The 217107-nt window shown below is 49.6% G+C and overlaps 15 protein-coding genes and 1 non-coding gene across 30 annotated transcripts; 6 read left to right on the top strand and 10 right to left on the bottom strand.

Annotated features, from left to right (window-relative positions):
• Window positions 1-1615: 1615 nt before the first annotated feature.
• Window positions 1616-21162, bottom strand: SLC9A5 (solute carrier family 9 member A5). Its single transcript, XM_028090604.2, has 16 exons — window positions 20970-21162; window positions 17438-17740; window positions 15267-15430; window positions 14998-15076; window positions 14541-14718; window positions 13750-13970; window positions 13327-13529; window positions 13017-13106; window positions 12853-12923; window positions 12007-12136; window positions 11221-11309; window positions 10933-11059; window positions 6517-6687; window positions 5917-5986; window positions 5141-5275; window positions 1616-2550 (listed from the first exon to the last, which is right to left on the bottom strand). The coding sequence occupies exons 1-16, from the start codon at window positions 21160-21162 to the stop codon at window positions 2078-2080; spliced, it is 2697 nt and encodes an 898-aa protein (XP_027946405.1). The 3' UTR covers window positions 1616-2077.
• A 1596-nt stretch (window positions 21163-22758) lies between these two features.
• Window positions 22759-38748, top strand: FHOD1 (formin homology 2 domain containing 1). 4 transcript variants are annotated; one of them, XM_088027420.1, is made up of 24 exons: window positions 22761-23050; window positions 30431-30537; window positions 30903-30967; window positions 31290-31357; window positions 31431-31536; window positions 31613-31707; window positions 31972-32083; window positions 32170-32264; window positions 32372-32515; window positions 32629-32774; window positions 32853-33308; window positions 33442-33465; window positions 33853-33906; window positions 34803-34918; window positions 35005-35609; window positions 35933-36088; window positions 36292-36474; window positions 36564-36683; window positions 36761-36922; window positions 37330-37520; window positions 37613-37805; window positions 37887-38049; window positions 38125-38325; window positions 38400-38748. In XM_088027420.1, exons 1-24 carry the CDS (start codon window positions 22850-22852, stop codon window positions 38480-38482), a joined length of 3846 nt encoding a protein of 1281 aa, XP_087883546.1. In that variant the 5' UTR covers window positions 22761-22849; the 3' UTR covers window positions 38483-38748. The 4 variants fall into 4 exon arrangements, with proteins under 4 accessions (XP_087883544.1, XP_087883543.1, XP_087883546.1 ...); XM_088027419.1 differs by lacking the exons at window positions 33442-33465; window positions 33853-33906 and adding an exon at window positions 25940-26042 and having other exon boundaries at window positions 22964-23050; XM_088027418.1 differs by lacking the exons at window positions 33442-33465; window positions 33853-33906 and having other exon boundaries at window positions 22759-23050; window positions 32913-33308.
• A 126-nt stretch (window positions 38749-38874) lies between these two features.
• Window positions 38875-41620, bottom strand: TMEM208 (transmembrane protein 208). Of its 2 annotated transcripts, none has more exons than XM_028094401.2 (6): window positions 41513-41620; window positions 40782-40877; window positions 39697-39756; window positions 39482-39618; window positions 39231-39333; window positions 38875-39132 (listed from the first exon to the last, which is right to left on the bottom strand). In XM_028094401.2, exons 1-6 carry the CDS (start codon window positions 41516-41518, stop codon window positions 38995-38997), a joined length of 540 nt encoding a protein of 179 aa, XP_027950202.1. In that variant the 5' UTR covers window positions 41519-41620; the 3' UTR covers window positions 38875-38994. The 2 variants fall into 2 exon arrangements, with proteins under 2 accessions (XP_027950202.1, XP_027950208.1); XM_028094407.2 differs by having other exon boundaries at window positions 39231-39315.
• Window positions 41621-45302: 3682 nt separating this feature from the next.
• Window positions 45303-56592, top strand: LOC148163162 (uncharacterized). The gene is given in 8 exon segments (XM_088027416.1): window positions 45303-45639; window positions 53298-54228; window positions 54231-54289; window positions 55443-55658; window positions 55792-55951; window positions 56146-56290; window positions 56292-56342; window positions 56424-56592. Coding segments are annotated over 8 exon segments (1833 nt in total). The 5' UTR covers window positions 45303-45537.
• Window positions 56593-59244: 2652 nt separating this feature from the next.
• On the bottom strand, window positions 59245-63650 carry ELMO3 (engulfment and cell motility 3). Its single transcript, XM_028090816.1, has 20 exons — window positions 63573-63650; window positions 63400-63440; window positions 63227-63299; window positions 62959-63009; window positions 62611-62780; window positions 62426-62525; window positions 62170-62321; window positions 62001-62079; window positions 61795-61845; window positions 61584-61706; window positions 61357-61488; window positions 61152-61253; window positions 60957-61065; window positions 60713-60849; window positions 60453-60616; window positions 60234-60346; window positions 60038-60142; window positions 59847-59929; window positions 59669-59755; window positions 59245-59580 (listed from the first exon to the last, which is right to left on the bottom strand). Exons 1-20 carry the CDS (start codon window positions 63648-63650, stop codon window positions 59368-59370), a joined length of 2163 nt encoding a protein of 720 aa, XP_027946617.1. The 3' UTR covers window positions 59245-59367.
• A 347-nt stretch (window positions 63651-63997) lies between these two features.
• Window positions 63998-70721, bottom strand: E2F4 (E2F transcription factor 4). The gene is made up of 10 exons (XM_028096424.2): window positions 70401-70721; window positions 69855-69964; window positions 69554-69715; window positions 69178-69221; window positions 68397-68458; window positions 67879-68176; window positions 67202-67381; window positions 65269-65316; window positions 65018-65062; window positions 63998-64911 (listed from the first exon to the last, which is right to left on the bottom strand). The coding sequence occupies exons 1-10, from the start codon at window positions 70719-70721 to the stop codon at window positions 64796-64798; spliced, it is 1386 nt and encodes a 461-aa protein (XP_027952225.2). The 3' UTR covers window positions 63998-64795.
• Window positions 70722-72429: 1708 nt separating this feature from the next.
• EXOC3L1 (exocyst complex component 3 like 1) lies at window positions 72430-77230 on the top strand. Of its 2 annotated transcripts, none has more exons than XM_028097309.2 (13): window positions 72430-72553; window positions 72779-72939; window positions 73021-73240; window positions 73779-74391; window positions 74471-74588; window positions 74724-74849; window positions 74949-75049; window positions 75257-75367; window positions 76107-76236; window positions 76366-76488; window positions 76566-76721; window positions 76813-76937; window positions 77041-77230. In XM_028097309.2, the coding sequence occupies exons 1-13, from the start codon at window positions 72508-72510 to the stop codon at window positions 77228-77230; spliced, it is 2220 nt and encodes a 739-aa protein (XP_027953110.1). In that variant the 5' UTR covers window positions 72430-72507. The 2 variants fall into 2 exon arrangements, with proteins under 2 accessions (XP_027953110.1, XP_087883541.1); XM_088027415.1 differs by having other exon boundaries at window positions 76366-76490; window positions 76559-76721.
• Window positions 77231-77732: 502 nt separating this feature from the next.
• On the top strand, window positions 77733-85478 carry MATCAP1 (microtubule associated tyrosine carboxypeptidase 1). Of its 2 annotated transcripts, XM_028095517.2 has the most exons (7): window positions 77733-77822; window positions 80427-81051; window positions 81134-81277; window positions 81503-81635; window positions 82587-82892; window positions 83050-83147; window positions 84145-85478. In XM_028095517.2, exons 2-7 carry the CDS (start codon window positions 80482-80484, stop codon window positions 84307-84309), a joined length of 1416 nt encoding a protein of 471 aa, XP_027951318.1. In that variant the 5' UTR covers window positions 77733-77822; window positions 80427-80481; the 3' UTR covers window positions 84310-85478. The 2 variants fall into 2 exon arrangements, with proteins under 2 accessions (XP_027951318.1, XP_087883540.1); XM_088027414.1 differs by lacking the exons at window positions 77733-77822; window positions 84145-85478 and having other exon boundaries at window positions 80086-81051; window positions 83060-83144.
• Window positions 85479-85890: 412 nt separating this feature from the next.
• On the bottom strand, window positions 85891-86892 carry NOL3 (nucleolar protein 3). The gene is made up of 3 exons (XM_028096496.2): window positions 86598-86892; window positions 86120-86437; window positions 85891-86040 (listed from the first exon to the last, which is right to left on the bottom strand). The coding sequence occupies exons 1-3, from the start codon at window positions 86890-86892 to the stop codon at window positions 86033-86035; spliced, it is 621 nt and encodes a 206-aa protein (XP_027952297.1). The 3' UTR covers window positions 85891-86032.
• On the bottom strand, window positions 86819-94952 carry HSF4 (heat shock transcription factor 4). Of its 5 annotated transcripts, none has more exons than XM_028096461.2 (14): window positions 94765-94952; window positions 94051-94159; window positions 93831-93958; window positions 93606-93730; window positions 93262-93337; window positions 93052-93116; window positions 92414-92516; window positions 92029-92159; window positions 91680-91907; window positions 91045-91150; window positions 90875-90940; window positions 90681-90750; window positions 89833-89945; window positions 86819-86900 (listed from the first exon to the last, which is right to left on the bottom strand). In XM_028096461.2, the coding sequence occupies exons 1-13, from the start codon at window positions 94885-94887 to the stop codon at window positions 89839-89841; spliced, it is 1437 nt and encodes a 478-aa protein (XP_027952262.1). In that variant the 5' UTR covers window positions 94888-94952; the 3' UTR covers window positions 86819-86900; window positions 89833-89838. The 5 variants fall into 5 exon arrangements, with proteins under 5 accessions (XP_027952262.1, XP_027952247.1, XP_027952268.1 ...); XM_028096446.2 differs by lacking the exon at window positions 86819-86900 and adding an exon at window positions 89437-89521 and having other exon boundaries at window positions 89833-89920; XM_028096467.2 differs by lacking the exon at window positions 86819-86900 and adding an exon at window positions 89477-89521.
• A 151-nt stretch (window positions 94953-95103) lies between these two features.
• On the bottom strand, window positions 95104-99294 carry FBXL8 (F-box and leucine rich repeat protein 8). Of its 3 annotated transcripts, none has more exons than XM_088027412.1 (4): window positions 99214-99286; window positions 98321-98971; window positions 97372-97568; window positions 95104-96793 (listed from the first exon to the last, which is right to left on the bottom strand). In XM_088027412.1, the coding sequence occupies exons 3-4, from the start codon at window positions 97521-97523 to the stop codon at window positions 95821-95823; spliced, it is 1125 nt and encodes a 374-aa protein (XP_087883538.1). In that variant the 5' UTR covers window positions 97524-97568; window positions 98321-98971; window positions 99214-99286; the 3' UTR covers window positions 95104-95820. The 3 variants fall into 3 exon arrangements, with proteins under 3 accessions (XP_087883538.1, XP_087883539.1, XP_027951136.1); XM_088027413.1 differs by having other exon boundaries at window positions 98325-98971; XM_028095335.2 differs by lacking the exon at window positions 98321-98971 and having other exon boundaries at window positions 99214-99294.
• A 61-nt stretch (window positions 99295-99355) lies between these two features.
• On the top strand, window positions 99356-105046 carry TRADD (TNFRSF1A associated via death domain). The gene is made up of 5 exons (XM_028095345.2): window positions 99356-99432; window positions 102439-102597; window positions 103488-103765; window positions 103848-104049; window positions 104215-105046. The coding sequence occupies exons 2-5, from the start codon at window positions 102447-102449 to the stop codon at window positions 104523-104525; spliced, it is 942 nt and encodes a 313-aa protein (XP_027951146.1). The 5' UTR covers window positions 99356-99432; window positions 102439-102446; the 3' UTR covers window positions 104526-105046.
• A 1071-nt stretch (window positions 105047-106117) lies between these two features.
• Window positions 106118-109569, top strand: B3GNT9 (UDP-GlcNAc:betaGal beta-1,3-N-acetylglucosaminyltransferase 9). Its single transcript, XM_028094197.2, has 2 exons — window positions 106118-106725; window positions 107103-109569. Exon 2 carries the CDS (start codon window positions 107129-107131, stop codon window positions 108341-108343), a length of 1215 nt encoding a protein of 404 aa, XP_027949998.1. The 5' UTR covers window positions 106118-106725; window positions 107103-107128; the 3' UTR covers window positions 108344-109569.
• On the bottom strand, window positions 109166-137902 carry PHAF1 (phagophore assembly factor 1). 2 transcript variants are annotated; one of them, XM_028094183.2, is made up of 17 exons: window positions 137815-137902; window positions 137600-137694; window positions 131425-131507; window positions 126715-126798; window positions 122894-122937; window positions 119519-119598; window positions 119147-119241; window positions 118467-118564; window positions 118268-118380; window positions 115111-115244; window positions 114559-114642; window positions 113161-113243; window positions 112742-112785; window positions 112244-112287; window positions 112040-112098; window positions 111369-111441; window positions 109166-110634 (listed from the first exon to the last, which is right to left on the bottom strand). In XM_028094183.2, the coding sequence occupies exons 2-17, from the start codon at window positions 137661-137663 to the stop codon at window positions 110548-110550; spliced, it is 1269 nt and encodes a 422-aa protein (XP_027949984.1). In that variant the 5' UTR covers window positions 137664-137694; window positions 137815-137902; the 3' UTR covers window positions 109166-110547. The 2 variants fall into 2 exon arrangements, with proteins under 2 accessions (XP_027949984.1, XP_027949989.1); XM_028094188.2 differs by having other exon boundaries at window positions 137845-137889.
• A 9057-nt stretch (window positions 137903-146959) lies between these two features.
• CBFB (core-binding factor subunit beta) lies at window positions 146960-202834 on the bottom strand. Of its 2 annotated transcripts, none has more exons than XM_028094707.2 (6): window positions 202485-202834; window positions 202172-202258; window positions 197498-197614; window positions 171182-171298; window positions 162115-162241; window positions 146960-148963 (listed from the first exon to the last, which is right to left on the bottom strand). In XM_028094707.2, exons 1-6 carry the CDS (start codon window positions 202560-202562, stop codon window positions 148941-148943), a joined length of 549 nt encoding a protein of 182 aa, XP_027950508.1. In that variant the 5' UTR covers window positions 202563-202834; the 3' UTR covers window positions 146960-148940. The 2 variants fall into 2 exon arrangements, with proteins under 2 accessions (XP_027950508.1, XP_027950499.2); XM_028094698.2 differs by having other exon boundaries at window positions 162146-162241.
• Window positions 168818-168890, bottom strand: TRNAN-GUU (transfer RNA asparagine (anticodon GUU)). Its single transcript has one exon. It is a non-coding gene; the product is annotated as a tRNA-Asn (tRNA).
• Window positions 202835-217107: the final 14273 nt, after the last annotated feature.

The raw sequence follows: 217107 nt of genomic DNA, 5'->3' as shown, positions 1-217107 counted from the left end.
AACGATCCCTTACTGTGGGCCATGCTGTATACTAGGTTCTTCTCATTTTTTCATTTCATCCTGACAGCAAACTTATAAATCCGTCAAGAGATAAAGACACTGAGGCTCACAGACAGTATGTAACGTGCCTAAGCTGCCATAGCTGGTAAGTGACAGCTGGACTGTTAACTATTAGGTCCTGTCACTGCCAGCTCTAAACAATGTGAGGGCAAAGCCCAAGTCACTCCTCTTTTCTTCCCATTTTCCCATTCGTAGCCCAGAGAAGGTAAAGTGTTTATTGACTACCTGTGTAACCTTCGCAGTGTCGAGAGTCCTTCAGATCTACAGAGACAGAAAGTAGGTTAGTGATTACCTAGGGCTGGGCAGGCAGGGGATGACGAGTGCCTGCCAATGCGCACAAGGTTTCCTGGGGATAATGAAAATGTTCTAAACTTAGATTGTGATGAGGTTGTACAACTCTGTGAATATATTAAAAACCACTGAACTATACATTTTAAATGGTTGAGTTTTGTAGTATATGTGTTATATCTCAATAAAGATGGATGTCTTCTTAAAAGTCCTTTAGACACAGTGGGAATTGAATCTGGGGCTGCTATTGTCTAAGGATTTTGGTCCCTAGATGTTTCTGGACCCCACACTACCCACTTTATAGTGTAAACTCGAGTGGTAAGCAGCTCCCTTGAGATTGGCCTCCCACCTGCCATGGGCAGAGGACTTCTGTTTATTTGTCCTACACCTGCCTTCAGGTTTTCAAGGAAGGCTTTATCTGGTCCCAGTATGTGCTGGCTACATCTTTGGGTACCTTGGGACCTATTTTCTGGGGTCTCTTTTCCTGCTGGCCTCCCTATTTTAGAGTGGACTCCCAGTTCTGTGACCCTGTGCCCATACAACGATCCCTGGACAGCCACTGCAGGCCCCCCGCTCAGGGTACCATGTTGGGAAGGTATGAGGGAGGAGGGAAAAGAGGGCCAGAGGGCCTAACAGTCCTTCCCAGGATCCCCCTCCATTCTCTCTCCTAGAAGCCCCAGGGCAGGCAGTTGTAAGGTTCTATTTCCCTCCTTAGATATCCCAGTTGCCCCCGCACCCCTAGGACCCCCAGACAGATGGACACAGGACACCCATTCATCTGAGAGATGTTTAATGTGTCTTAGGTTCAAGATACAAGACACAGGGCAGGTGCTAACCCCAGGAAATTTACCTGCCACCCAGTCAGCCCCCTTCCCACTGCAGCCAGGCATCGCAGCCCCCAGAGCAGTGGGACGGTGGCCCTTTAATACCTGGCTCCTTTCCTATTTGGGGAATGTCAAGGTGGTCGTGGCCCAGAGGCCACTATCTCCCTTCCTCAGAAAATCCAGACCCAGGAATCTGAAAGATCCAGACTTGGATACAGAGCAGCTGATCTTCAGAGTGACCCCTGCCAAGAAACAGCCCTGATCTGAAGCCTGGCCCAGCCCTGTGGCCTTGATCCTGTCAAAGGAAGAACTATGGCCCCAATAACTGGCAGCAAAGGGAAGGGGATAAAGAATTGGACACAGGTTCCCACTGTCCCCCCCCCCCCGCAAAATTGGCTATAGGTAGCTGACCCAACAGGGCAGCAAAGCCTAAGGTTGAGGCCTGCTCCACCTCCCACCCCCATCCCTCTGAGGACCAGCCCCTTGAAGAGCCTCAGTGCCAGGGCACTGTCCTTGAGCTGATGCTGGGGAGTGGGTGGAGGGCAGGAAAGACCAGCATCAGCTATGGAATGATGCCCTTGCTTTGGGGGCAGGAACAGCTGACAAGAGTGACCATAGGGGGACCCACTGAGGAAAGGGCATCAGCTTCCCAAGTGGCTGGGCCTAGCCCCTAGAAGTTCTGGACTGGGTCCTGAGCCAGGGTAAGGGCCTTACTGAAAGGGAAGGTGGTGAAAGGGTCCCTGTGAGGACCAGTCCAGGATACCCTTCTGACCTGCCCCAGGGAAGCCCAGTTGCTAGTTCAGGCTTCTCTGGCTCCTTGTTAGGCTAAGTGGGCTCCTCTGACCATTGCCCAGGGAAGACTTCCCATGGTCGTCCAGCCTCCTGCTCCTCCTTGAGTCCATGGGCTACAGCCGGCCACCTTTGTTGAACTGGATGCACCAGTGGGAGTTGGCTGCGCGTGGGCTAAGGTGGGTGCGGTCCTCATGCCCCATGAGGGGCTGCAGCTCCTGCTGCTGGGGGATATCAGCGCTGCTCTCACTGCGAGAGCGGCCTGCTTTGGCCAGGCTTGGGGGAAAGGCGAAGCTAGGGCGTGGATCATAAGGCAGGTCGAAAGGGGGCTGGGGCTCTTCAGCGGCCAGCGGGCAAGGAGGCACGCGGGTCATAGTCGGGGCCTGGGTACAGGGCGGGGACGCCAGGCTCTCCAGGGACGAGATGCTCTGGTTCCAGCCCGCCTGCATGTCCACGGGCACAATCTTGGTGGTTTCCGAGGACACGTACACTGCCAGATCTCCCTGCCCACTCTTCCAGGGTAGCTCCTTCTCTGCACAGGTTGGGGAGGGGGGGATGATGCGTGGGCTTGGGCACACCTCAAGGCTCCCTGGGGACAGAGAGTACATATGCACTCATTAGTAACACAGTGGAATCCTTTTCAAGTATCACCACGTTGTCGTAAATAAATTCATTCCACATTTGCCCTAATACATCCATATGTGCGATTAGTTGATGAGGGAAAGCTCTCCATTGTATATCCCCAGCACCTAGCACATGGCTGGGCACAGAGTAGTTGCTCAGCAAATACTGACTAAATGAATGAAGGTAACTCAAGAGAGAAGAGGCGCTAGGCAGGAAGAAAGCCCATCTGTGATCAGTCCTCACCAACTTGCAGCACTGGCCTCAGAAACCACATCCTGCCAGGCCCTGTCCCAGAGGAGACAGCATTGAGGGTGAGGGAGACCTCGAGGCTCCACGCCAAAGGCTTTGGTGCTGGACGCCCTGCCTGAGCACCCACCACAGCCCTTTGGTGCACCAGAGCCCAGGAGAGTGAGCTCATGCAAACCCCATAGCAGGCGAGACGCTGTGCCGCAAAGGGGACCTGAGCCAAGGAGTCCCAGCACTGCTGGCAGCCGGCATGGGAGGCCGGGCCACTGTGTGACAGGAAGTCCGAGGTTCTGAAAGAGGAGAAGCCCCCTGGGCCACCTCCCACGCCCTGCTCTCCAAAGTCAACACAATGCCTTGCATATAACAGGTGCTCAGTCTGTACCTGCTCATTGATAAAGTCCTGCGCAGTCGAGTACGTTATGAAATGTATTGATGCTGTGATTGGAAGTAAAACTCCCTCTCTTGAAAGACCCAGAATATTAAATTTTAACAACCACCACCACGAGACTAAAACAACAACAAAATTCAATCTTCACCTTTGGAGGAGGCTTCATTGGCCTGAAAACTGTTAAGTGAAAGGAAAAAAAAAAATCAAGCATTCATCTATTCTTTCCTGTATGAACTGCCCCTCAAAGTAATGAAGTCACTGATGTGAAGTTTTTATAGAAAAAGTGCTGATAACGCAGATGACAAAGGAGATGGAGAGTATGACCACTGTGCAGCCCTGGATGCAGTGCTGGGTCTGGCGATGACCGTCAGCGGCTGCTAACACTGCCGAACAGCTATTGGTGAACTTCCCAGTGGGTGGGCCAGGTTACCATCCGAACCCAGTGATCAACAGTAACCTCACAGAAGACAGACCCCAGAGGGGATGTGTTTCCCGATGTGACGTGGTACAAAGTACGCCATCACCGCCACTCAAAAATTCTTAGCAAAACATCTAAACTGACATCTGATCGAGATTTAATGACTGGTTTAAAAGAAATATAAGGCACAGTGAAACATATTAAAATGATGCTTTGGGGATTCTTTCAGCAAAATCCAGATAAGGAAAGACTGGGACAAATAACCAGATTATTTCCATAAATACATGGGAAGGAAAAAAGGAGGGGGGGACCTGTAAATCAGGGTTACTCAAACTTGACATCACTGACAAGATGGAACAGATACTTTGTTGTAGGCTGTCCCATGCATTAGAGGACATTTAGCAGCGTCCCTGGCCTCTACCCGCTACATGCAAGCGCGCCTCTCCAGTTGTGGCAACCAAAAATGGCTCCAGATATTGCCAAATGTCCCCTGCAGGCAAAGTCACTCCACTACCACCCCCTTGAGAACCACTGCTGTAGGATAAAAGAGACTTAGCAACCAAATGTCATGTGTGGGCCTTGTATGGATTTTTATTTGAAATCTACTGCAAAAAAAAAAAAATTTAAGACAATCAGGGAAATTTGAACATGTGACAAAGACTTTAGATATAATGGTATTATGAGTAATATTTTTTAAGAAGAATCCTTATCTTTTAAAGATACATACTTAAGTATTTATTGACAAGGTGAATGATATCTGAGATTTGCTTCAAAAGAACCCAGTGAAGAGATGGGCATAGGTGAGAGGGGATAGACGAAATGAGACTCGGAGTAGGTAATTATTGAAGCTGGGTAATGGGTAGATGGAAGTTTATTATTCTGTCTATTGTATATTTTGCAATTTTCTATAATAAACATTTTAGAAATGACACCTGAGGATGCTGGAGCCAACTAGCAGTGATATTATGAGTAAGTTAGGTCTCCACATATGGAAACACGTATATATTGTTTTTTATCCGCAATAATGCCGTTCTGATGAATGCAGACCCCTCCCCCAGGCCAGGCTGCCATCCTCACCAGGGGCTCTACCTGAGGGCAGGTGTGCTGAGCATGGGTCACAACAGAGCCTGGTGTTTGGTTTGCTTGTTGCCTCGTATGCCTCGCCAGACTGTAAAGGGAGGCTAGGAGGCAGTGACAAAGCTGCAGGCTTTGGAGTCAGATGGGTCAGGTTCAAATTCTGGTACTGCTGTGGGATCATGGACAGATTCCAAGACCCTTTGGCTCTATGAGCTCAGTTCCCCCATCTTGGTTGTTGTGAGGTTTGAATCAGATCAGGCATGTCAGATGTCTGATTATAAAGGAGATGCTCGGGAAATGCTGCGTGGTGAATAAATGAGTAGGAAAAGGGAGTTGTCTGGAGGGAAGGCCAGAGGGAAGAGGGAAGAAGGTGGCTGCACAGCCCCAGCCTGCCCCAGGGGAGGTAGACTGGGAGGGAAGCATTACCTGAGACCTTGCCCTCTTGAAGAACCTCACTGGTGGCCCGAGCCACAAAGATGATCCCCTCGTCGTCCTCCTTCTCTGTCTCTGAACTGTCACTCTCCTCCTCCTCCTCCGACTCCACAGTTAAGATCACAGCAGCTGGACGGGGACAAGATGAGTGGAGATGGCCAGCCCAGCAGCTGCTTCTTGGTGCCGCCTAAGCCCAAGCCAGCTCTCCGTCCACCCAGGCAAGAGCCCATGGCTGGCACAGCCCCCCACCTTCTCCTCTGGCTATTTCAGCACTGGCCTAGGGGTTGGGGCTGGAGAGGAAGGGAGGTGGGGCTGCAGAGCCCCTCCTCAGAGGAAGCCAGCGGGGAGGTCCTACTTTCTAGCCCCTCCATCCTGTTCTCTCAGACCTGGACCCGTCATCAGCTGAAAACATGAGCGCATCTGGAGAGGTGGAAGGCCCATCAATGCTCAGCTCATCCAAACTCCTGGTTTTGCAGACAGGACACTGGGCTCGGGGACACCCATCCTTCAAGCTCCCCCCTTCTCCATGATACTTTCTCCAAGTCCTCAGGGCCTATAACCTGTAGTTAGCTACCAGACACCTCCCGCCACAAACTAAGAACTGCTTAGAACATGGTCAGCTTTGAAATCAAGTAAGCCCGTCAGGTCCCTGAAGGGAGGAGCCTCAGCCTATGGCACTGAATGCAGCACAGAGGGGATCCTCCAGATTTTGGTTGATGGGCCTCTGCCCTCCCACCCCATCCTCAGCCCCACCCCCACTCCCTGCTTGCCTGTGTCCTGAAAGCCCAGGTCTCGAGGAGGTTTCCCATTTGTGGCCTCAGTGTTAGCCAAGCCATCCTTCTGAGGACCAAGAAAAAAAACCCTAAGCCTCTGATTGTGGCTCAAAACCCCAACCCTGTTGTCTGGTAGGGTCTCCCTGACACAGCGGGGCTGGGAATCTGTGTCAATCCCAGTGGTTCCATCCACCCGGGGCACCCCAGGCAAGTGTTGTGGAGTGTAAGTAACCTATGCCCCAGCAAGGGCTCGGGATGCCTCAGCCTGGGCTGAATTAGGGACTCATGGAGCTCCCCCTGTCCCTGCCCCCAGGAACCTGCCTTTCTCTTGCTGGGTTCATTTCTGGTAGGAGGTCCTGCTGCCTCCCAGCAGGTGACCGCCCACACAGCAAGAGGCAGATCTCCCCCAGAAGGCCTCACCTTACCCTTCTTGGACTCCAGGAGGATGCAAAAGGGAACACAAACTATTGCACCCACCAAGGCCTTGAGGATTATCCAACTCGGGGTCCCCCTGGGCTGGATCCCAATACTTGGGAGCTTGAAACTATGCACCATCAGCCTCCAGGCCCAAACAGAAGTCCCAGAGAAAGCACGTGCCTTCTTGCGACTGGTCTTGCGAGGTCGTGGCTTGCTCTTGTTGAGGCAGATGTTGTGCTTGGTGGACTTAAAGGACTCTAGCCGCCGCTTCATGTTTTGCTGGAAGATCTCCTTGTCCTGCCGTTCCTGAGCATCCTCTGAGATGAAGTGGCGGCTGCAGCTGGCTTTGTACTGGCAATGACAGCCCCGCCCTGCCATGAGGCTGGGAGCCTTGGCCTCCCACAGGAACCCAGGCCACAGCACCATGTGCACCATAGTCCCTGCCAGTCCAGTTTTTCCAGAACCAACCATGGATTAAAAAAACAAAAAATACAATAGGAACCCAGCCAGACACTCTGTATTCTCAATTCACTGGAGGAAAAACTTTTTATCACGAATCCATTCCCCCCAAATCTTGCTGTCTCTATCCTCTACTGCCCTTCCCAATCCCCTGACTTGAAGTAACAAGAGGCCGGAGACCCTGTAACTTGTCCCTCAGGGCTACTATGAGACTGTGGGGGACATTTTCTTCTTAGCACTTCCATTTAGGAGCCTGGTCCCCTGTGCCTTTCCCCTCCCCAACCCCCAGTACACAGGATTCTCCCTCCACAATGAACTCTCCAGCCAGCCATTTCTGCAAAAACTTTGGACTTCCAGAACTATCTCTCCTGACACCCTGGACCCTCTTGGTCCCAAAAGCCACCTGCACCCAATTCAGGACCACCCCCATCATCTGTTCCTTCCCACTCTTTCTCACAAAGACCAAGCCCACTACGTAGCTACCTAGACTGCCAGATAGAAGTACTGCCATTTGGTCTGAATCGTTTCATCTGGGCTCACCTCCCCAGTAAGATCTTTTCCTATGCTTCCTATTTTCTGCTGCCCTGAGCCAGTTCTAAGAGCTCCCTTCAAGTTTCCCATCTACCCTCCTCTACCTAATCATCCAGAGGGACCCCTCTCTCCTGGGGGTGCTGGAATCAGCTCCCTCACAGGCCTCCCCCTGAACCCTGGCCCATTTTGCTCAACCCACTCCTCCCTGCCTCCATCAGCTCCTGGCTCCCTCCCATTCCCCCTGCCCAAGCACCTTCACTCCTCCCCTCACCATGCCCATCCCCTGCCTTTAAGCATGCTCCTGCCCATATTCCCCTGAAGAAAGCCTTTCCACTGAAGCCACTGCTTCCCTTTTGCTGCCAAACTTTTATACTATGATTCTGACACTTTCCCTCATACCCCTTACTTTCTTAAAAACAGAAATATAACTCCGGGGTTCACGAGTCCATGGTGCTGCCTTCTCCCTGGTCACCAGTGCCATGGCATGGCCTCTGGTTAGGCGCTGACCTGACCTCTGTGGAGCATCCAGCTGTTCTGCCCCAGGCCTCCGAGACACCACCTGCTACAGCTCCTCTCCCCTCCTTTGCTGGCTCCCCTTCCTTTTCTCCCATGTGGATTCCTCACAGTGTTGTCCTTGGCCCTCCTCTCTCCCCTCTAAATGTTCTCTGCAGTGAACTAGCCCTTCCCCTAGCTTCAGCTAGCCTCGTGATAGAGACCATGACGCCATCAGACCAACTGCATTTCAGTCACCTGCACAATTTACTAAGCCCACAGATTCTTAGTCCCATTCCATACTACAAAATCAGAATCTCCAGGAGGTGAAGCCAGGAATATATATTCTAGCAAGCTGCCCCAGGGGATTCTGATGTCACCAGGTGAGGAAACCTCTGATGATAAAGATTGCTTATTTTTTTTTTTTTAAAGATTTTATTTATTTAATTGACAGAGAGAGAGACAGAGAGAGAGGGAACACAAGCAGGGGGAGTGGGAGAGGGAGAAGCAGGCTTCCTGCCTAGCAGGGAGCCCGATGCGGGGCTCGATCCCGGGACCCCGGGATCATGACCTGAGCCGAAGGCAGTCGCTTAACCAACTGAGCCACCCAGGCGCCCCAAGATTGCTTATTAAATCGTTAGTTCTAGGGGCGCCTGGGTGGCTCAGGTTGTGATCCCAGGATCCTGGAATCGAGCCCCACGTCGGGCTCCCTGCTCAGTGGGAAGCCTGCTTCTCCCTCTCCCACTTCCCCTGCTTATGTTCCCTCTCTCACTCTCTCTCTCTCTCTTTCTCTCTGTTAAGTAAATAAAATCTTTTAAAAAAATTGCTAGTTCTAGCCCTTATCTCTCTCTTAAACTATCATCTCCTATTTGTAACTGCATACTAAACACTTCTGTCTCTTTCTGATGACATTTCTCTCTCTCTCTAATGACATTTCTGTGAAGAACACGAAGAATTACAGATTGTGTTATGGTATAACTAAGTGGACTCAGAACTAGTTGAGTAACCATACCCAAAAATGCTTGATCCATGTCAGTCTGGAGGAAAGTCTTTGGTAGCATGCCACAGGGCTCTGTTCCTCAGCTCTATCCTGTTCAACATTTTATGTTGATTTGGATGAATACAAAGTTAACAGGCTTAGTAAATTTTCACATGATATGAATCTGAACAGATATTTGGTGCCACACATGGGATCCAAACGATGGAATGATAAGCTAAATCAAATAAGATGACATTTAACAGGGATAAGCACAATCTTACTCCAGTTTTTTTTTAATTGACTACATAAGAATTGCACCCATTGACCAATCTTAGTACACACATCCATAGACAACCAATCATTACGTACATCCTGATGTGATACAATAAGAAATACATAGCATACCTAGTGAAAGTTCCTGAATCTGACCAGGCCTCTAGATTTAACTACCAGGAAATACAGGGGATGGAGAAACATGTTAAACACCACCACTGGACTACAATCAGTAGAATCCATAAAATGGGAAATTCTCTGAGACAAAGTATCCAGTTTCTTCATAAATAAATAAGCAAGTGGGTGAAAAGGAAAAGGAACTATTAGAGATTTCTTCTTTAATAAAGAGACATATTTACCAAACGCAAAGTGTGGACTTTATTTGGATCCTGGTTTAAACAAACCATCTGGAAAACAGATGTTTATGAACATTGGTTGGATATTTCATGTGAAAAGGAATTATTGTTATTTGTTGTGAGTGACAACAGCACTATTATATATATATGTATATATATATATAATATACATATACATGAATACATATAGGGAGTTCCTGCCACACAGAGACACATATTGAAATATTTAGAGGTGATATGATATGATATGTCTGGAGTTAAGATAATAAAGTGTGGATGGGGTGAGGTGGGGGTACAGCATGTTACAAGATTAACCATGCATTGATAGAGGAGCTCAGCGATGGATACATGAGAGTTATTTTATTCTGTCTAGTTTTGTGAATGAGTAAAATTTGCCTTGAGAAAAAAGTAAACAAAATGAAACAAAAACCCCACAGGTTGGATAAGACAGAGTTCAACAGTCATTAACTGAGGAAGATTATGGGGGTGTGTCTAATTGTAAGGATAATATGGAGCCTCAGAGTGGTAAAACAAAGCTGGGGGGATTCTGAGCAGCGGGAAGAGAATGGCAAATTCTAGAGCTAAAAAGGTAGGAGAGCCCCTATGCCATGCCCTGACCAACCACAGCTAGAGGAGCCTTCTGGGCCTTGTTTCTTAATGACCAAAGAAGACACACCAGGGAGAGGCAATGCTGACTTGAGGGCAAGAAGGCCTGTGTGAAAGGGAACTGTCTTGGAACCTTTGAAGGTTTATCTGCAGAGCTGCAGAGAGTCAAATTAGGACCAGTGCCACCGAGTTAAGGGAAGCCAATTCCGTCTCAATGAAAGAAATAACCTGGACTGTTTCAGCTGCCAGGAATCGTAACAGCTGCCTTCCCGGTTCAGAAAAGTTCAATGTAATGGCTTGCTGCCCTCTTGTGGGATTGCAGCAGATTCCCTCCCGGATGGGCTGGGCCTTCGAGCCCCAAAGCTTCCTGACCTGCATTAGACTAACATTACCTAAAAGAGATGCCTGCCTTCCCCATGCTAAGCTGGTCCCCACAGGCTTCCTCCAGTACTTCTGCTTCTGTCTGTGACCCCATCAAGCCCTCTGTAGTCTGTCCCCTCCTCTCCCCTTCAGGACAACCACCCAATCCTATGTGCTCCTCTCCCTTATCACCACCCAGGTCCGATCTGGTGTTTCAATCTGGCCTCCCAACTGGCTCTCCCCGTCTCTCACCTCACCCCAATTTGGTCTGTGCTCTGCTACCAGAAGAAGACATCTTTAAACAGTGCTTGTATCAGGCCAACCCTTTCTCAAAAAAACAAACAAACAACAACAACAACAAAAAAACTAAAAGTTATTACAACAAGATGAAACCCATACTCTTCAACTGGGTGTTTTTAGCTCTCCACTAGCTGGTGCCAACTGCCTCTTGAGCCTGTAGTCATGGCTTCCCCAGACCAACCTTCCCCAACCCCCCCGCCCCAGCTCCCTTTAGAACTCTCACACCCTGCCTGCTCTCACCCTGCGGCGTGGCTTGTAGAGGCCTCCACAGAGCAGATGGTGCATCACAGCATCCTCACGGTCCCGGCCGCTGCGCACTGTGTCAATCACCTGCAGATCCAGACACGCTCCACTGCCACTCTCCCTCCTGCAGGAGGCAGGGAACATGTGTGCGGGGAGGGGCCAGGAGGCACAGGCCAGGGGGAGGGCAAAAAGCAAAGGTGCCCACAAATCTTCCCCAAAAGGGATGCACAGAGAGGGCCCAGTAGAGAGGAGCTTGAGGAATTGGAAGGGGGCTCAAGGACTTACAGCAGGTTGGTGACAGAGGTCTCTGCCACAGAATTGCGGCTGGGCATAGAGGGCAGAGTGAGCCCTGTGGAGGACAAGATATGGCCTCCCTGCAGGGGCCAAGACAGAGGTGAGACGGCAATCAGATGGAGGGGGGCCCAGACAGTCAAAGGGTAATAAAAAGAACAATAGTTAACATTTATTCTGCTCTTTGATCTTCCAGGTACTGTGCTACGCACTTTAAATATTGAATCCAGGGCGCCTGGGTGGCTCAGTTGGTTAAGCGACTGCCTTCGGCTCGGGTCATGATCCCGGAGTCCCGGGATCGAGTCCCGCATCGGGCTCCCTGCTTGGCAGGGAGCCTGCTTCTCCCTGTCACCCTCCCCCCTCTCATGTATTCTCACTCTCTCAAATAAATAAATCTTTAAAAAATAAATAAATAAATAAATAAATAAATAAATATTGAATCCACAAAACTCCGTGACATAGGTATTCTTATTCCTGCTTTCTTACAATTGAGGAAACTGAGGCTCAGAGAGGCTAAGGGACTTACCCAAATCACAAGCCTGTAAGTGGTAAGAATTGAACTGCATCTGCTGACTCGAGAGTCCAGCTCTTTCTCACCTTTCTCTACTGCCTGCCAGACTCTGAATTTAGCATCAGGTCAGGCTGGTGCCTGCAGCTACCACTTTACCAGACCATGGAGTCAGCTGGGAATTCCCAACTCCCTGCTCAGGTCCTGCCTGTCACCCCTTCCTGCCTTGCTCTGCTGGCTACCTGCCCACCCACCACTGGCTACTGGCCCACCTGGTCCACGAAGCTGATGGCATCCCGGATGTTGAGTCTATAGTACACATCCCAGATCTGGTCCCGGATGCGGTAGGCTGACCGCCGCATCAGCAGCTGACTCAGGTACTTCTTGTCAAACTGCTCCCACCTACAGAGGACGTCAGGCCCAGCCCTGAGCGCCATCCCCAAAGCCCAGCTGGCTGGCCCTTCCTCAGATGGGGCAGGGGCACTGCCAGCACTGGCCTGGCTCTCTTGGTATGGGCCTCAGCCAGGGAGAATCTCAAAGCTAATCCCGGCCCTTATGGAACTTACAGCTTTATGGGAAAGCCTGACATTAAATTGAAGTTATTGCAACAACTAAAATTGCAACCATAACAAGAACTACAAAGCACAGAGTATGATAGGGATTTGTCCTAGTCAGGGAGGCCAGGGAAGTCCTCCTTAGAGAATTGATGCCTATGGTGAGATCTGAAGGATGAACAGGTTAAGTAGGCGAGAAGGAGGTAAGGGAATGTTCTAATACACAGAATATGGGCAAAGGTCCCAGTGGCAGGGTGGGGGAAGCAGAGTGGGTCCTGAGGTTCTAAACCAGGATCCGTGTAATTAGCAGGCAGAGAGTCAAAGGCAGAGCAGAACACGATGAGGCTGGAGTCTGGCAGGTGCCAGACCACACAGGGCCAGGCAGGCCTCCCTGGGAAGACTTGTCTTATCCTGAGAGTACTGGGATGCCACTGAAGAGCTCCTGGCAGAGGTCACCCAGCCCAAGTTTGGCTGTGTCCCTTCTCAGAAGTGTGGCACATCCCCAATGCTGCCCTGGCTGGTGGGGCTGCAGCTGCTGAAGGAGCCTTGGGGGAGCTCCCTCACCTGTCCCTCCAGTAGTGATAGCCATGGTGCCCCACAACGTCCTCCACTGCAGCCAGAATGTGGTCAAAAGTCTAGAAGGGGGTGGGTAGGGGGACTGGATCAGGACTCTGCTCAAAATAGAAGGAAGAGAGGTATAGGTGGAGGGATGGGGTTCTGGTACCCACGTGCTCATGCAGCTCCTGGTTCAGGGTGGGTTTGTGATGCTCACTCCTCTTCACCTTCAGCCACTTGACCAGTGGCTTGATGGTTAAGCCCTATGGACAGGCAGCAGGTGAGCCCTGCCCTATCCAGTTCCCTGCTGCCCTTCTCTCCCCATAATTACACCTCAGCTTCTGTACCTCCACCTTACTGCACTCAAGGTCTGGGAAGTCAGGTCCCTATCCCCCAAAGAGAAGAGCCCTGGTCCCAAAGGCTCCATGCCTCCCCCAGGGCCTGCCAGACCCTCTCCCTACCCACCCTCATGGGCTCTCCCACCTGCACAATGACTGTGAAGAAGACCACCACAATAGTGGTGGCCACAAAGTAGTCCTTGGCAGGGACCTTGGTCCTGTCCAGTAGGATGACGAGAGCGAAGGCCACAGCCCCCCGCAGGCCCCCATAGGACATCACCACCTGGTCAATCTTGTCCAGAGGGACCAGCCGGAACTGATTCAGCACCCACGTCTGCAGGACTACGCCTACAGCAGGAGGGAGGCCAGTGGGAGCAGGGCGTTGGGAGTGGAGGACCCAGGAGTGGATGACACCAAGTATCTGGGCTAAGGTCTGAGAGGGGTTGGGAGGGGTGAGCAATGGGACAGGGGGGGTGCTTAGGAATTGACAAGGATGTGGACTCAAAGTGGGGGATGAGCTGGGGCAGGGCAGAAAGGAGAGTGGGAAAGCAGAGGGTGCTGGCAATACCGAGGGCTCGGAAGAACAGGATGAAGAAGAGGGTGCCCAGCACCAGCCCAGAATCCCAGGCCCACTTAGAAGAGTCCACAGCCGAGATGCCAAGCAGCATGAAGATGACGGTCTCAGCGCAGCTGGCTAGAGTCTTCATTGTGTATTTGACAGCCGTGCGTGACTTATGGGATATGTTGGCCTCCACATACTTCTTACAGCCCAGGCCACACATAGTCACACTGGGAGAGGAATGAACAGACAGGGCTAGTAAGGAGGGGTTGCAGCCTCTGGGGTTTGAGCGTGCTGCAGGAGGGGTACTGCCCATCACAGGATGTCAGACCGTCAGAGCTGAAGCCCAGGGAGGCAAAGAGACTGTCCCAGGATAGCTAGTGGTGGGTGGTCTTGGGATAAGGGTCCAAATCTCCAGGTTCCCACTCAGTGCCTCCTGGAAGGGAAGCTGCGAGAAACATGCTCTGACTAGCATCCTCTCTGAGGCACTTTTTAAAGTGCTGTGGCCATTAGAGCTGGTAGCACCAGGACCTGAGGTCCACTTCTAGCTCAGCCTATACCCCAGAGAGTGCTTTAGGCAGAGGAAGATTGGGTTCTGAGGTGCCTAGGGCAGTTCTGGAGGCAGATCCTGAAACATTACCTGAGGTTTGCCGTCTCCCCAGGGGAGTTTGAGGCTCCCACTACCACAAGGGCTCAGGGAAGCCTATTGCCTCCTCAGGGTCCTGCTTCTGTCCATGTAAGGGGCAACCATCTCCAATGCCCCCTCCCAGCTGCCTACATGCAAGGCCCCCATGACTCACGCAAGAATAGCAGAAAGCGAGGCCATTTCAGCAGTGAGGTAGGCTGCATAGGCGAGGAGGAAGACCAGCAGCGGCTCGATGATGCGGACCCGCTTGGTGAAGCGTGTGGTCAGGGCCAGGAGGAAGGCAAAGACTAAGCCCACGGCTGCCCCGCCCAGACTGACCACAAACAGGGAGGCTGGGGGAGGAGTGGGTTGTCAGCATGACCCCAGGCCTGGACCCCACCTGGGCAGACAAGACTGCTGCCTGGCAGGGAGTGGAGGACAATGCCCACTGTACTCCCCGGGGGTCAGGATCCCAGAGCCAGGATCCTGGGAAAGCCCCCCCTTCTCAGGTTCTCAGGATCCCATTTCTCCATAGTGGAGGGAAGGGAATGAGGCAACCCAACAGCCTCCTCTGTCCTGATGCAGTTGGGGGCAGGGACTCAGCAACCCAGCCAAGAGGGGGAAATACTGACCGACTCCTTTCAGGTAGTCAGCAGCCTGCACGTTGGCAGAGCCCATCTCCACAAAGGAGTTGCAGACCTTGTACAGCACCTGAGTGAGAAGAGGAGAGTCAGGAGCAAGGAGAGGGAAGGCCCAAATGGGACTGCCAGGAGAAGGTGAAAACTGAGGCTGTATTTCTTCCCCAGGGGACCCAGGGAAGGGTATGAGCATGCTCAGACACCCAACTAGTCAGAGCATGGTAGCGGCAGTCAGGGAATGGCAGCCAACTGAGCACTCTCACCACGGTGACAGCATCATTGAGCAGGGACTCGCCAAAGACGATGATAAAGAGAGTGTCGTTGACGTGCACCTCCTCAAAGACAGCCAGGACGGCCACGGGGTCCACCGCTGAGATGAGGCTCCCAAACAGCAGAAAGTCCAGCAAGCTGGCCTGCACTCGAGGGGCTTTTGAGGGACAGATGAGGGACAGCAGCTGGTGAGGTATCTGGTCTCCCACAGCATTCCTTGTGACAAGCCCTGGCTCCCACCACCACCCCCTGCCCCCGCATTGTGGAAACAAGGATGCCCAGAGAGGACTTGGGATGGTGAAGACAGTGTCAGCCCGCAGGTCAGGAGACTTGAGCCTAAGGCCTGGCTTTGCCACTTACCAGCTCTGTGATGTTGGCGCTGTCACTGTCACATGACTTCTCTTAAGCCATGCCTCCTCATCTGCCTACCTCACGAGATTGCTGCAAAATCAACCCAGGAGATGGCTAAGAAAGTCTAAGTAACCTGAAAAGTTAAGGTGGCGCTGAGAATAAAAATTGCAACTGCAGTAATAAGAACCACTAGCAGGTGGAAACTGGCTGCTGACTGGCTTTATCAGGGACAAGAACAAGAGAGTGCTTTCTCCCACACTTGTGGTTCTCAGCCTAAAGGATGTCAGCAGGAGGGGCAGGGGCTGTCCATCCACGAGGGCTAAGTATGATAGGAAAAGCATGGGGAGAACTTGAATATGACATAGAATCTCTGTGAGCCTGTTTCCTCATGTATATATTGGGAATAATAACAGTATCTCCCTCAAAAGTTTCTTTATTTAGCCAGAGTCTCATACATAGTAAGCACCTAATAGATATTACTTATTATTGTTGTTGTTGTTGTTATTATTATTATCTGATGTTTTCCCTTCCTATTATTATTATCTGATGTTCTCCCTTCCCTTCCTGCCCCAAAGAGTTTACTCATCCATAGGAAAACCAGGCTGGAGTCCTCAAGTAGAAATAGCACACCTCCCCTTGTACCTTGGAAGAAGTATGAATTATCAAAGTTCAGAGTTGAATGGATTTGGGTACAGGAAATGAGGAAGAAGGGAGTAGGAAGGCAGCCTAAGGACAAGGAGCCCCAGTAAAACAGACCTCTCCTACTAACCTTGAACCTGTTATCAAATGAGTTCAAGGCCTTCTATTTCCTCATCTATTAAGTGGGACAAATTATACCCCAACAGGGTTGCTATAGAGTCCATGGGATAAGTAAAAAGAGAACACTCAGTGTAATGTATTGCATCCTGTGGATGTATGATACAGATTTATCTATAATAATAATAATAATAACAGTAATAACAACAACAGGGATGCCTGGCTGGCTCAGTCATAACAGCATGTGACTCTTGACCTCGAGGTCATGAGTTCAAGCCCCATGCTGGGTGTAGAGATTACTTAAAAAAAATTCAGGGGTCCCCTAGGTGGCGGTTGGGCATCTGACTTGGTTTTGGCTCACATCCTGATGGCGTCTTGAGATGCAGCTGCGCCTCAGGCTCAACGCTCAGCAAGTGTGCTTGATTCTCTTCTCCCTCTGCCCTTCCCCACTATGTACACGCTCTCTCAAATAAATGAATGAATCTTTAAAAAAAAATGTAAGGGGGTGCCTGGCTGAACAGTGGCTGGCTCAGTGAATGAAGCATGACTCTTGATCTTGGGGTTGTAGGTTCAAGCCCCATGTTGGGTGTAGAGATTGCTTAAAAATAAAATCGTTAAAAAAAATCTTAATTTAAAAAAAATAATAATAGAAAACCACCCTGATGTGACCTGGGCAGAGCCAGGATGGTTGGCCCTCACGGAACAGTGAATTGTGCCTCAGGGGAGCAAGACTGGCAAGTGGCAGTGTGGTAACAGAGGGCAAGAGGCAGCAGAGTAGTAATGCAGGCTTCCCAGCCTCGGCAGCCCACACACAGCTGGGAGCCAGGCCTCTGCTCAGCTGTCATACTGCAGAAGCCCAGACTCAACTGGCAGAGACCTAAATGAAGGCTGAAGGCCCATCTGGAGCGTTGCCTTGCACTCCAGGTAGGAGGGACCTAAGACAGAGCTCTCAGGGCATGGCTCTTGCCAATATGGGATCTCCAGAGCTGGAGAAGGGAGTTGGGTGATGAATCTGGCAAAGCCTCCCTCTGCCAGTCCAGGTCCTAGTGTCACTCACCCACAAGTCCAGCCTGCTGCAGGCCCCAGAGGGCAGCACCTGTTGTGAAGGCATTCCAGAGTGTGCCCACCACGGCATAGGTGAGGATGGCACCCAAATTGTCAAAGAACAGCCGGCTAGGCATGAAATAGCCCGAGTCCAGCACAATAGGAGGCAGCAGGAAGAGGAAGAATGTGCCTGGCTCCAGCTGGTACTCAGCTTTCTTGGCCACAGCCAAGACAATGCCTCCAAGCACCAGTCCCAGCAAAATCAGCAGGCAGCTCTCAGGGACCAGCGATGTCACCTTCCGCGACAAGTGAAACACTACAATGCAAGAAGAGGGCAGGATGTATTAGCTTATGGGACACACACACACACACACACACACACACACACTGGCCTTTAACCTCCCAGTCTTAAAAGGTTATCTAAGGTCAGGAACCCTGACCCTGGGACCAAGGAGGAGAAAAGAGAGGCAAGACTGCTAGAATCTCCAACTTGCATGGCTACAAGCCCTCCACTGCAGCTAAGGTTGTCTGTCTCTTGGTGCTTCTGTCATGGTAAACTAGGCCTTTCTTGCTCTTTCCATTCTGGAAATGCCCCCTCCTCTCTACTCTCATCCTCAGGGGACCTCACCTTTCTCTGATCTCCCTTATTCATAGCTATTATTTGAGCCTCAGCAAATGTTAGCTGGTATATTTTTATGCATAACATAGTTATTAAAATCAGGGCCTCTAGAGTCAGGCTGCCTGGGTTCAAAGACTAGCTCCTCTATTTACTAGTTCTGTGGCCTTGGAGCACATAACTTCACCTCTCTGACTTTCAGTTTTCTTGTCAGCAAAATGGAAATAAAAACAGTCATGATCTCATAGAATTGTTGTAAGGTTTAAGTAAAACAATCTACTCGATAGCACTTAACCTAGTGCTTTATCATAAGCACTCAATAAACATTACCTAATATATAGCGTCTTGCTCCCTATCTAGACAATAACACATATTATATCTCCTAGCAGCACTGTAGACCTCCTAGCCCAAAGTGCTTCTCATTATATAGGCTCAACTAATGGCACAATAGCTTAAAAAACATTGGGTTTAGCAGTAAGAGGATATCCAGTTCTTCTGGCTCCATCACTTTCTAACCGTGTGATCTCAAGCTATTTAATTTACCTGAACTCTGGGGAAGGATGCCTGGCTGGCTCAGTCAGTAGAGCATGCCACTCTTGATCTCGGGGTTGTGAGCTTGAGTTGTGTATAGAGATTACTTAAAAATAAAAAACCTTTAAAAAAATGACTCTGGGGGAAAATAATGACAGACCTGCCCCCAGGAAAAGAAGAGGAACTATGAATTGGGTTTCTAGCATTATCACCACTATTTGCCCACTAAAACAAACTCTTTTGGCTTTCCCCTAGGCCCTGAGATCCTGAGTAAACACTTCTCCCCATACCTGGAGTGGCAGGTAGTGGAAGTGTTAGCCTATGTGAGACCCAATGCCAAGACAGTGCCCTTTGGAAGCTATATGCAAAGGGCTTAGAACAGTTCCTGGCACACAGTGGGATCTACATAAATATTTGTTGAATAAAAGGGGAAAAGAGGGTGCCTGGGTGGCTCAGTCGGTTAAGCATCTGCCTTCGGCTCAGGTCATGATCCCAGGGTCCTGGGATCAAGTCCCGCATCGGGCTCCTTGCTCTGCGGGGAGCCTGCCTCTCCCTCTCCTCCCCACTTGTGCTCTATCTCTGTCTCTCTCTCTCAAATAAATAAATAAAATCTAAAAAAATAAAATAAAAATTAAATTTAAAAAAAGGGGGGGAACCTCCTAGCAATGAAGCTGAGGGAAGGTATCCCTGAGCATCCTACTGATCTCTCCCATCCTCTGTGAGGACTCGTGTGTGTGTGTGTGTGTGTGTGTGTGTGTGTGTGTGTGTGTGTGTGTCTGATGAGGAGGCTCTCTTCTTCTACCTCCAGAGGAGGTGACATCCAAGCTAGGCAAGGCACTACAGTTTATTGGGGAAACTACAGTTGTTGCTATATAAACCCTAAATAAAACAAGAACTTTCCTGCAACTCATAAACTCCTCAGCAAACCCAATTCTCGGCTCCCAAATCTGGGCTCCTCCCTCTTGCTCTCACTGCTGCCAGGCCCTAAGGTAAATTCAGTCATAGATCTGCCCACACACATCCCTACCTTCAGTTCCCCTCTCCTCTCCTTCAGGGACTCCATTCCATCCTCACTTCCAGAGCATGCATCAACCCCAGCACTGCAATCCAAAACCCATCACCAAAGCCTGTTCTCGGGCAGAACTCGGTTCCCTGAAGGCCTTCAGGCCCCATTTTCCATTATTAATGGGCTGCAAGAACAGAGTGGAAACTTCTTCTGTTCCTGCCCAGCAACCCCACCCCCCACCCCCAGCAGAGTCCCTGGGGGAGTTGAGGGGCACATTCTAAGCTGTGTGATTCCTACAGGAAGACTGTATTGGTGAGATTGGAGTACAGCCTGTGCCAGCATAGCTGGGGAGTAGCAACGCTCAGCTATAATTAGTCACCCCCACAGCAGAGCCTGAACAACAGGGAGATGGAGGAGGGTCTCTGGTAGGAGGAGGGACCACTGGCTGCTCAGAAGTGGGGAAGAAGGGGCAAAGGCAAGGAAAAGCGGCTCTATTCAAGGTAAGGAATGTGAAGCACAACCTTTAATGTGCAGACTGAAGGAGGTCGGATGTATGAAAGCACCTAGTGTAGGCAGCAGATAGTAAGGCCCTAAGAAATGGAAGGGTTGGGGCGCCTGGGTGGCTCAGTTGTTAAGCGTCTGCCTTCGGCTCAGGTCATGACCCCAGGGTCCTGGGATCGAGCCCCACATGGGGCTCCCTGCTCAGTGGGAAGCCTGCTTCTCCCTCTCACACTGCCCCTGTTATGTTCCCTCTCTCGCTGTGTCTCTCTGTTAAATAAATAAATAAAATCTTAAAAAAAAAAAAAATGGAAGGGTTTTTTGTTTGTTTTTTACCCTGAAAAGGGAAGAATGTAGATCTGAATCATGGTGGGGGGGTCCTGCTAAGCACACCTAAAGAACGGTGCCATCTATAGGAGAGCAGAGGGGGGCCTAGAGGAAAAGTGGCAATCTAGTATCCCAAGAGAGTGGACACTTGTATGTGGTCTCCTGGGAAGACTGCTTCTGCAGATCCAGAATGCCTGGATTCGCTGGAGAACACTATCTCCACAATGTCTCCACACATCTTTGTTGCTGACAGAGGTTTCTAGGAGCCTGGAGATTGGTGGAGAAGAGGCCAGACCGAAGGGCTTATGGGGAGGAGGGGGGCAGAGAGGGCAAAGAGTGTAGGGATGGGAAGAGCTGGGGGCAGCCCTCAGAGAATGCCAGTCCTCAGACCTCCCCCGCGGGGAGGGGAGGAGGGAGACAGGGCGCAGGAACTCTGTGAGAGCCCGGATTTGTGGAATCGGAACCTGAGTCTTGGCACTGCAAGAAGCCGGCCCAGATCTGGGCACTAGGGGTTGGGGGCGGGTCCGCTGCCGGCCGCCGGCCTGGCGCTCACACACACGCACTCACCGATTTTGGCCAGGCTGGCCACCAGGATCCACAGGGCTACCAGGTAGGGCGCCTCCACCTCGTGCCACTGCCAGCGGAAGAGCGCCAGCCCTGCGGGAGGCTCGCCGGACGACCTCGGCTCCTGGGTGGGCTCTTCGGTGGCGGCCGCCCCCGCCAGGGGCAGCCCGAACAGCGGTAGTGCGGCGCGCAGCATCCTGCCGCCTGCCTAGCCGCCCTCCCGGCACCGCACGGCCGCCGGCCCCGCGTCGCCGCCGCGCCTACCGGCCGCCCCCGCGTCACAAGCACGTGGGGCCCGCTCCCCCCAATCCCAGCTCCGAAACCCCCAAGCCGGGTCCGGACTCCGAGACCGTGCCCCGGGCGTCCGGACTCTGGACCCCTGCTCCTCCCCCCCTCTAAACCAGTCTGAGCTCTGGAAATCCCCCAGTCGAGCTCTCCAAGTCCCGAAACCTATTCCTTCGAGTCCGCTCCCACAAACCTTCCCCAAAGCTCCCCTGACCCGGTTTCAGAGCTGCGAGCGGCCACAGCCCTCCGGAGGCGCGGCCGCATCCCACCCGCCGGAGGCGGTAGCCCGTCGCGGGAGCGGAGGGGATCTGCGGGGGGCGGGGTCCAGGCCGGAGGGGCGCATCTCCTTCATCGCTAGTGCCGACCCGCTGGAGCCGCCGGCAGCCGGTACTGAAGGCGCGGGCCCCGACGCTGCCCCGTGCAGACTGCAGGGGGCAGTGCGCCGCCGCCCTCCGGAGCCTAGGACCCCCTTCGGCCCCCGCCCAGACCAGCACTGCGCACGCGCACTGGGCCCTCCCAGAAAGCCGTGAGGGACAACGCCGTCCTTCCTCAACGTCCCCAGAAACTCCAAGGCCCAAACTGGTCCCAGTTCATTCGAGGCTGATAAGGAAGCTGTTCCTCTTTATCTCCCAAACCGAGGAGCACCCGGCCTCCCTTTCGGTCAAACTACAGGAAAGTCTCCTCACCTTTTCCATGAAAACAGAAGGGAACCTATCTTCTTTCCCTTAACTATGAGAAAACCCGGCCTATCGATTCCCTTCAAACTAAAAGGGATCCCCTCACCTTTTACCCCAAACCTGAGGGGCATTTGGGCTTATCTCGCCCCAAACTGAGGAGGACCGTCTCCATTTTTCATTAAAGCTGAGGGGCACCCATCCCACATCTTACCCGACTGAGAAAAACATGTTCTACCTCCTCACTCAAATTGAGTCATTACATCATTTTCCCAGAACTGAGGGGCACCCGTCCCTCTTCTTACCCCAACTAAAGGGAAATGATTCCACTTCTTCCTTCAAACTGAGTGGAATCTATTTTCACTTCTTGCTCCAAACTGAAAAGGATCCATCGCCCTGCTTTCCCCAAACGACGGAATCCCATCCACTTCATCCCTCAAACTGAAGGAATCAGGACCATCTCGTCCCTAAACTCAGGGAGACCCGGCCGGCCACTATCTGAAGAAATTCCCGCCCCACCTGCCCGCATAACCCCTCAACAAGAACGCAGCCTCACCGCCACCAAGCTCAGTGAAAACCTCCCCGCTCTGGGCACGCTCTTGAAGGCGGGGCGGTGGGGGGGGTGGGGGGGGTGGGGGGGTGAGCTCCGGTTTTCCCGCCCGCAGAGCCAGTGAACTAACGGGATCACGATCGCGCCCTCTGAGTGGCTGCGGCAAGCCCCGCCCCCAGCAGTGGTTGCCCCTCCCGGCGCTTTCAGGGACTACTCTTGGCTCCACCCCCTTCCTCGGCCCCGCCTCCGCCTGGCTCCGCCCCTCTTCAGCAGCGTCCGGTCAGACCCGGCCCAGACAGCCGAGCTAGTTGAGTAGACGCCACGGCGGGGCCGGGACCCTCTCGGAGGCGCGCGGCGCGAGCCAGTGACACACGATGGCGGGCGAGGAAGACCGCAGAGACGGGGACCCGGTATCAGTGGTGACCGTGCGGGTGCAGTACTTGGAGGACACCGACCCCTTCGCATGTGCCAACTTCCCGGAGCCGCGTCGGGCCCCCACCTGCAGCCTAGACGGGGCACTGCCCCTGGGTGCGCAGATACCCGCGCTGCACCGCCTGCTGGCGGCGCCGCTGAAGGTGAGGGGGCCCGGAGAAAGATTGGGGGCGATCAAAGGTTCATGGCGCCATGAAAGCCTTTGGGAGGTATCCCTCGGGGAGAGGCTGGAGCGGGTGCGCTGCTGCGGGAAAGTCTTGGACTGGGGACTTAAGGTCCACGCTGCCTCGCTTTCGCGGGACGCCTCTCAAGTTGAGGGAAGCTGAAGAAGGGAGATGGGAATTTGTGGTCTGCGCCACTCTGGCTGCCCCCTCGAAGTGAGGCCCACCTGAGGAGATGTTCGGGGTCCACTAGTTGCCTGTCTGCCTGGGTAACCGATCTGGATAAGGTGACGGTGGATGTTTGGGTGGTAGCGGACTAAAAGTTGGAGCTGGGGAAGCACCAGCTTCCACCTGCTTCAGGTGAGGTGGGGCGGGACCAAGAAGAGGGGCGGACCCGGGGCGGGCCACTGGGGGCGGCCAAGGCCTCGAGCGGTTTCTAGAGGCTGGATTGGGTCCTGCCGGATGGAGTGTTGCCCCTGTAGGTGGGGGCCCCGCTTGGGAGTGCCAGTAGAAGAGAGACTTCTCGTGGTGAGGTGAGTCTCTGGGAAGCGGTCCGGCCCGGGACACGCCGAGAGCTGGTGGCTGCACTGGTGGAAAAGCCCTTTGAGTCACCGCCTCCACCATCCCCCGTACTCCCGCCGCAGCCAGCCCACTGCTAGAAGGGAGGGGGCGGGCCAGGCTAATTTTAAACCGCTAGCCTGCCCTAGTTTGCCTGCGTCCCGGAGCCGACTCGTGCACAGTGCTGGGAGAGGCCCTTTTTGAGATGGTTGGCCCTACCTCCCCTCCGGCTCCCTGCGCTCAGCCCCCTGCAGGCAGCGCTTTCCGGCGCGCTGGGTTTCCGGACCAGGACTCTGGGAGGCGCACTACCACCCCCAGGGTTCCCCGCCAGCCAGTACACACTGAGTGGTGAGGAAAAGGAGAGAGCTGGCGGGGGTGCCCTCCCCTGCTCCCAGCCTTAGCTGGGGGGCGAGTTACGCAAACTTGCCCCCCAGGCCCGGGGTCTCCCCTGGAATGTGCCCCGGGCGCCGGGCCCCCAGCCTGCATTCCTCGCTCTGCGGGCCAGCCCCGCCTCTGAGCGCGGGCGGGAGAGTTAGTGAGATTATTGGCGGGGGGAGTGGCGCGTGTCCGGGCAGAGCCCGGGCTTCAAGGCCACGGCTTGAAGGTTGCAGTACGCTGCCCACTTTAGTGTTTTGATGCAACCCCTTTTGTCCTGCCCTGTAAAGGGCAATCTGAGGTGGGCCTGGAAGGAACACCTCCAGCCCGAGGCCACCTTCAATTCAGGATGGGCGCTGGAGAGGGGTGTTGAACCGAGTCTAGGTTCCTGCCTTCACGCTCCTGGAACTCCTGGTGCTGAAATAAGCCTGGTGCATTACAGAGAACATAGTATTCCTCCCAGCCCCCACTCTAGGACAGGACTTAGCCCTGACAGACCTTTTCCCAATTAGGGGCAGATTTGGGAGGTCAGCAACAGAAAAGAACAACCCCCTCTTCTTCCCCTCATTTAGGGACCCATCTCCCTGCTGCACCAGGTGCTCTGTACTCTTAGCTAAAGACTAAAGAGCTCAGATGGAGAATGTGTTAAGTACTCCCCAGCTCAGACATTCCTGGTCTCCCCACCTTTAGGATCTCCCACTTGGTGTACCTGAGGACTACCATATCCCCCACAGGCAGGATATGCTGGTGGGCACACTGAGTTACCACTGTGCCTGTAGCCAGGATTCCCTGGGGCTGGCAGCTGTGCCAGGAATGGTCAGATATACTGTGATGTGCTCATCCCAAATATAAACTGTGACCACAGCCCCGGAATAGACGGCTGGAGGAAGAAGGGCTGAGAATAGGGTAGGGGCAGGGACATCAGAGAGCTGAGAGAGGGGGAGCAGGGCTCCTCCTTGCAGGAAACGTCAACAGCTCTCATTCCTCCCCTCCTCCTATAAGTGTATGCCCCAGGGGCACAGACATGACTCAAGCCTGCCTACATAGCCCTATAGAGGGGAGAGGTGGCCCAGAAACTCAGGCATTCCCATCCCAGGCCTAGAGCAGGAATAAGAAGGAGATCACCACTCAATACATTATCCTCTGTACATCTGTCCAGTAGAGGAACAGGACACAGACAAGTGATGACATCTGCCCTCCCACTCTGGGCACTGACCTTCATCATCCCTGCAGACCCTGCTCCCTCCCTGGGAATATAGGAAGGCCCAGCCTACTTTCTCTCTGGAGCTCCACCCCCACATACCCCATTGGGCTGGGCCTAGCCACTAGAGTTCCCCTGGGGGCTTCCTTTTTAAACCTTTTAGAGCTTTCAGATCTGAGAAGGCCTTGCTCATTTCCTCCTAGTCTAGGAGGAAGCTCCTTGCCACAGCCTCTGACTCATCTCCTGGACTTGGGTGGGAGTGGGAGGGGTGAGGGGGGTGGGGAGGGTCCTGGCAGTGCCTTGGGCCATGCCTGGTGTCCCCAGGGGAATATTAGGAATATCTGTCTTCCCTCTGCACAAGCCTCTCCCAGCCCAGGGACCTGCCCCTGTCCAGGGGAGAACCTGACCCTCTGGCCCTGCATTTCATCTCTTTACCCAGAGCTCTGCTACATTTTGGTCTTCTGGGCAGTGCCTCAGGAACCCGTCTCTGACACCTAAAGGCCCTGCCACGTCTGAGATAGCATTGACTTCTCCCTGGGCTCTGGGCACAGAGACCTGAGTCCTGCTCTGACCCTGATGCAAAGGCCCGAGGAGCCCCCTACTTCTAGCAGCAGGGATAGCCCTAGAAATCTGTCTGGGACCAGTAACTGTTTCCCCAGCTGTGGCTAAAGATTAGAGGAGAACAGGGGTGGCACTGTCCTGGGATGTTTCTTGACCTTGCACCCTCCCTACTCCAGCCTCAGTTTACCTCTCAGGAGCAGTTGTGGCAAGGGGGCTAAAGTGTGAACCTGATCTGCTGGGACAGGGACCAACTGGAGGGATCCCAGAGGAAGTTTAAGGGTAAGATGGGGTGCTCTGGTGATGAACGGAGTCCTTTATTTCCCTGATATGGAGGTCTTTTGGGGAGACTAGAAGTTTGGGATGCGGACATGAGTTATGGCCTTCTCCCAGCTTTCTCTGGGGCCACCATCCATGTCCAATTTACTGGTCATTCTGGGGTCAGGCTGGGATGCAGCCTGGTGAGGGACCCCAGGACCTAGGTCCTTGCAGATGTAGGCATTGTTACCTTGGCGTGTATGGTGCGTATGTGTTCATTTGTGTTCCCTTGCTACAACCGGGAGGACCAGTTCGGGGTATTTGCTGAGTCCAGAAAGCTGAGGGGTGGTCTTCAGCCCTTGGCAACACTACATGCTCCAGCCCTCCACTCCACCTCCCCTCCAGGGTTCCCTGGAGCACTTCCAAAGTCCATCCACCCAAGACCTAGGTCAGGTAGCCCTGGTTCCATTCCTGGATGTGCAGCCTGGGGCATATTCACTGAGTTCCTGAGCCTTGGTTTCCTCACCTGTAAAAAGATTGTCAGGAGAGGGGCACCTAGCTGGCTCAGTTGGTAGAGCATTTGACTCTTGATCTCAGGGTTGTGGGTTTGAGCCCCAATTTGGGCGCAGAGATTGCTTACGTAGATAAAACTTAAAAAAAAAAAAGGAATAGCAGGAGAATCAGATAACTAGGCAACCTGATATGTGACACAGGGGAGGCCAACTTTTTTTTTTAAGATTTTATTTATTTATTTGAGAGAGAAAGAATGAGACAGAGAGAGCCTGAGAGGGGGGAGGGTCAGAGGGAGAAGCAGACTCCCCGCTGAGCAGGGAGTGCGCTGCGGGACTCGATCCCAGGACTCCAGGATCATGACCCAAGCTGAAGGCAGTCGCTTAACCAACTGAGCCACCCAGGCGCCCAGGGGAGGCATAACTATTATGGGTTTCCCTCCTCAAGGCCCATCCATAGTGTCTCATCCAGGAAGTCATGGTCTCGTTGGAAACCCAAGATAACAGTAGAAGGAGGGTCTCATGTTTAAAGTTTATTTATTTGTTTGTTTGTTTAAGTAATCTCTACACCCAACGTGGAGCTTGAACTCATGACCCCAAGATCAAGAGTTGCATGCTCTGGGGTGCCTGGGTGGCTCAGTCGTTAAGCATCTGCCTTCAGCTCAGGTCATGATCCCAGGGTCCTGGGATCGAGCCCCTCTCCCTTTCCCCCTGCTTGTGTTCCCTCTCTCGCTGTGTCTCTCTCTGTCAAATAAATAAATAAAATATTTTTTTAATTAAAAAAAAAAAGTTACATGCTCTCCAAATGAGCCAGCCAGGTGCCTCAAGGGTCTCGTGTTTATAGGAGAGCAAAAGAAAAAAGCAGTTAGCAAAATTATTTCCTAAAACAGGAGTCCTTCAGCATATAATTCTGCCCTCTTCTCCATCTTCTTTCCCTGCCCCTGGTGTGTTCATTCTCTCCTGATTTGCAGTTATGAAAAATATTGGGGAGTAGACACCATGGTCCCCTAAGTTTGGCCCTGCATTTAAAGCCATATGTAATGAGTTGGTGTAGGCTGTCAGAAGAGCCTGAGCCCAGAGAACCAAGAGAAAAGTGGGCTGGATGCTGAAGGGAGGGGCTGAGCCTGGGAAGAATGGAGAGGACTGTACTCCAAAACAGAAACAGAGAAGCGTGCAAGACAAGAACCAGGAGGGAGTCAAGGATGTGGGCCCACACGGGCCCTGTGCTGACCCTCAGCACTGTCAGTAGGCTTATTCTGGCCTGGCCCAGCCCCAGGGTGTGAGAAACAAACCCCAGAGGTTTGGCTCTCAGAAGGGTGACCCGAGCAAGGGGCCAGGGGTGTGAGGGACAAGCACCACCCAGCTGGCAGGAAGTCTCTGTTCTTTGCTACCTTAGCCCACCCTCCCCCATCTCCACCCAGGACAGGCGGCTGGGTTGGGGGGTATCATCCTGGAGGCTTTGGGCTGGCTGTTACCTCAGGACTCCTCTAGGGAGGCCACTGCTGCCACCATGGAGGGAAAGGGGTTAAACCTGCTCATCTGAGGAGGCTGGATGATGGAGCACTTGGCCTTCAGGACCTTACCCCAAATACATGCAGGCCTTCTGGAAGGAGAGAGCCATTCTCTGCTCACTTGGGATTAGAGCACACAAGCATGCTTGCAGGAGGGGAAGAGAGCCTGCCAGAGCCGAGCTTTCTGGGGATGTGCTTCTTGGACCTGTGCTCCAGCAGAGCATATATGTATAGCACAGACCATGAACCTGGGTGTGGAAGTACATACCAGGTATAATCTGATCACCCCTCCAGTGTTTAGCTTTACAGCACTCTGCCCCTCTCCTTGCTTAGCACTCATGGCCCTTGTACTTCTACATGTATTTGTAGCCTTTTTCTGAGGCGAGCCTGCCTGCCTCCCCAGCTGGGCTGGAAGGCAGGAAAAGCAGAAGCAGTATCTTCTTCCCCACTATGTCTTCAACACCTAAAACCAGCCTGGTTCATGAATGTTTGAATGAGTGAACTAGTCTGTGTGTGTGTGATCTGGGGGATCCCTGAAGGAATCTGTTGCTCTGGGGCTAGGGCAGGGTTGTGTGGAGATGTTTCTCTAGGGTCCCAGGATCCTCTAGTCCAAGGTGGAAGGAGATGCAGCTGTGCCTGGATGGGGGTGGGGTGGGCCGGCTGCTGAGTCATCGTGTGGGAAGAGGGATCAGGAGGAATGTGGGACGGCCCTCAGCTGAGCTGGCCCAGGACGGAGTACCCCAGCCCTGGGGCCTTGCCTCGCATCTCAGGCCTGTTCCTGTTAGGCCCTGGAGAAGACGACTCTGCTCCCAGGGAGGGGAGAGAGGCCAGGCCCGCCCAAGGCGCCCAAGGGAGGGCAGGCAGCCAGGCAGGAAGTGGGACAGAGAACAGGCCGGAGTGTTTGTCCTATGTCCCATGTCCCAGGCGAGACGGGGTGGGGGAGGGGGGCGGGAGGAGAGGGGGCGTCACCCAAGGGCCTCAAGGCTGAACTGCCAGGAAGGAGGGGGGTCAGGCTCTCAGGCATGAGCAGGGGTGCAAAGCAGAAACAGGGGTAGGGGCAGGAGCTGGACTCCCTTCCCCCCCAGGGGACCAAATGCCGCTGGAAGCCCTTGGACTGGACCCAGAGCAGGGTAGGGCTGGCAGAACAGCAGGCCGAATGATGGGATTGACTTCCCCAGTAAGAGGGAAGCCAGGAAACACCCTGCTTCTCCAGAAGCGGGCTCTCCCTGGGCCATGGTACGGCAAGGAGCAGGCCCGCTCAATTGAAGGGGACTTTGCTGAGCCCTGCATACTGGCTTTGTGCTACGGGGGAGGTGTCTCGAAGGGGCACAGTGCCGCCCTCAGACTCTGGAGTCACTCCACTAGGGTACTTCTTAAGAAGGCAGTGTCACGCCTGGTGGGGGTGGATGGGAGCCAGGCTGGAGGCATGGTAGGGATACCTGGGAAGCAGAGAAGCGGACAGAACGTGTGCCTTGTACAATGCAGGTTTCAGGGACCCAGTGCACACTGATGGCGTCAGACCCTAAAACCTGGTTTTCAACCTGGAGGCCTCTGAGGTCCAGCCCACTTGGGGCAGGGCAAAGACCCTGAAGCCTAGAGGGACTGACAGACTATAGATTACCCAAAGCTCTCAATTCAGGGAGACAACACACACACTCACGGTCTCAATTCAGGGAGACCACCCACCCACCCACACACACACACACACACACACACACACACACACTCACACACACACACACACACTCACACTCCCTCCCAGCTGGGTTTTCACCAGCATAACACTTTCTCCCTGGGCTTGACTGCTTTGTGGATGCAGCTTATCACCCCCAGGGCTGTGAACTTCCTTGAAAGCAGGAGCTCCCGCCCATCTTTATTCCCCTTCCTTATTCATGTTCATTAGCTCAATAGTGTTTAGTGAGCATTTACTGTGAGTCAAAAGCTGTGCTAGGCTCTGCAGATACAGCATGGGGCAAGACAGACACGGTGCCTGAACCCAGAGAACTCATGGTTAGTGGGGAAGAAGAGTAGTGTATGGGACATTATCACGCTGTGTGGAAGGCCTCACACATGGGAGCTATACACATGGGGTGGAATGGGTCGCCTAGCATTGGCTAGAGGAGTCCAGGAGAGCGTTCCAAAAAACCATTACCTGATCTGAAACCTACAGAATGGGTAGGTGTTAGCTGGAAGACATAGCACGTACAAGGGGCAAGAAAGCCTGGCCCCTGGGGTGCGTGGGCACTGCACATAGTAGGCCTGGGAGAGATGGCTGTCGACGGAATGTGTCGCTGCAGTGCACACCCTGTGGTATGCCACTCTGCCAGCTCTCTGAGTGGGAGGTGGGAGGGCATGGGGTCTCTGTACATACCCTGCCACCTCTTTCCCCCAGCTGGAGGACTGTGCCCTGCAAGTGTCTCCTTCTGGATACTACCTGGACCCTGAGCTGTCTCTGGAAGAGCAGCGGGAGATGCTGGAGGGCTTCTATGAAGAGATCAGGTCAGAGCTGATGGGACCAGGAAGGCAAGGCTGGCCCCCACCCTTGCTTCTACCAGGGGCTGGCTCAGGTGTCAGCAGGCAAGACACCTGATCTCTAGCCTAGGCTGTGGGTTACCTCCTGCCAGGGGATGGTGCTAGGGGAATCCCAAGGCCTGGCCAATGTTACCTGAGGCCCGGGAGGTGTGGGGGGGGGTGGGGGCGCTCTTGCACATACCTGAGATACCTATGTTTGCACAAACCCTCTTGTTGCGGGGGAAGGAGTTGGGCCAGGGTTGGCAGGTGGGGTGGTCTTTAGCTGCCCTGGTGTGGGAGCAGGGACTCTGAGGAATGACCTGGAAACTGCTGACGAGGCTGCTTGATTCCAGCAAAGGGAGGAAGCCTACACTCATCCTGCGTACTCAACTCTCTGTGAGGGTCAGTGCCATCCTGGGTAAGTGTATGAGGGCATTGGAGTCCAGGAGTCCCCCTCCCCACCCATGCTGGCTCAGTTTCTTTCAGGCCTGTGCTGGACAGTGGACAAGGCGCGTGGGAGACAGGATGCGTGGCCCTCCCCATTCCTATCCTGACCTCTCTCCCCAGGGCCAGGGCTGATGCTGCAGCTAAACTGCAATGGGGGTTGCCCAGAGTCAGGGAGTGGAGGAGAAGGTTGGGGGTTCAAGAGTGCTAGAATATTCTTTGGTGGGGGATTGTGTCCCAGTAGAGGAGGGTGTCTGTGCCCCCTTGAGCCTTCTGTGCCCACCTACCCCTTGCAGAAAAGTTGTATGGCTCCAGTGGCCCTGAGCTGCGTCGCTCTCTCTTCTCACTAAAGCAGATCTTCCAGGTGAGGCCCAGAAGTGGGCTGGGGGTGGGCGTCCAGCCTGAGCCCTGCTTAAACTCCCCCATGGTGTCCCCAGGAGGACAAGGACCTGGTGCCCGAATTTGTGCATTCAGAGGGGCTGAGTTGCCTGATCCGTGTGGGTGCTGCTGCTGACCACAACTACCAGAGCTACATCCTCCGAGGTCAGCCCCATCCCTCCCCCATGCCCCCTGCCTTCAGCGACCCCTTTCTGACCTTTTCTTGTCCCTGTGTCCCCAGCACTAGGCCAGCTGATGCTGTTTGTGGATGGGATGCTGGGCGTGGTGGCCCACAGTGAGACTGTGCAGTGGCTGTACACACTGTGCGCCAGTGTGGTAAGTGGCCTTCCACACAGCCATGCACCCTTCCCCACTGCCTTGCTCTGACCTCAGTCGCTCTTCTTCAAAGTGGGCTGGAATGAGTGAGACTGAGGCTCCTCTAAGGCTAGGAGGCACTCCCAACACCTGGACCTAGGGCCAGGGTCTTTCTGCCTAGACTCTCCTCTCCGGGTCCAGCCCCAGAAGCCCTTACCCCTCCCCAGCAGGAGCTAGCACAAGTCTGGCCCATGCCCCACTCATATGTGGTGACCCCTCCCCCAGTCCCGCCTGGTGGTGAAAACGGCCCTGAAGCTGCTGCTGGTGTTTGTGGAATACTCTGAGAACAACGCACCGCTGTTTATCTGCGCAGTCAACTCTGTGGCCAGCTCCACAGGTGAGAGACTGTCCCTTCCTCCCCCACCATTCAGAGCCCTCTCTCCTACCTGTCCCTGCATGATCGCTCCCCTTTCTGTGTGTCAGGCTCTCTTCCTTGGGCCAATCTGGTGTCCATCCTAGAGGAGAAGAATGGCGCTGACCCTGAGTTGTTGGTGTACACAGTCACCCTCATCAACAAGGTGGGGGGGCCCTGAGAAGGGGGGAGAACCAGGTGCCAATTCTGGGCCCCTAAGGCTCCTAACTTCCGGTCAGCCTTAGCCTCGCCCCCCCATCCCCAATCCTCTAGACACTGGCAGCACTTCCGGACCAGGACTCCTTCTATGATGTGACAGATGCGCTGGAGCAGCAGGGCATGGAGGCTCTGGTCCAGCGCCACTTGGGCACCTCGGGCACTGATTTCGATCTGCGCACACAGCTTGTGCTCTATGAGGTAGGCTCGGACATCTGGGCGCGACTGGAAGGGAGGGAAGAGGTGCAGTTCCCCAGCACCCCACCCTACCTATGCGAGTCTCAGCGGCTTGGATCTGGGTCCACCTCCACTAGAATGCCCTGCGGTTGGAGGATGGAGACATTGAGGAAGCCGCTGCAGGTGGGCGGCGGGAACGCAGAAAGCCCTCTTCGGAGGAGGGCAAGAGGAGCCGCCGGTCTCTAGAAGGCGGGGGCTGCCCTGTGCGCTCCTCCGAGCCTGGGTAAGAACGTGCCTTTGCACATGGGGAGGGGTGGATCCGCCTGCAGTGGCCTGGTCCGTTGACAGGCCCCGCCTCCAGCCCTGCAGGCCCTGCCTCTAGCCGCACAGGCCCCGCCTCGCCGACCGGCCCCGCCTCCAGCCCTGCAGGCCCCGCCTCACCGACCAGCCCCGCCTCCAGCCCTGCAGGCCCTGCCTCTAGCCGCACAGGCCCCGCCTCGCCGACCGGCCCCGCCTCCAGCCCTGCAGGCCCTGCCTCTAGCCGCACAGGCCCCGCCTCGCCGACCGGCCCCGCCTCCAGCCCTGCAGGCCCTGCCTCTAGCCGCATAGGCCCCGCCTCACTGACAGGCCCCGCCTCGAGCCCCTCGGACCCCGCCTCAACCGTAATCTCCACCTACTCCGCTGGCTCGGCCCTGGCGAAGGGCCTGGCTCCCAGCCCCATGGGCCCAGCTTCTGGTCTCTGTACCTCGGTGAACCTCTTTCCCGCCATCTCCGTGGGGCCCTCAGCCGACAGCTCCAGCGAGAGGAGCATCTACAAGTAAGTAGGGAGATAGAGGCTGCCCCTAGAGTCCTCTCTCCAGCTGTCCCTCCACTCTGAGCCCCTCCACAGGCCCTCCGCCTCCTCTGCCCAAACTCCTCTGCCCAAACGCGTGCTTTCTCTTTCTTTCCAGACTTCACCAAACTGCTCCTGTTTGGTAAGTGACTGCTGGGGGGTGGGGTTCTGCTCTGACTGGACCTCTTTGTCCTGCTGCTTGTCTTCATATCTTCCTGGCATTCTGCCTGTCCTTGCCCCTTTGTCATCTATGCCCTTGCCCCCCTTCTTTGTTTCTCTGCCGCTATCTCTTCACTCTCTTGTTCTGCTCCATCTTTGTCTCCTACTGCACCCTGTCCTGCTTCATGTCCGTCTCTCCCCTCCATTTCCAGTTTCCTCATGTCCTGCCTCCTCCACGCCTCCTCTTCCCACTGGGGCTGGGAAGGAACCCCTGGTGCTACTGCCCAGCTCTGTGTGGGTATGAGCTGCTGGGCTTTGGAGTGGAGCAGGCATCACAATTACCATCTCTTCCTCTCACCCCCCCACCCAGGGCCCCAGAGAGCCCACCTGTCCCTCAGTCCCCTACTGAGCAGGCCAGGCTGGAGTAAGTACAGAGGCCAGCCTGCCAGGCTTGCCATGTGCTCAGGGCTTCAGCATTGCTTCCCCCCAGCGGGGGTTCCATGTGCCTCATGCAGCCAGAGCTGGGGGACTCTCAGGCCCTTCCGCTCCCAGACATACGCCTCCTCCGTTATCCAAGGGGAAGGGAAGCAGCTCATTGGGGTCATAGTGGTCCCTGTGCTTCAACAGTGACACCTTAACAGCTTTAACCAAAAATGAGGACACAGACTCCCAACCTGGGGCCCAGTCTCCCAGGAATAGGGCAGGGGGGTATCCAGGGTGCTGTATGGCATCGGGATAAAGGAGCAACCTAGGACTGAGGGAAGGGCAGGGACTGAGGGCCAACAGAGGCTGGAGGGCTGAAAAAAAGACACTGGGATCACATTCATTATTTTAACATAAACTGAGTGCCTGTTGTGGTAGCTCAGTCAGTAAAGCATGAGACTCTTAAGCTAAAGCCTGTTGTTTACTGGGCCCTTTTCTAGGCATGGGTCATAGCTCTCAGAAGCTGCCAGACATGGGACAGCCTGGTGTACCCACTGGAACAGCTGTCCCCTTCCCCTGCTCTGAGGGTCCTTGTCTAGAATCAAGACAGTGAACAGGAACAGCAGCAAGCAAGGTTGCAAGTTAGATGTTAAGCAGAACTTCTCTCCATATGTTGAACTGGGGATGCTGGGTTGGCATTGACCCTCCCCAGATATGGAGGACTGAACAGGGGCTGGCTTGGGGGGTAAGTCCTGGGTCTGCTCAGCGCATGGACTGTTCTCTGTGTGTCTCTGTGTGCCTGCAATTTGGGGCAGTGCCCAGGGGCCCAGCAAGGCATGTACACCACCCTGGGCTGGGGTGTGTCAGACACCCTCACTGACAAGTGCTTCCCTCCAGAACCCGATTCCTGGAGAATGTGGCAGCGGCAGAAACAGAGAAGCAGGCTGCACTGGCCCAGGGCCGGGCAGAGACATTGGCTGGGGCCATGCCTGATGAGGCCGATGGACACCCAGGTGAGTAGGTGGGTGGGCAGAATCCATTCATGTTGCCCTTTTGCTCCACAGAGGGCATGATGCTGACAGCTGCTGCTTTTTTCCAGATACCCGGGAACTATGGGGCTCCCCAGAACCAGGCCCTGCACCCAGAACCCCCGAGAGCCCTACCCCCCGAGGTCTGCTCCGGGCCCAGCGGCGCCTTGAGCCAGAACCCAAGGTGCCACTGGCCCCACCAAGTGCCAAGGCCGAGCCCATTCAGGAGTTTCCTATCCGTGTACCCAAACTCTGCATTGGAGACCTGGACTTCTCAGATCTGGGGGAGGACGAAGACGAGGACATGCTGAATGTGGAGGCTGTGGAGGCTGTGAAAGGGGTCCCACCCCCACCACCCCCACTGCCTGTGCTCTCTGGAGGCCCCCCGCCTCCTCCGCCCCCACCTCCCCCACCCATCAAAGGCTCACTCCCACCACCTCCACCTCCAGCCGCCCCCCTTCCTCCCTCAGCACCTGATGGTCTAGCCCTCCCCACCAAGAGGAAGACAGTAAAACTCTTCTGGCGGGAGCTAAAGCTGGCTGGGGGCCATGGAGGCTCTGGGAGCCATTTTGGGCCTTGCCCCACCCTATGGGCCTCACTGGAACCTGTCTCGGTGGACACAGCCCGGCTGGAACACCTGTTTGAGTCCCGTGCCAAGGACGTGCTGCCTTCCAAGGTAAACCCACCCTCGTCTGCAGGGTAACCCCAGTGGAGGAAGGAGGCAGTCAGAGCTTAAGGGTCTGACCTGCCACTCATTTCCCACATGGGGGAACCGAGGCAAAGAAAGGCATCGAGTCTTGTCTGAGGTCTCTCAACAAGGTATCAGCAAAGCCCTAACTAGAATCTCAGCTCATCCCAAAGTCTTACACATCCCAGATCCCTGGTTGTGGGGTGACCGCACCATCTAGCCATTTCAAAGGGGCTTTAAGAGTGCCCTCTTATATTGTTGCCCCAGCTAGTTCCTTTCCCAATCTCATACCACTCTTCTCAACTTTAAAGAAAGCCGGTGAGGGCCGCCGGACAATGACCACAGTGCTGGACCCCAAGCGCAGCAACGCCATCAACATTGGCCTAACCACCCTGCCACCTGTGCATGTCATTAAGGCTGCCCTGCTCAACTTTGATGAGTTTGCTGTCAGCAAAGATGGCATTGAGGTGGGGATACCGGCTAGGGGTATTGGAGGGAGGTGGGAGGTTTGGCCCTCTCCTTTAGTCAGTGGGCATGGGCTTGGTATTTCTACAGAGCAGTCCCCAGACCCTGGGGATCCCCCAGATGACCTAGGGATGAGTCCAAACCAACTCCTGAAGCCTCAGGCCAGGACTGAGGGGACTATGTGGGGTGGTGGCTGCATCCTCAGAAACTGCTGACTATGATGCCCACGGAAGAGGAGCGGCAGAAGATCGAGGAGGCCCAGCTGGCCAATCCTGACGTACCCTTGGGCCCAGCTGAGAATTTCCTGATGACCCTTGCCTCCATTGGGGGCCTGGCCGCCCGCCTACAACTCTGGGCCTTCAAGCTGGACTATGACAGCATGGAGCGGGTACTTGGATTATGGGGGGGCGGGGCAGGAACGGGGGCAGGTGAGCACAAGGACCAGGTAGTTTGAGAGTCTCTCATCTCCCACTCCAGGAAATCGCAGAACCACTATTTGACCTGAAAGTGGGCATGGAACAGCTGGTACAAAATGCCACTTTCCGCTGCATCCTGGCCACTCTCCTGGCTGTGGGCAACTTCCTTAACGGTTCCCAGGTGAGTGGGAGCACACGAGGGCTGGTGGCCAGGGCTCTGGAGCCAGCCAGGCCCAGGCTCAGATGGGGTCCTTTCAGAGCAGCGGCTTCGAGCTGAGCTACCTGGAGAAGGTGTCAGAGGTGAAGGACACAGTGCGCCGGCAGTCACTGCTGCACCATCTCTGCTCCTTGGTGCTCCAGACCCGGCCTGATTCCTCGGACCTCTACTCAGAAATCCCTGCCCTGACCCGCTGTGCCAAGGTTAGCACCAGCCAGAAGCTTGGCTAAGACCAGCCACGGCAATGAGGGAGCGCAACTTCCTGGGGCTGGCTCTCCCTGTCTGGGCTGTTGTGCCGGGGTGTGCCCAGCTAGGTGTCTGCGTGGGCAGTGTCCTTGGCCAGAAACACTCTTTCCTCTACTGGCCTGGCTACACACACCTACTGTTTTTGGGTCTCCGTTTAGCCACCACTTCCCCCAAGAAAGCTTCCCTGTTCCCCATTAGATTAAATGGACTTGTCTCCTGCATTAGACTTGTGAGCTTTTGGAGGGCAGGAGGCAGGTTCTTGGCTATCTGGGTCCCTAGGGCCCAAGCTGGCTGGCCTGACAGAGGCAGCCTCAGGTTGTGCCCTTCTGTGGGGGGACAGCATGCATACCCCCTGCTTTTCCAGGTGGACTTTGAGCAGCTGACTGAGAACCTGGGGCAGTTGGAGCGTCGGAGCCGGGCAGCTGAGGAGAGCCTACGGAGCTTGGCCAAGCATGAGCTGGCCCCAGCCCTGCGTGCCCGCCTCACCCACTTCTTGGCCCAATGTGGCCGTCGTGTAGCCATGCTGCGGGTAGTGCACCGCCGTGTCTGTAACAGGTGGGCACACGGGCCAAAGAGGCAGGACTGCCACCACCATCCCTCAAACCCCACGCAGGACTCACCATCCCTCCTTACCCCGACCTGCTTAGGTTCCACGCCTTCCTGTTGTACCTGGGGTACACAGCCCCGGCGGCCCGCGAGGTGCGCATCATGCAGTTCTGCCACACGCTGCGCGAGTTTGCACTGGAGTACCGCACTTGCCGGGAACGGGTGCTGCAGCAGCAGCAGAAGCGTGCCACGTACCGTGAGCGCAACAAGACCCGGGGCCGCATGATCACGGAGGTGGGCACCCTTCCAGGTTTGGACTACCACCCCCTGTGGCTTCCTTCCCCCGCTCCCAGCTCATCCTTCTCTCCTCTGCAGACAGAGAAGTTCTCAGGTGTAGCTGGGGAAGCCCCCAGCAACCCATCTGTCCCAGTGGCTGTGGGCAGTGGGCCAGGGCGGGGTGATGCCGACAGTCACGCCAGCATGAAGAGTCTGCTGACCAGCAAGCCTGAAGACACCACACATGGCCGCCGCAGCAGAGGTGGGACCTGGGGCCACTGGGAGCAATGGGCTTTGGGGTCACCTTGACCTGACTTCCCCATCTGGTCTCCCTTAGGCATGGCCCAGAGCGGCTCCCCAGTCATGCTGACAGCAATGGGGTCCTCCATTGCACCCCCAGAAGAACCCCCAGGCTCCGGTTTACCTAGTGACACTTCAGATGAGATCATGGACCTGCTGGTGCAATCAGTGACCAAGAGCAGTCCCCGTGCCTTAGCTGCTCGGGAACGCAAGCGTTCCCGGGGCAACCGCAAGTCTTGTGAGTACTCCCCAAATGCCCACTACCCACTTTAATCCCATCAACCCCCTTCCAACCCTGCTCTGTCCCTGCAGTGAGACGGACGCTGAAGAGCGGGCTCGGAGAGGACCTGGTGCAGGCACTGGGACTGAGCAAGGGTCCTGGCCTGGAGGTATGAAGGCGCCGCCTCCAGGGCACCTACCTGTCGGGGGCCCCAGCCTGCAGTACAAGAGACTAGAGAGTGAGGAGGGATCAGCAGAATTTGGGCCTCTTCTCAACCCCAGGGCCACTTTGTGCCCAGTGGACAGTGCCTTGAGCAGTATTAGCTGTGCGTGCCTATGTGCAAGAGTGTGTGTGTGTGTGCATGTGTGTGTGTGTGTGTGTACACACGTACTTGTATGAGCTCCCCGAATATGTGGAGTATAATAAAGTTTTCCTAGCCAACCCGAGCATTTTCCTGCTTTCGAGGTACCCACATTTGGTCTGTAGCAGGAGGCTAATACTGGCTACTGTACAGCAGGACTGGCTCTCCCTGCCTCGCCCTTCATTATCACCCACACAGCCATTAGCCACATTCTGAGCCATTTATTCAATAATCCTATACCTTAGACTGCTTTTGGGCCTGGACTAGGCAGGCCCTCCTTGCTCCTGGCATGGGGGCCATGCAGCCTGTGGCCGAAGTGTCAGGGGCTATAACCGCTTCATCTGCCGCCGCTCCTGTCGGCGCTGCCGTTTCTCATTGTGCTCTGGTGCTGGGGTGCCACCGTCTGCTGTGAACCAAGGGCCCAGCACATTCACCCAGAGGAGGTAAAGGGCCCGGCCCGGAGCCTAGGACAAAAAAGGTAACTTGAAGCCAGGGCAGGAAGTGAAAGAAGAGAAGGGTTAAATGCTCCAGCCCCGTCTTGGGAGCCCTACAGTCCACGCACCAGAAGCCAGAAGGACCAGATGTAGAGGGAGAAGCAGCTGAGCACCTGCACGATGGCTGTCAGTAGGATCACATCCTTAAGGTGCCTGTGGATAGAAGGGAGGCTGCAAGGGCCAAAAATAGTAGATGGGCCCCAGTTCATCTCCCTTCTACCCTCTTCAAGTTGCGGGCAGTTGTGGGTCTTGGGCTATCTGGGCCCCAAAACCCCAGCCCTGGGGCCGCTCACCTGGGCTGGCAGCGGGGGACACTCACTCTGCCATGCCCTGCTCCATGTTGAGGTCCATTCCACCATCCATCAGGGCCCCATCCTCAGAAAAGGCTGCCCGTGCCATCGAGCTCATAGAGTGGTAGCTGGCCCCATATACTGCCAGACTGAAGGCCAGGGCCATCTGCAGAATAAGAATGGTATCAAAGGCCAGCCAGTAATCCTATATGCTTATCCACTTCCCAGGATAGGGGACACTTACCCAGGCCCAAAATGAGGCAGATGAGTAGAAGAACACCAAGGTCACAAGACAGTAAATGGCCTGTAAGCAGATATATGATCAGGCTGGGATCAAAAGCTACCCTAAACCACGGGCCTTCCTCAACTCTGACCAAGAGTTATGCCAGGCTGTGGAAAGAGACAGGCTGTTTCTCATAGGATTGGTGGGAGAAAGGGGTCTGTTCCCTGAGTCCCCAGACTCCCCTCTGATATGTCAGTCCAGGAAAGAAGGCCCTGTGTATCTGGGATGGGAAGGATGGGCTCAAGTCCATCTGAGACTCAAACCCTCCTTTCATTTTTGGTTGTTTTGTTTTGACTACTCTGCACTTTCTTTGGGCTGGGATCCATTCTCATTTTTTTTTTTTAAAGATTTTAAAAAGATTTATTTTTTTTTTAAGATTTTACTTATTTATTTGAGATAGAGGGAGCATGAGAAGGGGGAGGGTCAGAGGGAGACACAGACTCCCCGCTGAGCAGGGAGCCCGATGCGGGACTTGATCCCAAGACTCCAGGACCATGACCTGAGCTGAAGGCAGTCGCTCAACCAACTGAGCCACCCAGGCACCCCAAGATTTTATTTATTTGACAGAGACACAGAGAGAGAGGGAACAGAAGCAGGGGGAGTGGGAGAGGGAGAAGCATGCTTCCCTAGGAGCAGGAAAGGACCCTGGGATCATGACCCAAGCCAAAGGCAGACGCTTAACAACTGAGCCACCCAGGTGCCCCTCATTTCTTTTCTTTTTTTTTTTTAAGATTTTATTTATTTGAGAGAGAGAGAATGAGAGAGAGCATGAGAGGGTCAGAGGGAGAAGCAGACTCCCTGCTGAGCAGGGAGCCCAACGCGGGACTTGATCCCAGGACTCCAGGATCATGACCTGAGTCGAAGGCAGTTGCTTAACCAACTGAGCCACCCAGGCGCCCCATCCCCTCATTTCTTTTTAATTGTAGTTTTCTTTTGGAAAACTACACATGGTTGTCACATACCACCACCCCCCACCCACCCCCACCCCCACCAGAGCTGACTGTGGGATCTCGGGTGGGCACAGTAGCAAGGAGGTAGGTACTTACATTGGCCCCCAGTATGATCCGCAGATAGAACTTCAGAGTCTCTCTGTTCTCTTCAAATATCTGCTTCTTCCCTCTCGTGCCCACTTTTCCCTTGGGCTGCAGAGGGATGGTAAGATGCTGTCAGAGCCCTCCTCAGCCAGGGTCCTCCTTACCCTCCCCCCAAGTCTGGTTAGGTACAGACCCTATTACACCTGCACCTAAGCCAGTTCCCCATGTGCTCAAATCAAGCACAATCCTTGGGATACCCACCCCTCCTCCCGTCCATCCTGCTTAAGGCTGACACCATCTGTGCAACACCCCTACCAATGATCGCCTCCTGTTCACCCTGGAACAATCCAACACTAGGCTGATATCTCCTGGCTCCGCTGGTAAGGTCCAGCTTTGGGTTGACTACCCCTTCAAGGGGGACTCCCGAGTGGCGCTGAATGGTGCGCCCCTCCGGCCTCTGCTGGAGTAGTCCAGATCTCGGCTGACGCCCACCCCTTTCAGGCCCCTAAGGTCTCCGACCAGGTCTGGTACAGTCTGGTACTGACGCCCACTCCCCTCCCGCACCGCTTCTGCTATGGCGGTGCGCCCCTCCATTCCCCCGCGCTAGCTCTAGTAGGGTCTGGCCACTGTATGGCGCCCCCCTCTGGCGGACCCGCTTCCTTTGATATCCTTCCTCTGTTTTCAGTCTCCCGGCCCCGGGAATCCTCTGCCGTTGCGAACCCCGCCCTACCCGCCCTCCTTACCGCCATGGCGCGACGCAAACACCCAGCGAGAAAAACAAGGGAGAGCGACCGAAACCGCGGTCAGTAGGTACCACATCGGCAGCACAGGTACTTCCGGTGCAGACCCAAATCGTCACAACTGTGACGGAAGTGGGGAGGGTCCACTTCCTTCCCAAGGCCCGCCCCCCGGAGTCGCTAGGACTACATTTCCCAGAAGGCCTTGCACGGGGGCGGAGGCGGCGGGGACGCGATGGCGGAGTCGCCAACCCCTGGAGGTGAGAGGAGGCCGCCCTCAGGCCTGGCTTGGGACAGGCTCCGCCCTCGGGGGGGGGGTCTCGGGCTGGGGGGAGGGGCTGTCAGACAGCTCGCCAGGCTCCGCCCGCCTGGCGGAAACAACCTGCCCGAGAAGGAGCTGCAGGCTATGGGTAACGGCCCCGCTTTTGGGCCACCCCGTACCCTTAGCTTGGGGGAACCATCCTCTCCTTCCCGGTCGGCCCCAAGAGATGGCTGCCCTGTCACCTCAGCGAGGACAGGGTCTCTGCCTATTCCCTTCTCTAGCGATGGCCGCCCCTCCCCCTCAGTTCTGCAAGATGACCGTTCCATCCCCTCGTCCCGGAAGGGTAACCGATCTTATCCTCCTTGGCCCCTTGGGATGATCACTCCATTCCCTCTGCCGCGAAGGACGGCTGCCCCCTCCCCCTGGCGGTAGGAGACAGATTGCCCCTCCCATCAACTCCGGCCACAGTCGCTGGATTACTTCACCGAGGACAGGCCTGCTCCCCACTGCCTCCGTCCCTAGTGATGGCTGTCCCTACCTCCTTCACCCCATGGGATGTTTGTTCCTTTTCCTTAGCCTGGAACAAGACCACCCTCCCGCCATTGGCCGGAGAGAGAGAACAGATTTTGTTCCCAGTGGCCTCTTGGGATGGCCTCTCCGCCCCTTTTGCCTTGAGAGTTGGCAGCTCCCTTCTGCTGCCCACCGGAGACAAGCCACCCTTTCCTCATTGGCCCTGGAAGGTGCTCCTTCCCCTTAGCAAGAATAGGGCTGCTCCCACCCCCTTTAGCCCCCTACCATGCATCCTTTATCTCCTGGGCCCCAGAGGATGTCTACTACATAGATCCCAGGAATGACCAGTCATAATCTCAGTTGTAGCCCCTTAGGATGGGGTTCATGGGATGGTGACACCATCCTTACCATTGCCTCCTCTTCCCCCTAGAAAAGCCACCCCCTTCTCAGCTCAAAGAATCATGCTCCCTCTCCTCAGTGAGGACAGGTTTTTTGCCCTCTCTCGTTGCTTTTTGGGTCTGTTGCCGAGCCCCAGAATATAGGATGGCCAGTCTTAACTTGGCTCAGACAGGCTTCCCTGCGTCCCACAGGGTGGGGCCTTAGTCGGCCCCAATCCCATCAGTGTTCTCTTCCCCCTGTCTGGCTTTCGAGCCCCGAGGCGGTTCTCCCCAGGTCTCTCAGTAATGATCTGTTTTATCTTCCCCACGCCTTCCCTGAGCAAAACTTTGGTGAAAATTGAGGTAGAGGGCTTTGATGAAAATAGAGATAGAGCACTGTCCATTTTTAATTCAAACCAGTAAATATTGGCTGAGTACCTTTTGTGTGCTAGGGATCAAAAGGAAGAAGAGGTTAGAATGGGCTGGTAAGGTCAAGGTTAAGAAAGGGCATTCCTGGAAATCGGCCTACATAGGCAAAAGGTAACAGACATGGTATGGTTGTAGGACAGTGGGAAGACTGAACTGGGGAAGCTCTGGGATCAAGGGTCCGGTCAGGCATAGGGCCTGGCAGGGTCTTGCTTAGGGTCTTGCTCACCCAAGAGTATAGAGATTTTGTCCTGAGGATACTGGGGTACCATGAAGGTTTTCATCAGGGATGTGCTAAGACTAAAAGCTGTTTTTTAAGGAAACTAACCTTGTCACAGTGTACAAAATGACTAGCAAGACTGAGCCTGGAGGCAAGGAGGGCAGGTGGGAGATTGTAGAAAGAATCCAGGTCTGGGGTGATAAAGATCTGAGCTACTGAGGTGCTAAAATTTCGAAGGTAGAAATATTAGTAACAGCAATCCAGCAACCATTTATGGAACATCTACTAGGTATCAAGCACATCGTAACTATTATATATGGTATGGAAACTGAAGCTCAGAGAGATCAGTTACCTTGCCTGAGGTCACATAGGTCACACAGCTTGGAAGTAGTAGAGCTGGGATCTGCATGAGTCTTAGTTACCCTGGCCTAAGCCTGTGCTGTACACCTGTATCTGACAGCGAGGGACAGAAGAGCATGAAGAGTACAAAGTATTATTAGGATCTTAAAAAAAAAAAAGAATGGAATAAAAAAAAGGATCTTCATGTGAGATGCACTATTGGCATTGAAGCTCAGGTGCTGGAAAGTTGGGAGGAAGGGATGCTTTGGACTGAGAATATGAATTTTGGTTGAGATGAAGGTGATAGTAAGACATTTAGATAATGGATCCTGTGGACGATTGGCAACACCAGACTAGCACATGAATGATGAGACAATATGCGGATACTGAATTGTTGGTTATTGCTGTAGAGGTAACTGTTGAAGCCATGCAAATGAATTTACTATCCTAGGAAGTAAACAGATTGAAAGACCCAAGTCTGAGCCATGGGAGCCACAGAAGAATCCAGAAACGGGGCAGTTGGAGTTGGAGAGTGGAGCCCTAGAAAACACAGTGTTACAAGAGTCCAAGAGAGAAGATTTCAGAAGAAAAGAATAGTTAATATTAGATCATTCTTGGCCTCACCAGTCCTGTATAGGGCCTCCAACCTCATGACCCCCAGACTCATAGGTGGAGCGAGGGCCTGAGCACCTGGGCTGGGTCCTGCTGGGATCATATCTTAACAGTCAGCTGAGAAGGCGAGTTGACAGTGGAGAAAATGGGGAAAGAGGGAGGACCCAGAGCCTGACCTGTGAGGGCAGGAGGAAGGGGTGTGGTTTCCAAAGATCAGAGGAGGACACCTGACTTGCTGTCCTAGGTCTTATGCAAGACACTTTACTATGTGTGGTTTTTTTTAAAAGATTTTATTTATTTGAGAGGGAGAGAGAAAGAGAAAGAGCAAGAGCAAGAGCAGGGGGAAGCAGACTCCCCACTGAGCAAGGAGCCCAATGCAGGACTCAGTTCCAGGACCCTGGGCTCATGACCTGAGCCGAAGGCAGACCGACGGAGCCACCCAGGCGCCCCGACACTTTACTATGTTATTAAATTCTCAGCACAACCCATTTAAACCTCACTACCATTGCCATTTTACAGATTAGAAAAACAAGGCTCAGGGCGCCTGGGTGGCTCAGTTGGTTGAGCGACTGCCTTCGGCTCAGGTCATGATCCTGGAGTCCCGGGATCGAGTCCCACATCAGGCTCCCTGCTCAGCAGAGAGTCTGCTTCTCCTTCTCACCCTCCTCCCTCTCATGCTGTCTCTCATTCTCTCTCTCAAATAAATAAATAAAATCTTTAAAAAAAAAAAAAAGAAAAACAAGGCTCAGAGAGGTCAGCTGATAGAGTAAGGATTTGTTTTTGTTTGTTTGTTTTTTTATTTATTTATTTGACAGAGAGAGACAGCGAGAGCAGGAACACAAGCAGGGGGAGTGGGAGAGGGAGAAGCAGGCTTCCTGCTGAGCAGGGAGCCCGATGTGGGACTCGATGTGGGACTCGATCCCAGGACCCTGGGATCATGACCTGAGCCGAAGGCAGACGCTTAACGACTGAGCCACCCAGGCGCCTTAGAGTAAGGATTTGAACTTGGTCCTAATGCCCAGGCTCTTTTTACCAAACTGAGCAGGAAGTTTGCTTTTTATCAGTCAGTACAAACCTGCATCCAGGCGAGGCTCAGGAATGGTTTGTTCAGAGTATAGATGCCTGGAGGCTGGAAAGGGGAAGTGAAGACCCCATGAAGCTTGGGATTCAAGATGAACTAGAAGCCAGTGTTCCAGTCCCCTCGGACTGACTGCACTATCAGCTGGAGAAGGTTCCAAAGGCCCCCAGTTCTAACAGTTCCCAATGCCCTGTCTTTTTCCCTCAGATGCTCACATATATTCTGAGCTTCCTGCCTCTGTCAGATCAGAAAAAGGCCTCCCTCGTGAGTTGGGCTTGGTACTGTGCAGCCCAGAATGCCCTTTGGGAGGTAAGGTGGCCACCCTCACCTGGCGCATCCTCAGCCGTCTCTCACTCCAGTTTGCTCATGGCCCTGCTTCCACATCGTCCATTCATCCATGCATACATATACATACGTTACATTCATACACACTCGATTCTGGGTACAGCGCTGGGACTTTACAGAGGAGTAAGATAGAGTCCCCTGCCCCGAGGAACTCACAGTCCAGTGAAGGAGAAAGACAAGTACATGAGTGATGGTGATGTCGTGTGCTTGGTGCTGTGACACTCGAATGACGGGTGCAACAAGAACAGGAAGAAGGACGTCCAGAGGAGACCAGCAGCATGAGGGAAGGCTTCCTGATGGAATAGGATGGGGGGGAAGGTTGGTGTTCCAGGACCAGTGATAGCACAGGTAAAGGCACCAAGGTGTGAAATGGTTCTGTCAACGACCACCCAAGTTCCCTACGACTAGAACTGAGATGTGTGTAGGAGGGCTGGGAGGTGAGGCTAGCGGGGGGCCAGACCACAAGCTGGCCCTGGTGCCAGGGCTCCACCGTAATTACCATCATGGAGCCTGTACAGGAATGTTAAGGCAGGGGAGTGACACAGTGTGATGTGTCTTAGAACTCCAGTGCTGAGTGGACTGGAGAGAGGGGGAGTCGGGGTGTGGGGAGACAGCCCAGCTTGGGGGTGAATGCAGACATCTGCGACAGTTTGAAAGGCAAGCTCCTTGTTTCCGTTCTGACTTCTTTGATCACCACTGAGGTTGAACAGTTTTCTCATTAGCTGACTGTTTATATTTCCCTTTCTTGTTTCTGTTCTTTATCCATTTAACCATTGGTATCTTAGTATTTTTCTTATCCGTTTGTATGAACTTTTATACATTAAAGAGATGGATCTTTTACATATTTATTGAAATATATTCCTAACATATTTGCCTTTGTATTTGATGTGTAGATATGTGCTTATTTCTGAGACACAGAGGTTAAATTTCTATGTTGTTGATTCTGAACATCTTTTGCTTCCTTATTTCGTCCATTGCTTTTTAAACTGAGAGACCCCTTGCCTCTTCAGTAATTTGATGTACACTCATATTTCTCTTCTTTTTTTTTTTTTTTTTTACTAGACTCATTTTTTCAGAGAGGTTTTAGGTTCACAACAAAATCCTTTCTTCTGTTTTATGGCTTGAATTTTTATAGTAATTTTCTTAATTGGTGAAATTTATTTTAATCTATTCTCTCAGGTAAGAAGCTAAATTGATGAGTTTTCAAATAGCCCTAACACCACTTATATATAATCTTCCCCTTCCCTGCTGCATTGGACTCCTCCTTTGTCACATATTAAATGTGTATATATAAGTAGGGTCTCCTGTCATGTTATCTATCCAGTGTCGTTGAGCTTAGTGTCTAAAGAAATTTGATTTGGACTTGTTAAAATTTGAAGTGTGAGGCTTCTAGATGGTGAGATGCAGTTGGTTGTTGGATTTCTGAGTGAGGAATTCAAGAGAAGTGTCTTGGTGATAAATACAGAGTTGGGTATCATTCAAGAATGGGTGGAGGTTAAAACCACAGATCCAAGTAACATCCCCCAGGCAGCACATGAACAGCCACAGGAACAGCAGGCCACAGAATGCCTCAGGGGAGGACACCAGTCCAAGGGCATGGAGGGGAGGAGGCGCCTACAGAGGAGGTCCCAAGGATCAGAAGTGGAGAGCATTTACAGTGTTGAGTGGATGACTAACAGTGTCAAATCCCATGAAGAGTCCAGAAAATAAAGAACAGATAGTGTCCATGATGTCTGATGTCCAGGGAGGTCCCCAGTGACTTCAGCAACATTTGGCATCTGGGGGGAAAAAGCCAGGTGGGTGGAAGAGTGAATGAGATAAGAAGGGCCTTGTAGAGAGTGACTTATTTCCCCACGAGAGGAAGGAAATAAATAGGGCAATAATGAGAGGTTGAGGGGACTCGACAAAGGGTTTTCATTGGGAGAAATTTTGAGTGTGTTCATATGCTGAGGAGAGTCAGAGAGGAGGGGGTGAATGTGAATGCAGGAAGCAGAGACCCGAGAAATGGTGGAAATGGCGGATGCGGCCTGAGGTGATACAAGGCGTGGACTTGGAAAGGGTGGAGGGGATGTCACCTCTCCTGCTCAGGACATGGAGGGGAGCGGGTGGCAGTGTGGAACGGTTTGCTGAGGAAGTTCCTCTGAGGCCAGTGGCCTCTTTGCTGGGTGAATTTGGAGGCCACGTTGTCTTAGGGGCATGAGAAGAGAGGTAGAGGCCAGGGCCTCGGCACAGAGGCTTGCGCTATTCACAGGGCAGAAGGCAGTGGGAAGGTTACCAGAGCTGCTCAGAGAGGCCTTGCTCACTCAGATAGGGATGCTGTCTGTCTGCCTAGCCCTGTGCTGGGCACTGGGGCTGCAGGGCCGGGGGAGGCCCAGCACTTGAGAGTTGGTAGTGAGAGGGAGATAAGCATAAGCTAAAAGGAGTGAGTAGGGGTGCTGCACCTGGAGTCTTGTGTGGCACACGGGGGTTGCTGAGAAGATTCAGAAAAGACTTCATGGAGAAGGGGATACTTGCTCTGGGCCTAGACAGAAGAGTAGTATTTGCTAAATAATAGGAGTAGGTGAGGGGTGAGACAGCCCCCCTGCCCCCCCCCACCCCACCCCAGCTCTGTGACCAAAGAGAAAAAGCAGCCAAGCAGAGGCATGGAAGCATGAGACAACCATCAGAAGCTGCCATGCCCAGAGCCAGGGCTGGGGAGGAAGGAGGGTGGGCATGGGAAAGCTGGGCTGAAGAAGGGCTGGCCCGGAAGCTCAGCTCCATCCCATGGAGTGGAGAACCATCGAGGGGTCCAAAGAGCATGGTCAGTTTGCCTTTTGTAAGGATCACCTGGTGACAGTACCAAGGCTAGATAGGAGCCAGAAAGACCGGGGGCCAGGACCCCCATAAAGAGGAAACTGCTGTGATGTATTTCTGAGAGACAGTACGGGCACGTGAACTAGGGCAGGAGCAGGGAGGCGGGAGCGGAGGGACATGCTACAGTGTGTCAGAGACATGAGATGCAAGGGACTTCGGTCACTGGGTGTGGGGAGTGAGGGAGGGGTCTAGAATGGCCCCAGATCTCTGACATGGGTGACTTGGTAGAGGGCACTGAGAGTTTAGGAGAAGGCGCAGCGTTGGGGTAAGACAGTAAATTCAGATGTATGTTGCATCTGTGTATCTGGCGAGGTCCCTCAGGTAACTGGTTCCCAGGGTCTGCGTTCTGGAAAAAAATGTGGACTGCAAATAAAGCAGTTGGAATGAGATGAAGTGCAATCTGCCAGGGTGCACATGAGGGCAACAGAGAGAGAGAGAGAGAGAGTGTGTGTGTGTGTGTGTGTGTGTGTGTGTGTGTGTGATGGGGTGGAACGTACAGTTGAGGAACTCACTCCTCTATGGACTGGGTCTCTCTCTTTGGTGGCCCCAAAAGAGGTTGATGGGGAGCAGGCTAGAAGGTAGGAGGAGAGTCAGGCAGGCAGAAGCACGGAACCCCCAGTGGGAGAAAGCAGGGGGAGACTGGCCACCCACAGCAGGTGGCATGGCAGAAAGGACACTTGTGGGAAGTCTGCAGAGGAGCCCCCAGATATTGATGGCCTTGCTGGAGGGGAGCAGTTGCCAGGAATGAGAGATTCTGTGGGGGCAGTGATGGAGGGGTGAGTGGGTGAGGCAAGAGGTCTAACAAGGTGGCTAGCGCCGAGTGGGCATGCCCACGTGCTCCCAAGAAACCTGAGCGCAGAGGAAAGGGGAGAAGCAGGAGTGGTGAGGAGGGGGGCAGGATCAAGGGAGGCCTTTTGTTAGTTATGACTCTGAGGTATTTGTAAACTGGGGAAGGAGCCGTGGGAAGGCAGGGACTGTGGGTTCCTATGGGAGAAGGTGGGGGCAGGCCCAGTAGTCGAGAGAAGGGGATTAGGGGCAGGAGAGGGAAGGAGGTTAGGATGGGTCCTGCCAGGAGCTGGCTGGTGGACTGAACACAGCAAAGGGAGGGCCTTTCCACTGACTGCTGTGGCTTCTTTTTGAAACAGAACAGGTCCTCTCTGAGGTCGGAGTAAGGGGAGGGTGCTGCACTCGCATCAGGGACTGGAGACAATGGTAGGCTTGGAGCAGGGGGGCAGTGGGGGAGGCAAGAGGGGAGACTATGGCTTCGATGGGCAGAATTCTGTAGCCTCAGCACAGCCCCCTCATCATCCCTGGCAGGGCAAGAAGAATGGGCACAGCAGCATGACAGGGCCAGGGCCACAGGACCCCAGGGAGAGGCGATCAGGGGAGAGGTTCCTGGAGTCCAGCCAAGAAGGAGAGAGGAGAAGCGAAGTGGGCAGTCAGGACGAGATTGGCATGGGGTAAGAGTGAGAAGGAGGCCACGGTCGGAGTTTGAGATCTAGAGTCCACTGTTTTAGCACCGGGGCTGCTCCAGCTATGAGCTCCAGATAGGACGCTGACGAAGACCTGTTTGTGTCTCTGCAGAGCTCAGCCCCACCTGGGCCAGGAGCCCTCGAAGGCCAGGCCACAGGTACATGGCATTAGGGGCTCTGCTGACATTCCACCCCCGCCATGTCCCAGAGAGCAGTTTGCAGCATTTATTAGCAGGAACCATCTCCCAGGGCCCCAATGTGGGCAGGTTGATAAGGAAGTAGTGCCTCTTGCTAGTAGGTGCTACCGAAGATTCTGGCTCATGGCTGGGGTTTATGCCTCACCAGGCCAGCCTAGGATGCTGGATCAGTGACTTCATATTCCCCCTGACTTGCTCCCACTTACTCCTATCTTTTCTCAAATAAGAAGGTAGACAAAGGCAGAACCCCCCCTACACACACACCCAGGCTCTGCCCATTTCGGGGAGAGCCCTGGTTGCCATTGGGCTGGTCACCGTAAAGAAGCTCAGCTTCTGCCCTCCATGCCTTCTCCTGCTGGGGTATTTATAAAGGCTCAGAGGAGCCTCTGGAAGTGACCCCCGAGGTCTAACTCCTCTCTAGAGACCAAAGCCCCTGGGTGTCAGGGCATGTATTTTCTTCTGGAGAATAGGCATGTTAGCTTTGGATTCCTGTGCCAGCAGACAGGAGAGCCATTTTTCCATCAGATGCTTTCCAAGCCGGCACCCAAGCCTGCACCCAAGCCTGCAGTCTCAGCGCAGGGCTTCATGAGGTACAATGGAATCCTGGCCTCTCACAGTCAAGGGATATGTGTCCCTTTTAGCAGATTTGGGGTACTTCCCAAATGACTTAGCATTTACTCCTAAGAGGCCAGCATTGGAAGAGGAGGAGATGAGGGCTGGTTGGCTCCTCTGTGGATGGTCGGACAGCTGAAGCTAGAGCCGATACCCTTGCAGTCCTCCTTTGGACCTCCAGAAGCATCTTCCTAGGGCCTAGGGAAGGGGACCCTCCTACAATGGGGCCAAAGACCATAACCCAGGAGGCTGCTTCTTCTGCTTGCTGCTCTGCTCCCCACGGATGACCAGTATCCCTAAAGGGCCACCTGGGTGCTGCACTGAGTTCAGGGCAGAACACCTGGGTGATGGCTTAGAGGCTACCCCCTCCCCATCAAGAAAAACAGTGGGGAGCAGGGAGGCAGTCTCAAATCTCAACACACACACACTCTCACACATCTCCCAATAGCTGCTGGAAGTCCTTCAGACCAGGCCCTGCCCCTGTGTTTGGTGGGTTTTCTTGCTGCCAGTCGGCCCTGCACTTGGACTCTAGGCTGACGGCCAGTGCCCCCCGCCCCCCCACTCAGCTGTTCATCTACCTTGTTCATAGGGAGGCAGTGGGAGAGGGGGAGAACATGAGAACATTTCCTGGCCGCCAAGGCTCAGGAAGGAAGGAAAAGAAGGACCATGGCTGCTGGAGCCTGCGGGGTGGGGGACATGACATGACGGCAGGGGTGGTCCTGCCTCGGCAACGGGCCCTGCTCTGCACTTGCAGCCACAGCCCACTTTCCATCCTCAGACTGGCCCCTCTGTCAGCAGGGCCTGGAAACGGCTGGAGGTCTGCTTTAGCCTTCCTTTCTAAAACCTTTCCTTTCTGATCTTTTCATCACCTTGAATCACCTTCCCCACCCACTGGGATCTTCCCCCTCTCCTTAAATCTGAGAGAGGGAGCCAAGCCCTTGGGGTTCCCACCACCCACTGCCTCCCAGTGTCCACGAGGGGGAGCTGCGGAAAGTGCTCCTCTCATCCACAAGGACCACATCCCGGGAATGGGAATTGACCCGATTCCTGTGGGAGCGGTCAGGAGCTGGCCCCCATTTCTTACCACACACTCCTTCCCATGATGACAGCCATAGGGAGCTGCTTCTCTTTGTGGTAGAAGTCAGCCTGGTTTCTCCACCCAGGAATGGGTTTCATGTGTCTTCCTGGGAGAATCCTGTTAAGTATCTTGCCTCAGTGTGTCTTATGTGTCATTCCTACTTTTCTGAATTCCTTTTGATGATGATCTGTGGGGCAGAAGCAGGGGACATCAGCTCATTCTTGCAGTAACTGACAGGACAGGTTTTTTAGAGGGCTTGCTTTCCTGCATTAGGATCATGTTGATATATTAAACCAAGAGCCTTTGGGTACTGCTTGCCTGCAGCCTGGCCATCCATCAGGGGTAGAGAAGAAGCCAAGCCTTCCTCTCCCTCCCCCACACCTGATATAACTTCCCTTTGGCACAAAATCAGGGATGCTTCTATGCAAACGGGGGCTCCCCAAACTCCTAGACAAGCCAGGCTGTCCCCCCACCAGTCTAGGCCTGGGCTCACCTCCAGGCTCCATCCCACACCAGTCATGGACCCCCACTCTCGTTCCCCTGTTGCCCTACAGCGGGGCCAGCCCCACACTCTTGGCACCTCCAGATTCATTCTCTTAGCAGAGTTCTGCCCACAGAAATGGGAGGCCTCTCCTTCCTTACCTGGACAGACAAGATAGGCCCCCCGGAGATGAGCCCCGAAGATCACAGCACATCTTGAACTCTGGAGCCTGCAGGGCCCACATGCACTGGTGTACACACACACACACACACACACACACACACACACCCCTTTTGCAAACACTCAAGTGGCTGAGCTACGGAGGCTGCCAGGGGACCTAGGCCTCACTGCCTGCCCTAGACCTCTGGCACCCTGGGCCACCCATGGTGGTGGTGACAACTGCTTCACTTTTCACTGCCTTCAGCTGTTCTGAGGGCTATTTATATTCTCTTGAAAAAGTGGGGGAGGCTGATTGCTTAGCTAATGCTGAGCTCTGACTCCCTGGAGTAGGAGCCGAGTCCATGGGTCTCAGGGCCACCTTCTGAAAGTCGCAAAGTTTGGGATCCAGCATACTTAGTCCTTCTGCCCCCTGGGGGCTTCACTGGCTCTCCTCCAGGCCGCCCCAGCCCCCTGTGCCCAACAGGCCAGCTCCCCCTACCCTGTCCCCACCCCTCCATAGGCATCCAGTCCCATCCATTGCTAACCTTCCTGCCCTCCCCTCACAGTCATCCCCTTTGAGCCCCAGAGTGACTTGTCTTCCCACCTCCCACTTCCCACCAGCACCCCCTCAACCACACATGACACCACACACTGCAGTGGGTCCCCATTGGGACAGGGCCCTTCCCTGACCTGCCAGTGACTGGCCACCAGACATGATGGCCAACCCCCTCTGAAGCCAGAGGGCTGAGCCCAGTCCTGCTGCCCCTTAGCCAAACGTGCACTACAACATCCCTGTGTCCTCTGCCTCACTCCCGGCCATCAAAAGCCTGGGCCTCAGAGGCATCACCCGCATCAGCTTGACCAACCTGGATGGCTCACCAGCTTCACACCAGGTGCTAGAGTCTGTTGCCTACCACTTGGGCCCGAAACTGCAGAGCTTGTGCCTCAGTAGGGGCAGCCCCACGGAGGCCTCCTTTGTGGCCTTGATCCTGGGCTGCCTGGCCCTGCGGATCTTTGACCTCAGTGGCTGCAACAGCCTCTTCACAGGCAGCATGCTGCTAGCCCAGCCCGAGACGGCACAGTGGGTCCGGCAGGTGTTGCGTGGCCTCTGTGAGCTCAACTTGGCTGACCTGCGGGACCTGACCGACCTCAGTTTCATCCGGCTCAGCAGCTGTGCCCCCAACCTGGAGTGCCTCTCCTTGGCCTACTGTCACCTCACTTTTGAACTAGGCCCAGCCCGGGGCTCCCTTAGCCCCCAAGACTCCTCCCCCTCCCACCTCTCCTTCCACAACCTGCTGTGATTCGTGAAGGAAAGGGCTGATGGGCTGCACGCCCTGGACCTGAGTGGCACTGGCTTGCTCCCCAAGGCCCTGAAGGCCCTGGGTCAGGTGGCCGGGCTGCAGCTGCAGGAGCTGAGCCTGCACGGCTGCCAGGACCTCTCCACAGAGGCTGTGGCCGCCCTTTGCCATCTGCAATCAGGCCTGAGCTCCCCGGACCTCAGCGGCTGCTCAGAACTGGCCGACGGGGCACTCCTGGCCATCAGCCGGGACTTGGGGCACCTGCAGTGTCTCCGCCTGAGGAAGCTGCAGCGGCTGACGGACGCAGGATGCACCGCCCTGGGGGGCTTGCGGGAGCTGCACAGCCTGGACCTGGCAGAGTGCTGCCTGGTGAGCGGGCGGGGCCTGGCCCAGGGTCTGGGTTCGGGCACCGAGCTCCAGCCCCCTTGGCCTCCCTCAGCCTGGCCTACTGCTCCTCACTCAAGGTGAGCGCACCATCCCCTTCCTTCCTTTCCAGGGCTGGGGCTGGGGGCGCTGCACCCGTGGCGGCAGGGAGGCCCTGCCCAGTGTGGGTGTCCAAGGAACAGCAGGGAGAAGTGAACTTAGGACACAAGGGGAAAGGCGCCTGGAAAGACAGTGCTCCCGCCAGCACTCCTCCCCTTGGCCCCTACTGTGGGCCCAGCTAGAGGGAGGCCCAAGGGACCAGGCCGGCCCAGCCCACACCTCACATACCAAGTGCTCTGTGCCCCCTGGGTAGTCTGGGTAGGGGCACTGATGGCAGGTGTTCTGGAGGCAGGGAAGATGACAGAGGGGGGTCTGCAGAGAATGGATGCTGAGGCTACACAAGGAGGTTGCTCGGCAGGGTCTGACAGAGGTAATGTGATGTGGGAGTCATGGTCATTTCTCGGCTGCAGCCAGTCCCTTCAATAGGGCTCAGCCCTGTCCCTCTGGGTGGTGCCCCTAACTTAGCAACGTCAGCCTCTCCCTCTTTAGTGGGTTATTCCTTCAACCTCTCAATGTGCCCCGGGCATTCCCAACCTGAAAACCGTCTCTCAGTCTTTCATCCACAGGCACTTTCCTTGCCCTGCTCCACTCCATCTTCCCATTAGCACGATGTGTCTCTTAGCTGCTCTCCCCAGGGCCCCGTGTTCTTGTGTCTCTTATAAACCTCTTTATAAACCAGCTTCCTCTACTCTGCCCTTAACTCCTGCTCCTGGCAGGTGGCAGCCCTACCCCAATGGTAACCTCCCAGTTCTGCTTCAAATTCTAGAGGGAGCATACCTGATTGGATCAGCTAGGGTCAGATGTCCACTGATGATCCAATAGGCTATGGTCAGAAGGCTGCCTCCGCCCACACCTTCAGCAGGGTCTGGGAGCACTGGCAGGACAGATACTTTAGAAACTTGCACCTGTATCCTTCCCGCCGAGGTCAATCTAGGCCTTAGTCCTCCAGCAAACTCCTCCTGGCGTCCCACCCCTACCTTTTTACCAGCACAGGGACATTGTTGCTTCCCTCCATGGGCCATCTGGTGGCTCCCTCCTGTCGCCTGTGGGGCTGGAACCTTGGCAGAACCTTCTTGGAGACCCCTGCACAAGCCACCTGCCCATTGCTCTCTTCCTTCTCCACTTCCCTCCTAGGATGCCTCAGTGTTCTCCCTGATCCCAGTGCTGGGCCTGAGCCCCAGGGTGCTAGACTTATCCTCCTGTGTGGCCCTCACCAACAGGACCCTGCAGGCCATCTGCGCCTACCTAACTCACCTCTCAGTCCTGCGTCTGGCCTGGTGCAAGGAGCTCCAAGACTGGGGGCTGCTGGGGCTAGGGGAACCTAGTGAGGAGCCGATGCACGAACCCCCGGTGCAGGGCATGGAAGGGGGGAGGGTGGTCCCTGGGCTCAGCTGCCCTCCTGCCCCTCCTAAGTGTCTCTCTCTAGGAATATTTGAGGGCCAAACTCAGGAGGAACCTGAGAAGCAGGAGCTTCTTCCCACAGCTACATCAAGAGCTGGAGCATCAGGCCTCGGGCCCCAAGGACCCTGCTCCCCAGCCACAGGGCCCTTCCCTGCTCAAGCTGCGGGCCCTGGGGGAGTTGGACCTCACAGCCTGCAGCAAACTAACTGATGCCAGTTTGGCCAAGGTGTGGGGCCGGGGGTGTGGATAGGCTGAGGAGACTGGCACTGGCGCCAGGCCCAAGCCAACCCGCTTTTTGCTTGGAAGACGTTCCATGCCCTTTGGCTTCTGCTACTTATGGCCATTCCTCCAGCTGGGGGTGGGAGAGCCTGGAAGGGCCCTGGGCACCAGCACTGCCCCCCCCCCCCCGCCCCCTGCTCAGCCCGGTCCTTGCAAGCGCTCCAGTTCCCCGAGCTGAGGCAGCTGTCGCTGAGCCTGTTGCCAGCACTCACAGACCAGGGCTCGGTGGCCGTGGCCAGGGGCTGCCCCAGCCTGGAGCGCTTGGTGCTGAGTCACTGCAGTCTCCTCAGTGACGAGGGCTGGGCCCAGGCTGCAGCACCTCAACCTGGCCAGCTGCAGGCAGCTCACCGAGCAGTGAGTTGTCCGATGATGCCACGGTCCGGGGGCTGGGCTGGGTCCCCATGCCGGCTGGCGCTCATTGGAGGCCTCCCACAGAACTCTGGGTACCATCGGGCGGGCACGAAAGCAGCTCCGGATGTTAGATGTGGCCATGTGCCCTCGTATCAGCATGGCTGCCGTCAGGCACTTCCAAGCCCAACTGCCCCAGGTGACCTGTGTCCAGTCCCGCTTCGTGGGAGGTGCTGACCTGACCGTAACACTCTAGGGCCAAGTCAGTAACCAACCCTGTGCCTCAGCCTCCGTTGCACACCCCCCCCCCAGCCCTGAGTCCCCAGCCCTGGCCTCTTGACCTGATTCGAGTCAGTGCCTCCTGCCCACCTCTGCCACATACACCAAAGCCCCCTCCCCAAGCTATAAACCCCTTTTTCTAGGACAGTGGGTAGGGCTAATCCGGGGCAGTCAAGGGGGCTTCCTGCCCCAGTCTGCCCTAGAGCCCAGCAGGAGCCTTTTCCAGCCACACGTCGCTGCCACAGGCCTCTGGAAATGCCGGCTCCTGCTCTCCTGGCCAGGCCTGGGTCCGGAGGCCAGGCCCACAGGCGGGGTGCATCGGGGGCTGCGGAGCAGACCATGTGCCTCTTGCCCTGCCCACTTCTCCCACCTGAAGCCTGTGCCTCGCCTGAGGAGCTCTCCCGGCCCTTACTGGCACTGAGCTTCAGCAGCCAGACCACAGACTTTGTTGTAAACCCAAACAAAATTAAAACCCAAACAAAATTAAAAATTCCAGATCTTACCTCCTTGTCTGAAGTTCTCAGACTAAAGGGCCCCCTCCTCCCCTCCACCTCAGTTGAAGCGGCCCAGCCTAGCCCAGGGACAATGCGGACAAAACACCAGAGGCACACAGACAATTTCTTCCTTACACCTGACCCAAAGCCCCACAGGTGCCCCCAGCAAGTCCGAACTTCCTCCCCAGTATGGTGGGAGACTAGAAGCCTGGAGGACTCTCCCTGCCTGAGCCTCCAAGCATGGCCTGCAGCAAAGGCACGTCCCAGCCAGGCCCAGGAGCACAATGATTAAGGATGCAATGAGGCTGTCTTCAGGGAGAAAGAAGAAAGAGGACAGCATCTCTGGGTAGGGCCCTTAGAGGTCCCCTAGTCCAGCCTCCTGAACAGTGCCAGTGACTTCTCAACAGCAATTCTGAAAAACGATCTGTCCACTCTCTTGTCCATCTGCCCATCAGTTCTAGGAGCAGCTATCATGGCTGCCCGAGTGCCCCCCAAGCACTGCATTTTCTGTGGGGTTCAGAGGTGCCGAAGTTCTCCCAGCCCCCAGGTCAGGCAGGGAGGGCAAATTAGCCAACAGATGGGGACAGTCCAGTGTGTGGGGTGTGCGTAAATAGAGAAACAAGCAGGTGGAACTGGGAGCCTAGGAGAGCAACGAACAGAGCCCAGGAGATCAAGGAAAGACTCGAGGCAGTGAAAAGAAGCAGAAGGGAAGAAGAGGGCGATGAGAAAGGACCAGGGAGGCACACACGGCAGGCCCGAGCTGGTGCTAGGAGGGCAGGCCGGGGCCCCCAGGCCGCAGGGAGGATGCTAGCTTGGATCAAGCAGAGAGAACTCTGCAAGCCACAGGCCTTTCGTTAGACGTCCTAAACCACAACATGTCTCCAATCCATCTGGCTCTACTGCTCAGGCAGGTAACTGTGACCCTCATCCCACAGACGACGGAAACACTGAAAAATACAGGATGGGGGTAGTGTGCATGTGAGTGTGTAATCAGATCAGCTTCATGTTTGAAAAAGCACTTGGGGTATTAAGGACTGGAGGGGCAAGACAGGAGGCAGGAAGTCAGGAGACTCTTGGTGGCCTGGACAAGGGAGTGGAGACACTGGGGAGGAAGAACTGATGGTATTAGAAGAGTTAACTGCATCGGGGATCCCTGCTCCTGATTGCCATCTTGAACTCAATAGCAAGTTGAACTTGAACTATTCCAAGGTGAGAAGCCTCTGAACACAGGGCCCCCTGGAGGCCCGAGTCAGAAGCAGGTGCTCCCCCAGCACATTCTCCAAAGGAGATGCCATTTCATCAGTTTTCAAGGTAACATGTTGATGGTTAACACTGTTTAAAAAGGTATGTGCGAAGGTGTTGAGAAAGAGAAGTAGTGAGAGGCATGGAGGAGGTCAGAGAGGTGGCAGCTTTCAGCCTGCCCTGCCTGTGGGGCCTGTGGGTTGGTGTGCTAGCCTCTGAAACTGACCTCCAGCTGGGCCCAGCACCCCTAGCCACTTCTGCCCCCAGGGGCCTTGCCTGTCTGTGGCCCCCACCACACCCATGCTCCAGCAGATTTGAATCAGAATGCCAGGCTACTGAATTCCCTCTTGTCAGCATCAGCCCTATCCTCCCAGCACCTGGGGACATGTTTGGACTCTTAAGAGTTTGCCATTCAGCACAAAACAGACCCAACTTCACATCTGTCCCTTCAGACCTCTCACCAGAGGGCCTCCGAGTCTTGAAAAGGACACCAGGCAGGGCCAAGCAGGACTGAGGACTGGGCCAAGCAGGACTGAGGACTGAAGTGAGACTGTCAGGAGCCTTCTGGAAACTAGGCCCCTGTTAATGCGGCCCAGGAAGGCATCCACTTAGGGCAATATCTTCTGCCCTGCGTCCCTCAACGGGCTGCTACCCAGACCAGAGGCCATCCCTCTCTGCAGGCCCAGCACCGAGGAAGGCTGACGACTCATCCTGTGGGAGGACAATAGGGTCAGCTTATATCCAGCCCCTCCTTCACAACACCAGCCCCTCAACTGCGGCCGCCCAGGTTTGTGGCCCCAAGCAGTGACCTTGGTCTGATGCCCCATCTCATTTGCCAGCTAAATTTGAAGGCAGGCTTGGCCCACAGTTGCAGAACTGGCTCGACACACACCCAAGAGTCAAGCAGACTTTATTTCTGCGGCAGCCTCTGCTGGTCAGCGTGTCCGGGTTTTACCACCCTCCACCCTTCACGGTCAGCGATGCCAGCAAGCTGTGGCCCACGGCCAACCTCACTGTCAAGGCTCAGTGATGCTGCAGTCATAGCAGAAGTTGAAATTGGTGGGGGGCGGGGGGATAGGAGGCGGCTGCTCGGGAATGGGCACATTCTCCAGTTCCAACAACCGCAGCTTGGTCTCCATCGTCAGCAGCTGTTCCAGGTCCAGCCGAGTCTGCTCACTGCCCATGGGACCGCCGAGCAGGGCGCTCAGCCCATCTGTCCATAGGTGGAACTGGGGATGGGGCCAGCTCCGTGAGGGCCTGCCCATCTCTTTCTGGGCCCATCTGCCCCACTTGGCTCAGCCTGGCCCAGACACTCACCTCCCGTTTGGATGGGGCGATGAAGTTGAGGTATGCCTCCGCCTCCCCGTGGTCATAGCTGATGGAGAAGGCTAACTCATAGAGATCCTGGGGGAGGCAGGCAGCGGAGAGTGCTGAGCGGGGAACAGAGCAGGGCAGGTGCAGGTGGGAAGGAGCCCCTGGCCTCCACTGCACTCACCTTGTTCTGCTTCCCTGAGCCCTTCTCCCGGACGTGGGGGCAGTCTTTGCCTGTGAGCAGTGCCTTGATATCGGCCACAGGGACTGCGGGAAGAAGGCCAGGCTGACCACTGGGACTCAGGCGGTCCCCGGACAGGGGGTGGTCTCGGGAGGGCAGGTGGCTGACCCGGACCCCTGCCCCATCGTCCTTACGCTGCTCAGGCAGGCTCTCCAGGGTGGGTGGGCTGGCGCCCTCCTCCACGTCCCCGTACTGCAGCATCTTGTGGTTGGGGGACAGGCAGCAGAACCACAGCTTGTCTGTGAGCAGAAAGGGAAGATGGAAGGAGTGACGAGAGGGGCCCTGATCCCAACCCAGCCGCTCTCTGCCAACCCCTGCCCATTCAACCACCCTGGCGCCTCCGGCTGCTGATTTTGCGGAAGAGTGTCCCCTCGCAGAGGCGGAGCAAACGCTGCTGGCGGATCAGGCCCATGAGCTCTGGCTTCAGCTTTTCCCGTAGCTCCCTGGGGGGCAAGGGGTAGGCTTGCTGACTGAGACTGACCTGGGGCAAGGCCCGTAGGGCACCGGGGCAGGTGGGGCCAGGACTGGGACCCACTCCCAGCAACTCACAGTATGGGAGGGGCCAGTGTGCCCTCCTGATGCAGCCTCTCCGTCTGCCTCAGCCGCAGCACCTCCCCATAGGGGAGCGCATTCACCTTGGTTCGGAAAAGCTCCAGGGAGCTGGGCTTCAGGGCCAGCGTACGGGCCAGCTGCTCCCGCACCACCTGCATGACCTGGAGCCACCCAGTTCCACTCAGGGCTGCGCTCGGGGGTCCCTACTCAGAACAGCCCCTGCCCTGGCCCGGGTCTCCTCCCTTCACCCCAGCCACCTTGTCGAAGTCCTCCTGGGTGGCTCGCATCTCCTTCCAGGTCTTATTCAGCAGCTGGATGCTCACACAGAAGAGCTCATGGAAACTCTGGTCTTGGCCGAAGAACATGGGCGAAAAGTCCTGGGCTGTTTCGGAGCCTGGAGCAGGGGGGCAGGAGGGGCTCAGGGAGAAGGCGTGCGCAGCCCCTGGCCCTCTCTGCCCTTCGGCCCCCGCTCCCAGCCGCGCCGCACCCAAGCCTGCTCACAGGGCTCCCCGACGCGGAGCAGCTCGCACAGCAGCACGGTCAGCTGGACGCTGCTCCGGGCAAAGGGGCACTCGTGCTTGTCCTCACGGCTGCTGTTCTCCAACACTAGCTGGGGCAGCAGAAAGAGCAAATGTGACGGGGCGCTCAGCTAAGGCCATGGGGACCCGGCCATATCCCACTCACCCGATTACCGACCCGGCTGTAGGCACTAGGTGCGTGTCTGGAGAAGTAGAGCATGTTGTCCAGGGCCAGCAGGCCAGGGGGCACGCGCTCTAGATCTTGTGCAGGGTTGCTGTTCTGGGGGAAGCAGGACGGGAAGCTCAGTAAGGGCCCCAGGCCTCTGGAACAACAGCAGCCGTGGGCTGAGGCAGGGGTGGGGGGCTAGGGAGGGGTCACTCACAGAGAAGCCCAGTTTTCGGAACTCGCGGGCACACAGGGAACGGCGGCGGTCGGCACTCAGCCCGGTGCCCAGGGACTCCCCCTCCGACTCAAAGGCAGCCTGGCGCAGGGCCTGCAGCTGCTCCCGCTGTTCCTGGGGTCGTTGTTGTGGGGTAAGGGGGCGTCAGGATCATACACTCAAAGCCACGCTCTAGCTTCCCCAGCCTCGTGTTCCCCAAAGGCACCCACCTGGCTGTAGGGGTCCAGTGGCGTCCTCATGCGTGGCTCCAGCAGCCCCAACATAAGGGCCTGCAGTACATACAAATGGTGAGCCATCTCGTCGCCCAATGGTGTTGCACTGTGGATGATGTTCTGGAGAACAGCCAGTCCATAGGTGTGAGCGGAGGCTTACTGGGGGAGGAAAAGTGGGGAGGGGTCTGCCTAGCCCAGTCCTTCCTACCTTATAGATGAACTGGCGAAGGTTTCTCTGCCACAGGTAGTCAAGCATGTGCTGAGGTAAGTGGGAAGGGGGCTTAGATGATTTAGCCCCACCACGAGCAGCCATCCTGCAGTTCCGGGATGGAGCACAGTGCCCACCAGCTCCTGCGCAGGCTCCACCCCCCACCCTCCACCTCCTGCAGTCCAGCCACCAGATGTGACACTCACCTTGCGTTCAGCAGGGCTGGCCCCCTGGAGCAAGGCTGTCAGCAATGCCATAGCCTTGGTTTGTAGCTGCTGGTTCATCCTGGGGCAAGAAGAGGAGGGCTCAACAGGCTATCCAGGGTCTGGCTCCATGCCCCTCACCTGTATTCCACCCCCACCCCCAGACACTTACACCTGTAGGTGGACCAGCAGCCTATCCAGGGGTACCTCACTCTTGACCAGCTGGCCCAGGGCAGGACTGCTCAAGGTCACACTCTCTAGCAGCCTGAGGGCCAGAGGCTGCACAGATGCATCCATCAGGTTCATGTTCACGTAGCACACCACCTGTAACAGGGGTAGGGGCTTGCTACCACTTCACCGCCATGGAAGGCCAGATCCTGACACCATCTCACTGCCCCCACCTGCTGCCCCTAGAAAAGCCAACCCACCTTCCTAACAAAGGGGATGCTGAGCGTCTCCCAGGACACCATGCCGTGTTCCATGAGCTCCAAGAAGGCCCTCAGTGCAAGGGTCAGCACCTCCCCTAAGCTGGGGGGACATCTGGGGCTGAGCAGGGCCAGACTAGGACCCCCAGCCCCACCATGTCCACCACAAACCACAGTCCTGTGCTCACTCATCCCCATCCTCAATGATGGTGCCTAGTCTCTGAAGCCCATCACGGCTGATGACCTCCTGGGCAAAGGTCACATCCGGGGTCAGCAAGACGAGGTGCTGCAGAGCTTCTCGGCGCCTTTCACGACTCCCACTCTGCAGCCCACCCAACAGCCGCTCAGCCTCAAGGTCCTGGGCAGGGGTGGGAAAGGTGAGGAGGCTGGGTGGAAGTAAGGCGCAGGAACTGGAGGTGTGGGGACTCAGATGTCCACTAGGTGGGGCACCGCGGAGCTGGGCAGAGAGGAGGGTGGGCGGCAAAGAGGCATAAAATAAGGGCAGGGAATGAGGGTGGGGTCAGGAAGGGCATTACTGGGGCAGTGCTGAGGCACAGGATGCTGCCATTCTTGATCTCTGTGCGGTTCTGGAGAAGATGGAGAGAAAGGGGGAGAAGTCAAGAAGGGCTCTGAGGATTGGGTAATCCGGGTTGCTGGTGAGGGAGGGTTCGGGAGTCCGGAAAAGAAAGATCACATTCCAGACAGGGGGATGAGTCTGAGGGATCAAGATCAGGTGGGTTAGAAGTGGGGGGTGTCGCACAGTGGGATATGGACCTGGCGGGGGTGGGGGCGGGGGAGACTCACGTTCTCAGTGATGTAGCTCCTATGTCCATCAGCAAACTGCAGGGCGTAGCGTTCTGAGTGAACCAAGCTCCACCTGCGAGGAGCGGAGGCTCAGTGAGGCCGGTAGAGGGCGCCCCTCCCTCCTGCCCTCCCATCCCCCACCCTCCTCCCGGGCCTGGCTAGCCTGCACTCACGCGTCGCACACCTCCTTCAGCACAGCGGCCAGAGGCTTTGCCTGCAAGTGGACAGGTCACTCAAGGGGCGGGTGTGGGGAGGAGTTGAGGAGGACCCTGGGGGTTCCGAGGGGAAGGCGGCCACCCGGAGGGGGTTGGTGGGGTGAATGAGGAGGCCAGACAGGCCGAGTGACCTGGTCCAGCTGGATGAGCTGCGGGATGGCATCAGGCATCTGGACCGCGATCTTCACCACGTTCCGCGGGGGCGCCATGGTCCAGCCAGGGCAGGGGCGCCTGTAGTTTCCAGACCGTCCAAGCTCCGGCTAACGGCGCGCCTGGTCTGCTGCCTCCGAGAACGAGGACGTCCCTCTGTTCAGGGGGCCGCGGCCTTCCCAAGGGAGCCAAGACTAGTTCCGGGTTGGAGTCCCGTGGGTAGGCGCCTGCCCCGCCCCGCCCCACCCCGGCGGCCCCGCCCCGCCCCAAGGTGCGCCAGGTGGGGGCGGGGCGGGCGGGATGCCAGAGCAGCCACACCTCCCTTTCCAAGAAAGGTAACCCGCCCGGTCCCACCACCGATCCAGCAGAATTCCAGGGAGGGGCCTTGAAAGAACCAAATCAGAGATAGCCTTAGGCATGGTCTTTATTCACTTGGATACTGTACAAATATTACAATTTCCTTTTGCTGCAAAAAGTATAAAAATAATCTTTATATAGGAATCCATTCGTTACTGCAAATCTTTCTAAATCTCTGCAAATGGCTCTAAATGAGGGCAAATGAATAAACGGGGGGGGGGGCTACAGGGCAGCAGGAGATTGGGCCAATCCTCAGGGGCTCACCCGCCCAGATTTCTAAAGACCTCTCTGTTCCTTCCTGTTAGCAGCCCCCCACCCCACCCTCCACACCACCTATAGGTACTCTGGGCTAAGGGCCCAGCAGATGGGGTGTACAGGGGAGAGGTCCAGGGTGGAAAGAAGTGAAGGAGGCTAGGGGTGGTGCTGGCAAGCGTCTGGCTCCACCCCAGGCTTCCCTCCTCAGAGTGGGAGGCATTGGCTGCAACAGGGCAGTGGGGCTGGACAAGCTGCCCCATGCAGACGATGGCAGGTCTTCAGTTCTGTGCCACTGAGTGGCAGAGAGCCTGGGCTCTGAGAGGGCATGAGGTGGGGAAAAGCCCCAGAAAAAAAGAGGCAAACACTCTGGCTCTATGGTGAAGGGGGCTGAGCCCCTTTCCCCTGCTTTCCTAGCACCGTACAGGTGCTCGGGCAGGAGTGGGAGTCGTGGTCGGAACTGCAGTGAGGGAAGCCTGGGGAAGCCAGGAGTCTGTGGCTCTCAAGCTGTGTAGGGGTAGAGTGGGGGAGGTCCTCAGGCAGCCCCCAGGTCACACAGTCTGTGTCCCAGCCACACAGGGAATGTCCCTGTCAGTCAGAGGTTGAGAACAGGCACATCGAAGAGGTCACAGACACCTTCACTCTCGTCCAGGTTGTAGATGTAATCGTGGTCTCCAGGGGGTGGAGAAAGGCGGAGGAGGGGGGCAAACACTGCAGAGAGCACCAGGCTGAGGCTCTGGGCCAAGGCTGCCCCCCCAGCAGTTGCCCAACCCCCTTGCCCCCCCCCCCCCACCTCCCACCTTCCTGGGCTACCCACCTTCTGAGGACATCAGCTCCTCCAGCAGCTCTGAGCTCATGCATTCTGGGGAGGGAGGGAGAGCTCAGTTACATTTTGGCTCCTGGCTCTCCACCCACCAAAGCCCATGAAGAGGACCCCCCTAGCCACCCATCAGGAACTTTACTCTTTGCCCAGGTACCAAGCACAATCATAAGTCCTCAGAAGTGCGAGAAAACAACCATAAGACCCAATGAGCTGTGCCCTTACCCCATGGAAGAATGCAGACCTACCTCGTGTGGGATCAAAGATTTCTGACAGCTCTCTGGGGAGTTCCAGAACTGAAAGACAAGAAAGCCATACTCAAGGGCACAGAGATCCAGTCTGGTCCCACTCTAGCCTCCACCTTCCTCAGATGTTATACCACCTGTCTTGGGGCTCCACACAGCTGAGGAAATGGAGGCCCTGCCCCAGGCCAAGCTGGCATTGTCAGTCTCCCCCGCTAGATGTGAGTTCCTTAGTGCTGACCCCGGGGTACGAAAGGCCCATCGTAGATGACTGATACAGCCCTTCTAACTCAGAAGTTAGAAGGCAGCAGACCCTTCCCTTGATGGGCTCAGTAGGTATACCCTGTCTGACGGCAGATGCCCACTCACGCCTGCCCTCGTTGAGCACCTGCTCAATGCCAGGCTCAAAGGCCACACCGTGGACCAGGGCACTTGGCAGAGGAGGAGGCAGACACTTAATAGGGAATGGTGCTATGGGGTGACAAGTCTGCTACACAGCTCTGACCGGGAGGAGGCACATGGGAAGCAGAGGAAAACGAAACTGGAGAGGCGTGCCGGCGCACGAGGATCTCATATACCAGCCGTAGGGGCTGTGGTTTCATCCAGCAGACCTTAAGAAGCGTTAAAGGTACTTTGCAAACACAGAAATGCCACACTCAACCTGTGTTTCAGACAGATCCCTATCAGTCGGGGTAAAGAGAAAGATGCTGAAGAATTTAGGGTAGAGGTAGCCAGCAGTTACCCTAAGTGTTGAGGATACATGAAACCAGTGACAGGAAATGTCTCAGACAAAACTCACTTAATTAATGCCAGGTGGAGAGCAGGAGAAGCGAGGAGATGGAAGTGGAGTGACATGCAGGTGTCAGGCCTGAGGGACCAGGGCCAGTAGGAGGGTACACACAGAGATAGAAAAGCAAGCTTCAGTTAATGATACAGGAATGAAGTGCCCATCAGATGTGCAGAGGAAAGCACATGGACACAGGTGTGGAGTTCAGACAAAGACCTAGGCAAGCCAGAGGCTAGGGATTCATCTACCCAGAATGGGTGCCCTCCACAGGTGTGCAACAGACAGAGACCTGGGAAGCACAATGTTTATAAAGGCATGCGAAGGAAAGGACAGAAAAGCAGGTGAGAGAGAAGAGCCAAAGTTGGCATCATAAATGCCAAAGGAGCTAGAAAGCGACACCATGGAGCAAGAGAGCACCAGAGCGAATCAGCCCAGAAACCTGCTGGAGGCAGCGGTCAGGGCGAGGCAATGTCTCCAGAGCAGCACCAGCGTCCTGTGGGGTGGGGGGTACAAGGGTCCTGAATGCTGCAACCTGGAGGGGGACGAGGAGACCAAGACGCGGAATGGAATAGAGACGACCTGCCCAAGGAGTCCAGACAGAAACGACACAGTGAACATGCGCGAGAGAGGGAACACAGAGGGTCACTTAGTGAGAAGAGACTGAGCAGTGCTCGTGGGCCAAGGAGAATGAGTCCTGGAAGACGCAAAGACCCAAATCGCAGGAGGGAACGAAGACTCCAGGCAGATGATGTCACCTCCCCTGGGAAGGCACTGCCCCCACCTTTGGAGCCCAAGGGCCTTTACCAGAGCTCCTTCCCCAGGACGGCAGTTATGCCTTCCTGACCCCCGAGTGCAAGAGGGGGGCAGGCAAGGCTTGAGAGGGGCCCAGGAGTTGTGGGTAGCCCAGGATGGGGAGCAAAGGGGCACCGGTGCTGAGCTGGCAGCCAGGCTCCTCACTCAGGCTGGCAGAGCTCTGGGGTCAAGGCAAGGGTTGATGGGGAGGGGGGAGGGGGGACGGGGGGGCGGGGGGAGGGCTGGCCAGCTCTGGCTGAGGAGACAGGCGAGCTGGTTTCTAGCCCCAGGTGTTTCTGACCTAGCAGCGGCTGCGGCTGGGGCTGGGTTCTCCCTGCCCCTCAGGGGACACGCACTCACCTCCTGTGGGGTCTGCCTTGATGGGCTCAAAGGAGGTAGAAGGGTTGGGTCCAGATGGGCCGCTACTGCCGTCCAGCAGGGCAGAGGACTGCAGCGGCCGGGTGTCCAGGGCTGCCAGACCTGGGGGCAGGGAGCCGAGCTCCCCACCGTCCTTGCTGTCCGGTCCAGGGCCACCGCTCACTGCAACCAGATCCCCCAAACCCAGTCAACTTGGGAGCAGGAAGGAGGATACTGAAGCTTTGTGCTAGAACCCACAGTTGGGATGACAAGAGCCCCGGTTCCCAAGGAGAGAGAGGCACTGCCAGTCCCCCACACAGAGATAACCTAGAAATAAGCCCCCGAAGACAGAGGCCTCAGGCCTGCAGGAGGGAGACTCAATGATGACATGGCTGCTGAGACCACGCTTCAAGAGGGGCTGCCAGGGGAAGAGAGACACAAGTGGACCCGGGGAAAACAGTCCCCACTAAAACCCCTTCATACATTCAGAACTTCCCTGTTAAAAAAAAAAAAAAAAAGGGCTCATTCACGACCGTAGCAAGGGGAGGCCAGCTGGAGACCAGGAAAAGGACAACCCCCACAAGGTCTCTTCCAATTCTGAGTACACATTCCACAACACAGAGGCGCTGCCTTTTGGGCCCCAGAAATCACCCCATCACCAGCTGCCTGTTATACCTCACCTGTGATCTCAGCTGCTGGACCGGGCACCCCCTGGGCTTCGGTGATGCCAGGGACAGGGGTGGGGGTGGTCAGCTGGGGACTGCTTGGGCGTGAGGTGTCCTGGGGCTGGGCCAGGGTAGACTTGGGCAGAGGTGGAGGGGTAGAGACGGCAGGAGGGCTCTGGAGCAGATCTTCAGGTGGCGGCACAGGCACTGCCACAGGCGGTGAGCTCCATGCCTCCTTGTTCACCAGCAGCACCTCAATGGGGCCACTCACACTCTTCAGGTGAATCTGGTACTTCTTCTGTCCATTGAGGCCCTGGGGGTGGGGGATGGGGGACAGGTGGAATTAGAAGCAGGCTTGGCTCCTGCCTGACCGTGGGCCAGGGCTACAGTGTCCTCTCCCATCCTAGGCTGCCCATTCTTCTAGATAACCCCCAAACCCAGACCTCCCCCTACCTGCCCCACCCGGGACTTATCGGGCTCCACAGCCAGCACCCGCCCTCAATCAACTCCGCCTGCCTGGGCTGAGCACCCACCTCTGGGATGGGCACCTCGAGGCTGGTGCCCGACGGGGCCCGGATGGCCAGAAGGGTATCTCCTAGAATGACAAGGATGGGTCAGGGCCCATGGGCTCAATCTAATCTGAGAATGGGGATGCCTATCCCTTTGAGCAAAGAAGGAAATCATGGTGTCTTAGGACAGTAAACCTCACCCAACCCCTCACTGGCTGGGGCAGAAAACTAAAGCTTTTCTCCCCCCAAGAGCCCAAAGGTCAGTAACCAGAAAATCTGGGTTCAAACATGTGGATCGAAGGATTGCTGGCCATGGGCATCTCACTTCTTCATTGATGGGGTTGCTCCCTACGTGTAGATGTTCAGGCCAAGGCCAATTTTCCTTCCCCAAACCAGTCTAGAGGATGCAAGATGAAGAAGGAACAGTTCCTGTATCTATAACGCAACTAACTACAGGTTGCAAGTGAGCACCATCGTTCTCTGGATACAAGCATGCAAGAGCGTACACACCTGCTCTGTCCCCCTTACGCCTCTGTCATGCCTGAGAAGCCAAACCCAGGAAACACTGCAGATGGGGACTGACCCAGGGACCCAGCCCAGAATTCTTGTACCCTTTCAGTATGATTTGCCTCCATGGGGTCCCAATGACCCTCAAACCCAGGACTTACCCTGCCTGGTTCCTCTTTGGGCAAGCCCAAGGAACCCTCTTAAGAAACAAAACTCTCCTTGGGCACTGAGCCCACTGCTCAGGGCTGTGGCTCAGCCTAGCCCCACCCCCACTGCCCCCTACCCAGGCTCTGCTCACCAGCAAAGCATCTGCAGATGTCCTCATGAGTCACGTAGGCCAAGGTGTGGGGGTTAAGGAGAACGGCTGATGCCCTGCCTATGGTGACAGATGGCAGACCACAGAGAAAACCCAGCTCTTTAGCACAGATCTGACATACAAGCTTTCAGAGAAAATCCTGGAGGCCTGGGGTCTACATGGAGAAGGATCACAGGCCAAGAATGGTTGGGGAAGGGGCTTTGAGTCTGAGGAGGGAGGTCAAGGCAGGGACCTGGCCAGGAGCTGCAGGATCATCCTCCCGAGCAGGACAGTGTCTAGGGTACCACAGAGCAAACCCAGCTGGACTAGAGGGCCCCTCTCGCCCACTCCCCGGGAGCAGGGACCGCCAGGAGGATATCAGCTGTTCTGCACGTCCTCTGTGACATTCCGGATGCTCTGCTGCACCCACACCTTGTGCTTGTCCAGTTCTTGCTCCCGCTGCTGCAGCAACTCGATCTCAGCCTTGAGCTCAATCAGCTTGTCCGCAATCTCCCGGGTATTGCAGCCAGGCCCCACACCCCTGAGCCCAGGGAGTGAGGCTGAGGAGCTACCAGGAACTCTGGGTCCCATGGCCCCTGCTCTCTCCTGTGTCCTCCTCCCCACGCCCCTGACACTTCTGGGTAAGAGATGCCACTGCCCTCCCAGGTGCCCCCACTCACTTCCACTGGATGCTATTCTTGGATTTTTTCTCGATCAGCCCGATACCTTCCAGCACGTTGGTAATGTCGTAAATCCGCCGCTTCTGACGCACAGCAAGGGTGTCAGCTGCCTGGCAGACAGAACAGAGCGCAGGATACTCAGCCCCACTCTCAGGTGTCCCCCCAGCTACCTTGAAATCTGGTCTGGAAGCGATCTGAAAAAGGGGTGGCCTGAGTCCCAGCCCTCCTCCCAGGCGCCACGGCAGATCAGGACCGCGGGGCAGGAAGAGGCCTGGCACAGTCTGAACTGATGTTCTGATGCCTTCCCACACCAGCCGAGGAGGGCCACGAGGACCAGCACCTGCAGCCCAGAGCCTGGCACATAGCTGACGCCCAATGGCCTCGACCGAATGAATGAAACAGTTCCCGGCCTCCCTCCTGTGAGAAAGCACACCGATGGCGGCTTGCTCCCTGAGGGCTCGGCTGGACCGCCCCAGGGGTTCCCACTACCGGTCCAGGCCTGCCTGGTCCACCATCCTCCCGGGCGCCTCTTAGCCCAGGCCGCACCAGCTTGAGGTCAAGCACGCCGTCCTTGGCCTCCTGCAGAAGCGACACGAACTTGGTGGTGAGAAGTCCCAAGCTCTTCTCGTGCCGGCTTGGGGTGCCCGGGGGCGGCGGCGCCTGTGGCCCGGCCTCCGCCATCGCTCCCGCCCGCCGCCTCCCCTCAGCCAGGCCAGGCCAGGCCGGCGCCGCCGCCACTTCCGCTTCCGTTCCTGGCCACCCGGCCGCCGGCGCCAGCGTCGCTGTTTCCGCTTCCGCTCCGCGCCCTCCCAGGGAACCGGGCGCAATTCCTCTCAGCGGACACGGCAGCAAAACTTCGGGGACCATCAGCAAATGTCCAACCGCCGAAGAGGACGAAAACAATCCGTGGATCCCGGGAGAGGAGGGCAGGGTGCAGGGAGAGGTGCAGGAAGTCGGTGGGCAGCCCCGGCAGTAGAGAAGGGAGAGCCACCAGAACCTTCCTGGCTGGCCAACCTGTCCCCATTTCAGAAGAGGAGACCACGCTGCCTGATGAACCCAATGTGTTTCCCCAAACCTGCTCCTAGAAGCTGTCCCAGTGTCTTGGGTTTACTGACCCTATATTCCCGTCCCTCACTTCCTGTCAAACAGCAAACACTAACTACATCGAGCTTGCCCACTTGTCTCCATTCCCATTCCCCTTCCCTGATCCCAGCCTCATCTTTCTCTTGTCTCAACACTGCAGTGCTCAGAGACCAGGGAGTCATAACAATTTTCCCCGCCAAGGCAAACATGCTTACCTAGGTGTACATCTATGTAAAGCACTTAGAGCAGTTCCTGGGAGGTAGGAAGGATTATGTGTTGGCTAGTACCATGTTGTTATGTTTAATACCATCATTATTTATTATCATTTATTTTAGGTCAAGATCTCTGGGAGGCCGACTTTGAGACAGGGATCTACCTGCAGGGAAGTTTAATGAGGATCCATCCTTGTAAGGGAGTAAGACATGCAAAATTGGGTAGAAGGGGGAATTAAACTGTGATGCAGTTATAATAGAGGCCTCAGGCCATCCACTGAAACTGGGGTGGGCCTTCCAAGGTGGTCCATGTTCAGGCAAGTTCACCAGGCCTTTGTGCCCTAACTGTGAGCGAGAGACTCAGCTGTGACACCTCAGCAACCTACACTCCTGGCAGCTAGGGGAACAAGTGGTGTTGTCCTGAAGGGTGGATTTGGGTGGTAACAAGTGTCCACTATATTATTACTACCCGGTGGCCCTCTCCATGGTCCCCTTTAACTCTCAAGACAAACACAGCTTTCTTAGCCCTTCTACCCCTCTCTCACCATCGCCTACCACACACCTCCCTCACAATAGCCTGTGGCCTCTCACTTCTCTGCAGAGATGCATTACCCTCCTCTGAGGAGCCATCAACACAGTTTTCCTACTGTGATGGTGTCTGCACCCACATTTGCACACCGTTCTCCACCCCAGGTTGGGGCCGTCTAGTTCACGTCTGTGTCTTGAGCACAAAGAGGTCCTGGATGGGCTGGGCAGGACTCAGGGATTACAGGGAGTACACCCCCTCCCCCCAAGGAAGCTGCGCCCAGCCCTCCCCACCCCATCCCACATTGCAGATGCACTTTCCTGTTGGGAATAAAAGGCCAGAGACTCAGCTTCCTTCCTTTCCGGGCATTTGGCCTTGGATGGAGGAGGGTGCTCCTGGGCGGGGAGGTGGTACAGAGGCTTCCTTGGGGAGAATTCTGCTACATGCTGAGGTGTGGGCTGGAACCACCCAGGCCTTGTGAGCCAGTGAAGAGAATACCCAGCTCTGCCCTGAAGACTGGGGGAGAGGGCCATCCTCAAGGCCGAGACTATTTTCAAAGGAGAAAGAACTGGATGCCTGGTCAAGCCTGGTGAGTTCTGTACCAAACTGTCCTCTGCAATTCAGAGCAGGAGCTGGGGCTAGCAGAGGTCTGTGCCTACCCTGCCTCACTTGGCGTCTGCAGGGGCAAAACTGAGAAACCCAGTCTCCCCATCATTTCCTGAGGGGGCTGGACAAGAACCCCCTCCTCCTTCTCAGAGGGGCCTAGCCTGAGGCTGCAGCTCACAGGAGCACCCCCACTCCTACCTCATCTCCAGCTCCTCGAGGGACTGCCATGGACTCAGCAACCAAGGATGAAATGCAGCCCTCACTTCCCCCTGGTATGAGCCCTCTGGGTGTGCTAAGGGAGGGATGGTGGCAAGAAAGATGGGAATGGTGGGGTTGGATCCTCCTTGCCAGGGCTGGCCGGAGCTCTATAGGGCAGCAAGAGGAATGGATCGGACTGCCCTAGGGGACAGGCTGAGAAGTAGGAAGGGGAGCAGGTTCGGGCCACTTCCTGCAGGCCCTGCCCAACTGACGAGGCTGCCCAGGCTCTTCCTGCCCAGGGCCTGGGTGGCCAGAGCAAGAGAGGGCGGAGCGGCTGGCCCGAGGAGCAGCACTCAAATGGGCCTCGGGTGTCTTCTACCGGCCAGAGCAGCTGGCCAGACTGGGCCAGTACCGCAGCCGTGAGGTTCAGCGTACCTGTTCACTGGAAGCACGCATCAAGGTGGGCATCAGTCAGGGGAAAGGAGTGCTGGGGACAGGCTGTAGGACTGGCCAGGCCTCACTGGCTGCCTCCCTCCCACAGTCGGTGGTGCAGTCCTACCTGGAGGGCGTGAAGACGGGTGTGTGGCAGCTGGCCCAGGCTTCTGAGGCTGTGCAGGGCGCCCGTGAGGCCCTGGGCCAGGCCCATGGGTTGCTGCAGGGTACGGCAGAGGCCATGCAGACCCTCAGACCGCTGCGGGAGCAGGTGGCGCAGCACAAGCAGCTGCAGGTCCTGTCTCAGCTGCTGCCCCGGCTCTGGGCAGGTGAGTGTGCGGGGGCCCTGGTCCTCAGCCCCCCAACCGTTAGTCAATAAACACCCATCACTGACCGAGGGGCTGGCGCACTAGTGGGAGATTGCATGGAGGGCCACACCAGGGACCTTCCAGAGAGTATTTCAGGCTTCAAATGGCATATGAAGCAGGATACAAATTGGCTCATTTGGGATTCTCAAGTATGAGTTGTATGAATCAGGACTGAGACTCAGCCAAGTGGCTCTGACCACCCTGGTTGCTAACTTATTGAAGTATTAAATAGCCGCTAGCATGGCCCCACGAATTCCACACTGCCTTGCCTCCAGGATCCCTGGCTTCCTCTTGTTCCATCAGCTCAGAAATTTACACCTGGCCTGCCGGGTCTCTAGACCCTTCCCTGGGTCCTTTCAGATTAGTCAGTGCTCTGCTGTACTGGTTGCTGAACACTTTACACCTCACTGCAGCCCTAGGGCCTCAGCACCCACTGCTGTACCCGTCATACAGAGGGGAGGTTTGAGACTCAGGGCAGTTTCCTCTCCTCCCTGCTTAGTGCCAGCCACAGTGGCCCACGCGCGGAGCCTGATTGATGCCAGGCAGCTCTTGGAGGCATATGTGTGCCTTCGGGAGCTGGAGCAGCTGCAAGAGGAGACGTGGGCACCTCTGGGGGGCCTGGAGTTGCCAGTCTTCGAGGGGCTGGGCCCCCTGGCTGAGGCTCTCGGCCAGGCGGTGGAGGCGGCTGCCGGGGCCGCAGGGCAGCTGGCGCGGGAGGACCCAGCCCAGCTGGTGGCTGCCGTGCGTGTGGCGGAAGTGGATGCTGGGTACACAGCCTCCCTGGAGCTGGCCCCCAGGGGCTGGCGGCAGCGCTGTCTGCAGGCATTGCAGGAGGGCCTGGACAGGACCCACTTTGGGACGCCTCTCCTGCCTGAGCCGGGGGCCCTGGCAGGGTGGCTGGAGGCTCTGCGGGTGGCTTTACCAGCCGAGTTGTCTATAGCTGAAGCACTAGTAGCACCCTGCTGCCCACCGTACTACAAGGTGGTCCAGCTGTGGGCCCACACCCTGCACAGTGGACTGCGCCGCTGCCTGCAGCAACTCCTGGGAGGGCCTGAGCTGGGAGCTGCTGATGCCTTCACCCTGCTGCACTGGGTACTGCATGTGTACCTGGGGTCAGTACCCTCGGGGCATCGGGAAGTGGGTGGATCAGAGGCTGGGGGCTCAGAGTGACACTGGGCTGCCCATCTGCAGGCCAGAAATGATGGGGAGCCTAGAGTTGGGGCCTGAGGCTGACGTGTCTCAGCTGGAGCCCCTCCTGACCCCAGAGAACATTGAACAGCTGGAGGCAACATTTGTGGCCCAAATCCAGGTGAGTAGCTGGGGCCCAGGTACAGAGAAGCTCTGCCACCAGCTGTGGGCCTGTATCTGCAGAGTTGCATGTCTACCCGTCTCTAGCAAGATCAGTGCTCTGCTACGTCCTGCCCCCCTTTGCCCCTTTCCCCAGGCAAATGTGACCCAGTGGCTGCAGAAGGCACTGGATGGCGAGGTAGCTGAGTGGAACCGAGAGCAGGAACCTGGCACAGACTCTTCTGGCTTCTACCACTCACCTATGCCGGCCATAGTGCTGCAGGTGCGTGGGAAGAGGCCAGGCAGGTGGGAAGCCCCCAGAGGGAAAGGGGAGGAGAAAAGAACTTGGACTCTGCTGATGACCACCCGTTGCTGCCTGCAGATCCTGGAAGAGAACATTCGCGTGAGCAGCCTGGTCAGCAAGTCACTGCAGCTGCGGGTGCAGGGCATGGCACTCTCAGAACTGGGCACATTCCTGAGGAGGTCTGCCAAGGCACTGACCCACGTCCGGCCCCTAGCCCTGCTCCTGGGGCAGCCCAAGGGGGCTCTGAGTGAATAAGGCACACCAGGGGGAAAGGGCTTCTTCAAAACAGGGTCTTGGGTTTCTTGGAGGTGGGGCTGGAGTACCAGGGACTCAAGCTGTGGGGGCGCCAGGGTGACAGGTACAGGAACTACCTCTGCCCTTTGCAGCTTTAGTGATGCTCTGATCCGATTCTCCCGAGACCACGCCAGGGGGGAAACAATGGCCCCTTGTTACGTGCCCTACCTGCTGGCCACCCTCAACCACCAATCAGCACTCAGGTACCAGAACCCTCCCCCACAGAACCCCTGACTGAACCCCAATTAGGTATGGACCCAGTCCACACTAGGTCATCAGAAATTTTAGACTCACATAGCCCTGAGTGTCCAATCCTAGTTCTACTAATTGCTAACAGTGTGACCTTGGATGAGTTACCTAATCTTTCTGAATCTCATTTTTCTTATCAGTATTATGTGTGGGTAATAATGGTACATTCTGAGAATCATATAACAGGTGTGAAAAACCTATCGGTGCTTGCCTGACAGTACCAATTATTTATTCATTCATTCATTTATCCAACGCATACTTACCAAGGCCCTACTCTGTGCCACGTAATGTCTGAGGTTACAGCTGTGAACAAAACAGAAAAAAATCCCCTTCCTCTTGGGTCTTATGTTCTTTGGGGTGGGGGCAGAGAGAACAAACAAGTTAATGATGAGTTTGAATCCCTCCTGGCTGGGATTAAACTCTTCCCTTACCCAAACAGAAACCAAAAGACATGATTTGCTCCAAGTCACATTGCGAACTAGAGGCAGGTCTGGTTGGGCTCCTTCTAGCTGTCTGAGCCCACCACTCCCATCCTCAGTCCAAGCCCCAGATGTACAGAACTGCAGAGAGCCGCCATTCTTGCCCCCTCCCGCCACACACTTGCACCACTAGGTGGCGTCAGAGTGGCTAGACAACCGACGACCGCGAGGGCCTTGGCCTTGGTCCTGAAGCCTTAACTTTTGGTCCGTCCAGCTCCTCCGTGTCGGTCCTGCAGCCCGACGGGGCGGCTTCAGGAGCTTTGGCTCCGGTGGAGACAGCGCTGGACGAGTTGCAGAGGAGGATCTGCCGCCTGGTGTTGGAGGCACTGCTGGCGGAGCTCCAGGTAAGGCTTCAAGTGGGGATTGGGGTGGGGGGAGGAGATACAACATATATGGGTGTGCGTCTCAGCAGGGGGAATCGTTCGGCTAGTTCTGGATCGTTCCTTCAACCCCATTTCTGCCCTCACCCCCAGCCCCTGTTCGCGGCTCTGCCCTCACGCCGGTGGCTGTCGAGCCCAGAGCTGCTGGACAATGTGTGCGAGCGGACGGCGCACGTCTGCCAAGATTTTAGGCGCGTGCGGAATCCTGCGGCCCAGGTGCATTTAGGGGAAAGGCTGGGGAGTAGGGAAGCGCCCATGGGAAAGGCATGCTGAACCCACTGCGCTCTCCGCAGCTGCTCCTGGCGGAGGCGGAACGTACGGTGGTACTGCAGTACCTGCGTGCGCTGATGCAGGGCCGCCTGGTGTGCCGAGGAGCCGACGAGAGGACCCAGGCGGCCGAGCGCCTGCAGCACGACGCGGCCCAGCTTCGGGAACTTTTCCTTGGTTTGGTGAGAATTCATTAGGCGAGCAGATGAGCGGGAGTATCAGTGGTTGGGTGGAGGTCGAGGGCGAACGCGAGACCTACCCTGCGGTGCTCAGGGCCTGGAGGAGAGTGTTCAGTGCGCGCCAGTGCTCCTCGCTCTGCGGGATCTGCTGAACCTCCGCGACCCCGTGCTGCTTGGCCTCGAGGTGGCAGGCCTGCGACAAAAATTTCCAGACGTAAGGTGCGAAGACTGGTTCTGGTGCGGGGAGGGGGCGGAGGGAGGGGAGGATGGATTCGGGAAGAGCGGGGCGGAGCTGACACACACCTCTCTGGTGTCCCCGCAGCGAGGATCACGTCTCTGCCCTCTTGGACCTGCGCGGGGACGTGTCGCGGGAGCAGCGCCTGGCCGCACTCAGCTCCTTGCAGGCGGGCCCACAGCCCTCGCCCTCTGTCGGTCGCCGCGCACTCTTCAGCCTCGTCCCAGCACCTGCTCCTGCGCTGTCCTCCTGCCTTCCCTCGGGGCCCTGTTCCTGACGCCGGGCTGCCCTCCGGATACAGTGACGGCCCCCGGACGCCTGAATTGTGTACTGGGGGAAGGGGGATAAAATAAAAGTGCGATGATTAGGGGGTCCACGCTCAGTGAAACGCCTAAGGTATCCTGGCTCCAGTCCTCATATATGGGCTGCACCTCACCTATCCTGACATCAGCCCGGTATGGACTGTGTTCCCAAGTACCCGAGCTTCTGCCGCCATAGGTGGACTTCAGCCCCATCTATCCGCGCCAGGGCAGTGAGCTTGTGTGTCGAGGCCCAGACTCTGAAGGCCGACTAGTACCTGAAGCGCGGAAACCCGCCGGGTCCTCATGGAGGGGGCGGGCTTAAGATAACGCCGCGCCCAGGGGCGTGACTTGGTGGAGGACACCGCCACCTCTGCTCTGCCTGGCCCCACCCACAGCTGTGTTCTCGGGTGCTCGCCGCCGCCGAATTTGACGTGAATAGGCGCGCCTTCGCGTGAGCGTGCGCGCGGCCGAGTGCGTGCGTCACCGGCGGTCAGCTCCCGCGGGCTGGGCGGCTGGCGACTGGTGTTGCGGAGCGGGAACGGCGGTGGTGAGAAGAGGAGCGAACAGGTGGGGGCGCGGTACGCGGACGGAACCCCCCACCCCCGAGAGGCCGCGAAGGCACGCGACACGACCCCTACTCATCTAACCAGGAACCCCCCCCTCCATTGTCCTCTGGCTCCGCCCTCCATTGGCCACGCCCCCTGCCCCATCCTCCGCCACTTATTGGCTGCAGGTCACGCCCCTCCTCTAGCTCCCCGTCCCCATTGGCTCCTCTTCCACGTTACCTCTCCGAGAGTTTTTTATTGGCGTAGGCCACACCCTCTCATTTGTCACCAGACTCCGCCTTGTGTCTGGGCTCCTCCCCGGCCATCTTTCATTCATTCCGCATGTAGTGCTGGGTGCTTGGGACATGGGGGTCAAACAGATCCGTCCCTGCCCTGAGGGAGTTAAGGGGGTGGTGTGGGGACACGGATCTAGGCTCCGACAGTGACAGCTTAGGGTGGTAAAGAAGCCGCCTAGACCCTGGGAGCCTCCAAGACGCCAGGAAGGCTTCCCGGAGGAGGTGAGACCTAAACCGAGACCTGAGGAATGGTTAGGAGTTTGCTACAAGGAGACATTGCGAGGGCATTCTTGGCAAAAGAACCTGAGACGTGAAAGAAACAGGCGTATTCTTGGTAATTGCGAAGAGGTAGGTCGAATGAAAGAAGGGGGGGGGGATGAAGGGAGGGGCGCAGAGACCAGTGAGGAGTCCAGAAAAGTGTAGTTAGTTGAGAAGAGTGAAGTCTGAGGCCTGAAATCTTTTCAAACAGCTGGTCACTAGGCAGAGGGAAGGGAGGTGGGGGCAGGGGATCAAAACTAGATATGGAAACATAATGCGTGGAAGGAATGATTCCAGTTCTAGAAGGAGAAGTGCTCTTGGGTTCATCCATTTATTGAGCAACTGCTCTGGGTCGGGTACTATTCTGGGATCTGGAGACACAGCTGTGAACATTCGAAAGGAAAAAGCAGATAGCTAATAATGACATATACTGTACTTCAGGTGGTGACCACTGCTTCAGAGACCAATAATGTGGAGAAAGGAAGATTGTGGTGGCGAGGAAAGAGGAGGTTTACTATTTTATATAGAGTGTGTTAGGGAGACTTGTCTAATAACATATTTGTGCAGAAATCTGAGGAAAATGGGAGAGTGAGCCCTGCAGTTATCTGGGGGAAAGCATTCCAGATAGGGGACATGTTCAGTCTGGGATGCCTGTTAAGTACATTCAAGTAAAGATGTTGAATTGAGAACTGGCAACACTAGTCGGAAGTTTATAGAAGTCTGGGCTGATGTACTTAAAATCATGAAAGCAGATGAGATCACCCTGGGAGTAAGCATAAATGGAGAAAAGTAGAGACGTTTTCATAGTTTCCAAGTCCTGAGGCATTACAACGTTAGGAGATCAGGAAGACAGGCATGATGAGCAAGAAAGACCAAGAACTAACAGCCAGTGAGGTAGGGAGAATATGTTTGAGTGTGTTTGAGAAGCCAAGTGGAGAACATGTTCCCAAGATGAAATGATTAATTATGTCAAGTGTGCCAAATCAATATGAAGATCATTGGTGACTTTGGTCAGATCAGTTTCAGTGGAAAGTGGGGACAGAAGCCTAACTGGAGTGAAACCTAAGAGGAAAAGAAGGAATCCGACTGCATACAGATGGATGTTGTGCTGCAATAAGGAGCAGCTGGTGGGAGATGCGGTGGGGCTAGAAGAGTGTGGGGTCAAGTGAGGGTTTGGTTTTGTTTTTTTTTTTTTTAGGACAGAAATAACAGCATGTGTTTATGCTGCTGGAAAGAATCCAGTAGAGAGGAAGAGATTGATGGTGTTGGAGAAATGCTGGAATTGTGTCCCTGAGCAGGCAAAGAAGTTCAGATTCTGGAGCCTTCAGTCAGTCTCTGGGGAGAGACTGGATTGTTCTGAGCCCTAGTACAGAGCAAGGGGTGAACGTGCCAATGCCAGCCTTGGATGACCATTAGAAAGAGGCCTCTGATAGGAGACAGACCAAGGATTGGCTTGAACTTGCTGAAGTCTCCCTCTGCTCCCCCAAAAGCCAATTCTAATTCGGATTTAAATAGATGACCCAGAGGGGAGAGAGATCATTCCAGGTGGAGGGACTAACATAAGCAAGGGGCATGCAGGCACTCAACCTGACTGAGGCCAACTGAGCTGGAGGAGGTGGTGGAGCCAGGTGGGAGGGGAGGGCTGAGACTGAGAAAACGCCATAGTTGGAAGGCAGGTAGAAGGTGGTGAGGCCCCCTCAGCCTTCATCCCAGCGACTGGGGCTACACTATACCAGCTCCCAGTCTGGGTGGGTGCTGAACACAGGGATTAAAATCATGAGTAGGGGCTCAGGCCTTGCTCTCAGCAGCTCATAGTCTAAGGGGATTCCAGCACCACCATCTAGGTGAGTGTATAAATTCTGCCTCCTCCCTTCCCCCAGTCCAGCTTCCTTGGGTAAGCCTGCTGGAGGGAATGGACACGGGGATGGGGGTGAGGGGCTGTTACCCAGACCCCTGGTGGCAGGCCCCGAGCCCACTAAGCACCCAGCCAGGGCAGTGTGGAGCACAAGGCCTGTTGGTGCTCGGGCCACACCCACTCATACTGGCCTCCACATGCCCTTCTGTGTCCCCAGAAGTCGACAGTGTGGGGAGTTGGAGTGACCCGGCTGGATGTGACCCCAGGACAGAATGGTGCTGGACTCAGGGGCTCAAGTGTATGAACAGGCACCCCCCAGCCCACCAGCCAGTCCCTCATCCTTGGGCCATAGGCTGAAGCCCTCAGACCGAGATGGGACACTGCTGTACCCCTGGCCTCAGTCCCTGGCCTTGCCCCTGGCTCTGTCAATCCCCTCAGCCCTGCGGCCCCGGCCTGAGCTGCAGCCCTTCTCAGAGCTGCACTTGGGCCCCCGTGGACACATGCGTCGCAGTGAGAGCACCTATACTGTAAATAGTACTGGCCGGCGGGGGGGTGGCACCCAGGGTCGGGGCCCACCTGGACGGGGACGGGACCCAGGCGGGGGCACCCTGCGGTCTGCAGCCTCCCTGCCTCACATTGCTAAGACTCGAAAGGATGCAGGCCGTGGTGCCAGCAAGAGCCCTTGCATGTTGGTGGCCTTGAGGCCAACCAATATGGACCGAGAGCGGGACAAGTTCTTCCAGTCCCACTATACCTACAACCCACAGTTTGAGTACCAGGAGCCCATGCCCACGGCTGTGCTGGAGAAGTACTGTGAAGCTTCTGGACAGTTCATCCATCAGGTCAGTTCAGCCTGCCCACCTCACCCTGGTCCTGATCACCCAAGAGGCCTGGTCTGACCAGCCACCGCAACCCTATGTGCAGGCAGTTGGCATCATTGAGGCTGTCCTGGAGAAGTTTGGTACCTATGAACACTTTGAAGCTGCAACGGGGGGCCAGCTGCTGACCAAGTGCCAGATCTGGTCCATTGTTCGCAAATACATGCAGAAGGAGGGCTGCGTTGGGGAGGTGAGCTAGCCCTGTCTTCGAGGCCCCTCTTCTGTGTGCCCCAAACCAGGCTGCCAGGCCCAGCTTGTGATCCCAGGCAAGCCCCTGTCCCAATAAGGTGGCAGCTGGCTCTGAGCAAAGGTGGTGAAGGGTGTGTGGCCTGCCTGCCCTGTGGCCATCAGTGGGTTCACCTGCACCCTGGTCCCAGGGCTGGTGGCCATGGCTTAGGTTCATTACCACCCGCAGGTTGTGGTGCAGCTGAGTGAAGACCTGCTGTCCCAGGCAGTGATGATGGTGGAGAACAGCCGACCAACGTTGGCCATCAACCTGACTGGAGCCCGCCAGTATTGGTTGGAGGGCATGCTGCGGCACGAGATAGGTCAGGGTGTGGGTAGGTGGGTGGGTGGGTCGGATGAGAGGGGGGCTGGGGCGGGGTGGGGGGCAGCAGGGGGCCCCAGTAACCCCACCCCCTCTCTTTCTTCCCCTTCCTTCCGGAGGACGGGCCCTTTCCCTTCGTGAGCAGCTACCTCCTCCCTCTGGCTCACAGAGGTAGGCCAGAACATGCCTGCCCACTCTGGGCTCACCCTCATCTCTTGCTCCTTTTGGGTATCTTTTCCTCCCTCTACTTCTCTACTTCCTCTCTGATTTCCCTTGACAGTGGGGACAAGGCTGCTGAGGCCCGGACAGGCCAGAGGGAGTACTCTGAGGGTCCCACTAGCCCTGCCAACACGGAGGCCCTCCAGGGTGGGTGGAAGGCCAGATCCTAGGAATGGAATTAATTGAGGACACAAAGCCGGGTTTTAGGAGGGGATAGGTTGAGCTGAAAAGGGGAGCATGGGACACTAATTATCATTCATTTCTGTCTGTCTCTCCTCCTCAAGAATCCTGTAGCTCTGGGCAAAAGGTGTTTTTCGCTGGGGTCATCAGCATGACTGTCAAATTGATACGGGCATGCAGGATGTGGGGCTGGGGTGGTTTGTGAGTTCCTGCACCTCTCCGAGGGGCGTGCGGGGCAGTGTGAGTTTGGAAGGGTTGTTTGTGTGTGTAGCCCTGGTTGGGTGGGGAGGGATTCTGGTGTGTGGGACTCTCAGCCTTTGGGTGTGAGTTCACCTGAGGAGGGTCTTCCCGCTCCTGGGGTTGGGTGAGTATGTTTTGTGGGCGGGGAGAACTTGCGGGAGAGCCTGAGTTGAGGGGCTGGAGTATGCGAGTCACCATGAGTCACCGTCACTGTCACCGGTTAGAGGTTCTGTAGGAGGTAGCAGTACAGGGCCGGCAGGCTGGTCCCCTGGATGACCTACCCAGTGCCTCCTTCCCCTCGCCTTCCCCATAGGCACTCACTACCTGCGGGGCGTGAACAACGCGCGGCAGCCGTGGCACAGCGCCGAGGGCCGGCTGCAGTACGGGCTGCGGCCAGCGAACCCCACGGAGGAGGGCTTGGCCAGCCTGCACAGCGTGCTGTTCCGCAAGCAGCCCTTTCTGTGGCGCGCCGCACTGCTCTACTACACCATCCACCGCGCCTCGCGCATGTCCTTCCGCCAGCTCTTCCAGGACCTGGCGCGCTACGTGCAGGACGCCGACGTGCGTTGGGAGTACTGCGTGCGCGCCAAGCGCGGCCAGACGGACACCTCGCTGCCCGGTGGGCGCCCGCGCCGGGTTGGGGGGGATGCCCTGAATGAGGCCTGGGGGTGTGCGGGATGGGGGGGGAGTGCCCTGAGCAGGGGGTGGCCTCGGTGGGGGGTGGGGGGGCGGAGGGCCACGGGCTTAGGGGCTCACAGCCCTCCCGTGCCCCACAGGCTGCTTCAGCAAGGATCAGGTGTACCTGGATGGCATCGTGCGCATTCTGCGGCACCGCCAGACCATCGATTTCCCATTGCTGACCTCACTGGGCAAGGTGAGGGGCCAGGCCACAGACCTCTAGAGATCCAGCCAGCTTTCCTCGTCCCGGCAGTGTTCCCTGAGCCTCTGATGGCTGCCTGACTGAGGATTAGGTGCCAGGCTTCTCTGGTGGGGAGACCTGGGTGGAGGTGAACAAAGAAGAAATGACAGCCTGGCAGCCAAAAGTAGGTACTCGACCTAGACTGTGGGTGTATGTGTAGATACCACATCTCAAAGAAGGTGAGCATTCAGGCCTGGGGAGCAGTCAGGAAAGTCTGGGGGAGGAGGCTGGAGAAATGGCCAGGGACCAAATCTCTGGCTCTGGGTATCTGTGCCAGGCTGAGGAAGGTGGACTTTACCTGAAGCAACGGGGTACCTGGAGAGCTTTAGAAAATGTAACTTTTGCTTTAGAAGACTCCCTGTGGCTGTTATATGGGAGGTGGATTGGAGAGAGAGGCCTAGGGAAGGGAGTGCAGGGGGAGGAGGAAACTGCCTTTCCAGTCACTCTGGCGGGATTGATGGCGGTCTGGTCACCGCCATGCAGTGGCCATGCAGCGGGAGGGGCAAGCTGGAGAAAGCTCTTTGGAGAGTGGAATTCCTCTAACCCAGTGGCCACCCTGAGTTGGAGGGTGACATATTCCAGGTCCCTTCCCTCAAGCTGACCTAGAGAACCGTGAGGGGGGAACCGTGAGGGGAACCGTGGGGCTGGCAGAAGCTGGCACCCCGGCGTTCAGTGGTGGGTGTGGGGTCTGCGGTCCCTGAGGGAGATCGGGGAAAGGTGTTCAGGAGGCAGCTGGATACCTAGGTTTGGAAGTGAGGGAAGAAGCTAGGTTGGGGTTAGGAGAGCAAACACACCCAGGACTAAGCCTCAGGGTACATAACACTGGGAGTGGATCCAGAGGGAGGCATTCCAGGAGCAGAGGGCCATGAGCCATTGGTGGAGAGCTGGGACCAGCTACCTGAAAGCCATGGCTACCTCTGGCTGCCCCTGAGGCCCAGCTTCCTTCCTGCAGGTGTCTTATGAGGATGTAGACCACCTGCGGCCCCATGGGGTGCTGGACAATACCCGGGTGCCCCACTTCATGCAAGACTTGGCGCGCTACCGGCAGCAGCTGGAGCACATCATGGCCACCAACCGGCTGGATGAGGCAGAGTTGGGCCGCCTGCTGCCTGACTGATGCCGGTTGAGGGCTACAGGCAGAGGCCCTGGACGAGGGCTCCAGATCAGCTCCCAGAACATGAAGCTGACTGTTCTGTGCTTCCATGGCCTGGGTGTTTCTTGGGGAATTGGGAGGGCAGGAGCATCCCAGGAGGTAGGAGTGGCAACATCAGAGGGTTTGTGTCCCTTGCTAGCCTCTCAGGCCCTGGGACCAGCAGTAGCATGTCAAGCAAAATGAGTCTGCCCTCCTACCACTAGCTCTCTGTTGAGTGGAGGGGAAGCCTGGGGGCAGGAGGGAGGCTGAGCATGATGGGGATGGGGGGTGGTTTGGGAGTAGAAACTTGTTCTTGCATGAGATGGCTTTGGGTGTCTGCATACTCCAGTTTCTCCCTTCCCCCACCTGGCCCCTCGGTGCTCCTTCAGCTTTCACGCTGTCTACCTCTCACTGGGTCCTGGTGGGGATCTCCCTTCTCCTGGGGTGACTGCCTGGGTCTGAGGGCCTGGCTTTCACAGAGACTCAAGGGGCAGGGGTCCTGGCAGTAGAGACCCAGCTGGGCTGGGGTGTGATTTCTAGCATTTTGCCTCTCCCACTGGCCATGTATTTATACCCTATTTATGTGCTCTGCTTCCTGGGGCTGGGAGGTAGCAGTTTCTGACGGTGTGGTGGAGGGAACAGAGCTCCTCTGGAAGGCACGAACTGCTCCTAGCCCCACTCTCTCTCTCTCACACACACACACACACACAGTCTTTTAGGCCTTGTGGGTCAACCCCAAGAGCTCACCTGGCCTTGCCCCCGGCCCTCCAGTGGCCTGTGCTGTTCCTGTCTTTGCCCACACCCTCACAGCTGGCCTCTGGCAGATGGTGCCAGAGGCTGGCAGCAGCCACACTTGAGCCTGGGGGGCAAGCCCCTAGCTGTTGTCTCAAGTCCTGAGCCCCCCGGACCAAGAAGGTGTAGAGGTGGTGGTTGCTTCCGGTTTCACCTCAGACTCCGCTGTGTGATGCTGACCCATTCCCACTCTCACCCTTGCCCTTGGTTTTCCCATCTATAAAATTCAGAAATGCAACTGGAAAGTCCTTATTCGTTTAGTCAGTGACTATGTGTAGAGCACCTTCTGTGTGCCAGTTACTGGTCAGAACACCCTCACTGAGTTCCCGGTCCAGAGAGAAACAAGACAATTAAAACAATTATACGCAAGTGTATGGGCTCTGTCTACCCAAGATCCCTTCCTCTTCCTCTCTCCTAATCTCACTTCCCAAGGCTGTGAGCTCTAGCCTGCCCTAAGTGGAAAGAAGTCTCCCTTCCCTGGCTCTGTGCACCAGGCCCAAGGGCTTCCATGAAGTGGGGCAGGTGACTATATAGCCCCCCCCCCTTCAACTGCTGCATGAGGGGAAAAGCTCTGTAGGGCAGGGCCCAGGGGTCTGGCCCTTGTCCCACGGGGGCCTGGGACTGAGAGCTCCAGGGGGGTGCGGCTTGGAGTACTGAGGATGAAATGGGGCTAAGAACCGGACAGTGGGGCACAGAGCTGCCCAGGTTGCTGAGCCTCAGGGGCACAGACCCACACCCTAATTCTGGGCAAAAAGCCAGAGTCACACAGAGACCCCAGGCTGACCCTCCGGAGTTTATTCACTTCTAGTGGTACCGGGTCAGATGGAGACTTGGTGGCACCCCCCCCCCCAATGCCAGGGCAGGATCCCAGGTCCTATCCGGCTTGGGCAGGGGCGGCCTGTCAGTGCTCAGGCATTCAGGAATCTAGAGATAGAGAAAAAGTGGTCAGTCAGGTGGGGCCACCCTTCCACCCATCTGGCACCGGGTTTGGGTAGCCTCACACCTTCAGACTCATCATCCGCCTCGTCACCCGCCTCAGCCTCTGGCTCGGGTTCGGGATCTGGCTCCAGTTCAGGTTCTGGTTCTGCCTCTGCCTCTGGTTCTGGTTCCAAATCCTGCCCAGCCTCATCAGAGGCCCCAGCTTCCAGCTCCGGATTGAGTTCCCCGGGCGTTCCGGATTGCACTGCCTCGGAGCCCCCGGGAACCCCAGCCTCGTCGCAGTCTGAAGCTCTGGGCAGTTCGGGGCAAGTGGTCCTCAAGCTAGGTGCCTCGGGTGTCCAGTGGCCAGGGCATGGAGTGTCGTAGCTGCGTTCCCGGTAGCCTGGGGCGGAGGTGGGGGTATCCGAGGCTTATTTTACGCTTCTGCGGTATCCTTGACACACACCCATTTGGGGGGCGGGGAGACTGCTACTTGGTTCCCCACTCTACCCTTCACGCCACGCCCCGTGCTCTGGCTCAGGCCCCGCCCCCCGCGCTCTCACCGGTGCCCACGTGCTGCCAGTCCCAGGCGGGGTCGGGCGCCCGCGTGGTCCGCTGGGCGCAATGCAGCAGCTCCTGGCAGGCGGCCTCGCCCTTGCTCTGCACCAGCAGCAGCAGGCGGCGCACCCTGCGCTCGGCATCCGGCAGCGCGTCCAGCGCCTCGTACTCGGGCCCGGTGAGCACGCCCCGCGCCAACAGTGCATCCAGCAGCAGCCCGGAGTCGGCCTGCAGCGTCTCCACCAGGCGTTTCCGCTCGCGATCGATCGTTTCTGAGGGCCGCTCTTGCGCATTGCCCATGGTGGGGGCTGCATGGGGGAGGGGGAAAGAGGTAGTGGGAGCCGGGACTCCCCCCCCTTGACCTCTCTCCCAGGCTCTCAGTAAACACTCGTGGTTGGGATTTAAGTTCACCTCGACCCCGGCAGCCGGACAGCTCCTCAGCAGAGGGCTTGTCCCAGTCTCCTCCCCAGGCTTCTCCTTGGGCACCTAAATGTCAGCTGTGGTTCTCCTCTCCTCTATGCTCTCCCTGGGTCCTTATTTATTCTCTACTCCTCTCCCCAGTCAGCACGTCCCTCCTGAGCCCCGGGCTGCCTGTGGATCCTACATTCTATTCACACCCAGTTTATCCGAACTAACTTCTTTTTCCCAGCCTGCTTCCCCACCTTAACAGGCAGAAAGACCCGCAACTGATCCCGCTACCCAACACCCAGCTTGCAGTCGGGTCCTTTCCAGTCTATCCGCTGAATATTTCTGTCATCCTAACCTCTTACTTAGTCTAGCGTTTCATGTCCAGCTTAGACCCTGCAAAGCACTGAATCCCCTCTGCACCCAGGGCACAGGTGCTGAGAGTCTCTCCTCACCGACCAAAGAAGTCCAGGCTCCTTATTCTGACCCTGAGGGCCGTCTTGCCAGGACAGGCTCTGCCCCTGCAGCGCCTCACCAATGCCACCACTGTGTCCTGGTTCCCTAATACCTGAGCAGGGTTACCTGAATTCTCTTGAGTCCTAGCTCTGACCAAGATCTCCTGACAGATATCCAACTGTCTCCTGCTGCCCTGGGAATCTTCTCTTGCTTTATCTCTAAGTACCACGGACCCAACTCATAAAAGCTGCCAACAAGTGCTTGCTGAACTTTTACTGTTTTCTTCCGTGGACCTTCCCATTTTGAGAGACTGTAGTAAGCAGCGGGTGTTAGGCAGAAATTAATCTGCTTTGTCCATTTATTAACAACCAAGGACAATGGCCCATCACTTGTGGGGTGATCTGACGCAGGCAGCAAGGCCCCTGGCATTAAGGGGCAAAGAGGCCCTAGACCACTCCTTCTCTCAGCCCATCTCCCCTAGCCTTGGCTTTGTCCACACAAGCACCCTCCTGGGTTTCATCCTCCTTTTGAGGTCACTCCTCTACTTCTCTACCTGGCTCTAGGTCTGGGAGAGTGGCTGTGGTCCTAGCCCCCATCTTGCCTCCCAGGTCTCTCTCACTACCACCTGGTGTCATGCTATGCCTCCCTGGTCATTTCACCACTCCTGGCTATACTGAATTGTCAGCGCTTCCCCCAGACTACTGAGCAGAAACCAGAACTACCCCCTGCCCCCCCCTCTCCCTTCAGGTGGCATCTCTGACAAATGCTACTCCTCCACTACTCAGTGGGTCTCCATCAGCATCCTCCCTCAGCCCCAGCATCATCACCTCATCTCCTATGACAGTCTCTGTAAGTACTTCTCACTTCCATCACATCACCCTCACAGCACAGTGACTTTGACAAGTCTCTGGGACAGGATTTATTGTCCCTATTTTACAGATGAGGAGACAGGTTCAGAGAGACCAAGCGGCAGAATTGGAATCTGACTTGCTCTAGCTTGAACTACGAGATCTCCTGCCAAGCAGAATATCAGCCCTAACTACTTGTCTCCTTTCCCCACTGCCCCTCAGAGAGAATCAAGATTATGTGGCCTGGCCACTCAAACCACCTCCCACCCCTCTGGACAGCCAGGTTTCCCCCACCTACTTCTCTCCACCACCACCACATCTCCCTGCTGGGAGAACCGTGCCAGCCCCTGGCACATCAAAACATTTGCAGATGCTGTTCCCTAAGCCTGGAATACCCTTCCCCTTCCTCCATGCTGTGAACCCATCCCCCAAGACTCAAATGCCCCCTTGTCTACCCCAGTGCCTGAGTGTCCCAAAGACAGATTGGTCCCTTCCCTTCTGGCCCCAGTAACAGCATATACTCTTACCACCACGCTGACATCACTGCACTGTGTTCATGTACCCCCTGCCCTCTCCAGCTGAGACGTCCAAAGACTGTCCCCCCAGTCAGGGGTGCAGGACCTGCTCAGTACAAGTGCAGGGGGGGCGGGGGGTGCAGATTGCCTTGGCCCCTCCTTCTCCCTCATTGCTCCGCAAGTTATTTTCATGTTAGCCTCCTCCCTGCAGTACGCCAAGTCCTGCACTTTGTCCTGCCTGGGGTGCAGAGACCCCAGCTGCAAGCCAATGCTCACAAGTGAATACCGACGTTATGTCCCGGCCAGTCCTTCAAGGGTCACAGACCAAATCCTTCCCGGAGCTTCAGGCGGCTCCAGGTGCGAGGCATCGAGGGAGGTCTCGGCCTCCCTCCCACCTCTCTGCGCGGTCTCTCATGCTAAGGAGCGAGGGTCGTGGGAAACTGCGGGAGCCTTTGCGAAAGTGCGATCACAAGGCGCCCCTTACCTCCCCTCCACCCCGTCCCACTGCTTGAATCCCGCGGAGGGGCGGTGCTCACAGACCTCCTTCGAGCGCGGCTGGTGGTGGGGGGGCGCGGATTCTGCCCAATCTTAGTTTCTCTTCCCTCCCCCAGCCGGGTGGGGTGGGGCTCCCGGTTCTATGCGTTCCGGGCGGCCCCACTCATGCGTCGAGCCTCCGCGGGGCAGTAGATGACGAGGCAGAAAGGGCTGGGCGGGGTGGGGGTGGGAGCAGCAGCTGCGGCGGGGGCGGGGCGGCCAGGGCTGCCGGGAACTGGGAGGGGGTGGGGAAGGGGAACTGGGAGGGGGTGGGGACCCGGAGGCAGGCCTCGGGGGCCGCGCACCCCTGCACTTCTACGCGTAGTCCGCTTTCCCTCCCCACCCCGGGTGCACCGAATATGTCAGGGAGGGGGCAGTTGGGCCTGCTGGGGCCTGGCAATTCCCAGGAGCTTTACATCCATCTTCTCCTTGAGCCCTTTCTGTTTATCCCAGATAAGGCTCAGAGAAGGGGACCGGCTTACCCAGGATCACAGAGCAGATGCATTGTGGAGCTGGATGTGACCCCAAAAGCCCCTGGGTTCCGGACGTTGCAGCGGCCACGTGCTAGCCCTGGATCCGGCCAGAGGACGGGAGCCTAAGCAGAACTAGGGGCTGGTTCCCCAAGCATCTCCACTCTCCAGGGGTTCTGCTATTAAAGCCTTAGCCTCTGGAAATTTCTATGAATGCAAAGTCGACCCCCTACCCCCCTACCCCGCGCCAACCCATAACTTCTGTGCTCCCTGGTCGGTAGAGAAAAGAGACCAGAAACAGAAAAAAAATGCAGTTTATGTGCAGGGCTCAGTAATGGAGGACTGCAGAGTAGCAGGGTCTTCGTTCAGCCTCTTCCAGGGGCACCAGGAAGCCCAGAAGGGGGTGCTGCTGCAGGCCAGCCCCTCAGCTAGGCTGGCTTCAGAGTAAAGCGGGTCTCAGGGGGAGGGATTGGCCCCTGGGCCTAGGTAGGAGGCTCGGCTCTCAGGGTTGCTGTAAATGGTTAGAGCTCCAGGAAGGCCAAGAGCTGGGCCTCCCAAAGCCGCTTGGACATCCAGCAGGAGTGGTGCCCCAAGTGTGGAGTCCTTCCCTAGGAGGATTGGGCCGTGCTCAGCAGGGAGAGACAGGAAGGAGAGCCTCACCTGTCCTGCCCTCCGGTCAGTCAGGATGAAACATCCATTCTCAACCTGCCCACTCTCACCCAATGATGAGAGGATGGGTAGCCTTGACAGCTCTCCCAAGGGCCACCTGAACTCTGGGGATTTCCCTCCAAAACACAAACTGCCCAGCCCACCCAATCCTGGCAGCTCAGACCAAGGTCCTGAGTCACTAAAACTCTTACCTGGCCCCGGAGAATTTAACCCCTTGACCGCCAGCTCAGTCTCACTCCTCTCTGGACCCAAGGGCTGCATCTGCAAAGGAGAACCTCAGGAAGCAGCTGGGGGGGGGGGGGGAGTGGAGGAGGGGAGCTGGGGCTCTGGCTGAGGGCTTGGTTCAGTAACTCTAACCCCCTGCCCTCCCCCACCTTCATCTTACCAAGGACAGCTCCATGTCCAAGTCCATCAGGGTCCATTCTCGCCCTTGGTGGCTGGGGCCCAGCACCTGGGGGAAGAGCTCAGTTAGTGGCGCCCTCCCCTGGGCTAAACAGACCCCACCGAGGGCCACACCCCTCGCCCCATGCCCTGCCCTGCTGAAGGTGTACTCACATCCAGGGGCCCTGCAGGCTCCACACTTTCAGGGGGGGCCCGAAGCAGCATGGGAGGTAGCAGATGCTCTGGGCTCCGCCGCCCCCTCTCCAGGCCCAGAGTTCCCCTGCACAAAGAGAACAGCTGTCAGCCTGCAGTGTTCCCCCCCACCCCCAATCAGGTTCCTAAAGAACCTGTATACATCAGGATCAAAATCGGACATCTACAAAACGGTAGGAGAAGATACCCCACACAAGAGGGTGCTTAAAGAACGCCTCTGCTTCCTAGCCTCGACCTGAGGTTTGGATTATGGAACTGGGGTCTTGGGATATGTCCCATTGCTTTGGAATTGTTAACACCACTGGTTCTTAAACTACTGTGTACTTTACAATGTTTCCAATCACCGAAATGAACTCCATTACAATACAGATTCTGGGGCTCTACCCTAGATAGACTGATTGACCTGATGGGAGTTTCTACTTTCCAGGGCACTCTGATGCTGGTACTCTTTAGAGCAACTGAGATATCTGGTCAGATCATATTGCCTGATCTCCCCCTCAGCCACAACAGGCAGGCAAGGCTGGGAAGTCAGTTAGCAGTAGTCTATCTGCAAAAGTGACCCACAGGGCTCACAGTCAAGAATGGACTCTACTTACCTGTCAGGTAGCTCCCTGGGACCCCTTGGTTCAGGCTGTTGGGCATTCCTGGGCCCCTCGGGGCTGAAGTTCCCTTTCCCTTCCAGGATGGCCTGCACCACAGCCACGGGCAGTGGTGGGGGGGCTGTCACGCAGAAGTCACACTCGTTTGGGGCCAGGGCCAGCCCGGCCTCGCCTTCCCCCCCTGGGCTGGCCGGCTCTTCTTTGAGCAGTGCCAGGCCCTTCTCCCTGCACCAGAGAAAAGCTTCAACCAGACCCTGGCACTGACCTCCCCCCCTTCCCGCACAGTCATCTGGGCTGCCAGGCCCTCCCCGACAAGCTCCCCAGAGGGCGGCCTAGTCTGTCTTACCTCCTGCCGCTGCTGCTGGAAGGAGAAAGCCTGGTCCCATCAGGGGATGGAGAGTCTTCGTGGATGTCAGAGATGATAGGGCCCCTGGCCCTGTGAGAACTGCTGAGGCCCAAGGTGGTCTCTGGGAGGGGCTGTAAGTAGAAGACTAAGCCCAGTCCTTTCTCTCAAGCAACAGGGTGAGACAGAACCCAACCAGTACCCACATGGACCAGGTCTAAGGAGTAAGGTTTGAGGGGGGAGGCTCAGTCCATGATGGGGAGCCTGGGTCTGGGGGGCGGGGAAGGCTAGCCTCCACCTTCTCTTCCTGTTAGGGAATGGGGGAAAGGAATAGGCTCTCCATAAGCCTATTTGTGCCCTAGGGAAGGGAGGATGAGCAAAAACCTACCGACTGGATAAAGTAGGGGTCCTGAACGAGGGCACCAGGTAGAGAACAGGCATTGAATTTGGCCGGTGTTGGGCACGAGCTCCCCTCATCCAGCATCAGAGACCTGTGCAGGGGGCAGGGCAGGTTCATCCCCCATGCCTCTCAGCCTGCACCTCCCTCCCTCAGGCCCCAGCAGCCAAGTCAGCAGAGCTGAGGCCTGTTGCCAGGGTATCAGTCACATGCTGGAGGCAGAAGGGGCTCCCCCCAGAAATGGGGGCCCTTTGGGGATGGAGAGGGGAGGGAGAGAGCATGGTCTGAGCCCCAGACCCTCTGCTGTTGGGATGGTTTGGGGTGAGGGGGAAGGGGCTGCTGGAGGGGAAATTTGGGGCTAAGGTCCTAGAACATAGGGATCTGGGAATGGGGGTATTTCGTGGTCGAATTGAGGGGAGAGAGGGAAAGTCCTGGGGTAGGGACCTTGGGGAGATTGCCATGGGTTGAGGAAAACTATAGTGCAGGGAAGAAGAATGAGGATTCCTGGTGAGAGAGAAGGCTTCTGGAGGAGGAGTCCCTGCATGGGGCCTCTGGGAGGGAGGCTCCTGAAAGTGTGTGTGGGGGGGGAGGGGAGAGTGAGAGTGGACATCCCTGACTTTCTCACTCACAGCTTTCTCTTAGCTCCTGCGCTGCTGGACCCTGTCTGAAGTGGCCCAAAGAGGCACTGGATCAGCTAAAGAGGAAGCAAAGTGTTAATTCATACTTTAGACCTTGTACCCACCCAACAAGGCACTTCCAGGTGGATTTGCCGCCTTGGGCAGAGGAGGTGGGTGTGTTCAGGAGTGGTAGAGAGAAGTGGGGTAGGGGGAGAAGAACACCTTGCCAATGACCCGGTGCTGCTGACCGTGGCTCTGCCGCAGAGTCACCACCTCCCTCCATAAGATCTCGTTCTGCCTGCGGGGAAGGCGTGGGAGGGTGCTGAGGCATCTGAGAGTCCGCCCAGTCACCACCCCCCACAGAATGGCAGGTCTAAACCCACGACCACTCGGATGAGCGTCCATCCACGCAGAACAGAGTTCCACAGCTCAGCCCATTTGTCTGGATGGAGGCACCAAGACATGAGCGAGGAAGGAGCTGTCCACAAGGAGTGCCTGGCGGCCAGTGTCCTCTCGCCCAGACTCCCCCTCTCCCTCCCCACCCTCCTACGCCCCCTCCCCCGCACTGCCTGAGTTCCCGCAGCCGCGCCTCGGTGCTCTCCTGCACTCCCCGCAAAGCCTGCACCTCGCCTAGCAGCCGGCCCAAGTCCTCGGGGCGCCAGCGGCCGTCGTCGGTGCGCAGCGCAGGCACCTGCAGGGGGGAGGCACCATCAATTCAGAGTCATCTAGGACAGGGCCAGCCGTCTCGACACCTCCACCCGGGTTTGCTGGTTCCTGAAGGCCGCCCCCACCTTGCGCCGCACACGTTCCAGTAGCTGTTCTCGGCCGCGTACGAAGCTTGGGTGTTGGAACTCGACGTGGTCGCGCTCCGGCCTGAGCAGGCCGCCCTGCTCGATGCTCACCACCTTCCGAAAACCGTCTAGGGAGGGGAAGCGTGGGGGGCGTAAACTGCCCCATCCCGGAGCACCAAGGTACTCGCACCCACTTCCCGCCCCGGTCCTAGGGACTCACACATGTTGAGCTGCCGCACAAAGCTCGCCATGTTGCTGTGCTTGAAGTATTGGGGCAGCACTTCCTTGGCGAAGCGGCTCTGGTCGCTTACGAGGAAACTGGTCCCGCTCTGCCAAGAACGCCGCCCGCCCACTCACCGTGCGGGCGGAGACCGGACGACACAGTGAGCCGTGCCCGCCCACGGCCAGGCCCGCGCTCTGGGGACCCGGCCTGCCGCTCATGGAGACATGGGGCAAGGCCAGGCCAGAACCGGCTCTGAGGCCTAGCCTGGGGCGGCCACAGTGAATCCCTACCCTAGCCCGACCCAGACTCCGTACTTGGTTCTTGGAAAGAAAGAGCAGAAGCCAGACTTGAGTCCCCAGCCCTGGACGGGTCCCAGACCCAGGATGCCACTCTGAGCTAGAACCAGACCCAGCCCTTCCCTTCTCCAGGTCTCTTGTTTTCCTATCTGTCTGTTGGGGTGGGATGGGAACTAAATGACCTCGAAGATCCCTCAGGCTCTAGGTCTCCAGAAGACTCCTACCCTTTCCTCGGTCCGGAGGAAGTCGCCTCACCTCCATCTCACGCACACCCCCTCCAAGGTAAACTACACTGGACAGCTGAATCGAGGGACCCACAGCCCCGTCCCAGGCGGGGGTGGGGTGGGCATGGATGTTCACTGACGTGGAAGGGTCCCGGGGACCACTGGGGAAGTCGAGGGGCCCCAGCCCTCACCGGGCTCCAGCGGATCAGGTGGTCGGTCCCCGGGTCGCCCACCAGCGCCCACAGCTTGCCGAGGAAGGCTGGCACGGAGCTGGGGCCCGGCTCCGTGGGCAGCGCGGCTGGCGCTTCCTGCATGGCGCGGTCTCGGCCCGGCTAAGCGCTCGGGCCGGGCGCCGCGGGGCTTGTGGAAGCCGTGGAAAGTGCTGCGTTTGCCGCCCGCCCCGCCCTACTCCGCCTCCGGGCGCCGGGTCAGGTGGGGGCCACGTGCGAACCCGCGGGGCGGGGCTCAGACCGCGGCCGCTGCACCAGCGGACTGAAGGGGAAGGCTGGGATCGAATGTGTGTGGAGGGGTGCAGTGGGGAGGGAGACCCGGGTTTGAGTTCCACCCTTCTCAGGCCGTTTCCTCCTTTGTTCTTCAGGAGCAATCACCCGTGTGCGGCCCGGTGTGGGCTGGTAACGTCCTAGAAGGCGATGGCCATTGCTTGGATGGAGAGGGCAGATGAGAGCGAGGGGTGTGGAGAGCGGGTGCGGAGGAGAGAAGCTGGCGCCCTCCCGCAGAACTCTGGGGCGTTGTCATTCCAAGGATGCGGAGTGCCCCGCCCCTGACCTCCGCAGCCGCATCGGTCAACTGATCTCTCCCACGCCGGCCCCGTCGGGTCCTTGGGCCTCTGAGGGTTCCCCGACCTCCCCATTCAGAGCCGCCCCCGCCTTCCAGAGGACGCCGTGTTGCTGCAGGATTTCTTTATTTCACACTCACACCTGACTCGCCACCTGAGCCAGTGTCCTCCCTCCCCTCTTCCCCCCTCCCACGCCAGGGCCGCGGAGCTAGTGTAGCGTCCACAGAGGAGTGGGCTTGGGGGGAGGATGATCCCATTACAGATATCCACCGGGTGGACTCAGGACTCCCTGGGATGGTCCCGACACTATCCCTATCCCACAAGCCCTAATCTTCCAGAGGCACAAGACGCAACAGAGTCCCGAAGGAGCGGGCTAGCCGTTGGCGCACGCTGGGGCAAATGCATCCAGCATCTTAGAGGCCACAGGTCTGCCGGAGAGGCGACTACTCAGTCACGCCACAGGCGTGGGCAGCCAGGGATGCGGCTCCCGCGTTAGTTTGAGCGTGTAGCTGCGCAGGCGCGGACAGTGCGTGCGGAAGGCGTGCAGCACAGAGGGTCGTACCACGCAGAAGCAGTGTACTTCACGCAGGCCCGCGCAGCGCGCCGCCAGCAACTCCAGCGCGGCGTCCAGCTCCGCTGAGGCAGCGGCGCGCACCTCGAGCGCGCGCAAGGTTGCGGCGTAGTGGCGCGCTGCAAAGCACACCGGGCCTACCGTGTCCCCAGAGAGGCTGAGGCGTAGCGCAGCCACCGGCACGGCAGGCTGCAGGACGCGCGTCACGCTCTCTGCAGGCAGCGCTGGCTCCAGCTCCAGCTCCACAGCCAGTCCTGGGTGGCGGCGGCGCACCGCGGCCCAGGCTTCGTCGGGCAGGAGTGGCGCGCGTGCGTCCTCGGGACACGCGCACCGTAGGGCTAGGAGAGCGAAAGGCGCGCGGTCCGGCGCCGCCAGCACCTGGAGGGCAGTGTCCGACAGGCTGGCTAGGTGCAGGCCGAGGGCGCGCAGGCGCGGGCAGGCTTCTAGTAGCTCGAGCACGGAGTCGGGCCTCACGCTGCCCACCAGCGTACAGTTGTCCAGGAAAAGGCTGCGGAGCTCGGGGCAGCCGCGTGCCGCCTGCAGCACCAGCGCGTCGTCCAGTGTAAAAGGCAAGCGCCGAAGGTCGAGGTGGCGCAGCGCGCAGGCGGCCCGACAGACGGCGTGCACGGCGTCCAGGATGTCGCGGCCTGCGTCGAAGAGCGGCTTTTCTCCGCGGCACTCCAGGCGCAGGCTTCGAAGCCCCGGGGTGTGGCCCGCCAGTGCGTTCAGCAACTCAGTGGCCGCCCGGCGGCTCTGCTCCCTCGACGGCTCAAATTCCAGCCGTAGGTTGTGAACGTGGTCCAGGCAGGCAGACAGATATGGTAGCAGCGTGCCTTCTCGCTCACAGTCGCAACTTGTGGTTAGAACGGTGAATAAAAGGCATTGGCCGCGAGAAGCCTCTACCCATCCCTAACCCTGGAGTACGGCTACCATAGCCACTTCCTGACACCCCACACATATACCTCCCAGTCCTGATCATGCCAGGTTGCCCCCAAATAGCCGCTGATACTAGGAGGGAACTCCCACCCTATCCCTTTGGAAGACGTACGATGCGTCTGCCACGAGCTGAAGCCCTGGCAGGGAGAGCCAATGATATTTTAGGAACTGAGCTTTCTCTGAGGTCTCTAAGGAGGCGGGGCGTGGCCTCTAGACTCAGGTTCCCATTCGGCCTCTGCTACTACTTAGCTGAGTGACCTGTAGGAAGTAATTAAATTTCTCTGCCTCAATTTCCTATCTGTGAGATAATTCTACCTATCTACCACATAAGGTTTTCGTGAAGATTAAATTAATATATGTAAGGTACTTCGAACACCGGTTGGTACATAGTAGGCGGTCAATAAATGTAATGATTATGCTTTTAAATCCACCCCCCGATTCCATGGAGAAAGGGAGAAGGTGGGAGGGCGTCAGGAGAGTGAGGAGCCCGCTCACCTGATGGTCGTGTCGCGCCACACGACACTGCAGGCGGCAGCAACAGCCCAAGCTCTGCAGACCCTGGCGGCAGCAACACGGTCCCGCAGGGGCAGATAGCGAAAGATGAGCACCAGCACCTCCTCTGGCAGTTGCTCTTCGGGCTCGGCCATGGCCCTGCGCGGGGTGGGAGCTCTGCCGCTTCCAGAAGCTCTTGCCTGGAGAGAGAGGGGCGTCTCTGGGCTCCAGAAAGCCAAAATGTTGACGGAACTACCGGGGCCTATATGTGGAAAGGCTTGCGGCCCAGAAGTTGCTAGAAAATTTGCAGAGCCCAGGACAAAATGAAAATGTGGGACTCTTTGCTGAAAATATTATTAATAATTTCAAAACCGTGACAGCAAAACATTTAAGCAAATTATTAAACCAAGCATGAGGCCCTGTTTCACTTACTGCACAGGTCTCAGACCCATGATCGGCCCCGGTTGCTGAAAGATTTCTGATTCTCCTTTACACTACGTCCTCACTTGAACAAATCTGCGTTTTATGCTATACTAGAAGGAATGCAACCCACGACCTGTGCGCGAGGTTGATAAAGCCGAATATCCGGATTTGGAAAATGCTATCGGATCTTTCTCCTAGCCACTAAAGTTTTCGCTGGGGAAGGTGGAGGGCGGGTGCATCTGCCCGGACTTGGGACAACCCTGTCCTTCCTTCCGCCCCCCGCCCCCCGCCCACCAGCTCAGAGAGCGTCCTGCCTTCCTATACACACACTCAGAGCCACCAGGACCACCCAGACTAGTCTTCCAGACATCTTCTAGAACTGCTTTCTTCCCAACTTCTACTCTGAGTTCCAGGTTAGGACTGGACTCAAGCCTCGCCTCAAGGGCCATTGAAATGAGGGTTTCTCAGACGGCGGGGGGTATCAGAATCACCCGGACACTTGTTCACAATACAGATTCTACCGCCCCACCTACTAAATCAGGCTCTTCGGAAAAGTCGGGCCCAGGAATCTGAATTTCAACAAGTGCCAGTTGACTTCACAGGTCCCTAGCTGAGAGCCCGCATCCCAGCCAAGCCAGTTACTAGAGAGTGATGACTGGGTTAATAGGGCGGGGGCACTGGAGAAGACTTTTAATTGGCGGGGACCACCAGCCAATCAGGAAGCAGGGGCGCGGGTGGGGCACCGCTCAATCTGCTCCGAGAGGGGAAGCTCTTTCCTTTCCTCCACCTCACTGGGGAGATGTCCCGGGTGCTTCCAAAGAAAGGCCGGCTGAGCGGAGAAAAGCTTCGGGTTCTGGGGCCTGAGGAGCCCTAGGTTCAAGTTTCAGTCCTGACTCTGGATGAGTCCAGGCTCAGGTTGGGCAGTTTCGGTTTAGCTGGGATTCCGCAGACCCATTCCGGAGCGCGGCCTTTATTGGAAAGTGTGCGTCCTCTTCAAAGTTGCCCATTTTATTTTAGGGTGCTTGAAGGTTTTCCTACACAACGTTTCACACCACTTGCCAGTTTTCTATTTCTCCATATTTTCCAGGCTAACGGTCCCTTGCTGCAATTTGCGCCTCATATATCCTGGGGCTTCAGATACCGCGGCCAGGCTTGAACTTGGACCCACTGGCACCCTGTTCTGAGTGTCAGGGAGTAGGAGAGGTCAGAGATCATCGAGCTCAAACCCTCCCCACCCAGACGTCACTAGAAAATTCTGGTGTCCAGGGGGTACCTCTTTGTTGATCCGTCCGCTCCCTGCTTGAGAAAGCAGGGCAGCTCTCACCCTGGGGCCCCCCGGGCTCGTTAAGAGCCGAAAGCGCCCGAAGTCTTTTACCGTGGGCAGTTCTTCGTGCAGTCTAACCTCGGGCGCCAACGTCTTACCTGCTCAACGGACCAGGTGGGCTTTGCCCAGGGCCTGGGGACTGGCGGCGGAGGACAGTGGGCGGGAAGAAACGGCTGGGAGCATTGGGGGCGGGACGCCGGGGCTGACGGGGCTGCTCCGGCTGGGGCGCCGCCCCTGCGCTTCGCGCACACCCGGAAGCGTTCTGGTCCAGTGGAGCCGGGCGGGCGTGGGAATCCGGGCTGGGCCAAGGCCTCCAGGTTAGTGCAGAGGGTGGGTGGGCTTCCCGGTGCCGGCGGGAGCAGAGGCGGATCCTGGCTCAGGAGCGTGGGTGCGGCGCGGTTGTCACCCGCGCTGCCCGGGCCAGTTGGTGGCGGCGGCCTGTTGGGCTGTTTCCGTGGGAGGCGACAGAGAGCCTACGGATGTTGGCACTCGCAGGTTCCTTGTCCCAGCTGAGGTCTTTGGAGGGGTGTTCGATTCCTGCTGGTGGGAGGGCGGGGCGGGGCTGGTTCTGAAAGTGTCTGTGAGCAAAGACCTGTCCCCGCCCCAGCCAGGTGAACAGGCGAAACTCCAGCATGAGGGTGGACACAACTGGAGTCTGGGGAGCTTCCCTCGAGAGCTCGGGAGCGGGCCAGCTGAGTAGGGGGCGCTCCAGGATGGATGCAGTCCTAGAGGGGCCACGGCCGCGGGCCATTGGCGGCCACCCGGCCGGAGGCGGGGCTGCCCGGGGACTGTTAGGCTGTATTAATGGGGCGCGGCGCCTGTCTGGCCCCTGGTGGTAGGGCCCTATTTTCTTGAGTCGGTACCCGCTAGTCGCTCAGTCTCAGCCAAGAGTCCCGAAGGACCCATCCGGGTCCCACCCTCAGAGAGGCGGACTGCCGGTGGGTGAGGCGCGGGGCTTCCCGAGGAGGGGCTTCTGTAGAAGGACACGTAGGAAGAAGTTCTCCAGAGGACCACGCGAGCCAAGGGTCCGGATCCTGTTATCTGACCCTCTCGACCTCCAGCCTGGCCGACCTGTTTGACTTCTCCCATTTGTCCACTAGGGGGGGTGTGATGGAGCATCCCCTCTTTACTCCAGGATTCCAGTGCCCGCCCTGACAGTCCCGATAGTCAGACTCTGGCCCCATCCTGCCCTCACTTCCACCCCTGAGGCCGATCACATTCATGGGGTCAGCACCCTCAAGTCAGGGGGCTAAGAAGACATGGAAGAGGAAATGTTTCAGGACAGGTTCCCACACTCTCCTACCCTCTGGGCCATTCCCTTTGGGCTCCTAACTTGTCTCACTTGTCTTGTACCGCTCTTGGTCCCACTTATCACCTATAGAGTCTTACCCCGTTTATGTTTTATTTTTTGCTTCAATTTTATGTTGCCTTTTAATACAAAGGACCTAGGTCAATTTTACATAAAGTAGAATGTTGCTAAATACAGTGAAAATAAAAATCTCCCCTCCCCCCACTCTCTTCCTCAACCCTCTGCAGAGGTAAACAATGCTAGCTAGCTTTCTGTTAATTTCCAGACTACTGCTTTCGGTAAATACACAAGTATTAATATGTTTTCTACCAAAAAATTATGGGGGGGGCGCTCAAAAGGCATGTCCTCTGTGCTCAGACAGAGGGTGGGATGGACCGTCACCAGATACCATTTCTCTTGCCAGGTCTGGGTAATACTGGGGGGCCACTGCCCAGTTACTGTCCCGGCTTTGGCTCTCAGGTTAGGGTGTGGGGGCAGATCTGAAATGCAGCCTCTGCTTTAGCTCAGGATCCCTGCTCCTTCCCCACAAAGGTCCAAGGCTGTGGTCCTGGTTCCCTCTGGCAGCAATCCCCCCTTCCCTGTCCCTCAAGTAAATGGATGCCAGCTGGGGCCACCCTATCTGTTCTGCCCAGAGCAGTGACATCCAGGGTGCTCACAGCTAGGGCTCAGCAGCCCCTCCTAGCCTACTGTATATAGATGCTGGAGATCAGAGATAAAGAAGTGTGACTGGTGGGGCAGTAGGTGGGGTCTTGAGCCAATGTTTCTAGGACAAGGATGGGATGTTGACTCAGGTGAGGTGGGGAGGAAGAGGCAGGGCAGTTCTCCATCTGCAGCCTCATGGGGCAGTAACTGGGAGGCAATTAAACTGAGGAGGGTCAATGAAGTGGTTTCCTGGCTGGGAATTTTGCCCTCCCCCTGGTCTAGGGCTAGGATTTTGTCAGAAGATAGATGGAGGAGATACGAGCACCAAGGGGCCCTGGCTCTGTCTGCACAGGGAGGAAATCTGTAATAGAACAATTTGAGTTGCATAAGACAGGAGCCCAGCTCCAAGGACTTTAGAACAAAAAGGAATGATTTAACTCACATAACTGGAAAGTTCAGGGTGCAGCTAGAGCCAGGGCCATATGGTTAGGCATACACCTCCTCATCTCTTGGCTCTGTATCCTTCTGTGTCAGTTTTATTCTCAGCCAGGCTCTTTCTAGGCAGCGGCTGAGGAGTCCTATCCTTTCTTCCGGCTCAGTCCCATGGAAAGGGAAACTAGTAGGTCTCTCTTATCGGTCCAGCCACAGTTGCAGGCTGATTCTGATTGGTCCAACCTAAATCTTATGCCCAACTCTGAACTAATCAAGAAAGGGGAGTGGAATATGCAGATTTGGCCAGGCCTAGTTCACTTGCGCACACCTGGAATTAGGAAGTGGAGTTAGCGCTCCTAACAGGGACGTGGATTGAGAAGAGGGAAGAGGGAAGACCCCAAAGGTCAGTCAGGATTGGGAGAGGGAACCTGGGCAGGTGAAAACTACAGGTGTCCTTTGCGATGAAGCCAGGAGGTATATAGTAGGAATGCAGGTGAGAAAACCTAATGGGAGCTGTTGTCCCAAAGGGATCGTGGGAGCTCAAGTTTAAGCTGAAGGCATACCAGGATATGGGTTCCGTTGGCTGTGGGGAATGGGCACTATCCAGGATAAGGATGTCTCCTGTCAGCTTTGAAAGAGAGACATCCTGGCCCGAAGAGGGGGCAGAACCACTGCAGGATAGTACCTCCCTTTTTCTGCCACTGTAACCCTGGGCTTTCTCAGAGAAGATAGTGGAGGGACAGTCCTCGCACTGCAAGTCTGGGCTGAGCTGGGCTGGGCTGGGCTGTGCAGATTCAGAAGCACAAGGGGCTGCCTGTAAGATGATGAACTTCCCCTCACAAGTGTGCCAGCTGGGTGGGGACAGCTGAGCCACGCAGGACTGGACTGTTGTCTCCAGGGCTGGGTTGGGGGTGATCTGGATGCCTATCTGCGTCTCCAGGAGGCAAGATGGCGACTGGGCCAAATGGGCTCGACGAGTGGGTGGGCAGCGCATACCTGTTTGTGGAGTCCTCGCTGGACAAGGTGGTCCTATCTGATGCCTATGCTCACGCCCAGCAGAAGGTTCCGGTGTACAGGGCTCTGCGGACTGCACTGACAGGTGTGTGGGTGGGCGGGTACTTGGAGAGGAAGGGGGGGAGCTTGGGCCTTTTGTGGGCGGGACCAGGGGCTGAGGCCCCACCTCCTCAACTCTGTGGGCCTGCGCTTAACCAGCATGTTATGGAAAAGATTTGACGGCGAGGGGGGAGGAGAGGAGAAGGATGTCTTGTTTCATAGGCTCTGTCTTCTCTGTTTACGCATGTGTGACCTTGCGTTTACGCATGTGTGCCCTTCTCTGTTTACGCACGTGTGTCCCCGTGTCTGTGTATGATCTACCTATGTATACACTAACGCCCCCACCTCCGCTTGATGCCTCCCCCAATCCCCAGACCAGCCAGCTCACTGCTTTCTACTAATCACGCCTTTCTCTCTTTTCCTCTCTCACTGCAGCACTCCTTGCCCAACACCCCTCCCCAGTACCTGCCTTTCGGGGGGGCCCCCCCTTTCCTATCTCAGGGCAGAGGCCACAGGAAGCTGAAACGTGTTGGTGTATCCGCCTCCTTCCTGGGCAGCGGGAGCCACAGTTGGTAGAGGCTGAAGACCTGAGACCTCTTGTTCCTCCGCTGCCCCGCGGGCCGCCTACCCAGACGGCTTGGCTGCCCTGGGCACACGCCCCTCTCTGTGCTGCAAAGCCTCTTGCCACGTCCCTTTTGCCTACGCTCATTTGGGGCTTCAAGGATGGGGCTGGGGTGGCACCCACCCCGTCTTAGGGTGCTCCCTGTGGTAGGTTCTGGCCTTCATTTTGGGTTGTTGCTGTGTGCATCCCAATTTTGTTTCCCAGCTGGGAGCTAGGGTCAGGGAGGGAGTCTGTGTGGGCTTCACTCCACTATGGCCGCTTGGAGAACGGCCCCGCATGGGGACCGCCTGTCGCCTGACTGTCCGCCTCCGCAGAGAGTGGCGGGAGCCCGGACGTGCTGCAGATGCTCAAGATCCACCGCAGCGAGCCGCAGCTGATTGTGCAGTTGCGTTTCTGCGGGCGCCAGCCCTGCAGCCGCTTTCTCCGCGCTTACCGCGAGGGGTCGCTGCGCGCCGCGCTGCAGGGGTGCTTGGGGGCGGCTCTCGCCCTGCACTCGGTGCCGCTGCAACTGGAGCTGCGCGCCGGCGCGGAGCGGCTGGACACCTTGCTGACGGATGAGGAGCGCTGTTTGAGCTGCATCTTCGCTCAGAAGGTGCGGCTGGGCTGGGGCCGGGTTGGAGTGGGGCGGGGATCCGCGGTTAAGACGCCCACCGACGCCGCACTCCCCTCCCTAGCCTGACCGGCTCCGGGACGAGGAACTCTCTGAGTTGGAGGACGCACTCCGGAATCTGACATGTGGCTCGGGGAGCCAGGGTGGCGACATGGAGGTCGTTCCAGCGCCCTCGCAGTCCCTGGCCACCTCTCTCTCAGAGGAGAAGCCGCCGCCGCCGCTGCCGCCGTCTGGCCAGACTTTTCTGTTCCAGGGCCAGCCCATAGGTGAGGCGCGCGCAGAGTCGAGGCAGGGTCCTCAGGAAGATGGAGTTTGGGGAGGAGCAGGGTCTGGGCCGGGTAGTCGCCGGGCGGGAATGGAGGGGTACGGGTCTTGGTCTCCTCGAGCTCACTCTGCTTCCCACTCCCGCCCCCCCCCCCCCCGCTCCGCAGTGAACCGGCCACTGAGCTTGCAGGACCAACAGACGTTCGCGCGCTCAGTGGGTGTTAAATGGCGCAAAGTGGGGCGCTCCCTACAGCGAGGCTGTCGTGCGCTGCGGGACCCGGCGCTCGACTCACTGGCCTATGAGTATGAGCGCGAAGGGCTGTACGAGCAGGCCTTCCAGCTGCTGCGGCGCTTCGTGCAGGCCGAGGGCCGCCGCGCCACGCTGCAGCGCCTGGTAGAGGCCCTTGAGGAGAACGAGCTCACCAGCCTGGCAGAGGACTTGCTGGGCCTCGCGAATTCCGATGGCAGTCTGGCCTAACCTGAGTACCAGAAAAAGGGGGGATCGGCCAGTTGCCCAGCAGCGTTTGGAACACCTAGATGACCCTAGGGTCCCTTCTGCTGCTATTGCGGAGCTCCTGTCCATCCACGGGACTCTGAGACCACACTGATAACCCCACTTAGCCCAGCTGTTGGAGCTGCCTGGGTAGTGTTGACTGGCTTCTCCAGGAGTTGGGCAAGCACCCACCATTCCTGTTGGGGTGCCATTGGGGATTTGGCCCCAGATACTGTGATATAGACAAAGTACATGGGTCATCTGCTCCAGCGGTCTGCCCATCCCAAATGAGGGGCTTCTGGCCAGCCCTTACCTCTTCACTCATTGAACAACTAACTCATTAAGCACTTGCTGTGTCCTAGCCATCATCCTGGGTGCTGCAAATACTGTGGTGAACGAGATACACGAAACCTGCCTGCCCCCAGTTCATACTCAGTGTTGGACTGCAGATTTTAAGCAACAGCAATAAAATATTACCCATTTTTTTTATGTGAAAAATACAAAAAGTTGTGGGTGCTCTGAGCAGGTGCCTAACCCAGGTTAGGCTTCCAGGGAGAGATATGAGGGTGGCGGGTTGAGGGAATGGCAACATTCTGGACATAGCCAGTCTTGGGTGAGGTCTTGAGGAAAGTTAGAAGAACAGAAGATGTTAGAAGAACAGAAAATTTGGAGTGGCTAGATCTAGGGGTAGCGGGCGGGTTTGCAAAGAGAGCAGTTGGTGAGTGTGGGAGGCAGATAGCTCAGGGTCTGGTAAGCCATTTTACAGATTTTGGATTTTACACTGAGGCCAGTGAGAAGCTTTTAGAAAGTCTGGGGAGTTAAGGGAGAAGAGGGAGAGGTGGAGTGTGGGAGGGTAGGGGTGGAGGCCCAGGCTAGGGCAGTGGCAGCAGAGATGGAGGGAAGGGATGAACAGCACGAACTGTTTAGGATGAAAGGTAACAGGCCTAGTGACCCTGGATGAGGAGTGAGAGTGCAGGAGGACCTCAGAGTTTCTGCCTTTTTCAGTATGATGGAGGGCGGGGCTGCCTGCTCAATTGAGGAGGCCTTCAATCTCCAGAACAACTCTCTGCCCACTGGGGTCCCAGATCAAACCCTTTACTCACTGGCCAACTTCAGGAATCCCTCCAGCTGAATCATCCCTGCCAGTCCAATCTGGCCTGCAGTGACCCAGGCTTGGTTATTTCTGCCTGTAGGAGGCTATGCTGGACTATGCTGGTGCGGGGTACTAGGGCCCAGGGGGCCCAGAGGTACCTCTGGGGAGACAGGCTGAAGTGCTCCACTGTGAAGTTAAAGCAGAGAGGGTTGGCCCCTGTCCTGTATCCTAGTGGATAGATGCAGAGAGGGGCAAGGGAGGGCAGAGCAAAGAGTCCCAGACTGAATTCCAGAAGACCTAGGGCAATGCTCTGAATTTCTGCCTGTATGATGCTGGGCAAGTCACTTAACTCCCTAAGGGGCAGTGTCCCCATCTGCATGAGCAATGAGAGCTGCTACCAGAGTTGTGAGAATTGAATCTTGTGGGTCAGTGTGTGTGTGTGTGTGTGTGTGTGTGTGTGTGTGTGTGTGTGTGTGTTTGCTGGGGTGGGAGGGGGGCATGACAGAACCAGGAGTAAGGAGGCAGCCGTATGTCCAGGGCCATTTATGATTATAGGTCCTGCCTGGTTGAACCTGGGCTGCTGGTGAGCTGAGGAGAGGCGCTTCCAAGGATAGCCTGGGATGGTGGCCAAGTAGATGCCTAAGACGCTCAGCCTGGGGGATTTGGGATCCGCCAGCCCTGGGCTCCTGCCAGCCCAGGCCCTGCCTCACTCCGGAGAGGTGGGGGTGCGGAGATTAACCAGAGAGGCTAATGTTTCTTCCTACCCCCACCAAAAGGCAGAGTTGGGGAGTTTGAGCCCACACCGAGGCCAGAACCCACCGCCTCCGGCCTTCCCAGAGAGAGCTGCCCGTGGGGATCCCTCTCAGAGATTAGTCTTCACTAGGAGACTGCGCTCCCCGCGGCGCCGGGGCGGAGCTGAGCTCCAGATGTCCAGGCGCGCACAGCTGGAGGGTCACGTGGCAGCGGCCCCGGCCTCCCCCTTCCTGCCAACGCTGCATTTGGCCCAAGCCCGGTCCATGGCTGCCCTTGGGACCCTGCGCTGAGCCCCGGAGGCCCTGGCGTCCGGGGCTGCGCCACTCCCAAGGGACAAGCGTGAGTGTCGGGATCCCAAGGACCGACGTGGTGGCTAGGGAGGGGGTAGAAGGGATTCGGCTTCAGCGCGGGAATGGCGGGAGGGAACGGGGGCCGAGCTTGGCGTCTGCAGGCCTTAGGTAACCGTCCCGGGCCGGCGCTGAGGGGGGTGGGGACTGGCTACTAGGAGAAACTTCCAGCCCCTTCAGGGTACCCAACCCAGTGTGTGGGGGTGTGCCACGGCCCAGAGCAGGAGAACGCCGGAGGGGGATGAATGGCCGGTAGCTGAGACCCTCGGCGTTTGGCCTCCGCCCCTTCCCCTCGGAGAGACCGAGGCCGGGAACTCCTCCCGGCCAATGGCTTCCGCGTCGCGAGCCCCTGACTGAGTCTTTCCGCAGGGGGCGCGGGCGCCAGCCACGCGGACATGAGGCGGAGGCTGCGCCTCCGCGGGGACGCGTCGCTCACGCTGCTCCTGGGCGCCGCCCTCGGCCTCCTTCTCTACGCACAGCGCGAGGGCGCGGCCCCGACGACAAGCGCCCCGCGAACGAAAGGGAAGGCAGCGCCAGGGCCCACTCCCGGACTCCGCGTCTTCCAGGCATCGGACGCAGGCGCAGCCCCGGCCCCGCTGGCCTACGAAGGGGACACACCGGCGCCGCCCACACCCACGGGGCCCTTTGACTTTGGCCGCTACCTGCGCGCCAAGGACCAGCGGCGCTTCCCCCTGCTCATTAATCAGCCGCACAAGTGCCGAGGAGATGGCGCACCTGAAGGTGGACCCGACTTGCTCATCGCTGTCAAGTCAGTGGCGGCGGACTTCGAGCGGCGCCAAGCCGTGCGCCAGACGTGGGGTGCTGAGGGTCGCGTGCAGGGGGCGCTCGTGCGCCGCGTGTTCTTGCTGGGCGTGCCCAGGGGCGCGGGCACAGACGGGGCAGACGCGGAGGGGGAGGGCACGCGAACCCACTGGCCTGCCCTGCTGCGTGCTGAGAGCCGCGCGTACGCGGACATCCTGCTCTGGGCTTTCGACGACACTTTCTTCAACCTAACGCTCAAGGAGATTCACTTTCTCGCCTGGGCCACGGCCTACTGCCCCGACGTGCGCTTCGTGTTTAAGGGCGATGCAGACGTGTTCGTGCACGTGGGGAACCTGCTGGAGTTCCTGGCGCCGCGGGACCCGGCGCAGGACCTGCTTGCGGGCGATGTGATCGTGCAGGCTCGGCCAATCCGTGCGCGGACCAGTAAATACTACATCCCTGAGGCGGTGTACGGCCTGCCCGCCTACCCGGCCTATGCGGGTGGTGGTGGCTTTGTGCTTTCGGGGGCCACGCTCCGTCGCCTGGCCGGCGCCTGCGCGCAAGTTGAGCTTTTCCCCATTGACGACGTCTTTCTGGGCATGTGTCTGCAGCGCCTTCGGCTCACACCCGAGCCCCACCCTGCTTTCCGGACTTTTGGCATCCCCCGGCCGTCAGCAGCGCCGCACCTGCGCACCTTTGACCCCTGCTTTTACCGGGAGCTGGTTGTAGTACACGGGCTCTCGGCCGCCGACATCTGGCTTATGTGGCACCTACTGAATGGGCCCCAAGGGCTAGCCTGTGCCCATCCGTGGCCTGTCGCTGCTGGCTCTTTCCAGTGGGGCCCCTAGCCACCTTCATGGCCCCAAGCTCCCCTCACTCAGACCCAGGATGATTATCACCGTGTATGTAGTTCTTCCCCAGAGGCGGAAGATTTCAAAAATCTAGCCCATATCACCAGAAGTCTGCCTCCACAGGTCCCCAGGGAATTAAGATTGAACTTGGCTCCTGCTGGCCTACCTTATTCGGAGCTGATCTAGAACCACCTGAATGGTAGCCCTTTAGGACAGCCAGGGCTGAGGCCTTAGAGCAGCAGGCTCTGCCAAACAGGTGGACATGTTTGACCTTCCTACTACCAAGTAGGTTTTTGGGGTTTGGGGATGGTGGTCGCAGAGGCTCATGGAATCTGACCATACTCCTTGATTTGGAAGTCCTAGAGTGATGCAAATGCAGGTCTCTCTCAAGGCTGGAGGAGGTGTGGGGTCCTGGAACTGGCAGGCATTTTGCTACAACTCAATCTGAAGGTAAGCATTTTGCTTCCCACCTGCCCATCCAAATTGGATTTTCAGCCCTGTACTGATCTTTAGATCTTCTTCTGAGGTGTCCCTTCCCGAAGCCAACCCCTCCTGGGCCCTGGTCTGGCTGGAACACCAGGGATGGACGCACACAGGGACAAACAAGTGCATGGTCCTACCTAGAGTCTTTTCTCACCACATAAGAATTTACACACACACAACAGTGCCAGTCTCTTACTAGAGGCTGTGCTGCCCCACTCAGAAGAGCCAAGGAACCTAAGATGACTCCACCATAAAATTTCCCATATCCTTCACCCACGTTCTTAAAAATCAACACCTCCATGCTTATTTTAGTACAAACATCCCAGCAACAGCACATGGTGAGCAGCTGCTGAGGGCACAGGTTTTTATTGGAGGGGTATGGGCAGGGCATGAGGAATGTTCCCCTATTCTAGGAAGATGGGGAGAGTCCTGGCTGCCCCTACAGGGGGATGTGTGTGTGGGTCTCTGGCCAGGTCACAGTCCAAATGGGAAGACACCAGTCAGTCACAAAATTATGGGAACGCCACACAAGCCTGGTTGTAAGCCCAGGAACCACCTAGGAGCCTGGGGCAGGTCCCCTCCACATTCATTGTTAAACTCTACAGGATGAGGCTGTACATGAGTTAATTACAAAAGAGTCATATTTACAAAAGTCTGTACACACATTTGAAAAACTCACAAAATTGTCATCTATGTATCACAAGTTGCTAGACCAAAATATTAAAAATGGGGTAAAATTATACATTTCTCTTCTCAATTCTTTTCAAAAGGATTATTTTTAAAGCACATATGCTACTTTCCTTAGCAAGACCCATGAAAAGACTGAGCAGCCCAGCCTTCCTTGAGCCCCCAGAGGCCTTGAACCATGAATGGGCCTGGCCAGGGGACATTGCCCAGGGTTGGGGCAAGAGAGCCAGCCCACAGTGCAGAACAGAATGCTGAAACAATAAAAGGAGGAAGATGTCTTTGGCTAAAACTTTGGCATTAAATAAAAGAGGCAAACAGGATGGAAACATGCAGCCTGCCAGCCAGGTTGGGGCAGAGCAGGGGCACAGGTGACCTTGAAGGCTGGCTCCAAGAGGGGCAGGAACCAGGCCTGGGCACATACCTGGATGGTAAAAAGCTGTGTTTCAATGAGTTGGGTGTGCCTACTGGGCCTGGTAGGGAGCACGTGCAAGGAAGGAACAGGGAAAGGCAGGTGGGCCACCTTGGCCACAGCCAGCTCATCAAGTAACTAAAGTGGATGTAGTGCAAAAGTCGCAACCAAGTACTATGGACATGCTACCTGCTTGCCTTAAGGGTCACATGGTAATGATGGGCCAAAGGCAGGACCTCGTCCTCGTCCCGGGTGCCTGTGTCCTCAGCCACAGAAAGAGTCCCAACTTTTCCCAATGCGTGTGGAACAGGAGAGACAGAACTCTGCCTCTGTATGTGTTAGTCGAGGTCGCCTGGGTCCAGGTATCAAGGCTCAGAGTTTGTGCTTCTCTTTGCAGTCTGTGTCCTCTGTTGGCACCAGCAGGCTGAGGACGGACAGAGGAATATTTGGGCCTCTCACCCCATGGCAGAGCACCCAGTCTGAGCCCCAACTCAGAACATCACAACAGCCTTTCAACACTGGCAAGGTGTCCAAGAAAACCCACAGGGTGGCACATGGAGGCCCGTTGAACAGGATGCAATGCACAGCTCCACGGGGCAGAGGGGCATGGGTGGTGATGTCCTTAGGGGAGCTCCGCTGTTCTCAGGTGGGCACCAGGCCTGGGGGGGCCGTACAGGGTCACCGAGGCAATATGGTTATTCTGCATGACCTGGTGTGAGAAGCGCACAATGAATCAAAGGGGAGGAGTAGAAGGGATGCAGCATGGTAGGCAATCAGATCCATAAAAACCACCAGTACTAGGGCTGTGACTGCAGACAAGGGATTTGGGGCAGCTCCTGTGCACAAAGAATGGACGTTGTGTGTGCGACACACCTGCACACAGGGCTGGGCTGATCCCTCAACATCCCCCAACTCATGCTAGGAGTCATCCTGGCCCAGCAACTGCCTGCTCTTCATGGGATACTTCACTATACCTGTTTACCCAGTCCTTCTGTACCTGCTAGGGGCCTAGTGAAGGTGTGGCATCCAAAAGGGAGAAGAGGGACAGCCCATTCTTCTCCCAAGCCAGCGGGGCCTCTACAGCCACTCACCCATAGCACATTCCTTCATACGGCATTCAAAGAACCCCAACAGTCCCACGCTGAGCCCCATCTGCTCCCTGGGGTTTCCTTTCCTACCATATTTACGTTCTCACATATGTGGGATCCCCGTTACCTCTCATCTTGTTGGATAAGGCTACTGCTTTAGCCTCCATGACCTCGAATTTCCCCAACATAGTTTCTGTACTCTTACTGTTCAATGCGGGCAAGTCAGATTCTTAGCAGACAGGGCTACTGGGGAAGGATTAACTCACCGAGCAGGGCTGTTAGGCCCTCCCCAACCTTTCTCCATCACTTGCCTGTCCCTGCCATGGCCATGGGCCCCTCAACCCCCAGGGCTTACCTCAAAGATCATCCGCTGAAGACCAAAGCAGAATGTAGAGCCAAATGGGTTGGTGTTGTTTGGGGAGGAGGACCTGAGGCCAGGGAAGCCAGAATTAGAGGTGCAGACAGAAGCTGAGGCTAGGCAGGGCATCCAGTCCCTTTTGGGATGGGGGCTACTGGCCAATGGTCTCTCATGGCTGTTTCCAACACGGGCCCTTGAAGTACCAGGGGTAGTGACAGGTATCATTCAAGCTCTGACTCCTACACAGCCCAATGAGGCACAGGAAGTTATTACACAGTTAGATTGGAGTGGAAAGTTAGGAGGGAGGAGCCTCAGGCAGCATGGCAACTGGGTAGGAAGCTGTACACTACAGCATGTGGCAACTTTAATGGGAAAAAAAGAGCCCAGGACATCCAGTGAAAAGTGCTTCCTTTTCTGAATAACTAGGGGTAAAAGGCCCGCCTACCTGGAGAGGGGAGCTATCCCCAAGGGGTAACCTCTCTGGTGCAGGTAAACATGCAGAATAGCTGGCCCTGTGGTTATGTGCAGGGTGGGGGGCGAGAAGTATATTTGTGGCAACAACAGAAACTTCTGTCATTTCTAAGCCATAGGCACAGCTAGGCTTCCCTAAGTCTTCTGGGCTGCGAGGAGAAGGAAGGAGTGGTCAGAGATGGCAACCTCCCACTCACCTATGCAGGACAACAGGCTTCTCCACAGGGTGGCCCAGGAGATCTTGGATGTTGTCCCACTGCAAAAGGGATGGGGGCGGCAAGGGGTTAGCAGGAACCTAATTGTGACCAATGGCTGGCCCAGAAGACATGGGCCCCAGACTGCTGGCAGGCTCACACCCACCTCATTTTGGGGCTACATGAGGTGGGAAAATAGGAGCTCACCTTGCTGTAGGTTGTGCATGTTTCTGTCTGACCATCTGCATTTTCTGAAAAGAGAACACAGAGTGGGTTGGTAGCTGGTCCAGCCCACGTGTGACCCTAGCCCTAGGGAGAATCCAGACCTGGCCACCCTGTGCATTGGGGTTGGACAACAGAGGGAGGACAGATGGGCTATTTCAGAGTTGCCGAATAGAGGAGGGTAGAGACAGCAGTCACAAGGCTGACCTGGGAGCACCTGGATAATCATGTGTAGGAGACTCTCCCCATCATGGACCAGCAATCCCACGATCATAGGAAAAGACCTTGAGAGCCTCCAGCAGACTACAGGCCAAAAAATGTGCAGCCCCAGAACACAGAGCCCAACCCAGAGGAGCTGAGGCTATGGGCAAAGCAGGTGGGCAAAGGTTCCTGCTACTATTTCTGTTTGGATCACTGTGTGTCTGCATCATGAAAGACTAACTTCAAAACCCTTTTCTTACGCGGAGGATATTCACTACTCACCTTTCTTTACGGCTAGTGGGATCTTGAACTCACAGCGGTGATAACTAGAGAGAGAAGCCAGATGGATAAAGGCTGGGCCCCCTGAGAGGCCTGACCACCCGCGCATCTCAACCCCGCACCCCAGGAAACACAGAATGAACCCACCCCCAAAGCCCTGCTCTGGGGTCTGAAGACCCTGTCATCTTGGATAAGATACCAGGCTCTCTGAACCTACTTCCCTATTTGTAAAATGGGTACAAATGGAGAGACGTAAGGTATTGACACTATACCAGGAACAGAGCAAACACTCAGGAAATGTTCATTTCCCACGAAACTGTAAGAATTCAGGTACAAATTAGTGAACATTCAAAGCTCTCTTTTCCTGGGAATTTTCAACCCAAAGCTCAGTTCTTGGGAGGGGCAGGTACAGGTATACTCACATGTTAAAATTATAATGCCCAGGGTAATTGGTGTGTAGGACAAACTTCTTCACTTTGTGTGTATTTGCATCAAAGAGGATATCCTGGGATAGAAAACAAGGATGTCCAAGTAGGGAAAGTTACTGAGGCTGGGCAAGGGCCTTTCTAAGAGCATGTCCAACTCAAAGACAGCCACTCCACAAGGCGGATGAGTCTGGGCAAGAGCTTTCTCCCAAACAATAGTCAAGAGGATAGCTGAGGCCAAACAGCCTTAACTGGACATTTTCAGTGAAGGGGGCACCCAATTATCTGCAGGCCCCTCATTCCAAACTTTGTAGCAGCAGACCCAGCAGACGCACGGCCTACAACTCCTACTGCCTGGGAACTCAAACACATCATGGAGACCTTTCCTAACAAGCACCTGATTATAAACTAACTGAGCACAGATTTTGGCTTAAAGGCTGCCAAGAAGATTCAGGGACCACCTGAATTTCCAGCACCTCAAGGCACCTAACTATTCTGAATGCCATGACTGGCCATTAGGCCCTCTCTATGGGAGTGAGCAACCCCTAGAACCAAAGGTCCAGCCTCTCACCAGGACTCAGATCTGGATTTGATGCTGCCCACTGAACACTTCTTCCTATCCCCCCTACCCTCCCCAAGTTTCACATCCTGCCAGCCTTCTGGGCCTGTGACCTCAGGGTTACCTCTGACTCCAACCCTACATTAGCTACATAAGTCCTATTAGGGTTGGTCCATTTGTTCCATCTTCCTTGTCCCTTATCATCAGTGGCCCTTGAACTAGAGAGGTTCCACTTACAAAGTGCCATTCCCTCCTGCTACTGTCCTACCCTCAAAAGTTTATGACCCCACTGCTGTTCCCCCACTACTCCTGGCTCCACTATCTTTTTTTTTTTTTATTTGACAGAGAGAGAGAGAAGCAGGCTTCCCGCTGAGCAGGGAGCCCGACATGGGGCTCGATCGCAGGACCCTGGGATCATGACCTGAGCCGAAGGCAGACGCTTAAGCAACCGAGCCACCCAGGAGCCCTCATTCCCACTGTCTTTGACCCTTTTTTAGTCTCCCTGTTTTGTGACTCCAGAAGAGGATCCTATGTTCTACAAATGGGCAGATCCCAAACTATGTTGCCCTGAATGATTCCCACAATCTCCACCTGAGCAGCGTGTTGCCCTCAATAAAGAAGCCAAGACATACCAGGGACCTAGTGTTTCTGAGCAACCTCAGTGGTAGGGAAGGCCCACTTTAGGGTACCAATGCAAGACTACCAGGCAAAGCCAGCTGGAGCTGGTTTCCCTGCTGCCAGGCATGGTTACAGCTCCATGTGGACACAAAGATGTGCCCAGGTGCATGGTCCACCACCACAGAAATGAAAAATTTCTCTAAGGAATCACAACTTACCACTCCAAGAGTGAAGTAGTTAAAAAAGTAGTCATTGCACTTGGATGGAACTTGTTTATGAGGGGAAGGAGAATGAATTTTCATCTGTTGGGAAGAAAATAACAACAAATTAAAATCCCAACTCCTTAATACAGTTCTCAGATTAACTAAAAGTCTACAAACTGTGTTTTGGGTATAAGATTAAGCTGTTGGGTAAGCAGGAGTGTCACCGTCCCTGCTACTGCTGAACAATGCAGCCAGCTTTGGCTGACCACAGACTGGCCCTGGCCTCCCAAGAAAAGGCAGGATAATCTGACCAACAGTATCAGGAAAGAGCTTTCAATTTAATTCTTTATCAGTCTTAATAGAACAGGTTCTATGGAAAAATAATGAAGCTTATATTTACTTGATATTAAGTTAATATTGATAAAAAAGAAGGACGCCGCCTGGCTGGCTCAGTCGGTAGAGCATGTGACTCTTGATCTCAGGATTGTGAGTTCGAATCCCACCCTGGCGGCAGAATTTACTTAAAAGGAGACTGCCTATTTGACTTTATAAACACATTTCCCCTACCTTGTCTTCTGACTTATAGAAGACCTTGTGCGGAGAGCCAAGCATGCTAAGAACATCCTGGCAGGAATCACCAAAATACACTGAACGTTCAAATACCCGCATCTTGGCATCTGCTAATAGGCCAGGTCCACAACCTGCAGAGAGTAAGTGAAAGGTGGTCAGGTTCCCACCCAGAGCCTGAGATCCTGCAGTGTAGGGCCAAGGGGGCCCCAGAGAGGCCAATGGCTGCACGCTGCATTATTAGCTCTGGCTAATAAAAATATACTGCATAAAAACAGAAATACCAGGTCACAAGGGCTTGCGATGCTACAAGAGATAACTATCTACTTGAAATAATCCCAGAGAGGGGAGCCTGGGTGGCTCAGTCGGTTAAGCGTCCAGCTGTTGATTTTGGCTCAAGTCATGATCTCAGGGTGGTGAGATTGAGCCCCGAGTTGGGCTCATGCTGGGCGTGGAGGCTGCTTAAGATTCTCTTTTTCCCTCTTCCTCTGCCCCTCTCCCTTGTCTCCCTCTCTAAAAAAAACCTAAAACAAACAAACAAAAAAACTGAAAAGAAAAAAAAAAAAGAAATAATCCCAGAGACTCATTCAATCCCACAAAAGTGAGGTAGAACTCTGAAAACTTCATTCATTCACTCACCAAATATTTACTTATTGACTACCATGGGCTAGACACTTTGTTAGATATTGAAGAAACATGCTGAGCAAAACAAGTGCAGTCTCTGCCCATATTGGAGCTTATGGTGTGAAGATCCCAATCTGACGCCACCCAACTGTGGTACAATACACAGCAGCATAGATGCTATGGAAGTATATAATGAGGTGCTATTATCTCTTGCCACTTTCCAGGTCCTGACAAGATACAAGAATTTATGTTAAGAGGGGCTTCTCAATGGTAACCCCCAACCAGAGACTGGACCTCAAGATCACTCTATAGAAAAGCCAAGAGTGAAACATCCATTAACTCACTCCCTAATTCTACAAACACTGATAGTCCCAGTAACACTCAAAAATGACAAACCAGAAAAGTGGGAGGATAAGAAAATCCAATTTGCCAAAAGTTTCTTCTTCGGGAAGACTGTTTAAACCCTGACTCTAATACATTTTGGAAACAATTCCAGTTAAACGCACACACATAGCAGTAGATGTGGAATAGCAACAGACACACCAACTCTGTGGATGGGAAGACAAAGTGTTTTACTTCCCCTACACACACACACACACACACACACACACACACACGCAAGAACCTGAGGAAGACTGCATTTCCTGGTACATGATAATCACCATCACCTTACTCTACGCGGAGCTTTATAGATGACAAAGCTCTTTCATGTATAACAATCCATTTGTTATACAGGGAAGACCTCAGGGATCCAACATCTGAAATAAATTGGTACTGAGTTCTTCAACTAACCCAAGAGTCTTTAGTCACAGCACATATACACTGAGTGGCAAATAAAGGTTGTGTTTAACTAGGTCGCAGGAAAAGCATAGCCCACGTTAACCTCTGGTCTATAAATCTTGCTGCTTAGGCAAGCTTGGGTGACCTACAGAACCCACCAAAAGTCCTGTCAAGCTGGACGGTATGCCCAAAGTCTCCAAGTACCAGACACTTGTAAATGTCCAGATGGGGCCACAGGGAAGGCACTCTTCATGTGTGTCTTCTCTCTTGTCTCACCCTATCTGAAGCCTACCCAGGGAAAAATACCCTTAGTTTTAGGAGACTATTTTAGGTTCTGATTCCCTGGAGTGAATCTTCCTATAAGTTACTGTGGGGACTAAGACAGTTGAAATGACTTCCTATCTTAAAAACATCCCAGTAGCTACACTCCGTAAGGAAACATGTGAGAAATGGGTTGGCTGACACAAGCTACCTTTCTGCTTGCCAAAGGAAACTCTCAATGAGTACTGGATTGGACAGTAATTTGGTGAGTCCCTGACTTCACGTGTTTCCCCCACTGACCCTGTGAGATGTGACTGCTGGGAGTGTGCTGTACAGGACGGCAGTCACAATTGGAGATCCCCCACCCCGACAGACTCCTCCTGCTGTCACCTGGTATACTGCATCATCCTTGACTACCCTGCTGTTTCAAGGTGTGATCCTCCTGACAAGAGAGACCCTAAATCACTTGACCTTCTACATCTCAATTCTCAATCTCAATTCTCTCAAACACTATAGCTCAAGTGCAACATTCTTTTAAGTAGAGTTTTCTTCCTTGGCTAGAAAACCACATTTCAAGAAATTCCTAACCTGGAGGTTGTAAACTATCTAATTGTTCAGGGGAGTGAGCTCACAGTTTATATATCAGACTCTTCATAGGTAAGAACCAGTGCCCTAGAAACTGATGTAAGACCCCAATTTATGAACAAACACTGGCTGGACTATGAGCTCCATGAAGGCACAGCTCCTATGCTGGCTCCGAGGCCAAAGACATGGCCGGTACTAACCAAGCATGGCCCAAGGTCCACAGTAGCTGAAACTGGTCACTTACAAGGAAATCACAAATAAGGCGTGGATCCTGGTGAGACCAGCCACTGAAGGCAGCAGCTTTTTGTTCATAGTCAGCAAAACTCACAGCAGGGTCTGGCCAAACCACAATTCAATAAGTCCCTGCTGCCAGCCGACTGAGAACTGGGCATAAAGGGTGGAAAAGGGAATGGGGCACCTGGGTGGCTCAATTGGTTGAGCGTCTGACTCTTGGTTTCTGCACAGGTCGTGATCTCAGGGTCGTGGGAATGAGCCCCATGTCACGCTCTGTGCTCAGTGTGGAGTCTGCTAGAGACTCCCTCTGCCCTCCCTGCTGTGTGCTCTAAAATGGGTAAATAAACCTTAAAAAAAAAAAGGTGGAAAAGGGGAGAACAGACCAATATTGCAGCCCATAAGACACATCTCCAGTAAACAGCCTGGGAAGCACTGAAAAACTACATAAGCACACAGAAGGCTTATGCACATCCTAGGGGAAGCAGTGCTACTATCATTTATTAAGATTTGCTAATGATAAAACTATGTTTTGTCCCTTCACAAATTTAAATGAAAACTTTAACCATAAATATCCACGTTGTCTTGTACCAACTATCTCTAAGCATGTGGGATTTTAGTTTGTCTCAACATGGATATAATGGAGAATTCACCACCCCAAGTCAAGTTAACTGACCTGCAGCAAGTAACCGAAGTCGTAAACCTGAGGGTCCAGTTCCATCTCGAAGAACATCCACACTCTCAGCATACACATTGCCAAGGAAACAGCTGAGGGGCATCACGGGAGCCCTGGAGGCAGGCACAGAATGAGCAGAGGCTTTGCCCTCCCTCCCAGGGAGCCCAGGGCCCATGAAGTTTGTGCTCCCCACATATACTTTGTATCCTGTAGGCTGTTTCCACTGTAGATGTACATTCGTTTCACAGTCGCCCCGTGGGGTATCTGGAGAGAAGCTAGACCGTGGGCAAAATTGGGCTGCAAACATAAGACAACAGTTTTACTAAGAGCATACTGCAAGCCATGGGAGCCAGGCTCTAGCATTTCCCCAGCCCTCATGGGCCAGGTCAAAGCACACAATCAAACCCGGCTCCATGTCAATCAACTCCCCCCATCCATAGAGGTTCATCTTTAATTTTACTTAGTTTTTCGTTCTTTCATCAAGAAGAAATTACAGGAACGCTTTCTTTAATAAAATGGAAGCTTTACAAACATCTATCATTTCACGACCCTAAGGATGTTGCTACCTAAGGATAAACGAAACAATTTGCTAAAAACCACAGTGATTTGGAGTTTTAAAGCAAGGCACAACTGAGTTTCTCTCTGAAAAGGGAGCCTGACCTCACTCTGCAGTGGGAAGTGCCCTCTTCCTGGGAATGCCGGCTTGGGCTTTGTTCTTGCTATCAATCCCACCCACTGTGCCCATACTGGCCTCTGAAGACCTGAGAGATGAGGAAACCAAAGAAAGGCTACCTATCCAGCGTCCCCCGTGGCACTGTCTGTTGGGTCCATATTACCTGGATACTGGGTGACAAATACCATAGGAAGGGAAGGGCTAACCTCGTACTTGGGAGCCTCGGTCCATGAGTCTAACTGAAAAGAGAAAGACAGTCCTCTGAAGTTGAGGTGGAAGAGCTGCTCAGCGGAGTTGTACACTGTGGGAATGGGAAGGAGAAAATGACATGGTTGAATGGCATCAGAAGATGTGAACACAAACCAGCTTGGCAACACCTTCCTTGTGTCTGGTTCCTGAAGTGACCTCCTAGGCTGAAAACAAGGGGGGAGAAGCTTTCCTTCACACCCAACTATCAATCCTCAAATTCTACAGGAACTTGGCTTCAGGGGCGCTGGGGCTGGGATGGGATCATTTGCCAGGTTTATCATTATGGGCTGCGACAGATGATGAAAGGAATCAGATGGACTTGGGCTTACCTCCAGGATGGGTTGCACCAAAAGACTGGTCAATCTGCTCAATGGTGGGAGCTATGGCCTGAGAGTTAAAATGCACTCCACTGAAAAACAAAGATGCTTTTCAAATCACTGAAGATGGTGGCTGGAAGAGTTATTCTTAAAACATAGGCAGGTGAGTTTACAAGTATGCCAAAACACAAGTTTAATTAAAGAACTTTTAAGTGAGGAATAATTAATGAAGTCAGAACAAGTCAAGTCTCCTGAGGCTGACAGACACAATTGATCTTTAGGGCCTCCCAAGACATGTATGGTCATTGGGCAGTTTAGAAGGAAATAAATTCAGTCTCAGCCCCATGGCATTTGGACTTGGATCAAGAATGGCGACCGGAATAGAAAGTGTTAATGTGTTTTCCTAGGATACCTACTAAGAGTTTGGCTTCAAAAGGAACTTTCTTAAAAGGGGATGGACATCTTAAAAGAACAGTATAGCCAAGCAAGGCAGCTTGTTTTCTTTCTTTCTCTCTTTTTTAAGATTTTATTATTTATTTGAGAGAGACAGGGTGAGCAGGGAGGGGAAGAGGGAGAGGGATAAAGAATCTGAAGCAGACTCCACTCTGAGTACAGAGCCCCACATGGGACCTCAAGATCATGAGCTGAGCCGAAACCAAGAGTCCGATGCTTAACCAACTGAGCCACCCAGGTGCCCTAAGCAGCTTGTTTTCTTAACAGCCAGCACTCAAGGACTGGGTGAATGGGGGGAGGGGGGAGAGATGGATCCCATGCAAAGGGGAAACACCTGAGGGGGAGGGGCTTGGGAAATGAAGAGGAACACGTGATTTCAGATGATGAGCATGAAGATATGGCACGTATGACTTTAAGAAGAATGCTTAAGGGGCGCCTGGGTGGCTCAGTCGTTAAGTGTCTGCCTTCGGCTCAGGTCATGATCCCAGGGTCCTGGGATCGAGCTCCACGTTGGGCTCCCTACTCGACGGAAAGCCTGCTTCTCCCTCTCCCACTCCCCTGCTTGTGTTTCCTCTCTCGATGTCTCTGTGAAATAAATAAATAAAATCTTAAAAAAAAAAAGAATGCTTAAAGGTTAAGAATATTTTTTTAAATTAGCATAATTCATGGAACACCTCCTTTTTTTTTAAGATTTATTTACTCATGGGGGAGGGGCAGAGGGAGAGGAAGAGAGAGTCTCAAGCAGACTCCATGCTCAGTGCTTAATCCCATAACCCTGAGACCACAACCTGAGCTGAAACCAAGAGTTGGATACTCAACTGACTGTACCACCCAGGCGCCCAAGAACACCTCTTTTTTTTTTTTTTAAAGCAGTAAGTTTTTAGATTTTTTATTTGTTTATAGAGAGAGAGAGCACAGGCAAGGGGGAGCGGCAGGCAGAGGGAGAAGCAGTCTCCTCGTGGAGCAAGGAGACTGATATGGGACTCCATCCCAGGACCTGGGATCATGACCTAAGCCAAAGGCAGACGCTTAATGACTGAGCCACCCAGGCGCCCCAGAACACCTGTTTTTTAACCAGGCATGGTGCTGTATGCTTTGCCAGCAGTGTCTCATGTCCTCTTCCTAACCCAGCAGCCATATTACTGGCTTCATTTCTCTGATGGTAATACAAACTCTGAGAGGTTAAATGACTCCCCAGGTCACAGAGGTAAGAGAATGATGAACCCAGGGCAGGCTGACCCCAGACCCATGCTTTTACTTACCACTAACTCTTTTTTTTTTTTTTTAAAGATTTTATTTTTTTTTTATTTGAGAGAGAGAGAATGAGAGATAGAGAACACGAGAGGGAAGAGGGTCAGAGGGAGAAGCAGACTCCCTGCCGAGCAGGGAGCCCGATGTGGGACTCGATCCCGGGACTCCAGGATCACGACCCGAGCCGAAGGCAGTCGCCTAACCAACTGAGCCACCCAGGCGCCCTACTTACCACTAACTCTTAAGAGGGAAAAGAGATGGGGCGCCTGGGTGGCTCAGATGGTTAAGCGTCTGCCTTTGGCTTGGGTCATGATCCTAGGGTCCTGGGATTGAGCCCCACATTGGGCTCCCTGCTCAGCAGGAAGCCTGCTTCTCCCTCTCCCTCTGCCTGCTGCTTCCCCTGCTTGTACACTCTCTCTCTCCGTCAAAAATAAATAAAATCTTTTAAAAAATAAAAAAAATAAAAAAGAGGGAAAAGAGAAACCAGACCTTGAGGTACAAAGGCTCCAACAAAACTGAAAGACAAAAAGAATCTGCAGGGACCAGTGCTATTACACATTTGCTTGATCCACTTCTCTGTCGGTAAATGCTGCTTGGGCCAGCCCCAGGAATTGGGCCCTTTCATGCCCCAACAAAGGGAAAGGGAAGCTGTTAAGGAAGCTTACTATATGGAGTATCCTGGATGCTAGCACAGTGCCTTGCCATAATGGGAGCTCAAATATTTGTTTTATGATACAGACCATTCCCATTTTCATTCTAAAAAGTAGATTTTGGGGGCGCCTGGGTGGCTCAGTTGGTTGTGTCCAACTCTTGATTTTGGTTCAGGTCGTGATCTTGAGCCCCATGGTGGGTTCCATGCTCTGCACGGAGTCTGCTTCTCTCTCTCCCTCTGCCCCTCTCCCCCAGTGCTTGCTCTCTCAAATAAATAAATAAAATCTTAAAAAAAAAAAAAAAAGAGTGCCTGGGTGGCACAGTCGGTCAAGCATGTGATTCTTGGTTTCAGCTCAGGTCATGATCTCAGGATTTCAGGATTGTGAGATCGAGCCCTGGGTCAGGCTCCATGCTCAGTGCAGAGTCTGCTTAGGTCTGTCTCTCTCTCTCTCTTCTGCCCCTCCCCACTGCAGGCACTCGCTCTCTAAAATAAGTAAATTTTTTTTTTTTAATATTTTAATTATCCATCTGACAGAGAGAGAGAGAAAGAGAGCAAGCACAAGCAGGGAGAGCAGGAGAGGGAAAAGCAAGCTCCCCACCTGAGCCACCCAGGCGCTCCAATAAATCTAAAAAAAAAAAAAAGTCGATTTTTGGCCCCCAAACAGCAGTCCCTTTGGCGTTCTCTTTAGCATTCATAGGCTTTGGAGTCAGACCTATTGTGGTGGGGGGAGGACGGCAGCTGTGACCCACAAGACAGTCGTATCACCTCTAAGCTGAGGTCCTGCTTTGTTGTGAGGATTAAATGAGCTGACACATATGAGAAGTGTTTTACACACAGCATGTCCTTAATAAGATTTCCTTCTCTTCCCCAGAAAGCTGAGTAGATTTGGAGGCTGCCTGAGAAAATCATGGCACCAGGCTATAAGCCTAGAACTGCTATGGATGGGAATCCTTCACTAACTTAATGAGGGTAATAGATAAACTCCATTTGTACCAATCCTGTGACATATACCAGTGGGGGAGTAAACTTACCAATATTTTAACTTTACTTTAGTCAAGTCATATACTTCAATCACCTAAAAAAAAAAAAATCAAATGTTTAAGCATTGGTAATGCTCTGCAGTTGAAAAAGACTGACTAAAAAGACATTTATAGAGGGATGCCTGGCTGGCTCAGTCGGTAGAGCATGTGACTCTTGATCTTGGGGTTGTGAGTTTGAGCCCCTTGTTGGGTGTAGAGATCACTTAAAAATAAAATCTTAAAAAAAAAAAAGATATTTACAAAATAGTGAAGAAAAAAAATCTATCACTAGTCAGAATTCTCCTGAAGCACCACACATATTTTGTTCTCATTTTTAAATCTGGAGGAAAAACCCATACCACACACACAGCATAACCTCTCCTTTTCCTTCTTCCAGTGGATCACTCAACAGATGGCCATGGATGCTGCAGGTGAAGGTTCCTCTATCTAATCTACTACCGGGTCATACAGAGGACTGCACATACAGAACCACGAAACCCTCCACAGAAACAAATCACGTAGCTTAAAGGTTAGAGCTGTACCTTTGGATGTTGAGCCCTCTTCCTTTTATTCCACACTTTGCTGTATTAGAAAGACCCCAAATCAATTCACTTTAAAATACTTTAGTTTACAAAACAAAAAGACTGGGGGTGGGTCTATCCTGCTAGAAAAGAAGTTATATAACATTAGGTTAGGACAAGTGTGACAGTATGCATATATCTACATCTATATCTAGATACAACTATTGAAGGGCACCTGGAGAACCTCAGGACCCTTGTGTCATTTCAAGGGGTTCAGCCTTGGATTAAATGCCAAGAACTCAGGCCAGAGACAAAAGTATTGAACACTGAGTCACTAGTGGTGCCAAGTAATGAGCACTGTGAAGTCTTCTATGCTAATGGTGTCAAGGGCTTGGTAGCCAGAAGCATGGCTGGCTGGGATTTACCTAGAGCACCAGCTACTATCCTCCAGTTGGGAGTCCTGGCCTTCACTGTAGAGGAATAAGAACAGCTGGTTCAATGTCCACTTGCCCTGAGGGCCTCATCCTACAAGGGGCCATGGGACCCTGTGTGTAGAAGCATCTGGCACTGCCAAAGAAAATGAGACATAATAGGCAGTTTACTCTTGGCCAGACCTTATCCCTAACTTTGTTTAATGATCCTAACACTGAAACACAAGTTGGGCACCTCTTATTATAATGCAGCTATTCTGATCCTACTTACTGCTAAGAGTAACTCCCTCTGCTGGGCCATCACAGCATTTCAATCAACTCTCCTATGCTACTTGTTTATGCTGTTCACTAGTCCCACAGAATTAAGCCCTTTAAGGTCTGGCTTATTATTTCACACAGGAAAGGTACTTAAAACGTCTGTCAAGTCTGACTGTTATGAAGTTAGCTACGGGCACTATGAAGCTAGAAAGCATGAAAAGAGGTGCCAAGAGAGGTCATACAAGGAAGGACAGAGGAACAGCTGTGATTCAAAAGATACCTAGTGTCCCCTTCAGAAAGCCTGTATCATGCCAAACTGGTATGCCGTTTCACCAAGGCCAGGGCCCCATGCTGGCAGAAAGCCTCAACCTTTAGCCAGAAGCCTTGCTTATATAGCAGGTGCAGGCAGGCACTCTGCCTCCCTGATTGCCACCCCTACAACTGGCCAATGATGACCCACCATTCATCCTGTGGGGTAGGCCTCGAAGATATTCCTTCTGTGTCATTACTACCCACCTGCCAATAATCCAGACCAACATTTTGGGTGTTTCAACCCTGCCTGCCTAATGGGAGAACAGTGGACCAGAGTTAATCACAGGGCCTATGTATGACAGCAATTGTGGCAAGAGACCCATCTTGGAGTCCTTCATGTCACCAGGAGAATCAACAAGCAGATTTTGGCCCATGGAACTTGCTGGGCCACAAGGACAACCAGCTGGGGAAGTCTGAAGTCCATGATTTACCATCCTCTCGGCTGGAAAAGGCCTTGAATTCCCCAGAGGAGAAGCCACGGCAGCAGCCAAGACAGGAAATGAAAAGACAGGTAGTTGTAAAGGATGAGATTTGTGAAGTCTCATTCCACAGGGCTTTCTCACAGATAGGGAGTCAAGGCATCAGGGAGAGGTGGATTCTTAAGTGCTCAGATGGAAGGGCAGGCAGATGGGGTAGGTCAAACCTGATGCTGACCAAGGGCACCTGAGAATTGCTTCCCCAGTTTCCAGAGGCTCAGACAGGGCCCCAGCCCCCTCTCTTCATAGGGACCCCACAGAAAACAGAAGAAACGGTTCTATTTATTTCCTTTCCCATTCAAATGTACTTCCCATTCCTCACATTTCTCCATAGTGTGCTCAATTTTCTTCAGCTTTTATCACATTTATTTCCCAAACCCATCAACAGAAGCTAAGTCATTTCTATTCCAAGAGGCCACCACACACTGGTAATTCAGGGTTAAAAGCTTAGCAGACCACTCACCCTCTGTCCCTCTATTGTCTTGCTGGTAAACAGTATTGCTCACAAGCTTGTTAAGTTAGGAAATATATGGGAAGCAGTTAGCCATGTGCCTAACCTGTACCAAGTACTCACTAAATATATGACACTATCCTCACCAGGCTGTGATTCTACGATGGGCTGCCTAGCCATCCCACTTTTTTATCCACTTGGGTTATTTCCAGCCTTTCAGTACCATGAAAAGCCCTGTTATAAATACCTGGCAATATTACCTTCCCCATAAGCTTTTGGGGTTATGTTTCCTACAGTGGACTTACCAAGCTGAGACAAATAACTCTTTGTAAAAGTGCTTCCAGATTATTTTTCCCCCAATTTGTAATGAAACCACACTAATGACCATTGTCTTCCCTTTCCCACTGTGAATCTTTTGGTGAGTGAAGACAGGATGACTAAGTCTACAAGGAAAGGCAAGGTAGCTGTGGGGCTAAGAACATTTGCTTTTTGAAAAATCATCATAAATGAGGAGTTCTCATTCAACGTACAGATTCCTTTTCCATGTTCCGTCTTGTCTCCTTAGCAGCTCACTTGTGATGGGATGATGAGAACTAGGAAATACCCAAGTTTTTGGAAAGGCACAACCTAACCAGGATAACCGCTCTGGTATGCCACTGCCCAGAGCCACATTCAACCTTGTGACTCTGAGGCATGAGTCTGGTGTCACATGACTAATCTGTGAAGCTCAGGCATTCATAAATAGTGTATTAAAAACATCCTGGACTGAAAACAGGTGTTAATAAACTGCACTTGAACAGCAATTAAGACAAACCCTACACACCACTAATTTGTTTGTTTACATATCCTGAAGGGGGTTAAAGAATCAACTCATTGCTGGTGGTGTTAAGCCCTAAGCCCCAGCATTTTAGGAAGAACAGTTCCATTTTTTATCTTCCAAGACATACTGTTTGACCTAAGAATGAAGTAAAACAAGATACAAAAACAAGTCTTTTGGTCCTATTCTGCAGTTAGGCCCCATTTTTAGTATCCCTTTTAAGACTTGCAATAATCTCTGCCAGATACTTAGCTCTTCTCTTGCTTTCCTTAAGTTGAATAACTTAAGAGTCTCCTCCCCATAGCATATTCCCCAAATCTTCAACACTTTTTCCCTTTCACCTCTGGAGCCTTGGATTGGAGTCCTTTCCAGGCTCTTTCCAACCACCCCACCCCACCCCACCTGCAGCTTTCCTCTTTTTAGGGGAACAGGTACAGCTTCAGTCCCCTAGACTGTGGGGGACTCTGAATCACAGGAGTCTACTCTGACTTATTAGTTTCAGAAACATCTCACAATAGCACATATTAATCAGCTTGACATGCAACTTTAGTTGTCATTCATAGTTACCTTAAGTCTCTGATTGAAAGCATCAAACAGCAGTTTGATCCCGTCCTGAGTCAGGTTAAGGATGAGGTCATGGCTTAGAGGAGACTGCAAAAAAGTAAAGCACTCTGAACAACTTACTCAACAGCAACTAAAAAACCTTACAAATCTAAATGCAATGCACAGAGATTATGGAAGTGCAGATAGCCCCTCCCTCGCCCAACTAACAAACTGTTGTGTGAATGCAGTGTCCTCTGCTTCCAGTCTGAAACTGCTGCTTCCTAATACTGGATGAAAAGAGCCTCTTTCTTCTAGGCTTTGAGTAATATTACCTGAGGGAAAGGGCCAAAATTATGTGAATATATAGGCCATTTTCTTTGGAAGGCTCAGAGTCCACATCTATAGCATGGGTTTACCTATCAAACCTACAGAGCAATCAATGAGGAACAGAGACCAGGGAAAAGGGCCTCTCTAGGGCCCAAATTTGTCAGGTAATGTTCAGTGCATGTCAGCTGAACCTATGTCCATTCACTTCCAGGCTGTTTGTGCCATCCACAGGAAATCTATTCTATACTTTGACTGCTTTAAGCCATGTTCCAGGACAAAGAAATACCTTGTGCTGTTTATATATGAGATGACACTCTTACTCCTTCCTTCCCTCTCCCCACCATCCCATATCACATGTGCTTCTTTCTGAAAAGCCCAAATCTAAGATCTAAGGAGTCATATTTCTACATTTGCCTCTTCTGAGTCTGGGGGGAGGGGAGTAGCAGCACAAAGCAGTGGACAGAGCCAGCCTTGAATACTGGTGAGCTGGTGACCTTAAGTGACTCTCAAAACTTCTCTGAGCTCTAGTTTCTTCATGGGAATACCATCATCCCTTCCCTCCAGGGTTGTTGTGGGAACAGAGATAGTAGGTCTAGATAGCAAGAGAAAGGGCACCAAGCACAGCACTTGGCATACTGCACTCTTTCATCATGTCTGTATCACCAGCCTGCTTCTGCTCCAATGCAATCAATTCAAGGATCTGACATCTGAAGCCATTCCATAGCCCTGAACCGAGCTGCCCAACAGAAAAAAAAAAAAAAAAAACACACAAAAAACCCAACATCCAAAACCCAGTCCCTCCTTTAAACTGGCACATAGCTCTCAAAAGAGTTTAGAAGTTTCTTTATAGAGCCACCCAAGGTAGGCACAGTGAATGACAGAAGTGTGGCTGTCAGAGATAGAGATGTAGGCTGGAAGGCCAGGTGCCACTGGCGTGGGCCTCACTGTAAACATTCTCTCCAGGGGCGCCTGGGTGGCTCAGTCGGTTAAGTGTCTGCCTTCGGCTCAGGTTGTGATCCTAGGGTCCTGGGACAGAGCCCCCCACATCAGGCTCCCTGTTCAGTGGACAGCCTGCTTCTCCTTCTCCCTCTGCCACTCCTCCTGCTTGTGCTCTCTCGCTCTTTCTGTCAGATAAATAAAATCTTAAAGAAAGAAAGAAAGAGAAAGAAAAGAAAAATTCTCTCCGAAGAGCTTTCTGGGATTAACTCAGACTGTTCCCTTCTATGCCAATGATTTTCACAAGGTAGCAGGCCCAGGTGGCACCACCATGCCTGACAAACACTAGAAGAAAGAATGTTGTAATTTTCTAGTACACCTGTATGAATGTCTAAAACCTTTAGGCCTCAAGCAAGATGCTACAACAATGAACCCTGACGTTAGGTCACTGATTCTCAACCTGGAACACATTTCTGAGAGGGCTATTACATGGCAGTAAGCAGGATGAAGCAACATTTTAGCATCCTTCAAGATCTTTGTTTGGAGGAGGAATGATGGAAGGATCTGAATTTTCTTACACTCTCCCAAGATCTGATCATTTTTCTCCTGACATGGTTACAATTCAGGACATAACTAGATAATTTTCAAAAGCAAGCAAATTATCCTCACAACCATTATTTTATTAGTATTTTATATCTCCAGAACCAAAGTATACCTGTACTATGTTATGTTTAAGCAGGCCCTTTCAGTGACCCAAAACTATACAGTCCTCCATATGAAACAGTTAGTAAAGCTGTTTGCTCTTAGTTGTTAACACTTTTCCCTCTAAGAAAGATGGGACCTCCTTGATACACACATTTAACTTCCAAGGTATGATATGCTAGAGACAAGAAGATATTTCTGAAACATTTAATGGGGCCAAACTATTCTTCACACTTGATGGGAGCAAGGAGACGATGGGAAAGGACAGGAAGGAGGGCAGAGGAGGACAGGACCCAATTTAGGAAGCATTACATCAGAGCTCTGAGAGACCACCTCCTCTTGATCCTCATCAAAAGGTTATTCTATTCTAGGGCACCTGGCTGGCTCAGTCAGAGGAGCATGTGACTGTTGATTTTGGGGTTTTGAGTTTAAGCCCCACATTGGGTGTAGAGATTACTTAAAATAAATAATATAAAATTTAAAAAAAGATTATTCTATTACAAGGAAACTATATCCACATTACAGAAGGAGAACCAGACTGGTTGCATGCAGATACATACAACATTATATGACAGGGGTTAGTTCCTGGCACAACTGACCAAAAGTTGCACGGCTAAGAAATAGGAAAAGCAAGGATCCGAACGAAGGTTTGGACTCAAAAACCCATGTTTTCCAACTGATTCCAGTTGCTTAGGAGATATCAGGGGAATGAGCTTAATGCTAAAACTACTATGTGCACCTAAAGATTGGAACAACAGACAACAAAGGTAGCGAAGTAAGAAATAAACTTCATTCTTAAAAACCGGTTAAGCCTATTTTCAAATATATCTAATTTTGGGGTGCCCAAATCTGATTTAACTGAATATGCAGGAGCTGTAAGCTCAAGAAGCAAGCCCATTATCCCTGTTTGGATGGTTGCTAATCGTCATGAGTAATTCCCTTATGGTCTAACACTGAAAGTCAGAGTAGGTTAGGGATCATTCGAGTACGACAAAGAGGAAAAGTCACCATCCTTCACTTTATAAATGAGAAAACACTTTGACACTGTGGCTCAAGAAATCCCCTGGCCCACTCTTAGAAGTCCCTTTTTCCGTGGTAGGCACCACAAGAATATCTAAGCACTTGCTTGGAGATTATGCATTCTCTGTCTCAGGAAGACCCTTCACATAGGGTCTCTCTCATTGGGCTGGAAGAGGAGTATTGTACTGCAGAGTGTAATGTGTGGACATACGTGAGAGGCTCAACCCTGACACTAGGCCAAACTGGAAAGCCTCACAGAAATCACACTCACCTCTAATCCACAACATTCTTCCTGTCAAAAATAAACTGTCATTTGCTTTAGGATCTTAAACTAATTGGAACAAAGGGAACTAAAATCATCAAAACAGTACGTGGAAGGTCTCAGAAAAGCGAGTCAGGACATGCAGTAGCATGTATAGGCTCAAAACTATTTATTCCCTGGGGCGCCTGGGTGGCTCAGTCGGTTAATCGTCTGCCTTCAGCTCAGGTAATGATCCCAGGGTCCTGGGATCGAGCCCCGCATCGGGCTCCTTCCTCAGCGGGGAGCCTGCTTCTCCCTCTGCCGCTCCCCCTGCTTGTGCTCTGTCAAACAAATATTAAAAAAAAAAACAAAAAAACACCCAAACCCAAAACAAAACAATACAGAATCTATTTATTCCCTGAGGTTTGTGACACATAGGGCACCATGAAGGCTGCTCCACACAGCAACACATGGTCTGTGTCACAGAAGAATCACAGGTTTCAGAGAGTTCAGTGGAAGGCAGACTGCATTTTTAGAGAGATAAAGAATCCTATTTCTAGGGCGCCTGGGTGGCTCAGTTGGTTAAGCGGCTGCCTTCAGCTCAGGTCGTGATCCCAGGGTCCTGTGATCGAGTCCTGCATCGGGCTCTCTGCTCGGCGGAGAGCCTGCTTCTCCCTCTCCCTCTGCCTGCCTCTCTGCCTACCTGTGCTCTCTCTATCTCTGTCAAATAAATAAATAAAATCTTAAAAAAAAAAAGAATCCTATTTCTAAAAGCCCATAAAAAATAGTCTCTAACTTTACATACAAAACCAAACAAAAAATCCTGATGTTCAGAAAGTACTCTGGTGTAACATATATATTCTTTCTGGAAATGGAAAAGGTCTTTGTAGATACATGCAACATTATATGATAGGGGTTAATTCCTGGCAAAACTGACCAACATTTAATAGAGACGACCATAAATCAGACCAAAAAAAAAAAGCAAAATAGGAACTATGTCCATTAATTTGGGACCAATATTTTGACACATGATCTCATGTATCAGATCATTCTCACTAAAGTAGTGAGCTACACCTGCTTCTTTTCAAGTCTGGAGTGCTCTGCTGGCTAGAAATTTGCACTGCAACAACTCTGAACACAAACCAAAGCAATAAACAAAGCAAAAAAGACTATTTTAAATACAAAAGTGAAAGGCAAGCACCTAGAAGACAAGATAGTCCCTGAGGTGCCCTCCCACTGAAATATCCCTAAGGACCAGTAGATAAGTCAAACACATCAAGAAACAAGTTCAGTTATTAGTGCTCTTCCAAACCTGGCAGAATTATCAAGACGAAAAGTTTCAGAATCAAAGAAAATGTACTTGGTGACTGACCAGTGCTAGAGATTCTCCCATTCAAACACAATGACCGAGCAATCCCTGCCAGTCTGTCTCTCCCAGAGCATCAACCTCTGGATGTGACTCAGTGATGAGGAATGCTATTTCAGTAAACAAAGCAGCTACCACTCACCTGTTCACTGTAGAGAACCTGGACATTTTTGATGATGCGACAGTGCTTCTGAAGAATGGCTACTGCCTGAGCCAGAGGCATTCCTGAAATAAAGCAAGGACACCTGTGTGGTTACTTGGGCTATCCATTTCCTGACATCGATCTTCATACTAGGCATTAGACCGTGCAGTAAAGCCTGGGGTGGGAGGCGGGGGCCACTAAGGTCTATAAACAAATGAGTAAATAAAAGTTCAGTAGCAGCAAGAGCTAGAATAAAGTTAGCAGCAAGCACTAAGGGAACAACTGGATTGTATAAGGGGAGGGAGTGAATATATAAAAGAGATTCCTGGAAATGAGAACTACTGTCCTGATCCCAAGCAGGAAAAGGGCTCAGAGAAGGCAAAGTCAGCATGAACCAAAGAACAGTGAGAAAAGCACTGACTGCATGACTGGATCTGGAGACCAAGGTTCTGGTTCTCACTCTGCCATGAATTACGTATTACCTAGGGCACGTTCCTTCCTCTCTTTCTTTCTGGCATGTCTCCTCATCTCTCAAATGAGAGTCTGCAGGAGCACATGACTTGTAAGGGCTCATTTAAAAAGTCAAAAATCACACATCTGGGCACCTGGGTGGCTCAGCTGGTTAAGCGACTGCTTTCGGCTCAGTTATTGATGCTGGAGTCCCAGATCGAGTCCCGCATCGGGCTCCCTGCTCAGTAGGGAGTCTGCTTCTCTCTCTGGCCCTCCCCCCTCTCATGCTCTCTCTCTCAAAAAAACAAAAATAAAATCTTAAAAAAAAAAAAAAAACACACATCTACCAGAACCAACTTACTTTACTAAGAATTTCACTGGATCCTTACTTATCAACCCACAAATCCTCTAAGTCTTAATACTCGATCTTTGAACTCATGGCCCATTATAAACAAATTTATATATGCCCCCAATTTAAGAAATCCAAATCCCAACAATATCTCTAATATCCCAGGGACTACCAAAAAGTATGTTTTCAGAGTCCATTATATTTCAAACAAGAAGAAACTCACAGAGAGACAATCCAAAACAAAGTCCCAGACAAAATCCAAAATCAAAGACTCACAGCTTTATTACTCCAAGGGCAGTGTTTTATTATTCACCACTCTCTGGATCCCCAGCACCCAGGACAGGGTTTACCACATAGTGGCTGTTGAATAAATACTTATTCAGTCAAGCTGACGGATAATGGAGAAGGTAATAAGAGAAAGGGAGAAGGAGGGACCACCATATGACCTCAAGTAGCACAGTGGCTCACGTTCAAGATCACTTACCTCTGATTCTAGGAGAGATGTGCAGAAAAGAGTTTACACACAAATAACAGAAGGTTATAAAAACACATGGTCTATCTACATTTAAACAATGATCTAACCTTGCCCTCATTTGATGGTCCATTTTACAGTTTGAAGAAAGTTGGAGGAAACCAGACCTTAACACAAGGCACTTTCCCGCCTTCTATAACATAGGGCCTGGTACATAGTAAGGCTTAATAGGCTTAATAAATGTTTGTTGAGAATATGAACAAATTGGACGCATCACTCAGCTCTGCCATTCCTGAAATGGAGGAGCATCTATGCTGTCTCTCCCAAAAAGAATAGGCAAACATCCATGTGTTAGGTGCTGAGAAACAGAAGGCCACATGGCTTCTCTGACCCACATGGCATAAATCAGTTTCTCAAGGGAGGATTCTTTTCCACTTAACCACATCAAATCCCTGGCCTTGCAATCTTTGGGCTCTCAGGTCCTGAGTCACCTGGGGAGGAACCCACCTGGAGGAGACAAAGCAGCTACAAGGACCAGTTGTCACACAGCTGCTGATAAAGGAAGGCTACAAAAGTCCTCTAAAGGGAACCAACCATATGTATGGCAAAGAAACTAGAGCACTGTCCCAGTTCTAACAGAGCTACCTAGCCCCAAAAAGGGTACGGAGTGGATGTCAGCCTTCTCAACTGTATACATCTTATGTCTTATAGATCTCATCACTTATCTGCTTGTAACCCTCCAAGAGTTTCCCATTACAATGGGGCAATAAAACTCAAAACAACAAGCCATCGCCTAAAGTCCCTGAATATTCTGGATCTTGTCTACCTCCATCTTTCTTTCCACTGCTCATCATGCCTCCCTTTGTTCCCAGCACATGTCAAACTCCTTCCTACTTTAGGCCTCTGTGCTAGCTCAGACTCTGCTGGAATGTTCGTCCCATAGTTGGTTTCTTCTCATTCTTCAGGTCTTAATCACATCTCACTTCCCCAACTGCCTTATCTAATAAAGCCTCCCACCCAGTTTCTTTATCTGTTAGTCTCCTCTAAACCTCGAGGACAGAAACATTATCTGTCTTACTCACTGCTGTATCCCCAGCACCCAATCACTGTGCCTGGCACAACAGTAGGTGGTCCTATGTATCTGTTGGGCTCTGATGGAGTGAAACAAAGCAATTATGGGACACGTAAATCCTGTACCATAGAACCTGGTGACCATGCTCTCACTCTGAGCACTCTCATCCTGTCTCTACTAACACCACTCTTTCCTGCTGTTCCTCTAACTTCCCAGGTCTCTATGATGGGCAACATTTCCTTCTGCCCATTCCTCATTCACTCATCCAACCAACCACTTAGTTTTGGACTCACATCTCAATCTGTTTTCTATATAAACCTAAAGGCAAATAAAAAGTTGACAGATTGTAACAGTGACTTTTTCATCTTCTTTTCAATCTGAGTTCTCTTCTGTATTCTGGGTCTCAATACCTCTAACATCTACCCAGTCACCTCTAGATTCCTTCTCCACCTCCCCAAATCTAGTCTCTAACTTTCTTCCTAAACCCATGTCCACAAGACACTTCACTAATCTTCACTTCATCCTCTTTTCCATTGGACCCCAAACTCCTTGGTAGTGTCCCAGGCAGCTACCACCAAAGAGTATTGGGAATTTGGAGAACCCATTTTTCTTCCATTAGTACATCATGCTCTAATTATAATACCAAACTGCTTATAGTTTCCTACACACACAATCTTTCCCATTGTTTTGTTTTGTTTTGAATTTGACTGGAAGATTTATATCTATAGAGACACTGTAGAAGAGCAATCTGGCAGATTTCTGATAGGGCTTTCCTGGTGCTCACTGGCTCCAGGAATGGCACTGACTACTGTAGGTAGATAGAAAGCCCTCCCTGAATCCCCAGGTCAGCTCAAGTCTTTTCTCCCCTCCAAAGCACCCTATACAGCCTCTACCTCATTTTAATATAATGAACTATTTCTATAACCCTTTCCTCACACTAAACTCGTCAGGGTATATGACCATTTCTTATTCAATTTTTGATGTTTGTCTGTTTTTTTCTAGATTTTATTTATTTATTTGACATAGTGAGAGAGGGAACACAAGCAGGGGCGGTGGGAGAGGGAGAAGCAGGCTTCTCACGCAGCAGGGAGCCCGAAGCGGGGCTCGATCCCAGGGTCCTGGGACCATGACCCGAGCCGAAGGCAGACGCCTAACGACTGAGCCACCCAGGGGCCCCCAATTTTTGATGTTTGTAAGCAGAGTCCACAGAGGTCTATATGCCGCCTTAAATGGAGTGAGCCTTCAGTTTATAACAATTCAGACACATGCCTCCACACCAATACATTCTCCAAGTCTTACTGAAAACGTTTCAAGTTTGTACTGCCTTTATTCCACCACTAGTCAAGCCATCAGTGGCATTCTCAGAGATTCCTCTTTGCCTAGGTTTTCCTGTCCGTGTTGTTGGCATTTCCCTCATCTCCCAACATGACACAAAGGTCAGGAAGGAAGCCAAGAAGCTGGATGCAACTCCCCACTGTGATGCCAGGCAGATGATGGCAAGGGCTAGAAGCATCTGCATTTGCAGATTCCAAAAAGAACAGAGACAAAGCTGAGCCAATCCTCAGAAGGGCAGAGCAGTGGGAAGAAGGATTTCCCTGTTCAGGTACCTACTTTTCATCATCTCTACCTTTCTGAGCCTGCTCCTCGTGTGGCAAATGGAGATTACCTTACAGGGTTGTGGTGACTTTAGTTAAGCACTGCCTAGTTCTCTAGCCTAGGAATGTAATTCTAAAGCATAGATCCACTTCTTAGATCTATCCCTACCTATCAGCCCCTATTGCAGTTTACATGTGTTGAGGGTTGGGGAGAAGACTGAGAGAGAAGAAAAAAATCTTTTTCTTTCTTTTTTTAAAAAAGCTTGAGGAAATTAAAATAACTGTCATCTTTCAGGCAGACAAAATAACTGTCATCTTTCAGGCAGACACGCTTTAAAACTGCAGATTTTTTTTTAAAGATTTTATTTTTAAGTAATCTCTACACCCAAAGTGGAGCTTGAACCTACAACCCTAAGATCAAGAGTCACATGCTTTACCAACAGAACCAGGCTGATTTTTAAGACCCACCAGAGAATCATCAAGGCCAAGCCACCTCTATGAGGCTTCCCTCAAAGTTCAATTCTGGGCCGGTGTATGGAAATGCTCTTTTCACTGTTGTTGCCATTTAGATGTTTAAACAGTTTGAAAGAACTACCCAAACCCTTGATTCCTGGAAACTGGCAAAGTTAGGAGTGGGGGTTAAGGTATCTAAACAACAGGTGACAGAAGAAGACTTGCTCTTCCACCTAGCTTTTTTGGGAAATCCTGGCCTCAACTGACATGCTTTTTATTTTTAAGTAAACTCTACCCCCAATGTGGGGCTGGAACTCCCAGCTCCCGAGATCAAGAGTTGCATGCTCTACCGACTAAGCCAGCCACCCACCCCTCAAATGACATTCTAATCATTACTTTTGGCCAAGAGGCTCTGTAACACTGAGATTCACAAACTACATGCATGCACCATCAAGCACAGTTTGAAGTTATGGTTGTGGTTCTCTCTGCCCTGTGAAGTACTGGTATGAGAAGCTGTGGGTAGGGGAGGTTCTTTCTTAAATAGAAGGCAAACAGCATCAGCATATGAATGGGTCTGAAGGCAAATGTATTACTGGCCTCCCAATGAAGCTCTTGGTGATTCACAAGAGGCCAAAGTGTTTTTCATACCAGCTAAAATTTTGGGAAGAACTCTGCAGGAGTGGTGTAAATTATGAGAGGAACTGGCTAAGACCTCTCTATAAAACTGGCTCCTATAACCCAGAGGCTTGTAGTTCAGTTAGTTCATGGAGACACTGAGCACAAGCAGGGTCCTACCAGGATCTATTGTGCAGTTTCTCATCTAGCCTGTCTCCACTGACAAGTCTTCCAGATTCAACGATGAGTTAATGACCCAAAGGAGCAGGTCACTCAGTCCAGTAGCCCAAATTAGTGGGACAAAAGTTTAAGTCTGCATAAAGAGCACCAACACCTGCTCCACACCCCCTTTTCCTAGTGCTGGATAAGTGTAAACATACACTGGAGTCACTGAATGCACATATTTGTATATATAAAGGTAGTGACGTTGGGAATAGTTAATACTGGGCCAAAACCCCCAAAATGGCCAAACTGCATTTTATAAAAACTAAATGTTACTTTCCCTGAACTCTTATTTCATTAAATCTTCAACTCTCTGCTATGGTCTGGGTTTAGGATTACACCACACAGCGACCACACTGAAAAGGAGAAGGAAACAAGTAACAAGTTCCTTTAATACACAAACTCTTCTTACCTCCCTTGACCACATCCCTAACATGTGATTATGGGATCTGACCCTAGCTTTCCCCTACGGACGAGGCAACCTACAGCCCAGTAAAGCAAAAGGAGACGGACTACTGTGGCGTTTAAGGGTGTCAGTCACTTCTTAGCTATTAAGTCTGTAAAATGGAAATAGAAAAAACAACAGTATGGACCCTCAAACCCCAAGGAGGCATACTTGAGATAATTACGCAAAGAAGCAGGGTCTGGCCTTGAATAAGTGTTTTGGGCGTGTCGGCCATTGTTGTTATTATTACTACTGTACCACTGCCCCAGAAGGAGCCCTGCTGAGGCGTGAGGCGAGGACGTCAAGGTCAGAACCAGCGACAGACTAGCGAGTCTGGCCGGTAGGAACGGGTAACTTAGTGCCCGGAGCCCAAAGAGCCGAGAGGACCGAAGAGGCGAGGACCCGCGGGCGCAGGGGAATAAGGGGCAGAGACCAGAGGCAGTAAAGGCCTGGAGGTAAGTAAGAAGCAGCGTAAGGTTCTGAAGTAGGATCCCACACTCACCCAGCGTGAATTCCCATTGCTCGTTCCCCAAAGAGCGTTCCGGCACCACCTCCAGATCCAGCATTGGTTCAGCTCGCCGGGCCGGGGCGGCCTCCCTGCAGCAACGCAGACGGAACCGAAGCTGGGGAAACAAGGCAGCGACCGACCTGCCGTCCCCGCTGGCCCGGTTCCCCACCTACTCCTCGGCCGCCGGCGGCACCAGCCCAAAAACACACCTCAGGTCAGCAGAGCTCAGCTCAGCTCACCTCACCGGCAAAAGCCTCGGCGGCAGGGGCAGCGGCGGCAGCCGGAGCGTCTGCAGCAAAACTGGCGTGCGGGGTCGTAAAGCGTGGCGGGGGCGGGGCGAAGGCGGGATATCAATCGCGGGGTGGGGTGGGGGGAGGAGCCCAAAGAGGAGTCGCGCACGCGCAAAATGCTGTGAAGGTCGCGGCGAAGGCTGAGGGAAGTCAGACTGTACCGCCGGGAGGGGTGGGTGCTGGTGGAACAGGGCCTCTGTACTCCATGAATCACCACATTTGCACACCCCACTGCACACGTTTCACATCTCCACACAAGGATGTGCACACCACGCAACACACAAATGTGACGTGTTCTACAAATCCGTCTGCCCTCTACACGTACGTACGCCCCACTCACACTCATTGGTGCAAAAGGCGAATTCCGAGGGTGCAACGTCTGAGGCCCTGCTGGGAGGGAGGACACCGACATTCAAGTGAGTGCGGAATGTGCTCGAGTGTTTGCGTAGGGACAGGGGGGAGTTGGGGGAGAGGAATAGGTAGAATGGGGGGCAGCTAGGCCAGACCTCAGCTGACTTAGTCCAGATGTGCACAGCCCCCTGGGGCCGGTATCCAGAGGTCGTTGGCAGCCCCTCAGCCTCAGGTCGGTCAGCTTTGCCCCCAACACTGTGTGGTCTTGACCAAACGTCTGGTGCCCTTTGTGCCTCATTCTCATTATCTACAGGTCGGAAGAGGGGCTCCTCTAGCCTGTTGGGCCTGAGCTTTCGGCCCATACCCTGGGGCACTCAAAAACTAAAAGGGAACCAGACCTCTTTTAGAGCCAAGCCTTCATGGAAGCAGACTCTTGATTCTCACAACCACCCTGAGATGTCAGATTCCACCTCACTTTATGAGTGAAGAAAATGAGGCCCAGAGAGGTAAATGGCCTGTGGTCCTCAGTGGTAGAATCCAAGTTCTTTCCATTACATTCCCCTCCGAGGAAGGATTTTAGCAGGGGAGAGAATGACATGCTAAATTCTCGAACTGGTTTGGTAGGAATGTAACTTGGGAGGCTCCATCAAAACTTGAAGTCACTGCTACTGGCATTAAAACAACACGGAGAAGGATGTCCATTGCCGCATCATATACCAAACAATAGAACTGAGTCATTGAGATGTCCACCGGTAGGGAAGTGGCTGACTGAACTGTGATATATGTAATAGAATACGTTTAAAAAGCAAAGTATATCCCTGTATGCTGATGTGGAAGGAGTGCTAATAGAAAAAAGCCAGGTGTAAACTGTATAGTAGTATGTAAAACAGAAATAGAAGAAACATTGTCCATACCAAAAGAACCTTTTGGAAAGATAAACCAAAAAAATATCAATAATACCTAATACAGGGAGTGGGGATAAGGTGGACATTTGCTTCTTACTATGCATGGCAAGCATTAAAGATGTGGATAGATTACCTTATATGTGGATGGGATCGGTTTACGATAGGTTAGTTGGGCAGCTGGCCTAAATAGCATGGGAGTAGACCTGGAAAGAAATCTAATATTGATGAGGAGTAATCTTAGTTGATCTACAATGTTTGAATTGAACTCAAATCCAACCAGACTAGGACTGGTTCTTATATTCAAAAAACATTTGGAGGGACTTATTTCTGGTGAACAAAGAGGTTGGGGCAGGTCACGTGGGGGTGTGGGAGAGGAAAGACAACAGAGAAAGCCGCACTGGATAACAACATGAAAAGGATGTTTAGTCTGGAAAATCCAAGTAACAGGAAGAACAAGGGTGGGAAAGCCCCTAAGAAATTCCCTGGGGGGGGGTGGCGGCACCTGGGTGTCTCAGTTGGTTGAGCAGCCGACTCTTGATTTTGGCTCAGGTCATATACTGGGGTCATGAGATCAAGCCTTGCCTAACTCTGCTTGAGATTCTCTCCCTCTCCCTCTGTCCCTCCATGTGCTCTTTCTCCCTCTCTAAAATTAAATAAATAAGATCTTAAAAAAAAAAAAAAAAGTAAACTTTCGAATGGAAGCAGGAGACCAGCAGGGGGAGCTCAGACATCCTACTCCTGGTGGTGGATTGCATGCCCAACAGGACCAGATGTACCTTGTAAATCCCTATTAGGATAGCTACTATTTTACTGACCGGCCAGGTGGAAGAAAGGTTTCCTCCTCTGTGGGCAACAGCCCAGCCAAAGCCACCATACTTTGAGCTCCCATTTTACTCCAATTGACTTTTTGTTTATAATAGCCTTCCCAACTTCCCCCTTTCCTATATAAGAGCTGTCCTCTCCTTTATTCTGGGGGTTTACTTATGGCTTTCCTGTATCTTGTTTGTCCTGGATTAAAATTCTCTATTCCTAAACAAGCCCATTTTTGCTGGTAAAATAACTGGCAGACTTATTTTGAAGGTTAACATTGGTTAAACACGTTGACTGGAAGTTTGAATCCTAGTTCTGCCATATAATGATTTTGTGCCTTGGGCAAGTTACTTAGATTCTCTGTGTCTTAGTTTCCTCATTTGTAAAACGATCATACCTCACAGCTTTGTAACACTTATAGGTAAGTGGTTTTTGACTTACAGGTAAATGGTTTGTGTGTAACTAACATTTTTTAAAAAACCTGATAGTGACAGAATTGATGGAATCCTTTGGCAGGATCTATAGAATGAATGTGGAAGATGAGGGGCAAAAAGATTAAAGAATAAAAACACAGGTTTCCAGCTTCGGGCAGCTGAATGGATGATGGTGTTTCTCAGGACAACGGCTGGGGGAACGGACATTGGAGGGCTGGAAGGATACCAATCCTATTAAGACGGTCACATGTGGTAGCTTAGAAGGCGGGAAACGTTCACGTAGGTGAAAAGCTTAGAAAACAAAATTTTAGTACCATGGTTACTATCGGTTGCATTTGTCAAGAGAAGAACCAACAGCCAGTTTGAAAGCAGAGATGAAGGGTAACTTCATCCAGCAAATCAGGAATGGGCCCAAGAGTTGTGGAAAACAATGGATTGGGGAGTCCCTCCCAATCAGCCTTACAAAGAATACTTCCCTCTCTCAGGGTAGAAAGCCCTCAGTCTCTCTCCCCAGTGACATTTCATAACTGTTAGTACGGTGGCTTTATTCTCCCCTTTTCTGAATGGAAGTGTTTCCTGCGGTTTTCCTGTTCCTATTCTACCATTGTAACTGACTGTGTTAAGGGCAGATAATGACATATCCTACAATTTTACCTCAGTGCTTGGGACTTCTTGGTTGTCTCCTATGGTAGATCTATTTTCTTGAGGAAAGGAGGGTAAAATTAAATATTGAATAATTGAGAGGGCAGCCTATGATAGTCATTAGTGCTATGCACAAATATTCTCTTTGTAAGATTGCAGTTCTCAGGTGAAGTCGGGAATAGCCCTGTGGTTTGCTAGGTCCAGTGATATGTAAAAAGAAGTCATGTGTGTCAAATTCCTGTGAGTTTTTTTTTTAAAGATTTTATTTATTTATTTGAGAGAGAGAATGAGAGAGAGAGTATGAGAGGGGGTAGGGTCAGAGGGAGAAGCAGACTCCCTGCTCAGCAGGGAGCCCGATGTGGGACTCGATCCCGGGACTCCAGGATCATGACCTGAGGCGAAGGCAGTCACTTAACCAACTGAGCCACCCAGGAGCCCAAATTCTTCTTGAGTTTTAAAAGCTAGTGCCCCTTTCATTACACTGTCTTCTTGGCCCCCCTACGTGGTTGGCTATGTTCCAGTGACAGTATGCCTAAGTCAGCCAAGTAGAAAGTTAACTAAGAGATTAAGTCTTCAAGTCAATGAAATTTTTTTTTTTAAGATTTTATTTATTTATTTCACAGAGACACAGCGAGGGAGGGAACACAAGCAGGGGGAGTGGGAGATGGAGAAGCAGGCTTCCCGCTGAGCAAGGAGCCCGACGCGGGGCTCGATCCCAGGACCCTCGGATCATGACCTGAGCTGAAGGCAGACGCTTAATGACTGAGCCACCCAGGTGCCCCAGGTCAATGAAATTTTAAGGCAACACAACCAGCCTGATAAGCAAAACCAGTAAAATCGTCAGTTATTCCTCCTGTACTTTTTTCTCAGGTTTGAAATGTCTCCAGGCCCACTAAGCTATTCTTAAAACTCTCTACTGGTTCATTGTATGATCAATGAGACTGACTTTCTGCTTCTCTTCTCATCTTCTCTCCAACCACAGTGAGCTTTTTCCAGCACCCATACCCTCAAACTCACAACCCCTCAGTGGCTTCCTGTTTGCCCATGGGAACAGTCCCAGTGTTTTAACATGGCTGAGAAGTCCATCCAGCACTGCTCGGGACCCTCCCCTTGGCCTCTGCTGATCCTTTCATATTTCTCCACAGCTGCAGCCTTCTCCATTCCATGTTTTGGTTTTACTCAACTGCTCTGTATCTCAAACTTGCCATGCCCTTACCTGGCTACCTGTAATACTTTTGTCACCTTCTTTTTGCTCGGGTAGTGTCTCCTTCCATCCTTGAGATTTCAGCTTAAATGCCTTAAGGAAGCCTTTTTTGACAACCTAGACCAGGTTAGATGTACTATGTAACAGCCAGTCCTTTTTAGAAAAGATTTTATCCATTTATTTGACAGAGAGAGAGAGAGAGAGAGAGCGCACAAGCACAGGGAGCAGCAGGCAGAGAGAAAGGGAGAAACAGACTCCCCGCTGAGCCGGGACCCTGGCATCATGACCTGAGCCGAAGGCAGATGCTTAACTGACTGAGCCACTCAGGCGTCCCAGACACTAAACTTTCAAGGGCTAAAGTGAAATAGACTTCCAGAACAAAGTTTTGTTTAAGAGAAAAATATTTAGTACTGCCTCAGCTTTTAAATTTAAATATAAAATTTAAAAAATCAGGTCTAGTAGTTCCAGCTACAAGGTCAAGCATCAAGGCCTTAGCCTTTAGCTCTCCTTCTGCTTAAAACCCCTTAGAAATTTCCCTGATTGGCTCACTTGTTTAGGTCCCAGCAAAAACGTTACTTCCTGTCACATCTTCCCTAATTCTTCCTTTATTTGACCTAATCACTATTTATCCCATGATGCTATTTTAGTTAATTCACAGCCATCTATCACTTCACCACTTAATTACTTATTTTTTTTTAAAGATTTTATTTATTTATTTGAGAGAGAGAGAATGAGAGATAGCACGAGAGGGAAGAGGGTCAGAGGGAGAAGCAGACTCCCTGCTGAGCAGGGAGCCTGACGTGGGACTCGATCCCAGGACTCCAGGATCATGACCTGAGCTGAAGGCAGTCGCTTAACCAACTGAGCCACCCAGGCACCCCACTTAATTACTTATTAATTGTTCATCTTCCCCAGGAGATGTAAACTTCACTAGGAGAGGAACTTCACCCATTTTATTCATGTCTAGAAAACTGCCCTGCACATAGTTGGCTTACAGTAAATACTTGTCAAATAAAAAAATAAAAATTAAAATTTTAAAATCAGTTTCCTGGTTGTACTCACCACATTTCAAGTGTTTGATAGTCACATGTGGTTAGTATCTACCATACTGGAGACATTGTGGATATAGATTATCTTCTCTAATCAAAAATTTCCCTCTGTATCTTATCTACTCACATTTCCTAATGTTTCTGAAATCCAAATAAGGCCAATAATGACCCTAAGTTGCTTAAGTTTTTTTTTTTTTGAGAGAGTGAGCACAAGCAGGGCAGGGAGTTATGGGGGGGTGGTGGGGCAGAGGGAGAGGGAGAGAATCCCAAGCAGGCTCCACATTCAGTGTGGAGCACAACGTGGGGCTCAATTCCAGGACTCCGAGATGGTGACCTGAGCCAAAATCAAGAGTGGGATGCTCAATCGACTAAACCACCCAGGCGCCCCAAAGTTGCTTAAATTATTATTTTTTAGATTTTATTTATTTGACAGAGAGAGCACAAGAGAGCGAGAGAGGGAGAAGCAGGCTCCCTGCTGAGCAAGGAGCCCAATGTGGGACTCGATCCCAGGACCCTGGGATCATGACCCGGGCCGAAGGCAGCTGCTTAACCGACTGAGCCACCCAGGTGTCCCTGCTTAAATTATTTTAACCAAAAGTTGAGATTTAACTTAAGACAGCAACTGTTTTAAAAGTATCCTATATTGAAAAGAACCAAACTACCATTTCCACCCATGATCCCACCCTACAATTTTAATTTTCTGGCCTTGACACAGTTTTGAAATGCCATATATGGCACCTGGGTGGCTCAGTCGGTTGGGCATCTGCCTTTGGCTCAGGTCATGATGCCAGGGTCCTGGGATGGAGCCCCATGTCAGGCTCCCTGCTCAGTGGGGAGTCTGCTTCTCCCTCTCCCTCCACCACTCACACTAGCTCACGCACTCAAATAAATAAAATCTTTTCAAGATTTATTTATTTGAGAGAGAGAGAATGAGAGACAGAGAGCATGAGAGGGAAGAGGGTCAGAGGGAGAAGCAGACTCCCCGCTGAGCAGGGAGCCCGATGCGGGACTCGATCCCGGGACTCCAGGATCATGACCTGAGCTGACCCAACCAACTGAGCCACCCAGGCGCCCAAAAATAAAATCTTTTTAAAAAATGCCATGTATGTACATGTGGTGGTGCTGTAAGAAAAGAACTGATGCTATCTAGGGGTAATCATGCCTTGAAATATGCCTGCAAAAGACAAATACTGGGAGATCAAAACACCAATGTTGTCTTGTAAATACACACACACAGATGTGGCAGTATGCTGTGGTGGTTTTAAAAATATGTCCACAACCCCTCTGACACACCACCCTTGAAGAGATGAAGCTTAATACTCCTCCATTTGGGTGTGGGCCTGACCCTGTGACTCACTTCTAACATAGAATATGGCACCCTGAGATTACGGGTTTTTTTTTTTTTTTTGAGTTCATTTATTTCAGGGGTGCCTAGGTGGCTCAGTCGTTAAGTGTCTGCCTTCGGCTCAGGTCATGATCCCGGGGTCCTGGGATCAAGCCCCGCATTGGGCTCCCTGCTTGGCGGGAAGCCTGCTTTCTCCCTCTCCCACTCCCCTTGCTTGTGTTCCCTCTCTTGCTGTGTCTCTGTCAGATAAATAAAAAAAAATCTTATGGGTGCCTGATTAGGCGACTGCCTTCGGCTCAGGTCATGATCCTGGAGTCCCGGGATCGAGTCCTGCATCGGGCTTCCTGCTCAGCGGGGAGTCTGCTTCTCCCTCTGACCCTCTTCCCTCTCATGCTCTCTCTCTCAAATAAATAAAATCTTTAAAGAAAAAAAAAGATTTTATTTCAGAGAGAGACAGCACGGGCAGGGGGAGGGGCAGAGGGAGAGGAAAAGGAACAATCCCTGCTAAGCATGGAGCCCAAGGTGGGGGGGGGGGGCAGTGCTCCATCTCCGCACCCTGAGATCATGACCTGAACCTAAGTCAGACACTTATCTTGACTGAGCCACCCAGGTACCCCAACCCAAGGTTTTTAAAAAGACTGTGGCTTCCATCTTGAATCACTAGCTCTAGGGAAAGCCAGCTGCCAAGCTGTGAGCTGCCCTATGGAGACACCCACATGGCAAGAAGCTGAGGGTCTCCATTCCAAAACCTGGCAAGAAATCAAGGGCTGGGGTGCCTGGGTGGCTCAGTCGGTTAAGCGACTGCCTTCGGCTCAGGTCATGATCCTGGGGTCCTGGGATCGAGCCCCACATCGGGCTCCCTGCTCGGCAGGAGGCCTGCTTCCCCCTCTCCCACTGCTTGTGTTCCTGCTCTTGCTGTGTGTGTGTCTCTTGCTCTGTCAATTAAATAAATAGAATCTTTAAAAAAAAAAAGAAAAAGAAATCAAGGGCTTTCACCAAATGGTCTCTGAAAAACTGGCCAGTCAATGACCAATCGAGTGGGCTTAGAAGAGGGTCTTTCAGCCACAGTCAAGCTTTGAGATGACTGTAGCCTGGGCTGACAACCTGACTCTAACCTCAGGAGAGACCCTGGACCAGACCACTGAACTTAGATTCTTCCAGATTTCTGACCCACAGAAACTGTGAGATGATGTTTACTTTTTAGGCTGCTAGGCTTTGGAGCAATGTGTTATCCAGTAATGGATAATTCATACAAGGGCTTATAGCTTGAAAAAGCTCCCCATTGCCAAATAAGGCATAAATCAATTAAGATATTTGTTTTCCCAAGCAGCCCCAAACTAGCATATCCAAATACCTGTTTCTAGAAATGATATACTTACTAAAACCATGATGCTATTGCTGAAACAACTTGTGAAATTAACCCTCAGAGTATGAATCTTATTCTCTGGAATTTTGCTTAATGGTGCCAATTCACCATTTGTATTTGTTATTTGCAGTAAATGTGGTGATTAAGTAAATTTTTTCATTATGAATCAAGCTTAAGGCATGTTTCTTAAGTAAAAGGCTGGTATAGGAAAAATGCCAAGGAAAATCCTAAGTATGTTTTCTTCTCTCTCTTTTTTTTTTTTTAATTTACTTATTTGAGAGAGAGAGAGAAAGCATGAGCAGGAGGGGCAGAAGGAGAGGGAGAGAGAATCCCAAGCTCACTCCGTGCTGAGCACGGGGTCCGGCGCAGGGCTTGATCACAACCCTGAGATCACTGCCTGAGCTGAAACCAAGAGTCAGACACTCAACCTACTGTGCCACCCAGGAGCCCAAGTCCTAAGTATGTTTGATATTGTGATATTTACATTAAAGGTTTTCTTTGGAATTAGCAGAAATGACCACTAGATGCCACTGTTGTTTTTTTTAAGGTTAAAAAAAAAATGAAAGAACATTTTAGAAACAAAAAAGTCAATTCTCATATCATAATGAGCACCAGAACAGAAATTGTTGGGTTATGTTAATGAAGAACCAAGACCTTTTTTTCACTACACAGAAGTTTATTGTGAAAGTAAATGAAACATACAAACATACAGTATGGCTAATGGTGGCAAAAGCAATCTGGTAGCTTAAGGCAAGTTTTAATGGAGATGAATTTAGAAAAGATGATGCAATGATGTAATTTTGCTTAAATATAGATTATGGAAAAATATCAAATTGCATCAATAACTTAATAAAGTTTTCAAAGCCTGCACTACTGGAGAAAAGGGGCTCATGATCTTAATGCCAGCATTAAGAAAGACGGAAGCAGCATTGAGCTGAATGACAAGAAAAATCGAGTATTTACAGAAGGATGGCAATATGAACATTTAATAACATTTGATCTTAGTTACTGGTGGAATGAAAGCCCTTAGCTAGAAGCAATAGAGAAACATGTACCATCATCATCATGTTATTAAAAAAATTAAGTGCAGAAGTCAAAAACCAAGGAGCTTTGTGATAAAGGAACCTTAAAACACCACTTTAAGGGCCACTTAAAAGGCGATTCCCTCAGGGGAAGTTAGGGCACTGAGTGTGTAAACATGTGAGCTGCACAACACTAAATACCAACCAAATTCATTCATAGTACTTAGTTACACAAGATCAGCATGGTCTTTAATGATGCATTATTGTTTATAACAATTTAAACACACTCCTTACCATGCATGACTTCAAATATATAACAAATATTTTTATTCTGAGATACAGGATATGTTTGTGAATTATAAGACCTATATACAATGAAAGTCACACCTCCCTCATCAGTCAAGTATATATATATGTGTGTGTGTGTGTGTGTGTGTGTGTGTGTGTGTGTGTGTGTGTGTGTGTGTGTGTGTGTGTGTTTTAAATGCAATGACCTTATTCAGACTTCAGTTTCTCTTCTGAATTGACCATGTCAGTTTTTCAAACTCTTTAAAATAATGCCATTTTATTATGATAAAATACATTTTTGCAAAAATTCAGAAATGTAGTAACATTTAATGAATGTGACATGAAAAATATTTGTAAGGAGGTGCCAAATGACTTAGCACTTTTTTCCAGTCTTGTATTTAAAAAAAAAAGTTGCATCCAATTTGACAGTGAGCCTATTTAAAAAATATTCTCATACTAATTCATCTCAAAAGGTTCTATTAATAGTCCTTTTGGAAAATACCATATATATAACCTGTGAGTTTTTTTCCAGAGTAATTAATGAAGAAAATGTATCCTCTGCACAGATGAACATTTTCTAAGACTCATTTTTCATCACCCAGCATTGTTTTTACAAAAGCATGCATTATAAAATACACATAAAAGCAGCTATCTTAAACATGATTTTAATACAATATTACCTTGGTAGCTGATTCGTCACTGTCTCCAGTTTAATATGCTGTTACATACATGAAGAAGCTCCAGTATCCCTTTTCTGATTGACTTAAAAAAAAAAAAATCCCTGAATAAAACAGAAGCCAGCCTGCGACTTCTTTAGGCATTTCAGTAGAGTATTATTACCATCTGTGGAGAATATCTCCACACAAACTCATGATTACAGAACAGAATGTAAAACAGATCTGGGGCAGATTAGAGTTAATACCAATTAAAACATTTTATGTTTAAGGAAAAAAGAAAAAGGTGATTATCAACATTTAAAAGGATACTGCAACTTTAACAACTGTAAACTTTGTGTTAAAAGGCTGTGGCAGACAGCTCTATGCTACTAGGTTTTTAGCTTGTTTAAAATAATGCAAACACATCAGCAGTTTTAAAATGCCATAAACTATAAAAACACAGAAACAAAACAAATAACCACGAGTGTCTATCTAAAATGAAGCTGTGTAACCAACACATGTAAAATTCCAAAAATAATTAGAACAACTGATTAGGGGGAAAACCCTCTGATAGAAATTTAAATTTCCTGACTTGTTCTTAAATGACATAACCTTTTAAATTAAAATGGAGGAAAAAAAGAGCTTTACAAATGGATAGTTTCAACTAACTAAAATAATGCCAACAAGGTAAGCTTGCATAGAAAAAAATTCAAATTACTGGCTACATGCATACAAAATTAGAAATGCAGGTATTATATAATCATAGTGCAAAACCATGGCAGTTTTTGATGTCTTGTTACTGCCTAAGGTTGAGAAATAGACCGCAGTACCTCCAGTTATCACAGTTTCTGGTCTTTTAATGATTATTTCTGCCAACTAGAAACAATGTATATGTAAAGATGGGTGGGCACATCTGCTGTGCTGCTAATAACGAAGTTTGAGGTCATCACCACCACCTAAATTGGAACCAGGACTAGGGTCTTGTTGTCTTCTTGCCTGCAACGACAAAATCATAATTGGGGGTCAAAACACGTTTTGAAAATCAAAGCGCTAGATAAATAAAATATAAAGTAGCATTTAAAAAAAAAAAGTTTACAACTAAAAAATTTTCAGCCACTATCTCCAAATGTAAGAGGAAAAAGAACAATTTAAATTAGGTATTACATATTTTGCTGAAGTTTCCATTAAAACCAAGAATAAAAATCTCATTGTATTCAAAAGAGCATGATCAAAATATGTACCATGCATAAAAGAACAACAAATCTACATTTATAGTTCTTGGACTATAGGGTTAAACACATCATCCATTCACCTTAGAATCAAAATTTCCCTTTTAATAGTACCTGACATTTATTGAGCACCAACTATATGCTGGGGACTGTTCTAAGCACTTTCCATGGATGAACCAATTAAAACCCTGTCAGCGGGACGCCTGGGTGGCTCAGTAGGTTTGTCTGCCTTCGGCTCAGGTCATGATCCCAGGGTCCTGGGATCGAGTCCTGCATCAGGCTCCTTGCTCAGCGGGGAGCCTGCTTCTCTCCCTCTGCCTGCCCCTCCCTCTGCTTGTGTGCTCTCTCTCTAATAAATAAATAAATGAATAAAATCTTAAAACCCTGCCAGCAACCTATAACATAGGTGCTACTGTTTATTTTACAGTCACACAAAAGTACACCGTCTACTAATGGTATGATTGAAAAATGTAGCGAATTTCATCTTACAGTATGCCATCTCTGCCACACAAGTTTTAAATAAAAACTTCTACCTCATGTAATAAAATCATTATTATGGATAAAGTATTGTCTCAAAAGCAAAAATGGATGCTCTTAGAGCTTCCACTAAGAAGAACCACTTCAGGGAGGCTACCATCTAAGAGCAAGAATAAACAGAATTTTTAACTGCTTTTGTTTATATACATAAAAGTTAAAGGCCAGGTTCTATTTCTCCAAAGTAGAAATAATGGACATGACTGTACTTTACAGATACCTTTATTGCATAATTGCATAAATATGAGGGGAAGAAAGACCTGGAGTACAACACAAAAATTTGTTACTTAGCAAGTGCAATTCTTAGAAAACAAACAAAACCCTCCCAAAAAACCAAGAGCAATTCTTAATAAATTTAGATAAAACCTTAAAAAAAAAAAAGCAAAACTGGGGGAAAAAATTGCAGTCCTTGATCCACTTACATAACCAGAAGTATTTTTACGACAAAATTAACAACTAAGAGGTTTGACAATTATAGACACTGAGGTTTTCAAGTTCACTTTAGAATAAACATTTCCAGTTAAACTACCGATCGCAAATTTTTAATAGAGAACATCTAACAACTAACAGGTTCTGTGTGAGACACTGCTACTATGAAGTTTTTCTTTAAACAAGTGCCCCTTTGGTCCACATACAACATTAATTCTCAGTCTCTTTACAAATTCCAATGAGTGTTTCTTCCATAAGCTTTCTTTAGTGACTATAAATGGGAGTCAAGTACAAGCATCTGATCGTTTACAGATCCTGGTTCTTTTAGCAATGGTTTTCCTATGTTAGACAATGGTGAGTCCATTTTACCAGTAGTTCAGGCAAAAAAAGCTTGAAGTCACCCTAACATCTCTTTCTCTCACACTCAATGGTGGGCTCTGACAGCTCTACATTAACAATGTCCTGAATCTGAGTGCTTCTGACTGCCTCCACCCCTAACCCTAAGTCCACGCCACAACCATTCTTCATCGGGATCTTGTCTGTAGTCACCTCTGATAATAGATATATATACCTGCCAGTAATTGAGACCACCGTGAAATCACCTGTGCAATCTTTAGCTAAATGGAATCGTGTATTATAATCACCAAGTGATTCTTCATTGTCTATGTCAGTTTTCGGAAACAAATCTAACCAAAGATCGAAATATTCTGGTTTCAGTTCTTAAGATCTGACACAGTTGTTACAGAAAAAGCATTCTTGGGGCGCTTGGGTGGCTCAGTCGTTAAACGTCTGCCTTCGGCTCAGGTCATGATCCCAGAGTCCTGGGATTGAGTTCCGCATCGGGCTCCCTGCTCCGCGGGAAGCCTGCTTCTCCCTCTCCCACTCCCCCTGCTTGTGTTCCCTCTCTCACTCTCTACAATCTTAAAAAAACAAAACAAAAGAAAAAGCATTCTTGACCTTCAAAGAAACATCTCAACAAGTCACACTTGTACTGCATGATCAAGTTTGGTGAGAAGCTCCAGCTATGTTGTCATTTTTCAAGAGCATTATGTTGTTTAGATAAAAAGGACACTGCCTTGTTCACTTTGAAACAAATCAAGTAAAACCCAACACTAACTTCTGTACTCTTATAAATTTTGATACATTCCTCTAGCAGATTTTAATTATTTTTATTAGCATACTGATCACTAACTAAATTTTAGCATATTTCTTTCAATTACTAGTCATGTTAAAGTTATGCTGTATGGTATGGACTGAAAAAGCTATGGAATGCATATTCATAAAAAAAGAAAACCCACCCCAAAAACAAAACCAAAAAACAACCACCCACCCAAAAACAAAAAAAAACACTTTAAGTTCCATACAAAATCAATGCTAAATGTAGTATAAGGACAGATCAATTCTGCAAAATCACAGATGGTGATATAAGCATCTGGGTTCAGTCAATGAAGATTAGAAAGGGGCTGAGCAATGAAGAAACACTGAGAAAAATCAATCCTATTTATATATTTACAAAACACTATTAACCTACCAATAATATTTTGTCAAAAGGATATTTCAGCTTTTGTCTTGGGATAAGAGTAATTTTCAAATTACTTTAATAATAATGGGATGAGGGGCGCCTGGGTGGCTCAGTTGGTTAAACCGCTGCCTTCGGCTCAGGTCATGATCCCAGGGTCCTGGGATCGAGCCCCACATCGGGCTCCCTGCTCATGCAGGAAGCCTGCTTCTCCCTCTGCCTGCCGCTCCCCCGCTTGTGCTCTCTCCCTCTCTCTCTCTCTCGCTCTGTGTGTCAAATAAATAAAATCTTTAAAAAAAATAATAATGAGATGACTTCAAGTGAGCGATGGCCTTCATAAGTAGTAATCAGCAGCTGGAGTTCTCCCTTCTGTTCATGGCTGTGCCAAAGTTGCTATGGGTTTATTTGTTTAAAATGTATTTTGGTAAAGGCATAGAGAAGAGTAAAGTCTTGTTATTTACTTGTGTTTGCAGTTTATTTACACTGTGAAGAAGGAATTAGGAAGATGTAATGGAAGACACTGTGAAGAAAAAACAAAAATACGACAAATGAGAGAGCTGGGGAAGGACTTCAACGGAGGGTGAGAGCAGAAGAGGGAGGAATAAGAGCTGGGAGACTGGGAGGAAATTTACTGTTCGGAGGGAAGATGTACAGACTGTCACATGAAGGAAACAAACACAGAAACAGACTTAGGTTCAGTGAAATAGCTTCCACAGGACTTGTATTCAGCAACTGGATGATCTTTCTAACGAAAGCAAGATGTTTTAGAAGGAATTCTGAGTAATTGGCTAGACTAGATGGTGGCTAAGAAACTCTCTGAACCTGATTATTAGAAAAGCATAAAGTCCATGATTTCTAGTTTATTTTCCTCTGTCAATCCACATGGGCCCTTGATTCTAACTTATTAACAGCTATTTCAGAATAGGGGTTTAATATAAAGCAGACACCCACAAGCCTGTTCAGAATATAAATCTGTTTTTAATATTTATAAAGAATTTGGGATGCCTGGGTGGCTTAGTCGGTAAGCATCTGCCTTCAGCTCAGGTCATGATCCCAGGATCCTAGGATCGAGCCCCACATCTGGGCTCCCTGCTCAGCTGGGAGCCTGCTTCTCCCTCTCCCTCTGCCACTCCCCCTGCTTGTGCTGTCTTGCTCTCTCTCTCAAATAAATAAAATCTTTTTAAAAATATCTAGATTAATTCTTTATAAATATATATATTTTAAAGATTATATTTATTTGTCAGAGAGAGAGCACAAGCAGGGGGAGTGGCAGGCAGAGGGAGAGAAGCAGGCTCCCCACTGAGCAAGGAGCCCGATGCGGGACTCGATCCCAGGACCCTGAGATCATGACCTGAGCAGAGGGCAAATGCCCAACAAACTGAGCCACCCAGGTGCCCCTAATCTAGACATTTTACTACAGACCTCTTACTACCAGTTGCTCCTGTTTTCTTTCTTTCTTTCAATATACTATTGTCCAGAAACATGGCAAATCCAGTTTTGAGGAGGCAGTCATGAGATGAGCCCAAAATAGAGTGACAAAAACAGTCACCCGGCACTCCTGGTCAGGGCTGTGCAGAAGTAGCCAAGAGCAGGGATGCCCAAATGAAAATGAATAAAACTTCTTTTGGTTGATTTCCATTCTTTTGTTATCAAGATTATCAAACTGTTGAAAACTCTTCACGAGAAAATGTTCTAATACTTAAAAATAGCTCCAACTTACTGAGTATAATATACTATGTTCAAACACTGTCCTTATACTTTATGTCTGACGCTTGACTAAATGTCAGAGTACAGAATTAACAGAATTTTAGAGTGGCAAAGTACATAAGAGATTTAGCTCAACTCTAATCTTACACACTGTGAGCCCGAAGCCAAGAAGGTTAAGTGATTCCCCAAGGTTTCATCATTAGCTGGTCACAACTGCTAAAGCTGGAGGAGTCACAAAGCAGAAATTTTAAGTCCTAATATGACAGAAGGGAGTGTCCTTTCTCCAAATGCAAAAAGGTAAAAACCAGGTCAGCAGACAATCATAAACACCTGTCAGGTACGGAGACTGCAAGAGCTGGTCTAACAGGCATGTCAAAAAATATAGTTCTTATAAAGTATACAACTTCAGGAAAACTTTACATATAAAGTGTTATTTCAAAATAAAAAAGATAGTGCAAATAATCTACATTTCCAGATGTAGACTGGGATGGCTCTACCACTTCAGCTATGTGATCTTAGACAAGTTTCTTATTCTCTTTCAGCCTCAGTGTTTTAAGAACCAAATGTGAAACAAATACTGTAGTGTATACTGCCTGGCATATAGAAGTACTCACACTGTCATTATTACAACAAAGCTGCTCCTCACCTCCCAATATGTGTGTGTGAACATTTGAAATGTTAAAAAAAAACAACAACTCTGCATCCTGTCAATAAGATGTAATTTTTACAAACTAAAACAAGGTTAGGACAAAATAAATTTTAATGAAGCTTGCATCTCCTATGATAGAGAACAAAGACTTCTTTTAAAAAAAGATTTTACTTATTTGAGAGAGAGCGAGCAAGAGAGCACAGGAGCAGAGGGACAGGAAGAGGGAGAAGCAGACTTTCCTGCTGAGCAGGGAGCATGACATGGGGCTCGATCCCAGGACCCCGGGGTCATGACCTGAGCCGAAGGCAGATGCCTAACGACTGAGCCCCCCAGGCACCCCACAAAGACACTCTTTCTTGGTATGGGAGAGGGCAGATCTAGTATCCTCTTCCTCCCTCATCAATTCTCTTCCGGTTCTCAGTCTTAAGTCTGAGTTTATATTCCCCTTCACTCTCATCTATTGCCTTTACCCAAAAGACATGTTAGGAAGGCCCAGTATAGACAGATTTTTATGTTCATTTGTCCTTACACAAAAATGAGTGTTGGTACAGTTAAAGTGATTTGAAAACTGAAGTCTGCGGGAATTTAAAATAGTGGCTGAGATTGTTTTTTTCTCGGACCACACAGAATCGAAGGCTCCAAAAACATACAAAACACAAATACAAAAACCACATAAAGCCTTTTGCCTGTTTTATTTCCAAAAAGTTTCCACCTAAAACTCTCCTATGATTTGCTGAATTGTATTAAAACTGCCTATAGTAAAATAAGCAGTAATTATTTACCCATTCTCTGACATTAAAGATAAGAATTTATTTGCTAACACTTTATAAACTAACCAGATGAAAGCATTTTCTACACAATGACAGAGAAAATCTCTTTCAGCACCCTGTCACCATGCGGCTGCATTAAGAGCCAACAGTACAATGTTACAGTTTTAGAAAGTGAAGAGGCCAATCAAGCTGAAGACAGTCTCTAGACACAGGGAGCGTTCATGAGCTGCTATCAATAACACAGGCATCTTTCCAATACATTTATGACCACAGCACTCATTCTGTCCTTTATTAACCTCAGTTTTTCAGAAAATCCCAAAGTAAGGCATTTGAATTACAGTTACACAGATGAAGAGAACTGCCATCAGTAATGCGTCAACATTTTCAAATCAGGGAAGGAATCCCAGGTAAAAAGGCACTTGGCCACTACTATGTGGCAACAAATAGCAATGGGCAGGCACTTCTCAGAAGAAATTTGATTATTTTTTCTTTTTTAATGTCTAATTTTTTATTAAAATACAGGATAGTGCACAGATCATAAATATGTAACTTGATGAATTTCCTATTAAATGAACACACCCATGTAACTAGCACACAGATCAAGCAATATAATACTACCCAAGCTTGGGAAGTTCCCCTTGTGCTCTCCCCTCTCCCTCGTCACTACTCACCCCCTGGGTAACCACTACCTCCACTTCTAACAGAACCCAGAAAAATTAAAAACCCTTTACTGTTATTAAAAACCAAACCAAAAACAAACAAAACAACCAATACCAGAATATAAAATATCTTGGCAAAATATCTCTGGATTTTCACATTCTGAAGTTAGGATATGCCTGCTTTTACTGCCACTCCAGATACATTGTGAGCCAAAGTGAACAGAAAGAGGAAGTGAGCCCATTTAAGAGTCAGATACTATGCTGGCAGCAACCCGGGAGGTAGGACCCTAGCCCTGATTTTACAGATGAGGCTCACAAGGATACGTAACTTTCCTAATGTCACAAGACAACAAATAGGAGAGACAGGATTTAAAACCAGAGCAATCTATTACAAACCTCATGGTCATTTTACTACATCAAAGGTTCTTAAGTTACATTGTCAGCTACTGGGTTCCATGAAAACACCCCAGGGACTACAGAAGGAAATCAGAGTAATTCCCACCCCTGCTTCACCCAGAGCAGTACCCCTTTTATCTACCATATACACGGGGGTTCTCTATAAAATTTCAAATGAAGGATTTCACATTTTTAGAAAAAACCTATATGCCAGAGATACGGATAGTAAGTTCTAGAATCTTCTACTTCCATCATTTTGTGTTAACACTAAAATTTTATTTCTTTTCTAAAGAGGTAACAGATATACAGGCTACAAAATTCAAAAGGTCTAAAAGATAAACAGTGAAAAGTAATCACCCTCCCATGTGGCCCCCAGATACCAGATTCCCCTCCACAGTTTTCAGTTAGTTTCCTACATTTCCTACTAAAGAGAGACAAATATGTGCATGTACTCCTTTTTAAAAACTACCCAGAGGGTAAAGATATTATACACAGTGTTATGTAGCTTTTACAGACCATTTTGTTGTATACCAAAGATTTAACAGTATTTCAACAAGGTTACTACAATAAAGTTTCTTCATTTCACTATAGTTTTTCACTTGCCAAATTAATAATAAGCTGCTATTGCCTCTGAAAGGTAGCAGCTCGATAATCTCAAAAACCTTGGAAGTGGTCTCATGACATGGACTTAAGTATTTAATTGAAGCAATGTACTGAGGGTTGCTGGAGTCGGGGGGGGTGGGAGGGATGGGGTGGCTGGGTGATAGACACTGGGGAGGGTATGTGCTATGGTGAGCGCTGTGAATTGTGCAAGACTGTTGAATCACAGATCTGTACCTCTAAACAAATAATGCAATATATGTTAAGAAAAAAAAAAGAAGAAGATAGCAGGAGGGGAAGAATGAAGGGGGGTAAATCGGAGGTGGAGACGAACCATGAGAGATGATGGACTCTGAAAAACAAACTGAGGGTTCTAGAGGGGAGGGGGGTGGGAGGATGGGTTAGCCTGGTGATGGGTATTAAAGAGGGCATGTTCTGCATGGAGCACTGGGTGTTATGCACAATGAATCATGGAATACTACATCAAAAACTAATGATGTAATGTATGGTGATTAACGTAACAATGAAAAATAAGAGATAAAAAAATTGAAGCAATGTGTGGCCATAAGCCTATTGCAGAGAGTGAAAATGAAGCTATAAAAAAAATGGTATTTATTTTTCTTTGTTAGAAAGAATTCAACACTACCTAGTCACTAAGGTAGACGTGGAAATGAAAGGTTGTACTTGCCAACATCCTGTTTGAGTCTCCATATTGTCTTTCTGCCTAAAATTAAAAGAATTATTTCAAAAGAAAAAAGAGAAATATCATACTAGTAAAATACCTTTTTCCAGAAAATCAGAGAAACAAAATGCTAAATTCCTACCATAAATGATGGATTGAAAACTTTCTAAATTTTACAGATGGTAAAATAGACACACGCTCAGGGAGTTTTAGAACTTATTTCAGGTTCAAAGACACTGGTACAAATCAAAACCTTTAGTAACCTTAACCTTACACATGTATTAAATGCTCAAGCACCACCACTACGAGGTTAGCACCATGGGGCCAGAGGCCTTAGAGGTTATCTAAACAGGGGTGGGACATCCCTAAGCCGCTGAGTTGCCAGCATCTCAAGCTTCCAAGGACCATTTACTGGGTTACTGCCACCCACGAGTTACCACTGCTCCTCGGCCCTCGCCTCCAGTCAGGCATCAGGACCACCCACTGGAATCATTATTATTCTTTTTTGCCTCAGCTTTTTCTTTTCCAGGCAAAATGGTTTCTAACCTCTCCTGGCAGGTTTTATTTTTCAACTTAATCATCTTTATGGGTGATGTGGACATTCATTTCCCAGTGCTAGGCTGTATTTGTAGAGGCCTTTTGGTTAGGAAACTGGTTTAAGTCTTCACTCTTCTTTCCATTAACCAACTACTTGAAAGAGAGCAAGTCAATTTTTCTCGGAGTCTCAGGTTCCTCAACTATAATAAGAATGTTAGAGTATATGGCATAATGTCCCATATAGATGTCTGAATTATGGGGGGGGGAACGACAATAATTTTTCCTAATGTTCTCCCCTTTTAAAGGAAAAAGAAGGTAAACTGTAAGAAAATAAGATTAGGAACTTCTTGTGGATTTATTTATTTTTAAAGGTTTATTTATTTTGAGGGAGAAAAAGCGCAGTGGTGGCAGGGGGGCAGAGGGAGAGAGTCCCAAACAGACTGGGCAGGGAGGCTTAAGTGGGGCTCAACCTCACAACCCCAAGTTCACGATCTGAGTCGAAACCAAGAGTTGGTCACTTAACCAGCTGCGCCACCCAGGCTCCCCATTATGTTTTTTTTTAAAGGGAAGCAAAATATACATGCACAAAGTACCAAAAGACATGCATACCCAAAACTTCCTAAGGGACTGCCAGTGCAAGCTCTGGAGTCAGATTCCAGCCCAATTTTATAGATGACAGTTCTCTATAAGAACTGATGTTTTAAATTATTGCCTCAGGGACTATGGAATCTTAAATCATTGATGACAATCTAACCATTTTTTCTATGCTCCAGGTCATAATGCAGGGAAAGTGCCCTGATAACACTTTAGAGAACTAAAAGGATAATTCAATTAACTGGAATCAGCACTGTGGTAGAGCTTTTAGTGCTAAAGAAGTACTTTAGAGCTATTATTTACTGTAGGCATACACCAGCCAACCACCATACTAAGTGCTTTTACAAGCATTTTCCTATTTAATTCTCACAACAATTTCTATGAGAAAATAAGCTTAAGAGAGATTGGCAAGTGATGAAGCAGGAATCTCAACTAGGCCTGACTACAAAGTCCATGCTCTCAAATCACTGACATAAAACCCACTGGAAAACAATCTACCTGAACAACAAATTATTTAACACCTCTATCAACAGACTATGCTTTTGTTCATACACAAATATAAACACATACACATATATATAAATTCACACACCAGAATGTTTTTCAAGTAGCATTATTTATAAGAACAACCAAGTTAGCATTTAAGACAACTCTTGGTGTCAACTAATCCATTTTATTTAAAGCAAAACGTATACAAAAACTTAGTAATCGTTCCATTAATTAACAAAGTTATTCTTCAAATGTAATGTAGCCAAAGAGCACTTTTTATAAAGCAATTCTTATATTCATTTAAAGCCATGTTGGCTTGTTCCCAGAAAGACTGACCAACCATGTTCTCAGACATGACAAGATCTCTTACTGCTTCATGCCTTTGCATACACTGTTCTTTCTGCCCGGAATGCCTTGCCTAGCTTGGGGCAAACTCCCACTCTTCTTTCAAATCCCTGCAAGGGTATTTTCCTGTGAATTCCCCAGGCAGAGGCAGACATAAGCACTCATTCCTCTACACTGTTCACTGCTCCCCTTCTGAACCTCCATTGTGTGTGGCTGCTGGTAAAGTAGTCTCCAATTATGTGTTTATGTATCTCTCTTCCCTCAAGTCTGACAGTTGCTCAAGGACAGAAACCATACGTTTTCTTCTTTCTTCCTTCTTTTCTTTTTTTAGAGAGAGAGACAGAGAGTGTGAGAGCAAGCAGCCGGGGTGGGGGGAGTGGTGGGGGGGGCGGTGGCAGAGGGAGAAGGAAAGAGAGAATCTTAAGCAGGCTCCATGCCCAGCAGGGAGCCTGACTCAGGGCTCTATCCCAGGACCCTGAGATCATGACCTGAGATCATGACCTGAAATCAAGAGTCAGACGTTTAACTGACTGAGCCACCCAGGTGCCCCTGTGCATTTTCATCTATATATTTACCAGTCTCTAATGCAGAATCCAGCACAACATAGTTGGGGTTCATTACTTAATATAAACCAACAAATTACAAACATTTAAAACTTTTCCAGAGACCAGTAATATGTATTACTCTACTTTAACCTCTAGTCTACCCTGTAACTTTAGTTTTCAGAGAGCCAGGATAAGAACTGTTTTCTGAAAATCTCCATTAGACAACTAGACAATGTACAAAACACTGGGGTGGGTAATGTGAGGACTAAAAAATCAGGGGCCCCATCTCACTGGGAATCTACAATAAAGGACAGACATGTTTTTAATTGTTTCAACATAACTGTTCTGTAAGAACAATAACAGAAATAAGTGCTCTGGAAACTACAAAGTAGAAAGGCTAATAACAGTGAAGCAGGCTGGAGAAGGGACTGACTGAATGTTCAAGCTGGGTTTTAACAAATGGGTGGAAAGGTACATTATCAGTCAGAGAAACAGCATGAGCAAAAAGGTTCAGAAGTGTAAGATAAATGCACAGTATAGGTTTAAAAACTTCTTACTACTACAGATACAAGCATTCTGAAAGAAAATGTCATGGGAAGTCTGATCACAAGAATTGAAAAGCTTCAAAGAATTACAAATGCATTGCATAATATTCCTCCTGTCTCTTCTCCTAGCTAAAAAGTACTGTATTCTCGGGGGCACCACCAATAGTTGCTATCAGTCTATTAGATTAATTCACTCACTGACAAAGCGAAATCTCAATCATTAAAAGATAATTCTATTTTATACACTAACCACTAAATAGCTTGATTTTTTTCATTTATTCTAAAATATATATATTGTCACATAGAGGGATACACACACACACACACACACACAATAACACTAATAATAGCAGCTGACATCTACTCAGCCACATACTCAAGAGGTGCTTTCATATGTATTTGCTTATTTAATCCTTAAAATGACCTTATGCGATAGGCACAATTATTAGCCTCATTTTATCAATGAGGAAACTCAGCCACAGAAAGATGAAATAACTTGTTCAAAGTGACAAAGTAAGTGGCAAAGCCAGATTCAGATCTCACAGGCTGGCTCTAGTGTCTGGGCTCTTCACCAATATCTCCGTACACACACACACATTTTTGTGTTAATTTAAATAATAGTGTACAAATAATTTTGTGCATGGAAAACCCACAAATTTTCTGTAACACCGATTAAAAAAATTTTTAATGTGTTAAAATACACTTAACATAAAAATTACCATCTTAACCATTTCTAAGTGCACAGTTCAGTAGTGTTAAGTATTAAGTACATTTACGATGTTATGCAACCAATCTGCAGAACTCTTTTTAATGCCTGGAAATTATTCTATTTAGTTCACGTAGTATAATTATATTTTAATTCCATTTCTTTTGATTATCAAAGATGAATGTGTGCTTTTTCCTATTTCTTCTTGTGTGAAATGCTCATGTTGATAATTAAGCTTATAAACTTGAAGCATTTATTAACATTTAACAATATTCTTTTCAAACACATTAGTTCTGATCTTGATTATTTTTGTTTTGTTAGCGTATACAATTTGTAGAAATTGGGGTTTTGAACAATGTATATACACTTTAAATATTAATCTAATTAAAGTCTGCTTAAAGCAGGGTACAATTTTATATAGAAAAAATCCATGTCAATTAAAAGTCTTATCAGATTTAAACACTGGGTAAGACTAAACTTCAATGTTGAAGACTGAAGGAGGCATGGGTAATCAAACTAAAGACACAAGGAAATGATTACTATAAAAACTGAGGTAATGAGTACTTTTAAGGGGAGGGAGAAGGTCATAATTAGATGCCCACATGAAGGGGGCTGCTGGGGTAGTTGTCAAAGTTTGACTTTTTTTTAAATCTGGATGGTGTTATTAGGGTGTTAGCCTTACAGTAATTAAGCTACATATTTCTTTTGTGAGGATTTCTATCTCTGTACCATAAAAAGTAAAAAAAAATGGTTTAGGTTAATTTCATTTAGTAAGAAAATATTAAATTTTCCTCTAGTAAAGAGAATACACAAATGGCCAAACATTACACTGTTACAAAATCAAGACATTCATTAAAAAATATAAAGTAATATAATTTCCAAAGAGTTTTAATAATGTTCTAAAAATATGTATTCTATGATAACATAAAGTAATTTTTACAAATAAGACAAAAACGAGGGAAGATATTTGGATCAATGAATTAAGAGAATATATACATGACAGTAAATGATTTTTATGAGGACCAATAAACAGTGAATTCATGTACAACCTTAAAATTAAGACTAAGTCTCTTTAGAGCAATTACATTTAATAAACACAAAGACGCAGTATAACTTTTGACAAATCAAAGACAAAATAAAACTATTTATAAAACACATTATGCACAACAAACATGACAAAGAGAGCCTGAGAGGTTGGGGGAAAGTACTAACCAGTTACTGCCAGCAGCTGTGAAACTCTCACCTCCATTTCCTCCCGATGAGACCTGTCTCTGTCTTCAAATTCACGCGTCCTTCTCCGGGCCTCTTCAAAGGCCTGCTGTGCTAATGCATCCTCCTGCTGTTGGAATACATGAAAAGGATATTTTAATTGTGATTTAGAATAAAAACTTACAATTTGACAGTGTTTGTTTCTTGGAGGAAATGAAGAGCGGAGTAATTCTAACAACTGAAAATGCTCTTCTCTTTCCTTACCTCATCCTAGTCACCAAAATAAAATCCTGTACAAGTCAATATTTAAACCACAGAGGTATATACTTCTATAATTTGGGTGTAAGACCAAATTATAGACCAAATAGGCCCCAGAGGGCCAGACCCTCTAATCAGGACAAGAAAGCCAGAAATATAAAAGAGAATATTAACAGAATTGATTATACAAATGTGAGAAACTGCTGAACAACAGGAAGTAAATAAAAGTCCAAGGGATATTATCAAGAAAAAACATTTGTAACATGTAACAAATCTACCTAACCCTTTCCCAATTAATAAAGATCTGCACATGAAGAAAATCCAGATACCTCAAACTCACTGTGTCTGAGGGACAACCGATTTAAACTATCTCCTTTATTCCCCCTTTAGTTTCCATTCATGGCACCACTCACTCATTTCTGCCAGAAGTCTGAGCCACCTTTGACTCTTCATTCTCCCGTCTCTGCAGAGCCTATCAACCACCAAGTCCTAGCCATCTGACCTCCTAAATATTCTTGGAAATTTAAAGTCTCTTTTTATTTCCTACAGTTTCTTAGTTCAGGCTTCTAAGATCTCTTACTAAAATTACTGCAAAGATCTCCTACACGGCCTCTCCCTGCTTCCATTCTGTCATCCCCGATTTACCAGAGCCATCAGAGCATGCCTGAGGCACAATCTGACCACAATACCCCCAACTTAAAAAAGCTCCCTCATTGTCTACAGCACAGGATGCTCAACCTTTGCAGTCACACACTTTTCAATACTAGGATTTTTCGATGGTACACTTCAAGAAACTAAAAGATAAAAATATCCAAAAAGTCACCAATATTCAACTTCCTAGCTTCACCGCAGCAAGGGGTGACCAGTAACTCAGTTCTAACCAGACAGAAGCATAAGTCACCTAATGGGGCTTCTAAGAAGTCATTTAAGAGACATGTCAGCTTTTCTCCTTCCTATGAGCTGATGCAATGCCCAGAGATACAGCAGCCATTGTGCAAACATAATAATGTGGACGCAATCCCACACTGAGCATAGCACAGCAGAAGATGAGAAGACCCAGGACCCCTGTAATATAATTAAGTGCTATACCTACCTGGACTATGCCTATACTGCTTGGTGTCGTATTCTGTGTGATGCATGTTTTATTTGTCACTATTAGTACGGCTGTTTAATACTTAAAATTTTCACTGACAAGATGTCTATAACTTAAAACTGAAAGGTGTAGGGGCGCCTGGGTGGCTCAGCCAGTTAAGTGGCTGCCTTCGGCTCAGGTCATGATCCCAGGGTCCTTAGAACCCTGCATTGGGCTCCCTGCTCTGCGGGGGCCTGCTTCTCCCTCTACCTCTGCTGCTGCTCTCCCTGCTTGTGCTCTGCCAAATAAATAAATAAAATATTAAAAAAATTTTGAAAGGTGTAATTAGATTTCTGGATTTCTATCCTTTGATGCATTTACCAGCTTTATGACCGAGGGAAAGGCATTTCATTTCTCTAAGCTTCAGTAAACTCAAATGTAAAATGGGCATAGTAGTAATACCTACTTTATAAGACTGCTGTAAAGATTAAGTAACATATAAAACATGCTTAAGCATATTAACGGACAGCATTCAGTAAGTGCTACCTATTATTTTACAAGCATTTACAGATATATCAAATTTACACATCTAACTAAATATCATTACACGTTCCTACGGTATCCTTAGAATATACCATATAAGCTTGAGGTACCTGCACAAGAACACTGTTCCCAACTCCCAAGGGCTTTCTGTTGTTTAGTTAGCTACCAACTGGGGCACATATACTGCTAACAGATTACTCCTGTCCTGTACATTCATTCACTTTTTCATTCATTCTACAAATGCTTGAGTCTTTATTATGTCCAAGTCACTGTGCTAAGGTGCCATGGATTCAATGTGAGGGAACAATGGTGCTTCTCCTCACAGTCTGGTCTAGTGGGGCGGGCAGACGATGAACAAATAATTACAAAAAAATCAATATATAAATGTCAGCTGTGATTCAGTATCGTAGAGGAATATTACATGGTGAAATAAGAGCATATAACATGAAATGTGATCTAATTCCCTAAGGAAGTTATTAGCCACTAATGTGTATTCTAGCAATGGTCACAGATTTTTATTTCATTAAAAGAAAAAAGTATTATTACTAATAATTGTAGTAAAATAAGCCAAGAGAGATTTGGTAGCTCTCCGCTTTCTAACTCCAGCTTCTGTCTTGGTCCTTTCTAGCAAGATGTGAAATGTATGTGAACAGTTTGCACTTTAATCTGAAAGACGATTGGCAATGACCAGCGTTATCCTTAACTAACACCTACCCCCTTCAAGGGCAGCATAAAGGGCAACTCCTGATAAAACGATACACTCACCCATAAAGTATGCTCAAGATGGCTAGGGACAACTAATTCTATCCAGTCTCAGATAGCAGTGGGAGCAGCTGTAAACACTCTCGTCCCTGCCAGCTACTTGTTATACTGTGGTCTTAACCACGATCTGCACAAAGGAGTCAGGTGGGGTCATCATAAAATGTGGGTGTAGTGAAACCCATGTGGCAAATAAAGACTTTGCAGTCCTGTCATGGAGCATATATAGAATATTCTGACCATTCTTGCTGCAGTGATTTTGTCTTTATTATATTGCCTAAATCTACAACTATATTTATTTTATGGTTTGGTAATACCTTTCTGCAGCAATGAATTTAAAAACTGGAAATGCCTGTTTTATGAAAAATTAAGAATTAAATTCATTTCCAAGAAAGTTGATGATGGAACACGTAATTTGCACAAAATAACGACATTTACTATTCTCTGTGAGGACCAGAATGGTATCACTGATCACATGAAAACCAAAAGAAATAAACTGCTGAAGAAGCATCAACATATACTTCAAAGGCGACAATTTAACATGAGCAGCTGCAACCGGTACATTTAATATCACTCTGCAAAACACAACTTCATTTAAATCAAGTGATTTAATTCACTGACAAATGACAAGTGATTCAATTCATATTATCATACACATATAAAAAGCAAAGCTGTTTATATGCTGATTTCATTAACAAAAACCTTGCAGACAGCTAAGGGACATCAGTTTTACCTCAGTGTCATCAGGGATGTCAAATAGAAAATCTGTGAATTCAAATAATGGTTTAATTTTTCTAACTTGATCATAGAACCAAAATTAAACTTTTAAAAAGTCATTACATTAAAAGTGAAACTTTTCTTTTTTAAGATTTTTAAGTAATCTCTACACCAAACATGGGGCCCTAACTCACAACCCCGAGATCAAGAGTCAGGTGTTCCAATGACTGAGCCAGCCAGGCCCCTGAAACATCTTTTTTTGTGACTGCCAAAGCAAATTAATTTAAAAAGTACAACAGTGAAGATAAAATTATTCCCTTATATTGATAATACAAATGCTGGTGGAGCACACACTGTATAAAAATTAACATTCCCAGGGCGCCTGACTGGCTTAGTCAGTTAAGTGTCTGACTCTTGATTTCAGCTCAGGTCATGACCACAGGGTTGTGAGATCCAGCCCCAAGTCAGGCTCCATGCCCAGCATGGAGCTTCCTTCTGATTCTCTCTCCCTCTGCCCTTCCCTGCTCACCTGTGCTCTCTTAAAAAGAAGAAAAAAAGAAAAAAAAAGTAACATTCTCAGTGAATTTTTAAAAACAATGAAACAGAAGGGCGCCTGGGTAGCTCAGTCAGTTGAGCCTCTGGCTCTTGGTTTTGGCTTGGGTCATGATCTCCCAGTTGTGCGCCTGGAATCGAGCCTGGGCTCCGTGCTCAGCAAGGAGTCGGCTTGGGATTCTCTTTCTCTCCCTCTGCCCCTTTCCCCACCCTCAAGCACAGCGGCAATCTCTCAAATAAATAAATAAAATCTTTAAAAACCTATGAAATAGAAATTTCTGAGGAACAAGATGTGACACATGTAATTCATAACTGTATTCAAAGATAGTTTGCCAATCATTTAGAAGTTATAGTTGCATAAATTAGAAATCTATTTATGTATCTACAAAGTAACAGAACTATAAAATGTGACAAAGCTGATGCTGAATATAAAAAATTCATCAGGACAGTACACCCATACCTTGGATTTTAGAAAACTGAGCCTTTGAAGTACTACTCTGAAATCAATATAGGTCCTACAATGGCACTGACCTTTCTATGGTAAATGAGTCCTCAGTTACACCTTGTTCAAAATTAGTTGGAAATCTCTGATTAAAGTATCCAATGGCGAAGTGCCAAAAATCTTTAAGCTTTTAGAGTTACAATTATTGAAAGCCAAAAGCATAAAGACATTGAATTTTATCCTTACAAATTACAGAAAATAAATTGAATGATGAAAATATAATCAGCAAACATGAGTTAATTACTTCTACAATTACATTCAGAATTATATTCATTTGTGGCAAACTTGTAAAACATTTTATTATTGTAGTATATTATATATACAAAAGTGTACACTTATATTAAGGCTTTCCTGTCCAGTATGGTAGCAACTAGCCACATGTGACTACTGAACACTTGAAATGTGGCTAGTCTGTGGATGCCTGGGTGTCTCAGTAGGTTGAGTGTCCGACTCTTGGTTTTGGCTCAGGTCATGATCTAGGGTCACGAGATCGAGTCCCACATTGGCATCCTCACTCAGCAGGGGTTCTGCTCGATGACTCTCTCCCTCTGCCCCTCCCTGTTTGCTCTCTCTCTCTCAAACAAATAAATCTTAAAAAAAAGAAAAAAGAAAATTGTGGCTAGTCGGAGTCTGTAAATGAAATTTACTGGATTTCAGGTACTTGTTACAAAGAAAAAAATGTGAAACATCTCAGTAAATGTTTATATTCATTTTATGTTCAAGTATGATATTTTGGATATACTGGGTTAAACAAAATATAATATAAAAATTAAATAACTGCTTTTTATTTTTTTAATGTGGCTTCTAGAAAAACTTGTATTATGTGGTTCATACCTGAATTCTACTGGGCAGCACTGTCCTAAACTGAACCTTCCATGTAACTAGAATCCATAGGAAGAAACAGAACACTAACAGCATCTCACAAGTATCCTTCTGCCCCATTCCAGTACCTAGCCTCCTCTCTCAGGGATAAGCCATTATCCTTATTTCTAAAAGCACTTGATTAGTTTTGCCCATTTCTTTACTTTCAGATGAATGGATTCATACAGCATGTACTTTTTGGATACAATCAATATATTTTTGAAACCCATCCATACTGGTGTGCAAGCTGTAGTTTTTTATTATCACTGTATTTCTTTGTGTGAGTGAGCAATTTATTCATCCTACTGTTAATTGGCAATTGAGCAGTTTGCAGTTTCTGGCTATAATGCTGCTACAAATGCCCAGTACATTTCTCTGGATGAATATACTTATTCAATCCCTTTGTATACCATGACTTAGACTAGAACTGCTGGATCACAGGTATATGTCATTTGCAGTTTTAGTATGTATTGTCAATTTTCCAAATGTGTCAATTTTACATAACCATCACACAAACTACTGTTCCATACCCTTGTCAACGTTTGGTGAAAAGTACTCTGAACAAAGGCAAAAGCACAATGCAGGTGAAAATACATCAGCTGAAATACTTACAAACTTCAGTTAAAATGGAATTGTAACCATACTGTTTATCTCTTACCTTACCAGGTACCAGGTACCTCAGTGTCTGTTAGTGAATACCATCCTCATATAGCAGAGAAAGAGAATGAGCAAGCTCTCTTGTGTATCTCTTATCAGGACACTAATCCTACCATATCAGGGCCCCACTCTTAGGACTTCATTTAACCTTAACTAACCTCCCTCCAAGTACAGTCACACTGGGGGTTGAGGCTCTAACATATGAATTTGGGGGAACACAAATATTCAGTCCGTAACAGATTTAAGCAGTGGGGTTAGGATTCACAATTATATGACAACAAAGCCCCTATTCCTAACTTCTACATATCTTACAGATGATTCTGGGATAGGGAAGGTTATACAGAAGTACTCATTGCTGATTGAATGTTTGGAGTCCCCTGCTTTAAAATTTTTACATTATGTAAGACCTATTATTATATTAGTTTATTATCACAACAGATGGTACTAACTTTGTAGTGATAAAGCTCAATTTATAGACTGGGGAAACAAGACCTGGAAAAATCTAAGTATGGAAGATACTGTGGGTTAAACTTAAAACTTTTATCTATCATTTTAATAAACTATTTCAGTTTTAGAAATCAATTAAGTCTGAAATTTTACTTTATATAAATTTAATCTGCTGTATCACTTCTCACAGAAACAGCCTTCTAAATTGAGGATTATTTACTATTTTTCTGAAAGAGTTGGTAACTCCTTATCTTTGTGGAAATCAAGGTAGCAGGGATTCTTTCTTAAGAACTTTAATTTTGTTGCTTATTTATTTACTTATTTTAAAGTAATCTCTATACCCAACATGGGGCTTGAGCTCACAACCCTGAGATCAACAGTCACATGCTCTACCAACTGAGCCAGCCAGGCACCCCAAGAATTTTAATTTTTTACTAGGAAGGTTTTGGGTTTTGATTTTGATAAGAAAATTCTCATGTTTCCATATGTGGAGAGCATAGAAGAGACAACAGAAAGAAACAACAAAAAAAGTTTTATTCTTGTCATTATTTTAACTTTATTGAGAGGATGAATATAAAACAATCAAAAGAAATCAACACCTACTAACAAACAGATATTCTTACATGTTCTTTTTAGCATTTTGAAAGTCATTATCATCCCACTACCTTCTGGCTTCCATAATTTCAAAAGACAAATCAGCTGTTAATCTTACTGTGGCTCTCTTGCATGTGTTGAGTCCTTTTTATTGCTGCTTTCGAGATTCTTTGTTTTTTAAAATCTGACTGTGATGCATCTAGGTGTGGATTTGTTTTTATCCTACTTCAAGTTCACTGAACTTCCTGGATATGGAGAGGAATATTTTCAATCAATTTGGAAGTTTTCATCAGTTATTATTTCTTAAAATAAACTTTCTGCCTCTCTCTTCTCCTTCTGGAACTTCCATTACCTACACATGTTGGTATGCATGCTGGTGTTCCATAGTCTCTACGACTGCTTTGTTTTTCTTTCTGGTCTTCAGACTGGATAATTTCTATTAATCTATGTTCAAATTCACTAACTTCTTTCTTCTGCCAGCTCAAATCTGCTGTTAAGTGATCTCTATTGATATTCTCCATTTGATAAGTCATTCTCATTTTAATTTTCCTTTAATTATTTAAAGGAAGAATTTTCCTTTAACTCTTTGAACATACTGATAAATAACTGCTTTTAAGCCTTTGTCACTAAGAACAAATAATTGGGCTCCCTCAAAGGTAGTTTCTTTTTTTTTTTTTTAAGATTTTATTTATTTGACAGAGAGAGTGTGCACAAGCAGGGGAAGTGGCAGTCAGAGGGAGAGGGAGAAGCAGGCTTCCCGCTGAGCAGGGAGCCCAATGCAGGATTCAAAGGACCCTGGAATCATGACCTGAGCCAAAGGCAGCCACTTAACCAACTAAGCCACCCAGGCCGCCGAAAGTGGAACATTTTTAAATAATATGCTGTAGCAACTCTGAATTCTGACTCCAGTCTCCACTGTGTTGTTGCTATTTTTATCTGTCCGTTTAGTGACTTACCTAGACTTTTTTTTTTTAACCTGGACTAATTCTGTAGAATTTGTTTCCCCAGTAATGTGCAGCCTCTGGTGTCGCTGCTTAGTTTTGTTTTCTTTTTAGGCCTAGCTTTCTAGGCCTATGCCCTGGGTCAGCATAACTTAGTGGTCAGCCAATGACTGTTCAGGGGTTTTGCTTAAACACCTTGAGCCAGAAGGCTTGTCTTTTGTCATTGGATCTGTGTGCAGCTTGAATACTTTCAAAGTGCAGGGAGTTTATCACTCTACCCTGTGTACACTAGTAGCTTGCAAGAGCCCACTTTGTTTTCTCCTGAGCAGGTGCAGCCTCACACATGCACAGTCTTCTGGACCATGAGAAGTATTTGTGATTTTAACAGGGCCCACTTTAGCAGCCTGTTTCCCTAGATCTCTCTGCAAATTTCTGGCTAGTCTGCCATTTTGTTGCTTCCCACAACATTTGCCTTCCTGGAGGGTTTGCCAGAATCCTCTATGGTTTTTGATAACATCCCTGGGCAAGGATTTTTTCAAATGTTGCCCTAAATAAAGTCAGCTCCTTCTGACAGGATGGTAGAGCTGCCAGTCTTCATGGCTTGTCCTGCCTGCCTAAACTGAGAGGCCACAGAACTAAGGGAAGAGATGGAAGTGCTCCCTACTGACTAAAATGCCACAGACTGTCAGGTTCTTACTGAAATTCAACTTCTCAATGTATGGCCTTCGGTTAATTTCCAGAGACTTAAAAAAAAATTTTTTTAAACAATTTTGTCCAGTTTAATCGCTGCTTTTCGGGGAGAGGATTTGTCAAATTCCTCACCGAGCCACTCCAGAAATGTTACATTTTACTTTGAACTGTTTCTCCCTCCTGATAATGTTCTAAAGATCAAGAAAAAATATTAAAAAGAACCACTGAGTGGACTCTGAAGTGCCCCACTGAGCAGACAGGAATAATCCAATGAAATTTAGAACCACTGAAAGAAAAATTTTCCCCAAACCAGGACCAGAATGGGTCTCAACATCTATCTTCAGAATTCCTCAATACTACTTGAACATAAGACTTTTTATACTTACTCTTAAAGATGGGATAAAATAGATGCACAGATGAAGGCAAGATTAGAGGTACAGAAAGAGACCATGTCGGTAGAGCCTGATGTCACCCTACCTGGGCTCGCTCCTCATCAAACTCCAGGCAGCCCATACCATCCAGTCTCTGGAGGTCAATCCAGCCTTTCCAAATAACACAGACTCCATTCAGAATCATAGGAGCCTTCAAATACACCTAAGACACAGAAAAAAAGGATGAAAACCAATGATAAGCCATCACACACATAAGAAATGAAGAACAAGCTTACTGAGGAAACCTGTGGTTTTCCTAGGGGAAAAAAAAAAGATGAATACAATTATAGAATTAAGAATTGTAGGGGCAGGGGCTCCTGGGTGGCTCAGATGGTTAAGCGTCTGCCTTCGGCTCAGGTCATGATCCCAGGGTCCTGGGATTGAGTCCCGCATCGGGCTCCCTGCTAGGCGGGGAGCCTATTTCTCCCTCTGCCTCTGCCTCTCTCTCTGACTCTCATGAATAAATAAATAAAACTTAAAAAAAAAAAAAGAATTGTAGGGGCATGTGGGTGGCTCAGTCAGTTGAGCGTCCAACTCTTGGTTTCTGTGCAGGTAATGATCTCAGGGTTGTGGGCGTGAGCAGTGCGTTGGGCTCCAGGCTCAGCAGACAGTCGGCTTGGGATTCTCTCTCTACCCCTCTGCCCCTCCTCCCTCACTCGCTCACACACATTCTCTCTCTAAAATAAATAAAGAAATCTTAAAAAAAAATTGTAGGAAAGTATATCAACCATAGCCTCTGACCAAATTCTGTAAGTTAAGTTAATCTGGTTTACCAGGACTTTATTTCTAATCACCATTCTTTCAAATTGGTTTTATTTATTTATTTTTTAAGATCTTATTTATTTGAGAGACAGAATGAGTGAGAAGAGACACAGAGCACAAGCTCAGGGAGAGGCAGGGTGACAGGCAGACTCCCTCCTGGGCAGGGAGCTTGACACGGGGCTTGATCCCAGGACTCTGGGATCATGACCTGAGCTGAAAGCAGACACTTAACTGACTGAACCACCCAGGTGCCCCTCAAATTAGTTTTAAAAAAAAAGTTATGCCGATTTTATAAAAACTATAGTAAAATGATACTTGCAGTAGATATCATTGTTCTTCCAGCTGAAGCTAGGACAATCAAGTACTCTGCCTTGATTTTTGAACCTTGCGCAAAAAGACAGAAAGATGGAAAACTGGAATTCACCAGCCCCTAAAGACAGTACACACAGTTTCCCTCTATTTGGATACCCAGAGCTACCCAGGGTTAGGCTCTTCATACTTACCTTGACTTTTATAAGCTACCTCATAGCTTCCTGTAAAGTAATGCTGCCTTTTTTTTTTTTTAACTTCAGTTGGCCAGAGTTGATTTCTACTGCTTTTTAACCAGAGAAACTTAACTGATATAACATTTATTTATTCACCATTATTTGTCAAGTAAATATAAATAATTCTGGAGCAAAATCACTTTAGGTATGATTTGTAAATTCAGACCAGTTTCATTTTCAATCACTAAATTCCCGTAGTACCTGAAAGTATAACTGTTCTCAAGAGCCATTAAGGATCCATCAAGGAAGGAAAGGTGCACATGCTATCACCTTAAGGTGAAAATTTATTGTAAGAAATGTAAAAAATTTATTATAATTCTCCCCCCGTCCCAATACTGCACTATCCTAATAGTAACTTTAGGAAAAAAAAAAAGTCTTCTCTACCTCATTTAACATGGATTTCAGGATAAAAATCAGCATAGATTTTTTTCATTTAATGCCTTAATAAGATTTTTTAAATGCAGAGAAAGCAGGACTTCCATGACTCTTCAAAATATCAAATATATCTTTATAAATAAGGTTCTTCATTTGTACCAAATATATTTTATTTGGATAATCCAAGTGCTTCTGTGAGCTAAAATTAGCATTATTTATTACCTGTAATTATAGAAAATTAAGATAGTCTTCATTTTGAGGAAAAAGTTGGAAGCATTACCTTTTTCTTTATTCAATTCATCAGCTCCTTCAACAATCTTGGGACATTCTTGTTTTTAGAGAGGTTTAATAAGAATAATTGACTGTCAATAATTACCAATATGCTCAAAAATCACAACTGAGACACTTGTAAAATAAAACCTACAGGATTCATGCCATCTTAGTACACATTTTTGTCATTCCCCTCTACTACTAAACATAACCTCTTTTCCTGGTAAAAGGCTCCACACTGAACTAATTTCTATTTATAATGGGGAAAAAGCCCAAAACATAAGGTTCCATTTCTCCTCCCATTTGGACCAAGGGAAATAGTCTACAGTTATAGCTGAAACCGTTTAACCACACATTTCCTTCTGTTCTGATAAGTGCTCATTCTCTTCCACATTTAAAACTTGAATTTAAAACTCCACTAATGTGTACCTCGTCAAACAAGTGACTATGACGATATCATTTTTGACACCTTACAAAACCTAAAAACAATACCCCTCCTCGCTGCCTATCCATATAACTCCACTTAACACATCTTCTAATCAAGATCTCCACCTACTCTTTCTAGCAGGGGTAGGGTGCCACACAGTGAGGAGTGTAACATTTCACCTACCAAGTACTTCATTATTTTAAATTCTCACACTGATCATGAAGAGAATTCTTTGATTCTACCTTCATGATCAGATTCTATGTTTTTCATCAGTGATTTTTATCATTTAGAATCAATGATTCCATAATCTAGTTTATTCACATTAGTTCTATAATCAAAAATATTTTCCTAATAAAATTACTGAATTTTTTAAAAGCCCATTCATTACTTCTTTAAAGTTCTCTCATGACAAAGAAAACCACTGATTTTTTGAAGATTTTACTTATTTGACAGAGAGAGAGAGAGAGAGAGAGAGGGAGAGAGAGAAAACGCACAAGCAGGGGGAGCGGCAGGCAGAGGGAGAGAGAGAAGCAGGCTCTCCGCTAAGCAGGGAGCCCAATGTGGGGCTCACTCCCAGGACCCTGGAATCATGACCTGAGCCAAAGGCAGACGCTTAACTGACTGAGCTACCCAGGCGTTCCAACTACTTACCTGTTTTGGGAAACTCCTAAATGGATTCAGAAAATGACTACAGTTCTTAGTCAAGGCTAGTGCCTGGAATCATAATGTAAAATAGTATTTAGATGATCCTGGTGATTTATTTAGATGTTCACATTCAAATAAATAGTTTTATGTGTAGATCTTCAAATGTTTGGCATTTTCATACATTCATGAATACCTAACCTCAAAGTATGAAGAAAATAAAATTCTGTCTCTTAACAGTTTGGCATTTTGTAATGTAATTTAATAATGTCATTTAAACACTAAGATAACTTTCACTTAAAATAATTATTTCCAACAGTGAAAAGAAAATGTATTATTAGAATGTGACCTTGGGATTAAACCCATTGTCCTTGAACAATTAAATATTTTCTACAAAATATATTCTATAAAGCCTTTAAAACAGATTCAGCTAATCACACACAAAATAAGCAAAAAGCCTGCTTATGTTTCCAAAAGTAAAGTATCAGAGAATGTGAGACTTCACAGAAAGTTAAAAGTGAATACAGCCCCACATTCTGTGTTCTTGTGGAAATAAGGTAAAAGTTAGTATTACATAATTTTTATTCACATCAAGCTCTATTTATCAGTAAGTGCGATGTTATAGTCAATCCAAATTATACATAGTATCGCCTTATTTTCACATTCTGGAGCTTTAAGTACATCATCACAGCAGCAGAGCTTCAGCAAGAACATGCATGTACTGTCAACTGTGGCATTATCCACACACTGGGATACTATTCAGCTATAAAAAGGAATAAAGTACTGATACATGCTATAATGGATGAATCTTGAAAACATCATGCTAAGTGAAAAGAAACCAGAAAAAGGCCACATATTACAGGATTCCATTTATTTGTAATGTCCAGAACAGGCAAATACAGAGAGAAAAAGAAAGGACAGTAGTGATTGCCAAGGACTGAGGGCATGGGGGGAATGAGTGATTGCTAATGGTACAGGATTTCTTTCTGGGGTGATGAAAATGTTTTGGAATTCGAAGAGTACTAATGGTTGTACAGCTCTGTGAATATACTAAAAATCCCTGAACTGTACACTCTAAAAGCATGAATTTTAGGGTATATGAATTTTATCTCAATAAAGCTATTACAAAAATATCTATAATAACTTTTTTGTTACAAAGGTGATATCTGTAAGATATAGAAATGGATTTTTTTTTTTTTTATAGAAATGGATTTCTGAGTAGGCAGTTGCATATGGGATTCTAGCACTCTGAGAAGATATGGCCTGATGATACAAATCTGGCAGCCATCAATCATACAGTGGTATTTAAATCGAAGAGAGAGGAAGAGATTCCCCACACAATAAGTAGGAGAAAGGAAGGGGGCCCAGGAAGAACTCTGAGGAAATCCAACGTTTATATGCTGGGTAGAAGAAAAGAACCCAGCAAAGCCGGCCCGCTATGAACAGTCAGTGAGGAGAGAGAAAAACATTTAAGGAACCTAGTGGCTAAAGATTAAGTTATAGGCCCCCAAGTAAAAACTTCCCCTTTGTTGGATGCATCAGATATCTAAGTATTATGTTACAGGATCTCAGGTCGCTCATAACTTTTAGCAATGTTTTTATTTAAGGTAGGAGTTCTTAGTCTGTGGAGTTCAAAGAACATATGGGAGTTTGGATTTATGGCTAAGTTTCAAAAAGACTAGAAACATCTTGAAATTCTATGTAAAAATGTATGTGTTTGTTTGAGTCCATGTGTATTTTTCTACAGAAGTTCATTACTTTCATCAGATTCTCAAAAGGGTGTGTACAAAGCAAAAAGGATTCAATCATGGCAGTAAAAACTTCGTTCTTCCTCTTCCCTCATAGGCACCAAGATCTTTGTAGCACAGAGCCTGTGAGATGATAAATACCTTGCATTTAGTAAATGGACCCAACTTCCTAAATAGGTAAAAATTAGTTAACCTGTGTTTTGAAACGTAAATGTCAGAGAAAGGGTATGAGAGAACCCAGCCCTCTCATTTATCAACTTACACAAAACAGTTCTATCTCTGATATCTTGAGTCTGGAGTCTACTTATTCTGAGAATATCTAAATTTGGAATAAGAAGTGGCAACCTCAATTGTCCTTTCTTCTACAATACTATATATTTATAGACGTTTAGTGTTTCCAGTTCCTAGGTAGCTGTGCTGGGAATAGAAATTGAGGATACAACCGAAAGCAGAAAGAGCTATCTTTTCTGAGCAGTTCTAAAGAAAATAATTTCAAGGTAATTAAAACAAAAAAACAGTAGATTTGCAAACAACACTCCCATGCACAGGAGTGCTAAGCCATAAAATCAATATAGACAGCAACTGTCTAAAGCTATTAACAAAAACAGAAACAGTACTTCACCGTCAAAAACCCATTTCTATTGGAAAGACTATTTCACTTCTCTGTAATGAATTTCTAGAGCTTAAACACTTGTGACTCTAATCTAGAAATTAAGTTATTAGAGAAAACAGTAATAGAGAATAACCAGCCTCTTAGCAGTAAATATTTGAATAATGATTAACCAAAGACCAGAAATAGAGCTGGAATTTAGAAATGGTTTCTTGTAGCTTCTCTCTAATTTCAATTTAAAAAGATCCACCTACCCAACAAACGTTTACTACCTATCATTTTGTGTAGGGTATTATCATCCAAGGCAGTGGGACTATACCAGGAATTTTAAAAAGGTGTACATCCTACCACCCAAAAAAGATTCCCACATCAGTTAACAGTCTTTAATGAGGAAGAGCTGAATACATAAAAAAAGAACTGTAAGAATTAAAATCGAATTCACTCCTTACATTTAAGTAGGACTCACTTAACTCTGAAGGTTAATGGAATGTACAAATGATAGTAAAATTGTAAGAAGTCTGAATCCATCAGCTTTCCAACCTTCTTTTAAAGACTACAGTTCTAACAAACTTGCATATAAATATGACTGAAGATTATCTACCTGAAAAATCCAAAATACTCAACTGAAAAACTAACTGAATTAATGAATTCAAGAAAGTGGCTGGTTATAAAAACAATATACAAAAACCAACAACTTTCTTATCTTACAATAGTAACTCTTTAGAAAATAAGATGAAAAAAAGCTTATTTTAAAACAGCAATGGGGCGCCTGGATGGCTCAGTCATTAAGCATCTGCCTTCAACTCAGGTCATGATCCCAGGGTCCTGGGATCGAGCCCTGCATCGGACTCCCTGCTCAGCAGGAAGCCTCTCCCACTCCTCATGCTTATGTTCCCTCTCTCGCTGTGTCTCTCTTTCTCTGTCAAATAAATAAATAAAATCTTTAAAAAAAAACAGCAATAAAAGTATCAACTACTAAGAATGAATTTTATAAGAAACATGTACACTCTATAAGAAGACAACACCTAATTTTTGAAAAACAGTAAATGACTTGAATAACTAGTGAGGTGCGATATTTTCTAATGGTATAACTAAAAATGCCAATTTATCCCAAAGTAATACTTATTTTAATAAAATTCCAATGAAATCTCAAATTAATGTTTTCTGGAACTTGGAATTAAGTCTGCAGTTCATACAAAAGAACCAGACAAGAAAATGTTAGAAAGTATTTTTCTGCCCTTTTGGATATCAAAACATGTAACAATGCAATCAGTACCCATGTACCAGTGCTGTGGCAATCAGGAAAAATGTACTGGAATAAACAAAAAATTAAAAATGAGTAAGTCTTTAATAAATGAAAAAGGCAACATATCAAATCAATGGTAAAAGAATATTTTATTTAACCAGTGGAAATGAGAAAACTGGCTAACCCTTTGAAAAAAAAATGAGTTTAGGGTGCCTGGGTGGCTCAGTCGGTTTAGCGGCTGCCTTTGGCTCAGGTCATGATCCCGGAGTCCTGGGACTGAGCCCCATGTTGGGCTCCCTGCTCAGCAGGGAGTCTGCTTCTCCCTCTGCCCCTGCCCCCACTTGTGCATGCGCTCTCTCTAATAAAATCTTTAAAAATTTTTTTTTAAACTTTAAAAATGAAAAAAAAAGTTTAAAACAAGATAGATAAAATGGCCAAAAACTATAAAAAAATTTCACTAACAATCAAATCTATTAAATTAAAACAAGATAACTATACCAATTTCTAAACAAACATAAAAATTAAAATACAAAACAAAACAAAAAAAAACTTAATGTCTACAAGGCAAGAAACCAAGGTTCTACTACATTGTCAGACGGAGTGTAAACTGGTTAACAATTCTGGGAAGGCTTTTTTTTTTTAAGCAGTAACTGAATTTTCCTTTGATTCAACAATGTCACGCCTATGAATATATCCTAAAATTTAATCAAAGATGTACACAAAATACTTGATTACAGGATGCTCACCCATAAGAGTTTTTTTTTAATAATGGCAAAAGATTAGAGATAACCTAGTTGTCCAACATTTTACTGTTGTTCAATGTTAATAAATCAACTATATTAAAAAAGTTGTCCTTAAACGGAAACACACATAAAACAAGATTATGTATTAGTTGACTGAGGAAAATGTTGTGACCAGGGGCTTGCAGGAACCTAATTCTTTAACATCCCTGGAAGAAACTGTTCAGTACTAAGTCAGGGTCTGCACCCACTTTATAGAAGATAACTATCATAAATAATGAGAATCAACTGTAATTATTATTTTCTTTTTTAATTAATAAATTAATATATTTATTTTTATTATTTATTTGTTCTTTAAGATTTTATTTATTTGACAGAGAGAGACACAGTGAGAGAGGGAACACAAGCAGGGGGAGTGGGAGGGGGAGAAGAAGGCTTCTGGCTGAGCAGGGAGCCCGATGTGGGACTTGATCCCAGGACTGTGAGATCATGACCTGAGCTGAAGGCAGATGCTTAACGACTGAGCCACCGAGGTGCCCCCAAATATAATTATTTTTAAAAGAAAAGAAATATTATCACTATTCTTAGCCCCAAGATAGTATAGGAAGAATGAAAAAAATATGCTTTGGAATCAGATCAAACCTGGTTTAAATTCTAGCTCTAGGGGCACCTGGGTGGCTCAGTTGTTAAGTGTCTGCCTTTGGCTCAGGTCGTGATCCCAGGGTCCTGGGATTGAGCCCCGCATCAGGCTCCCTGCTCTGCGGGGAGCCTGCTTCTCCCTCTCCCATTCCCCCTGCTTGTGTTCCTGCTCTCGCTATCTCTGTCTCTGTCAAATAAATAAATAAAATCTTCAAAAAAAATTAGTTAAGATAACATACATAAAACTTATGAAACACATAGAGCACCACAGAAACACTGACTGCTTGCATGCACATTTCCAGTGTTTTACATAGTGAAATCTTTGCAAGGGAAAAAAGCCCCCCCCTTTTTTTGAGAGAACTGAACAATTGTTCTCACCAATGAATCAGCAGATATGCAGTAATACTGCGATGGCACACACACCAATGAAAACAGGATATTCTGCTAATGAAGTATGTACCCTGCCTTTCAGTTGTAATCATTTCTGTAGTCTATTTAACAGATTCCTTTAGAAGATACTTGGTTCTGACTCATCTTCCTTTAGCCACATGATCCTCCCTGTTCATAAATGCAGTCAACTGCTTGCCTGTTGGATAATCACTAAGACAGTCATTCAATCTCACTTGCCTCTGAATCATAATTCGGTTGCATGTAAGTGTGAAAAATAGCTTCTTCCAAAGTGATTTAATGTAATTTACCAATCTACTCCTTACAGTTCAAAAGAGAATCATAACATGAATTCAGAATGTACCTGGAACTTAATAGATTGTATATATATACACACACACATATTCAATAAATGGATGTGTTAACCAAATAGAAAAATCCATTTTAAAATTCATATGGAATCTCATGGGACCATGAGCAGTCAAAACAGTCTTGAAAAAGAACGAAACTTGAGGACTCCTTATTCCTGACTTCAAAACTTACTACAAAGCTTCAGTAATCAAAAGAGTGTAATACTGGAATAAAGACAAACATATGGACTGATGGAACAGAATAGAGAAAGCCCAGAAATAAACCCTCTTGTATATGGGCAAATGATTTTTGACAAGGGTGTGAGAACAGCCTTTTCAACAAATGGTGCTGGGAAAATGGATATCCACATGCAAAAGAATGAAGTTGGACCCTTACCTAACACTATATATGAAAATTAACTCAAAAAAGGGGCACGTGGGTGGCTCAGTCATTAAGCATCTGCCTTTGGCTCAGGTTATGATCCCAGGGTCCTGAGATCGAGCCCCGCCATTGGGCTCCCTGCTCTGCGGGAAGCCTGCTTCTCCCTCCCCCACTCCCTCTGCTTGTGTTCCCTCTCTTGCTGTCTCTGTCAAATAAATAAAATAAAATCTTAAAAAAAAAATTAACTCAAAATGGATCAAAAACCCAAATGTATGACCTGAAATTATAAAACTTATTTTAATTTTTAATTTTAACTTTTTTAAAAAGATTTTATTTGACAGAGATAGAGAGCGAGCATGCGTGCACAAGCAGGGGGAGGGGCAGGCAGAGGGAGAAGCAGGCTCTCTGCCAAGCAGGGAGCCCAATGAGGGGTTCGATCCCAGGACCTTGGGATCATGACCTGAGCTGAAGGCAGACGCTTAACCGACTGAGCCACCCAAGCGTCCCTCTTCTATTTTTTATTTTGAAATTATAAAACTTTTAGAAGGAAACATAGGATAAAAGCTTCACGACACTGGATCTGACAATGATTTCTTGGAGATGACCCCAAAGACACAGATAACAACAAAAAATACACAAATAGGACTTTATGAACATTTAAAATTTTTCTTCATCTAAAGACACTTCTGGGGCGCCTGGTTGGCTCAACTGGTGGAGCATGCGACTCTTGATCTCAGCGTCATGAGTTTGAGCCCCACATTGGGTGTAGAGATTACTTAAAAAATATATATATAAATCTTAAAAAAATACTGATACTATCAACAGAGTAAAAAAACAACCCACAGAACGGAAGAAAATATTTGCAAACCATAGATCTGTTAAGGGACTCATATTCAAAATCAACATAGAGAACTCCTAAAACTCAACAACAAAAAAACAATTTAATTAATTCAATAAAATTCAATTATATTTATTCCCTTGCTTTATCATTTTATTCCTAAGCATGTGTTTTTTTCCTATGCATGTATTTCTAAACAATGCACTGTTGAGTTTTGAAGACTGAACATAAGCAGCACAGACTTCATGGCAGTGTCAGTAAAGGACTGTAATATCACTTTTAACATGAAAGCTCCTAGGAGATAAGCTAACCAGAGTCTGAGAGTCAAGTATGGACTTTCAGCTTCCCTACAAATGTGAAGGGACCCTCTGGGGAAGTTTGTGAGGAGTCATGAGTAGGCTGCAGAAAACCTAAGGCTCACACTGGATTTGGGGCATGTGGCACAGTGTGAGCCACTTTCCAAAGTTTGCTGGAGATCTGGAGGAAATAATGGTCAGAGGAAGTGGGCTGCTCTGTATTTTTTATTCTATTGTATGATTCTACCACCTTTTCACAGGAGTTTCTCCATAACTCTTTTCATTTTATAAAACTAAAACTCTAAACCCATTTAACAACAACTTCCTATTCTCCTTTCCCCCCCAGCCCTTCGTGTCCACCATTCTACTCTCTATGATTTGACTACTCTAAGTACCTCATCATGTAAGTGAAATCACAGTACTCGTCTATGACTGGCTTATTTCACTTCGTATAATGTCCTGAAGATTCATCCATCATGTAGCATATTGTAGAATTTCCTTCCTTAGAAGGCTCAATAATATTCCTCTGTATGTTACATACCACACTTTGCTTATCCATTCATCTATGGATGGACACTTGGATTGTTTCTATGTTTCTATTGTGAATAATGCTGCTATGAACATGGGTATACATATGTCTTTGAGATCCTTTCAGCTCTTTTGAGTGTATATCCAGAAGTAGAACTGCTGGATCATATGGTAGTTCTGCACTTTTCTGAGGAACCGCCATACTGTTTCCCACAGCGGCTACACTCTTCTGTACTCCCACCAGCACTGCTCAAGGGTTTGTTTTTCATCCTCGCCAACATCTCTTCTGTTTTTTTGACAGTAGCCATGCTAATAAGTGTAAGGTAGTATTTTTCATTGTAGTTGTATTTCCTTAAGGATTAGTGAAGCTGAACATCTTTCATGTGCTTATTGGCTATTTTTGTATCTTCTTCGGAGAAACATCTATTTGAGTTCTTTACCCATTGAAGAAATTGAAGAATTAGGATAATAATTGAAGAAATTGAAGAAGTTAAAAGTGAGAGATATTGGGGTGATTGGTTGGCACACTCAGTAGAGCGTGTGACTCTTGATCTTGGGGTCATAAGTTCAAGCCCCACATTGGGTGCAGAGATGATATAAATTAATTAATTAATTAAAGTAGGAGATATTAAATAATTCGCTTGCAGAAGGTCATAAAGTTAGGTGGCAGAAGTTAGCATCCAGAACTCCTGACTCTATATATTCACTTAAACCATAGTGGCATTAATGAACTGCATTATTAATGTTTTCTAAGTATTTCAGAGAGTGTGAAAATAGACTATTTCCCTAAAGAATAAACAGAGACTGGATAGTCAATTGAATGCTTAAATCCATAACACCTAGAATATCATGAACACTTTATATGACTAAAGAATATATATGAATACTTCCCCCACCCCCAAAATAACTTACTAGTTCTGCCATCTTTGTTCTATGATACAAAATAAACAATGCATATTTAAGAGAGTTCTGGAATGTTCTGACCAAAGTGGCACAATTTCAAGTAAAAGTTTATAAAATTAAATGACAAAATTCTTCGCTTAAGACCAAAAAAACCCCAAAAAGGTAATGAAATGAAGGAGGCGGATACTGTTTATTGTAATCCATTCAACTCTGTAAGAATTATTTTTTAAAATATTGGAACTACTTTTACTAAATTATGAACATACTATTAATACAGAAGAATTATGTGTAGTTGTCTATCAGCACAACTGTCCATAGTGAACATCTTTCGCACTTTAAGTTAGAAAAACAAATCAAGTCAAAAGGTTAAAAAGAAAAAGATGAAGGTTAAAGGTTGTTGTGAAATCATCAAAATGAGGTCTAAAGGGACCACATTAAAATATTAGTGGTTATTCAGAGTAATGGAAAGAGTAACTTAGTGGGCTAAAATAATATAAGCCTTTAGAAGGCAGGATGTGGAGTTTCTGGCAACTTACCTAATGATTATTTATTAGCAGCAGTGTGGTATGTTGCAAACAACACAGATTCTGGGGTAAAAAAGACCTGGGTCTGGATCCTGGCTCTACCTAGGAAACAGATTACATGACTTCTGAAGATTTATTTGACCTCTCTGGGCCTCAGGTTCCTGAGCTGTAAAATCAAGCTATCACCAAATGTGTTCCAAAATCAAATAAAAGATTTCACTATATAGTGCAGGGTTAACAGAATCAGTGATAATGTAAATCATCTACCACAGTGCCTGGGGGTGATCACCTTAAAAATTGGTCTGCAGATTTTCAAAACGTATTTAAAATCGGGGCGCCTGGGTGGCTCAGTCATTAAGCGTCTGCCTTTGGCTCAGGTCATGATCCCACGGTCCTGGGATCGAGCCCCACGTTGGGCTCCCTGCTCGGTGGGAGCCTGCTTCTCCCTCTCTCCCCGCCTGTGCTCTCTCTTGCTATCTCTGTCACTGTCTCTCTCTCTCAAATACATAAATAAAATCTTTAAAAAAAAAGTATTTAAAATGGTCTGAAGTTCTGGGGTGCCTGGGTGGCTCAGTTGGTTAAGTGTCCAACTCTTGGTTTCAGCTCAGGTCATGATCTCATGGGTCATGATCTCATGGGTGGTGAGATCAAGCCCCGCCAGCCCCATGAGCCCCAAGTCAGACTCTGCACTCAGTGGAATTCTTCTGCTTGAAGATGCTCTCTCCCTTTGCACCCCCCAATAAATAAATCTTTTAAATAGAATAAAAATAAAATGGTCTAAAATTCTGAAAATGTTCTGGAATTAGATGGTGGTGAAGGATGCACATGGTGAATATATTAAAAACCACTGAATTGTACACTTTAAAATGGGTAAAATGGCAAATTTTGTTATGTTAATTTTATTTCAATTTTTAAAATGGCCCAGAAATGTTCTGGATAGCAAAGGAATGGCAAACCAGGACTGAAAAGCTGCTATCACAAATAAGCAATACCCTAAGAAATTTGGAAGATTCTTCAAAAGGGCCATTATTTAAAGCAATATTCTCTAGTGAGGTCAGATACTTATTAAAATTTGTCACTTTATATAAGCAGAATATTGTTTGCTTGAAAAACATCTAAATTCTCCTAATGGAAATGTTGAAGTCACATGTTCTATCGTTTTGTTTTAATCTGAAGATTAACCTGCCTTTACATTTGAAGTTCTAAAACACAAAAGGGCTCAGTATTGGTTGTATACGTGGAAAAAAGGTTTTCATCCACAAAAATAGCCTGTCAAACATTCCCCGACTTGGTCCTTTCCTTCTTCAGACACACAGTATAGCACAGCTCGAGTACTAAAAGCACCAAAAGGCACATTTTAAGTATTATCTTAAATTCTTGGTTCCTAAGTATACATCAGTTTGAGAGGGCCCATCCTAAACTGAAAACCTTATGATATAATAATTTTCAACTGTCTACATTGTATACTTTCATAAAAGAAGGTAACAATAATTAAACTCCCTACCATAGCAGCATCTATAATGTCTATAATATCTAGTCTAGAGTATCTATAACGTGAAGAACTTGTTAGCTAGGCCGGGGCGGGGGGGGGGGGGGGGGGCCTTCTAATCCTTTGTAGAAAACGAAGTATCCAAGAAGTGTTATGAAAGAAATAAAGTCTTTGAGCCTGCTCAGGCTAAACAGTATTAAAATTTACAAATGTTTTCTTACCAGTAAAATGGAAATTATAAAAGTATCAGTGTATATTATCTGTGTATCAATTAAAACAGCACCTGGCATATAGCCAGTGCTACAGAACTGTTTGCTATTATTATTCTAATTCTTTTTTTTTTAAGTTTTAATTTAAATTCCAGTTAGCATACAATATGCTATTACCTAAGGTGTACAATACAGTGATTCAACACTTCCATACAACACCCAGTTCTTATCACAACAAATGCACTCCTTAATCCTCATCACCAATTTAACCCATCCCCCCATCCACTCCCCCTTTGCTAAAATCACCAGCACAAGAAACAACAGGTGTTGTCGAGGATGTGGAGAAAGGGGAACCCTCTCGCGCTGTTGGTGGGAATGCAAACTCGTGCAGCCACTCCAGAAAACAGTATGGAGGTTCCTCAAAAAGTTAAAAATAGAACTATCCAAAATTCTAGCAATTGCACTACTGGGTATTTACCCAAAGAACACAAAAATACTAATTCAAAGGGGTAGATGCACCCTGAAGTTTATAGCAGCATTATCTACAAATACCCAAATTATGGAAACAGCCCAAATATCCATTAACTGATGAATGGATATAGAAGATGTGGCATATATATGCAGTGGAGTATTGTTTAGCTATTACTCTAATTCTTAAATGAGGAAATAAAAGTACCCAGTAGCAAAGGGAGTCCCATCCATTCAGAAGTAGCTATAAACTTTCTGCCCTCCCAAAATGCCTTTACTAGAATACTCAAAGTGTTCTGTAGGAGTGAAAGACTTTTCATGATCACCACCTGTACAATATGACTACTGTTTTCTAGATTATTTTTTGTAAAGATTTTTTATTTATTTATTTGAGAGAGAGAGAGAATGAGAGAGAGAGAGCACGAGAGGGAAGAGGGTCAGAGGGAGAAGCAGACTCCCTGCTGAGCAGGAAGCCCGATGCGGGACTCGATCCCGGGACTCCAGGATCATGACCTGAGCCGAAGGCAGTCACTTAACCAACTGAGCCACTTTGCAAAGGTTTCCTAGATGGATGGAAACTGTGTGTGTACTCATTAAGTATATCAACGTCTACATTTCTCATCTTTTTATTCTAAAAATTAACACTGATAATCATTTTGTTGCTTCTTTCTTATACAAAGGTATCTACTTATTTCTAATTTTTCTATTCTTTCATAGTTAATAACAGTAAGATCAGAAAGATAACAGGGGCACCCGGCTGGCTCAGTTGGAAGAGCATGCGACTCTTGATCTTGGGGTGGTAAGTTTGAGCCCCAACTGGGTGCAGAGATTACTTAAATAAATAAAACTTAAAAAGAAAAAAGACAACACATTTTTTCGTAAAGTCAGGTAAAAAAAAAAGTATCCAACAATTACTAACAAGATGTGCAGAAAATTCAAAGGTAAAATAAAAAGTAAATGCTATATCAAATAGGTCTTAACACATAAAAATTCCTTTGGAAACTTCCTTTATCTCACCCCTCCCACGCAAATATATGTTGGTAATCATCCTCCAAGCATATGGCCCACTGATATACATCTGAAGGGTATCAACTAGGGTTTTATTAGACAGTAAATAAATGACCTTTTTTTTTTAAAAGATTTACTTTTTTAAAATGTAAATTCAGTTAATTAACATATACTGTATTATGTTTCAGGGATACAGGTCTGTGATTCAGTCTTATATAATACCCAGTGCTCATTACAACACATACCCTCCCCAATGTCCATCACCCAGTTACCCCATCCCCCACTCCCCTCCCCTCCAGCAACCTCAATTTGTTTCCTAAGATTAAGAGTCTCTTATGGGGGCGCCTGGGTGGCTCAGTTGGTTAAGCGACTGCCTTTGGCTCAGGTCCTGATCCTGGAGTCCCGGGATCGAGTCCCGCATCGGGCTCCCTGCTCGGCAGGGGAGTCTGCTTCTCCCTCTGACCCTCCGCCCCTCATGTGCTTTCTCTCTCTCAAATAAATAAAATCTTAAAAAAAAAAAAAAACAAGAGTCTCTTATGGTTTGTCTCCCTCTCTGGTTTCGTTTCATTTTTTCCTCTCTTCCCCTATGATCCTCTGCCTTGTTTCTTAAATTCCACTTATCAGTGAGATCATATAAATGACCTTTTCCTAACAATAGCTAGCCCCCTTAAGGTCCTGGAAACCTTGCTTCCAAAATTCCTTAGAGACTTACGCTATCCCTAACCCCCTCCCAACTTAAAAGTATATAACTGGCCACTCCTCATGACCCTGGTGCAGCTCTTTCTGCCCACGGGTCCTGTCCCCGTGCTGTAATAAAACCATCTTTTTGCACCGAAGATGTCTCAAGAATTCTCTGTTGGCTGTTTGCTCCAAACCCCAACATTTCTTGTATCAATTAACAATGACTTCGTAAGTGGTACATTATGGATGATTTATTTTGGTATCTTTTCTAAAAGTTTATTTTCCAAATTTTCCCTATTTCCTTCGTCAGGAAAAAAGTTATTTTATTATGTTTTTAAAGATTTTATTTTTAAATAATCTCTGTACCCAACATGGGGCTTAAACTTACAACCCCGAGATCAAGAGTCGTATGCATTGATATCAGCTATAATTTTGGGGTAGAACTGCTATATCCTAATTTCACTGCTTCCCATTTTCCCTCATAATTGATTTTTTCAGTTGGTATTGAGATATATATAAAAAACAAGGGGTGCCTGGGTAGCGCAGTCGGTTAAGCACCCAACTCGGTTTCGGCTCGGGTCGTGAGATTGAGTCTCAAGTCCACCTTCGTGCTCAGCACTCTGCTTAAGACTCTCTCTTTCTCCCTCTGCACCCCACCCCCTGGCACTCAAGTGCTCCCTCTCTCTCTAAAATAAAATAAATCTTAAAAAATACATATATTATATAACCACATATATATGGTCAGTGGTATAACCACCACTACAATCAAGACTGGAACATTTCCATAACCTCAGAAAGTTTTCCCATGCCCCTTTGCATTCAGTCAGTCCTCTCACTCCCTGGTCCAGGCAACCACTGATCTGCTTTCTATTACTACAGTTTTGTCTTTTCTAGAATTTCATAGAAACAGAGTCATACGGTATATAGACTTCTGTGTCTAGCTGTCACTTAGCAACTTGCTTTTGAAATACATCTATGTTGTGTGTATTAATAGTCCATTTCTTTTTATCACTGAGTGGTATTCCATTGTGTGGATATGCTACATTTTGTTTATCCATTTACCAGTTGTTAAGCCATTGGGGTTATTTCCCCTTTTTTGGTTATTACTAATACGCTGCTTTAAACATTTTCATACAAGTCTATGTGGACATATGTTTTCATTTCTCTTGGGTAGATACATAGAACTCAGATTGCTGGGTCATCTCATTACGATAACTTTTTAAGAAGTTGCCAAACTATTCTCCAAAGTGGCTGTATAATTTTGCATTCCCATTAGCTGTATATGAGAGTTACAGTCACTTTACATCTTTGCCAACATTTTGTGCCATCAGTCTTTTTCATTTTGCCACTTTAATGAGTATATAGTGGTATTCTTTGGTTTTAATTTGCATCTCCCTAGTGACTTACAGTGTTGGGCATGTTTTATGTGCCATTTGTATATCTTTGGTGAAGTGTCCATTCAAATCCTTGGTCCATTTTTTTGTATTAGGTTATAATTGAGATGTAAGAGTTTTTTATGTATTCTAAATGTAAGTTATCAGATATTTCTGCAATTGAAGTTTTATTATGAGTCAAATTTAAAGTTGAGGTAGCCTTGACATTGTATGAAACACTGTATTAGGAAATACACAGGGGGTGGCTGGCTGGCTCAGTCGGTGACTCTTGATCTCAGGACTGTGAGTTTCAGCAGTCTTTAGCCTTGGAGTTTTTGAATTAATCATTAAAAAACACGGGTGTAAGAAGCAGAAGGAAGGGGCGCCTGGGTGGCTCAGTCGTTAAGTGTCTGCCTTCAGCTCAGGTCACAATCCCAGGATCGAGCCCTTCATCAGGCTCCCTGCTAGGCAGGAAGCCTTCTTCTCCCTTTCCCATTCCCCCTGCTTGTGCTCCCTCTTTCACTGTGTCTTTCTCTGTCAAATAAATAAGATCTTAAAAAAAAAAAAAAAAAGCAGAAGGAAGGAGGGGAAGAATTAAGGATGTTCCTCTAGACATATTATTTCTGTCTTCTTTAACTTGGAATATATAATTCAGATGAGGCCAAGACTAAAATTTTACCTTAATGCTAAAAGGTAAATTCAGGCAAATAATACAATTCAAGAGAAGGGAAAAAGAGAACACACAATCTTCAAATACTGTGGAGGTATATTTACATATTTGCAAATTAATGTAACTCTAACTGGAAGGTAATAATTCTTAAACCATCTTGTTTATGCATGAAGTCGGTCAACTCTCCCTCCTGGATTTAAAAATTACTGAGGGGCGCCTGGGTGGCTCAGTTGGTTGAGCGACTGCCTTCGACTCAGGTCATGATCCCGGAGTTCCGGGATCAGAGTCCCACATCAGGCTCCCCGCTCAGCAGGGAGTCTGCTTCTCCCTCTGGCCCTCCCCCCTCTCATGCTCTCTCTCTCTCAAATAAATAAATAAAATCTTTAAAAAAAAATTATTGAAATAAAACCTTTTCTTTAGGGGGCGCCTGGGTGGCTCAGTCATTAAGTGTCTGCCTTCGGCTCAGGTCATGATCCCAGGATCCTGGGATCAAGTCCTGCATCAGGTTCCCTGCTCCACGGGAAGCCTGCTTCTCCCTCTCCCACTCCCCCTGCTTGTGTTCCCTCTCTCGCTGTGTCTCTCTGTCAAATAAATAAAATAAAAAAAAAAACCAAACAAAAAAAACCTTTTCTTTAAAAATATAAGCGTAAGGCTGCCAGTTCTAAACTTTATAATTCAGTTATTTAAATATTATAGTAGGGGCCCCTGGGTAGCTCAGTCGGTTAAATATCTGCCTTCTACTCAGGTCCTAATCCCGGCGTCCTGGGACAGAGTCCCACATCAGGCTCCCTGCTCAGCAGGGAGTCTGCTTCTCCCTCTACCCCTCCCCCCTGCTCATGATCTCTCTCTCTCTCTCAAATAAATCTTTAAAAAAATATTATAGTGCACTTAAAATATATTTTAGAAAACCAGACAAACCAAGAGTAGACTCTTAACTGTAGAGAACAAACTGACAGTTATCAGAGCGGAAGGGCTGGAAGGGGGATGGATGAAACAGACGATGGGGACTGAAGAGTATACTTACAATGATAAAAAAAATAAATAATATAAATAAATAAATGTCTGCTTTAAAACAAGCAAACAAACAAAAACAGATTACTTATTCCAATGCACCCAATTGCCAATAACTAAACACTGGAAAATATACTTCATATTTTAGTTGAGTAGACATATTTAAAATCTAGATCTGACAAACTAGTTGTAAAGTTGTCTCAATTTCTCTTGGGAAAAATCACATTCCAAAGCTTTACCACAGCTATCTTTTATTTGGAGTGACTGGGCTGTCTGAGGAGAAGGAACTGGTTGAGCTTGAATAGGGATTTCTCAAAGCTAACATCAAGGAGTCCTCTACACCCTGCCAAATTGTGGATGGTATATAAACAGACACAATATTTATTTTGGGACAAAGATCCTGCAAGCAAGTAAGCAAAATGCTCCAGAAGCAGCAGAATCACAGACCTCTGGAAAAACCATTTAAAACAAGAGTCTGGGGACGGCTGGGTGGCTCAGTCATTAGGCGGCTGCCTTCAGCTCAGGTCATGATCCCAGGGTCCTGGGATCAAGCCCCGCATCGGGCTCCCTGCTCCGCAGGAGGCCTGCTTCTCCCTCTCTCACTTCCTCTGCTTGTGTTCCCTCTCTCGCTGTGTCTCTCTCTGTCAAATAAATAAATAAAATAAAATAAAAATAAAACAAAAGAATAAAACAAGAGTCTGTCCTCATTCATTAAGTCAAATGCTGTTAAATTTTGCTTTACTTATGCTCATGAAAATGAATGATAAAAGATTTCAGTTTTAAGTACAAAAGTTCAGGGAAGAAAAAAATAAGACACCAAAATTTCTTAAAAGCATCTGCTCTAATAACATATACTTCATAACTACTTCTCAATGTGTGCTAGTAATGTTATTTGACTATCTACTAAAATCAGAAGTTATAAATAGAAATGCAACTGTTAAAAAAAAGTTTAACCTCTCTTTCTCTGGGGCCAATGTAGTAACACTAGATAGTATACTCAATTTCTATAGAAAAAATGATAAACAGTAGCACTGTAAAAGTTCGTTTTTTCAGTTTATAAAATATTTTTCATACCCTTTATCTTTATACTCAAAAACTAGGATCATGTAGTAATCATATATAATAATTAATCTGAAACCCTAACCCAGGCTTTATAAAACAAAGAATGCATGCAAAAACCATTAATCTGACCATTCAAGACTAATAACTTATGGTGAAACATAATCATTTGCATTTGTTTGAAATAAAAAGTAATTGGAAATGGGTCCTAAGAGGAAAGATCAAAGGAACTGGAAGTTGCTTGGGCTACAAAAATTTAACTAAGAATGACTTAAATTCCGATTGGTTGCTTTCCTTGCCTTCTGAAAGCTGAATCAGAGAAAAGCAGTTTAGATTCAGGAAGAATTACGAACACTTTGGCTGTCAGGGTTTATAATACACCAGGAAGGACACCTGGGAAAGATGTGGTGTTCCAACACTGTAGAGTTACAAGTGAAGCTGACCTAAGGCACACCATAGCACTGAAACTCCGTAATTAAATTACCTATAATTTCACCCTACAAAACCATCAAACACCCTAATTTTGGACAGGGTATTACAATTTAAAAGGCATTTTCACATATTCTAGTACTTCATTTAATCCTCACATGAGGTATATGAAGAGGACAGACACTCTGATTCCCATTTCCAGGTTAAAAAAAAAAATAGCTATGATTGTCTTTTGACAGACAGCTCTTTCTACTACATTGTATTATTTTATTTTATTTTATTTATTTATTTTTTAAAGATTTTATTTATTTATTTGAGAGAGAGAGAGAGAATGAGAGATAGAAAGCACGAGAGGGAAGAGGGTCAGAGGGAGAAGCAGACTCCCTGCTGAGCAGGGAGCCCGATGTGGGACTCGATCTCGGGACTCCAGGATCATGACCTGAGCCAAAGGCAGTCGCTTAACCAGCTGAGCCACCCAGGCGCCCTACATTGTATTATTTTAAACCTCTTCTAAAAAAGATGGTTGTTAAGAGCCAATGCAGGGGCGCCTGGGTGGCTCAGTCGTTAAGCATCTGCCTTCGGCTCAGGTCATGATCCCAGGGTCCTAGGATCGAGCCCCGCATCGGGCTCCCTGCTCCGCGGGGAAGCCTGCTTCTCCCTCTCCCACTCCCCCTGCTTGTGTTCCCTCTCTCACTGTGTCTCTCTCTGTCAAATAAATAAATAAAATCTTAAAAAAAAAAAAAAGAGCCAATGCAGACAGCTCACTAGACACCTGGGTGCAGAAGTTTCAAATATATTTGAGAGATGGTATAAACTTGAATGCTCTGATTTGATCTTACATGAAATACCTATTTATGGTCAGTTATCCATTAACAGGCCTTCCTTATTGAAGACCTTTGGTTTGAAAACATTCCTATAAACACAAAGGCAGAAAGAATGAATAAAAGGACTGATTTTCGTGAGCCCATTTTCTTAGATCATAAAGCCATATTTCAAATCAAAGAGAATATGCAGGTTCTGTCTCCTATTAGCATTCTAGTATTTCAGAGTTCACTAAATTTAAGTGAATATTGCAGTAGCCAGCCTCCAAGATAGCCCCAATGATCCCAGCATCCTGGTATTCACACATCCATGTATGTGAATAAATACTCCTCCTTCCCTGTCAAATGTGGGCTAGACTTAGTGACTCCTTTCTAATGAACGGAATAAGACACAAGTGATTGGAGAATAGGTCATAAAAAGCATGGTGACTTCATTCTTTTCTCTCTCTGTGGAGAGGCACACATGACTAGCAAGTGAAGCCACCTACCAATAGTCACGTGAGTGAGCCTGGAAGTGGATTCTTCAGCTCCAGTCAAGTCTTCAGAGACTGTACAGTCCCTGCCCTGAGCCAGAACCATCCAGCCAAACCACTCCCAGACTCCTGTAAAAGGGCACAAGGGAACTTTTGGCGGTGACTGAAACACTATCTTGATCGTGGGTAGTGTTTACATGGGTGCGTACATTTGTTAAAACTCAAATTTATATAATTAAAATGGGTGCATTCTATTGTATGTAAAGTATACTTCAATAAAGTTGATTCTTTTTAACAGGCCACTGAACCCTTGGGATAAGCAGATGAAGGATCATTTATGAGAAAGCAGTGCCCTAACTTAAGAAGTTAAGGGTGGGCGGTAAGAAAACAGAAGTGCATTAACAAGCCACCACCACAAACACACATGTTCTAAACTGCTCCTCAGAATTGCTCCACCCACAGTCTTTCCTATCTCAGATGACAGCAATCCCATACTCCCAGTTGCTCTTGCCAAAAACGCTGCAGTCATTCTCACCTCTCACACCCCACATCCAATCCATAAGCATATCCTGTTGGCTCTATCTCAAAATATATTCAGACTATGATCACCTCTCACCACCTCCGATGCTACTACCCTAGCCTCTCGCCAAGATCACAGCAACAGCCACACAGGTCTCCCTACTTCACTCTTGCCCACCTACAGCCTATTATTAACCCAGCAGCTAGAGTGATCCTTTCGAAACCCAAGGCAGATCATATTGTTCATCTGCTCAAAAACCTACAACTACTCCCCATTTCACTCAGACTAAAAATCCATGTGTTTGCAAGGTCACATAAACTGGCTCCTTGTTATCTCCCTGATCTCCTCTCCCATTACCCTCCTCCTTGCTCAGTCTACTCCAGGCACACTGGGCTGCTTGCTGCTTATCAAACACACGAACATGCTCCCACTCTAGGACCTTCACAGTGACTGTCTGCTCTGTCTTTCCCCCGATACCTACATGGCTCATCATTCCCTAACCTCCTTCAGGTCTCTGCTCAAACATGACCTTCTTTACCCAGACCAACCTATTTAAAATTGCAAACATTTCTGGTCCTTGATCATCCTCATTCTATTCAACTTTTTCTTTTCTTCCAGAGCACCTACCACTTCGTAAAATACTACATAACTTATTTATTATGAATACTGTCTATCCTTCACTCCTTCCATAAAACAATCTCTAGGGGAGGGTGCCTGGGTGGCTCAGTCATTAAGCGTCTGCCTTTGGCTCGGGTCATGATCCCAGGGTCCTGGGATCAAGCCCCACATCAGGCTCCCTGCTCAGTGGGGAGCCTGCTTCTCCCTCTCCCTCTGCCACTACTTGTGTTCTCTCTCTCTGTGTCTCTCTCTGTCAAAGAAATAAATAAAATCTATTAAAAAAATATTATTAAAAGAAAAACAATCTCTAGGGGAGGATCTTTGTTTCGTTCACTGATGCATTTCAAGTGCCTAGGACAGTGCTCAGTATACACAACAGGTGTTCAACAAGAACCTTCGGAATGAATGAATTTTTGAGCAACTGTGTCAGATACTGGGCTAAGCACTTTATACACTATTTAATCACTAGGGAAATCTTGGAAAGTATGCATTAACCTCATGTTCAAATTGAGGACCATAAAGGTTAAATAACTTGCACAAGGTTATATAGTAGTAAATGAAGCCAGGACTTAATTATGCCTAACTCTAAAGCCTTAACCCTAGGTTCCTCAAAGTTGGGTGTGAATGGGGAAGAGAACTAAGCTGCTTCAGAAAATAACTAGGCTGAGAGTACGTGGAAGAAAAGATGCTGATCTGCGATCCAAAATAAGAAGCAGAGGCAAACAATTAACATTTGGGGAAATCCCTTCAATTTTTCTTTGCTTTTAGTCCGAGTCCTAGTCCTGTAGGGACAGAAATACAAGCTAATGACTATCAGAAAGAGACCATAAAAAAGGAGTAAGAAAATTAAAAGACCCCATAGCTTGAGCTCCATGGTTGAGAAAACATGGGTCAGTACCTTTTGTCTAAATTCACTGGTATCCTTTATCCCACTGGAAAGGAGCAATATACTAGCAGTTTCCTATTTGTTTTTGGTTTTTGTGCGTTAACATGTTTTTTTCTTCTGGATCCTACTGGTATAGTACAGGTGTTGAAAAATTATATTTAAAGAGTACACAATCTACACATAAACATTTACTGATTTAAATCTGAGGGAAAGATACTGAGTTTGCCACTGTTACTATTCTTGGAACACAGCCACACTCATTTGTTTACATATTGTCTACGGCTCCTTTTCCACTATAACAGCAGACTTGAGCAGCTGCAACACAGACCATATGCCTGCAAAACTAAAAATATTTGATACATGGCCTTTTACAGAAAAAAACCTTCTAAAACAAATATTAATAAAATGTAAGTGCCCTGATAACTTGCATCAGTTCTATCAACTGTATTTGAAAACATACCTTCTAAACACTAAAATAAGCCATACATTTTTGTTATTGTTGGTCATGTAACTAAAAACATGTCAATGGCGTAAGTCCAAGAATAATGTGGTCTTTGATCTGGTAAACAGTTATCATTACATTAATTTAAGCAAACATACTTTCTAGTAGAGTTAATACCCATTTATTAGTTATTAAATACTGGCAGACTTGGGTAACATTGAGATGTGCATTTTGAAGTGTTAAAATAGTTTAGCATTAAAGTTGAGGAAATGACTTTTTTTGGTTTATGTCTGTAGTATTTGAACCACCATGTTAAACGAACGTTAAGAAAGTGTTTGGGGCACCTGGGTGGCTCAGTTGGTTAAGTGACTGCCTTCGGCTCAGGTCATGATCCTGGAGTCCCAGGATCGAGTCCCGCATCGGGCTCCCTGCTCAGCAGAGAGTCTGCCTCTCCCTCTGACCCTCCCCCCTCTCACGCTCTCTCTCTCTCTCAAATAAATAAATAAAGTCTTTAAAAAAAAAAAAGTGTTCGGAACAAGGAAAAAAATAATTTCTTCACTGACTTACACATACATGCACAAAACAAAGCATAATCCTACAGTGACTTCCCAACTTCTTCCTTATACGTAAGAATTATTACCAAACAGTAAAACTTGGAACATTTGCTTTTAGTCTTCCCAGCAAGCAAGCTAATACAGAGAAAAGCAAATCACTTATTACTCTTTTTAAAAATTCTGTAATCTATTTTCCCTTCTCCCTCTCCAAAGATTAGCTGGTTTGTCTCCCACAAGAGATCGAATCCAGGGGTGGCTGGGTGGCTCAGTTGGCTAAGCATCCAAGTCTTGGGTTTGGCTCAGGTCATGATCTCAGGGTTGTGAGATCGAGCCCTGGGTTGGGCTCTTGCTCAGTGGGGAGTCTGCTTGAGATTATCTCCTCTCTCTCAAATACATAAATAAATCTTAAAAAAAAAAAAAACCCACCTTATTTCATAAAATTTTTTAATTTTTTATTGTTATGTTAATCACCATATATCACATCATTTGTTTTGGTTATTTCATAAAATTTAAACAAAAAGTCTTCACTGTAATATACAAAACCAGGAATCTTTTTCCCAAAACAGGCTAATACAAAAATCTTTGTATTATATATGTATTATGTTTTGCAAATAAAGTGAGAGGTTATGCTATTCATGACGATACTCAGAAGAGTAAGTGAGCAAGTTGATAAAAACAGGTACTGAAACACAAAGGGAACAGGAGAAATACTGAGCATAAGATGAAACCAAAAAATATTTTTCTTTAATATTTTATTTCAACAAGAGTCAACTTCTACATTAAAAAATGAACCAATTCAAGATATTTTTCACTAAATTTCACAAAGTTATGTAATACATTTAAGTTAGTGTTTAATAGAGCTCTCAGCTTAAACATTTCATATCTTCAACCTAAACTTCCAATATCAAAAAATTTTAAGGCATCAATTTGTTTTCCCAGCTTTTCCTCAACACAAATTATTTCCAAGTTGAAGTTTTCACACCGGTTTTTAATCAAAATTAAACTTGCAGTATTAACAGAAGTAGAAGGTTACCCATGAGCTATTTCTTATTATTAAATTTTATGCCTACAGAGCCTTCTCCCATTTTTCTCTTAATTTTATTTTTTTTACAGCACCGGAATCACTTGGGTTAGTAAAACAAAAAATATATCCTGTCAACACTTTTAAAGGAATTAAGTTTTAAATATTACACGTAAGAAAGCACACTACTCTCTTTAAGGGCTACAAGTTTCTATGATGAATATTATATACATGAAATTAGTAATAGAATGATACCAAAAAAATTTGACACTGATTTAAAAAATTGTATTACATCCTCATAATATGAAAACAAATCTGACCATATATGTATATAATCACACCTGAGATCTCTTCATTAAACTGTAAATCTCTAAAAGAACAATCCACAGTATTTCAAATGCAAAGAAATGATTCCTACCTTGCCTGCTTCTCTTTCTAAGTCGACATACTCCCGGCTAGGTGTCTGTCGTTGTTCTCCCTGCCAGCTGGCCGGAAAAAACTGGAGAGACAGATTGGTTCCTGTGGCCACAAAAGCCTTTTAGAAAAATCAATACAAACAGGATCAGGAGCAGGACATTACATAAATTATGCAGGCAGTCATTTATTTTTACATCAGTTTCTGTCTTAAGCCAGGCAGCACCGAGAATACTTAAAAGTAAAAAACATGCACTCATCATTTTTCTTAAGTATTAAGTTACAAACATCTGATTCCATTTTGAGGACATTTGCCATTGGCTGCTTAAATATAAAATCAGACATGGAATCAATACTTTCTTTCAGGTCATTTTTTGCTGACGTTAGGATCTCGCATTGCTAATGTCTAACAAGAAGCCATCATCCCTGAATTTAAAAACTTCTATTTTTAAATGTGAAAATCACTAAAGATCTAAACATTTTGAATTTTAAAGCATACCACAATTTCAAGATGTGTAAATGAGGCATTTTAATTTCTCTTGATTTCCCTCGCCTAATGGAACACTATGTTCTAAACCTATGTTAAAAATGCACAGGACTGCCTCTTCTGATAAATGATACATTAGCAGGTAATGTGACAGAACTTATCTCTCTAAAACCTCAGGTGACTTAAAAAATATGCATTTTCTGAAATTTAACTTTAGGAGAAGTGGATCTGACTATACAAAAGAGTATTCATCTAATATTTATAATAAGCTTTGGATGCATGGTTCAACAGACAGAACAATCTAAAACCATTTCAATAAAGTATTCTGTGTAACCCCTAAGCAATTTAACTATATTTCCTCCAAGTAAAAAAATGGACATAGCATTGTCCCTCTTCCCAAGGGAAATTCAGAAAGAAACAAAGAAGTAAGTAAAAAACATTTTGAAAACACACACACACACACTTTTCATCATCTAAACGTAAATTCTTCTTTTTTTGTTGAAATGAGAAAAGGTTTTGGTTTGTTTTACTTTACTAATTAAAGTTCCATAACATACTTTGTTTCCAATCAAAGACTCTTCATCTGAAAGGAAGGGGTTCACATTTTGGGCAATTTGTTTAAAGCCATCAGCTGCTTCAACTATCCACCAGTACCCCTGGTGATTAACAGCTTAGATTCTTTAGAGACAAAAAATTTATTCTTCCTATTTCTATTATTGGTACTGGAGGTACAACTGTCAACCTAACTGCTAAATCTCTATAGAAATCTTTGATGGCATTCACCTCGTCAAGTGGGATACTCTTTCTTGTGGAATTTTATATAAATAGGAACTGAACAAACATCAATATAACAACATTAACCTTTAAAAAAAATCTTTCCCCATTAACACTAAGTTTAAAAGAAAAGTGGAGTGAAATTAACCAACAATAGTTCAAATGAAAAGCAGACTCTAGAAGGTACACTGCCTAGGCTGTATGACAAAGCAAGTTACTTAGCTGTACCTCAGTTTCCCCACTAATTATTTGTAAAGTGCTTATAATAGTACCAGGTAAATGCCATTTAAGTATTTGCTAAATAAGAGAAATACTTTTGAGTTGGATAAAAAAGCTAACTTTTTCAGCCTCAGATAATAAAATAAATTCTCAGAGTAGAGTGGTGGCAGGTAAGAGATTCAGTTCATGAATGAATGCCTTGTATCAAAATCCCCAAGGCATTTTTCTTTAGTATTCACCTAGTAACAAATCCTTCCACCCCCAGTGTACCCCAAATCAGCTCCTTGCTAGTAAAAACAGTCTATAGATCTTATTACCTCACCTCCTGTCTGAAGACCAACCTCAGAAGAGATTTCCTGCTTCATCACTTCATGCCCATTATCTCATCAAGATCTCTCTCTCTGAGAGAGAAGTGGTAAAAACAGATCATTCTAGAATAGCATTTTGCAAATTTATTTGACCATAGAACTCTTTTTTTAACGGAATATCTACACACGCATAACAATTGGGAAAATTCTGTTCAAAAACATAAAAATGCTACAGTGGTATCACTGTCTATATGTAAGATTTCCAGATCGTCCCAATGATTATTCTACAGGTTTCACTAATTGTAAAATAACAAACCTTATGCCAATCCAACATACCTTTATCCTTCCATCTTCAGGATTAAAAATATAGTTTTTACGGCTGTCACAGTCATCACCATACCTGAATTCTTTTCTTTAATTTACCATTAGTGTTGAAGACTTCTCCAACACTCTTACCACAATAACAACTTACATGAGGAATAAAACAGACCAAATAGATTCTACCCCTTACCCATAATCACTTTTATTCATGCTATGATAAGGAGTCTGGGTAAGTTTTATAGTTATGATCACATCTATCTAAAAACAAAATAAATTCATTAACCTCAATGATACACTAAGGGGATGTTCAAAATTAAAAGAATAAAAAGAGGGGAGAAAGGTCGATAATAGTTTTGGTAACTACGCATATTTTTACTGTATATAGCTGCTGTCAAAACAGAGGCAAAATAATGCCTTCTACACACCTATTTCCCACAACCAAAAATAAGTAAAAGCCACAGCCTGTTCTTAACTAAAAAGATAAATTTCAGGCATTATATTAACCTCTAAATTCAATTAATCAAGTACTGATGATACAAAAAGCGTTATGCAGAGTACCTGTTTAGAGGAGAGTATATTAATGTATACACCACAAAGTTAATGTGGTCTCCACCCTCTAGGAGCTAGGTAGGGATCCTGTAATTTAAATGTGAAGAATACTGAATTAAAGGGGGAGGGAACTAGAAAAAGTGAAATTCCTTCCCAAATACAAAGTTACATTATTCAACAAATTAAGACACATATGCTATATTAAGTGCAAATCTTACACAGAATTCAACCTACCCTCCTTTAACTTTTAATACTTGTCAGATATTAAGAAGTTATTAAAATCTGTAGGATCAGGTATCTGGAAGAGGAAGGCCTAGAATATCTGATTTATCCCTGGAAAGAAACTTATGATAAATACAAGCAACCTATAATACTGCTATAATATTATAGTAATATTATAACAGAGCAAAAAAATTCAGATCTACTGTGGGTTAAATTATACTTCCAATTCATAATTATATGCAGCAAAGTCCCTGATGTGACAGAAAACAACCTCATAGCTATACTTCATTAGGTTTCCAAAAAAAATCCCTCAGCTTTAAAAAATCATTAAGTACTTTGTACCTCATCTTTCACACTTACATCAATTAACTTCAGGAAATCCATTGGTTAGGTATGCCATCTACCTTTTCGAAAGGAAGCTCAAAGAATGATATAATCGCTGCATCAACTAATGAATGATTCTTCTACCACTCAAGGCCCAAACCGAAAGTATGTGTCTTAGACATTTTAATCATATAACTATTATAACTACTCAAGAAACTTGGAAGTGGGCTAAAAGCTGGAGATTTTCTTTCATAACATGCACTAATGACCTAATATTCTAGAGCTCCTAATAAATTTAGTCAGTATCTTCACATCATCTGTAATACAATTCTAAAAAGTCTTCATTTTAAATAGCAAAATATTCTTAAAAATAAATTTGATGTAGGTGATGAAAAGGGAGAATTTTACGGTACTTGCATTGTTTTTCAATAAAATATATTCTCCATGAAGGAGGTGGGAAAACTAAATGTTCCAATATGTCCTCTTATTGTTAACCTAAATTCAAACTCCGCCATAGCTTCAAGTCTCTGCAAATGCAATGGGCCCAGTTCAGAGTAGATAACTAGATTCCACTATACAGTACTTCAACTTCTTTTTTCTTTTTTTTAATTAATAAGATCTCTTTTCTTTAGCTTCTTCCTACTTACCCTTTGGCTTTTTCATTCCCTCCTCGTTAGCACCTCCAATAGGACAAACCAAAAAGGAGATGAGACACTTCAATTTTTTCCCCCAAGGTAAGGTTTGGTGAAGGCGAAGCACCAAATCTACCACCTGAAACAAGGCCTCAAGATCAACTGTGGGTTTCGCAAATCCATGCAATTCTTTAGGAATTGCGGCACTAAACGGGGGAGACGTTTTTGAGGTTTGAAAAAAGATGATAATGGTTTCTGTTTCTCCTGAGCCTTAACATTTTAAGAAAATAAAATGGCTCATTCTTGAGGGCTTCTTTTTCTCTATTAGGACAATAGATAGCTGGTATAAAGATTCTCGGCTATACTCGCGGTGAAACAGCTTCACATACAAATTTACCAACAAACCTAGCGTCCTGAGAAACCAACTCTCGCCCAGGAATCAGATCCTTGAATGAAGCCCAATTCTTTTTCCGAATGGGTGTTTTCTCCCTTACAAAATACCCCAACCCCTTAATCCGTGACACAGCCTACACAAGGACCTCTCCTTGTTTAGTTGGGCTCCGGTGTAGTTCCACTCGCGGCAAACTGTTTGCCGAGTCGCGTCTGGGAAACATAACCGGCCTGCACAGGGCCACAGAGAAGCGTGTCCCCGCGAGGACGCGGCCCGCCAGTGTCTGGTTTCGCATTTTGAATCCCGAGTAGGAAGTGAGACGGCGCCCGCTCAGTTCCGGGAGTCGCGGCGTCCGCGGCGCCGTGCGGAACCAGCCTGGGCCGCGGCGGCCCCCGCGCAACAAGTGACCCGCGCGCGCCTCTGTCCCCGCGCCCCTGCCCCGCCGACTTACGATTTCCGAGCGGCCGTCGCGGCAGGCGTTCTGGAAGCGCGCCTGGCGCTCCTCGTGGGGCCGGTCCCTGAAGCCCGTGTACTTAATCTGCAAGGCAGAGACGGCCCGAAATCAGGAGCCAAATCCGCGACGCCGCCTGCGCGCCCACCCGCCCCGCGCGGCGCAGATAAGGGCAAGCAGAGTCTGCGGGCAGGCGGCTGCCCGGGCGAGATTGCCCCTCCGCCGGGCTGCCCGGGGCCGCGCCGCCCAAACTTTTCTCCGCCCTGGCCCACTCGGGGCGCGCCGCGGCCTCCGCGCCGCCCGCCTGCCTCACCTCGCATTCGCGGCTCAGCTTCCTGAAGAACTCCTCGTTCTCGAACTTGCTTCTCTGGTCGGGCACGACGCGCGGCATCTTCCCGCTCTGAGGCCGCGCCGGCCGGCCGGGCTCCGGGCTTGCGCGGCACCCGCTGGCCGGCTTCGCGCTGACCGACTGACCGCCCACCCGCGGCTCCCTGACTCTGGCTTCCCTTTGTTTCAGGCGCCCGCCCGCGTGGGCTCCCAATCCCGGGAGTCTGAGGTGCAGCCGCCCGCTCGAGCCCAGCCCACGCCGCCGCCGCCGCCTCAGCCGTTGCCTACCGCCCGCGCGAACCCAGCACTCGCCGCCCCCGGCCGCCGCCGCCACCACCGCCACTTCCTCTTGCCGCCCACCTCGCAAGCCCGCCCGTCCGCCCCGCCCCGGTCGGCCCCACCCCTCCTCCTCGCGCGCCCGCCCGCCCCAAACTCCGGCAAACAAAACGCACCATTCACAACTCTGCGACCCGCGCCGCGCATGCGCCGCCCGCCCGCTTGCGGAGCGGCTGGGCTGCAGCGAACCAGAGCTCCTCCCGCGGCGCGGCCCTCTTTCCCTCGTCCGCCCGCGGGCTGCTCGGTGCAGAGCAGCTCTGCGGGCATCTGCCCGGACCTCGGAGACGGGGAGCGGCCCGCGCGGGTCCTTTCTGTCGGCTGTATGGAACTTTGGGGCTCTTCAGCTGCTCGGAATGACCCCAAATTGTCACCTGAACGCGAGGAAACTTAAGTCCTTGGGGACTTTGTCGCCCACAATGGACGGGGAGGGATGTAGGCTGTTCTTATCAAAGACTAAAGACCACAGAATCCAACTGAATCCGCACCATGGTGGGAAAGGTCGGAGCTGTTGGGAGTCAGACGGGCCTTGGCTGGGATCTCACTCCGCTGCTTACACAAGCCTTACACAAGCCCTGGGCGCTAAGCCTCAGTTTGCCTATTTGCAAAACGCAGACACAAGCTCTCACGGTAATGAGCACTCAGTAAATTTAAGTCTCTAAAGAAGAAAAGCTGAATTATATGTAAACCTAATGCCAGTCCATATATTTACCCAAATGTGCAATCAAACCCTAAAAAAGATCCACAAGTTTTAGGGAAGTCATTTGGCCCAAGCTGGAGAGAGTTTGACATGGGATTTATGGCAGAGGTTGACTCAAAGTTGATCCTCAATAAATTCTGATCCTTAAAATTCCAGCGTGTCCAAAACTCAGTGCAAGGATGGCAAATAGGTGCCAACTCTGACTGACAGTAGCTGGCCATATTGCAAAGGATTGTAAGGATAACAATGTCGGCCTGAATGCAGGGTTTGGCAGAATTTCCTACCCCTGCCTAGTTCAATCTCAGTTCTGCAGATAGGGAACGGAGTTAGGGTGACCAAGTGTCCAGTTTTCCAGAGACTATCCTGGTTTTACAGTGAAAGTCCCATGTCCTAAGAAACCACTGGCTCACAAACTGGGATGGTTGGTCACACTGAGGTCCAGAGATGGATCAGTTGCCCAAGGTCAGGGAGGGAGTTTTCAGCAGAGTCAAACCAGAGTCAAACACACTTTCTGAATAGCAAACATACAATCAACTGTCTCCAAGGGCATTCTTTCCCGGTCCATATCAAACCTGTGAATATATGAGTGTGCGCAAATAGAAAGGGTATAGATACGGATGTCAGCAAACACTACCATTGGGCCTCCATCTATCTCAGAATCTTCCCTCAGGTCTCTCTCTCTCTCTCTTTTTTAAGATTTTATTTATTTATTTGAGAGAGAGAGAGAGAGCATGAGAGGGGAGAGGATCAGAGGGAGAAGCAGACCCCGCTGAGCTGCGAGCCTGATGCCAGCTGGATCCCAGGACCCTGGAATCGTGACCTGAGCCGAAGGCAGATGCTTAGCCAACTGAGCCACCCAGGCGCCCCTCTCCCCCCAGGTCTCTTTCAATTGCAAGTGACAGAAACCCAATTCAAGCAAACTTAAAGGTAGAAAGGGGCCTGTTTTATTGTAAGTAAATAAATCACACAGAGGGGGTAGTCTCCTTTTCTTTTCCATTTCTCCATTTCTTCTCACTGTTTAACTTTCTCAAGCTTTCTTCATTGGCAGCCATTTCCTGGCAAAGGATGGGAGCAGCCACTTCTCCATCTCTAAGTCATAAAATTTCTGGGAAGGACTTTGATTGGCCCAGTCTGGATCACATACTCTTCCCTCTATCAGATCACCACGTCCAGGCTGATATGATGACATGGGCTAGCTTATGTCACATGCTCTCCCTAGGGAAGAGCTCGGGGTTGGGGGGCCTGGGTTAGGCAGCCTCAGATAGAACCTGATGGATTGAAAGAGGGGAAGAGCAGTTTCTCCAAAATGGGGGAATGAGAGTGCATTGTGGGCCCACTGAGCAGTTTCTATCAGCTACATCTGGCAAAGGATACCATCTTTATTTTGCTGCCTAAAGGTTCTGATGAAACTGGAGAGGGAAACTCCAAATCAGCACAGGCAAAGCGCAGGCAAATCCAGCCTTAAAACATCTGCAACTTATGTTGAGAGGTGGGTGAGGCAGCATCCACCCCAAGGCACCAAGGCACCAAGGCAGAACTAAGTCCCTCACAAGGAACAGAAGCTTTCAATCCATCTGCTGTGTCTACTTTAAGTCTTCCCCAGTCCAGCTAAGACCTTTGGACACTAGGACAATGCAGCCATTGTCTAAATGAGAGGAAAACGATGTGGCCTTCAGACGGGGAGCAGAGTTCCTGATGTTCGCCTCTGTGGTAGGAAGAGAGTATATCCCATGTCACACCATTTGGCACCATCATATTCTGTCTAGATAGGCATTAGTATAAAATTTTCCATTTCTGTCTTTAAAGAATGATCCACAAGGCAGCACTCTTACTCCAGCGGGTCCAGGTAGGGTTCATGGACCTGCAGCCGATCTTGGCGGAGGGGTGGGAGTACAGAGCAGGGCAGAGTACGAGAATTGTCAGCCTCATGGGGGTGGGGAATGATGTCCTGAGGGAAAGGGATGAGAAAGCCTGCCAGGCAAATCCAGAACAGCAGCACCACAGACAGCCTTTGGCAACTCCAGGCCACAGGATAACCCACTCGGCATTGTCTGGCATCCAACCAGCCAGGACGACTGGGAAACCAGCCGCAGGCTGGAGGAGGCCATCTCCTCGGCTGACCTCTGTATGCCTTTTTTGTTGTTGTTGTGAAAGTTTTTTTCACTTACTTTAAAAATTAGATGAAAGGAAATTAATAAAGGAAAAGTTCACCCTCGTCAGGTGTATTTAACCTTGTGTTTCTGTCTGGCTGGGTATGGATTGGTCCAGGCACCACCCTATGGAGGGGTTTGCAAAGAGCCAGCTCTAGCAGGGTCGGTCCAGAGATGGAAGCCTGTGGGTATCTGTTCTTTGCCTAGAAACACCCTTCCCATTCCAAAAACCTGGCTGAATTCTCTCTGAAGCCCTGCCATTTGGAGCCTTCCTTTCCTAAGGATTCAGCCAGCCCAGGGCCTCTTCTCTCTTATCTTCCTGGGTGGGCAGTTGCTCCTACAGGACTCCCCGACTGATCTCGAATGGGTGGGCAGAGAATGCACAGTAACACTGAGCAGGGAATGAGAACTCTCAATTGTTCGGCTCAACTGTGAAGCTGTGAATTGGCTGCTTTTATGTCCCTTATCTCAGTTAATTCAGAGAACCACTTTCTAAGACAAGTTTTCTTGTCCTAATCAGATGGATGAGGAAATAGAGACTCTGAAACAACAAGTAAGTGACCATAGGACAGTGACAAGACCTTGACTCATTAGAGATAACAAAATGGCATTGGGATAGATCATCTTCGTTCACTCTTCACCATAATCCTGCATTTTGGTATAATTGACCCTATTCTACAGATGAAGGAACTGAGGCTCAGAAGGGCTGGCAATCCCAGGACTGTGCTCTTAACTGTTCCACCCTAAGACATCCACTGGTAGAGCTGCCAAAAACGCCGCTCATCTCTCTAGCTGAACTGCAAACTGTTGGACAGTTGCAACTGGGGTCATTCCTCCTGGGGCACCCTACCATGCTCCCAAAGGGTCCCCAACAGGCTGAATGAAGGGATCCTATTGTGGCAGGATGTGTTTCTTGACCTTGACGGTTGTGCATTCCTGTCCCCTGAGCCCAACTGTTTGTCCTTCCTTGGCTTGGAAGGTCAAGGCCTAGACATCCTGCCTCCTTAAGTCTGGCAGAAAGGATGGCTTTATCCAGGTGTGGTGTCGGCAGCTCCCCACATCTGCTTCTCCTCATAGAGAGGGTGAAGTCTTCCCAGGCCCCTGAGCCTCTAGTGCGTTTTTTTTTTTTTTTTCCTAAGGAAACTGTTTCCCTCCAGTTACTGAGGAAATATTGTGCCATCTTGAAGCTGAAATAGGATCTGGAGCCACAAATGAGACTTGATGGTGGTGGGAGAGAAGGGAAATTAATGGCTGGCACAGCTCCTAAAGCCCCAGCTCTACCTAGCTTCTAGTTTGGGGATGGAGTTGGGCCTAAGTCCAGAATGAGGGTGTCATCTGCCAAATTAAGCTGTTTCCAGGGCCCTAAAGAATTCTTTTTTGAGATATAATTTATCTACACCATAAAATTCACCCCTAGGCCCTTAAGAATTTCCCCTCCCAGGAGGTTCTCCCCCTTCTTAGCTCCCCTGCCACCCTCCCCCACTAGCTCAGCCATCCCAGAGGGAGAGGAAAACCGAGAGGAGCAAGTTTCCCTAGAATAGCATTTCTTCAGTGTTGGGATCAATAAACCCGTTTGCTTAAAAGGAACCAGATGATTTCATCCTTGTAATTACAAGTTTGACGTTTGCAAATCTTGCCCAGGCTCCAAATGAGCCTCTTTGTCATGGGAGGCGGAGGGGTTTTGTCTGGATGCCTGGGGATGGGGACTGAGCCTTGAATCTGGGAAGAGGGCCAGACTGGGGTCAGGAGGCCTGGCTGACCAGTCTTCGAGGGTTATTTGGGACTGCTCCTCTTCTCCTCCCCTGCTCTCCAAGTTTCTGGCTGGTGATGGGAAACAGACGAGTCTAGGGGACTAGAGAATGGCAGTGGTGAGCTCTAACCGCACTGCCCCTCTCCCCAAGCCCCTCCCCCAAGCCTCTGATTTGCCTATGGCAGGAAGGCTAGGGCCCTCAGCCCAGTATTCATGACTTGCTTTCCTTTCCAATCCCATCTCCCATCATTTATCCCCATTGGCACGCTGCAATCCAGCCATTCTGACCTGATTACCTTCCCACATGCCTCAGAGTCTTTGCTCTTACTGTACCTTCAGTCTAACATGACTTCCTCCCCTTTCTCTGCTGTGAAAACTCACATTTTTTCTTTAAATACAAGTTCAGGAGCCTTTGATTGTCCTCCACAGACTGACTACCCCACTGAGTCCCTCACTCTGTCATTTGGGTCCACACGATGCGTCAATGCATTGGGGTCAGCCCATGTAGGACATAGCAGCACCCTGTGAGGATTTGGCTCCCACTAATTTATGTTCATTTTACTACTGTGCAGCCTTCATATGAGTGTCTCTCACCCCACACTTCCATTTTTTTTAAATTATTTAAAACTTGCACATATTTTTGTAGAAAATTTAGGAAATATAGGAAGAGAGTCTCACCACCTCAGAACAATCATTGCTACATTTAAGTATATGTTCTTTGGCCTCTCTCCATCTACATTTCTTCACATAGTTATGATGTTCTATAGGAACAGTTTTGAATACTCTGTTATCACCTAACATTATGGCATAAATATTTTCCCATGTAATCCTATAAAACTCTTAATGACATCCTGGCTGATCTCCTATTGTTGGGCATTTATTCGGGTTGTTTCCTATTATTTGCTATTTTAAAATAGGCTTCTGTGAACATCATGGTGCTTACGGGTTTTTCTTAAAAGTTTCAGATAGTGTTTTTAGGGTCAATTTCCAGAAGTAGAACCACTGTGTCAAAAGGTATGGGAATTTTAAGGTTCCTGATACCTGTTGCCAAATTTTTCTTTGGCACTGACTCTTCTTTCTTCTTGAGTCTTAAAAATCCTTCCTCCCTCCCTCCTGCTCGGCGGGGTCCTGCTTCTCCCTCTCCCACTCCCCCTGCTTGTGTTCCCTCTCTCGCTGTGTCTCTCTGTCAAGTAAATAACATCTTAAAAAAAAAAAATCCTTCCTCCCTCCATTTCTCTTCTCAGTGTCTCAGACACAGGAAATGCCAACCAAGAATAAACCAAGACCTGCAGGTAGAAATCAATGGATCAATAAAGGAGGTTGAATAATTCAACATTCACTTCTGGCTCATTATCGACTCTTGACTCCAAATGCATCCCCTTTTACCTCCTCTCCTTTTGTCTGCGTGCTGATGATGCCTCGACACCATGTCCTCTTCTGGGTTTCTTCCCCAAATTTTCCAAGCTCTAAACCATCCTAGCAGGCAGGGTTCCCCACCATGCTGTAATATCGTATTGCAAATAGGCAGACAGAATGACTAGCCTGTAGCCTCCTCACCAGTCCTCCTTCCCTCTAGGAACACAAGAGGGACAAATAAAGCAGACAATAATTCTCTTCTTCTAGATGATACTTCTGAGTGAATGGACAATGAATTTGACTTCAGACCGTTCTAGTCCTGGTTAACTTCCTCAGTGTAGCTTGTTTTTTTCCCCCCTTTCTCAGCCAGGCAAATTCATTCTCTTTCATTAAATGTGGGGTCTGGGACGCCTGGGTGGCTCAGTGGGTTAAGCGTCTGCCTTCAGCTCAGGTCATGATCCCAGGGTCCTGGGACTGAGCCCCGCATCGGGCTCTCTGCTTAGCGGGGAGCCTGCTTCCCTCTCCCTCTGCCCCTTCCCGCACTCATGCGCTCTCTCTCACGCTCTCTCTCTCTCTCTCTTTTTCAAATAAATAAATAAATAAATAGTCTTTAAAAAACCCCCAACAAGGGGCGCCTGGGTGGCTCAGTCATTAAGCGTCTGCCTTCGGCTCAGGTCATGATCCCAGGGTCCTGGGATCAAGCCCCGCATTGGGTTCCCTGCTCAGAGGGCAGACTGCTTCTCCCTCTCCAGCTCCCCTGCTTGTGTTCCTTCTCTCGATGTGTGTCTCTCTCTGTCAAATAAATAAATAAAATCTTTAAGAAAATAAAAATAAAATAAAATAAACCCCCCCCAACAAAACACATGGGGTCAGAGGCCTCTGAGAACTGTGCTGGGAGAATGACTGCCCCACACCAATGCCTGACCTGGAGACTGGACCTAACCTCCTCAAAGGCACCATTGATAGCTTCCCCAGCCCACCTGATACTAGGGAAGCTTGCTCCTCCTGCCCCAGGGGAGCGCCCAGGAAGCCTTGCAGCTTAGGTAGTGTTGGTGATTGAGATGGACACAGAGATGAGCCACCTAGATCCCTCTTCAGTGAAGGACTTGTTACCTGAGCAGCCAGGATTGCTCTCAGCCCTTTCTGGAATTCCCTGAGCTACAGAGAGCTACCTGCAAGTCATTCTTTCTTTCTGGGCAGCTTATAGCCAGTGACTGGTGATGGGTGTGTAAAGGCCCAGCAGAGCAATGCTGATGGGTCATATGAGCTCTAGGGCTCCCTAGAGTCACCTGAAACTGTTGCTGGGCTGAAGAATAGCTTGACTTCTTCCTCTATTCAATTCTCCTTTTTTCCTCTCCCAGCAACATGTTTTGATCCCAAGGGCACTCCTTTTTTTCTTTTATTTTTAAAAGATATTTTATTTATTTATTTGACAGAGAGAGAGTGAGAGCACATTCCAGGAGACAGAGGGAGAGGGAGAAGCAGGTTCCTTGATGAGCAGGGAGCCCGACGTGGGACTCGATCCCAGGACCCTGGGATCATGACCTGAGCCTAAGGCCGCCGCTTAACCCACTGAGCCACCCAGGCGCCCCCCGAGGGCACTCTTTAATAAACATCTTGCAAGCAAAACTTCCTAGAGCACTTGACCTGTAACAGTGACAAATAGTTATTCCCAAGAGAGCTTCACCCAGTGCCATCTCCCTCAGTATACCTGCGTCTGACCTGACTTAGATTCTGGCCGATGAGGCGCTGTGGGGAGGTCACTTTATAAATGTATTTTAAGGTCTTGTTAAGTTTTATTTATTTATTTAAAGATTTTATTTTTTAAAAAGATTTTATTTATTTATTGAGAGAGAGAGAGCATGAGAGAGAGAGAGAGAGAGAGCACGAGCTGAGGGGAGGGGTAGAGGGAGAAACAGATTCCGCATTGAACAGGGAGCCCAATGCGGGGCTTAATCCCAGGACCCTGGGATCATAACCTAAGCTGCAGGCAGATGCTTAACTGACTGAGACACCCAGGCTCCCTTGAGATTTTATCTTTAAGTGATCTCTACACCCAACGTGGGGCTCAAACTTATAACTCTGAGATCAAGAGTCACATATTCCACTGACTGAGCCACCCAAGCGCCCCTGTTAAATTTTATTTTTAAAAGCCTTTAAAAAATTGTTTTGGAAGAGACATGAGCCATTTGGGGACAACAGTGGTTGTCTGGTATGAGTTGAGATGCCTCATTTGTAAAATATGGACACTATATAACATTTGCTTTAGTAAAAGTAAATTTCCAAACACTCTGTCATTGGACTTTCCCAAACTCCTTCAAAGTAATGAGAGAAGGAATTACTGTCCTATTTTGCAGCTCAGAAAATCAGGACTCAGAGCAAGTGACTATCTCATTTAAGAGTGTACAGCCAGATAGATGCACAGAGAGAGATCCCAGAAGAGCAAAGGTGTCCTGAAGTGGAAGAAATTCAGTCTCTTTATTCTTTGTTAGAGTAACCTGATGGCAGAACCTGCTTCTCCCTCTCCCTCTGTCTCCTGGCATGTGCTCTCACTCTCTCTGTCAAATAAATAAATAAAATATCTTTTATGACTTGTCTAAGATCCCAGAATTGGTTACTCAGTTTTTTAATCTGTAAATTGAGGACAAAGTCATCTACCTGAGTCTGTCAGGACTGTTTTGGGGACAGGAACTCAATTAAAATTGCCTTACACAGGGGTGCCTGGGTGGCGCAGGCGGTTAAGCATCTGACTCTTGGTTTTGGCTCAGGTTGTGATCTCAGGGTTGTGGGACTGAGCCCCACATCAGGTGCCGCACTTAGCATGAAGTCTGCTTGGGTTTTTCTCTCCCTTTCCCTCTGCCCCTCCCCCTAAAATAAATAAATAAATCTTTAAAAAAATTGGCTTACATAAAAAAGGGAATGTATTAGCTCATTTAGCTGAAAACTCTGGGTGTATAAATGACTTCAGGCATGGCTGGATCCACATGTTCAAGCACTGGCACCGGAAATCTGTCTGTCTATGTCTCTGCCTCTCTTGGTCTCTTGGTTCTGTTTTTCTGTTTTAGTTTTATTCACATGCTGACTTACCCTCCAATGGGGAGAACTGCTCTTTCCTGATATTCCCACAAAAATCTTGGGTTGACTTTAATAGGCTCTAATAGTTTGGGTTACCTGATCATCCCTGAACTGTGGACATTGAATTGCTGTCGAGAGGGTAATATTGCAGGAATGGATGTATTGGGCAGGCAAAAACACCAGACGGTACCTGGGTTAGTGCCTGGCACAAAGTTACAAGCTCTCAAAGAATGGTGGCTATGACAATCTTAAAGGTCCTTTCTGGCTCTGAAATTCTAGGATGTCTATAACTCTATACTTTGATACAAATCCAACGATAAATGTTGGCAGTCAAGGGAAGCCTGGGATAACAGTTTGAGTTCATACAAGGTCTAGTTAAAATACCATAAAATGAGCTGAGAAGGGGCCTGAAAAGGAACACATGCTCTCCTATAGCAGAGGGTAGCTGCCTGTGGCTTGCCTCCTTTTGTAGCTGAGCCAGAGGAGAGGCAATGACAGAATTAGGGTATGACCCCGGAAGGGATTCCCTGAGGCTCTGGGGGCTGCTCTGTCCATAGCTCTCTCGAAGGATCTTGCTTCTTTTAACATTGAATGACTTGGCTGGACCAGCTCTGGGAGCTAAAGGATGCCCAGGATGGGCTGGGGGGAGTGCATTGGGCTGCAAAGACTGCCCAGTGTGGCTGCTTTGGTTAGGTGGTGACCAAGCAATCCCCCAGTCAGAGCCATGTGTGGCGTAAGGGTTGTGTGTAGGTGGCAAGCCCAGAGGAGGCAGGGCTGGAGCTCAGGTTCCAGCCAGGCTCTCATTCACATGGTAAACCAGGTAAGTGGTGCCCCCTGGAGGTTAGTGCTGCAATAGCTCTTCCGCCTGCCCTACCTGGACACTGTGGAAGGGAAGCCTGTGCCACCTGGGACAATGGGGTTACTGGCTGTTTCCTGGCTTCTCACTTAAGATTCCCATTGCCAAGAGCTGTTTGCGTATCCTCCCTCTTTGAGAAAATTATTCTTTTCTCAGATGTGCTGAGTCTTGTAGGTGTATTGGTCGCCTGGAAGCTAGGCAGTTAGGATATCTCCTGGTAGGGAGGATCAGAGAGGCCAACTGAATGTCTGAGGTCACACAGCAGAGGAACAGTTGTATTAAAACTCAAGATCCCTGCCCATCAGTGGCCTTCCCTAGCACAGCAGAACTCTGTGTGTCGGGAGTAGCAAACTGATGGTGGTATTCCTGGCAGATGCTGAGAGGCCCAGCAACAGAGCCAGAGTTTTAGAGTCTTGGGTCCGGGGTCTCTGGAAGGACCTGGAAGCTACAGTCCTTCCTCCAGGCCAGAAGAGCTGCTCCTTAGTTAAGAGACATAAAACAGCCACAGGTGCCTCCACCACCTTTTGATGAATTTTTCTGCCACTGATGCTAATTTCCTGAAAGGCTTTTCTTCCACCTTCAGGTTCCCCCTCAAAAGGGTTCTTGCTCCTTAACAGTAGATGCATAATGCAGTGGCTCCTTGGTGGTCACTGGCATGCTCTTCCACCAGCACCTGTGGCTAAAAGCTGGGAATGGATAAGTCCTGGACCACAGCCGGAGGAGACTGGGGCTGGAGTAGGGTCCCACTGGGATTGTTCCCAGAGGCACAGATGAGGAGAAGCAGGCCCAGAGAGGCAAGCGGCTTGCCTGAAGACACACACAGAAGAACAGGCCCCGATAAGAATATTCATCCGAAAATAGGTATGCTGAACTCTGCTCTGTGAGACCATCTGATCTTGAGTTCTTTCAGGCTTCAAATGGGTCTTCCTCTCCTTCCCATTTGCCCCACAGACCAATGGGCCCAAACCCAGCTCCTTGTGACCATGAAGTTATCATTGTGATTTTAGAGAGTAGGAGGCCAGAATCCTGTCCTGATCAGCTTTCCATGGTGGAGAGGAGGAGAGAAGGGTCTTCCCCAGCAACACTGGCCCTACCTATGTCCCCACCCTGGACAGGACATCCCCTTGGGGCTTTTCCTGGATCTGGTGGGTAGGGGCTGAGGTCTCCCAGGCCCTAGGAAGGGGTGATGAGTTCCCAGGCCGGGCTGGGTGGGAGAGCTCTCAGCCAGAGTGCCCCAGGAGCCCTCCGGTGTGTGTGGGGGGAGGGGGAGTGGTCAGAGCTGGCCTCCTGCTTTTGTCTAAAGCTCCTTGGAACAACAGGACATCTAGGAGTCTCTCCCAGCTTCTACCTCCCCTTCCCTCATCTGTCACCAAGTCCTGTCCATCTGCTTTATGAACTTGCTCGCTGTCTTCTATGAAGGACTCATTGTCTAGTTCTGCATTGCCCTCCCCTGGTTTCTCCAATTCTACTCTCCTCCTTCGGTTCCTCTGGATTCTGTAATCCCAAAGATCCTTCTGGAAGGTGAATCTGACCAGAACATTTCCCTCCCATGGCTCCCCAGTGCCTCAAGGTAGGGTCCATGCTCCCTCCCAGGCTTACAAACCTGGTGCCCCAGTTCTGGGCCCGTTTCCCCTCTTAGCCTTCCCGTATGGGCCACAGTGACACAGAGCTGCTGGGATGGAACAGGCTAATTCCTACCTCCAAGCCTTTGCTCCTGCTGTGCCCTCTAGCCGACATAGCTCCTCCTCCACCACCCCCCCACCCCCCCCGCTGCCTCCATACCCTCCACTCTTTCCTACTGGTCCTTTCAGATGCTCCTCCAGAAGACTTCTCTGACTCACCACCTCACCCAAGTTACATCAGCATCTCACTGTGCTCCCACAGCCTTTGCCACTGACCCTTTCTATCATCCACCCAAGGTCTCAGTGGCCAGGCAACTGGGATGAGAAACAGATCCCTGCCTACTGCCACCGTCTGAGTACCCGGGTACTTCTCTTTCGCAGCTGGAACAGCCTCAGCACTGCCCTGGCTCTCTGTCCATTTGCCTGTCTGCGTGTGTGTCCACCTGCTTCTGTTTCTTCCCTCCACGCCCTTGACTTTCTTGGCGGATTGTTCCCCTGTCTCTTTTATCTGGCTCTGTTCTTCCTCATGCCTTAATATACTTGCACCTCATTTCATGAAGGACTCAAGGTGGCGTCTTTGTCACTTGCGTCCCTTCCTCACTCAGTCCCCATACGCCAGTTTCTCACAGGCGCTTTCTCTTTCCACACAGCTAATGAATTTGGTATATGGAAAGGGGAGTTCTGACTCCTTTAGAAAAGCGATGTCCTCTCCCTCCCAGGAAGTGGGGCGCTTCAGGGCACACAGCAGGTCGCCAGCCCGTTCCTACCAAGGCCAGACATGAGAGGGCTGGGGGCAGAGGGCACAGAGAAAAGGCCACTCTGAACCCCGTGCCACTGCATCCAGCACTGGTCAGGAGCCTCAGAGCCTTTAACCCAGGCCCCTGTGGCACTGATGGGGGAGTCCCACAGAATTGTGAACCTTTCTCCTGAACCCTCCCCCACCGCATCTTCCCTTCTAGAAACTTCAGCCTCATCTAGTGTGTCTTGGGCATAGGCTTCCCTTTTCCCTCACTACAGGGCTCCAGTGTGTCCAGCTTGGGCTGGGAAGGGGTCAGTTGGGGAAGGTGAAGCCTTGAAGTGGTGGCACCTGACCCTACTGCTCCTCTTCCAGCCCCTCTCCTTCACCTGATACCTCCCTGGACCTCAGAGCTTCCATAAGCTTGGGATCCCGGCCAAGGCCCTGGAGCATCCTCCCTGGCAGCCTGTGGGCTCTTGGAAGGCAGGATTGATCCCTTTTGGGTCTCCTAGAGTCCACAGGTGGCCAGTCACGGCACGGGACCCTGGGGAGGAAGTCCATGACTCATCCATCGGTGATGAGCACCTGTGGCCCTGTGCTGCCCACCCAAACTCCTGCCCACCTCCCGGCCACGGGGGCACTAGCCAGCATGGGCTTCCACGGCCACCAGCAGGGAACTGCTCTGGGCGCGGCCAGCCCAAGCGGGGCCCTGGAAAGCCTGAAGCCAGGAGAACCACGAGACCGCAAGGACCTTGGGCAGAGCCCGCCCCTGCCCGGAACGCCTGCGTCGCCTGCCTGAGACCAGGGCTGCTCCGTCCCACCGCGCCGCCTGCCGCCCGCCGACTGACGGCTGGCTCAACGGGCACGGGCCGTCAGGGGCGCAGGAGTCCTCCAGGGGAGGGAGGTCCCGTTCCGCTGCCCCCCCCCCACCCCGGCCCCCCGTCCTCGCGCCCCCACGGCGGCGAGTTTCAGCTCCCGGCGCCCTCGCGTCCGCCCGGGCTCTGGCCCCGCGCCAGGCGACTGGATCCATCACTGCCGCTGGCAGGAGGCGGGTCGGCGGGTCCCCCGGGGCTCCCAGGCCGCCGGCGCTGTCTGCCCGGGCCGCAAGGGCGGCGGCGGCGGCGCTGCGGGGGCTGCGGTCAGCGCCGCCACCGCGGACGCGCCGAGTCTCCCGCACTAATTGGCTCTCCCTCCGCCGCCCTCGCGGGTAATTGCTGCTTCGCGGGGTGGGGGCGGCCGGGGTGTCGGAGGGGAGGGACGGGCGCCGCTCCGGAGCCGGGCGTGAGGCTCGGCCCGAGCTGAGCCGCGGGGCGGCCGGGGGCCACGTGTGCGCGCTGCTCTACGGCGGCTTTGCGCCCGTCCGCCTTAGTCTTCGCGGCGGCCCTGGCACGCCGCGGTCAACCCAGGGAAAAGCCTCTCAAGGGCCCTGGGGCCTTCACCAAGATCTGAGAACCGCTCCCTGCGGGATGGGGCCTGGCAGGGACTTTAGGAACAACTGTGGGTGGCCGTCGGAGACTCGGGTGCAGCTGGGAAGCCGAGGTGGGCGCCGGCCAGTAGGTAGCTTTCCCCGCCTCCCTCAGCCAGTGGTGCCTCCCCAGGAGGAGCGCACAAGAAGAGGGGAGTCTTCCTGAGAGGACAGGGTGGGTGTGGGGCAGGAGCTGTGGGGGGCAGGGGGCCAGCCCACCATCCTGGCGGACCACTGGAATTCCTCCAGGCTCCAATTCCGAGAGAAGGTCCTAGGGTATCCCTGGGAGTCCTTTATGAGCCTGGCATCTGCTGCAGCCTGGCTGAGCCCTGACTGAACCCTAGTTCCTCCTAAGCCGCACACCCTCGGGTCTGGGAGATAACAGCCTCTGGGCAGGTGGCTCTTTGGAGAAGGCTCCTTCCCCAGACGTGAGAGAGCCTGAGGAGGGAACCGAGGGACCCTCAGAAGCAGGCCTGGACCAACCTGCAGTCAGACGTCTGGACCTCCAGGTCGGCGCTCAAGCCCAGCTAGGCCCTGTGGAGTTCTGCTCAGGCTGCCCAGGACCA

The sequence above is a fragment of the Eumetopias jubatus genome, unplaced genomic scaffold, assembly GCF_037043125.1.
Source record: "Eumetopias jubatus isolate StellerSeaLion01/CBP00866 unplaced genomic scaffold, mEumJub1_p1.0 scaffold_10, whole genome shotgun sequence".
NCBI classification, from domain to species: Eukaryota; Metazoa; Chordata; class Mammalia; order Carnivora; family Otariidae; genus Eumetopias; species Eumetopias jubatus.
The sequence above is the reverse complement of the archived record's forward strand: the minus strand, read 5'-3'. Positions and strand labels throughout refer to the sequence as shown.

Coding starts and splice junctions, on each gene's coding strand:
- B3GNT9 (XM_028094197.2), top strand. CDS start 107,129: ATGAGGCGGAGGCTGCGCCTCCGCGGGGACGCGTCGCTCACGCTGCTC.
- FBXL8 (XM_028095335.2), bottom strand. CDS start 97,523: ATGGCCGAGCCCGAAGAGCAACTGCCAGAGGAGGTGCTGGTGCTCATC. Junction 96,794..97,371: donor TGGCGCGACACGACCATCAG/GTGAGCGGGCTC, acceptor TCTAACCACAAG/TTGCGACTGTGAGCGAGAAG.
- TRADD (XM_028095345.2), top strand. CDS start 102,447: ATGGCGACTGGGCCAAATGGGCTCGACGAGTGGGTGGGCAGCGCATAC. Junction 102,598..103,487: donor TCTGCGGACTGCACTGACAG/GTGTGTGGGTGG, acceptor CCGCCTCCGCAG/AGAGTGGCGGGAGCCCGGAC. Junction 103,766..103,847: donor GCTGCATCTTCGCTCAGAAG/GTGCGGCTGGGC, acceptor TCCCCTCCCTAG/CCTGACCGGCTCCGGGACGA.
- TMEM208 (XM_028094401.2), bottom strand. Junction 39,619..39,696: donor CTGCCTCATTTTGGGCCTGG/GTAAGTGTCCCC, acceptor CTTATTCTGCAG/ATGGCCCTGGCCTTCAGTCT. Junction 39,334..39,481: donor ATGGAGCAGGGCATGGCAGA/GTGAGTGTCCCC, acceptor TGGCCCTTGCAG/CCTCCCTTCTATCCACAGGC.
- CBFB (XM_028094698.2), bottom strand. CDS start 202,562: ATGCCGCGCGTCGTGCCCGACCAGAGAAGCAAGTTCGAGAACGAGGAG. Junction 162,242..171,181: donor TTGATGAGGAGCGAGCCCAG/GTAGGGTGACAT, acceptor GTATTCCAACAG/CAGGAGGATGCATTAGCACA. Junction 148,964..162,145: donor CTCATCGGGAGGAAATGGAG/GTGAGAGTTTCA, acceptor TTGTCGTTGCAG/GCAAGAAGACAACAAGACCC.
- SLC9A5 (XM_028090604.2), bottom strand. CDS start 21,162: ATGCTGCGCGCCGCACTACCGCTGTTCGGGCTGCCCCTGGCGGGGGCG. Junction 13,530..13,749: donor CCTGTTCTTCCGAGCCCTCG/GTATTGCCAGCA, acceptor CTCCTGCTGTAG/GCGTAGTCCTGCAGACGTGG. Junction 11,060..11,220: donor ACCTCTGTCACCAACCTGCT/GTAAGTCCTTGA, acceptor TGCCTCCTGCAG/GAGGGAGAGTGGCAGTGGAG.
- ELMO3 (XM_028090816.1), bottom strand. CDS start 63,650: ATGGCGCCCCCGCGGAACGTGGTGAAGATCGCGGTCCAGATGCCTGAT. Junction 62,322..62,425: donor GCATCCCCTTTGTTAGGAAG/GTGGGTTGGCTT, acceptor CCCCTGTTACAG/GTGGTGTGCTACGTGAACAT. Junction 60,617..60,712: donor CCCAGGAGGACTTCGACAAG/GTGGCTGGGGTG, acceptor GGGTGGCTCCAG/GTCATGCAGGTGGTGCGGGA.
- NOL3 (XM_028096496.2), bottom strand. CDS start 86,892: ATGGGCAATGCGCAAGAGCGGCCCTCAGAAACGATCGATCGCGAGCGG. Junction 86,438..86,597: donor CTGGCAGCACGTGGGCACCG/GTGAGAGCGCGG, acceptor CCTCCGCCCCAG/GCTACCGGGAACGCAGCTAC.
- HSF4 (XM_028096446.2), bottom strand. CDS start 94,887: ATGCAGGAAGCGCCAGCCGCGCTGCCCACGGAGCCGGGCCCCAGCTCC. Junction 90,941..91,044: donor AGCCTGCAGGGCCCCTGGAT/GTGAGTACACCT, acceptor CTCTTCCCCCAG/GTGCTGGGCCCCAGCCACCA. Junction 90,751..90,874: donor TGGACATGGAGCTGTCCTTG/GTAAGATGAAGG, acceptor TCTCCTTTGCAG/ATGCAGCCCTTGGGTCCAGA.
- PHAF1 (XM_028094183.2), bottom strand. CDS start 137,663: ATGCTGGATCTGGAGGTGGTGCCGGAACGCTCTTTGGGGAACGAGCAA. Junction 119,242..119,518: donor TGGTGCAACCCATCCTGGAG/GTAAGCCCAAGT, acceptor CCATTCCCACAG/TGTACAACTCCGCTGAGCAG. Junction 118,565..119,146: donor CCGAGGCTCCCAAGTACGAG/GTTAGCCCTTCC, acceptor TTATGTTTGCAG/CCCAATTTTGCCCACGGTCT.
- E2F4 (XM_028096424.2), bottom strand. CDS start 70,721: ATGGTCCCCGAAGTTTTGCTGCCGTGTCCGCTGAGAGGAATTGCGCCC. Junction 69,222..69,553: donor GAGGACGTGCAGAACAGCTG/ATATCCTCCTGG, acceptor TAACCCCCACAC/CTTGGCCTACGTGACTCATG. Junction 64,912..65,017: donor GGAGCTGATGTCCTCAGAAG/GTGGGTAGCCCA, acceptor TGCTCTCTGCAG/TGTTTGCCCCCCTCCTCCGC.
- MATCAP1 (XM_028095517.2), top strand. CDS start 80,482: ATGGTGCTGGACTCAGGGGCTCAAGTGTATGAACAGGCACCCCCCAGC. Junction 82,893..83,049: donor GACGGACACCTCGCTGCCCG/GTGGGCGCCCGC, acceptor CGTGCCCCACAG/GCTGCTTCAGCAAGGATCAG. Junction 83,148..84,144: donor TGCTGACCTCACTGGGCAAG/GTGAGGGGCCAG, acceptor TCCTTCCTGCAG/GTGTCTTATGAGGATGTAGA.
- FHOD1 (XM_088027420.1), top strand. CDS start 22,850: ATGGCGGGCGAGGAAGACCGCAGAGACGGGGACCCGGTATCAGTGGTG. Junction 31,708..31,971: donor ACACACTGTGCGCCAGTGTG/GTAAGTGGCCTT, acceptor CCCCTCCCCCAG/TCCCGCCTGGTGGTGAAAAC. Junction 37,521..37,612: donor CACCGCCGTGTCTGTAACAG/GTGGGCACACGG, acceptor CGACCTGCTTAG/GTTCCACGCCTTCCTGTTGT.
- EXOC3L1 (XM_088027415.1), top strand. CDS start 72,508: ATGGACTCAGCAACCAAGGATGAAATGCAGCCCTCACTTCCCCCTG. Junction 74,392..74,470: donor GTACTGCATGTGTACCTGGG/GTCAGTACCCTC, acceptor GCCCATCTGCAG/GCCAGAAATGATGGGGAGCC. Junction 76,722..76,812: donor GGGAACTTTTCCTTGGTTTG/GTGAGAATTCAT, acceptor TGCGGTGCTCAG/GGCCTGGAGGAGAGTGTTCA.